This window comes from Pongo abelii, chromosome 12, assembly GCF_028885655.2.
Source record: "Pongo abelii isolate AG06213 chromosome 12, NHGRI_mPonAbe1-v2.0_pri, whole genome shotgun sequence".
In the NCBI taxonomy this organism is placed as follows: domain Eukaryota; kingdom Metazoa; phylum Chordata; class Mammalia; order Primates; family Hominidae; genus Pongo; species Pongo abelii.
This window is the reverse complement of record NC_071997.2, coordinates 101086591-101372034: the sequence shown is the minus strand read 5'-3', so window position 1 is coordinate 101372034 and position 285444 is coordinate 101086591. Positions and strand designations below refer to the sequence as shown.

The 285444-nt window shown below is 39.3% G+C and overlaps 1 protein-coding gene across 1 annotated transcript; it reads right to left on the bottom strand.

Annotated features, from left to right (window-relative positions):
- Positions 1-93779: 93779 nt before the first annotated feature.
- Positions 93780-169967, bottom strand: SRD5A2 (steroid 5 alpha-reductase 2). The gene is made up of 6 exons (XM_024242570.2): positions 169649-169967; positions 117368-117531; positions 115132-115233; positions 113068-113218; positions 109868-110000; positions 93780-94011 (listed from the first exon to the last, which is right to left on the bottom strand). Exons 1-5 carry the CDS (start codon positions 169927-169929, stop codon positions 109934-109936), a joined length of 765 nt encoding a protein of 254 aa, XP_024098338.2. The 5' UTR covers positions 169930-169967; the 3' UTR covers positions 93780-94011; positions 109868-109933.
- Positions 169968-285444: the final 115477 nt, after the last annotated feature.

Here is a 285444-nt window from a genome sequence, read left to right as displayed (position 1 = left end):
CTCTCCTTCTTCATCACTCCTTCATTTCTCCTTCATTTCAGCTTTTGAGGTCCAATATTTTTGGTTGGCAGAGTTTTTTCTTCAGCATCCTGAATATATCATCCCACTATCCCTGGCCTGTAAGTCTCTGCTGATAAATCTGTTGCTAACCTCATTGGAACTCTCTGATATGTTATTTGCTTCTTTTTTCTTGCTACTTTCAGGATCCTCTCTTTGGTTTTTAATGGTTGGATTATAATGTGTCTTGGTGTAGTTTTGTTTAATTGAAACTTATTGGAGACATTTGACTCTCTTTACCTGTGTATTTATATCTTTCCCCATATTTGTAAAGTTTTCTGCTATTATTTCTTTAAATAAGCTTTATACCCCCATTGTCTTTCTCTTCTCCATCTTGAGCTTTTATGACTCAAAATTGTACTTTGGAGGTTGTCCCATAAGACCCATAAGCTTTTTTAAAATTCCTTTTTATCATTTTTTTTTCTCCTTTGGCTGTATGTTTTCAAATAACCTGTCTTCTAGTGCACAGATTCTTTCTTCTGCTTAATCAATATTGCTTTTGATGCTATCTATTGCATTTTTATTTCATTCATTGTATTTTTCAGCTCTAGAATTTCTGTCTTTTTAAATAATTTCAATATCACTGTTAAATTTCCCATTTTGGTTGTCCATTGTGTTTCCTGATTTCTTTCAATTTCTTTATATTTTCTTGAAGTTGGCTGAACTTCCTTAAAACAATTATTTTGAAATCCTTGTCAAGCAGTTTTTATATCTCTATTTCCTTGGGGTCAGCTACTGGGAGATTATTCTTTTGGTGGTGTTCTATCAACTTGCTTTTTCATGTTTCTTTCTGCCTTCTGTTGATATCTGAGCATTTAAAGAAGTAGTGACTTATTCCAGTATTTGCAAACTGGCTTTGTCTGGGAAAGTTTTTCACCAGTCAGCCCGTCCAGAGATTTGGGGCAGGTTGTCTGGTATAATCTGAAGGTGGGCTTTCTGCTGGAGTCTTTAGGAAGACTGGCCTGATGCCTAGGTCAGCAGGTGAGTGGGCCTGGGGTCAGGATCCACTGGGGTAGACCTATTGATTGAATCCAAGGGCAGTAGGCCTGGAGCCTGAGTCGGTGAGGGCAAGCCTGGAGTATATTTCCACTGATGCTTGATTTCTGGGTCTGTAGGCATTGACCTGGTGCTGGAATAAGTTTTGAACCTGAGTGTGCAGGGGCTGGCTTAGGGTGCTAGAGTGGAACCTGAATCTGTGGGATCACACTTGGCACCAGAGTGGGCTTGGAGGTTTAATCCCCAAGTGGATTGGAGTCTGGGGCCACAGGGGCCTGCCTGGCACTGAGTTTTACTTTAGTGGACCCAGTGTTGGGTCCAAGGCAAAGTTTAGTGCTCACTTCCCTGTCCCTGGATATCTCCTTGGAGATCTTGGAGAGATATCCAAGTAAAGGATATCTCTCTCCACTGTGCTGCCTAGGGTTGGGGAAGTGGTAACACAGATAATGTAAAACTATTCTTCCTACCCTCTTCAATGCATCTTTTCTCATTTCCATGCTGTACCCAGGTGTTATAATCTCTCAGCTGGTATTCTTAGCTCTTGTGAAGGCATTTTTTTTGCATAGATATTTGTTTAAATTGATGTTTCTGCAAAAGGATGATGCTGAAAAATCTTATTCCACCATCTTGCTGACATCAGTCTCTTCTTTGGTGCTTTTCAAAATAGTATAAATGAAGGGAAAAAAATCTAAAGTCAGAACTTTTTCCATACTGAATATCTACTGTATATGCTTTTCACATTATGATGAATTCTGAAATTTTGGCTGAAGTAATGGAATTTTACCACCTGGTAATAGACCAACTGTGATGTACATTGTATTACATTAACTTACCTTATTCTCCTAAGAGATATCTTGGCTTTTAATATACACTGCATTGGCATGTGAGGTTTTAAGATTCATAGAAAATCCAGATAAGCCCTGAGGACTTCTGGACACAGACCTCTTCCCAGTGGGAGCCACACTTTCAGGAAATCACAAAAGATAAGAAAAGTAAAAGTGCTGCCAAGAGTCATAACTTATTTTTTGAAGAGTGAGCTGCCTCAGGGCCAAGTACTTCCTGGAGGAAGATGATTCAATAAAGACTATGGAGTGTTCCCTGAAAGGCTGGTCAGAGCTAGACCAGCAGCTGTGGAGACTTCAGTGCTTTTGAATTCATGCCCTGGCCTTCTGTGTCCTGGCTGTGTCTCTAGCTCTCTTTAGAAGTCACTGCTGGTCTTTATCCTGCCTCTGCAGCAGCTTCTTCCCAGTCTGCTCTGTCCTTTTTCTTTTCAACCAGATGTACGTTCTTGTCTGTAACCTAAGGGCATTCTTGTTCATTTTCTTTATTTACAACAAAGTTTACTTTAAAAGAAAGAAAATGTTTTTCAATATATTCCATTGTTCAGATTTTTTTAACCAAGACTGGTTTCACTCCTACATATGCTCCACTCTGGATGAAAGATTTTTGCCATATTCTCAGAGCATTACTACTCAACACCCAATACTCCTTTGTTCTCTCAGACATCCATATTATTAAGTAATCCTAATAATAGTTCTTGACTATGAATAACATTTCTTTCACACATCTTGATTTCATTTGATCCTTATAATAGCCCTGTGAGGTAAGGAAGGAAGTTATTTTTATCTTCCTTTTTCAGACAAAAGCAAGTGGGAGTCAGAGAGGTTGACTTGCCAACTGTCGTGCGACAAGCAAATGCCAGTTTCTACATCCGTCACCCATTTCCCAGCAGAAAAATTATCTCTTTGATGGTTCTTCACTAGTAAAACCAAGATTGTTAGCATAGCACTTATGGCCCTTCTTAGTTTGGCTGAAATCCAGCCTTCTGGTTGGTAAAGTGTCTTTCTCTAGTGCCTAGATAGTGGGCCCCTGAGATTAGGAGCAGAACAGTGTTTACCACTGTTTCACTGGTGCCTAGCATAGAGCCAGATCTATAGAAGTATCAAAAAATGTTTGTTGAATTGTGTCCACAATGCAAGGGATGAGTTATGCTTTCACAAATATCTAAGCATCTGCCTTTTACTAAACACAGAAGTTCCTTCCATCATTTCATATATTCTTAGCATCATTTAACTTCCTTTACCAGTTCCTTTCTAACTAAACTTTTGTTAGTTAACCAGCTAGTATTCCTTAAGATAAAGGTCACATCACTTCATTACTATCAAGGAAATCAATCAATCAAGCAAATACACATCTGGGAGAATCCTCTTACAATCAGGAAGATGAGATTATAAAAAAAATGGACACAGTCAAAACTAAAAGCATGTAAACTTCAGCCTGGGTCTTCACTGCAAATACACAAAGGCCCAGGGAATAGAAAAGGCCCAGAAGCAAATGTAAACCCACTTCAATCTGTCTGCATCATCCTTATGTTTTTTATAATGTATTTTTCACCCAATAAAGTCTGTCACCACAGAGTCGTGTGTGGCAACAACCATGTGGGTTTGGTGGCTAGCTGGGCACAAAGTAAAGTTTCTCTTTCCACTCTGAGCTGCTCTTGCACAATTCAGGAAAGAAAGTCCTTACCTCTTCACTTATTCAAGGACCAACTCACATGTGATCTGTAGACAATATAGACCAATGAGTAGCCATTGGAGAAAATTATTATTACAACTATTTGCACCCTTAATTCCCTCCCCTGATTTATTTTTACTATTATCATCTGAAATGGTACATAGTGCACTCACTTCTATGTTTATTTTCTGTCTTCCTGCACCCAACAGAATGTGAATGTGGCAGGAATGTCAATGTTCCCACCAAATATTCATGCTCTCCTTCTCTAATGAAGAGTTTCTGCTGGGAAGTCACTATCCAGCTAGGAGCTACATTTTGCAGCTCCCTTATATATGGCTAAAGCCACATGATTGAATATTGATGAATGTAATATGGGTAAAAGTGATGTGTACAATGTCCAGGCTCCCATTCTGTCTTTTCTACTGTCTGACAACTGATGTCAATGACCAGGGTGACTTTGGAAGTCACAAATTGAAGACAGCAGAGCTTTCAATGAACTCAAGTGCTTAAATGAATACAATGAGCTGAACATTTCCCCCTACCCTTGTTGCTTATTGACTTTACAGGAACAAAAAATAAATTTCTATTGTGCTTGCTCACTTTGATTTCTGGGTTTATCTATTATAGCCTCTAGTATTACATTCACTAATACAATAAATTCCACAAAGGCAGAGATATTATCTGTTTTATTCAATGCTAAACTCTGCCTGGACATGGTTGGCGTACTATTATATTCAAGAAGTATTTGTTGAATAACAAATGAATGAATGAAAACTATCAGAACCAGGTTTTAGTTAAAGGCAAAGGAGCATAGCTTAAATGTCTGGCTTGGCCCTCATGCAAAGCTGTGTGTGCAAATGGTATCACTGGGGTTCATAGGCTCCTCAGGAGAACTTATTTTCTTTTTTTTTTTATAAAGTGTTTCTTTTATTTCTGTTTCTTATTTTCAAGCCATCCTGTTCATGTTGCAAAGGCAGTATAGTGGAAAGATCACCCGACTAGGAGATTGGAGACTTTCATTTGAATCTTGATCCTGACACTAACTTGCTGGATGACTTTGAACTAGCTACTTAACTATTCAGGGTTTCCTCCTACCTGATGTTGGAGGGTTGAACTTGATGCTGTCTAGAAAGTCCTTCCTACGTCAAATATTTGGTAGTTCATCTGAGTCTTTTCTGTCTTGTGGTTCTAATCCACACCTGAGTGGAACCATACATTTGATCACTTCCCTTTTTCATCCATTCATACCACAAACAGGTGTTAGGTCCTTAGGAGAACTTTTTTCATCCCCAGGTCTTCAATCTTAAGTGTCCCCATTCCCATACTATGTTTTAAGGATGGATTCCAGAGCAACTTCTACACTAGGCAATATTTACACATCCGTTTACTGATCAACCATAAGAAGGCTCTGTCATATGTCATATGTCAGGCACTATGCTGGGCATTGAGTAAACTCTAGGGACAAAGAGGCTTAAAGTGTATCCTTACTGTATCTTAGAAATTAACCATGAGCCAACATTGCAAAAACTGAACCCAAGCTCTTTACTTACCCTCCTAAACTTCACCACTCCCCAGAGCAAGGATGCTATTATGATTTAGATAATTGTCCCACCCGAATCTCATGTTGAAATGTAATCTTCGGTGTTGAAGGTGGAGCCTGGTGAGAGGTGTTTAGGTCATGGGGGCAGATCTCTCGCAGTTTGGTGCTGTCTTCATGATAGCGAGTGAGTTATGAGATCCAGCTTTTTAAAAGTGTGTGGAGACTCCCTCTCTCTCTGTTGCCCCCACTCTCACCATGTGTCATGCCTGCTCCCCTTAGCCTTCTGCCATGATTAAAAGCTTCCTGAGGCATCTCTAGAAGCTGAGCACATGCTGTCACCATGCTTCCTGTACAGCCTGCAGAAACATGAGACAATTAAGCCTCTTTTCTTTATCAATTACCCAGTCTCGGGTATTTCTTTGCAGCAATGCAAGAATGGCCTAACACAGATGCAAAATGCAGGCTGATATATTGATATATTTGAAATAAGTATAATATGAAAACTTGAGCACTTCCTCCAGATCTCTTGGGCCAACTTCCTAGTTTTATTACAATGGACCCTAAGAAGTCAATTCAGAGCACAAAAGGCTACAGGAAGATCACCTGCTGTTCCTGTTCTAAATTTGTTCTTGTACTGGAACTCTGCACAGGAACTCAGTGTTGCTAATGCTGTTATTTTCTTTGTTTTACTTTTAAAAAGAAAAGAACCCCTTTTCTCCTGCAAAAAGAAGTTCATTAAACTACTGTTTGCATCCCTAGGCATATAACCCCCAAAAGGAGCCTATTCCCCAAAGCAATCAGGGACAGAGAGCAAGCTGACAACCTCAGATCTGTTCTCTAGAGTAAGTTTAGTTTTCCCAACACTCAAGGAGAGGAAATGGAAACTGGACTGACATTCTTCATAGAGTCTTCCCTACTGCAGGAATCACTTGCTGGTGGTTTGATCCATGCCTGGCCAATATTGTCTTCTACTGATGGGACCTTTCCTTCCACCCCTTTTTCACACTTTTGGAAAATGTCTGCCCCTTTCTCCAGAGCTTTGAAAGTAAGTTGATGTTTGGCATTTATGGGTTAATATTTGAGATTTTGGCTATTTGTGAGTAATTCTGAAAGTTAATGACATAATATTCAGCATTTTCTGAAACATAAATTTTATCTCATGAGCTACAATAATACAGTTGCCTCTTAGCGCACTGAGCAAGCCTTGTCGAGAATTTTAAGGGGATTTCTTGTATCATTAGCTTTATTTTGGTGCATTTTATGAGGATTGGGTAAATTAAGACATTCATATCTCTTTATTGATCTAGCAAGTAGCTTAAAACTCTTTTAGGAGACTACAAGTTCTTGCTTTCAATGCTTCCCCAGAAGGCCTCCAGCCTGCTGGCCAAGGCAAAATCACCTCTATAGTAAGAGACAGTTTGAGGAGGACAAAAGTTTATGAAGAGTGTAATATGTGCAAGGCATTCCATATTTATATCATTTACTTTTCAAAAAATCCCTATGAGAGAGATACATTTTTTAATAAATAAGGAAGCTGGCTGGACTCAGAGAAGTTGTCACAAAAAGTCACATGGCTGGTAAGGTATAATCAAGATTCGAACCCAAGCCCCTGTGATTCTAGAATCTTCTGACAGCAATAGAGAGCAGAGGCTGGGCTTTCCTAGCTGGACACCACCCAGGATGGCCCCTTTACACTGTATAGGCGTGGGGGGCAGAGGAAAAACCATCTCATTGAGTCTCACTAACACAGGATTGGCAGCAGCAGTGAGAAAGTTTGGCCTTAAAAGAATCAGAGTGAGAAGAGTAGAAGATGAAACAGCATGTAGTGTGACACAGCAGGCTCCGAGGCTTTCAGGCCTGTCTTAAACACACGGACATGGTTTGTTTCTCTGTTTTTAATGTTACAATCACAATAAAGTGCTTTGAGGAAGGAAATCGAACAAGAATCTTGTGAAATTCTGCAAACCCAAACTAAAATGTAGAGTGTAAAAATGTCACAGGGAAAGAAAAGAACCAGACGGTGGGAAGTAGATAGAATCTTAGCTGTCATTCATTTGATAGTTTGGCTCCGGGGGACCTAGAGAAGGGCCCCAGGTTCCAGGTCCACTCTGCCAGAAGGAGCAGGTGGAACAGAACTTGTTAGCCACTGCCAACTCCCCCCGGGTCCCTGAGCCCAGGATATGCAGAGAAGGGTGAAGGCACAGCACTCCTGCAGGGTCTGCCTAGTGCTTGGATTTGCTCCTCGTTCTCTCAGGAGGACCAGAGACTTCTGGAAAGCAGTGGCCCCTGGTGGCTTGGAAGCTCCCTGGAACGTGGAAGGAACATGGAGCTGGATGGGGAAGGTTTTGACCCTCCATATGTCATGTCTGTGGATCTGAGCAGAGGAATCGATAGACTTAGCATGATAGCAGAAGAGAGGGAAGGCAGAAGACCCAAAGGAGGAGCAGCAGAGGAGGGGCATAAAGAATGGTAAACATAGAATGGCAACCATAGTCACCTCAGGGATCAGCTCATGGCCTCCTGGTCAAGCTTCCGCTCCCTGTGATTCTTGGCTGTCTTCCATCTGCAGCTAAGTGGCCAGACCAGAATAGTCAATAATTCTAGTGATCTGGCAACTATAATTTTCTAGTCTTGATCAGTATCGGTATTGTCACTATATTAAACTTCCCCTATTCATCATCTCTATCTGATCATCATTATTATTCTGAGAATCCCATGTGGAAGTAGGAACTGGGGTGACAAGAATCTGGGTGCTGGCTGCCCCTTGAATGCATCCTATGGCCCCATAGCCGTGACTGCGGTGCCAGTGAAGCAGCAGTTCCCAGGAAATACACGGATTGTCTTGCCCGGGGCTGAATGGGAGTGTGGGAGTGCTTCAATGGTGGGTCTGTGAGCAAAGATTGTGAACTTGTTCAGGACAAATGAGAAAAGGAGAGTACTTTTTCCTAGGAAAAATTTCATCAGCCTCTCCATGCCTTTGTTATAAACAGACAGAGGCCCTGTTTAACTGGTCTAGAGAATTTTGGAACCAAACATGAGGCTGTGATGAAACCATGGAAAGAGTCCCAGTCTAGGAAAAGAGAGACTCAGGTGAAAGCCAAGGATTTGCTTCTCTCTCTGTCACTTTTGGCAAGCCCCTTTCCCACCTATAAAACTCCAAGGACCCTTCCAGCTCTAACATTTATGGGTATTATGATATAATACCTGTGTGTGTGTGTGTGTGTGTGTGTGTGTGTGTGTGTGTTTGCATCCTCTTTTCTGGTGGCCTTTTTATTCACACCATCTGAGCCTCACCCATTTCTGAGCAAGTTGGGTCCATGCTACAGGATATTCCCACTTGTCCAGCATTGGAATAGCTGGAATGCTAAGGAAAAGAGTATAATACCAGATTATGAAAGTTCTGCAATCCATTTTGTGCTTGTCTTTTTTCTTTTTTTTTATTTTTGAGATGGATTCTTGCTCTGTCACCCAGGCTGAGGTGCAGCGGTGCAATCTTGGCTCACTGCAACCTCCACCTCCTGAGTTCAAGCAGTTATCCTACCTCAGCCTCCTGAGTAGCTGGGATTACAGGCATGCATCACTACACCTGGCTAATTTTTGTATTTTTGGTAGAGCGTGGGTTTCACCATGTTGGCTAGGCTGGTCTCGAACTCCTGGCCTCAAGTGATCCACATGCCTCAGCCTCCCAAAGCGCTGGGCTTACAGGCATGGACCACCATGCCCAGACTGTGCTTGTTGTTTTCATGTAACTGTTTGAACCAGTATTTCCTAATATAGAATATCCTTGAGTAATCCTCCTTTTCATAAGCCTCTGAAATTTTCTTGATATTCTTGTAGCATGACAAAATATACTGTCATCCTAAGACTCTTGTCCACCAAGGGATAGAGTGCATTCTCTATCCACTGGGAAATGGAGGTGATAAGAACACTTCCTGCTGACAAAGTCTGATGCTTCCACCAACTCAGCCCAGTAACTCTGAAAGTGGACTCACCAAAGACAGAAGTGGCTCATCACAGCCCCACCTGGAGGCCCAGATAAGAGGTGGCTCTGCCCTGGGTCTGCTCTTTAGAGTGCTCTATTCTGGCACGCCTGTGGCTACGCCTCTCCCCACTGGGTGAGAAGTTCATTGCACCTATGGAATGTGACCATTCAAAGCCTATGTCACCCTCTGTTTACAGCAAGCCCCGTGGATCAGGGTCCCTGCCCAGTGACCTCCAGCTCACACCCAAGGCCCAGTCTGGCCATTTTCCTTGGCCTCTCCCCACAGAGGGGACCTGTGCTCCTGGTATGTCCACCACTTGGATCCCAAGATGTATATCTCTAGGCGCCCTGGGGTGACGACTGGGGCAGTGGGCATAGCTTAGATACGTGGACCGTATTATCCACTCATGTGCTTGAGAGAGGATTGTCACAGAATGGGGCAAAGCTAGGGATGAGAAGTCAAGTTAGGGAGGGGAGACAGTATGGTGAGGACAGGGAAACCAGTTTTCTGGAGAGTCTGAAAACGATCAGTTATAACCTGATCTTCAGGGTGATTATGAAAGTATACTTGTCAAGTGAGGAGCACAGAAATTCTGATTTAACATTTTTTAAAGTTAGTTTACAACTGTTAAGAATGAAAACATCTAGCCGATGAGCCTCCATTTGTACCCTTGCCTTGAGCCCTGCAAATGTGGGAGTGGGCCTGGAAAGTGGTAGTGTTCCCACAGCTTGAATATATACAATCAAGGAGGACGGAAAGATGTTGAGCAGTTGCAAAGATGTACAGTTTAGGGGGAAATCCCTCCTAAAACTCAAAGCAATGCAAACAGAAGGACTCCAAGGGCACTGAGGATTCACAGAGCCCAGCACAACCCCCCCAGCCTCAGCACACAAGCTTGTGCCCTCTGGACCCATGTGGACCCAGCCCACCTTCCAGCCTCCTTTCCCACTACCTCACCCACACAAACCATCTTTGGCCACAATAGACTACTCTCTGCTCCATGAACTTACTGCCAGTTTTACACCTCAATGCTTTTGCCCAGGTCATTTGCTCAGCCTAGAACTCCCTTTCCCCTAATAAAATCATGTAACGCTCAGCTTAAATGCAACCAGCTCTTCAAAGCCTATGACTTTGGACTCCCCACCAACCACACCTAGGGAGACTCACTGGTCTTTCATTCATGTCCATTGTTATTTTATACCTATGTCTATTATGCCATATCACACAGAAACCAGATCTTACTTGTTTTTGAATCCACACTAACATGCAGTAGTGGTCAGTAAATACTTGCTCAATGACTTCTGCTCAATAAAGAAAAGCCACTGATTCTTCTCAAACAGTCTCCCTAAGGTTGCTTCCCTCCCACTCGGAAGAGAAAGTCATCTTGTGCTTATTCTCCTCATCACTCTTCTCCTTTTTCTTCCTCTTCACCATTGTTATGATCATGCACTATGGTTTAATATAGTATTCTTGTTTATTTATAGACATCAATTCATGGCAGCTTCATATATGTGATACTGTAAATCTCATTTTCTCCTGAAGAAATAGGTTCTGAGAGTGACCAAGCAGCAGAACTTGCACTTGAAGCCCACTTTTTAGTTCTAGAATCAGCACTGCTTCTGCTCCACTAGATCCCTGAGGTTCAGACCTGAGCACTCAGGTGGGTCTCACGACTGAGCAGCTTATGCAGGGCCTGGTGGAGGACCCACACAGAGATTTAATCAGCAGTGGATTGGGGCCAAGAAAGAAGAGTCAGGAAGGAAATCCCCAATGTGTAAAAAACAAAACCACAACAATCAACAATGAAAATCCAGGGACAGGGAAGTGAGTTCCACCTAAATGAACCCCAATCATTGGATGTGCTGGCTTAAGTGAACTAGGACTTTCCAGAAAACGGGAGGTCACATGGGAGTGACTCAAGGTTTCGACCTCTGTCCTAGGCAATGATTGCTGGAAACTATCTCACAAGGAACACTTCTGAAGGGATTTGGAAAGAATGCTTGCTAAAGGAAGGAAGCAGTCCAGAAATGGACAAATGAATCTATAAGGAAGGGCTGAGAAAGGGACAGGTGGGAAAAGCGGTCTGGGTGAAAATGAGGGAGGAAGTCAGAAAGTAGTTCAAAAAAACCAATTCTAGCAGACGGAGGATGAGCCAGGCTCTCCCACCCACCTCTGTGGCCTTGTGGTTTCCTGTGGCGTGATGCCAACTTAATTCTACACAAGCCAGGTGAGTCAGTGCTGGCAAGAAGTCACTAAGAATGGGCCAGACCATGGGCTTGTCTTCCCCAACTCCACCAAAAGCCCTGGAAAGTGAGACACTCTCTCTCACTTCTTGCTGAGAAAGGAGAAGCCCCTCTGCTTGCTGCTTTTCCCCTCTCAAAGCTCTTCCCAGGTTTCCTCTTTGCCCCTTCAGGAAGCAAAGGCCTCACACTGAAGTCCCTTGCTGCTTAGATGTGTGGTGGGGCAGCTGTGATTCACTTTTACATTGTGTTGGAAGCGTGGCGCTGCATCAGCATTTGTAGAACCAGATAAGGAATACCTACATTAATACCAACTTGTGTCTGTGAAGGCCAGTTTTCCAGAGCTAAAGAATAAGGTGTGAGAATCAGATATCAACGGCAAAAATCAGTCATTTGTCTGACCTAAATTAAAGACTCATCTTCACGTGCACAGAACCTGCCTTCTCTCTCAATTAGGGCCTGGAGATGCATCCCTTTCCTGTCAGCACCCACTGAAAAGAGAGGAAACAGCAAGGAAGGGGTGGGAAGACACTGCTTCTGTCCAAAGCTTAACAGAACTCAGATGTGCCATTCAAAATTCCACCAGGTGCTTCCTCAAGGCCCAACTATGACAGGCCCTGAAATGCCCAGCAGAACCACAAGCTGACAATTAGTCACCGTCAAGAGCCAGTAGATCAGCTTGAGAACAGACACGGCAGCAGCCAGAAGGCACAGTGGGTGGCACCATCTAAGATGTGGGTGCCCGTGGCCGCCCCAGCGTGTCCCCCTAATTATGGTGTGCTCTTTGACTCAAGAGACATCACCTACAATTAGTTCTGGGACATGTTCTGGGGAGAAGGGCCTGCAGCAGGCTTTTTCTCTTCTGCAGCACCTGTGGTACACAGATGGACACTGGGTGACACCTAGGAAGGTCTCGAGCCAGCAGCTCCAATCGAGCCCTATGCCTCCCTGGTTTCCTTTGTGAGCCGAAGCTTATTTTTGCTGGCACAACCTATGCCGGAGTAACCAATAGGAATTGGGAAAGAAGGTTCTGCTGTTTTGACTCCAAAATCTTGCCTCTCAGAGCTCTTCCATTACACTTGTAGGAACTAATTTTTGTCACAAAGGAACTATTTTCAGGAGACTAAAAATTATCCTTCAATACCAGACCAGAAGGAAGAACTTTCAAAGAAAAAGATCCTAGGGATGAGATTTAGAGAAGGCGATATTAGAGATTAATAGTGGTCTGTGCATTTTCAGTAACATACAGAATGGAAGGGATAGAGAGAGAGAGAAGAAGAAGAAGAAGCAAGAATTCAAATGTTTGTAGATCTCGGGTTCACAACTCACTAGCTCTGCATCCATTGGCAAGATCTTTATACTCTCTGACCTTATGTCCCCATTATTTAATGGAGACTGTAATAGTTTCCTTACCTGGTGGGTGTAAGAAGACAATGTTTGTTAATGCCAGGATTAGAGCAAATATCAAGAAGTGTTTCTGAAAGCAGAAGTTGGAGCTTGGCAGTATTATTTACGTATTTTATGCCACTCTCCCAAAGACTTCCTGGCCATGTGCACCTACCAATAAATTAATGATGTTCTTTTTTTTATTATTATTATTATTTTATTATTATTATACTTTAGGTAATGATGTTCTTTCAGCACCTTCTAGGGAAAAGGTTCTGAATCCCACATTGAGATACACCAATGACCACCAGCAGGCAGAGAGAGAGAGAGAGAGAGCATGAACTCCTCCTGTGAGGCCTGTCTTGGGCCAAATTGTGGAAGTAAGTACTCCTTCATATCACTTGTGGACTAAGTGGTCTCAGAGATTGGACTAAGTGGTCTCAGATATCCAGGGATCTGGCCGGGTGCGGTGACTCATGCCTGTGATCCCAGCACTTTGGGAGGCTGAGACGGGCAGATCACAAGGTCAGGAGATTGAGACCATCCTGGCTAACACAGTGAAACCCAGTCTCTACTAAAAATACAAAAAAATTAGCTGGGCGTGGTGGCGGGTTCCTGTAGTCCCAGCTTCTCAGGAGGCTGAGGCAGGAGAATGGCATGAACCCAGGAGTCGGAGCTTGCAGTGAGCTGAGATTGCGCCACTGCACTCCAGGCTGGGCGACAGAGCGAGACTCCATCTCAAAAAAAAAAAAAAAAAAAAAAAGAGATATCCAGGGATTCAGGACCCTTATAGATCAGGTCCTATCCAATAAAAATGCTTACTGGCCCAAAGGCCAGCAGTATGGATTTGGTTTAGAGGATCAAAGTACAGCTCTATTCTCATTCTCTCTCTTTACTAAGACATACATATCTAATATCCTTAATGTTTGGTTCCTGATTCTTTACTGTCTTACTGCATTTGGGCCCAGAGGCCCCGACTTCTCAAGCCTGGAGAGATTCAACCAAACTAAACCTGCCTGGAAGTGATACATATGACTTCTCCTATTTTGTTGGCAGAACCAGTTGCAGATAACTTTAAGGAGGTAAGTCGATCAGTCAGCTTAGATTGTGTTAAACTGTGGGAATGATCACCCAAGCCTCAAGCGTTTATAGAAATAGTGATTTTTTTTTTCTCTCTCATATATCCTGTGGTCATCTAATGCCCTGGGCTCCAGGCTAAAGGAGCAGCCTCTATGTGGGACAATGTCACTCTCATTATAGATAGAAAAGAAAGTCTGTGGACTGATGTAATAGCTCTAATGCTTCTGCTCAGGAGTGGCATTCTTCACTTCTACTTGTGAAAATGAGTTTCATCGTCGATATCTGATACCAGACAGGCATAATCCTCCTATGTGGACGGGCACCACCTCTCACGTGGCCAAGACTGATGGCAAAGGTAGGGAAGTAGAATAATCTTATCACACAGAGGCAGCAGATACTGGGGGCAAAACTTAATCTAACACGGCAAGAAAGTATAATCCTATCTGTAACTCAAAGTGGAGGGGCATGGGATATTTGTGAATATTAGTGACATCTGCCATTCCTAGCACTGTAAATGTAAACACAGAGGGCTATCGAATAGAACTTCGTCAGAGTAAACCATACACCCTGCCTGGAGGGGATTTGGGACAGTTACACAGAAAAGCAGACAACTGATCCAGGCCTGAGGTTGGAGAACTTATCATTATCTACCTCATATTCATTCAACAAATAATTATGAGCATCTACTAGGGGCCAGGAAGTGCACCCACTGATATACAATGGTGAACAAAACAGGCCTTGTGGAGATCAAATATCTCCAGAGAAAGCTAGCATTAAATAAATATATATTTATTGTAATCAACACACAAATATATATTTATTAATACAAACTGGCCTACAGGTTACAGTAGGAAAGACTGGGCTCTCAGAACTCTTTCAGAGACAGAATAGCAGAGAAGCCACTTTGAGGAAGTATTGTTGGAACTGAGAGCTGACTCAGAGTTAGCCAGGCAAAGAGTGGTGGAAAGAATGTTCCAGGCAGAGCGAACAGGTTGTACAGACTCGCTGAGATGAAAAGAGTTTGGTATACCTGAGGGACCAATGAGAGGAGGGAAATTACTGTAGCGAGTGAGTAGAAAAGCAATTCAAGGGGAAGTTGGTGAGGAAAGCTAAAGCGTGCCTGAGATCATGTTAAGAGTTTTAGGTTGTGTTTTACATGACATAAGACATTGATAGTGTTCAGTGGCTGGGGGAGTTTGTGTGTGAGCATGAGACATTGTCCTATATCCATTTGTTTAATTACCTGGCATGGAGAGTGGATTGAAGAGAGGCAGGAGTTATTCAGGCAAGAGTCAGGCAAAAGATGATGTGACTTGGGTCGGACCTGCGGAGATGGACATGGACATGCGCATAATAATTTTAAGACATGTTGTAGGGGCAGAATTGATAGCAATTTGAGATGAATTAGAATATGTTGGGAGGAGCAATGAGTCAGAAAAAGGTAGCAAGAAAGATGGAGTTGGTTCTTCCTAAGTCCAATTCACCCAGAAGAGAAAGAATGACGAAGGGGTGGGAATAAGGGAATCAAAATTTTTCTTGGGACATGTTCATTTTGAGATTTCTGTGAGCCCTCTAAGTTAGAAATGCAGAATAAGTCATTGAAAGTGAGGGTCTGGGGCCTGGAATAAAGATCCAGGCTACAAATATTTGTTTAAGGATCACAGTATATAGTAAAATCCAAAGTCATGGGAATGGGTGGAATGTGAATTTAGAGCAAGAAGAGAAGAGGATTGTGGACTGCTTGCTCCCTAAATAACTCAAATATTAGAGTTCAGATGGGAAAGTGGGGAGAGAGCGCTGCTGGCAAAAGAGTCTGAGAAGACCAGAAAGCTGGGAGAAAACTTGGGGGTCTGGTGTTACGGAAGCCAAGAGATGAAGCTTGTTTCCGGAAAGAAGTGTTTAACAGCCTAGACTACCACAGAAAGGTCCAGTACAATGAGGACAGAGAAACTATCACTGGCTTTGGCAGCACAAAGTGCCCTTAGCAAAATCCATTTCTGTGAAATGGAAGAGGCAGAAACCAAAATTGAATACGGTGAGGATTAAATGAGAGGTGAGGACGAGACTGCAGACAACTCTTGCAAGAAGTGCAGTTAAGGGAGACAGAGCATTGGGGCAATAGCTGGGGATGATTAGGATAAAGAGGGTGGTGTACAAATGTCTGAATAGTTATTGAATAAATCCAATAGAGAGTAAAGATGGAAATGTCAACGATGGAACAAAACCGGCTGATATGGCAAAAAGGGGGAGGGATCAGAGCACAAATGGGGAGTCTGGCTTTGCGGAGGAAATGAAATCTCTTCCCAGAAACAGTAAAGAAGGAGAAAAATTGGGTGGTGATGCCACCAGGTGTTTGAATTTGGTAGTGGAGAGAAACAGGTAGAGTTTCTGTATTGTACACTGTGGGATTTGGGGTGAGAGTGGGGTGGTGTTTGTGTGTTTTGTTTTTAATTAATATGAGACAAGGTCGTTAGCTGAGAGAAATACAGGGTAAGATGAATACAGCTGGAAAACTGGAGAATGTACAAATATTCCTTGAGGAGAGTTAAAGAATGGGCTTATCTCAGCTGTGTGGTGACTGGCAGTGCCAGTTTCCCATTTGAGGCTGGAAATCATGAGCCTAGAGTAGTATTTGTTATTACAGAAGTGAAAAGTCACATCAATCTACCCAATTGTGGGACTTTTGCACAGTTTCAACTGCATGGAGGCAGGCATGGAAAAGGCAGTGAATAGGTTTATGCAGAATTGAGTTGTAACAGGCACATGTAATAGAAGGAAAGAGGTGAGAGAATTGAGGGTATCTGCAAGGGACGGCCTATAGTAATGGTCCATTGACTCGTACCTGAATAAGAGGGAAGTGAAGGCAGAAAAAGGTGGTAGATACAGAAAAAGTGTGAGGTCATCGAAGTGGAGTGCTTCATGAGGCCAAGGAGAATGTAATTGGAGAATAGGATATTTGAGTTTGCTATTTAAGCATTGGTAAAATTATAAATGGCTACCTTTTAATAGAGTTATTTCCTTCTTTTAAATTTATATACCATTAAATGCACAAATCTTAAGTATACAGTTCAATAATTTTTGGCAAATATGTACATTCATTTTGCCCCCACAATTTGTGTCATTCCAGAGAGTTCTTTCATCCCTTTTCCAATCAATCCCCACTCCCTGCCCCCAACAGTAGCAGCTATGTTCTTATTTCTATCACTATGCATTACTTTTGTCTGTTATAGAATTTCATATAAATGGAATCATAGAGTATTTATTCTTTTGTATTTGGCTTCTTTCACTCAGCATGTTTTTGAGATTCATTTATTTAGTAATTCTTTTTTTATTGCTGAATAGTATTGCATTGTAAGAATACACCACAACTTATTTATTCACTCTTCTGCTATACTAGGTAACAGAATAGGTGTGTGTTTAACTTCATAAGAAACTTCTAGGTAGTCTTTCAAGGTGGACATAACATTTTATACTCTCACTGGCAACGTATAAGAATTTTAGCTACTCCACATCCTGTCTAATATTTATTGTCATCAATCTCTCCTTTTAACCATTTGAGTAGGTGTCAAGTGGTGTCTTGTGGTTTTCATCACTTCCCTGATTTTGAACATGTTTTCATTGCTTATTAACCATTTCTATATCTTCTTTTGCACAGTGTCTGCTTTACATTGAGATTTTTGTCTTTGCATTATTGAACTGTAATAATTCTGTATATATTCTGAATTCAAGTACCTGCTTGAGGTATACATTCATCTAAAGCATATTTTCCCAGTCTGTTGCTTGCCTAGTCACTTGCTTAATGATGTTTCTTGATGAGAAATTTTCAATTTTGTTTTAGCATAACTTATCAATTATTTTATGGTTAATGGTTATTCTATTTAAGAAATTTTTTTCTACTCCAAGATAACAAAAATATTCTGTTTTCTTATAAATCTTGAAGTTAGAAAACAAAGGTTCTCCAACCCTGTTCTTTTTCCAGATTGTTTTGGATATTCTAGGTCTTTTGAATTTTTATGTCAGTGTTAAAATCAGCTTCTAAATTTCAACTGGGATTTTGTTTGATATTATATTTCTATAGACCAATTTGGGGAGAACTAACATCTTAACAACAGTGAGCCTTCTAATTCATGGACATGGTATATCTCTTCATTTACTTAGGTCTTTAATATCTCCACAATGCCATGTAATCTTCAATGTAAAGGACTTGAAGATCTTCAGTTAAATTTATTCCTAAGTACTTTATATTTTTGGTGTTATTATAAGTGGTATTGCTTTGAAAATTTTGTTTCCCAATGCCTCATTGCTAATATATAGAAATACAATTGATTTTTGCATACTGACCTCATACCCTATGACATTGATAAATTCACTTGTCCTAGTTGTTTTTATTTGTCTGAGAATAAAGAGTTTTAACTATTTATTTCCAATATTTATGCCTTCTATTTCTCTGTGATGTCCACCATATTACACTGGTTAGAATTTTTGGAACAATGTTGAGAAGAAGTTGTGAGAGTAGACATTCTTGCCTTGTTCTTGCTCTTAGAGGGAGCAGAATTATTTTTTATACCTGCCTGTTTCCTCCCCCTAAACAGTAAGATTCTCCAGAGCAGGAATCATAACTTATTCATAGTTGTATTCTCCACCATTTCTGAAATAAAATAGAGTGTGACATTTCAGAAGCATTTAGTAAATATTTATTGGTATATTAAAGGAATTACATACACATGGCAGAAATGCACTAAGGTCTCTGTTTTGATTCCTGGCCATATTTGGTGTTGATCCCTTAAAATGAAGTAGGAGCTCATAACCAGGCAGCCACTGATAAAAGAATGTTTTTTTAAGTTAGTAGTTTCCAATTCTGAGTTTTATGCAAATGTTATGTTAGAATGTCTAGTCATGTGGAGGGGGGTGGGAAGTGGCCATTTTGACCAGGATGCTAAGTAAGACACATGCATAATCTGATTCTTAGGTTTTGAGCACATAAAGAACTGTCAAAAGCAACCATAGGCAGGGCGCGGTGGCTCACACCTGTATTCCTAGCACTTGGGGAGGCCGAGGCGTGTGGATCACTTGAGGTCTGAAGTTCGAAACCAGCCTGGCCAATATGGTGAAACCCCATCTCTACTAAAAATACAAAACAATTAGCTGGGTGTGGTGGCAGGTGCCTGTAATCCCAGCTACTCGGGAGGCTGAGGCAGGGGAATCGCTTGAACCTGGGAGGCGGAGGTTGCAGTGAGCCGAGATCGTGTCATTGCACTCCAGCCTAGGCAACAGAGTAAGATTCCATCTAAAAAACAAACAAACAAACAAACAAAAAAACAGAAAGCAACCATAGCATTCAGTTTCACCAACCACAAGTTCCAAATATGCAAAACTATGAAGTTGGCTAAAAAGAATAAAAAACTGGAAAATTAGGATTTGTGGGAATATAGATTGATTCATTCAATACTCATCCACAAAATACCATTACTTATCAATCAGGGTGTTATTAAAGTTGCTGGTTCAGCAGCAACTGTTGATTCAAAGCTTTTAGCAAAATGACAGGTAATGGTAAGTGTGACCAATTACTGAGAGTTTATGCCAAGCATTGTGCTAAGAGCTTCAAATACCCTACATAGTATTATTCACCAGCACTTGGAGATAGGCATTGCATCCGCTTTATAGATGAGTAGACAGAGATTAAATGACCATCCCAAACCATGCAATCCCTGTGTGCTAGAGACAAGGCCCAACAAGATCTCCATTCAAAGTGTGCAAACTTAACCACTAAGCTATACCTCCAAATTCCATGTCATGGTGAGGGGGTGTCATGAACATCCTTCTCCATCAGCCCTAGGACCTGGACTGTCAGTCCCATGAGACCAGGGACCATATCTGTATGTCACCACTCTGACCCGAAGTCTGGAATAGTGTCTGGAACTAAATAGGCATTCTATCAAATTAAAAAGCTAAATGACACACATTGTCAGTTAATCCTAACCACACCCTAATATTTGTCTGTTTCACCTCTCAATAATTTAACTTTTTAAAATTAAAATCCTCCATTCTGATGCTGAATTTGCTCATTTCTCATGGTCATTCTAGGTACCTTATCAATTTTTGCTTTATATTTTTGAAATATGTTAAGGTAGCTTTTAGGTACTTAAGCTTTGTAAGCATTACTTAGAGACCTATTTACACCTAAAGATGCTTTATGTGTTAAAGTCTATTTTATCTGAGATTAATATCTTGTTGTCAGCTTTTTTTGTTTAGGATTTAGGTATTTTATCTTTTTCTAGCCTTTTTACTTTTAACCTTTTCAGGCCTTTAAGTTTCAGGCATGTTTTTATAAAGGCACAGGGCAGAATTTTGTATTACTGTTTTCAAATCCAGTCTAAGTCTATTTTAACTGGCATGTTTAACTCATTTTCATTTTACTGATTATTAAAATATTTGGGCTTGTTTCTATCATTCTACTTTGTTTTTTTCTATGACTTTTCTTTTCTCATTTTAAAAAATATTCCATTCGTGGCATGTTTGGTCTGGAAGTTTTACACTCTACTTCAATTATTTTATTGATTGTCTTTGAATGTTACCACTTATAGGTGTTTTTGAAATTCCACTTTGTTTCATTTAAATGTTCTGTTCACTTATGAAATAGCTGAGCTTTTAAAATTTTCTCCTTTTCTAAGAACAATTTGTCAGAAACCCAGGGACAAAAGTGTGGCAAAAGAACAACGTAACTGTTGCTGTGTTAAGAAAAGTATTCTGTATGAGAGATATAAACACTGTATGCAACTATATAATAACAAAAGGGTCAATTCAGCAAGAGGATATAACAACTTTAAATATATATGCAGCCAACACTGGAGTACCCAGATTTATAAAGCAAATATTATTAGAGCTAAAGAGAGAGATAGGCCTTTTTAATACCATAATAGCTGGAAACAACAACACCCCACTTTAAGCATTGGAAAAAGCTTCCAAGCAGAAAATCAACAAAGAAATACCAGATTTAATTTGCACTACAGATAAAATAGCCCTGTAGATATTTACAGAACGTTTCATCCAAAAGCTGCAGAATACACATTCTTTTCCTCAGCACATGGATAGAACACATGTTAGGTCGAAAAACAAGTCTTAAAACATTCAACAAAATTGAAACAATATCAGGCACATTCTCTGACCACAATGGAATAAAACCGGAAATTAGTAATGAGGAATTTTGGAAACTATACAAACACATGGACATTAAACAATATGCTCCTGAATGACCAGTGGTTCAATGGAGAAATTAAGATGGAAATTGAAAATTTTCTCGAAACAAATGATAATGGAAATACAACATACGAAAGCCTATCAGATATAGCAAAAGCAGTACCAAGAGGGAAGTTTATAGCTATAAGTGCCTACATCAAAAAAAGAGGAAAAACTTCAAATGAATAATCTAATGATGCATCTTAAAAAACTAGACAAACAAGAGCAAACCAAACTGAAAATTAGAAAAAGAACAATAATAATAAAGATTGGAGCATAAATAAATGAAATTAACATGAAAAAAAGAATACAAAAGATCAACAAAACAAAAAGTTGTATTTTTTTTTTAAATAAAAGAGGTTTAACTGGCTCATGGTCCTGCAGGCTTTACAGGAAGCATGGTGCCAACATATGCTCAGTTTCTTGGGGGGCCTCAGGAAGCTTACAATCATGGTGGAAGGCAAACAGGGAGTAGATGTATCATATGGTGAAAGCAGGAGCAAGAGAGAGAAATTGTGCAAGGGTTGTTGTCACATACTTTTAAATGACCAGATCTTGTGGGAAGTCACTCACTATTGTGAAGACAACACCAAGTCATGAGGGATCCACCCCCCAATCCAAACACCTCCCATCAGCCTCACCTCTTGCATTGGAGATTACAATTCAACGTGAGATTTGGGCAGGGACAAATATCCAAACTATATCTCATGGTGCCTGGAATATGATCCAATAACAGAATTAGTTAATAAATATTCAATCTTTGTCTTTCTTATCTGAGACTTCTATCTCTAAAATCTACCTTATCTACTTTATAGTGTCCTTGAGGATGCAACAAAGGAGTTAATGAATTTGAGTATGTTTTATACAATCTACATTCCTCGATAAGGTAGTATGTAAGCTCTTGGAAGAAGTAAATCTTCTTTACTCATTTATTTTATTTTATTTTATTTTTTATTTTTAGTTTTTAAACTTTTATTTTAGGTTTGGAGGTACACATGAAGGTGTGTTACATAGGCAAACTCGTGTCACCAGGATCTGTTGTACAGGTTATTTCATCACCCATGCATGAAGCCCAGAACCCAATAGTTTTCTTTTCTGCTTGTCTCCCTCCTCCTCCCACCCTCCACCCACAACTATACCCCAATGTCTGTTGTTCCCTTCTTTGTGTTTTTGAGTTCTCATAATTTAGCTCTCACTTATAAGTGAGAGCATGTGGTATTCGGTTTTCTGTTCTTGCATTAGTTTGCTAAGGATAATATCCTCCAGCTCCATCCATGTTACCATGAAAGACATGATCTCATTCTTTTTTATGCCTGCATAGTATTCCATGGTATATATGTACCACATTTTCTTTATCCAATTGGTCATTGATGAACATTTAGGTTGATTCCATGTCTTTGTTATTGTGAATAGTGCTGCAGTTAGCATTCACTTTCAAGTGTCTCTATGGTAGAATGATTTATATTCCTACTAATGGGATTGCCGGATCAAATGGTAGTTCTGCTTTTAGCTCTTTGAGGAATCATGATACTGCTTTCCACAATGATTGAACTAAACTCTCACCAACACTATCACACCAGTCAGAATGGCTATTGTCAAAAAGTCAAAAAATAACAGATGTTGGTGAGGTTGCAGAGAAAAGGAAACACCCAGAACTCTTTGAGTCTGGGTAGATTGAGGCGAGTGTCCTGATATCCAAAAGACAGGCAATAACAAATGCTGGTAAGGAGTGAAGAAAAGGGACCTCTTGTACACCGTTGGTTGGAATGTAAATTATTACAACCACTATGGAGAACAGTTTGGAGGTTTCTAAACTAAAAATTATGCTACCATATGATCCAGCATCCCATGCAGGGCATAAACCCAAAAGAAAGGAAATCAGTGTATTGAAGAAATATACTGATCTCCTATGTTTGTTGCAGCACTGTTCACGATAGCTAAGATTTGGAAGCAACCTAAGTGTCCATCAACAGATGAATGGATAAATAAAATGTGGTACACATATACAATGGAGTACTATTCAGCCATAAAAAAAGAATGAGAACCTGTCATTTGCAACAACATGGATGGAACTCGAGATCATTATATTAAGTGAAATAAGCCAGACACAGAAAGACAAACATCGCATGTTCTCACTTATTCATGGGATCTAAAAATCAAAACAATTGAATTCATGAATGTATAGAGTAGAAGGATGGTTACCAGAGGCCGGGAAGGGTAGGGGTGTGGTGGGGGGAGGTGGAGATGGTTAATGGGTACAAAAAAATAGAAAGAATGAATAAGATCTACTATTGGACAGCATAATGGGGTAGCTGTAGCCAATAATAACCTAATTGTACAATAATAACCTAATTGTAAATACAATTTGCAATTGTAAATTGTATTTATTTTAAAATAACTTAAACAGTGTAATTTGATTGTTTGTAACTCAAAGGATAATGTTTGAGGCAATGGATATTCCATTCCCCACAATGTGCTTATTCCACACCACATGCCTGTATTAAAACATGTCATGTACCCCATAATACATATACCTACTATGTACTCACAAAAAATTAATTTTTAAAAATTCAATAAATAAACACAGTATTGTTGTAGACATTAAACAATATCGATTTTTTAAACTTGAAAAAACCACTGTATTCAAAATGCTAATTCTTATAAAACAAGAAATATCTAGGCCTGAAATTTTAATAAGATAAAGAAATATTGATTTGCCAAGAAGGAAAATTATGCTTTTATCTGAAAAAAAGTGATTTTTTAAAAAGGTAATAGGGACTTTTGTAATCTAGTCCAAGTTCCTTATTTCCAGAAAGTAAAAATAATTTGTTCAAAATGTTGGTTCGTGAGTATGAGATACACTGTGAGAGAATTTCTTTTCTGCAACTATTCATGATTGGAGATGTATGGAAAATCTAAGCATAAAATAATAACTATGAGAATGAGACTGTTTCTTACATAAACCTCTCCATCCAAGCGGGACCTATAGACAACTCACAACAGGCAACTTGAAGGGAAGCCCTGGCAGATAAGGAAAGCCATTTGGGTGATGGTTACTGTCAATTGACTGATTTGTATTTGCAGGTCACAGGCCTGCAAACCATGTAGCTGCCACTAAGGTGACAGTGGTGGTGCCTCCATTATCAGCAAAATTCAAACAACTATTAATTAATAGTTGAATTTTGAATAGTTGTTTGAATTAACAACTAAAAATTTTCAAGTAGTAGCCAGAGGACCTTTCAACTCCTGGAGAGCTTTTTCTTGTGGTCTCTTTATTGAAACAACAAAACATAACAAAATAATTAATCTGTAATTGCCGTCATAAAGTTCTGAGGTATTTCTATAAAGAACTGCACTTCCAAAGTCCATGAAGAAAACCTCTCATTACTTTCTAGACACAGTTACTATACAGATAGGAGAATAGTTTAAAATGGTGCTTTCCAAACTGATATTTCGCAGAATACCAGTTCTGATGGGTATTTAAGAAATCTTTGGAAAGAAGTGTCCTAGACTTACTACACATATGAAATGCTGGGTTAAACAATGTAGTATAATTTCAATGCAGGTCTTCTCAGAGACTTTTCTGTGATTAATGTGCTTTGTGTGAAGGGTTTCCTAGTTGATTCAAACAACAGAACCTTTTTCTCGTGAGTGCGTCTCCCAAAATGTGATTTTTTAACATGCAAACTTTTACAAAATAACACAATATTATTCCCACTAAGCTTTTTTTATTGTGGTAAAGTATACATGCCATAAAATTTACCATTTTAGCCATTTTTACTTGGACAGCTGAATGGCATTATAAGTACATTCACATTGTTGTGCAAGCATCACCATCATCCATCTATCTCTAGAACTTTTTTCATCTTTCCAAATTTATACTCTGTACCCATTAAATGATAACTTCCCATTCCCTCCTCCTCTGGCAATCATCATTCTACTTTCTGTCTCTATGAATTTTACCACTCTATGGAGTCATGCAGTATTTGTCCTTTTTTGTGACTGACTTCTTTCACTTAGCGTAATGTCCTCAAGGTTCATCCATATTGTAGCACGTGTCAGAACTTTCTTCCTTTTTAAGATTGAATAATCTATCATTGGATAGACCATATTCTGTTCAGCCATGCATCTATGATGGGCCATTGGTCACTTCCACATTTGGCTATTGTGGAAAATGCTGCCATAAGTCACTAAGCTTTATTTACTATAAATTTCACTCTGGCCCTATTCAAGAATTTTTAAAAACTTAGTCCAAAACTTTCCTTTTATCCACAAAATCCTTTCTGATGAATAAGAATTTTTGGCTCTGACTAAGGCACTTAAAAGCTTTAGACAGCCTAGTGTCATGATTTCTTATAGGCACTCTGTCTCACTCTTTCAAGGGAAGCATTTGGCAGCCTCGTAGATCTTTCCAGAGAGCACACATAGCTGTCTGACTATTCCCACTCCTCCTGCTCAGCTTTGTCCTCTTCTGTAACAAGAAATCATTTATACCACAGGGCTTCACCCACATGAGTCCATAGAAGCTCTCATGTGGGCACCAGGCAAGAAGCTACGTGACTTAACCTTAAGAATCTGTTTGTTTTTTTCTAATTGGAAGAAGATATTCTCCTATCAAGGGAAAGGGCCTTTCATCAAGTATTTAAGACCCTAGTATCTTTACTAGGCTGAAATTTTATTGCTCTCCCTCAGAATTCTTTTAAGAATTAAAGAACAAAGAGGAGGTACTGTGCTTTCTTTTAAGTCAGAGAAGCATGAATTGACGTGACCTCGTGTACAGTGAGAAGAGTGTGCAGAGATGCTTTTAGAAATTAAAAGGCAACCACATTGGCCAGTCAGAAAACATGGGGTGGATAACAAGAGTCTAAGAAATGCCAGAGGAAAAGCTTTTCCTCTGGCTTCTGGAAAGTCAAGTTATTGACAATTTTCAAGTGGATAAGAAGAATATTAAGAAGGTGAAATATCTGTTCTACATGCAAGACACAAGACTCTACATTACATTATCTTCCACTTAACCCCTTCTTTCTCCATTAACTGCATTTATTCTGGCCCAAGTTTTTGACTGCATTGATTCTGGCCCAAGTTTTCCAGGCCATCCCAATTGCCCTATCCTTTGAGATTTAAACAAAAGTGGATTAAATGACTCTGTGACAAGCTCTCTCCACCCTTCATTCACTATGATTGCTAGGAATTCTTAGAGATTTATGTTAATATTTCTCCTGGTCATCACTTGGTTCAACTTTCTCCTCTCACAGAATTTTTGTTCTCTGCTGTATCTTCCCTCTTGCAGCTCTTTTCTTCTCTACCTTACATAAGCCCAAACCTGGAGCACTCAGTCCCTTTTTGAAAACATTTTCCCAAGCATCATTCATACAGGGAGATATGAAGAGTATGGTTGTATTGAAGATCTTGGAATACTAGCAGAGAAGTCACAGTCCTGAGAAACTCCCCAAGATTGAATATAGAACTTCTCATCTGTCTTCTCTTCTCTATTTTGTGCATCTTGCTAGGACCTCTTCCCAACACACCCTCTATTTTTTCCTTAGGTTATTCCTTGTGTCTTTGGTGAGGGGAGGAAGATGGAAGGAATCATGAGGCAGGGTGGGGTTGGAGGGGTGCTGTCCTCACCTTGTCTGCTTCGAAGTTGCCCTTGAACACTCAAAATTTTGCTTTCATTATTTGTGAAGAATGATTTAGTCTTCTTTGACTGATGCCAACCAATCTAGGAAATTCTCTGAGGGCTACTCTTTCATGTCAGAAAATAGCACAGCCAGATGCTTTGTTAAATACAGCCTCTTCTTAAAGATGTAGAGTTTATTTCTTGTTTATCAATATTAAGCCTAGTCTTCCTGACTAGAGCTCACCTTAGCTCAGCTGTTGAACACTTTTCTGAAGATAATGAGGGTTAAACAGAAATTAGGCCAAAGTCCTGTTTGAGGAGTAAACTCTTCAGATTGAGTCTCTTGTTGGCAGATTACTTAGGAAGGCATAATCAGTGTTCACATTGCAATTTACCTCCTTGCCTGCCTGCACCTCCATGTTTAGGATCAGAAGGGAAAATGATCTGCTTTGAAAGCACAGAAAAAGAGGAGCCCAGAGACACCATTTTGGAAAATGCATTCTAGCACTGTCCAGGGGAGAGGGTGCCCAGGACCCTTGGTTAATCTGGTCCGGGGGCAAGTCCTTCCCTGTGGTGGCTCTTCTTTTGCTTCCATTGCCTATTGATATGGTTTGGCTGCGTCCCCACCCAAATCTCAATTTGAATTGTATCTCTCAGAATTCCCATGTGTGGTAGGAGGGACCCAGGGAGAGGTAATTGAATCATGGAGGCAGGTCTTTCCCATGCAATTTTCATGATAGTGAATAAGTCTCATGAGATCTGATGGGTTTATCAGAGGTTTCTGCTTTTGCTTCCTCCTCATTTTCTCTTGCTCCCACCATGTAAGAAGTGCCTTTCACCTCCTGCCATGATTCTGAGGCCTTCCCAGCCATGTGGAACTGTAAGTCCAATTAAACCTCTTTTCTTCCCAGTCTCAGGTATGTCTTTATTAGTATCATGCAAACAGACTAATACACCTACTCAATGAATTGAAAATTTGAGTTCTCATGTGTCTCAATCACAAATCAGCAAAAGTGCTGGTCAGGCCAGTATGATTCTAGTCTTCCTCATAGCACTTTCTTCATTGTAAATAATTAAAACAGCATTTGGGTTTTATAAATCTTCTTCTTGATAGCTCTGTTAGCATTACTGAACATCTAACCCGTATCAACTCTAGTATATTGGGTCCTAAGATGGCAAGGCAAGGGCCTTAACTGGAACTCAGTGTATTCACCAAGGTAAATGCCACTTGGCAATGTGAGGCTTCTTCATGATGGGTCAATTGGCCTTTCCCAGGCAACACCTCTTATGTCTTTTTATGGGTTCCATTCTTCGGTTGAGAAAGTAGAAACTACTTTGAGAATTTTAAGCAGAAAAGGACTTAATTCAGAGAATTAGATATTTTCAAAATCATTGTAGGGGCTTAAGGATCAGGTTCTAGACTGGTCCTCCTGGAATAATCCCCAGGAATATAGAACTCATCCATCATGGAAACGACTCCTTTGAGACTGTCACTGTAGCTATAGATACAAAAAGTCACTGCCTTGCTTGCTGCCTCTCATGCCTAGGAAATTGGACAGTGGACACCCCAGGCTGTAATTAAGATTAGAAGTCACAGAGGAGGTAGCATGGGGCATGATGTCTAAATAGAAGGTTCCATCAATCATGCTCCCAACAAGGACACCAATTTAACAACTATCTACACACCAAAGAAGTACGTTCATGAGAATCAAAACACAAGTGAGCACTCACAGTACCTGGTTTTAACTTTGCATCACTGAAAGAGGTATTGAAGAGGTAGGAAAAGCAGTACTGAATCACCAATGCCACCCCTTCCCCATACCCAGCAGTGACAGCATGATGCAAAGAGCAATTCTATGTTGGGAAGAAAGAGAGTGAAGCATTTGTGAGACACTGAACTCAGTTCTGCCCTGTTATAGCAGAAAGCAAAATTGGACCAAACTCAGCTGACACCCACCCATGGAGTGAACATTTAAAAAGAGCCTAGCCAGAGAAGAATCACCAATCCCAGTGGTCAGAACTTGAGTTCCCACAAGCCTCTCCATCATGATCTAAAGTGCTCTGGGGCCCTAAATTAACTTAGATGGCAATCTAGGCCACAAAGTCTGAAACTTCTAGGTGAGTCCTAGTGCTGAACTAGGTCCAGTGCCTATGTACTGGGTAGGGGAGGGGTGGGAACATGACCTACTGAGACACAGCCACAGTGGCTAAGGGAGTGCTGGCATCACCTCTTTCCTAACCCCAGGCTGCACAGCTCATGGCTCCAAAAGAGCTCCCTTCCTTCTGCTTGAGAAGAGGAGAGGTAAGAGTGGAGAGGCCTTTGTTTTGCACATTGGATACCAGCTCAGCCACAGCAGGATAGGGCATTGGTCAGAGGCATGAGACACCCTCTCCAGGTCCTAGCTCTCAGATGATATTTCTACACATACCTTGCACCAGAAAGGGACCTACTGCCTTGAAGAGAAGGACCTACTTCTGGCAGGATTCATCACTTGCTAACAAGAACCCTTGGGCCCTGAATAACCACCAATAGTACCCAGGTAGTACATCATGGGCCTTGGGTGAGACTCTGAGACTAGCTGGATTCTGGTGAGACTCAGCACATTCTGAGCTGTAGTGGCCATGGGGTGAGACTCCTTCTGCTTGAGAAAAGTGGAGGGAAAAATAAAGGGAACTCTGTCTTTCACCTTAGGTACCATCTAGGCCATAGGTGGGTAGAGCACCAAGTGGGCTCTTGGAGCCCCCAATTCCAGGATCTGGGACTTGGATGGCATTTCTGGACCTGCTCTGGGGCAGAGTGGAGCCCACTGCCCTGAAGGGTGAGTCCCAGGTGAGGCATCATTCACCACAAGCTGACTGAAGAGCCATAGGGTCTTAAAGGAACATAGGTGGTAGTCTGGTAGCATTCTCAGTGTGTCTGTGTTGGTGGTGGCCATAGGATGAGGCTCCTCTGCCTTTGGAAAGGGGAGGGAAGAGTGGGAAGAACTGTGTGTTGTGGTTTGGGTGCCAGCTCAACCACAGTACAACAGAACACTAGATAGACTTCTAAAGTTGTTGACCTGGCTTCCAGATGGCACCTCTGGACTTGCCTGAGGCCTGGGGTAACATGTCATCCTGGAGGGAAGGACACAGGCCTGGATGGCTTTGCCACCTGCTGATCACAGAGCCCTAAGGCCTTGAGCAAGCAGAGGCAGTAATGAGGTAATGATTACAACAGGCCTTGGGTGAGACCTAGTGCTGTATTGGCTTTAGGTGAGAGCCAGCATAGTCCTAGTGGTGGTGGCCATAGGGGTGCTTATGTCACCCTGCACCCAGCTTCAGGAGGGAGAGAGAGAGAGAGAGAGAAGAAAGAGAGAGAGAAAGAAAGAAAGAAAGAGAGAGAGAGAGAGAGAAAGAAGGAAAGAAAGAAGGAAAGAAAGAAAGAAAGAAAGAAAGAAAAGAAGGAAAGGAAGAAAGAAAGAAAAAAAGAAAGAAAGAAGAAAGAAAGAAAGAAAGAAAGAAAGAAAGAAAGAAAGAAAGAAAGAAACAGAAAGACTACATTTGTTTTGGAGAAAGTAAGGGAAGAAAACAAGAGTCTATGTCTGGTAATCCAGAGAATACTTCTGGATCTTTTGCAAGGCCATCAAGGTAGTACCTCTATGAGTCTGCAAGAACCACAGCATTACTGGGCTTGGGATGTCTCCTAAAGCAGATATAGCTCAGATCACAACACACAAGTCTTTTTGAATATCTGGAAAGCCTTCCCAAGGAGAATGGGTACAAACAAGCCCAGACAGCAAAGACTGCAATAAATACCCAGTAATTCTTCAATACCCAGACACAGATGAATATCTACAAGTCTCAAGACCTTGCAGGAAAACATGATCTCACCAAATGAACTAAATAAGGCACCAGGGACAATCTTGGAGAAACAGAGATAAGTAACCTTTCAGATAGAGAGTTCTAGATAATTGTTTTCAGGAAACTCAAAGAAATTCAAAACAATACAGGGAAATAATTGAGAATTCTATCAGATAAATTTGACAAAATCAAGCAGAAATTCTGGAGTTGAAAAATAAATTGACACATGGAAAAATGCATCAAAGTTTTTAAATAGCAGAATTGATCAAGCAAAAGAAAGAATTAGTGAGCTTGAAGACAGGCTATTTGAAAATATACGGTCAAAGGAGACAAAAGAAAAAAGAATGAAAAACAGTGACACACATCTGCAACATGTAGAAAATAGCCTCAAAAGGGTAAATCTAAGAATTATTGGCCTTAAAGAGGAGATACAGAAAGAGACAGGGGTATAAAGTTTATTTAAAGGGATAATAATATAGAATTTCCCAAACCCAGAGAAATACATCAATATTCAAGCACAAGAAGGTTATGAAATATTAAGCAGATTTAACCCAAAGAAGACTACCTTAAGCCATCTAATAATTAAATTCCCAAAGGTCAAGGATAAAGAAAGGATCCTAAAAGCAGCAAAAGTAAAGAAATAAACAACGTACAATGGAGCTCGAATACATTCAGAGCAGACTTTTTAGTGGAAACTTTATAGGCCAGGAGAGAGTGGCATGACATATTAAAGGGCTGAAGGAAAAAACTTTTATTCTAGAATAGTGCATATAGGGAAAATATCCTTCAAATATAAAGAAGAAATAAAGATATTCCCAGACAAACAAAAGCTGAAGGATTTCATCAACACCAGACACACCCTATAAGAAATGCTACAGGGAGTACTTCAATTAGGAAGAAAAGGAGATTAATGAGCAATAAAAAATCATTTGAAGATACAAACTCACTGGCAATAGTAAGTACACAGAAAAACACTGAATATTATAACACTGTAACTATAGGTTGTAAACTACTGTTGTCCTAACTAGAAATACTAACCATGCACCAATCAAAAATAATAACTATAACAACTTTTCAGGACACAGACAATACCTTAAGATATAAACAAAAACAATGGAAACTTGAAAAACAGGGGGACAAAGTTAAGGTGTAGAGTTTTTACTAGTTTTCTTTTTACTTGTTTGTTTGCTTATATAAATGGTATTAAGTTGTTACCACCTTGAAGTAATGGGTTATAAGACAGTATTTACAAGCCTCATGGTAACCTCAAACCAAATGTCACACAATGAATACACAAAGGATTAAAAACCAAGAAACTAAAGCATATCACCAGAGATATGATTCACTAAAAAAGAGAGAGGAAGGAAAGAAAGAAGAGAAGAACACAAAACAAACAAAAAACGAATGATAAAACGTCTTCAGGTAGTCACAGTCAAAACACAATTGACAAAGAAATTTGGTTATTTCTGTGATTTACAATAACTTAACGTAATAATCTTAATTATTATTAATAGCATATACTCAAACATTAGAATTTTTTAGAAATCCCATACCATTTTGGAACATGTATTAATATTTCTTAGTAAAACATAACCTGAAGAAGATTAAACATTATTTTTATTTTGGCAATTCCACATAACTAAACATGTCAAATAATCCTATTTACCTCTCTTCTGGATGACCCAGGTGCCCTCTGTAGCATCCAAAAGTTAGAGGTCAAGGAAGACAACCTTGAAACTGAAGTTTGATTTTGGGAAGCCTGTTAAATATGTTAGAGGCTTAAAACATTTGATGTTATGAAATAGCATTCCAGATTTCCATAAGTCATTTACTTAGCCAAAATAATGACTCAAAAAAATTTTTAAAGGCAAAAACCTTTACTCATTAGGAGGTAAGATTTAGCTTTCCAAACAATCTGTCTGTTATCTTTTCCTTATTTTTTTGAGTAGTTGACTCACAAAGCAAGCAAAAATTTTTTATTATCCTTTACTATTACATGAAAATCTCATTCAAGGGAGAGAAAGCAAATTTCACCCTTTCATTAGTCTACTATTAATGTCAACCCCAATTTTCTAATGAAATATTATAGATAATTCTATCCAATCTTAACCAGTTTGATCATGAGGTGAGATTCTTTTAAACCTTTTATAACACTTTACAAATTTTTGTTAAAGAGCAGATCAGTGCCCTAAAAAAACCTTGTTTTATTCTTTTATTTTAATGCTCAATTTAGGGAAAAACCATATAATACTATTTTGAATTTAGTCAATATGTTCACATACAAAATTTCTTTTGCAAGATTAAATTTTACAAACTTTCCACAACTTGTTTAAACCTTTAGCTTTATATTTATCCAGTTTAAAACAATCCTTTAACCCTCTGAACTAGGCAAAAATTTACATTCCCATGCTTTCTTATAATCTTGTACTAAAAACACATTTTACTTTCCTTACACACCTTGCATGTAAATCTATGTTCAGTAGTCTCAATTACATATTATAATGATAACCCTTAGCAATTTTTAATTTTAATGTAAAGCATGGTAAGTTATTTTAATTATGTACTATGCACAGATAGGGTCTAACTCTTTCCAGCACAGTTAGGGACATTTTGAATTCCATATGTCCGCAGGTCTTACCAAACCATAAAGCAAGCAAGTTGAACAATTTTCAAAAGCCAAAGAAGCAGTTTATAACCTTAAAGAATTTAACAAGCCCAGTATCTGACCTACACAATTTAGACCACATATTTACATTTTGAAGACATTTGTATTTTACTAATAATCTTTAAAACTGTTTTTATTTCTCAAAAATAAAAGTCACATGAACTAAAAGGCATTACAGCTTTTCTTTTTTGCATCAAAAAATATTTAATCTAAGCATGTGTTTTTCTCTAAGCCAATTAATTAGAGATCATTTTTATATAAACATCACACACATAACACATATATAACTACACAGACAGAAGATCCAGTAGTTGTAAGATTTTTCATTGGCCAATTTCCTAATTAGATTATTGGCCTCAGGGTGGAGCCCTTCAACAAACAGGGTAAGAAAACATGCAGTTCTATGGCCTAATAAGCGGATATAGCTAAAAGACAAAAACATATTTTGAGAGGGATTTAGTCACTTTTAATTCTTGGGGATCCATGAGGAAAACAGAAGTTTTTTTTCCAAACAGTTTCCTCCTCTGAGTTTTCCAGGGAGTCCCAGGCCATCAGAAGTTATCTTAGGGCCTCTCATGTGTGCATTAAGAGTGGCAAGACGAAATTGAGAAAAATAATTCAGTTGGCTGAGAAGAACAAAACTCTTTTTCAGTGAAGCAAGATCCAAGAAGAGAAAAACATAAAACCCTTTTAAATATACCTATAGCATGGATATCCACTTTTAATTAAGCTGACTTTTAACCATAGCACTCTTTAAGAAAATCCTTTTAAATCTCTTGTTACCTGACTTTAGCCATACCAAGTGACCAATATTTCTGGCTTTTGAACTTTACCAAAAGTAATCTCACAGGTGAAACCAACAAACCTTAACTAAGGTATGATTTAGCAGTGAGTGTACAGGGTATTTTCAAAGAGCTGGTAAACAGTTTTTACAAAATCTAGAATCTTTAAAGGTAGTTCAGAGAAAGGAAGATTTAAGAACAGAAGCTGGAAGCTAAGGGAGGGAAAGAGAATTAGCAAATTGTAAAAGCCACACAGATATTAACAAAGTGCTCATTCACTAATCCAGGATTGAACCTGAGCCACAATTGTAAAATGGCAGACACCAAAAGAAAGTACTGCCACATGGTTACATGGTCAAGCTCCCAAGGACGTAAAAAAAGATGGAGATGTCATTCAGTTTTTTTCCCTTCAGAGACCTGTAGAAAAGTTTGTTACTGACCAGTTTGCTGGGATGGTTTCAAAAGTGGGATTATGGGGTCCTAGACCTGCATTGTATCCTAAGGTACCCCTCTTTCTGATAGAAAGACATAGAAAGACAAATTCTTAGCACAAAGTACAACAGATTTGTTACAGGTTAAGTCTCATCTCACACATCCTTTTTCCCATTAATCAAAAGTTTACAGAGGATATAAACAGTGATTTTTATCATTCATTCTACCAGTTTGCACAGGGAGAGGAAGGCCAGAAGTCTGGCTAGTCAAAAAAAAAAAAAAATTTTTACCCTTTTGCCAGTATGTCAGGCTTCTGGTCTCCCTTCCCTTAGCTGTGGAGCCCTTTTGTGACTCTGGAGTCTTGTAAACGGGGAGCAGACAAAGAGGTTATTTGCATACTAAAAAACTTGTCCCTCCTAAAGAGATTTGCTCAGTTAGACGTGTAATTTTTTCCTGGCTCATTTTTAAGCCAAAAAGTTTAAGATTTGGGAAAATTAACTTTTCCCAGTTTGGGGGATGCATCTGAGAGGAGTGTCCTGTGGTATGAAGAGTAGCTGAAGATGGTTGGTTACCCATCTGGAAAGAGGGGAAAGGGTGTCCTTTAGTGCCTTTTTTCCCCAAGCAAATACCCAGGGCGTATGAGGGAGAGAAAGAAAAGGTGTCTTCTTTCTTCTGTCTTTGTATCCCTGAGTTCCAGCAAACTCTGCAGGGTGCTACCCATGGGTGCCAATGTGACTTCCACCCATGTGGAATAGGGCGTCCTAGAGAGTAAGAATTATCTGCACTCACCTACACATTTTCTATTCTCCCTGCTGTTGGTAACCTCACCTATGCCATGGATGCTAGCATGACCTCCATCCATGAAATGGTGGGGGGTCTCACTGGCAGGAATTAGTGATGCTCACCTGTGCTGTGTCCCTTGAATTCCATTGCCATCTGCCTCCAGATCCCTCAGATCCAGTTTTCCTTTCTAGGGCTTTAACCTGAAGCTTGGAATTGAGTTTGGGACAAATAACTGCCTCAGAAGGGTGCATGGACTCACTAAATTAAGTCCCAGGTGGCCCTTGCCAGACTGCAGACAGCAGCCAGTGGGGCTGCTCCTTTGCTGCCTCTTTATCATAAGCTGAATGCTAAGGTAAAGCTGTAGAACTGGGTCCTCCTCAAACATGGGAGAGAAAGGGAGACCTGGCCCTTCAGAAAGAAAAAAGATGCCTTTCAAAAGGAAAAAAGAAAAACTCTCACATAGAAAAGCTCCCTGTATTTGCCGGGCTGTGTTAACTTCTGACATGGTAGAGAAAAAGAAAAAGACAACCTAAGTGTGGGGGTGGGGTAGGTGCTTGCGGGAAAAAGCCTCTTACTGTATGCAAATGAGTTTCTTCTATAGGAAAAAAAACTCTTAAACACTGTACCCTTTTTGCCTCTAAGAACAGACAGAAACCACGTTGTTCTGAATTACATTTTTGATGACTAGGCCAAGCACCCATTCTACTCAGTAATATCTCTGTAGTTTGCAGCAACACTCTTAACATTGTAAAAGACAAGATAGGCACCATGACAGCCCCCAAAACAAGAAGGAAAATATCATAGAAAAGACTGGATTGGAGTAAGACTGACATTTCCAACTCCCAAGAGTGACAGAAGGGTCATCTCCCACATCCTGTCCTGTGTAGTTGTACCATTCACTCTTAACTAGCTAATCAGAGGTTCAGTGCTTCATCTGCCTTCAGAAAAATGTCTGAGGACAAGAGTCCTCAGAAAAAGTGAAGCATCTTGGTTTGCATTCACTCACCCTTCAGGGATCCTGGGCAAGCCTCCAAAATGACACAGGATTTTTCTTGGCCCCTTTGCCAGACTCACAGTAGGGGCGCCTCATCTACTTGGCCTACCATGCTCACCTTCTTGCGGAAGGGAGCACATGAGCAAGCAAGTGCGGGATCCGGCCAGCCACTCTGAGCACTGACACAGGAGCAAGCTCCATGTGGGTCCCACATCCAGACCAGGCATGTCACCTTGAGGGCAATACAGTGGCACCCAGACAGGGGTGCTCATGATTTTGAAGCCCCAGAGTGGGTGTTAGTGTGCTAATTAGCTCTTTTAGTTCTGCCATCCACAGCCCAATGGACAGTGACATGTTAGCAGCTCAGTTGGCCCCTGGATCAATTGCATGGAGCAGCTGCCCTCTGGCAAGGGCAAAGGGCCAGTGTGACAGCCTTTCTGGGTACCCACACTAGGTGGGTCTTGACCTCTTGCCCAGCATCCAAGAAGAATGAAATCATGCTGATGACTGAAAGGTGAGGATGGGTGGAGAAAAATTTTATTGATTGATGGAATAGCTCTCAGTGGAGAGGGGATGTTGGGGGAGGTACCCCACCCCTGCAGTCAGATGGGTTTTTTGCCTCTCAGTGTGGCTGGGTCTAGGGCTTTTTATAGACTCACAATGGGGAGTGTATGCTGATTGGTTTGTGAGCATGCAAAAAAGTTTAAAGCAAAGACACCACTCAAAGGTAGGCACAACAGTGTAGAAAACCAATTAGGAAAGCGTAGGTATATGTAAAATAGGTGAAGGGTGGGGATCAGAGGAAAGCATGCCAAAAGGAAAGACAGGTTCTCAATCAGGCCATGGATTTAACTTGTAGCTTGGCTTTCAGGCTTTAAACTGTCTTCAGCTTGGAGGTGGGGTTTCACTGAGGACCTGCTCCTATCTGCCTATGCATTTGACTGCCTCCTGTCACTATCAATAATAAAGGGGTCAATTCAGCAAGAGGATATAACAATTTTAAATATATGTGCACCCAACACTGGATCACCCAGATATATAAAGCAAATATTATTAGAGCTAGAGAGCAAGACAGGCCTCAATATAATAATAACTAAAGACTACAACACTCCACTTTCAGCATTGGAAAGCTCTTCCAGACAGAAAACCAACAAAGAAACACTGGACTTAATCTGCACTATAGACCAAATGGACCTAATAGATATTTATGGAACATTTTATGCAATGTCTGAAAAAATACACATTCTTTTCCTCAGCACATGGATCATCCTCAAGGACAAATCCTTGAGAGTGTTGGGTCACAGAACAGGTAAAAACATTCAACAAAATTGAAATAGTTATCAAGCATTTTCACTGACCACAATGCAACAACAAGAGGAGAAATCAACAACAAGAGGAGTTTTGGAAACTATACAAATACATGGAAATTAAACAATGTGCTCCTGAATGACCAGTGGGGTCAATGAAGAAGTTGAAAAGAAAATTGAAAATTTTCTTGAAACAAATCATAATGGAAACACAACATACCAAAGCCTGTGAGATACAGCAAAAGCAGTACTAAGAGGGAAGTTTATAGTTATAAGTGCCTACTTCAAAAAAGAAGACAAACTTCAGATAAACAATAGAATGACACACCTTAAAGAACTAGAAAAGCAAGAGCAAACCAAATCAAAAAATAGAAAAAAATAAATATTAATCATAAAGATTAGAGCAGAAATAAGTGAAATTGAAATGAAGGAAATAATACAAAAGATCAATGAAAAAAAGCTGATTTTTTGGAAAAGTTAAACAAAATTGACAAACATTTAGCCAGACTAATAAAGAAAAAAAGAGAGAACATCCAAAATCAGAAAAGAAAAAGGAGACATTACAACTGATTTCACAGAAATTCAAAGGATCACTAGCATCTACTATGAGCAATTATATGCCAATAAATTGGAAAGTCCAGAAGAAATGGACAAATTCCTAAACACAACCTACACAACCTACTACCATGGTTGAATTTCTTCATGGTTGAATTTTTTCAAGCATGAAGAAATCCAAAACCTAAACATACCAATAACAAGTAACAAGATAGAAGCTGTAACAAAAAGTCTCCCAGTAAAGAAAAGCCTGGGACTTAATGGCTTCACTGCTGAATTCTACCAAACAATTAAAGAAGAAGTAATACCAATTCTACTCAAACTATTTCAAAAAATAGATAAGGAGGGAATACTTCCAAACTTATTATACGAGGGCAGTATTACCCTAATACAAAAACCAGACAAAGATACATCATAAAAAGAAATCTACATGCCATATCCCCAATGAATATTGATGTAAAAATTCTCAACAAAATACTAGCAAACTGAATTCAAGAATACATTAAAAAGATCGTTCATCATGACCAAGTGGCATTTATCCTATGGATGCAAGGATGGTTCAACATATGCAAATTAATCAATGTAATATATCATATCATAGAATGAAGGACAAAAACCATATGATCATTTCGATTGATGCAGAAAAAGCATTTCATAAAATTCAACATCCCTTCATGATAAATTCACTTGAAAAACTGGGCATAGCAGAAACGTATCTTAGCATAATAAAAGCCATCAATGACAGACTCACCACTAGTATCATACTGAATAGGGAAAAACTGAAAGCCTTTCCTCTAAGATCTAGAACACAACAAGAATGCCCACTTCCACCACTGTTATTCAACATAGTACTGAAAGTCCTAGCTAGAGCCATCAGAAAAAAGAAAGAAATGTAGGACATCCAAATTGAAAAGGGAGAAGTCAAATTATCCTTGTTTGCAGATGATATAACCTTATATTTGGATATACCTAAAGACTCCATCAAAAAACTGTTAGAACTGATAAATTCAGTAAAGTTGCAGGATACAAAATCAACATACAAAAATCATTAGCGTTTCTATATCCCAATAGTGAACAATCTGAAAAATAAATTTTAAAAGTAATCCAATTTGTGACAGCCACACATAAAATTAAATACCTAGGAATTAACCAAAGAAGTGAAATATATCAACAATGAATAAAAAACACAAATGAAATAAATTAAAGAAGACACAAAAAATGGAAAGATATTCCATGTTCACACATTGGAAGAATCAATATTGTTAAAATGTCCACACTACCCAAAGCAATCTACAGATTAAGTGCAAATCCCTTACAAAATACCAATGACGTTCTTCATATAAACACAAACAAACAATTCTAAAATTTACATAGAGCCACAAAAGACCCAGAATAGCCAAAACTATCCTGAACAAAAAGAATAAAACTGGAAAAATTACATTACCTGACTAAAAAATATACTACAGAGCTATAGTAACAAAAAGAGCATGGTACTGGCATTAAAACAGACTCATAGATCAATGGAACAGAATAGAGAACACAGAAACAAATTCATACACCTACAGTGAACTTGGTACAAAGGTACCTAGAATATATGCCGGGGAAAAGATAGTCTCTTCAATAAATGGCACTGAGAAAATTGGATATCCATATGCAGAAGAATGAAACTTAGACCCCTATCTCTCGCCATATACAAAAATAAAATCAAAATGGACTAAAAACTTAAATCTAAGACCTTAAATGGTGAAACTAGTACAAGAAAACATTAGGGAAAATCTCTAAGACATTGGTCTGGGCAAAAGTATCTTGAGCAATACCTCATGAGTACAGGCAACCAAAGTAAAAATGCACAAATGGAATCACATCAAATTAAAAAGCTTCTGAATAGCAAAGGATACAATCAACAAAGTGAGGAGACAGTCCACAGAATGTGAGAAAATATTTGCAAACTACCCATCTGACAACAAATTAATAACCAGAATATATAAGGAGCTCAAGTAACTCTGTAGTAAATAGTCTAATAATCCAATCAAAAGATGGGCAAAAGATTTGAATAGACATTTCTCAAAAGAATACATACAAATTGCAAATAGGCATATGAAAATGTGCTCAACATCACTGATCATCAGAAAAATGGAAATCAAAAATACAGTGAGATATAATCTGTCCCCAGTTGAAATGGCTTATATCCAAAAGACAGGCAATAACAAATGCTGGCAAGGATGTGAAGAAAAGTGAAACCTATACACTGTTGGTGGGAATGTAAATTAGTACAACCACTATGGAGAACAGTTTGGAGGCTCCTCAAAAAGCTAAAACTTGAGCTACCATGTGATTCAGCTATCCCACTGCTGGATAAAAACTCAAAAGAAAGGAAATCATTCTATCAAACAGATAGCTGCACTCCTATGTTTGTTGCAGCACTGTTTACAATAGCCAAGATTTGGAAGCAACCTAAGTGTGTATCAACAGATGAATGAAGAAAATGTGGTAAATATACACAGTGGAGTACTTACTATCCAACCGTAAGAAGAATGAGATTCTGTCATTTGTAACAACATGGATAGAACAGGAAGTCATTATGTTAAGGGAAATAAGCCATGCATAGAAAGAAAAACATCACATGTACTCACTTACTTCTGAGATCTAAAAATCAAAACAATTGAACTCATGGAGATAAAGAGTAGGAGGATGGTTACCAGAGGCTAGAAAAAGTAGTGGGCTGCTGGGTGGGGTGGGGGGAGATAGGGATATTTAATGGGTATAAAAAATAGAATAAATAAGAACTCGTATTTGATAACACAACAGGGTGACTATAGTCAATAACAATTTAATTGTACATTTTTAAATAACTAAAAGAGTATAAATGGATTGTTTGTAACACAAAGAATAAATGTGTGAGGGGATGGATACCCTATTTTCCATGATGTGGTTATTAAACATTGTCTGCCTATATCACAACATCACATTTACTCCATAAGCATATACACCTACTATGTAGCCACAAAAATTAAAAATAAAAAAATTGTAAAAATGACAAGAAGTAGTGTGGACACTACCACTTCTACCTCCAGGAAGCTGGGGACTGGAACTTTAGAGCAATCCGTAGGCGTGTCATAGGTTTCTACAACCTTCTTGCAGGAAAATTTCACTTACATTTCACCTCTAACTTTCTAAAAATTATATAAGTGCCAAATTGTATGACTGATATAACTGAATTCACATCCTGAACTCTGCCACAGAGAAATCTGGGAAATGTAGTTTTTAGTTTTTCAACCTCTCCAATGAGAAGACTGCTGAAATGGAGGCTGAGAGGCCCAATCCAGAGCATTCAGCACAGGTATTATTATCCCCATTTTGCAGACGAATTCTGCAAGATGAGAGTCAAAGAGGGCAGGTAACTTAAACAAGCCCATATTTAGTAAGTGGAAGAATTGGGATTTGAAAATAGATGTCTAACTCATATTTATTTTACTCTACCACTCTAATATTCACATACCTGGGCAATTCATTTTTTCAAAAGTCCTTATATTTTGAACCTAGAGTAATGGCTGAAGTTCAGTTACAATCCTCTGTGGAGTCTTACATCTTCCTGGTATCACTACACATGTGCAGGATCCAGGAATGCAGAGGAGGAATGAGGAATGAATATACTAATACCAGTAATTATAACAATGCTATGCCTCCTCCATGGATTCACTCATTTATGCTAAACTCCACAGGTATATCTCTGACTTCTATATCTGATATCTACTCTTTCCCATCCTTCTGAGTCTCAATCCCTGAAAGTGTTTTCAGCCATTCCATTCCCTGTATATTCCTTCCAGCCTCTGTGAAACTTACACACTGATTTCAGCTTAAGCCTCTGGGTGTGTGTTATTCACATACTCCTCCTGTGAATGACTGGCCTCCCATTGTCATGATAACTTTCTTGGCTCTTGTTCTTCTCTGCCTGAGAGTCACCTATGACCTTAGATGACATCAGTAGTTTCCAAACAAATTAGGTCAGAGATAGGCTAGGCCAAATCTACCTACCCTATTAGCCATGGAAGGAGTTTGAATTTTATTCTAAATGTGCTAAGAATTCATTAGAGGGGAGTGTCACGATATGGCTATGTGTTAAAAGACCATTCAGGCTGCTGTATACAGAAAAAACCACATGTGGGGTGTGTGTGTGTGTGTGTGTGTGTGTGCATGTGTTTGTGTAAAAATAGAAATACAGAGACCTGTTAAGATGCCACCCTGATAAGAAATGATGACGGTGTATGCAGTGGATTTAAAGGTGGTCGTCCCAATGATATGTCTACATCCTAATTCCTGGAACCTGTGACTGTGACTTTCTTTGGAAAATAAGTCTTTGCAGATGTAATCAAGTTAAGGATCTCAAGGTGAGATCATCCTGGATTATCCTGGTGGGCCCTAAATCTAATGACAAGTGTCCTTATAAGAGATGGAAGAGAAGAAGACACAGAGATAATAGAGAAAGCCATGTGAAGGTTGGAGCAGAGAATTATGTAATGGAGCTACAACCAAGGGATGTTTAGGGCCACCAGAAGCTGGAAGAAGCAGGGAGGGATTCCTCCCTAGATCTTTCAGAGAGAGAATGTAGCCCTACCAACATCTTTTTTTCAGACATCTATCCTCCAGAACTGTTTGAGAACAAATTTCTGTTGTTTTAACCCACCCAGTTTGTAGTAATTTGTTATGGCAATCCTAGGAAACTAATAAAGTGTATTATTTATCTGTTGTTAAATAACAAATTATCCCCAAAATTTAAAGCTTTAAATAATAAACATTTATTATCTCACATATTTATATTTCAGAAGTCACTTAGCTGAGTAATTCTGGTTCAGGGTTTCTCATGAAGCTACAGTCAAGGTGTCAGCCAGGGCTGACATTATCTGAAGGCTTGACTTGGGCTGATGGATCCACTTCCAGGATGGGTCACTCACATGGCTGTTGACAGAAAGCCTCAGTTCCTCACCACTTGGATTTCTCCAAAGGGCGCTTGCACATCGTTCTGACACGGCAGCTGGTTTTCCCCAGAACAAGCGATTTCACAGCCTCACTTCCACCACATTGCATCCATTAGAAATGAATCACTAAGTATAACTCACATTCAAGAGCATGAGAATTAAAATCCAAATTTTGAAGGGAAAGAAGCAAATAATTTTCAAATTTGAAAACAACCACAGTGGCACAGAATAAGATGGTTAACAGTGGAGATTAGGGTGAATAAAAAGATTTGGAATATATTTTGAAGACATAGTTGAATAATTGTATGTGAGGTATGAAAGAAAGAGAAGAGTTAAAATGCCTCCAAAATTTTGACCTGAACAACCAGATAAATGGCAATATCATTTAATGGGGGATGAAGGGGTTTGGAAGATGGTGGTTGATCAAGTTCTGCCCTGGACCTGTTAAATTTATGATGTTTATTAAATATTCAAGCTGACCTATTGAGTAGACAGATTTACAAGTCTGGAAGTAAGGGAAGACGTCAAGACTTGAGATATAAATTTAGGAGTTACCAGCATACAGATGATATTTAAAATCATGCCATTATTTGAGATCACTTGGGAAATGAAAAGAAAACAAATCTTAAGATTGAATTCTGGAGAATTCCAGGATTTAATAGCAGGAGCATAAAAAGAAACTAACAAGGAGTAGCCAGAGGGGTAAGAGAAAAAACAGAGTGTGGTATTCCAAAATCAAAGTGAAGACATGGTTTTGAGAAAAAAGAAGTGTTGTTGAAAGTTGAGTAAGATAAGGAAAGAGAATTGACTCTTGATGATAGCAAGATGGAATGGAGTTGGTGGAGGACAGAACGGGAAGTGAAGATGTGGAGAAATAAAGCATAGACAAGCCTTTCTAGGAGAGTTGCTTTTAAGGAAGACACAGATATGGAACATAAACTAGAATTGGTGTAGGGGCAAGGAGAGTTTCTAATAGGAGGGATCCTTGTATGGAAGCAGGGGCTGCTCACCCTGGGGCAGAAAGGAGGCTCCTGCAGATTGGTTGGTGGATCTGGTGGTGATAAGATGAGGCAGTTCTCTTTGTATTGCTTCTGTTTTCTCACTGAAATAAGAGGTGATATCATCAGTGGAGAGTGGGCAGAGGGTTAGGGGTAGAGGTTTGCCAAGGGGAGGAGATGAGGACAAGTTGACTCAGAGTAGGAGAGCAATTGATGAGGGAAATGAAATAGAGTGAATGGGAGCCCATTTGAAATGTGTGGACATCAATTTAGAGCAAGACCAGTCTGCAGGATAGTGTAAAAACTCAGAGAAAGCCAAATGTCAGATTTACCCAGGGCTGAGGGTTTGCCAGATATGTAAATAGGGTGAGGGGGACATAGCAAGAGAATTACCAGTGTGAGCAAGGAACTATTATATTTACGGTGTTATTGACAGTTCATGGAACCATGTGGGATAAGGAGGGAAGTGAGCCCATGAGGGGAGATGGGAGGATGAAAAGCAGAAAAGTGGTGGAGTCAGTGGATCTTGACATGGTCAGAGAATTTTGCTAGTGGGGTTTTTGAGGTAGGTCAGAGGTAAGTTTTTGGAAGAAAATTAATTTTTGTGATGATAGATTTTGTTTGATTTAGGATATTCTAGGACAAGGGTCAGGAAACCACAGCCTGCAAGCCAAATCTTGACCTCCTTCTGTTTTCATAAATAAAATTTTATTGGATTATAGAGCCATGCTCATTAATTAATGTATTGTCTATGCATGCTTTAGTGATACAGAGACAGAATTGAATATCTCCCACTGTATGGGCAGCAAAGTCGAAAAAATTTGCTCTCTGGCCCGTTGCAGAAAATGTTTGCTGACCCAATGGCCCTTCCCACCCATGTTCCTATAAATTAAATCAGCCCCGAGCCTTCCTCACCACCCACATCATACCAGGGGTTTTAGTGTGTCTACTTTGCAGGTGCCTCAAGCATGTGTTTTATCTGCCTGTTGGAGTAATCCATCCAGGTGTTCTGCTAACATCAGCAGGCAAGCCCTCTGCCCCCTCTGATGCAGAACACAGCACTGCCTGTAATCTCAGCTACTTTGGGAGGATCACTTGAGGCCAGGAGTTCAAGACCAGCCTGGGAAACATAGCAAGACCCTGTAACTAAAAATAACAAATAAAAAGAAGATAGAACACAAGCGTAGCTTTGTCAGTGCCAGTATAAGGATGAGGTAGGAGAAACGCTTGCCTTGGGCCTAAAATTTGAGGGGGTCCCCCCAAAATTCAGTAATTAAGACAAAAATTATTTTAATGCAATTTTTTTTTAGAAAAACAAAATCAATGGAAAAAAATTCAGGATAAACAAAATATCAGAATTTAAAAATAAAGACAGGATCCAACAGGGCCATGCCAAGCCTTATTTTTTTAATGATTGATATTTTTCCAGAAGTACATTTTAGAGATACTATTGATATTTTTACTTCCATCAGAGGTAGGAAAGTCAAGTTATAATAAATAGATTCTTTTATGGAATACAAATAAAATATTTAAATTTGCAATAATGTTGTAAGTTGTAATATATTTGCCTATCAATTTTTCAATATTTTTCAACTTCTTTAGTATTCTAAAATATAATATCATTAAAAGACAGATGAGAACATGTTGATAGGGGTGCACATTTTTTCTTTAGCTCCAGGCACCCATATGTCTCTGCATGGTGCTGGCTTTGGTATATGGGGATTAATGTAACTCAGCTTCAGCAGGGGTGACAGAGATGGAGGGGACATGTCCAAAGGCCCCAGAAGCCATGGCTGCAGCTCTTTAAAGCCCTTCTCAGGCCAAGGGGGCTCCAGCCACAGAAAGCAGTGAGTGAAATCAGATGAGGAAAAGAAGAAACAGGTGGAAATTAGAGTCACAGAAAGGACAGGCAAGAAACCTGCAGGGCTGGGTGAGTGCTTTTCAGGAGGCTCATGATCCAGTGTTGGGAAGTAAGAACAAGAGCCAGCAAAACAGGTTTCACGTCACTAAGGAATTTGCTGTGGTAAGACAGCAATTAGAACAGCCCACACACACCCAGCCTGGGTCTGATTTCCTGTCAAGGGTAGAGGGTGTGCTTCCTTCAAACCAGTCATTTTCTTCTCTAATGCCCTGCTCTGCAGGTGGAAAAGGATCACGATGGCTTAAGTTTCAGGAGCTTTTCTTCCTACCCTTTCTCCACCACTTTCCCTTCCTACAAATTCCCACCACTCCAGGGTTTCTTCTCTCCTTTCATTGTAACCCTTCTCTGTTCTCCATATCTACACCCTTTCTTCAGTCTGTGGGAAAAATGGCAATAGAGTGGGGGCCAATGTATGACTTTAACTAACATACCAATAAATTGGATCCTTACATTTAATTCTTTAACAGATTTTTCCATTCTCTAAGCTTTGAAAAGCATTCGGAAATGGGAAGTGGAGGTCATTGTAGAAATTTAAGAATAAGACTCTTATTTACAAAAACTGCTTTAAAGGAAGGAAGATGATACATGTTTACCAGCTTTGGGCATTGACTACTGATACGGTTTGGCTGTGTCCCCACCCAAATCTCATCTTGAATTGTAGTGCCCCCAATTCCCATGTGTAATGGGAGGGACCTGGTGGGAGGTAATTGAATCATGGGGGTGAGTCTTTCCCATGTTGTTTTCATGATAGTGAATAAGTCTCAAGAAATTTGATGGTTTTATAAAGGGTAGTTTCCCTGCACAAGCTCTCTACTCTTGTCTGCTGCCATGTGAGATGTGACTTTCACCTTCTTCCATGATTGTGAGGCCTCCCTGGCCACATGAACTGTGAGTCCATTAAACTTCTTTCTTTTGTAAATTGCCCAGTCTCGGGTATGTCTTTATCAACAGCATGAAAACAGACTAATACAACTACTACACCCTCAGTACATCAATATTTCATTCCTGTACAAATATAATCCAAGAATTCTCTGAGAATTTCCTTGAAGTCATCAAGGGAGGAAGCTCTAGAAGGAGAGATGAAACCTCTTGATACTCAGCAGAATGGTAAGATTAGACTTTGCCACCATAAATATTAGATATTTTCCAAACATGCTATTTGAAATGGGAACTGATAACATACATTTGAAAGAGGTTACATATTTGCCCAACAAATATTAAATATCTATAAAAGTTCACAGTATTTGTCCAAGAGAGTAACATATTGAAGCTCTATAAAAGAGTCAGTTTTTTTTTCCAGGGCATCCAATGATGAAGATCTCTATAAGAGTGAAAGTGTGTGTCCAGAGGAATAAAACATTAAGGAGCTCAGTTTTTTGTTTTTTTTTTAGATGGGGTCTTGCTCTGTTGCCCAGGCTGGAGTGCAGTGGTACCATCTTGGCTCACTGCAAGCTCTGCCTCTTGGGTTCACGCCATTCTCCTGCCTCAGCCTCCAGAGTAGCTGGGACTACAGGCACCTGCCACCATGCCCTGCTAATTTTTTGTATTTTTAGTAGAGACAGGGTTTCACCATATTGGCCAGGTGGGTCTCGATCTCCTGACCTTGTGATCCGCCCGTCTCGGCCTCCCAAAGTGCTGGGATTACAGGCGTGAGTCACCGCACCTGGCAGAGATTTTTATCTTTTATAATTAACTATGACTGGCATGGGAAAATTATTGGGTTATTTTGGGGTTTTTTTTGGCTTTGTTTGTTGTTGTTGTTTTGTTGGCAAATTGAAATGTAAGGTCATGGCTCCACATGTACCACATTTAAGTGTGTAACTCTAATTCATTTACCAAGAAACCTGTATGTCCAGATGTGAATTAGGCTGAGAGCAAGAGAAGACTCTGCAATTAATTCAATTAGTGAAAGCTGTCCAGCCACTTGGATATAATCTGGAAGATTTAGTGATGCATACTGTGTTTGTGGCAGATAAGGACACTGTATGGAATCTCTGGCCAACCCTAGTAGTAGTACAAACCTCTAAGGTTTTAAAGCAAAGCCATGTGATCCTCTTCAAATAATCCTTTGAGAAACAGCTTCTGGCTTACTGCTGAGCTCTAGTTGAGACTGAATGCCTGAACACAGAACCCAATGCCATTCAATCACTGCTGCTCATTATTAGCTGGATATTTTCTGAAGCCCAGGTTATAGTGGTGGACATCCAGAGCAGCATACCATAAATGAGTAGAAAGTTGGATGAACAGCTGGCTCAGTCTCCAGCAGCACCTGCTCCCACTAGATGGCTGCTGCAATTGTCATCATATCTGATTAAGTTTTTAAAAATTCATAGTCATTCCGTAAGACCCATCTGTCTTCTGGCCAGGTCAATAGGCACAATAAGAGGGGATATGGGAGGAATCACCATCCCTGCATCTTTCAAGTCTTTGGCTGGGGCACTGACTCTTGTAGTTCATCAGGTGTATGACATTCACTTTGGTTTACCATCCCAGGGACTTTTGCTTGAATCTTTCTACCTTAGTAGTCCTCAGTCCATAAATCAGGGACTCAACATAATAATTCTGCCAGTTACCAGTAGACCAAATTCCAATCATGCATTCAAAAACGTTGGAAGTAACCCTTAGGAACACTCGAAGACTTTCTAGACCCACCGTGAGATGGATTTAGACCAAAACTCTGTCTGTCTTCCACCTCCACAATCCCCACTCTTGCAGATCATGGATGCATTTCAGGTCACCAGAGATTAACATCAATTCAAATTTATTATCTACAGTTCCTAAAGATATTGTATTTCCCTTTCTTCAAGTCATTGTCATCCCGATATGTCGATGCAGGTCCTTCGGGGGAATCTTGCAGGAATATTTACACTATAGAACTGTGGTGGTGTCGCGAGCATCTCCTCAAGGAGGTTCTATCTCTCCTTCACTCAAAAGACTTTAAGTTTTTGAATTGGCTTGCCAGAGATCAGGGTGATAGGACACAACTCTACTGTGGTGACAAATTGACAATATCAATGCCTGTTGTCCAGATCACAAATATTTCTAAGTACTACTCCAACTGGTTGCCCATCTATGAATCCTAAAGACACTGACCAAGTAGCCACATTGGGTCACATTGGGTCACGGTATTCTGATTCCTGCTCCACCATTCTAGCCGTTTCAGTAACTGACCCAGTGTCCCTGGTACTTAAGTGTTGCCACATGGTCTCAGCCACTCTGGGGTGTCCCATAATAGTGGCATCTATCACTTTCACTTGCAGCTGGCAGGAGACAGATACCACAGAGCTTTATGGAATGATTGTGCTTCTCCTGTCAATGCATTTCTTTTTCTTTCCTTTTTTTTTTTTTTTTTTTTTTTTGACAGAGTCTCACTCTGTTGCCCAGGCTGGAGTGCAGTGGTGCAATCTTGGCTCACTGCAACTTCTGCCTCCTGGGTTCAAATGATTATACTTCCTTAGGCTCCTGAGTAGTTGGGATTACAGGTACACACTACTACACTCAGCTAATTTTTGTATTTTTAGTAGAGACGGAGTTTCTCCATGTTGGCCAGGCTGGTCTCAAACTCCTGGCCTCAGGTGATCCACCTGCCTCGGTCTCCCAAAGTGCTGGGATTACAGTTGTGAGCCACTGCACCCAGCCTGCATTTCTTAATACTCTAGGCCTTCCTGCAGACACGATGAAGGAAATTTCACTTGAGAAATTTATTTCAACATTCTTCTCCCTAAGCCTTTGGATTCTTTCCTTTCCATTGTACCAGAAAAGTTATGGCACCTTAACTTCATGGAATTAGGCTACAGTCAACTCCAGGTTTCAGTCAACTAAACAAACAAACTGACAGTAACCACTTCAGCTGCTCAAAATAATGCATAGATTTCAAAAGTTCTGGCAATGGAATCCATTTCAATAAATGCAGTTTGATCCAACATTATGTGCTATCATCCTTGGTAGCTAGTACTGTATCAGTCAGGGTTTAGGCAGGAAAAGAAAATCATCTTAGGTATTTTAAGCACAAGGAATTTAATACCATGGATATTATTTTAAAGTGTAAAAAAAGACTAGAGAAACAAAATGGAAAGAAGGAAAGAGAAGTACCACCACCCAGAGATCAGGTGCTGCAAGAAGCCACTGCCACCTGTGTTGGTTTTCTAAGGCTGCCATAACAAAGCTCCACAGACTGGGTGGCTTAAACAACAGAAATTTATTTTCTCACAGTCTTGATAGCCAGAAGTCTGAGATCAAGGGTTGGTTTCTCCTAAGGTCTCTCTCCTTGACTTGTAGATGGTCTTTGTATCAGTCTGAGTTCTCCAGGGAAACAGAACCAATGGGAGGGATGAAAAGTTTAATAGAGAGAGAGATGAAAAGTTTAATAGAGAGAGAGATACAGAGATTACAAAGAATAGGCTCACATGGTTGTGGAGGCTGAGAAGCCCTAAGATCTTCAGTCAGCAAGCTAGAGACCCAGAAAAACAGACAGTCTTTTTTCCAGTCCAAGTCCAAAGGTCCGAGAACTTATGCAACTGTGTTAGTTCCAGCCCACATCTATGTCTGAAGGCAGGAGAAGACTGATGTCCTAGCTCAAAGACAGTCAAGCCAAGAGTGGATTCTCCTTTACTCCACCTTTTGCTCTACTCAGGCCTTCAGTGGATTGCATAAGGCCACCTACACTGGGCAGGGAAATCTGCTTTACTCAGTCTACTGATTCAAATGTTAATTTCATCGAGAAACACCTTTGCAGACACCCCTAGAATAATATTTAACCAAATATCTGGGCACCCCATGATCCAGTCAGGTTGACACATGAAATTAACCATCAGAGCCATCTTTTCCTTGTATCTTCTCTTAGTCTTCCTTCTGTACACATGTGTGTCCAAATTTTCTCTTCTTATAAAGACATCAGTCATACTGAGGTAGGGCCCACTCTAGTGACCTCGTTTTAACTTAATCACTTCTTTAAAGACTCTGTCTCCAAATACAGTCACATTCTGACATAGCAGGGGTTACACCTCAATATGTGAACTTTGGGGGACACAATTTAGTCTATAACCCCTGAAGGAGCCCATAGAAATCTGCTTCACAACTCACTCTTTCTTACAGGAAACTGTGCTGGTCTGAGTTCCATCTCCACAGGAGTCTGCACAGCCATTCAAAGGCCCCTGGAATCCACACTCACTAGAGTCCAGGCTTCTCTCTCTCTCCATGCTGCTGTGCTCTTTCTACAGGAAACTATTACCTCTGTTAATGCCACCAAGGTGCATGGGAGCCAACAGTCAGTGCTGTCATGAGATCACAGCCCATGGCATTCTGGAGCCACCTCCATGGCCACCACAAGTGACTCTGCTGGAGACGCCTCACTGCCAAAAATGGGGTAGCTTCTTTCTCCTTGCTTGTAATCTTGCATAAGTGTCTCCCTTGGTGGAATGTAGCTGCAAGTCTACTGGCAACAGAATCTGACTTGCAGCCCCTGCAGCACAGGAAAGAACATAGAAGGGCAACCATGCATCTGAGCACCAAACAGGGAGTGTCTGGCACAGAAGCTCTCCCAAAAACATAACATTTGAGCAGAAACCTGAAGAACAAAGGAACAAGCTGAGCAAGACGCAAAACTAGAGCATTGCCAGCAGAGGGGCTAGCAGTTGCAAACCACTGAGGTGGAATCAGCCTTATTAATTTAAGAAATCCAGAAGACTCAAACTAGTGTACTTGGAATGGAATGGACAAGGAATAGTAGTAAGAGATTAAATCAGAGAGATAGTTGGGGGACCAGACCACGAAAGACTTTGTAACTTGAGTGACAATATAATTTATCATACAAACCAAAACATTCTGAGAATGAGAATGAAGGAGGTGGTACTACTAATAATTATACTGGGACAACAGGCATAAAACAAATTATCCCAGACCAGTCAAGACATAACCACTCTACTTATAAGCCATTGTAAGGATTTCTTTTCTTTTAAGCTGAGTGACAAGAGAAGACATTGGAGGTTTTAACAACAGTGATATGATCTGACTTACATTTTTAAAGAACCACTATGGGTTTTATGCTAAGAATGGGCTGTAAAGGGGCCAAGGGTCAGAGCAGTTAGAAACTTACTGCAATCATCAAGGTAAATGGTCATGGTGACTGGAAGCAGGTATAGCTGGGGAGGTGGATAGCAGAGGGATTTGTTGATGAATAAGATACAGAGTACAGGAGGAGCAACTCTTAACACAAAAGCTAGAGTGGCCTGGGTCCATGAACCTCTTCTCTTCTCTCTCTACACTCATACCCATAGAGATATCACTCAATTTCATGGATTTCAATGCCATACATTTCTGTATATTTACCTCTGCTCATGATATCCAACTCATATATAGTGTCTCTAGACTTGTAGATCCAACTGTCTTCCCAAATGTTTTACTCAAATAACTATATCAAAGTTATTCTACTTCAAACTGAAATTGTTTCTCTTCTACTTTTTCAAAAGATTCCCTCCTCTGATATTCCTCCATAACAGTAAATTGACAGTCTTTCAATCAATTGCTTAGGCCAAAAAAAGTCTTGACATAATCTTTGACTTCTCTCTTTTTCTCACATATAACACCCAACCCATCAGCAATAATATTAGCTCTACCTTAAAGCATAATCTAAATCCAACCACTTTTTATGCTCTCCATCACTACCACCCACTCTGCCTCAACTACCACAGCCCTAGCTCTCTGGCTGATTTCCTTAGTTCTACATTTGAGCCCTGGTTTTCTATTGTCCACACAACAAGCAAAGGCATTCTTTTAAGACAAAAGTCAGGTCATGTCTGGTGTCTTTCCACTCCCCCTCCTTACTGTATACAACATATTGCCTTCTCCATCACTCACCATTGACATCTGGCTAAAGCAAGGAACAAAAAAACAAGGCTTCTAAACTCTTCAAAATTATCAAAGCATAAGCCTTGGCCTTCAGGAGGTTTGCATAACTCATCGGGCCCCAGATTTGATTATCAGACTTTTAAACAGATGTTTCTTAGCCTTTCATCTTCTTAGCCTTTGAACCCCACACCTCCCTTGCACCAGTTTCTAAACAGACCCCTGAATTGGTCATAATTCTCAAACTTTATGGCATGAAATATGATAAGATATACAAATATGTGATTATAGTCAGTTCTCCATAAATGCTTTCTTGTTTCCTTCCCTACTCCCTTCCCCTAATATTTATTTACTTTTTCTTTCTTCTTATTTTATTCCCCATTTCTTCAGAGTCAACTCCGTGTACATTCACACAAAGGAGACCTTGTCCAAATAAAGTGAAAATTGAAGTACATGCCCAAGTTGTTTAGAGACTCTCAAACCTTATTTTTAATGATGTGAATGGAGACTCTCAGGTTAAAGCAGCAAATTGTGCTATTTGAGGCCAGCTAGATTCTTTGGCTTCTCTTGAGTTGAGGAGACCTAGTTGGTATTCCCCTACCTGCCAGCCTAAGTTAATATAAGGTGACCAATTTCTTCTGTTGCCAAAAGAAATGAGATCTCTAAAATCGGTGGCTCAGAGAGGGGAATTCAGTGTGGAGCTGATTTCATTTGATAAGATACTTAAATTTCAGTGCCTGCAGAGAAACTCTATTTTGTTGAAATAGAAATGTATTTGGCTCACACCATATATTTATTTCTGTAATATAGCTTAGTATAGTGGAGAAGGAAAAAAAATACTATATGTGGACCTTTTAAAAGAAATCTATTCTTAAAATGTGTTCCTCATTTTATGATAGGAAACCGGGGAGCAGTAGGTAAACTTTGGTAAGGGAATGAAGACCTGAAGAAATTAGGTTCCTGGAGACCTTTGTATCTAGAAAATATGATTGTAACTACAACCAGGAAGTTGCAAGCAGACATGGTTGCTGGGGTGATTTGCATCCTAGTTTTATCAAAGTGAAATCCTGATTACACCTGTAAAATGTTATCAGGGAACTGAGAGATTAAACAGATCATCTACCATTTAATAGCAGTTTTCTTCTTTTATAATCTATTCCTACATGTTATTCATTCCCTGATTTAAAAATATAATAATTTTTTGTTTGGGGTTTTCAAAAACACAGTTTTCTGTTTTGTTCAGGCTCAGATTGTATAGCCTTGGGGTCCCTGTTATAGGAAAGGCTGAGACTGCCAAACCATAATCAATGTTTCTAAAGCCTGGCACCATCTCTTCCCTGTAGGCACAGCTCAGGAACGTGATGAATCTCCAAGAAAGATGAATGACTGCTCAGTTTTCTCAGGGCTTGACTGTACTCCCACTAGAATAAGTCTGTGGTGTAGAACAGTGACACATAGTTCCTATCAAAACTAATGACCTGCAGAGCTTTATTCAGCAACAACTCATCTGACTCAAACAAATGAGCTGGACCAAGAGAGCAAAAATCACTGTGCATATGTGGGTGACTCAATAATTGAGCACCCATGGGGTTTTTCCATGGTCCTTGAACTAAATATTTTCTAACTAAGCTCTCTTTCTAAAAACTGTGTAAGTACAAACTAATCAGACAGCTTATTTTCCACTTTGGTAATTAACAACAGCAGGGGACAGAGAGAGCTACCAGAGATAATAAAAGGAAACAGTCTTCAATCATGGGGAACTTGACTTCGTTTTCCTGTACTTAGAGGTTGATTTGGAGAAATGTAAAGTCCACACTTTCTATACTATCACAACATGTATCTGTATTTTTGGTATATGTAATGAATAATTCTACAACATTTAAAAAATCAGCATGTTAACTCTAAGGCACACCTTACTACACAGTCTGTGAGAATAACAAAAAAGCTAAGCATGTCCCTGAGACCCCGAAGTTGGGGAGCCGCTGTGGTCCCATACCAGTCACTGACATGGTCAATGCAGCAGCACAAAATATCAAAAAGGGAGTATGAATTCCCCTTGAGGCCACCAAGTTTTGGAGAGAAAACAAGTAACTCAAGGACATTTTCCTAGGGGTCACACCAATATTTGGGAGGCAAATAGGAAGAGGAGTGGAGACTGAGAATTAATAGTCCAAGAAGTAGAAGGCAAACCAAGAGAGAGAAAAATTGGACACCAAAATAGAAGAAGGGGTTAAAGAGGAATGATCAGGTGAGGGAACATGGTTTTCCAGACGAAGTGGTTCTCTAGCCCCACTTGAACTTTGAGATGGTTGTAGTTCCAACTGGCAGCTTTATTGCAAGCTTGTGAGAAACCCTGAGCCAGCACCACCCAGCTGAGTCTCTCCCAAATTCCTGATCCCCAGAAAATGTTTGTTATTGTAAATTGCTAAGTATTGGAGGTAATTAGTTACATAGCAATAGACGCCTAATACAGCAACAGCCATTTCAGTAGAGCAATGGGGTGGAATCCAAGACACATTGGGCTAAATAGTGATTTAGAAAAGAGGAAATTGGAAAAGGAAATGTAGAATTCTTTCATAAATCTTGACTGTGAGGAATTTATGAGTAATGACAAAAATAGCAAGGATTTGGCACCGGGGGAAGAGTTTGATTGTTTTTGTTCTTTAATGGGAACCATGTTTTTATTCTGAGAGGAAAATGCCAATAGATAACAGGGTTTGAAGATAAAGATCCTGTGGGGATCTTGATGCTGATGCCATCACAGTGATGAGGAAGGGGATGGAGTGGTGCAGGTTACTGTAACAGTAGGAGGGGAAGAAGTGAAACCCTAATGGCTCCAGCATTTATAACTCTATCTCTTGCTGGCTCTAGGTCATTCTGTAAACACGCTATCTCTAAGTTGCCTAGTCTTTTCAAGTTTGAAGAACTCTTAGGTGCTCCTAATTGTCCAGCCAGGGGCCTTGGATATCAAACTGTAAGACAGGAATGAACTCACAATATGGACACTTTGGTTATGTTTTAGGCATTTAATTTCATCTGATCAAAGCTAGAATTTCATATGGTCTAAGAGCATAAGACACATGCTGTTCTGGGGTGGTTTTCTACTGAAGGTGGAAGGACCCTATGGGAACTACAATTAGGTCCTTCAGTAAAAGTTATGGGCCCATGATTCCAATGCCATCAATTCAGATTTCAGGATAATTCCCTCCCAGCCTGAGCTTTGAATCTTTTCATGCTTTTGCTTAATGTTTTCCTCCACTTGGTATGCTAGGCTCTGCGTGGTCAAATTGTAACCAGTTCAGAAGTCACACACTTCATTCTTTGTTTCCTAATGCTGCCTGCTGGTTTTGACATCTCTTTTCTCCGATTCCTGTAGTGTTTTCTTTGTGCCTCTTATTTTTTGTGTTGTGCCTTTTTTTTAAGTCACTTATCTTCTTATAATAATGCCCCAGTTGCTCTATCAACATCTCTGACTCAGAGGCCAAGCTACATTGACCTCAGTATTCTTAATAACTTGGCATAGCACCTAGCATATAATACTGTCTGAGACATGGTATATAAAATGCATTTGATGGATAGTAGGTTCTCCTACTTGATGGATAGTAGGTTCTCCTTGAACTTCTGCCTTCCCTTTTGATTGGTTGGAAGGATGAATGACTGTTTGTATAGACGGATGTGTGAGCTGATCAATGGAGAAAGACCCTCTGGCAGTTTTGCCTGTCCTTGAAGCACTCAAGTAAGTAAAATGCTGTATACCTTAGGAATATGTTACTTCATTTTTTCATATCTGTAGGGAACACTTGGGACTAAACAATTGCACTGAAGATTATTTTCAATATTATTAAAAATTATTTTCTGACGGTTAGCTGTCATGATTGAGAACTGCTTTAAGGCACTCTAATTATGAAGATCCAGTATGTCTACAGTTTCAGTTCCCGGTTTCAGAGACCCCTGTGGCTGGGCAAGTGTTCATACCATAACACAAAAAAGCTTTGGTTAAATTTCATTCTGTGAAACATATATATTCATTATGTTGGTAGCCTTTCACTTTTCTCAGAAACAATTACTTGTGTTTATAATTTTGTTCTTATTCAGACAGATCTCATTTTTTAGCTTTGAAGTAGGGAAGAAAAGCACAGAGTACCTAGAAGTTCTGAGGTATAAAAGGAAGGGAAGGAAAACTTGTGCTAATGAACACAAGCCTACTGTTATGAAGTGCCAACTCTACCACACACTTGGCATCTACAATGTCACTTTGACCCTCATTCCCAACACCGTAAGGCAAATACTGTGATCCTTATTTTACAAATATAAAACCTAATGATGTTGAGTTATTTGCTCAAAGTTACATAGCTAAAAAGCAGCTCAGTTAGGATTTGAATCTTTGATATCTTACTTCAAACTTCAGCCTTTGCCACTATACCAGACTGTATTTGTAGCTCACGGGTATGAGTAGAACACCTTCTCTTTACTTTTATTAGATTGCAATATATTTACGGAGCCTTTGAAACTCAGTCTTTTTAAAAAACTGTCTCATAAATGTAGTTTTCTCATTTACTTTTTATAATGAACTATTTTTAACTTAGAGAAAACTATAGAGAATAACACAAGCTGTATATCTACATACACATTGACAGCTTTAACAAAGTCTGACAATTTACCATTTTTGCTCCCAAAATGCATCTCAAAAAAAAAAAAAACAGCTAGATTGAGCCTTTCATCCCATAATAATTGTACATCCAATATTCCTATTCCAGGAATTGCCTATTCAAGTTCTTTGCCGTTTTGGAATTATCAGTTTGTAGGAGTTTTGGACATATGTATTGCAAATAAGTCCTTTCAGACTATGGCTTACGTTTACCTTCTCTACGGTATTCTTTTTTCTACAGAAGCTTTTTTTCTTTAAAGATAGTGTTATCAATGATATCCTTTCTTGTCAATTTTTAGTGATTCTTGAAAGAAATTCTTGCATATCTCTTTTTTAAAAACCTTTTATTTTAGGTACATGTGAACGTTTGTTATATAGGCAATTTCATGTCATGGGGGTTTGTGGTACAGATTATTTCATCAACCAGGTATTAAGCTCAGTACCCAATAGTTATCTTTTCTACTCATCTTCCTCCTGCCATCCTCCACTCTCAATTAGATCCCAGTGTCTGTTGTTTCCTTCTTTGTGTTCATGGGTCCTCATCATTTAGCTCCCACTTATAAGTGAAAACATGCAGTATTTGGTTTTCTGTTCCTGCATTAGTTTGCTAAGAATAATGGCCTTTGGCTCCACCCATGTACCCAGAAAAGACATCTCATTTTTTTATGGCTGCAGAGTATTCCATGGTGTATATGTACCACATTATCTGTATCCAATCTGTCATTGATGGGCATTTAGATGATTCCATGTCTTTGTTACTGTAAATAGTGCTGCAATGTACATTTATGTGCATGTAGAATGATTTAGTCCTCTGAATATGTACCCAGTAATGGGATTGCTGAGTCAAATACTAGTTCTGCTTTTGGCTCTTTGAGGAATTGCTATACTGCTTTCCACAATGGTTGAACTAATTTACACTCCCAGCAAGTGTATAAGTGTTGCCTTTTCTCTGCAACCTGGCCAGTATATGTTTTGTTTTGTTTCTACTTTTTAGTAATAGCCATTTTGACTGGTGTGAGATGGTATCTCATTGTGGTTTTGATTTGCATATCTCTAATGACTAGTGATGTTAGTATTTTTTTCATATGCTTGTTGGCTGCATGTTTGTCTTCTTTTGAAAAGTGTCTGCTCGTATCCTTTGCCCACTTTTTAATGGGGTTGTTTGTTTTCCTCTTATAAATTTAAGTTCCTTATAGATACTGAATATTGGACCTTTGTCAGATGCATAGTTTGCAAATATTTTATTCCATTCTGTAGGTTGTTTGTTTATTCTGCTTATAGTTTCTTTTGTTATGCAGAAGCTCTTTAATTAGATCCCACACATCAATCTTTGCTTTCATTGTGATAGATTTGATGGCTTTGTCATGAAATGTTTGCCCATTCTTATGTCCAGGATGGTATTGCCTAGGTTGTCTTCCAGGGTTTTCATAGTTTTGGGTTTTACATTTATGTCTTTAATCCATCTTGAGTTGATTTTTGTGTGTGATGTAAAAGAGAGGTCCAGCTTCAATCTTCTGCATCTGGCTAGCCAGTTATCCCAGCACCACTTATTGAAGAGGGAGTCTTTTCCCCACTGCTTGTTTTTGTCAGCTTTGTCGAAGATCAGGTGGTCATAGGTGTCTAGCCTTATTTCTGGGCTCTCTATTCTGTTCCACTGGTCTATGTGCCATTTTTTTGTACCAGTACCACATTGTTTTGGTTATGGGATCCCTGTAGTATAGTTTGAAGTTGGGTAACATGATGCCTCCAGTTTTGTCTTTTTTGCTTATGATTTCCTTGGCTATTTGGACTCTTTTTTGGTCCCATAAGAATTTTTAAATAGTTTTTTCTAGTTCTGTGAAGAATGTCATTGGTAGTTTGATAATAACATTCAATCTGTAAATTGTTTTGGGCAGTATGGCCATTTTCATGATATTAATTATTCCTATTCATGAGCATAGAATATTTTATCATTTATTTGTGTCTTCTCTGATTTCTTTCAGTGGTGTTTTGTAATTCTCGTCGTAGGGATCTTTCACCTCCCTGGTTAGCTGAATTCCTAGGCATTTTGTGTGTGTGTGTGGCAATTGTGAATAGGATTGCCTTCCTGATTTGACTCTTGGCTTGACTATTGTTGGTGTATAGGAATACTAGTAATTTTTGTACATTGATTTTGTGTCCTGAAACTTTGCCAAAGTTGTTTATCAGCTGAAGCAGCTTTTGGGCAGAGACTATGAGATTTTCCAGATATAGAATCATGTTATCTCCAAACAAAGATAGTTTAATTTCCTCTCATCCTATTTGTATGCCATTTATTTGTTTCTCTTGCCTGATTCCTCTGGCCAGAACTTCCAGTACTATGTTGAATAGGAGTGGTGAGAGTGGGCATCCTTGTCTTATGCCAGTTTGCATGGGGAATGCTTCCAGCATTTGCCCATTTAGTATGATGTTGGCTGTGAGTTTATCATAGATGGCTCCTATTATTTTAAGACATGTTCCTTCAATGCTTCTTTTATTGAGAGTTCTTAACATAAAGGGATGTAGAATTTTATTGAAAGCCTTTTCTGTGTCTATTGAGATAATCATGTGGTTTTTGTCTTTAGTTCTGTTTATGTCATGAGTCACATTTATTGATTTGCATATGTTGAACCAACCTTGCATCCAGGGGATGAAGCCTACTTGATCATGGTAGATTAGCTTTTTGATGTGCTGCTGGATTCAGTTTGCCAATATTTTTTTGAGAGTTTTTGCATTCATGTTCATCAAGGAGATTGGCCTGAAGTTTTCTTTTTTGTTGCGTCCCTGCCAAATTTTAGTATCAGGATGGTGACTGCCTCATAGAATGAGTTGGAGAGGAGGCCCTCCTCCTCTATTTTTTGGTATAGTTTCAGTAGGAATGATAACAGCTCTTCTTTGTACATCCGGTAGAATTCAGCTGTGAATCCACCAGGTCCTGGACTTTTGTTGGTTAGTGGGCTATTTATTACTGATTCAATTCTGAAGCTCATTATTGGTCTGTTGAGGGAATCAATTTCTTCCTGACGCAGTCTTGGGAGGATGTATGTGTCCAGGAATTTATCCATCTATTCTAGGTTTTCTAGTTTGTGTGCAAAGAGGTATTCATAGTGGTTTCTGATGGTTATTTTTATTTCTGTGTGCTTAGTGACAACATTCCCTACATTAAATCTAATTGTATTTATTTGGATCTTCTCTCTTTTCTTCTTTATTAGTCTAGCTAGCAGCCTATTTTATTATTTTTTTAAAAAAATACTCCTGGTTTTATTTTAAATGTTTTGAAATTTTTTTATCTGTTTCCTTAGTTTAGCTCTGATTTTGGTTATTTCTTTTCTTCTCCTAGCTTCGTGGTTGATTTGTTCTTGCTTCTCTAATTCTTTCAGTTGTGATGTTAAGTTGTTAGTTTGAGATCTTCCTAACTTTTTGATATAGGCATTTAGTGTGAATTTTAGTATGAATTTCCCTCTTGACACTGCCTTAGCTGTGCTGTGTCCCCTAGATTCTGGTATGTTCTATCCTTGTTCTCATTAGTTTCTTGGTTTCTGCCTTAATTTTGTTATTTACCCAAAAGTCATTCAGGAGCATGTTGTTTAATTTCTATGTAATTGCATGATTTTGAGCAATTTTTTCAGTCTTGACTTCTGTTTTTATCATGCTATGGTCTGAGAGTGTGTTTGGTATGATTTGGTTCTTTTGGATTCACTGAGGATTGGGTTATGTCCAATTATGTGGTTGATTTTACAGCATGTGCCATGTGGTGATGAGAAGAATGTATATTCTGTTGTTTTTGGGTGGAGAGTTCTGTAGAGGTCTATCAGATCCATTTGGACCAATGTTGAGTTCAGGTCCTAAATATCTTTGTTACTTTTCTGCCTTGATGATTTGTCACATACTGTTGGTGGAGTGTTGAAGTTTCCCACTATTATTGTGTGGGAGAACATGTCTCTCTGTAGGTCTCTAAGAACTTGCTTTATGAATCTGGGTGCTCCTGTTTTGGGTGCATATGTACTTAGGATAGCTAGGTCTTCTTGTTGAATTACACCCTTTACCACTATGTAATGCCTTTCTTTGTCTTTTTTGATCTTTGTTGGTTTGAAGTCTGTTTTGTCTGAAATTAGGATTGTGACCCCTGCTTTTATTCTGTTTCCCATTTGCTTGGTACATTTTCCTCCATCCCTTTATTGTGGGCCTAGGGGTGTCATTAGATATGAGATGGGTCTCTTGAAGACAGGATACCCTTGGGTCTTTCTTTTTTTTTTTTTTTTTAATTTTACTATGCATTTATTTGAAGTAAGGGGAACTATTTCAAAGAGAAATGATGCAATGTAAGATAAACATGGGATACCATATTGCACCAAAAAACAAAGAAACTATCAAAGACTCACTGGGCATGCTAATATGAACTGTAAGAGAACAGCACAAGCCTCATGGCTAGGATAACCTTCACTCCAGAAATTGCTTTTTGGATTTTGTATCCCAGCACATTACACAATGCCTGGTATATATTAGGTGAAAATGCATATTAGTTGAGTTAATAAATGAATAGATATCTGAGAATTAGGAAATAGAGAAAAAAAATTTAATCATAGTAATAGAAAGGGAAGTAGGAGCATACTAAAAATAAATGTACCACTTGTAATTGCAGCCCTTTGGGAGGCCAAGGCAGGAGGATCGCTTGAACACAGGAGTTCGAGACTAGTCTGAGCAACCTAGTGAGATCCCGTCTCTACAAAAAATATTGTTTTAAAAAGAAAGACAAAAAAGATTAAAATAAATACATTAAATAAATAAATGTACCTACTTAGATGTCTTTTCTTCTATCCATCACACAATACCCTCTGCTTACTTCACACCACATACCCACACTACCGCCCACCACCACTTACTAACAAAAACCCAGACCTGTGACATACATTCGACATTAATATTCCTTATCTGAGCCAATGGCAAGACTCCTGTAGAGACACCTAAACTTAGGCTTGGCAGCAATTAAGAGAACTAAGCCAAGTCCCTAGCATTTCCTTTTTTTTTTTTTTTTTTTTTTTTGAGATGGAGTCTCGCTCTGTCCCCCAGGCTGGAGTGCAGTGGCATGATCTCGGCTCACTGCAACCTCCGCCTCCTGGGTTCAAGCGATTCTCCTGCCTCAGCCTCCCGAGCAGCTGGGACTACAAGCACCAGCCAGCATGCCCAGCCAGTTTTTTTATTTTTAGTAGAGACGGAGTTTCACCATGCTGGTCAGTCTGGTCCCAAACTCCTGACCTTGTGATCCACCCGCCTTGGCCTCCCAAAGTGCTAGGACCACAGATGTGAACTATTTCACCGGGCCCCTAGCATTTTCTTTATTCATCCATTCAGTCATTTACTCATGACTTAGTCAATATCTCTGTGCTAGACCTTTAGTCTAGTGCTAGCAATATAAAGTTAAATAAGATGTAGTCCTTGTAATCTAGGAACTCACAATCCAGCAAAGCATTATTTTGTAGAATAAAAACTATGCAAGCTATATGAGGTGCTCTGCAAAAACCAAGAAGGGAGGAATCACTCAAGTTCACAGTACATCTTCCTCTCTTCCATATCTCTTTTGTTCTAATGTGATGTGAATAATAGCACCATTTCCTAGTACCCAAATTTAAACCTCATTATTATAACAAAGTTTAATTCCCATATCTTATAAGTTCCCCTGAGATTCTAACTTTGCAAGGCTTCACATAACTTGCCTTTCCGGTCCCACCAACAACCACCTCATTCTGGTCTTCCCTGTCCCTAGCAAGAAGTCCCACAGTAGCCCCTGATCAAAGTAAGTTTCCTAAAGCACAACTGTCATCATGCATCTGCCAGGAACACAACTGTGCTATCATTAAATTCTCGTCAGTGCTGGCCCATAGGAGTCAATATATGTTTGTTGGAATTTACCCCTGGCTCCTGCTAATGAACTTCCCCACGTGAGCGGAAGGGATTTAATATTCTTAATATCTTTTTCACTGTAGTGTCAAGAAAGCTTATGTCCACCAGCTGAGTCTCTCTCTCTCCTTTGGACATTCGTCTGAAAATTGCCTCTGAATCAAATCAAATGAGGTATCATACCTGAATATTCTAACATGCTTAAAAAATGCATTTCATGGCCAGGCACGGTGGCTCACACCTGTAATCCCAGCAATTCGGGAGGCCGAGGTGGGCGGATCACGAGGTCAGGAGATCGAGACCATCCTGGCCAACAAGGTGAAACCACATCTCCACCAAAAACACAAAAAATTAGCCGGGTGTGGTGGCGGGCGCCCGCAGTCCCAGCTACTCTGGGAGGCTGAGGCAGGAGAATGGCATGAACCCGGGATGCGGAGCCTGCAGTGATCCGAGACTGCACCACTGCACTCCAGCCTGGGGGACAGAGCAAGACTCCGTCTCAAAAAAAAAAAAAAAAAAATGCATTTCATAAGGCTTTTTTTTTTTTTTTTTAGATAGACTTTCTTATTTGTGGATTTTCATTGTTGAAAGAGACAAAGAACAGTTGGTGTTTTAACTCCAAAAATTAGAAATTTTTAAGTGGGTTGGTAAGAAAGAAGAACTCAAATATGAGGCAAGCAGATGTTCTCACTTTTTCATCTGAACAGTGACAGAAATTAGACAAATAATTATATTCTCACTTAACAGACATTTCTTTGATTTTTATGACATGGTTTAGAATTAGACCACAGAAATGTTATCTTTAGTGTTTCATCATCCTTGGTTTAAAGAGTCAATTTCTTTTTTTTTTCTTTTTTATTATTATTATTATTATATTTTTTTATTTATGAAGTATTTATTGATGATTCTTGGGTGTTTCTCGGAGAGGGGGATATGGCAGGGTCATAGGATAATAGTGGAGAGAAGGTCAGGAGATAAACACATGAACAAAGGTCTCTGGTTTTCCTAGGCAGAGGTCCCTGCGGCCTTCTGCAGTGTTTGTGTCCCTGGGTACTTGAGATTAGGGAGTGGTGATGACTCTTAAAGAGCATGCTGCCTTCAAGCATCTGTTTAACAAAGCACATCTTGCACCGCCCTTAATCCATTTAACCCTGAGTTGACACAGCACATGTTTCAGAGAGCACCGGGCTGGGGGAAAGGCCATAGATCAACAGCATCCCAAGGCAGAAGAACTTCTCCTAGTCAGAACAAAATGGAGTCTCCTATGCTCACCTCTTTCTACACAGACACAGCAACAATCTGATCTCTCCTTCCTTTCCCCACACTTCCCCACCTTCTTTTCAACAAAACCGCCATCGTCCTCATGGCCTGCTCCCGATGGTCGCTGTCTCTTCAGAGCTGTTGGTTACACCTCCCAGACAGGGCGGCTGGGCAGAGGCGCTCCTCACCTCCCAGACGGGGCGGCCAGGCAGAGGCGCTCCTCACATCCCAGACAATGGGCGGCCAGGTAGAGGCGCTCCTCACCTCCCAGACGGTGCCGACGGGCAGAGGCGCTCCTCACTTCCCAGATGGGGCAGCCAGGCAGAGGCGCTCCTCACCTCCCAGACGGGGCGGCGGGGTAGAGGCGCTCCTCACCTCCCAGACGGGGTGGCCAGGCAGAGGCGCTCCTCACATCCCAGACAATGGGCGGCCAGGTAGAGGCGCTCCTCACCTCCCAGACAGGGCGGCCGGGCAGAGGCGCTCCTCACTTCCCAGATTGGGCGGCGGGGCAGAGGCGCTCCTCACTTCCCAGATTGGGCGGCCGGGCAGAGGCGCTCCTCACCTCCCAGACGGGGCGGCCGGGCAGAGGCGCTCCTCACCTCCCAGACGGGGCGGCCGGGCAGAGGCGCTCCTCACTTCCCAGAGGGGGCGGCCGGGCAGAGGCGCTCCTCACTTCCCAGAGGGGGCGGCCGGGCAGAGACGCTCCTCACTTCCTCCCAGATGGGGTGGCAGCCAGGCAGAGGCGCTCCTCACCTCCCAGATGGGGCAGCCGGGCAGAGGCGCTCCTCACTTCCCAGACCGGGTGGCCAGGCAGAGGTGCTCCTCACTACCCAGAAGGGGTGGTGGCTGGGCAGAGGCGATCCTCACTTCCCAGATGGGGCAGCCAGGCAGAGGCGCTCCTCACTTCCTCCCAGATGGGGTGGCAGCCAGGCAGAGGCACTCCTCACTTCCCAGATGGGGTGGCCGGGCAGAGGCTCTCCTCACCTCCCAGATGGGGTGGTGGCTGGGCAGAAGCGCTCCTCACCTCCCAGATGGGGTGGCCAGGCAGAGGCGCTCCTCACTTCCCATACAGGGTGGCAGACGGGCAGAGGCGGTCCTCACTTCCCAGATGGGGCAGCTGGGCAGAGGCGCTCCTCACTTCCTCCCAGACAGGGTGGCAGCCAGGCAGAGGTGCTCCTCACCTCCCAGATGGGGTGGCCAGGCAGAGGCGCTCCTCACTTCCCATACAGGGTGGCGGCTGGGCAGAGGCGCTCCTCACTTCCCAGATGGGGCAGCCGGGCAGAGGCGCTCCTCACTTCCTCCCAGACGGGGTGGCAGCCAGCCAGAGGCCCTCCTCACCTCCCAGATGGTGTGGCTGGGCAGAGGTGCTCCTCATCTCCCAGATGGGGCAGCCGGGCAGAGGTGCTCCTCACTTCCTCCCAGACGGGGTGGCGGCTGGGCAGAGGCGCTCCTCACCTCCCAAACGGGGCAGCCGGGCAGAGGCGCTCCTCACATCCCAGATGATGAGCGGCAGGGCAGAGACGTTCCTCACTTCCTATAGGGGATGGCGGCTGGGCAGAGGCGCTCCTCACTTCCCAGATGGGGCAGCCGGGCAGAGGGGCTCCTCACATCCCAGATGATGGGCAGCCAGGCAGAGACGCTCCTCACTTCCTAGACGGGGTGGCAGCAGGGCAGAGGCTGTAATCTTAGCACTTTAAGAGGCCAAGGCAGGAGGCTGCTAGGTGGAGGTTGTAGCGAGCCAAGATCACACCACTGCACTCCAGCCTGAGCACCATTGAGCACTGAGTGAGCGAGACTCCGTCTGCAATCCCAGCACCTCAGGAGGCCGAGGCAGGCAGATCACTTGAGGCCAGGAGCTGGAGACCAGCCCAGTCAACACGGGGAAACCCCGTCTCCACCAAAAATACAAAAACCATTCAGGCGTGGCAGCACTTGCCTGCAATCCCAGCCACTCGGCAGGCCGAGGCAGGAGAGTCACAGGAGCCTGAGGCAGGGAGGTTGCAGCGAGCCAAGATCACGGCAGTACAGTCCAGCTTCGGCAACAGAGGGAGACTGAAAAAAGAAGGAGAGGGAGACAGGGGAGAGGGAGAGGGAGAGGGAGAGGGAGAGGGAGGTCTTTCTTTTTTATTCATCTTACCACTTCATGCCTTTTAAGTGGGGCATTAGCCTATTTACATTCAAGATTAGTATTGGTATGTGTGCATTTTATCCTGTAATTGTGTTGTTAGTTGGTTATTATGTTGGCTTGTTTGCGTGGTTGCTTTACAGTGTCACTGGTCTGCATGTTTACATGTGTTTTTTTAATTATCTGGTAGCATTCTTTCCTTTCTATATTTAGCACTCCTCTCAAAATCTCTTGTAAGGCAGGTCTGGTGGTAACGACCTCCCTCAACACTTGTTTATCTAAAAAGAATCTTATTTGTCCTTTGTTTAGGTAGCTTAGTTAGGCTTCAACCAAATTTTGGTTGAAGATTTTTTTTTCTTTAGGAATGTTGAATATAAGCTTCCAATCTCTTCTGACTTATAGGGTTTCAGCGGAGAGGTCTGCTATTAGCCTGATGGGATTCCCTTTGCAGGTGACCTGCCCTTTCTCTCTAGCTCCCTTTAATATTATTTCCCTTATTTCAAACTTGGAAAATCTGACAGTTATGTGTATTGCAGATGATCTTCTTGTATAAAATCTTACAGGAGTTCTCTGTATTTTCTGAATTTGACTGTTAGCCTCTGTGGCAAGGTTGAGGAAGTTTTCATGGATGATATCCTGAAATATGTTTTTCAAGTTGTTTTCTTTCTCTCCCCAGCCTTTCAGCAATGCCAGCGATTCATAGATTTGGCCTCTTTACATAATCCATACTTCTCAGAGGTTTTGTTCATTCCTTTTTAATCTTTTTTCTTTATATTTGTGTGGCTGTCATTTTTCAGTAAGCCAGTCTTCAAGTTCTGAGATTCTTTTCTCAACTTGGTTTATTCTACTATTAGTACTTGTGATTGCATTGAAAAATTCTTGTGTTATTCAGCTCTGTCAGATTAATTAGGTTCTTTTTTATATCGGCTATTTTGTCCTTCAGCTCCTGTATTGTTCTATTGTAATTCTTAGTTTCTTTGAATTGGGTTTTCCCATCTTCCTGAATCTTGATGATCTTCATTCCTATCCATATTCCGAATTCTATTTCTGTCATTTCAGCCAGTTCAGCCTGGGTAAGAACTCTTATTGAAAAACTGGTGCAATCATTTGGAAGATATATGACACTCTGGCCATTTGAGTTACCAGAGTTCTTGCATTGGTTCTTTCTCATCTATCTGTGTGGGTGTTTTTTTAACTGCATGTAGATTGAGTATGGTCAATAGAGTTCTTTTCTGGTTATTTTCTCAGAGCCGAGGCTTTGTGCAGGATCTTTATTTGAAGCTGACTTTCTGTCTTTGGTTTTAGACATGAAACCGAAGGGTATGGTAGCAAGATATTTTTGGTGTTGAAGCTTTGGGATGTGATCCGGTAGGTGGCACTTAGGTGTATTAGTCAGTTGGTGGACTCTTGCTTGGTTGTGTGCCCATCCTTCCACCCGTGTTTTCTCACAGTTGCAGCCATGTTTCCTCTCAATGCTCTGAAAGTGTGGTTTCCTCTCCCCCTTGAGTGCTGGCTGTAGATTGCAGCTTGGTGCTCCTGGGCTGCCCACAGCCACTCTGGGACAAACTCAGTGTTCATGTTCCTTCCCTAACTTGGAGGCAGCAGAGGAAGCAACCTTAGTAATGGTTGTGGCCAAGGGTCATTTGCTTGGCTCCTGGGGGCTCCACCCCAAGGAAATGCAGATCAGCAATTGCTCAGTGCAATCAGCCAGGATGGAGGGTCTGTGCTGTGGGCCCAAGCTAAGAGTTCCCTGTCTGGAGACAAGCAGTGGGGGTGAGACCCATGGGGCATGGACTTGCCTCCTCTCCTTGGGTTGACTGCAGTTTGTTGGAGGTGTGGATAAGGCACTTAAGGTATTTGCTTCTTCATTAGTCTGAGGGTAGCAAGGCAGCTACACTGCAGAGGCAGTGGCAAAGAGACTTTCAGATGCCCCTGGGGGCTGTGTCCAGGGAGTTTCCAAGCTGCTACTGGCTCAATAGCTCTGGTTAGAGGTGGCTAGAGGCCCAGGCCAGGAGGACCTGCTTGGTGAGGAGATATGGGAATGGGCACCCATGTAACAGCCTGGCCACTTTTCCATAGAACTTCTGCAATATGCTGGGGCCCTGCTCCACTCCCTAGTCACCTTGGACTTTCCAGTTCCTGAAGGTAACAGTGAAGGCTGCAAAGCAGTAAAAATAGCAGCCTGCCTCTCCAACTGGGAGCTCCATCCCAGGGAGATATGGACCTTTTACCATCTCAAACACAGGTGTAGGAGGTAGCTGGCGACCCTGGCTGGGAGTTCCCACCCAGTGAGGAGGAATGGGATTGGGGACCTGCTTTAAAAAGTCTGGCCACCTTTTCATAGAGCAACTGTGCTGTGCTGAGGGACTGCTTCTGCCTGCAGTTGCCTTGGACTCTCTGAGACCTGAAGTCTGGATGGCTAAGTCGCCCAAACAGCAAGGATGGTGGCCTGTCCCTCCTTCTGAGAGCACTGTCCCAGGAAGGTTCCGAATCTCTGTTGGCCGAAAAAACACTGGCAGGGATGGCTGGAGGCCCCAATTGGGAGGTTCCACCTAGTGAGAAGAAAGGAGATTGAGGACCCGTTTAAACTAAGCAGTCTGACAACATTTTCATAAAGCGGTTGCACTGTGCTGAGGTACTGCTTCAGCCCCACTTCACGTTGGACTCTCCAAAGCCTGAAGGCTGGAATAACTAAGCTGCCTAAACAGCAAAGATGGCCTCCTGCCCCTCCCACTGAGAGCGCTGTCTCAGAGAGGTGCAACACTGTTACTCCTGGCTGACAGAAATTCCAAGCCAGTGGGTTTTAATCCTGTGAGGTGCCGTGGAAGTGGGGCCTGCAGAGTGTCACTGCTCAGCCCCCTGGATTCAGCCCCTTTCCTAGGGGTACATAAGGAGGTTAACCCCTCACTTTGCCAGAGTGCAGCTGTTTTGCAGTGAAACCCACAAAGCCCAGGTCTCTAAGGCTCCCAGGTCTCTAAGGCTAAGCAGCTGCTCTGCAGAGACTCCACGTAGCTCCAGTGTCGGACTGAAGGTCCTAGTGGAGCGGGTTCACGAGGAGATCTCCTGAACCGAGGATTGCAAAAATCCATGGGAGAAGTGTGGCTTCCCAGGGTTGCACATTCACTCACCACTTTCCTATGTAGGGGAGGTTGCCCTGACTCCACGTTGCTCCCAGTGGGCCATCATCCTGCCTTGCTTTTCTTCCTTCTCCATGGGTGGACTTTTTCTTTGATTAGTTCCAATGCCTGTACCTGGATATTTTAGTTGAGGTTGCTGTATTTACTCACCCCTTCCATTCTTCTCCATGAGAGCTCACACACTAGCTGCTCCTAGTAAGCCGTCTTCTTCTTTCATATCTCAAAGTCATAAATATATTCTTTTATTTTTGAGACAGAGTCTCACTATGCTGTCCAGGCAGGTTTCAAACTGCTGTGCTCAAGTGATCGTACTGGAGAGGGAGGAGCCAAGATGGCCGAATAGGAACAGCTCCAGTCTACAGCTCCCAGCGCGAGCCACGCAGAAGACGGGTGATTTCTGCATTTCCATCTGAGGTACCGTGTTCATCTCACTAGGGAGTGCCAGACAGTGTGCGCAGGTCAGTGGGTGAGCGCACTGTGCACCAGCCGAAGCAGGGGTGAGGCATTGCCTCACTCGGGAAGTGCAAGGGGTCAGGGAGTTCCCCTTTCCAGGGGTGACAGACGGCACCTGGAAAATCGGGCCACTCCCACCCGAATACTGTGCTTTTCCGATGGGCTTAGGAAACCGTGCCCCAGGAGAGTATAGCCCGCACCTGGCTCAGAGGGTCCTACGCCCACGGAGTCTCGCTGATTGCTAGCACAGCAGTCTGAGATCAAACAGCAAGTCGGCAGCGAGGCTGGGGGAGGGGTGCCCGCCATTGCCCAGGCTCGCTTAGGTAAACAAAGCAGCCTGGAAGCTTGAACTGGGTGGAGCCCACCACAGCTCAAGTAGGCCTGCCTGCCTCTGTAGGCTCCACCTCTGGGGGCAGGGCACAGACAAACAAAAAGACAGCAGTAACCTCTGCAGACTTAAATGTCCCTGTCTGACAGCTGTGAGGAGAGCAGTGGTTCTCCCAGCACGCAGCTGGAGATCTGAGAACGGGCTGACTGCCTCCTCAAGTGGGTCCCTGACCCCTGACCCCCGAGCAGCCTAACTGGGAGGCACCCCCCAGCAGGGGCAGACTGACACCTCACACGGCCGGCCAGGTACTCCAACAGACCTGCAGCTGAGGGTTCTGTCTGTTAGAAGGAAAACTAACAGAAAGGACATCCACACCAAAACCCATCTGTACATCACCATCATCAAAGACCAAAAGTAGATAAAACCACAAAGATGGGGAAAAAACAGAGCAGAAAAACTGGAAACTCTAAAAACCAGAGTACCTCTCCTCCTCCAAAGGAACGCAGTTCCTCACCAGCAACGGAACAAAGCTGGACGGAGAATGACTTTGACGAGCTGAGAGAAGAAGGCTTCAGACGATCAAATTACTCCGAGCTACGGGAGGATATTCAAACCAAAGGCAAAGAAGTTGAAAACTTTGAAAAAAATTTAGAAGAATGTATAACTAGAATAACCAATACAGAGAAGTGCTTAAAGGAGCTGATGGAGCTGAAAACCAAGGCTCGAGAACTACGTGAAGAATGCAGAAGCCTCAGGAGCCGATGCGATCAAATGGAAGAAAGGGTATCAGCCCTGGAAGATGAAATAAATGAAATGAAGCGAGAAGGGAAGTTTAGAGAAAAAAGAATAAAAAGAAACGAGCAAAGCCTCCAAGAAATGTGGGACTATGTGAAAAGACCAAATCTACGTCTGATTGGTGTACCCGAAAGTGACGGGGAGAATGGAAACAAGTTGGAAAACACTCTGCAGGATATTATCCAGGAGAACTTCCCCAATCTAGCAAGGCAGGCCAACATTCAGATTCAGGAAATACAGAGAACGCCACAAAGATAATCCTCGAGAAGAGCAACTCCAAGACACATAATTGTCAGATTCACCAAAGTTGAAATGAAGGAAAAAATGTTAAGGGCAGCCAGAGAGAAAGGTCGGGTTACCATCAAAGGGAAGCCCATCAGACTAACAGCGGATCTCTCGGCAGAAACCCTACAAGCCAGAAGAGAGTGGGGGCCAATATTCAACATTCTTAAAGAAAAGAATTTTCAACCCAGAATTTCATATCCTGCCAAACTAAGCTTCATAAGTGAAGGAGAAATAAAATACTTTACAGACAAGCAAATGCTGAGAGATTTTGTCACCACCAGGCCTGCCCTAAAAGAGCTCCTGAAGGAAGCGCTAAACATGGAAAGGCACAACCGGTACCAGCCACTGCAAAATCATACCGAAATGTAAAGAACATCGAGACTAGGAAGAGACTACATCAACTAACGAGCAAAATATCCAGCTAACATCATAATGACAGGATCAAATTCACACATAACAATATTAACTTTAAATGTAAATGGACTAAATGCTCCAATTAAAAGACACAGACTGGCAAACTGGATAAAGACTCAAGACCCATCAGTGTGCTGTATTCAGGAAACCCATCTCACGTGCAGAGACACACATAGGCTCAAAATAAAAGGATGGAGGAAGATCTACCAAGCAAATGGAAAACAAAAAAAGGCAGGGGTTGCAATCCTAGTCTCTGATAAAACAGACTTTAAACCAACAAAGATCAAAAGAGACAAAGAAGGCCACTACATAATGGTAAAGGGATTAATTCAACAAGAAGAGCTAACTATCCTAAATATATATGCACCCAATACAGGAGCACCCAGATTCATAAAGCAAGTCCTGAGTGACCTACAAAGAGACTTAGACTCCCACACATTAATAATGGGAGACTTTAACACCCCACTGTCAACATTAGACAGATCAACGAGACAGAAAGTCAACAAGGATACCCAGGAATTGAACTCAGCTCTGCACCAAGCGGACCTAATAGACATATACAGAACTCTCCACCCCAAATCAACAGAATATACATTTTTTTCAGCACCACACCACACCTATTCCAAAATTGACCATATACTCGGAAGTAAAGCTCTCCTCAATAAATGTAAAAGAACAGAAATTGTAACAAACTGTCTCTCAGATCACAGTGCAATCAAGCTAGAACTCAGGATTAAGAATCTCACTCAAAACCACTCAACTACATGGAAACTGAACAACCTGCTCCTGAATGACTACTGGGTACATAACGAAATGAAGGCAGAAATAAAGATGTTCTTTGAAACCAATGAGAACCAAGACACAACATACCAGAATCTCTGGGATGCATTCAAAGCAGTGTGTAGAGGGAAATTTATAGCACTAAATGCCCACAAGAGAAAGCAGGAAAGATCCAAAATTGACACCCTAACATCACAATTAAAAGAACTAGAAAAGCAAGAGCAAACACATTCAAAAGCTAGCAGAAGGCAAGAAATAACTAAAATCAGAGCAGAACTGAAGGAAATAGAGACACAAAAAACCTTCAAAAAATAAATGAATCCAGGAGCTGGTTTTTTGAAAGGATCAACAAAATTGATAGACCGCTAGCAAGATTAATAAAGAAAAAAAGAGAGAAGAATCAAATAGATGCAATAAAAAATGATAAAGGGGATATCACCACCGATCCCACAGAAATACAAACTACCATCAGAGAATATTACAAACACCTCTATGCAAATAAACTAGAAAATCTAGAAGAAATGGATAAATTCCTCAACACATACACCCTCCCAAGACTAAACCAGGAAGAAGTTGAATCTCTGAATAGACCAATAACAGGAGCTGAAATTGTGGCAATAATCAATAGCTTACCAACCAAAAAAAGTCCAGATCCAGATGGATTCACAGCCGAATTCTACCAGAGGTACAAGGAGGAGCTGGTACCATTCCTTCTGAAACTATGCCAATCAATAGAAAAAGAGGGAATCCTCCCTAACTCATTTTATGAGACCAGCATCATCCTGATACCAAAGCCTGGCAGAGACACAACAAAAAAAGAGAATTTTAGACCAATATCCTTGATGAACATTGATGCAAAAATCCTCAATAAAATACTGGCAAACAGAATCCAGCAGCACATCAAAAAGCTTATCCACCATGATCAAGTGGGCTTCATCCCTGGGATGCAAGGCTGGTTCAATATACGCAAATCAATAAATGTAATCCAGCATATAAACAGAACCAAAGACAAAAACCACATGATTATCTCAATAGATGCAGAAAAGGCCTTTGACAAAATTCAACAACCCTTCATGCTAAAAACTCTCAATAAATTAGGAATTGATGGGACGTATCTCAAAATAATAAGAGCTATTTATGACAAACCCACAGCCAATATCATACTGAATGGGCAAAAACTGGAAGCATTCCCTTTGAAAACTGGCACAAGACAGGGATGCCCTCTCTCACCACTTCTATTCAACATAGTGTTGGAAGTTCTGGCCAGGGCAATCAGGCAGGAGAAGGAAATCAAGGGTATTCAATTAGGAAAAGAGGAAGTCAAATTGTCCCTGTTTGCAGATGACATGATAGTATATCTAGAAAACCCCATTGTCTCAGCCCAAAATCTCCTTAAGCTGATAAGCAACTTCAGCAAAGTCTCAGGATACAAAATCAATGTGCAAAAATCACAAGCATTCTTATACATCAATAACAGACAAACAGAGAGCCAAATCATGAGTGAACTCCCATTCACAATTGCTTCAAAGAGAATAAAATACCTAGGAATCCAACTTACAAGGGATGTGAAAGACCTCTTCAAGGAGAACTACAAACCACTGCTCAAGGAAATAAAAGAGGATACAAACAAATGGAAGAACATTCCATGCTCATGGGTAGGAAGAATCAATATCATGAAAATGGCCATCCTTCCCAAGGTAATTTACAGATTCAATGCCATCCCCATCAAGCTACCAATGACTTTCTTCACAGAATTGGAAAAAACTACTTTAAAGTTCATATGGAACCAAAAAAGAGCCCGCATCGCCAAGTCAATCCTAAGCCAAAAGAACAAAGCTGGAGGCATCACACTACCTGACTTCAAACTATACTACAAGGCTACAGTAACCAAAACAGCATGGTACTGGTACCAAAACAGAGATATAGATCAATGGAACAGAACAGAGCCATCAGAAATAATGCCACATATCTACAACTATCTGATCTTTGACAAACCTGACAAAAACAAGAAATGGGGAAAGGATTCCCTATTTAATAAATGGTGCTGGGAAAACAGGTTAGCCATATGTAGAAAGCTGAAACTGGATCCCTTCCTTACACCTTATACAAAAATCAATTCAAGATGGATTAAAGACTTAAATGTTAGACCTAAAACCATAAAAACCCTAGAAGAAAACCTAGGCATTACCATTCAGGACATAGGCATGGGCAAGGACTTCATGTCTAAAACACCAAAAGCAATGGCAACAAAAGCCAAAATTGACAAATGGGATCTAATTAAACTCAAGAGCTTCTGCACAGCAAAAGAAACTACCATCAGAGTGAACAGGCAACCTACAAAATGGGAGAAAATTTTCGCAACCTACTCATCTGACAAAGGGCTAATATCCAGAATCTACAATGAACTCCAACAAATTTACAAGAAAAAAACAAACAACCCCATCAAAAAGTGGGCGAAGGACATGAACAGACACTTCTCAAAAGAAGACATTTGTGCAGCCAAAAAACACATGAAAAAATGCTCATCATCACTGGCCATCAGAGAAATGCAAATCAAAACCACAATGAGATACCATCTCACACCAGTTAGAATGGCAATCATTAAAAAGTCAGGAAACAACAGGTGCTGGAGAGGATGTGGAGAAATAGGAACACTTTTACACTGTTGGTGGGACTGTAAACTAGTTCAACCCGTGTGGAAGTCAGTGTGGCGATTCCTCAAGGATCTAGAACTAGAAATTCCATTCGACCCAGCCATCCCATTACTGGGTATATACCCAAAGGACTATAAATCATGCTGCTATAAAGACACATGCACACGTATGTTTATTGCAGCATTATTCACAATAGCAAAGACTTGGAACCAACCCAAATGTCCAACAATGATAGACTGGATTAAGAAAATGTGGCACATATACACCATGGAATACTATGCAGCCATAAAAAATGATGAGTTCACGTCCTTTGTAGGGACATGGATGAAATTGGAAATCATCATTCTCAGTAAACTATCGCAAGAACAAAAAACCAAACACCGCATATTCTCACTCATAGGTGGGAATTGAACAATGAGAACACATGGACACAGGAAGGGGAACATCACACTTCGGGGACTGTTGTGGGGTGGGGGGAGGTGGGAGGGATAGCATTGGGAGATATACCTAATGCTAGATGACGAGTTGGTGGGTGCAGCGCACCAGCATGGCACATGTATACATATGTAACTTACCTGCACATTGCACACATGTACCATAAAACCTAAAGTATAATAATAATAATAATAATAATAAAATAAAAAAATAAAAAATAAAAAATAAAAAATAAATAAAAAAAAGTGATCGTACTGCCTCCACCTCCCAGGTAACTGGGATTATAGGTGTGCACCAGCACAGCTGGCAGACTATATTCTATAGTTTCTTCCAAAAATCACCTTTCACACATTTAGGAATTTAATCTATCTGTAACTTACTTTTTTGTGGAAAGTGTTATTATTCCAGCTTTTTCACAAATGGACAATTAGTCAGTTGTCCCAGAAAAATATATTGTAGTACCTATTTTTCTCCCATGTCTTATAAGAGCTGGCATTTTGAGATGAGTTCCTCATCATCATCATGAATTTGTTATTTGTTTCAGTGTCTGTATTCTGTTCCAGCAACATAATTATTTCTCTCTAAGTCAATAGTATGTTTATCTTAAGATCTATTCCTTCAAAATAAGTTGTATTTTTGCTTAGAAAATACCTTTAGACTCTTCACAATTATCTTTGCTCTTATTGACCTTTTTTATTTCATATGAATTTTAGGATCATCTCATAAAGTTGCACGAAATATCCTGCTGGGGTTTTTCTCAGAAATGCACTGAATTTATGAAGGGATATGTACAGACTTGACATATTTGTATTATTGAGTCTTATCATCTAAAAACACAGTATGTCTCTCCATTTATTCAGGAATAATTTAGCCCTCAATATATTTAGTAATGTTCTCTATAAAGGGCTTGTACATTTTTCATCTTTAATAAAATTTATTCCTAAATACCTTTTCAGTTTTCTTGCTACTGTGAATGGCATGTCATTCTACTACATGTTGATTACTGCTAGTGTAAGAAAAGGCTATTAATTTTTGTATGTAAATCTTTTCACCAACAAATTTGCTGGATTCTTTTTTTATTTCCACTCGTTTGCTTTCAATATTTTTGAATTTTCTATGTATACAACAATACACCTAAAAATAAAGATCATTTTGTATTTTTTATTTCAATTCCTGTGCCTTATATTTTCTTGTCCTACTTTATTTACTATGACTAATACTATACTAAATTGTAAAGACAAGCACACTTTTCTTACTTCTGAGTTTTAGCTATTAAATATGGTGCTTGATGTAGTATTTAAAGGACATTATTTGTCAAGTTAAGAGAATTCCTTTCACTCCTAGTTTAGTAAGAATTTCTTTTTAGTCATTAATCTGTATTAAAAATTTTCAAGTGCTTTTTATGTATGTTTTAACACCATCATATAGCATTTCTATTAATCTGTTAATGCAAAGGATTACATTAATAGATTTTGACTGTATATAGTATTACACATATATGGTACGCAAACATCTTGAGATTTTTGTCTATACCTATAAGTTGACTATTTACAATTTTAATATCAAGGTTATTCCAGCCTCATAAAATGAGCTATGTAGCATTTCATTTAAAACAATCTACATAAGATAGAAATCATCTGTCCCTTGGAAGTTCAGTAAAACTTGCCTGTAAATCATTCTGGGTATGATATCTTTTGGGTGTGGAGATTTTAACTAGCAATTCATTTAAATAATGGTCATTGCTAGTGTTTCAGCTTTGGCCATTATAAACAATGTAACTATATTAATCATTCTGGGCCTCAGTTTCATCATTTATACCTACTCCACAACATTTTTATTTTTATTTTTTTCATTTTTATTTTTATGTATTTATTTATTTATTGAGACAGAGTCTTGCTTTGTTGTCCAGGCTGGAGTGCAGTGGCACTATCTCAGCTCACTGCAACCTCTGCCTCCTGGGTTCAAGCAATTCTCCTGCCTCAGCCTCCAAGTAGCTGGGATTACAGGTGCACGTCACCATGCCTGACTAATTTGTTTGTATTTTTAGTAGAGATGGGGTTTCACCATGCTGACCAGGCTGGTTTCAAACTCCTGACCTCAAGTGATCCACCCACCTTGGCCTCCCAAAGTGCTAGGATTACAGGCATGAGCCACCGCTCCCCACCTATTATTCTTTTTTTTTTTTTTTTTGAGACATAGTCTTGCTCTGTTGCCCAGGCTGGAGTGCAGTGGCACAATCTCAGCTCGCTGCAACCTCCACCTCCCAGATTCAAGCGATTCTTCTGCCTCAGCCTCCCAACTAGCTGCGACTACAGCCACTTGCCACCATGTCTGGCTAATTTTTGTATTTTTAGTAGAGACAGGGTTTCACCATATTGGCCAGGCTGATCTCAAACTCCTGACCTCATGATCTGCCCACATTGGCCTCCCAAAGTGCTGGGATTACAGGTGCAAGCCACCGCACTTGGCCCCTATTATTCATTTTTAAATCTTTCTTTTTGAGACAATTTTGATTTTTTTATTTAAAATTTTTCATATTTATTGGCATAAAAGTTTTTTGTTATTTGTCATATTACTTTTTTATTTGTAACTATGTCTCCTTTTATTGTTAAAAAATATACATATTTTTGCAAGATGGCTGAATAGGAACAGCTCCAGTCTGCAGCTCCCAGTGAGATCAACGCAGAAGATGGGTGATTTCTGCATTTCCATCTGAGGTACCTGGTTCATCTCACTAGGACTGGTTGGACACTGGGTGCAGCCCATGGAGGGCAAGCTGAAGCGGGCAGGCATCGCCTCACCCAGGAAGCACAAGGGGTGGAGGGATTTCCCTTTCCTAGCCAAGGGAAGCTGGGACAGACTATAACTGGAGAAACAATACACTCCTGACCAAATACTGTGCTATTCCCACAGTCTTAGCAACCAGCAGACCAGGAGATACCCTCCCATGCCTGGCCAGGCAGGTCCCACACCCACGGAGCTTGCTTACTGCTAATACAGCAGTCTGAGATCAACCTGTGATGCTGCAGCTTGACAGGGGGAGGGGCATCCACCATTGCTGAGGCTTGAGTAGCTCACAGTGTAAACAAAGCATCCGGGAAGCTGAAACTGGGAGGAGCCCACTGCAGCACAGCAAGGCCTACTGCCTCTCTAGATTCCACCTCTGGGGGCAGGGCATAGCAGAACAAAAGGCAGCAGACAGCTTCTGCAGGCTTAAACATCCCTGTGTGACAGCTCTGAAGACAGCAGTGGTTCTCTTAGCATGGCGTTCAAGCTCTGAGAACAGACAGATTGGCTCCTCAAGCAGGACCCTGACCCCCGTGTAGCCTGCCTGGGAGATACCTCCCAGTAAGGGCCAACAGACACCTCAAACAGATGGGTGGCCCTCTGGCATGAAGCTTCCAGAGGAAGGATCAAGCAGCAATATTTGCTTTTCTGCAGCCTCCACTGGTGATACCCAGGCAAACAGGGTCTAGAATGGACCTCCAGCAAACTCCAACAGACCTGCAGCGGAGGGGCCTGACTGTTAGAAGAAAAACTAACAAACAGAAAGGAATAGCATCAACATCAACATAACAGAAAGGACATCCAAAGCAAAACCCCATCTGTAGGTCACCAACATCAAAGACCAAAGGTAGATAAAACCACAAAGATGGGGAGAAACCAGAGCAGAAAAGCTGAAAATTCAAAAAACCAGAGAGTCTCTTCTCCTACAAAGGATCGCAGCTCCTCACCAGCAAGGGAACAAAACTGAATGGAGATTGAGTTTGACAAGTTGACAGAAGTAGGCTTCAGAAGGTCAGTAATAACAAACTTCTCCAAGATAAAGGAGCATATTCTAACCCATTGCAAGGAAGCTAAAAACCTTGACAAAAGGTTAGACAAATGGCTAAGTAGAATAAACAGTGTAGAGAAGACCTTAAATTACCTGATGGAGCTGAAAACCACAGCACAAGAACTTCGTGACACATACACAAGCTTCAATAGCCAATTTGATCAAGTGGAAGAAAGGATATCAGTGATTGAAGATCAAATTAATGAAATAAAGTGAGAAGACAAGAATAGAAAAAAAAAAGAGTGAAAAGAAATGAACAAACCCTCCAAGAAATATGGGACTATGTGAAAAGACCAAATATATGTTTGATTGGTGTACTGGAAAGTGATGAGGAGAATGGAACCAAGTTAGAAAACACTCTTCAGGATACCATCCAGGAGAACTTCCCTAATCTAGCAAGGCAGGCCAACATTCAAATTCAGGAAATACATAGAACACCATAAAGATACTCCTCAAGAAGAGCAACCCCAAGACATGTAATTGTTAGATTCACCAAGGTTGAAATGAAGGGAAAAAAATGTTAAGGGCAGCCAGAGAGAAAGGTCGGGTAACCCACAAAGGGAAGCCCATCAGACTAACAGCGGATCTCTCAGCAGAAACCCTACAAGCCAGAAGAGAGTGGGGGCCAATATTCAACATTCTTAAAGAAAATAATTTTCAACCCAGAATCTCATATCCAGCCAAACTAAGTTTCATAAGTGAAGGAGAAAAAAAATCCTTTACAGACAAGCAAATGCTGAGACATTTTGTCACCACCAGGCCTGCCTTACAAGAGCTCCTGAAGGAGGCACTAAACATGTAAAGGAACAACTGGTACCAGACACTGCAAAAACATGCTAAACTGTAAAGACCATCAACGCTATGAAGAAACTGCATCAACTAACAGGCAAAATAACCAGCTAACATCATAATGACAGGATCAAATTCAAACATAACAATATTAACCTTAAATATAAATGGGCTAAATGCTCCAATTAAAAGACACAAACTGGCGAATTGGATAAAGAGTCAAGACCCATTGATGTGCTGTATTCAGGAGACCCATCTCACATGCAAAGACACACACAGGCTCAAAATAAAGGGATGGAGGAAGATCTACCAAGCAAATGGAAAGCAAAAAAAAAGTAGGGGTTGCAATCCTAGTCTCTGATAAAACAGACTTTAAACCAACTAACATCAAGAGACAAGGACACTACACAATGGTAAAGGGATTAATTCAACAAGAGGAGCTATCTTAAATATATATGCACCCAGTATAGGAGCACCCAGATTCACAAAGCAAGTCCTTAGAGACCTACAAAGAGACTTAGACTCCCACACAATAATAATGGGAGACTTTAACACCAGACTGTCAATATTAGACAGATCAACAAGACAGAAGGTTAACAAGGATATCCAGGACTTGAACTCAGCTCTGTATCAAGCAGACCTAATAGACATCTACAGAACTCTACACCCCAAATGAACAGAATATACATTCTTCTCAGCACCACATTGCACTTATTCTAAAATTGACCACATAATTGGTGGTAAAGCACTCCTCAGCAAATGTAAAAGAACAGAAATCACAACAAACTGTCTCTCAGACCACAGTGCAATCAAATTAGAACTCAGGATTAAGAAACTCACTTAAAACCCCACAACTACATGGAAACTGAACAACCTTCTCCTGAATGACTACTGGGTAAATAACAAAATGAAGGCAGAATAAAGATGTCCTTTGAAACCAATGAGAGCAAAGACACAATGAACCAGAATCTCTGGGACACATTTAAAGCAGTGTGTAGGGGAAATTTATAGCACTAAATGCCCACAAGAGAAAGCAGGAAGATCTAAAATTGACACCCTAACATCACAATTAAAAGAACTGGAGAAGCAAGAGCAAACAAATTCAAAAGCTAGCAGAAGGCAAGAAATAACTAAGATCAGAGCAGAACTGAAGGAGATAGAGACTTGAAAAACCCTTAAAAAAATCAATGAATCTTTATAGCAGCAGTATTTATAATCCTTTGGGTACATACCCAGTAATGGGAAGGCTGAGTGAAATGGTATTTCTAGTTCTAGATCCTGGAGGAATGACCACACTGTCACACGTATGTTTATTGTGGCACTATTCATAATAGCAAAGAATTGGAACCAACCCAAATGTCCATTAATGATAGACTGGATTAAGAAAATGTGGCACATGTACACCATGAAATACTATGCAGCCATAAAAAAGGATGAGTTCATGTCCTTTGTAGGGACATGGATGAAGCTGGAAACCATCATTCTGAGCAAACTATCCCAAGGACAGAAAACCAAACACCACATGTTCCCACTCATAGGTGGGAACTGAACAAAGAGAACGCATGGAGACACAGAGGGGGGAACATCACATACCGGGGCCTGTCATGGTGTGGAGGGAGTGGGGAGGGATAGCATTAGGAGATATACCTAATGTAAATGACGAGTTAATGGGTGTAGCACACCAACATGGCACATGTATACATACATAACAAACCTGCACATTGTGCACATGCACTCTAGAACTTAAAGTATAATAATAATAATAAATCAATGAATCCAGGATCTGGTTTTTTCTAAAAGATCAACAAAATAGATAGATCACTAGCAAGACTAATAAAGAAGAGAAGAGAGAAGAATCAAATAGACGCAATAAAAAATAATAAAGGGGATATCACCACCGATCCCACAGAAATACAAACTACTATCAGAGAATACTATAAACAACTCTATGCAAATAAACTAGAAAATCTAGAAGAAATCAATAAATTCCTGGACACATACTCCCCCCCAAGACTAAACCAGGAAGAAGTTGAATCTCTGAATAGACCAGTAACAGGTTCTGAAATTGAGGCAATAATTAAGAGCCTACCAACCAAAAAAAGCCCAGGACCAGACGGATTCAGAGCCAAATTCTACCAGGGATACAAAGAGGAGCTGGTACCATTCCTTCAGAAACTATTCCAACCAATAGAAAAAGAGGGAATCCTCCCTAACTCATTTTATGAGGCTGGTATCATCGTGATACCAAAGCCTGGCAGAGACACAACAAAAAAAGAGAATTTTAGGCCAATATCCCTGATGAATATCAATGCAAAAATCCTCAATATAATACTGGCAAACTGAATCCAGAAGCACATCAAACAGCTTATCCACCACAATCCAGTTGGCTTCATCCCTGGGATGCAAGGCTGGTTCAACATATGCAAATCAATAAACATAATCCATCGCATAAACAGAACTAATGACAAAAACCACATGATTATCTCAATAGATGCAGAAAAGGCCTTTGACAAAATTCAACAGCGCTTCATGTCAAAAACTCTTAATAAACTAGATATTGTTGGAATGTATCTCAAAATAATAAGAGCTATTTATGACAAACCCACAGCCAATATCATACTGAATGGGCAAAAACTGGAAGCATTCCTTTTGAAAACTGGCACAAGACAAGGATGCCCTCTCTCACCACTCCTATTCCACATAGTGTTGGAAGTTCGGGCTAGGGCAATCAGACAAGAGAAAGAAATAAAGGGTATTCACTTAGGAAAAGAGGAAATCAAATAGTCTCTGTTTGCAGATGACATGATTGCATATTTAGAAAACCCCATCATCTCAGCCCAAAATCTCCTTAAGCTAATAAACAACTTCAGCAAAGTCTCAGGATACAAAATCAATGTGCAAAAATCACAAGCATTCCTACACACCAATAAAAGACAAACAGAGAGCCAAATCATGAGTGAACTCCCATTCACGATGACTACAAAGAGAATAAAACTTGCAAGGGATGTGAAGGACCTCTTCAAGGAGAACTGCAAACCACTGCTCAACGAAATAAAAGAGGACACAAACAAATGGAAGAACATTCCATGCTCATGGGTAGGAAGAATCAATATCATGAAAATGGCCATACTGCCCAAGGTAATTTATAGATTCAATGCTATCTCTATCAAGCTGCCACTGACTTTCTTCACAGAATTGGAAAAAACTACTTTAAAGTTTATGTGGAACCAAAAAAGGGCCTGCATTACTAAGTCAATCCTAAGCCAAAAGAACAAAGCTGGAGGCATCACGCTACCTGACTTCAAACTATACTACAAGGCTACAGTAACCAAAAGAGCATGGTACTGGTACCAAAACAGAGATATAGACCAATGGAACAGAAGAGAGACCTCAGAAATAATACCACACATCTACAACCATCTGATCTTTGACAAATCTGACAAAAACAAGAAATGGAGAAAGGATTCCCTATTTAACAAATGGTGCTGGGAAACTGGCTAGCAATATGAGAAAGCTGAAACTGGATCCCTTCCTTACACCTTATACAAAAGTTAACTCAAGATTGGTTAAAGACTTAAATGTAAGACCTAAGACCATAAAAACCCTAGAAGAAAACCTAGGCAATATCATTCAGGACATAGGCATGGGCAAAGACTTCATGACTAAAACACCAAAAGCAATGGCAACAAAAGCTAAAGTAGACAAAGGAGATCTAATTAAACTAAAGAGCTTCTACACACCAAAAGAAACTATCCTCAGAGTGAACAGGCAACCTACAGAATGGGAGAAAATTTTTCCAATCTACCAATCTGACAAAGGGCTAATATCCAGAATCTACACAGAAGTTAAACAAATTTACAAGAAAAAAATCAAACAACCTCATCAAAAAGTAGGAGAAAGATATGAACAGACACTTCTCAAAAGAAGATATTTATGCAGCCAACAGACACATGAAAAAATGCTCATCATTACCAGTCATCAGAGAAATGCAAATCAAAACCACAATGAGATACCACCTCACACCAGTTAGAATGGTGACCATTAAAAAGTCAGGAAACAGATGCTGGAGAGGATGTGGAGAAATAGGAACGCTTTTACACTGTTGGTGGGAGTGAAAATTAGTTCAACCATTGTGGAAGACATTGTGGCAATTCCTCAAGGATCTAGAACTAGAAATACCATTTGACCCAGCAATCCCATTACTGGGTATATACCCAAAGGATTATAAATCATGCTACTATAAAGACACATGCACACGTATGTTTATTGTGGCACTATCCACAATAGCAAAGTCTTGGCACCAATCCAAATGTCCATCAATGATAGACTGGATTAAGAAAATATGGCACATATACACCATGGAATACTATGCAGCCATAAAAAAGGATGAGTTCATGTCCTTTGCAGAGACATGGATGAAGCTGGAAACCATCATTCTCAGTAAACTAACACAAGAACAGAAACCCAAACACCACATGTTCCCACTCATAGGTGGGAGTTAAACAATAAGAACACATGGACCTAGGGCAGGGAACATCACACCCTGGGGCCTGTCAAGGGGTGGGGAGCAGGAGGAGGGATAGCATTAGGAGAAATAGCTAATGTAAATGACGAGTTGATGGGTGTAGCAAACCAACATGGCACATGTATACCTATGTAACAAATCTGCAAGTTGTGCACAAATACCCTAGAACTTAAAGTATAATAATAAAATATATATATGTAGATACGTATTTTTTACTTCCCCCACAGTCAGTCTTGAGGTTTGTCTAGTTTGTCTCTTCAAATAACTGATTTTTAGTATTGTTAAGCCTAAGTTTTATTTTCATAATTGATTACTTAATTATTTCCTCCTTTCTGTGTTTACACACAGTTTCTACATAAATATCAGTAGCAACTTTATCTGTAGCAGAAAAAATGTGGGAACAATTCAAACACCTATCAACAAGTGAATGAACAACATATTGTGGTATCCTAATTTGTCATTGAAATACTACTCATGTAAAAAAAAACTCTATTAATACACAACAGCATAGCCATAACTCAAAAACATTATGCTATTTGCTAAGTGAAAAATAAACTTTATATTGCATAATCCTATTCATATGAAATTTCAGGAAAGATAAACTAATCAAGAGTGACAAAAACATCAATGATTGTTTGAAGTTGATTTGGGGATGGAGTCATTATTGACTGGTAAGGGGTGAGAGAGTGATGAAAATATTCTATATCTGATGTATTAGTCTGTTTTCACATTACTGATAAAGACATACCTGAGACTGGGTAATTTACAAGGAAAAAGAGGCTTAATGGATTCACAGTTCCACTTGGCTGGGGAGGCCTAACAATCATGACACAAGGTGAAAGTCATGTCTTACATGGTTGCAGACAAGAGAGAATAACAGAGCTCGTGCAGGGAAACTCCCCTTTATAAAACCATCAGACCTCATGAGACTTATTCACTATCATGAGAACAGCACAGGAAAGACCTGCCCCCATGATTCAATTACCTCCCACCCACCAAGTCCCTCCCATGACACAGGGGAATTGTGGGAGCTTCCATTCAAGGTGAGATTTGGGTGGAGACACAGCCAAACCATATCATCTGGGTTGTTGTGGTGGTTCCATAGGTACATACATTTTCAAAACTCATCAAACTGTACACTTAAAACTAGTGTATTTTATTATGTGTAAATTATACCTTCATAAGCTTATTTTTAAAAACTACAATGAGATACCTTTTCTAACCCACTGAAATGGTTAATATTAAAAAGACTGACGATACAAATGTTGAGAATGTGGAGCAGCATTCTCATACACTGCTGATGAGAGTGTAAAATGGTGCATTCACATTGGAAAACTCATTGGTAATTTCTAGTAAAGATAAATGCATGCCTTCCTTCTTATCTAGAAGTATATATCTAAGAGAAATGCATACATATTTACAAAAAGACTTTTCCAAAAATGTTCATAGCTGCTTTTTCTCCCAGTAGTCAAAAATGGAAAACAACTCAAATGTTCAACAAATAAAAGAAGATAAATAAATTGTGGTGTTTCAGACCATGAAATAATATGCATCATTAAAACAATAATGAATTACTTATAAAACAAGCCCATGGATGACTCTGTATATAATTCTATACCGGTGTGAATCTGCTTTGGCAGTGTATAACTGGTCACATGTTTAGCAGCTTTGAATACAAGCCCTCCATTTCTACCATCCTTCTTGGGTTTTGGTATTCATTGTCTTGTGAGTCCATTTTTTCGTATGGCTTGTAAGGTCATCCTGGAGTTTCCTCTTGTTTGGAAACCCCATTTCCTATTCCCCAACCATCTGGAAAGGTTTGGATACCATGATAATAAAGCACATATAAACTGACTTAGGTGACCTCTGAGCCAGATATCAACAAGAAAATCCCTTCATCGCTTAGACTTTGATGTACTCTTCCTTGATTTTATCTCTCTTCACCTTTCCTCACCTGGGAGGCTGAAAATAGGGAGTCACCCAAGGCAAGGGGATCAAAAAGTCTCCTCTACCTGCTTTTGATGTCAGAATTAGCCCTGTCTGAAGCTGAGCGATCAGCCCAGCTCACCAAGTATTTGAGAGAAAAACTGGAATAGCACATACAGTGTGTTTGCCTGGAGTTTTTCTCTGCATAGTTACCTGTGATGGTCCAAGTGGCTAACCTTCAGGGATCCTGGGAGCTGGCAAAAGATCATCACAGTCGAACAAATAGCTGACCTATAAATTGATTCTCATTCCCTAGTCTCATGTTCATTATTACAATACAAACACCATGAAGACAAAAATGTCGTGCCCCAAGCCCCTTAGAGTTGTCAGCTCTCTTCCCAAGCACTTTTTTTCCTTGTCTATGCCAGAAGGCACTGGATTAGGCAGTCTCTTGCCCATTCAAAGAGCACTAAACTGACCCTTCTGAAGAGGATCAACTAGCAAACCAGCATTAGACTGCACTCTTTATTTCAGGCTACATCAGAATGAGGCATCCATTGATAAATGGTTATGATCAAAAGAAAGACTTGGAGAATCAATTAGTTGTCCAACTGATTATAATTTTCTTTGCACAAAATATGGATTCAGTTTCTGATATTGAAGACCAACTCAGTAGAAAGAACCCTTAGAGGCTTTCAGATTTCCCTTTATTAGATCCTTTGCTCTCCTTTGGTCTCCACGTAAGCTTCAGATATATGCTGGAGAAAACCTTCAGTAAGCCATGAAGCGCCCTTTGAACATCCATCCGTCCTGGTTGCAATATTCTGAGCAGATAAGACAGGCAATTAACTTGGTACAGAGATAAAGTTGGGGCAGGAAGCCCGGCATGATTTTAGGCTCTTGGTGAAGGAGAAGGTAAAACAACTCAGCTTATAGAAGAGAGAAAACATGTTATAAGAACACACATAACCCCACTCACTACCCCATTGGGTATAGTCTTATTCAGTCCTACATTTCTAGAAGGGAACAGCTCTGCTGTTTATACCTGTGGGAGGCATACTGGGACCTAGTCTACCACAGGTATTAGATCTACATGTGGTTAGCAGGAAAGTGTCCATAAATTTGCAAATCCTTCAGGAATTCACCCTATGTTTACACCTAGAATTTAGAGTTGAGTTCAAAGCTGATGAGCATAAGTTTAGCCCAAATTCAACTGAACCTGAGATTATGGATCCCGTCCTAATTTAAGGGTAAGAAAAAGAGAAAAGCAAAGATCAAGGGAACAAGAGTGAGTTCAAGGAATTCTGGAGCAACCTATCAAATTAACAGTATTTACTTAGCCCTGTGTGGCTCCACACAATGCTTTGTGTTAAAGGATTCTTAAGTGTGAGACATGGGCCCTGGACCGCAGAGGGGACAAGACATGCACCCATGAGAAGATCAAGAAATCATGCTAGGTAGTGCATAATTCAGGATCAAGTTGTGTGTGATTGTTGGTGAACACATTAACAACAAATCAGCAAAGGGAGACAGTCTGTGGCCTTCCTCCAGAGATCAGGGAAGCTTTAAAGTAGGGAGTGAGACTTAAGCAGCATTCTTAAAAAGGATTTGGATTAGCTGAGAAGAAATGGAGAGAGGGAGACATTCTTGCTTTGGCTGGAAAAGGAACAAAATCTTGGGAGGGAAGAGTGAGTGCAAAACATTCACGTGACAAGAAGAAAGTAGAGAAAGAGTGAGGTAAGGTTCATAAGATAAGAGCCAAACCATGGAGGGTCTTGTAAGCTGATGAGTTTGTTTGATTTAATGTGTTAAGAAATGCAACACTGTATTAATAAGTCTATCCATTTAGCTGCTGACAGTGCAGGGTCAAGTGAGGCACCTGAGGTAAACAAAGTACTTGCCTGCAGTGCAAAATTTAAGGGGGCACCATAAAACTCAGTAATCAAGATAAATAATATTTTAATGCAGCATTTAAAAGATACGATTCATGTAGAAAATCCATAATTAATAAAATATCAAGATTTTAAAGAAAGACAGCATCAGTAACAGTGGTATGCTAAGCCATATTAAAGCCTGAGAAAAAAGGAAAACTAAGTAATACTAACTTTGTCCTCTTTTTGGAAACTCAAAACACATATTAGTATATTAGAGGCTTTGAAAAGTACTGCAAAACGTTCTATTCAACTCTTTAGTACTACATATCCCAAATGCTTTAACCACATATTTTTGCAAGCAAAATCTTTAGAATATTTTTCAGGACAAGCTAATATATTTTACTATTTTTTGACTGATAAAGAAACCAAGGCATTGAGAGTCACAAGATATTTCTAGTTAACTAGGAATAAATAAATGAAAAATGTTGTGAGTGTATCAGTTCTTTTCTTGTATAAATAAGTGTGGTATAATGAATAGCTTTTAACCTTTAATTATTTTTTACCAACCTTAGGTAACTATAATTACAAATTAATTGAGAACTGTCTATGAATATGATTGCATAAATTGTAAGGAATTGTGTTAAATCTGTGCTGACTTCAAGGTAAAAACAATACCCTTCACTGTATGGGAAATGAGCATCTAAAAAACTGACCTTGCTGCAAACAGGAGTTATAAGATCTGGACAAAATACAAAAACATCTACATGAGACTCTAGAGACTGAACAAAAGCAAGCAGTTTTTGGAGGAGAGCTAAAGCCTACAGCAAGGAACACCATGGAACACAATGAGTTTTCACTTTATGTGGCTTTCCTCTGAAGGTAATAACTAGAAGATGAATCAATAAGAAGAATCTGAACAACAGGAAAAAAAGTGAACAGAGCCTCACTGATCTATGGAACAACTTCAAAAGATCTAGCATATGTGGAAATGTAGTCAATAAAGGAAAGGAGAAAAATAATAGGACAGTAAACATATTTCAAGAAATCATAGCCAAAAATTTCCAAAATCTGGTTAATGACTTAAATTTACAGATTAAACCAATTCCATGAATCTCAAACAGGATAAATTTGAAAGAATCATACTTAGGCACATCGTGGTCAAACAGCTGAAAACCAAAGATAGAGAGAAAATTGTGAAATCACCCCAAGAAAATGACCCACTATATTCAACACTGTTTGAATAATCATGGCTTCTCATCAGAAACAAAGGAAGCATACAGTAAAACAATATCTTTAAAGCATTAGTAGAAAAAAAAACCCTATTAACTAAGAATTTCATGTTCTGCAAAAATGTCTTTTAAGAATGAAGCTGATATAAAGATATTTTCAAATAATGAAAAACTAAGGGTATTCATTGCCACCAGACTTGTACCACAAGAAATGTTATACTGAGTTTTTTAGGCTGAAGGGAAATGATACCACAGGAAAATTCAGAAAAGAATAAACATAAGGATATTTATAAAAGACTATTTCTTCTCTCAATTTATTTATAATACAGACGACTGTTTAGAGACAAACTTTTAGCATTGCCTTATAGAATTTACAATGTATATATATCTAATACATATAGTAACTATAATATAGAGAATGGTAGAGGCATAAATGAATAGACCTAAATAATTGCAAGGATTAAATATTTTAAATAAAGTGGTATAAGCCTAACTTTAAATTACTAACTCTAAATTAACTTACCCTATGAAGGGCTAACAATAGTACATCAACTAGCAAGATTACACCAAGAAATATTGCTAAAAATCTAATATAGAACATTAAAATTGAATTGTAAAATACATATATAATGCAAAAGAAGGCAGAGAGAGAATAGCAAAAGAAAAATGGGCAAAGAGAACAACCAAATAAATAATAAATTGGTAGGACTAAATCCAATCATGTCAGTAATTTCATTAAATGCTAATGTACTAAGCATGCCAAAGATTATCAGAATGGATTATTTTAAAGACAAGATTAAATTTATGTTGTCTACAAGAAGCATGTTTTAAATATGAAGACATAGACTAAATATAAAGATGGACAGTAAATAGAAGAAAAAAGAAATACCATGTAAATAGTCAGCTTAAGAAGATTAAAATTGATATATTAAAATCAGATAAAACAGACTATCAGATAAAGAGTAAAAATTACGGTATTATCAAAGATAAAGAGAGCCCTTCATAATGATAACATTATCTATTGGGGCCTTTTTAGCTCAATTAATTGGTAAGATTTAATAATCAAAAATGTGTATATACATAATAATAGAGCCTCAAAATACAAGAAGTGAAAATTGATACAACTAAGGCAAATTAAACCATAGAAAAATTATAGTAGGAAAATTTAACACCCTTCTCTCAGGAATTGATAGAACAATTAGACAAAAAAAATCAACAAAATGTGATATCTCATTGTACTTTTGATTCGCAATTTCCTGGTGATTAGTGGTATTGAGTATCTTTTCAGATATTTTTTGGCCACTTTTATGTCTTCTTTGGAAAAATGTTTACTTAAGTCCTTTGTCCATTATTTAATGGGGTTATTTGTTCTTTTGCTATTGAGTTATATGAGTTTCTTATATATTTTGGATATTAACTCCTTATTAGATACATAGCTTGTAATTATTTTCTTCCATTATGTCAGTTGTCTTTTCATTCTGTCAAGTCCAAAAAATGATTGCTGAGACAAAAACAAAAAAAAATAGAGATAAATCAATGAAACAAAAAGCTAGTCTTAGAAGAGATCAATAAAATTGATGACCCTGTAGCAAGATTGACCAAGGGAGAAAAAAAGAAAACACAGACATCAAAAGAAAAATAAGAGGATATAACAGATAATTCTATGTCCAAACATTTGATAATTTACATAATTAGTTCAATGTCTTGAAAGATATAAACTACCAGAACTCACTGAAGAAGAAATAAATAACTCAGATAATACTATATTTATTTTAAATTGGATCTGCAATTAAAAACCTTCCAACAAAGAAAACTACAGGCCTAGATTGTTTCACTGGTGAATTCTACAAAACATTTAAGGAAGAAATAATACTAGTTGTATACTATCTCTTTAAGAAAACAGGAGAGAGACAACTTCTTAACTAATTTTATGTGGCCAGCATTACCTTAATACTCAAACTAGACAAAGACATTACTAGAAAACAAAACTATAGACCAATATCCCTCATGAACATAAATGCAAAAATTCTCAACAAAATATTAGGAAATCAAATCCAGCAATAACTACATATTATAATATATCATAACCAATAGGGGTTTATACCAGGTTTGGTTCAACATTCAGAAATCAATCAATGTAAGTCACAATATTAACAGACTAAAGAAGAAAAACCATATGATGATGTCAATAGATACCCAAAAATATTTGGTAAAATTCAACATCTATTTATCATTAAAAAAAAAAACTTTCAGGAATCTAAAAAAATAAGGAAACTTCCATACTGATAGATGGCATATCACACACACACACATACACACACACACACACACACACACACCTTACAACAAACAAACAACTATAGCTATTAATGTTGAAAAGCTAAGTGCTTTTCTCCTAAACTTAGAAACAAGGTAATGATGCCCCCATCACCACTCCTATTCAATATTTTACAAAAACTCCAGCCAATGTAACAAGATTTTTTTAAAAGATGATTGAAAATAAATAAAACTCCCTCTGAAAACATTATTTTTCCTCTAAAACATTCCAAAAATCAGTTTTCAAAAGGTTCATAGATCTAATAAGTGAGTTTGTCAGGGTTGCAGGATACACAATCAAGGTACAAAGATCAATTGCATTTCTATAGGCTAGCACAGAATTCCAAAAATATAGAGTTCAAAATTTACAAAACAGTGCCACTTACAATAACATACAAAAAATGAACTAGTTAGGTGTCAATCCTAAAAAATATGTATAGAATTTGTATGCAGAAAACTACAACACATTGATAACAGAAAACAAGTAAGATCTAAATAAATGGAGAGACATACGATGTTCATGGAATGGAAGATTTAATCTTGATAAGATGTCAATTCTCCCTAGATTGAGCAATAGTTACAATGCAATACAAATCAAAATCTCAAAGATCTATTTCATAGATAATAAGGGGCTAAATCTAAAACTTACATGGAAAGACAAAGGAATTAATACAGCCAGAACAGTTTTGAAAAAGAAAAAGTTGGACCACCCACACTACTTAATATCAAAACTCATAAGTTTAAAGTTATCAATATATTGTGGTATTTGTAAAAAATATACACATACAGATAAGTCATATAAAATAAAAAATGTAAAAATAGATTCTACAAATATAGTCAACAGAGTTTTGGCAAATGTGCAAAAGCAAACCAATACAGAAGAGTTCCTCTTTTCAACAAACGATGTTGAAGCAATTGGATAGTCATCAGGAAAAATACAAGAACACAAAGTTAACCTCAATCTGTATCTTACATCTTACACATAAATTAACTCAAAATGCACCATAGAATAAAATAAAAAAGTGTATCTATAAAGCATCTAAAAGAAAACAAATAAGAAAATCTTTATAACCTTGAGTTAAGCAAAGAGTTATTTAGCTATAACACCAGAAGTATGATCCATAAAAGAAATAAATTAATAAATTAGACTCCATTTAAATTAAAATTTTTTACCTGTTAAAAACACTCTTACATGAATGAAAAGACAAGGCACAGGCTGGTAGAAAATATTTTCAATAGATACATTTGACTGAACACTTGTATTCAAAATATGTAAATAGCTCTCAAAACTCAACAGTAGATTCAGCTCAGTGGCTCAGGCCCTTAATCTCAGCAGTTTGGGAGGTTGAGATGGGAGGATCTCTTGAGCCCAGTATAAGACCAGCCTGGGCAACATAGTGAGACCCTTGTCTCTACAAAAATGTTTAAAATTAGCCAGGTGTGGTGGTGAACACCTGTAGTCCCAGCTACTCAAGAGGCTGAGGTGGGAGGATTTCTTGAGCCCAGGAGATTGAGTTTGCAGTAATCCATGATTGTGCCACTGCACTCCAGCCTGAGACCCTGTCAAAACAAACAAACAAAAAATCTTAGCAATAAGAAAACAACACAATTTTTTTAAATGAGGAAAGATGTAGACACTTCACTAATGAGGAAATGTAGATGGCAAATAAGCATATGAGAAGATGCCCAACATCATTACTCATTAAGGAAATGCAAATTTAAGACAAAAAATTACTACTACATACCTATTAGAGTTGCTAAAGAAAAAGGCAATATCAAGTGCTTGTGAATATGCAAAACAATTGGAACTCTCATACATTGTTGACTGAAATGGAAAATTATGCAGGTACTTTGGAAAAACTGGTTGGCAGTTTCTTAGAAACATATGCATACCTAATCCAGCAATCTCACTTCTATGTATTTATCCAAGAAATTTATTTATTTATCTATGAAATGTATGTTTGCTAAAAATATATACACAAATATTCATAGAAGCTTTATTTATAATTGTCAAAAACTAGAAACAACTCAAGTATCCATCAACATGTGAAAGAATAAATAAAATGTGGTATACTTTGAGATATTTAATGCAATATTACTTGGAAAAACGGAATAAACTACTGATACAATCAATTACATGAATTAATCTTATAATTTTTATGGTGAGTGAAGGAATCCACATATAATAGAGTGCATACTTAAGATTCCATTTAGGTAAAATGCAAACTAATACAAGAGATAGTTGAAAAGTTTGTGAACAAAATTGAATGAAAAGATAAAATACAAAATGTGAACTTTATTTCTCAACATAAGTTCCATCAAAGTCATGACACATATTTTGTGATGGTATCAGACATTTAGTTCATCCCTAAAGAACTGAAAGTCCTGGGAATTTAAACAATGTCAATACTGTGTTTTGTTTTGTTTTAACATGTTAGCTGAAGAAAAATGAGTATCCTTTACAGACTTTTTTAAGATTAGGAAACAAAAAGAAGTCAGGAGCCAAATCAGGACTGTAAGCGTAACAATTTCCCATCAAAACTCTTTCAAAATTATCCTTGTTGGATGAGAAGAATGAGCAAGAGCATTGTCATGATGAAGGACTCTCTGGTGAAGCTTTCCTGGGTGTTCTTATGCCAAAGCTTTGGCTAACTTTCTCAAAACATTTTCATAATGAGCAAATGTTACCATTATTTGACCCTCTGGAAAGTCAGCAAGCAAAATGCCTTGAGCATCCCCCAAAAAACCATTACCATGACCTTTGCTCTTGACTGGTCCAATTTTGTTTTAACTGGACCATTTCCACCTGTTGGCTGCCATTATGTTGCTTCTCCTTTGTCTTTAGGATCATATTGGTAAAGCCATGTTTTATCTCCTGTTATAATTCTTCAAAGAAATGCTTCAGGATCTTGATCCCATTGTTTAAAATGTCCATTGAAAGCTCTGCTCTTGGCTCCAGCATATGTGGGCATCTTTCAGTCAGAATATGTAAGCTGAACCAATTGAAATGTCTATGGTGTTGGCTATTGTTCATGCTGTTAATCATCGGTCCTCTTCTATTAGAGTGGAACAAGATTATTTTTTCCCTGACAAATTGATGTGATGGTCTGCTACTGCAGGCTTCATCTTCAATATCATCTTGTCCCTTCTTAAAATGAGTTACTCATTTGTAACTGTGGATTTCTTTCGGGCATTGCCTCCTTAAACATTTTGTGAAGCATCAGTGACTTCACCCTTCTTCCACCCAAGCTTCAGCGTCAAGTGGATGTTCGTTCTTGCTTCAATTTTAGCAGAATTCATGTTGCTGTGATAGGGGGTCTTTCAAACTGATGTCTTTCTTATCCTTCTTAGTACCTCAAACTAGATCCTGTTCAGATATGTTATAGCTACCTAGTACAAGTTTATTTTGGCACAAAAAATATTTTAAATCCATAATAGGTTTTCCATAATATTCATTTTCTGTGAATTATTTGAAGACTCGACATATATACTGAAGAAAAAAAATCAGTGGTTGTCTATAACCATGGGTGAAGCGGAGAATGGACTGTGGTATGAAGAAGTTTTTGAAGGTAAGGAAATATTCTGTATCTTGATTGTAGTGGTTGTGACATGGGTGTATACAACTGTCAAACTCATTGTATTGTATACTTGAAATAGATGCAGTTTATTGTAAATAAATAACTTCTTATCAAATAGATTAAAGAAATTTCCAATATCATTTTTCTCTCTTATGATGTTTTTCTTTCTCCTAAAAGTAAATGAAACAGAAAATTTTTTCTGTCTAATGAAGTGATTTGCATAATGAAGTCACTGATATACGACCCTTCTAGAGTTTCTGACCAGCCATTATAGTTTCATCTTTTTTCCCCCACTTGCTCCCTTGAATGTGAATAAAGTGTTTGAGCATTGACCTCACTTCTGTAGGCACTGTCCATCCCCCTACCACAAAAAGCCAGCTCTCCCCAAAGATGCTTCCTTGTGTCGCCCAGGTGATTGTTCACCACACTTGACTCCTAGAATAGCTGTGGCCCAGAATTTGGAAGTTAGTGCTCCAGGAGATACAGTTTTCCTTCGATTTGAACTAAACTTCTTGAGTCCTGCATTTTTTTACTGACTCATATTCAGATGTTACTGGCTCTGCCTCAGAGCTTAATGCAACTGAATTATTAATTCCTCAGAAAATTCTACACAGACCTGGATTGATTCCCATAAACCACATGAACCTACAGGCCAGGTTGGCCCAGGCAAACTGGTGAACCGGGAATGATATATTCAATGCCTGGCACTTAGAGTTATAAATCTAGAAGGAGCCTTAGAGAGCCCAAGTCCAAACTCGGGCCTTTGTTCAACCTGAGCTTCCCCAGCAAGTCATCCTCCAGGCTCTCTGGAACACTCCAGTGATGAGGAGTTCACAATCAGATGTGTTGTCTTCTTTGCAGTTAATTAAATATCTCTCCTCTGAAGTTTACTCCTTGTAACCTTCCTGGCCTCCCCAGTCTCTGGGGTGCCCAGAGTTCAAACCTCAATCCCGCCTGCCATGTTCCCATCTGTGCACCTAAGCAGTCCCTACTACCAGAGGGCACCCCAAGTACCACTCAGCCCCTTCCCTCTGCAGCCTTCTCCCCTGCTTCTGTTTCCTCACCTTGTTCTCTGCCCTGGGACAAGGGATCAGCCAAAGCATTTAATCCCTGCCAAGATACATTTAATTTAGAGCAATTTCAGGTCACCTGGTGCTTTAACTTATGTAAAAGTCACTGTCTCCCAAAGAGTGCCAGGGTAGGAATTTTTGACCCTACAGGTGGCTAGAAAGGAAGACATTTGTGTCATAGGACTCTTTTAGACTTCTTTGAATCAAACTGCAAGAAGAGGTAGAAAGCTGGCTTTTACAAGATATAAGCCAATGACACTGTCCTCAGTGTTTAATGTGCATAAGAAGCATCTGGTCCACTCCCTTAATTAAGATCCATGGACAATCCCCTCTGTATAGTCTGTTCTCACACTGCTATAAAGAACTACCTGAGACTGGGTAATTTATGAGGAAAAGAGGTTTAAATGACTCACAGTTCCACAGTCTTAACGGGAAGCATGCCTGGGAAGCCTCAGGAAACTTACAATTATAGTGGAAGGTGAAAGGGAAGCAAGCACGTCTTATTATGGTGAAGCAAGAGAGAGTGAAGGGGGACGTGCCACACGCCTTCAAACAACCAGATCTCATGAGAACTCACTCACTATCATGAGAACAGCAAGGGGGAAATCCACCCCCATGATCCAATCACCTCCCACCAGGCCTCTTTCCTGATGTGTGGGGATCACAATTTGACATGAGACTTGGGTGGGGTCATAGAGCCAAACCACATCACCCTCTATGGGAGTTCCTCAAGAAAATGACACTTGTAATGAGACGTTTTGTCACAAGATTGTTTCCTAATGTAGTGGAATTCTGTGTAGACCTTAAATATAAAGCTGAAAATGCAACATAATCATAGGACAGGTTGAATTTAGGCACCAGAATGAGAGTTGAAATGTGGAACTGTGCTTGTTTGTGTGTGTGTGTTTGTGTGTGTGTGTGCGTTTAAAGGGTTAGTGTATTACTTTTTTTTTTTTTTTTTTTTTTTTTGAGATAGAGTCTTGTTTTGTCGCCCAGGCTGGAGTGCAGTGGTGCGATCTCGGCTCACTGCAAGCCCCACCTCCCGGGTTCACGCCATTCTCCTGCCTTAGCCTCGTTAGTAGCTGGGACTACAGGCGCCCGCCACCATGCCAGGCTAATTTTTTGTATTTCTTTAGTAGAGACGGGGTTTCACCATGTTAGTCAGGATGGTCTCCATCTCCTGACCTCGTGATCCGCCCTTCTCGGCCTCCCAAAGTGCTGGGATTACAGGCGTGAGCCACCGCTCCCGGCCGGGTTAGCGTATTACTTATGACCGAGCAGCCCAGTCTGAAGGCCTGGCCACACTTGACAAGTGGCCAACCTATGCCAAAAAGAAGCAGCCAAATGACCGTCTGTCCAGGACTGCCTAAGGCATCAGGACATGCACCTCATCCAGTGGCCACTGCCAATCTTCCACCACACCTGCCAGGACCAGCCTGGACACTCTGCTCTATGCTTGACTGGATGAGACCAGGCCCAGCCCCCTTGGAGATCCATAGGCTGATGCAAACACCACCACCTTCTCTATCATGAGCAGGAGTCATGTATTAATTACCCAGAAGGGCAAGATCTAGCCTTTAAAATCCCATTCAGCTTGACATCCTTTCTTTTATTCCTCCCAGGACTCAGGATGATAGGAAGCAGCATTAAAGCTTGTACATGTTTTAGCCATGTTTAGGAGTCCTTTTCTCTCCAAGTACCCCCACATTTAGAGAAAGGAAAATTTGCTTCTAGCTCTTCCCATAGTATAAATATTTACTAAGCTCTCATTTTATGCCAGGCACCCATGCAAATACTGATGACACAGCAGAGGACAAAGAACACAAGTCCTTGCCCTCAGGGGGCTTATAGTCTAGTGGGGAAAGACAGAGAATGAACACATAAACTAGGAACTGTCTTGTGTATTAGATGGTGGTAAGTGCTTTGAAAACCACTATAGGGATAAGGCAGAAAGTGTACCAAGGGTAGGAGTGGGGCACTATGTTGAACAGGATGGGCAGGAAAGACCTTTCTTAAAAGGTGGTATTTGAGCAGGCATCTGAAGGAAGTGACAGGTGAGCCACGTGAGTGTCTGAAAGAAGAGCGTTCCAGGCAGAGGAGTGAGCATGTGCAAAGATCCTGGGGCTGTGGGGGTTTTGAGCATCTTCCAGGAAGTCAGCATGGTAGTGGACAGTGGGCCACATGGAGAGCAACAGGAGATAAAGTCAGAAAGATAATGGAGCCCAGGTTCTTTAGAGCTTTGTAGGCCACTGCAAAGACTTACTCTTTTGCTCTGGGTGAGATGGGAGCCCATATACTGTTTTGAAGGTGATGTGAAAAGGTTTACACGTACTTACAAAAGTATCACTCTGACTGCTTGCTGTATTGAGAATACACTATGGGGAAGCAAGTATGGAAGTGGGGAGATCAGTTGAGAAACTTTTATGACAATTCTGAGAGATAGTGGTGGCTCTGAAAAGGTGGGATAAAGTGTGGTGAGAACCTGACTAAATGTCAAAGTAGATCAGACAGAATAGGAGCACCTTGGCAATTCTGATGGAGGGGTCCGGAAACCATACTTTGAAAAGCACAACCATACGGCAACTGTTGGAGGGAAAGTTCGTGGCTCTAGGTGCTCTGCTAGACTGTCTGGTGTTGGGGACTGTCACAGTCCTGAGCCTCCAAGTTTGTGCATCAGTCTCATAGAGCACAGAAACAAAATTACTGACCCAGGAAGCAGGCTCACAGCTCCAGCCCCTCTCTGCCCTGTGGCTGGACCCCTTTGAGCCACAACTGAAACAATGGGTATAAAAGTCCAGCCTTCATCCTAGAAGGTTTAATGTAAGTACCACTTCGAATGATGTTTATGAGTGGTCTTAGATAAGGTCTGGACCTCAAATTAGTCCCATTAGCTGGGCAGAGGGTGTGATATTTCACCATAACTTCATTAATGTGAACCTTGAAGACCTTCCATTTTTATGCAAATGTTCCTTCAGTGAAATGCAAATATCCCCTGGATATAATCAGACCTTGTGCTGTCAACAGCTAACACAGTTTGGATATTCTTTAACAGGTAACCTCTTTCTTCTGTTTCATCATACTTTCTCATCATACCAGAAAGTATGATGCCAGAAGAAAGAGGATAATCGTTTGCTCACATTAGATTTCACCCACTTCACAGTTTTCCAGATGAGGACTAACTCTCTGCTTCCTCTTTATGCATTTGCTTAAGAAATCTTCTGTCTCAATTTCTCTCTCTCTCTCTCTCTCTCTCTCTCTCTCTCCCCTCCCCATTCTCCCCCACCCCACCCTTATGGGACTCTAATTACACGTATTTTTTTCTCTTTTTGTTTCAGTTTGGATAAATCTATTGATCTGTCTTCAAGTTTACTGATTTTTTACTGTACCCAGGCTGCCAAGCCCATTAATTCTTTTTTTTTTTTTTTTTTTTTTTTTTGAGACGGAGTCTTGCTCTGTCTCCCAGGCCGGAGTGCAGTGGCGGGATCTCTGCTCACTGCAAGCTCCACCTCCCGGGTTCACGCCATTCTCCTGCCTCAGCCTCCCAAGTAGCTGGGACTACAGGCGCCCGCCACTACGCCCGGCTAATTTTTTGTATTTTTAGTAGAGACGGGGTTTCACCGTTTTAGCCAGGATGGTCTCGATCTCCTGACCTCGTGATCTGCCCCCCTCGGCCTCCCAAAGTGCTGGGATTACAGGCGTGAGCCACCGTGCCCGGCCCTTTAATTCTTTATCTCTTGATATTGTGGGGAGATTTGTCAGCATTTCCCTTGGAATTTGTTTAGTTTTTGTCTTTCTGCTGACATTCTTCATCTGCTCATGCATGTTGCCCACCTTTTCCTCTAGATCTTTCTATACATTAATGATAATTAGTTTAATGTCTGTAGCTGATAGTTCTAATATCTGGAACACTTCTTTGTCTCATGCTGTTGACTGCTTTATCTCTTCACAGTGGATTATCTTTTTGTTTTTTGCCTTGTTTTATGTATGTGTATGTGTGTTCATACTTTTTATTCAATGCCAAACATAAAGGAACAGTAGAGACTGAGGTAAATAGTATTTATACCCAGAATTAAGCTTACCTTTTCTACCAGATCATAAGTTGGGGGTTGGGAGAACAGGCTAGATTTGGGGTTTGTTTTATTGAATTAATTTGTAATGCACCACACTCTTCAGATTCTTTCCATGATAAGCTGCTGCTGCCTTGTGCTTACTGTGAGGCCTGGAGGGCCAGAGGGGCTATTCCTTGTTTCTTCTCTACTCTCAGCTCTCAGCATGCCTGTGCCACATGGGTGGTTCTCTCTGTGTGCTCCCCAGCAGTAGAGACCAACTCATCCCGGTCTGCGGGGGACTTTTCCAGTTTAAGCGTGGAAAGTCCTATGTCCCAGCAAACCCCTCAGTCTGGGGCAGAACAGGATGCTTGGTCAACGGAGTATCTGAGGCTCCCAGGGATTCTAAACACTCATGCTAGGCCCCACTCAACTATCGATAATTTGTTGAAATTTCCCTTCTTTTCTTCTTTGCTCTTGCTCATTATTGGGTGTGAGGTGTATGCTGGACTTAGGATAGTTCCTAGGCACCCCTACTCCAGCCTCAGTCTTAGGTGAGTCCTAAGGGGCCGGGCCACTATGGTGTGGAATTCTCAGCATTCCTGCGCCATATCCCACACTCTGCAGCCAAATGCTGGACTGTGGGGGAGTCTTAGGAGGGACCTGTAGTGATGCAGACCTCTTCTTTGTAGCTCTGCAGGCTTCTGTCCTGATTGGATTTCCTGTCCCCTCCTTGAGGACAGACAGCTTCTGCATCTACCCCTCCATCAGCATCAGTGTAACATTTCCTGAGACTGGGGCCATTTCCCAATGTCCATGCAGTAGCCTGCTAATGCTTGCTACTTGGCACAAGGCTCCTGGTGGGAGTTGGTGGATTTGCTGCCTTCTCCCCACCCAACCCCTTAGAAGAAATAGTTTTTGCTTCTACCCCTTTCTCAGTGACAGTATAGCAGGGGATGGGGCAGTTTCCTGAATGCCCTCTTTTCTGGTTCTTTTTGCTTTATCCCCTCCCCTAGAGTCAGTGGACCTTTCCCTGGGTCTTAGAGAAGGAGGGTTTCGTATCCCTCACCCAGAGGCTTGCAGCTTTTGCTTTCTATAACAGAAAGGCCTGGAAGAGGGTGGGTGATATAGTTTGGCTGTGTCCCCGCCCAAATCTCAACTTGAATTGTAGCTTTCAGAATTCCCACATGCTGTGGGAGGGACCCAGGGGGAGGTAATTGAATCATGGGGTCCAGTCTTTCCCGTGCTATTCTCGTGATAGTGAATAATTCTCATTTTTCTCTTGCCACCGCCATGTAAGAAATGCCTTTCACCTCCCACCATGATTCTGAGGCCTCCCCAGCCATGTATAACTGTAAGTCCAATTAAACCTCTTTTTGTTCCCAGTTTCAGGTATGTCTTTATCAGCAGCATGAAAATGAACTAATACAGTAAATTGGTAGCAGTAGAGTGGAGCATTGCTGAAAAGATACCCAAAAATGTGGAATTGGAACTGGGTAACAGGCAGAGGTTGGAACAGTTTGGAGGGCTCAGAAGAAGACAGGAAAATGTGGGAAAGTTTGGAACTTCCTAGAAATTTGTTGAATGGCTTTGCCCAAAATGCTGATAGCAATATGGACAATAAGGTCCAGGCTGGGGTGGTCTCAGATGGACATGAGGAACTTGTTGGGAACTAGACTAAAGGTGACTCTTGTTATGTTTTAGCAAAGAGACTGGAGGCATTTTGCCCCTGCCCTAGAGATCTGTGGAACTTTGAACTTGAGAAAGATGATTTAGGATATCTGGTGGAAGAAATTTCTAAGCAACAAGGCATTCAAGAGGTGACTTGGGTACTATTAAAGGCATTCAATTTTACAAAGGAAGCAGAGCATAAAAGTTTAGAAAATTTGCAGCCTGACAATGTGATAGAAAAGAAAAACCCATTTTCTGGGGAGATATTCAAGCCAGCTGCAGAAATTTTCATAAATAGCAAGGAGCCTAATGTTAATCCCCAAGACCATGGGGAAAATGTCTCTAGGCCATGTCACAGACCTTCATGGCAGCTCCTCCCATCACAGGCCTGGAGGCCCAGGAGGAAAAAGTGGCTTCATGGGCTGGGCCCGGGGTCCCCACCCTGTGTGCAGCCTAGGGACTTGGTGCCCTGTGTTCCAGCCGCTCCAGCCATGGCTGAAAGGGGCCAATGTACAGCTCAGAATGTGGCTTCAGAGGGTAAAAACTCCAAGCCTTGGCAGCTTCCACGTGATGTTGAGCCTGCAGGTACACAGAAGCCAAGAACTGAGGTTTGGGAACCTCTGCATAGATTTCAGAAGATGTATGGAAACACCTGGATGCCCAGGCAAGGTTCCTATCAGGAACCTCTGATAGGGCAGCATGGATGGGAAATGTGGGGTCAAAGCCCCACACAGAGTCCCTACTGGGGCACTGCCTAGTGGAGCTGTGAGAAGAGGGCCACTATTCTCCAGACCCTAGAATTTTAGATCCACCAACAGCTTGCACCATGTGCCTGGAAAAGCCACAGACACTCAACACCAGCTCGTGAAGTCAGCTGGAAGGGAGGCTGTAGCCCGCAAAGCCACAGGGGTGCAGCTGCGCAAGACCATGGGAACCCACCTCTTGCATCAGCATTACGTGGATGCAAGACCTGGAGTCAACAGAGATCATTTTGGAGCTTTAAAATTTGACTGACCCGCTGGATTCTGGACTTGCATGGGCCCCATAACCCCTTTGTTTTGGCCAATTTCTCCCATTCGGAATGGCTGTATTTACCCAATACCTGTACCCACATTGTACCTAGGAAGTAACTAGCTTTCTTTTGATTTTACAGGCTCACAGGTGGAAGGGACTTGCTTTGTCTCAAATGAGTCTTTGGACTGTGGACTTTGGGTTAATGATGAAATGAATTAACACTTTGGGGGACTGTTGGGAAGGTATGATTGGCTTTGAAATGTGAGGACATGAGATTTGGAGGGGCCAGGGGTGGGATGATATGGTTTGGCTGTGTCCCCACCGAAATCTCAACTTGAATTGTATCTCCCAGAATTCCCACGTCGTGGGAGGGACCCAGGGGCAGGTAATTGAATCATGGGGGCCAGTCTTTCCCATGCTATTCTCGTGATAGTGAATAAGTCTTACGAGATCTGATGGGTTTATCAGGGGTTTCTGCTTTTGCTTTTTTGTCATTTTTCTCTTGCCACAGCCATGATTCTGAGGCCTCCCCAGCCATGTGGAACTGTAAGTCCAATTAAACCTCTTTTTGTTCCCAGTTTCGGGTATGTCTTTATCAGCAGCATGAAAACAAACTAATACAGTGGGCTTTTGTGACTATGCACCACCAAAGAAGGGCCCTCTCAGATCTCCTTCCCTGTCCCCAACCCACCTCATAAGCTCCAGGTGGAGGTCTGGGTAAAAGACCCGGCAACCAGACTAAGGTGACCAGGTCATCCCAGTCTGCCTAGGACTTTTCCAGTTTGAGCACAGAAAGTCCTGTGTCCCAGGAAACTCCTCATCCTGGGGCAGATCTGGATACTTGGTCAGCCAAGTGTCTGAGTCTCCCAGGGATTCTAAACTCATGCTAGGTTCCACTCAGCTATCAATAATTCATTGAAATTTCTGTTGTTTTCTTCTTTCTCACTCTTATGGCCATTACCTCTTCCTCCCATACTCCGCTGAAAGTGAAACCGTTTGTGTGTTTCCTTTGAAATTCATTTCTTCTGGTTGCTCTCCTATCTCAGTTCATTAAAAGGCTCAAAAAGTTATAATCTTACATACTATCTGGTTTTTTCTCATTTTTAGAGTAGGAATGGTTATCTGGTGGCTTTCTACATCCTAAGTGGAAAAAAATCTCCTCATTCCCTTTGCTTCTAAAGAATTGAGCTGCGGCATTAGAATGTTGTCCTTGTGGAAAGACATTATAAGAAGCTGCACAAAGTGACCCCTGCATTTATTGTAAAGATGCTCTCATGAACATAGTTCCCCACATCACACAGTGTAGAAATTTATCTTGAGTCTCAGTACCAGTAATAGTTGTGTTTCCCTGGTCAAGTTGTTTTTCTTTTATGAATGTTGTGGATTTAGCAACTGGTAATTTCCTTCTGTATTTGGAGACTCAGGACACAATTTATGTTTAGATTTAGCCACTGTACATGATCTTCCAAGGGCATTTTTGCATTTTAACTTTATCTCTGGCTTTATTTTACTTTTTACTCCTATTTTTACTTCCCCTCACTTACTTATCTGTTCAGAGCTTATCCTGTTATAAACCATCACAAAGAATTATTTTAATGAAATAGTATCTGAAAGGCAACTTCTAACAAATGAAAGCATTAATACATTGACAAAATTTAATTGATTTTATGGTATTGCTTTCTAGTCAACACTGTAAAAATGCTTCTCTCTAAGGAAGGATCCTTTTTGGAGGAGTGCATCTGGAGTAAAGGAAAACAAAGGCCTTGAAAAGGGGAACCCTGGCGGTTGCTTATTCCTCTGGATGCTCCCATCTCCCCATTGGCCTCAGCCAACTTGGATGCTGCCACACACTCTAAGAGCAATTACTTCACCTCTTTCTCACAATGTCACCACTACACAGAACTAAAACTATCTTTACGAGGTGAGCAGACAGAAATACAATTATTTATGGTGAAGCACAGCCAAATGGCTTGTGTTTTTTAAAAGTCAGCTTCTTCTCTTATGAAATGGAGCTCTAACAAGTGTTTATTCTCTCTCTCAGAGGGACGTCTTTTCCTGGGAGGATAAAGAAGGGACCAGGCTTGTGCAGTCTGGATACAGGAAAGGGAGGAAGCCCACTGTCAGTGGGAGGCCCCTCTCTCCCAAGGGCCTTCCATTGCCAACCCTCCCTTGGACCCTCGCTCATTACTCCCCTCCTTCCTCCACTTTCTCTGTTGTCCTCCTCCTCCCAGCCAGCTTGCCATGTGGGAAGGGATATTCACTGTCCCTCCAATAAAGAACCTAGATTGTGACTGCATTGAGCAAAACCAAACCCTCAACCCAAAAAGACAGGACTAAAGAAACTAACACAGCTTGGTGCATACTTTAACCTTCTCCAATTATTTATTTTATTCATCCAAATCTCAAGCTAAGGTTGATGGGGAGAAATGAGGCACAATGCAAATAACACAGAACTTTTTAAGATCACAACTCCATGGACTTGTACAAAGAATGAACAAATCTCTTACTTAGAAATTAAATCCACTCGATGGCTTACTAAATCACCCAAGAACTCACATTGCCACCTGGCTCTATGCCTCTTTCTTTCATCATAGGATAGTGTAGATGCTATAAAATAATCAGCATCCTTTTCTAGAAAAATTCACTTTACATTTGCCATTACCCTCCTTGTTTTCCCTGCATGGACCTCAGCTCACAGCTTATTAGAGAACCAAAAGGCCAAGCGGGAAAGGAATTGAATCTTCATGAGCCTACTCCTTCATGTGCCAAGAGCTTGCTCCCCTGCTTCTTAGTGAGATTGCCATGAGGTAACCACAAAAATCCAAGAGAGCTATTATCAAACTTCAGGGTTGTAAAACCACGGATTTATTTATTTGTTCCTGAAAGGGTCTAAGCCGCCTAAATAGCTGCTTAATTGCGTATTTCTCATTAGAGCTCCTTTTTCCTTTTAGAATACAGTGGAGCCAGTGTTGTTCTTTATGAAAGTAAGCATTAGGGATAAGGGGTTTATGATCTGAAACCTTTTTCCATGCTGAACACACATGTTGTCTTGACTACAACAATGAGAGAAAACTCTCTATTCTGTCAAATAGGTTTATGAAAGGGCATGAGCCTGATGCTTCCACAGAGCGAGGGAAGCCTCACACACAAACAGGCATGGGACAATAGGTGTATAAATTGAATTGTGCAACAGCACTTAAGCTCTGGCTATTTTTCTCATGCATGAGTTCTGTAGAAATCCAGATGGCAGCCCTAAAGGCTGTGCCTTAAGCAGAAAAAACATACGTCTGACCCTCAAACGGACAAAATGAGATGGCTGCTCTGACCAGCTCTGTACCAGCTGTGAGGCCTTTTAACTCTGTGGTTCTCAGTGTCACTACCTATAATATGAAGTGGTAGGAATAGCTGATGTCTGAGGTCTGCTTCAGCTCTTTAAGTCTAAATTCTGAAAAACAAACAAAACTCAACATTTTCTTCAAGACTGGCAGGAAAACGCCTCTTCCGTGAAAGTTTCAGCAAGACCAAGATAGAGTATCTTGTGAGCTAGGACACTGTTAGATTATTTTAGCCAAAAAACACTCCATGGAAACCTCAATTAACTATAATTTTGTTGCATTCTATTTTTAAAAGTGGGAAGAAATATGTTTAGAGATGAGCACACGTTCAGACCTTTACTGTATTTAATCCACATACTTATCCTAGCCCTAAACAATAACAAACTGTCATTGAACACAACGGCCCTACAACACTGAGAATACCTGAATTATCAAGGGAAGTTTTCAGCTTTCATAGAGTTCATGCTACCCTACCCTATATTCAGATTAAGAAGTTCCACGATCATACTAATTTGAAAGGTCCACCATCAGGCAACAGGACTGGGGTCCCCTCAATATGTTAATTACCTAATTAAGTCAAGGTTGGACTAAATACTATTTTAGAAAGCGCCCTCTTGTGGCAAAAAATGAAATTGCCAAATGGCAGTTTTGTCCTGAGACTGAGTACTGCCATTTATCGTGTACTTATTTCATCTTGAGGACCGGCCTGGATGTTTTACATGGTAGTAAAATAAAGGACTTAAGCAAAGCAGTCTCCAACATCATGGAGACAACTGGAAGTCTTTTATGTCACAGAGCTCAAGCTACATCTGAAGATTTATTTCACCAAGTGTGTTCATTCCCCCTGTGTATTCCTCAGCACCAGGAGTGGCATCTAACCTCATGACATTTTCCTGCACCTTTATTGTACTTCCTTGTAGTTCTGAATTGTGGCTGAGAGGCTCTATAAGTCATACTTCTTTATTTCCAGCACACAGCCCCTACTTTCATGAAGAGAGAAGAAAGGAAACGAGACCACAGACAGGGTGAATGGGAATGGGGGACAGGGGGTACAGGGAAGCACACCCCAATACCTTGTGAAAAGCTCCAGAAGTCCCAGGATATTTTAATTCAAACAAAATTCCTTAACATCCATGATTTTAAAGGTATTTAATGAACAACAAAAACATTTATTTATATGATTGCAATTTGTATTTTTCAGTAATCTACATCATCCTCAGACCTTTCAAGTTTCCTATGTCACTTATATAGTGAGTTTCTGTACTTAGTACCACTGGTGCTCATTTCTCAAAACAGTTTGCTAAATATTGACAATGCATTCCACAAACATAGGCCTGAGAAGACAAATATTTCCATGTATTCCAATTACAAGCATTTGGCCCCTTCCTTAGAGAGTCCATATCGCAGCACTCAAGCTGGGGTCACTCCTTCACAAGAGTTTGCAAACTCAAATGCTTACTAGCTACTTAGTTCCAGTTCTGGTGTGGAAATGTGGGCTCTGTATGCTCAGATCCTCCAACTTTTTAAATGAAACTAGAATGCCAGAGTTTTATGAAGGAATCTCCTGATTTTTAAGTTTTTGAAACTTTGTAAAAAAAAAAAAAAAAACTATATGTCTGAGCCAAACAAAACAGGTTTTCTGCCCAGATGTGCCCCTCTGCCTGCAATTTTCAGTCTCTGCCTGAAGGTCGTTTGAGGGAGGCATTCAAGCTGCCCCTAGGAGACACCTCCTTGAACGGGTCCTGAGAACTACAAGGAAGAAGCTCCAGGAAAGGAAAGTTGCTTGGGGCTTCTGCTGTACTTCATATTGTTGTGGACATCTGGTGGAGGCAAGCAGCATGTAACCTCATCATTAATTCTCTTTGTTTTACACTACTCATTATTTGGATATTGCCACTAGTTTCCAAAAGCATGAGAGTTTGCAATGTCTATTGTAAAACTGTTCTCTATCCTCTTAGTAGCCATCTAGGGTCATGTTGTTCTCTACTCTCTCAGTAGCCATCCAGGGTCATGTCTTTTTGTTTGTGGTTATTAAAACCTGGCCTTCAAGAATAGCCATACCAGTTTTCTGGGGACTGTGAAATCTTCTGGAAAACAGAGGCACTCATCAACTAAGACACTGCACAAATTTGAAATGAGATCAATGCATCAGTATCTTTTCAGCACTATGAGGAGAGGGCTCCTGCATTCAAGGTCTACCTAATAATTTCTCATCTTTCCTAATTAACCAAGAAAAAGGAAGTCATGACTGGGGTTTTCATTTGGGAGTGGGTTTGCTCTGGGTCTTTGTGGCTTCAGAGTTTAAATCTCTGCTACTCTGTTACATGTACAAAATGCATACCTTTAATAAGATCTATAAGCACTGCCTTCAAGTCAAAAAATTCTTGATTACAGAGTTGTCCTGCATTGACTGGGAATGGGTATGAAGCCACATGTACTTGGATTGTCCAGTGAAAGACATAAGAGAAGTTTGTACTTTCTCAGAGCAATAGCTAAGAAGCAACCGTCGCCATTTGGAAAAGTGGCTTTTTGAAGCTTTAGTTGGAGATCAGGATAGGGGTCCCTGGAAGGGCAGGAGTAAACTCTAAGCAGACACCACTCAGAATCCCCAGGCCAGCTGGCAGAACGCCAGGAGACCTACTATTATATATATACACATACATATATATATATATGAAGGACTATTATATCATGAAAATTACAGTTTCAGCAGCTTGACAGTTTTCATCAGCATTGTGGGAGCTCTGCTCCTTTTTAATTTGGTTTCTTTAAAAGATGAATGGAATAAGGGCTTTCCGAGATTTGGGGTAGTCCTCAAACATCTTGAGGTAGAACCTAAAAGACAAGAAAGGAATAATTGTAAATATAATGGAGCAGTGGCTGACAGCTGAGGTTTGCTCTTACCAAATCTTTGTTACAAGTCAACCTACAGTTATTTTGGGCCTGACTATTTCGATGGTCATTTATGATCTTATTTCTCCTTCCCACAGCCTATTTCTTGTAAATGTTGAAGCTTCTTTTGCTGGGAAATGAAAAGTAATAGGCAGAGGGTAGTGGTGATGGCTGTGCAATATTATGAATGTACCTAATGCCACTGAATTTTACAATTAAAAATGGCTAAAGTGGTAAAATTTTTGTTACGTATATCCTACCAGAAAAAAAAAATGTAGTATCCAGAAGGAAGTACTTGTTTGGATTCAGCTGGAAAATACAGGGAACCAAAGACTATGGGCAAAGAGAACCAACAATGTTCCCAGGAAAATATCCTTTCACGAGGCCTGGGAATGCAAGCAAAATATCATCATGTATCATGGGTTGAATTTTGTCTTGTCAAAAGATATGTTGAAGTCCTAACCCCCAGTACCTGAGAGGGTAATTTTTTTTTTTTCTGGAACTAGGACCATTGCAGATAAAATTAAGATAAGGTCATACTGGAGCAGGGTGTGCCCTTAATCCAACATGACTGTGTCCTAAAAAGAAGAGGAGAAGAGACAAAGAGACAGAGACAGAGACACACAGGAGAGAAAGCCATGTGAAGACGGAGGCAGAGATCAGAGTGATGCAGCTACAAGCCACGGAACACCAAGGGTTACCAGCCGCCATTAGAAGCTAAAAAGAGGCAAGGAAGAATTCTTCCCTAGAGTTGTCACCGGGGCCTGGCCCTGCCTACGCCTCGATTTCAAATTTCTAGCCTCCAGAACTATGAAAGGACAAATCTGTGTTGTTTTAAGCCACCCAGTTTGTGGTAATGTATTGCAGCAGCCACAGGAGACGAATGCATCTTATAAGAATCCTGTCTGCTTAAGTCGCCAGGCTGTCCTCCTAACTAGTTGACGCTGGCAGCCCTCAAGGCATAATCAAGATGATACACTGTATTAAAGTACCTTAGTTTGAATTAGGGGGCAAATAATAAGTTACAAAAGGTGGCTGGTTTTCGGTACTGTGATTTGAGAAGTCTGGTGGGCTGCCTCCGCCCGTGCTGCCTCTGCTGTGAGTGCCTGGCTTTGTTTTATAGAAGCCTTCACAAAGTCCTGTTAGCCTATTAAAAACTATGCCTTCTGGCCCTTCTCTGGGAGGTCTAACATCACAGGATGAGGCCTCAATTTGGGTTTTGTTGTTGCAGCAGCTGGAAACGTCTGGTGGAATTACCATCCCTCCCCTAACCAAGCACAGTAGAGTCCATGCTTCCCAGGGACCCTCCAAGTGCTGAGTGATGCCTTCTCTTCTCCCATTCCCGCTCTGCCTCTGGTGGGCAGCAGACCCCGCCTGAAATGTTAAGAGCTGTTATGACTCCTTTATGGGCTAGGAACCCTCTGCCACCCCTCCTCACAGAGCCTAGGAGGCGGTAGGAATAGGTCACGAGCTGTTGCTTCATTCATTTCAGAACTGTTATCCTCAAACAATTCTACTCAGAAAAAAAGGAACTCATTCTTAGTTAAATCTTCAAAACTAGGCATTGAGTCATAACCCCAGGGTCCTGGTTCCAAGACCACTCATTCCCTGTTTGAGTATCCATAGTCTCCAGTAATTATAGGCTTTCTCTTTCCACAAAAGCCATTTTAGGGAAAGGATCTGAAATTTACACTTGGCAAGTTAAAGCCTGATAACAACCTAATATATTACCTTTCACTTCCAGCAATACTTTTAGTTAATTCTTTTGTCCCCACTCCACCCCATGTTAGTGGGTTAGTGAAGCTTTAGGTCAGACCTTCAGAGGGAGGGTTCTGAAACACCTGCAATTCCTGGCATTTCCCAGCAGATAGGACAGTCCTAAGATTGCCCCATGCATGCGATTTCTTGTCCTACCTTCCCCGGAATCCAGGGTTGGCCTTGGTTATGATTTATAGAGGGTGGGTGTCAGGGAAGGAAGGCAGTACCAAAATAAACCCTGGCATTGCAGAGATTCCAGGGGAAAAAGTCCTTCTGGAGTTCCAGGGCTCTGTGATTACCTGAACTGTTAGCACCAAATCTTGTAGCCAAAAATAGCAGCCACATAGTCACCAAGATAGTACTTTTTCCCAGTGGCTCTCTAGCCTGCTGTGCCTCAGAACATCTGTGGAGGCCAGGCGCGGTGGCTCATGCCTGTAATCCCAGCACTTTGGGAGGCCGAGGCAGGCAGATCACTTGAAGGCAGGAGTTCAAGGACAGCCTGGCCAACATGGTAAAACCTGTCTCTACTAAAAATGCAAAAAGTTAGCTGGGCATGGTGATGGGCCTGTAGTCTCAGCCATTTGGAAGGCTGAGGTGGGAGAATCACTTGAACCTGGGAGGTGGAGGCTGCAGTGAGGCAAGATCGCCCCATTGCACTTCAGCCTGGGCAACGGAGTGAGACTCCGACTCAAAAATAAATAAATAAATAAATAAATAAATAAATAAATAAATAAATAAATAACTATCTATGGAGCTTTGGAAAGTGCTGGCCATGGTCCCAATTATGGAGCACACTTCCAGAAATGTGGTGGGAGGGGATGAAACTGAAGCATGGAAATGGAAGCAGCTTCTTCCGCTTCTTCAGGCTTTATCTAACCATCTCCAAGGAAGCCTGCCTGGTGGGCACAGAGCCTGGGTCAGCTAACTCATGAAGGTGCAAGGCACTTCTCGCTGGACAGCCTTCTTCAACAAGACAGGCACAGGACCTTCCCGGCTGTCACCTCAGTTGTCTCTGTTTACATGGACTTATGTTTGTTCTTAGAAAAAGTTTTATTACTGCTACTCTCATTCAGCTAACTTCCAACTTCAATACAAGCCCAGTAAGTCAGAATATGCTAACCCAGATTATTGTATCAACCTTCCCTTAAAAAATTAAATATCTTCGGTTTCTAAATCTTCCTCTGTGGGTTAAAAGCCTGTTTGGAGAAGAAGAAAGCTATGTGAATGCTGCCGCTTTTATTGAAAATTTTACCTATGGTGGTGAAAAGCTCGCAGCCCAAGGAAACAAAGTGAGAAAAATGCAAAGGCAAGTGCTGGGAGGGACCAAGTGGCCAGGGCATAGCCGATCCATTCAATGATCTCACCGAGGAAATTGGCTCCAGAAACATACGTAAACAAGCCACCTGCGTGCAGAAGAATCGGAAGGTCAATCATTGCAACTGAATCATTGTGACATTAAACCCATCTGTGTTGTTCCAAAATACACAAAGGCAGCAAGAACAAATGTGGGGCTGGAGGCTCCCTCCATAGTCGTAGGAGTTTGGTGGAATCCTCTTGGAGAGAAGGGGAAACAAAGCAACAACAGCCTGTTGCCTGGAGAACATTCTGGAGTTGCGAAGAGTGGCCTCAACTGCTTAACGGGCTCTATCCAAATCTCTAACAACTGCTGGACCACTAGCTTTGGGTAGGACAAGGGAGAGGTGCAGGAGGTCTGGTTTTTGTTTCGTTCTGTTAAGGAAGGTTTTTGGGTCACCTCTTACCGCCCCACTCCTTTCCTGGACACATACACTTTCACATTCACAGTCCCAAAAGGTGAAACTGCACACTATATTAAAATAATAAAAATCTGAACTCACAGGAGAAGGAATTTAGATTCTCTTATGGGATTTGCCCCTCCCCACCCTTCTGCAAAGCACTCTCCTCTGTTCATGTTTAAAGTAGAGAGTAGGAGCTGCAGGTATTTGTCCTGCTGGAGGCTGGTGAAGTCAGCTTCCAGATTTTAAATGTTTCATTTTCTATCCAACCAGGTATTTCTTCTCTCAGGACTGTATCTAGAAATCAGCATATTTCTAATGATATTAAATATATCCACACTCAAATTTTATTACCCACATTAAACTGGGGATGTTTCAACCGAAACAATTTTGTTCTTTCTATAGTTACATAAAAATATTTTGTATTAAATCATTCTCTATTATAATTCAAAAGTTGGAAACTAATCTTGGCAACTGGTTTTTAAGCACTTTCTCTGCTCTTCTTTATTTATCTAGTTATGGAGTAAATGTTTTTAAAATCAAAGCCCCTTAGAGTTGAATCTTTCTTGAAGATGAGACTGCATCAGTGGTTCCCAACCTGTGATTCTCTAGGCCCTGGGAGGAACCATGGATCTAATGCAAAGGGCCTATAAATTGTCTATGAATACAGTAAATGGCACATCTTAACCTCCTAAATTATTTTTGTTTGATGTAGATACTGTTAGGATATTGACAACATTCAAATTCATTTGAATATGTTACTGAATTCATAGTAACTTTGTCATTAACTTCTTAATCAATGACTATTAATGTGCACTAACATCATGTCATAACTGAGGAAATTTTTTGATGTAAATAAAGGGTTGTATTTACATCAAAAACGGTGGAAGCCAAGGACCTACACAAATACCCATCTAAATCTATTGAAGGATGACTTGGACTGATTCACTCGCATCTGCGTATATTTGTCAATCTCATACCCTGGTTTCTTTGGAACAGTTAGGATTACAAATGTGCTCACCTTTATCTCCAAAAATGCACTTGTGCTTGTAAGACCTCGCATCCTAAGTTTTGATTAAGTAAATATAGTTCTCTACACTTTTAAAAGTATATACAAACGGCAGGAAATACACAAGTTCTAGCCTTACTACTCACAAGATAAGTCTAGATCAATTGGAGGGGACACATTTATTGGCCAAGCATTCAGCATCATTTGCAACCTAGAAAGGATCAGCCCTCTGTACATGACAATCTTACCTACTGCAATGAGGTTGTAGGTAGCCGATTCCAACCCTACTCAAATCTCCCACTCTCTCCCACCTTCCGGGTATTGTGGTCTCACACCTTCCTGAGGGCTCTGGTAGCTCTCTGGAGCTTCTGGGTTCAGCTTAGAAATGCAGATATACTGTGATGGGACTGGGTTTGCAGGGGAAGTCAAGAGCAAGCTGAGAGGTATCGTATCATTCGTGCCCTCACTGTCCCCTCTCCATCTGCTACCATAGCATCATCCCTGGGACAGGCTCCAGGGAAGAGTGAGAGTCTGGGGGCAGGGGAGACATTACCTTGTGGAATCCTGTAGCTGATTTCTCCAGGCTTCCTGAGCTGGCGCAATATATAGTCACTATGAATGTTGATTCCCATTCCCAAAATAAATAAGAAGACACCTTGACAAAGAAGAGAGAAAGGAGAAATTTTTTTTAAAATGTGTCCAGATTGTGGTGCTTTTTTCACAAACTAAGCTAAAATGAAAGGAGGGTCATTTAATTCCAAAAATGAAGGAAAGGGCATTTAATTTCTAAATCTAAGAATGGTCCTAAGATATGGCAGAAAGCGGGGAGGGCAATGAGTCCTGGTCCTGAATGGGGAGCACTGGGTGTGCTGTTTCCTAGACTCAGGCTGAAAATACACAGTGGCACCACCGATGGAGACAGATTAGAAAAGAGAGGAGAGCAGGAGGCAGCACCATTGTCCAGTATTTAAATAGATAAACAAATAAATGAATGGATCATAATTGCAAGCCTTTAGCTCATTCACAAACAGTCAAATCGAGGTTGCATATCTCAACAGCTGATTCCAGCCCCTTTTCTTTTGCCATCCCCCACTACAGAGGTTGGACTGAGAAAGGGGGTCACATGAGCTAGTTCCACCAATAAGATGTAAAGTGAAGTCTTGGTGGGGGGACTTCTTGGAAATCGTTTGCTTTTCTGATAAAAGGTGCAGGCAAGACCGGTGCCCCTACTTCCTCTTTCTTCCTGTCTTGATTGCCAGATGTAATGCCTTGAGCTACAGTCAACATCTTGCAACTGTGAAGTGATGAATAAGAGGACCACAGGTAAACATGCTAAGAATAGGGGAGACAGAAAGTGCCTGAGTTATTAATGGTGTCGGTAAGCAACCACAGGAATGCAGAAGCCACCAACTTCGACACTTGTTGTTATGTAAGAACTATGAATTCTGAATTATTCCAGTCACTATTATATGGTTTTCTGAACGCATTCCTGACTGAAACACCCACTCTCATGAAATAACGTGAGCTAGTTTGGAGGCGTGGCCACTAACAAACTGACTTCCATCACTGCCAGTTCTCACACACACACACATTCTGACATTAAAAGTAGCATGCTACACACACTGTTCACATTTTTATTTATTTTACTTGGCCACATCTCCTGGAGGTGTCTCCACGTGCACTATCCACTGGTGCAGAAAGGGCCCTGTTCTGAGGTGAGGACAGCCAGGATCAGGGATGCTAGATCCTGCATCCCAAAAGGCATTATTACAGCCCAGAAACACTCACCGTCCCACAAAGAGGCCCAACCCAACCTGTCAGCAAAGCACACTGGTGCTTTTCAAAATATGTCAGGCAAAAAGCAAGAACAGTTTAGTTAAAACAATCAAGTCTATTCTCACCTTATTTGATTCAATATAAAACAAGGATTTTCCACCTTGTCTAGTCAAAAGATCATTAGCCTGGAAGAAAGGGTATCTGGGGCGGGGTATGGTAGGGGAGCGGGGAGGGAAGGGGGACAGCACACAGAGCAGTGTCTTCAACTATTTTAGATAGGGTGGTCAGGGAAAGTCCCTTTGAGGAGGTGCAAATTGGTGGGGAACTAAATAAAGTGAGGAACCAACCCCCATGAATACATGGGGGCAAAGCCTTCTAGGCCAAGCTTGTCCAACCCGCAGCCTGTGGGCCACATGCAGCCCAGGACAGTTTTGGATGTGGCCCGACACAAATTCGTACACTTCCTTAAAACATTGTGAAATTTTTTTTAGCTCATCAGCTATCATTGGTGTTAGTGAATTATATGTGTAGCCCAAGGCAATTCTTCTATTTCCAACATAGTCCAGGGAAGCCAAAAGACTGAACACCCCTGTACTAGGCAGAGGGAACAGTCCTATACAAAAACACTGGGGCTGGACAAGCTTGACAGCTTGTGGCACAGCAGGAAGGCCACTGGCACTGGAGCACAGAAAAGGAGGTGCAGGGAGCCAGGAAAAGAGGTTGGGAAATTGTAAAGACCAAGAATATTTAGGATTTAAAGGCAGTGGGAAGGAATTTGTATTTTATTTTGAGAGTAAAGGAAATCTACTGGAGAGTTTTGCAATGGGAAATGGCATGATATGTGTTTAAACAATCTCTCTGGCTACCATATAGAGAAAAGACCAGGGTAGAGGCGAGGGAGGGGAAGATGGGATCATTACTAGGTCATTGCAGTAAGGAGAGGCCATGGCGATGTAGATTGTGGGAAGGGTTGTTAGCTGGGAAGTAGGTGAGAAGTGGCCAGATTCACTTACCCAAGCTAAACCGTATGTCTGTGTACCACCCATCAGGGTATTCAGCACAATAAATCAGATAGTAGCCTTGAAGGACTCCATTTCCAGTGCAGAAGGCAATGCCTCTGAGAATGAGTATAGCTGGATAAGGCCTCCCTCGATTGAGCAGTGAGTACACAAATGTCCTGGGACACACAGGGAGGAAAGGTTGGGATCCACTGTTAAAGAAGAACATGGTCTCATCCCCACCTCTTTCTTAAGCTCACACCAGAAGGTACAAAAACCAGGCTCTGCCATTTCGCCTTAACCCAATACAAATTATCTTCTCCAGGAGGATGTATATCACAGGCCAAAATAATTACATACCTGAAAAGTACAACCACTAAGAAATAATCAACAACATGTAATATATAAATAATTTATGTAATAAATAATGAATAACATGTACCATGCAAAGTGGAATTATCATGACAGAACAACAATTTTAAATAAGTACAATAAATATCCTTAAAGAAATGTTCCCTTCAAAGCAGAAAAAAATACTCACTTGAAAAAGAACCAAATAAAAATAATTTATCAAAAATTATAAAGCCTATTAGTGATAGAGTAAGAGCAAGATCTAGGTCTTCTGATAATCCCAGTTTTCTACATTAAACCTTTCTAATTACTCTTGAATTGGCATTTTCAAAAAGATGTACTGTCACTGTATGTGAATGAGTGATAGACTCAAAAAACAGAATCCATAGTTAAGTAAGCTTGGGATCTATAACATCAGACAAGACCTAATATTTACTCATTGTGGGATTTCTTCAAGCCATGGCATACTAAGGATGTGATGACTCTCTGAGAAGGAACCCCTAGTTTGGCACATTCATCACGGAGTTGGAGCTCCACTCCAGAAAACACTTTCCTAAACAGGGCAGATAATCCTATACACACAATTGGATCCTGAAGCTTTGAAAACTGATATTTGATTCTGTAAATTTTATATTCATTTTTCTTTCTCTGTCTCTTACACAAAAACACACACACATATGCATGCACACACACATGTACAAATGCACATGCACATGCTCATGCTAGACAACCACACACATCTCCAGAGCATTCATCTGATCTTTTGCAGACAAGAAAGAGCAGACAAGATCTGCAGATTTCACAGATAATCACAGTTGCATTTTAGATAGGAACACCTATCCTTCAAAGTCTGGGAGGTTTGTCTTAGATTTCCTTCTCAAAAACAGGAAGTCTAAGAAATGCCCTGGGCTTCATGTCAGGGATGTGGGTCACCATTTTTTTTACCTGGATCATATGTGAGTGTTGCCTCCTAAAATTGCTGTGAGGATGAAATTATCTAATTTGATGCTTCCTATGAAGAAGTACATTTTAAATTATGGAGTGACTGGCAAAAGTATGCAGACAGGTGTTGCATTATGTGTGAGTCAATTTTTTTTTTTTTTTTTTTGAGATAGAGTCTCATTCTGTTGCCCAGGCTGGAGTGCAGTGGCATGATCTCGGCTCACTGCAATCTCCACCTCCAGGGTTCAAGCAATTCTCCTGCCTCAGCCTCCCAAGCAGCTGGGACTACAGGCGCCTACCACCATGCCCAGCTAATTTTTGTATTTTTAGTAGAGACAGAGTTTCACCATATTGGCCAGGCTGGTCTGGAACTCTTGACCACATCGTGATCCACCTGCTTCAGCCTCCCAAAGTTCTGGGATTACAGGCACGAGCCACCGCGCCCAGCTGAGCCAAATTTTGTAAACATAAAACATCAAGGTGGTATTGAAGACCTGCACTTTCCCCCTTGGCAACAGCAGTTCCACATCTTTCCTCTCTTGGCTTGAATATAGACAATTCTGTTGGGACAGGGAGGCTGCTCAGGTGTTCTCAGGATGCTGAAACTTCTCACCTCTACCATCTGCTCTCCTGGCCAGTTAATGGACTATGAGGATCTTTAATTATTTGTATTAAAAAGTTGAAGGGGAAAGAAAGGTTAGTTTCCTGTGCTGTCTCCCTAGAAACTAAATGCTGTCTGCTGTCTCCCTCTCCCCTTCACACCTGGACTCAGGTCTACGACGTCATCTGCAGAATGCCTCCCACCCCACCCAATCACAACAGTGCCTACAATTCATGTCTTTCAGTAAATAATTACCTTCTCTGTTTCTCACCTCCTTCAAAACACAAATACACACAACAAGAGAAAGGAAATTGAGTCTCTAATACCAGAGTGTGCATAAGTGAATTAGATTCATGAGTTTTACTTCCTTCCCCAGAGGGAAAAAGAACAGAGTGAAGATGTAGTGGGAGAGCAAGGGCTCCGTGGTTAAAAAGGTCAGGCTTGAAGGATTTCACTATTTCATAACTCTGTGATCTTGGACAAACTCCTTCATCTGTAAACTGAGGTTAATTATTAACCTCATTGGATTATGAGGCTGGACTCATTGGACTATTGTTTTATGAGAATCATTGGATTCCTATAAAAATTAAATAAGATGATGCAGGAAAAAGTAACTGATACAGGATTGTTGCTATTTGTTTCTCCTTGCATTCACACTCCAGGAAAGCTTTGGGAGCCTGAAGGTGACTTCTTAGAAGGAAAGGACCCTGAAAGCTACAGAAAGGTATTTTTTTTAAAGTTGTATTTTTGTAATACTTGTAGTAGAAGTATGTATTAATCAGGGCAGGCTCACTACTGTAACAAACAACTACGAAGTATCAAAAGATCAACATGAAAAAGCTCATTTCTTGCTCATGCCACAGTAAGATGCTATTCAAGCTTCTGCTCCACAGCCATTCAGGACCCAGGCCCTTCCAAGGAATCTTCTCCATCTATCCAGCAGGCAAAGGAAGAGAGAGGACAAGGAGGATTGTGTAGAAGATTTTCTTAATGACCATGCTTCAGGCTGGAAGTGGCATAAATTCCACCCTCATCCTTTTGGCCCCACCCAACTGCAAGGGAGGCTGGGAAATACAGCTGATTGGGTCTCCCAGCAGGAAAAAGAAGGAGGTTTGGTGAACACATGGTACAGACAGAAGACTTTGGAGAACTAGAAGTCCCAGAGAACAAATAAAGTTCATCTAATCTGAATAAGTTTGCTATTGGAAAGCTGGAAATAGTTCAAAGCTTGTTTCACTGTAGAAAAAGACAAAGACAATGACGAGAAGTGGGAGAGAGTCTATTAGCCCAAGAGGCTGGCAATTGGTGCTGTAGAGTTGTAGGTGAGTTTCCCCTTCAGATCACATGCTCCACCTACGGTCTGAGACTCAGTTTCCCTGGTTTGGGACCACATCACTTTAATTACCTCCTACACCTCTAATGTAAATTTTCATTCTTTTATGTTTGTTCTTATAGAGAGACTGATAAGTACTCTGTAAATATAAAGTTTTTTTATCATTGCTAAGTAAATATTCATTTGGGGGGATTCATTGGAAAGGGTTAACTTAAACTGCAAATCCAAATTAAACCAAAGAAAAAAAGCTTTAAAATTACACATCTTGCATAGACCAACTCATATTTAACTAAGTCTTGTTCAAATATAAATGCTATTGCTAAGATTATCAAGCCAATTGAAGACTTTTCACTATATGAAATTTTAGACTCATTGTCAATCAAAATAAATTCAAACTCTATATATAAATACAAAGTTTCCATGTATATATTTAACTGTTCTGTATAGTAATTACTTCTTTCTTGACCCTGTAACCTTGTTCATCTACTACTCCATTTTCCTGCTTTCCTTTATAGCAACTCCAGAGAGTGGCCTATGCTCACCATCTCTGTCTTCTCCTCCACTTCTTTCCTCCTTCCCCCTCCTCCCACGGAAACAAATCTTGGTGGGGCCACCAGAGACCATCACATTCCCAAACCCAAGAATCAATTTACAACTCTCTTCTTATTTGACAAATTAATCACTCCCTCTTTCTGAAAACACTTTCTTTACTCAACTTCCAGCACACCACACTCTCTTGGTTCTTCTGCTTCACTGATCTGTTCTCATTTTCCTTTGCTGGTTTCTCCTCATCCTCCTGACCTCTAAATATGAGAGTGCCGCCAGAACTCAGGACTCTTTTTCTTCTTTATTTACAGTCTCTGTCTATGTGATCACATCTAGACATATCATTAAATATCATTCATATAATCTGAATGTGTCCCCCAAAATTTGTGTGCTGGAAATTTAATCCCCAATGCAACAGTGCTGAAAGGTGGGGCCTTTTAGGAGGTGTTTAGGTCATGAGGGCTCTGCCAACATGAATGGATTAATGCTGCTATAAATAGGACTTGAGGGAGTGGATTTGCTCATTGTTGCCCTTTCACCTTCTGCCTTCCTCCATGTGAGAATACACCAAGAAGGAGTCCATCAGTTGCTGGCACCTTGGTCTTGTACATCCCAGCCTCTAGAACCATGTGAAATAGATTTCTGCTCTTTGTAAATTACCCAGTCTCAGGTATTCTGTTATAGCAGCATAAAATGGACAAAAGCAATTATCTATAGGACAGCAAGTCCCAAATTGATATCTCCAGACAGGATATCTGCAGTCCTTAAACTCAGACTCATATGGGCAACTTCCTACTATACCTCTAGTTTAATGGATATTTCAATTTTAACACAGTCAAACCCAAACCTCTGATTCCCCATTCTTCTCCAAACTTGCGCTTCCCTCAGTCTTCCCCATCTCAGTAAATGCCAGGTTTATTCTTCCAATTGCTTAAGCCAAAGACCTTAGACCATCTTTGATCTCTCTCTCTCTCTCTCATTCTCTCATACCCCACATAAAATCTGTTAGCAATTTCTGTCATCTTTATCTGCAAAATATTTTCAGAATCTGGCCACATCTCACCAACTCCATTATTCCATCTGAGTTTAATCTCTCATTAAACCTCTCCTGGGTATTTGTAAAAGCCTCCTCATTTGACCACCACATTTACTCCACTGCAATCTATTCTCCATATAACAGATCAAGTAAAGCTATAAACTGGATCATATTACTTCTCTCTGAAAACCTCCTTCATGACTAAATGAAAGCCCAAATTCTTGACTGCCTTCAAGACCCTAGACAGTCTGATTCCCCAACTACATCTCTGCTCTCTTCTACCACTTTTATCTTTGTCCATCTCACTGCAGCCACTCTGCTCAAATGTTAGCTTCCCTGACCGCCTTATGTAAAATAAATAACCTCCAATGCCTCCAGCACTCACTAGCCTCATAAATCTACTTTACTTTTTCCAGTAGCATTTTTTACTAACATATTCTACTTTCTGTGTTTATTGTCCCCCTCTTCCCACAAGAATGTATGCACCATAAAGAGAGAAATGTTATCTATTTTGTTCATCACTATATCTGCAATGCCTTGAACAGTGCCTGGCACACAGTAGGCCTGGAATGAATTTTGAATGAAAGAGAGTCTATCATGTGCTATAAGTGGCACACATCATATGCATGCAGAGCTTCAAATTTTATCTCACTGTATATGCATCATAACTTTTACTTCCAGGGGGGTGTGAAGTAGATATGCTTTTCCACATTCCTCCTGCTACATATAATTGAAATCTCTGGACATTATTTAAAAAGCAAACATGAGAAGATTCTAAAAGTTGGAGAGAACAAGGCATATGGGCTAGAGACCCTAGGATTTGAAGAAAAACAAAGCAGTGTGTTCCTGGGTTTTCATTTTGCCTCATATATTCCAGATTTAGAGCCATTGAAGTTGGCAACCATAAAATGGAACCGTCACAGATCAAAAAGGCCAAACAAAATCTTACTTGCTCTAGCCAAGGAATGAGAAAAAGGGAAAAACCAGAAAGACAAAAACTTTTAGAATATAGTTGCTCTGTTATAGCAAACACCACAGAAAAAGTGGCTCACTCTCACCCCACTAGCAAAGTCTGGTGGAAGTGCAGAAGCCTGTGCTTCCCCCTTACCAAGTTGTGATAGGCACTCTAACCCCTTGCCAGGCTGTGTCAGAAAAGGCTGGGTAGGGAGTCAGGAATTCCTACTGGGAAGTAACAAGCTCATCCCACTTCTCCACAGTGTTAGCAGAGACCACATGGGGAGCCAGGACTTCTTAACTCCACATCCTCCTGCTGGCCTGGGTAGTATTAGAGAAGCCCTAGTGGAGAGTTGGAATAGTCACCATTTCCCAGTGACAACAAGGCCACCTTCCCTCCTCCACTGCATTCCATGGTGTCAGTGGAAACCAGTTGGGAGGTGAAAGGAAACATTCCCAACCCTCTCAGCCAAACAGATATCAGTGGAGGACTAACAGGGAGCCAAAAATCCCACCGCCACACAAAAGTAACAAGGAGCCTCCACGTTCAGGTTTCAAAATGTCCAGGTTTCAACTGAAAATAACGTAACATACCAAGAACCAAGAAGATCTCAAACTGAATTTTTAAAAATCAATAGATGCCAATACACTGTATTATGTAATTCTAAATGTACAAAGGGGGAATATTTAAGACAATTATATTATAAATGAGGAAGAAAAAAGTGGCATTGTGGGAAGTATGTTTTCTACACTCAAACTGGTAAAATGACAACACTTTTAAACTATGAAAAATTGTGCATATATAATTTAACACCAAGAGCAATCACTAAAAAACTATATGAAAGAGATTCTCTTGTATCAAATCTAAGGATAAATCAAAATGAAATTCTAAAAAATGTTCATATAATCACCAGGAAGCATAAAAAAGAAAACACATAGAAAAACAGAGAGAACCAATATAAAACAAAAAATAAAATTTCAGACTTAAGCATTAATACATTAATAAATCCAATAAATGTAAATAATTCAAATCATTGTAAAGACAAGAGTTGGCTAAAGACAATTAAAAGACAAGAGTTGACTAAAACATAACCAAACAATAGGTTGATGACAAGAAACTCACTCAAATATAAAAATATAGTCAGGGTAAAAGTAAAAAAAAGGGGAAAAGACATATCATAGAAACATTAAATAAAGGAAGGTAGGGAGAGCATCCTAGGGAGCTGGAAGAGTAAGAAACATGAGGAATCTGTCTCCCTGCTTAGGCAATAGTTGCACTGACAGAGTATGCCTGATATAACTGTTTTGGAAATCTGGAGTCTATTGAAGGCTTGTAACTTTCAGGGAAACATTTGGATGGTACATTGCAGTTAACTTTGATTTCAGCTCAGTCAATTTTACCTCTTAGCACAGTAACAGCTACCCATTTCCTATCCCCAACCCTGTGTCAGGCAGCTGTGCATGTATTCCTGCAGCAGCTTGCACACAGCTTGAAGGAGCCAGGATAAGCAAAAAGGACCCTGTCCTCTAAGTATCAGGCATATGTGCTTAGATTGATGATTGCTGCTTCTGATCAGAGAGGTACAAAGAGGTGGTGGGTCTTTGCTGTTACACCTTATTGCATTGTTGCAAACACCTCCCCATCCAGCTGAAATGACTTCCAGAGATTTAAAGGGCTGGCACCCTATTTCCACTCCCTTTTTCATTTTTCTCTTTTTCTCCATTCGGGAGCCAGATATTAAAGATAAGGACATTCACAAACAACTGAATATATGGGGAAAATTAGAAAGTTAACACACATGACCACAGAAAGATGCAAGCTCAGAGAATACCAGTAAAGACCTTATGTTTACACCTCAGGCTGATCCTTGGCACAGAGACAGACTAAAGCAATTTTTATAAACAAACAAAACAATAACAAAAAGCAAACAACCTTGAGGAAAAAGAAGAGCCTGCATTCCAGAGTTAACACATCATTAAATTCAAATACCCAACTTTCAACAAAAAAAAAAATCACAAGGCGTTCAAAAAAAAGAGGAAAATATAGCCCATTCAAAGGAAAAAATAGTCAACAGAAACTGCCCCTGAAAAAGACCTAACAGCAGATCTACTCAAAAAATACTTTAAAATAACTGTCTTCAAGATACTTTAAGAACTGGAAAAGAGGGAGGGTGGAGCAAGATGGCCAAACAGAAGCCTGCAACAATGATCCCCTCTGCAGGAAGACCAATTTAACAACAATCTATACACATAAAAAGCACCTTCGTAAAAACAGAAAATCAGATAAGCAATCACAGTACTTGGTTTTAACTTCATATTGCTGAAAGAGGCACTGAAGAAGGTAAGAAACATACTCTTGAGAGGAGGAGCCAAGATGGCCGAATAGGAACAGCTCTGGTCTACAGCGCCCAGCGTGAGCGACGCAGAAGACGGGTGATTTCTGCATTTCCATCTGAGATACCGGGTTCATCTCACTAGGGAGTGCCAGACAGTGGGCACAGGTCAGTGGGTGAGTGCACCGTGCGCCAGCCGAAGCAGGGACAAGGCATTGCCTCACTCAGGAAGCACAAGGGGTCAGGGAGTTCTGTTTCCAGGGGTGACAGATGGCACCTGGAAAATCAGGCCACTCCCACCCGAATACTGTGCTTTTCCGACCGGCTTAGGAAACGGTGCCCCAGGAGATTATAGCCCGCACCTGGCTCAGAGGGTCCTATGCCCACGGAGTCTCGCTGATTGCTAGCACAGCAGTCTGAGATCAAACAGCAAGTCGGCAGCAAGGCTGGGGGAGGGGCGTCCGCCATTGCCCAGGCTCACTTAGGTAAACAAACCAGCAGGGAAGCTTGAACTGGGTGGAGCCCACCACAGCTCAAGGAGGCCTGCCTGCCTCTGTAGGCTCCACCTCTGGGGGCAGGGCACAGACAAACAAAAAGACAGCAGTAACCTCTGCAGACTTAAATGTCCCTGTATGACAGCTTTGAGGAGAGCAGTGGTTCTCCCAGCGTGCAGCTGGAGATCTGAGAATGGGCAGACTGCCTCCTCAAATGGGTCCCTGACCCCTGACCCCCGAGCAGCCTAACTGGGAGGCACCCCCCAGCAGGGGCAGACTGACACCTCACACGGCTGGCCAGGTACTCCAACAGACCTGCAGCTGAAGGTCCTGTCTGTTAGGAGGAAAACTAACAGAAAGGACATCCACACCAAAAACCCATCTGTACATCACCATCATCAAAGACCAAAAGTAGATAAAACCACAAACATGGGGAAAAAACAGAGCAGAAAAACTGGAAACTCTAAAAACCAGAGTGCCTCTCCTCCTCCAAAGGAACGCAGTTCCTCACCAGCAATGGAACAAAGCTGGACGGAGAATGACTTTGACGAGCTGAGAGAAGAAGGCTTCAGACGATCAAATTACTCCGAGCTATGCGAGGATATTCAAACCAAAGGCAAAGAAGTTGAAAACTTTGAAAAAAATTTAGAAGAATGTATAACTAGAATAACCAATACAGAGAAGTGCTTAAAGGAGCTGATGGAGCTGAAAACCAAGGCTCGAGAACTATGTGAAGAATGCAGAAGCCTCAGGAGTCGATGCAATCAAATGGAAGAAAGGGTGTCAGCCCTGGAAGATGAAATGAATGAAATGAAGCAAGAAGGGAAGTTTAGAGAAAAAAGAATAAAAAGAAACGAGCAAAGCCTCCAAGAAATGTGGGACTATGTGAAAAGACCAAATCTACGTCTGATTGGTGTACCTGAAAGTGATGGGGAGAATGGAAACAAGTTGGAAAACACTCTGCAGGATATTATCCAGGAGAACTTCCCCAATCTAGCAAGGCAGGACAACATTCAGATTCAGAAAATACAGAGAATGCCACAAAGATACTCCTCGAGAAGAGCAACTCCAAGACACATAATTGTCAGATTCACCAAAGTTGAAATGAAGGAAAAAATGTTAAGGGCAGCCAGAGAGAAAGGTCGGGTTACCATCAAAGGGAAGCCCATCAGACTAACAGCGGATCTCTCGGCAGAAACCCTACAAGCCAGAAGAGAGTGGGGGCCAATACTCAACATTCTTAAAGAAAAGAATTCTCAACCCAGAATTTCATATCCAGCCAAACTAAGCTTCATAAGTGAAGGAGAAATAAAATACTTTACAGACAAGCAAATGCTGAGAGATTTTGTCACCACCAGGCCTGCTCTAAAAGAGCTCCTGAAGGAAGCGCTAAACATGGACAGGCACAACTGGTACCAGCCACTGCAAAATCATGCCAAAATGTAAAGACCATCGAGACTAGGAAGAAACTGCATCAACTAACGAGCAAAATAACCAGCTAACATCATAATGACAGGATCAAATTCACACATAACAATATTAACTTTAAATGTAAATGGACTAAATGCTCCAATTAAAAGACACAGACTGGTAAATTGGATAAAGACTCAAGACCCATCAGTGTGCTGTATTCAGGAAACCCATCTTACGTGCAGAGACACACATAGCTCAAAATAAAAGGATGGAGGAAGATCTACCAAGCAAATGGAAAACAAAAAATGGCAGGGGTTGTAATCCTAGTCTCTGATAAAACAGACTTTAAACCAACAAAGATCAAAAGAGACAAAGAAGGCCATTACATAATGGTAAAGGGATTAATTCAACAAGAAGAGCTAACTATCCTAAATATATATGCACCCAATACAGGAGCACCCAGATTCATAAAGCAAGTCCTGAGTGACCTACAAAGAGACTTAGACTCCCACACATTAATAATGGGAGACTTTAACACCCCACTGTCAACATTAGACAGATCAACCAGACAGAAAGTCAACAAGGATACCCAGGAATTGAACTCAGCTCTGCACCAAGCGGACCTAATAGACATCTACAGAACTCTCCACCCCAAATCAACAGAATATACATTTTTTTCAGTACCACACCACACCTATTCCAAAATTGGCCACATACTTGGAAGTAAAGCTCTCCTCAATAAATGTAAAAGAACAGAAATTATAACAAACTATCTCTCAGATCACAGTGCAATCAAGCTAGAACTCAGGATTAAGAATCTCACTCAAAACCACTCAGCTACATGGAAACTGAACAACCTGCTCCTGAATGACTACTGGGTACATAACGAAATGAAGGCAGAAATAAAGATGTTCTTTGAAACCAACGAGAACCAAGACACAACATACCAGAATCTCTGGGATGGATTCAAAGCAGTGTGTAGAGGGAAATTTATAGCACTAAATGCCCACAAGAGAAAGCAGGAAAGATCCAAAATTGACACCCTAACATCACAATTAAAAGAACTAGAAAAGCAAGAGCAAACACATTCAAAAGCTAGCAGAAGGCAAGAAATAACTAAAATCAGAGCAGAACTGAAGGAAATAGAGACACAAAAAACCCTTCAAAAAATTAATGAATCCAGGAGCTAGTTTTTTGAAAGGATCAACAAAATTGATAGACTGCTAGCAAGATTAATAAAGAAAAAAAGAGAGAAGAATCAAATAGATGCAACAAAAAATGATAAAGGGGATATCACCACCGATCCCACAGAAATACAAACTACCGTCAGAGAATATTACAAACACCTCTACACAAATAAACTAGAAAATCTAGAAGAAATGGATAAATTCCTCAACACATACACACTCCCAAGACTAAACCAGGAAGAAGTTGACTCTCTGAATAGACCAATAACAGGAGCTGAAATTGTGGCAATAATCAATAGCTTACCAACCAAAAAAAGTCCAGGACCAGATGGGTTCACAGCCGAATTCTACCAGAGGTACAAGGAGGAGCTGGTACCATTCCTTCTGAAACTATGCCAATCAATAGAAAAAGAGGGAATCCTCCCTAACTCATTTTATGAGGCCAGCATCATCCTGATACCAAAGCCTGGCAGAGACACAACAAAAAAGAGAATTTTAGACCAATATCCTTGATGAACATTGATGCAAAAATCCTCAATAAAATACTGGCAAACAGAATCCAGCAGCACATCAAAAAGCTTATCCACCATGATCAAGTGGGCTTCATCCCTGGGATGCAAGGCTGGTTCAATATACGCAAATCAATAAATGTAATCCAGCATATAAACAGAACCAAAGACAAAAACCACATGATTATCTCAATAGATGCAGAAAAGGCCTTTGACAAAATTCAACAACCCTTCATGCTAAAAACTCTCAATAAATTAGGTATTGATGGGATGTATCTCAAAATAATAAGAGCTATCTATGACAAACCCACAGCCAATATCATACTGAATGGGCAAAAACTGGAAGCATTCCCTTTGAAAACTGGCACAAGACAGGGATGCCCTCTCTCACCACTTCTATTCAACATAGTGTTGGAAGTTCTGGCCAGGGCAATTAGGCAGGAGAAGGAAATAAAGGGTATTCAATTAGGAAAAGAGGAAGTCAAATTGTCCCTGTTTGCAGACGACATGATTGTATATCTAGAAAACCCCATTGTCTCAGCCCAAAATCTCCTTAAGCTGATAAGCAACTTCAGCAAAGTCTCAGGATACAAAATCAATGTACAAAAATCACAAGCATTCTTATACATCAATAACAGACAGAGAGCCAAATCATGAGTGAACTCCCATTCACAATTGCTTCAAAGAGAATAAAATACCTAGGAATCCAACTTACAAGGGATGTGAAGGACCTCTTCAAAGAGAACTACAAACCACTGCTCAAGGTAATAAAAGAGGATACAAACAAATGGAAGAACATTCCATGCTCATGGGTAGGAAGAATCAATATCATGAAAATGGCCATCCTTCCCAAGGTAATTTACAGATTCAATGCCATCCCCATCAAGCTACCAATGACTTTCTTCACAGAATTGGAAAAAACTACTTTAAAGTTCATATGGAACCAAAAAAGAGCCCGCATTGCCAAGTCAATCCTAAGCCAAAAGAACAAAGCTGGAGGCATCACACTACCTGACTTCAGACTATACTACAAGGCTACAGTAACCAAAACAGCATGGTACTGGTACCAAAACAGAGATATAGATCAATGGAACAGAATAGAGCCGTCAGAAATAATGCCACATATCTACAACTATCTGATCTTTGACAAACCTGAGAAAAACAAGCAATGGGGAAAGGATTCCCTATTTAATAAATAGTGCTGGGAAAACTGGCTAGCCTTATGTAGAAAGCTGAAACTGGATCCCTTCCTTATACCTTATACAAAAATCAATTCAAGATGGATTAAAGACTTAAATGTTAGACCTAAAACCATAAAAACCCTAGAAGAAAACCTAGGCATTACCATTCAGGACATAGGCGTGGGCAAGGACTTCATGTCTAAAACACCAAAAGCAATGGCAACAAAAGCCAAAATTGACAAATGGGATATAATTAAACTAAAGAGCTTCTGCACAGCAAAGGAAACTACCATCAGAGTGAACAGGCAACCTACAAAATGGGAGAAAATTTTCACAACCTACTCATCTGACAAAGGGCTAATATCCAGAATCTACAATGAACTCCAACAAATTTACAAGAAAAAAACAAACAACCCCATCAAAAAGTGGGCGAAGGACATGAACAGACACTTCTCAAAAGAAGACATTTATGCAGCCAAAAAACACATGAAAAAATGCTCACCATCACTGGCCATCAGAGAAATGCACATCAAAACCACAATGAGATACCATCTCACACCAGTTAGAATGGCAATCATTAAAAAGTCAGGAAACAACAGGTGCTGGAGAGGATGTGGAGAAATAGGAACACTTTTACACTGTTGGTGGGACTGTAAACTAGTTCAACCCTTGTGGAAGTCAGTGTGGTGATTCCTCAGGGATCTAGAACTAGAAATTCCATTTGACTCAGCCATCCCATTACTGGGTATATACCCAAAGGACTATAAATCATGCTGCTATAAAGACACATGCACACGTATGTTTATTGCGGCATTATTCACAATAGCAAAGACTTGGAACCAACCCAAATGTCCAACAATGATAGACTGGATTAAGAAAATGTGGCACATATACACCATGGAATACTATGCAGCCATAAAATGATGAGTTCATGTCCTTTGTAGGGACATGGATGAAATTGGAAATCATCATTCTCAGTAAACTATCGCAAGAACAAAAAACCAAACACCGCATATTCTCACTCATAGGTGGGAATTGAACAATGAGAACATATGGACACAGGAAGGGGAACATCACACTTCGGGGACTGTTGTGGGGTGGGGGGACGGGGGAGGGATAGCATTGGGAGATATACCTAATGCTAGATGATGAGTTAATGGGTACAGCGCACCAGCATGGCACATGTATACATATGTAACTTACCTGCACATTGCGCACATGTACCATAAAACCTAAAGTATAATAATAATAATAATAATAATAATAATAAAGAAACATAGTCTTGAATTGCCAATGATGTCCCTCCCCTATCCCTCTGGCAGCAGCCACATAGCACAGAGAGAGAATCTGTAAACCTGGGGAATGGAAAGTGCAGTGATTGTGGGGCTCCACATTGAACTCAGTGCTGCCCTGTCACAATGGAAAGTAAAACTGGGCTAAACTCAGCCAATGCCAACACACACAGGGAGCATATAGATCAGCCCTAGCCAGAGGGGAATCACCCATCCCAGCAGTTGGAGCTTGAATTTTCACAAGACTTACCACCATGGGCTAAAGTGCTCTGGGATCCTAAACAAACTTGAAAGGCAGTCTAGGCCACAAGGACTGCAATTCCTAGGCAAGTCCTCCTAGTGCTGTGCTGGGCTTAGAGTCAGTGAACATGGGGCACAAGCCAGGGTGGCTAAGGAAGTGCTTGTGCCATTCCTCCTGCAACACCAGGCAACACAACTCACAACAAAATTTACTCCCACCATCTGCTTAAGGAAAGGAGAGCAAAGAGTAAAGAGGGCTTTATTTTGTATCTTGGAAGTGATTATTACACACTGCATGCCTGTATCAAAATACTTCATGTACCTCATGAATATATACACCTACTACATACCCATAAAAATAAAATTTAAAAGCCTAGGCAACATAGTGAGACCTCATCTCTATTAAATTTATTTATTTATTTATCCAGGCGTGGATGGCATGCACCTGTAGTCCTAGCTACTCAAGAGGCTAAGGCAGAAGGATCACCTGAGCCAAGGAGGTTGAGGCTGCAGTGAGCTAACTGAACCATATACTACAGCCTGGATGACACAGCAAGAACCTATCTCAATAAATAAATAAATAAATAAATAAACTAAATGTGGATGAAGTCAAGAAAATAATGTATAAAACAAAATGACAATACAAATAAAGATTTTGAAAACCTAAAAAGAACATCTGGAGCTAAAAATTAAAATAACAGAAATGAAAAGTTTACTAGAGGGCTTTGAGGGAAGATATGAGTAGGCAAAAGAAAGAATCAGAGAACTCAAAGATAAGGCAATGGAAATCATCAAGTCTGAGGAAAAAATAGAAAACAAAATTGAAGAAAAGTGAGCAGAGTCCAAGAGACCTGTGAGACATCATCAAGGGGCTCAACATACACACTGTGAGAGTCCCAGATGAAGCAGAGAGAAAGAAAGGAGTAGAGAGAATATTGGAAGAAATAATGGTGAAAAATTCTTCGAATTTGAAAAAAGACATGAATATAAACCTCCAAGAAGCTCAATTAACTCCAAGTAAGATGAATTCATAGATACCCACATGGATATACATTATAATCAAACTTTCCAAATACAAAGGCAAAGAGAAAATCTTGAAAGCAGCAAGAGATAGAAATGACTTGTCACATACAAAGCATCTGCAATAAGATTATCTACAAATTTCTCATCAGAAACTTTAGAGATAAGAAGGCAGTGGGCTGATATTTTCAAAGTGCTAATATAAAAAAGAAACTGTCAAGCAAGAATACCATATCTGGCAAAACTTGAAAGTGAGGAGAAACTTAAGACATTTCCAGCTAAACAAAAGCTGAGATAGTTTGCTACCCTACAACTGCCATGCAAAAACTGCTAAAGGGAGTCCTCCAGGTTAAAATGAAAGCATACTATACATTAACTAGAATCTATATAAAGAAATAAAAATATCAATGAAGGTAAACATAGGGACATTGTAAAAGGTGGTATTATTATAACAATGTTTCTTGACTTTGTGTTCTCTACATGATTTAAGAAACTAATACTTTTTTAAAAACAATTATTAGTCTAAAAGTTAATATCACTGAAACTATGGTTTCTAACTCATTATTTTTTCCATATAAGAGTTTAATGCATTTCAAGGAATTATTTATGTTTTGTGACACATGATATATAAAGTTGCAATTTTGTGACATTAACAATCAAAAAGAGATGGGAAGGGAGCTGTTAAAGTAGCAGAGTTTTATGTTATTGAAGCTAAGCTGGTTTATAAGTTAGAGTGTTATAAATTTAGGATGTTAAATGTAATTCCAATGGTAACTGCAAAGAAAATAGCTATAGAATATATCCAAAAGGGAACAAGGGATGGGGAGTTATAAGGTGTATAGAAAACAAATATAAAAATTATAGAAGTAAGTTCCTCCTTTTCAGTAATAACATACATGAAAATGTATTAAACTCTTCTACCAATATAGATGAGCAGAATGGAGTTTTTAAATGATCCAAATATATGCTGTCTACAAGAGACTCACTTTAGCTCGAAAGACACAAATAAATTGAAAGTGAAAAAATGGAAGATGACATTTCATGCAAATGGAAATGAAAAAAGAGCAGATATGGCTGTACTAACAGGCAAAATAGACTTTAAACTTTTTAAAAAATGGTTACAAGAAACAAAAAAAGTACTTAATATTAAAAGGTTCAGTATAGCAAGAAGACAGAAGACTTATGAGCATTTATGCACCTAATGACAGACCATCAAAATAAAGACAGCAAAAACTTCAGAATTGAAGGAAAAAGAGACATTTCTGCAATAATAGTTAAAGAATTCAATACCACACTGTCAAAAATGAATAGAATAACTAGACAGAATGTAAGTAATGACATAGAGGACTTAACGCAATAAACCAACTAGATCTAACAGAAATATACAAAACAACTCTGACCACAACAGGATAAAGTTAGAAATCAATAACAAAAGTAAAACTGAAAAATATATAAATACATGAAAATTTTAAAACACATTCTTTAAAAAAATCAATGGATCAAAGGAGAAAGCAAAGGGAAATTAGAAAATACTTAGATATGAATGAAAATGAAAACATAACATACTAAAACTTATAGGATGCAGCAAAAGTAGTGTTAAGCATGAAATTTGAAACTACAAATGATTATATTAAAAACAAGGAAGATCCTATATCAACCACCTAACTTTACAACTTAAGGAGCTAGAAAAGAATAAGCTAAACCCAAAGCTACCAGAAAGAAGGAATAATTAAGATTAGAACAAAGATCAAAGAAATCAAGAATAGAAAAACAAGGGTAAAACCAATAAAACCAAATGCTCCTTCCTTAAAAAGTTTTTTTAAAAATGACAGTTCTACACTTAGATTGACTAAGAAAAATAGAGACAAGACTCAAATTACTAAAATCAGAAATAAAAGTGGGACATTACTACTTATTCTATGGGAATAAAAAGAATTCTAAGAGAGCACTATGAACAATTGTGCCCCCCAAAATTGAATAACCTACATGAAATGTTCAAATTCCTAGAAATACTAAACATACCAAGACTAAATCATGAAGAAATAGAAAATTTGAAAAGACCTATAACTAGTAAGGAGATTACATAAGTAATCAAAAATCAAAATCTCATAATGAAGAAAAAAGCCCTTGATCTGACAGTTTCACTGGTGAATTCTACCAATAGTAGAAATACTTCTACCATTTAAAGAACTAACCCCAATTGTTCTCAAACTTTTCCAAAAAAAAAAAAAAAAATGAAGAGGAGAGAGGAGAAAACACTTCCTGACTTATTCTATGAGGTCAGTATTATCCTGACACCAAATTTAGACACAGACACTATCAGAAAAAAAAATTATAGAGCAGTATTCTTTATGAACATCAAAGCAATTTTTTAAACTAAATACTAGCAAACCAAATTCAGCAGCATATAAACAGAATTATAGACCATGATCAAGTAAGACTTAATTCTAGAATGCAAGGATAATTCAACATACAAAAATCAATCAATGTAATCCATAGCGTTGTCAGGCTTATGGAGGGTAAAACACATGGTCAATTAATTGATGCAGAAAAAGCATTTGAAAAATTCACTCTTTCATGATAAAAGCACCAACCAAACTGAGAATGGAAGGAAACTTCCTCAACATAATAAAATCTGTATATTAAAACCCAAAGCAAACGTACTCAAAGATGAAAGCTCTTCTTTTAAGATCAGGAACGAGGCAAGGGTGCTGCTTTTGCCATTTCTATTCAACATAGTTCTAGAAGTTTTAGCCAGAGCAATTAGACAAGGAAAAGAAATCAAAGAGATACAAATCAGAAAGGAGGAACTAAAATTATCTCTGCTTACAGATGATATGATCATGTGTCTAGAACACTCTAACAATTCCACATACATTTTTAAAAAACTGTTAATAGATGAATTAAGCAAAGTAGCAGGATAGAGAGTTGACACACAAAAATCAGTTGCATTTCTATACACTTAGAATAAACAATATGAAAAGGATATTAAGAAAGTCTCATTTACGATAGCATCAAAACAAATAAAATACTTAGGAATTAACTAAAGGCATGAAAGACTTGTACAGTAAAAAATTATAAAATATTGCTGAAAGCAGTTAAAGAAGAATATAAAAATGGAAAACATTCCATGTTCATGGACTGGAAGACAATATTTTTCAAATGTCCATACTACCAACACAATCTATTGACTCAATACCATCCCTATCAAAATTCCAATGACTTTTTTTTTTTCAGAAATAAAACAGTCCACTCTAAAATTCAAATGGAATCTCAAAAGACATCAAAAAGCCAAAACAATTTTGAAAAAGAAGAAAAAATATTGAGGACTCACATTTCCTGATTTCAAATCTTACTAAAAACTATAGTAATCAAAGCAATATAGTACTGGCATATAGACAATAAAAGTCTATAAAGACAAAGACATGCAATCAACCTAGATGTCCATTAGTGATGGACTGGATAAAGAAAATATGTTACATATACATCTTGGAATACTATGCAGCCATAAAAAATTAAATTATGTCCTTTGCAGCAACATGGATGCAGCTAGAGGCCTTTATCCGAAGCAAATTAATACAGGAACAGAAAACAGATACTGCACATTCTTGCTTATAAGTAGGAGCTAAACGTTGAGTACACCTGAACATAAGGACACAAAGAACAGACACTGGAGACTAATAAAGTGGGAAGGGTGAGAGGGGGCTGACGGCTGAAAAACTACCAGTTGGCTACAATGCTCACTAACTGGGTGACAGGATCATTTGTACACCACACCTCAGCAATGTGCAACTTACCCATGTGATAAACCTGTACATGTACCCCCTCAACTTTATTTTAAAGTTAAAAAAAATTAAAATAGGCTGGGCACAGTGGCTCACGCCTGTAATCCCAGCATTTTGGAAGGCCGAAGAGGGCGGATCACCTGAGGTCAGGAATTCGAGACCAGCCTGACCAATATGGAGAAACCCTGTCTCTATTAAAAATACAAAAAATTAGCCGGGCGTGGTGGCACATGCCTGTAATCCCACTTACTAGGCAGGGTGAGGCAGGAGAATCACCTGAACCTGGGAGGCAGAGGTTGCGGTGAGCCGAGATGGCGCCATTGCACTCCAGCCTGGGCAACAAGAGTGAAACTCCATCTCAAAAAATAAAATAAAATAAAATAAAATAAAAATAAAAATAAAAGTCTAAAAAGGCACATAGACCAGTGAAATACAATAGAGAGTCCAGAAATAAACCCTAATATATATGGTTAAATGATTTTTGACAAGGGTGCTATGATGGTTGATTTTGGATGTGACCTTGACTGGATTAAGGGATACCCAGCAGCTGATAAAGTACAAATTATTCTTAATGCTTCAGTAGAAACTGATCATGTCTCCCTTCTGTAAAAGGGAAACCCAAGTGATTTAGCATTTGATTCGAATGATTAGGCTACCCCAGGTGTATCTGTGAGGGTGTTTCTGGAAGAGATTGGCATTTGAGTTAGTGGACTGGGTGGAGAAGATCTGCCCTCAATATGGGTGATGGAATAAAAATGTAAAGGAAGGGCAAATTCTTGATCTGTCTTCTGGAGCCAGAATTCATTTCTTCTACCCTTTTCAAGTGTACATGGGCTATATACCATGGTAGATTATATCTTGTATCATGAGACAAGTTCAGATTCTCTGGTCTTTGGACTCTAGGACTTGCACCAGCAATTCTCCAGGCTCTTGGGCTTTCAGTCCTGGACTGAGAATTGCAACATTGGCTTCCATGGTTCTAAGGCCATCAGACTTGGAATGAGCCATGCTACCAGCTTCCCTGGCACTCCAGCTTACAGATGATCTGTTATGAAACTTCTCAGCCTACATAATCAAGTGAGTCAATTCCCCTAATAAATCCTTTCTTATATCTCCCCCGCCTCTCTCTACATAGATAGATAGATAGATATAGATATAGTTAGATAGATACAGATATAGATATAGATATATATCTCCTATTAATTCTGTCTTTCTGAAGAACCCTGATTGAAACAGATGTCAAGACCATTCAATGGAGAAAGAACAGTCTTTTCAGCAAATCACGCTGGGAAACTGGATATCCACATGCAAAATAAATAAATTGGATCCTTACCTAATACTATATAGAAAAATTAACTCAAAATTGATCAAAGACCTAAATATAAGAAAAAAACTATAAAATTCTTAAAAGAAAACATAGGACAAAATCATCATGATACTGTATCTGGCAGTGATTTCTTGGATATGCTACCAAAGGTGCAGCCAACAAAAGAAAAAACAGAAAAACTGAACTTCATGGAGAATCTTTAAAATTGTACATCAAAGACACTATTAATAGAGGAAAAAGGCAACCCACAGAATGGGATAAAATATTTGCAAAGCATATATCTGACAAGAGATTGACATCCAGAATATATAAAGTACTCCTAAAACTCAACAACAACAACAAAAAAAAATTGGGCAACGGACTTGAATAAATGTTTCTCCAAAGAAGCTATGCAAATGGCCCATAAGAACCTGAAAAGATGCTCAACATCACTAATCTTTAGGGAAATTAAAATCAAAACTACAATGAGATACCATCTCCAACCAAACCAATTAAGATGGCTACTATTAAGAAAACAAAAAATAACAAGTCTTGGCAAAGATGTGGAGAAACTGGAACACTTGTGCCCTGATAGTAGAAATGTAAAATGGTGCAGCCACTGAGGAAAACAATATGGTGATTACTCAAAAATTAAAAATAGAATTACTACATGACACAGCAAATCTACTTCTGAATATGCATCTAAAAGAACTGAAAACAGGGTCTTGAAGCAATATTTGTGCACACATTTATGGAAGCATTATTCACAATAGCTAAAATGTGGAAGCAATCAAGTGTCTATTGACAGATGAATAAATGGATAAGAAAAATGTGGTATATACTTACAATGGCTTTATAAAGGAAGAAAATTCTAACACGTACTATAACATCGATGAACCCTGAGAGCAATGTGCTAAGTGAAATAAGCCAGTCACGAGAAGACAAATTCCATATGATTCACTTATATGAGGTAGTTAAAAGTAGTCAAAAGCATAGAAACAGAAAGTAGAATGGTGGCTTCCAGGGGCTGGAAGTAGAGGGAATTATTATTATTATTATTATTATTATTATTATTATTATTATTATTTAAGATGGAGTCTCACTCTGTCACCCAGGCTGGAGTGCAGTGGCACAATCTCGGCTCACTGCAACTGCCGCCTCCCAGGTCCGAGCGATTCTCCTGCCTCAGCCTCCTGAGTAGCTGGGACTACAGGTGCCCACCACCACACCAGTCTAATTTTTTGTATTTTTAGTAGAGACGGGGTTTCACCGTATTAGCCAGGTTGATCTCAATCTCCTGACCCTGTGATCCACCCGCCTCGGCCTTCCAAAGTGCTGAGATTACAGGCATGAATTATTTTCTTAATAGGTACAGAGTTTCAGTTTTATAAGATAAAGAGTCATGAGCTAAATAGAAGTGATAGTTGCACAACATTAAGAATGTATTTAATGTCACTCAAAATGGTTCAAATGTTAAGTTCTATTATGTGTATTTTGCCACAATAAAAAATAATAAATGTTAAAAGTAAAAATGAAGTAGAGTTACTATATTAATTTCAGATAAAGTAGACTCTGAGCAAATAAAATTACCAGAATTAGAGAGGCACATTATATAACGATAAAATAGTAAGTTCATCATGAAGATATAGAAGTCTTAAATGTGTGTGCATCAAGCAACAAAGTGGCAAATTATATGAAGCAAAACCAGAAGGAAAAATAAATAGATCTACTATTAAAGCTGAAGGCTTCAACACCCATTTCTAAACCATAGATAGGAAAACTAGAAAATCAGCAAAGATATAAAAGAACTCAATAACACTATCAACCAACAAGATATAATCAACATTTCTATTACACAGCATCAAACAACAGCAGAATACACATTCTTTTCAAGTGGTCATGGGATATATACCACGGTAGACCACATCTTATATCATAAGGCAACCCTAGACAAATTTTTAAAAAGTAAAATTATATAGAATATGTCACCTGGCCATAATAGAAACAAAACAGAGATCAGACATAATAATAACAAGAAATTCTCCAAAACTTAGAAACTAAACAGCATACTTTTAAATAATTCATGGATCAAAGACCAAGTCTCAAGGTAAATTAAAAACTACATTCATCTTTGTTTTTTGTAACCACTTTATAAAATAAACTAGGTAATTTATTTCTTAATTTTCAATATCCCCAAAATAGAGATATCCCGGTCCAGATGGCTTTACTGGAGAATTCTACCAAACATTTAAATAATTAATACCAATTCTATGTGATTTCTTCCAAAAAATAGAAGAGCTTCTCAATTCATTTTATAAAGCTTGTATTACCCTAATCAAAAACAAAAAAACAAAAAAAAAAAAACAAGGTAAAGATAAACCAGATAAAGACAGTGCAAAGAAGAGCAAGAAAAAAATTACAGGCTACTAGTCCCCATAAAAATTGATGCAAAAACATTTAACAAACAGAATTCAGTAATTCTATATGAAGAATTATATAGCATGACCAACTGGAGATATAGTTCAGAGATGCAAGGCTGGTATATTTAAAAATCAATTGATGTAACCCACCTTATTAACAATAAAAAAAGAGAAATAACCTGATTATATCAATCATTTAAAAATTTTATGAAATTCAATTTCTATTAATGATAAAATTATAAGAAATAGAAAATAAGAGTAGAGGAAAACTTCCTGAACTTGATAAGGAACATCTACAGCTAACATTATATCGAATAGTCAATAACTGAATGTTTTTTCCTTAAGATTGTGAACAAGACAAAGATGTGCATTCTTACTACTTTTATTCAACAACATGCTAGAAATTCTAGTCAGTGTAATAAAGTAAGAAAAAAATTTATAGATTAGAAAAGAATAAAAGTCATTTGCGAATCACATGATTATCTATGTGGGAAATCCCCAAAAATATACAGAAAAAAACCCTCACTTCTAATAAATTATTTCAGTGAATTTGCAGGATACAAAATATACAATTAAATTTCTATTTGCTACTAATGAATATGTTGACACTGAAATTTAAAAATATCACAAAATTTACAATGACCCAAAAACTACCATATTTTGTTGTAAATCTAACCAAACATGTACAAGGGTTCTATAGTGAAAACTCCAAAGAATTAATACAATAAGTTAAAGATCTTTTTAAAATGGTGACATATCATATTCATGGATTAAAAGACTCAATATAGTAAGGATATTAATTCTCCCCCAAAATGACAATGCAATTTTTATTACATCCCAGAAATTTTTAAATAAATACAGACAAGATAATTCTAAAATGTATGCATGCTCCTCAACTTACAATGAGATTACGTCCTGATAAAACCATTGTTTTTAATATATCAGAAGTTGAAAATACATTTAATACAACTAACCCACCAAATATAACAGCTTAGCTTGCTTTACCTTAAACTTACTCAGAACACTCATATTAACCTACGGTTCAGCAAAATAATCTAGCACAAAGCCTACTTTATAATAAAGTGTTGAATATGTCATGCAATTTATTTAATAGTACTGTGCTAAAAGTGAAAAACAGAACAGTGTGTGGACACTGCGTATGGTTTCTACTGAATGCAATTTGCTTTCATACCTTCATATAGTCAAAAAGTTTTAAGTAGAACCGTTGAATTTCAGGGACCATCTGTATATGGAAAGTCAAAGGAACTTGGATAACTAAAATAATTGGAAAAAAAAAAGTCAGAGTTCCTACCAGATTTAAGACTTATTAAATAGTTATAGTGATCAAGACTATGTGCTGTTGGTGGTGGGATAGACACATAGATTGACAAAACAGAATATAGGACCCAGAAATAGAGCCATAAAAATAGGCTCAAATGATTTTTTATAAAGGTGGAGAAGGAAATCAATGAAGGAAAATTAGCCTTTCCATCAGGAGACAATCCTCAGGATCTAGGACTAAGCAAAGAGGTCTCAGACTTGACACCAAAAGCACTATCCATAAAAGGAAAATTCATAAATTGGACTTCATCAAAATTTAAAACTTTTGCACTTCAGGAGAGTGACATCAGCAAGATGGTAGAATAAATGGTCCCTCCCCTCATTATTCCACAGAAACATCAAGCTAATAATAATATACACACCAAAATACCTTTGTGAGACTACTTTTATGAGAAGTTACAAGTATCCTAGATGAGCATAAAATGAAGAACAGCCACATTAAAACAAATAAGAAGAGCAATTACACTTTACCTATGTCAGCCTCTCCCCAAAGCCAGCACAGATCAATGCCAAGGGATATTGCCTCAACCCACACTTCTCTCATTAGGAGGAGGAGAGAAGTGGAATGACCATCCGGCATCCCAGTGTTTCAGTGAATTGTCCAAGGTGACAGTTTCTATCTTTCCTCACATGGAACATTGACAGTACTGCCATGGTTTGGACCCCTGGGTCAACTCAACAATGGAAAGGGTGTAAACAGATTGTTACAGGATAGCAGAGCTCTGTGAGATTGGGAGAAATTGCAGAACCTAGGCATCTCACCAAGAAGAGAGTGAGAAGAGTGGTGTATACCTCCAACCCCTTGGTCTTTCACTACATTGCCAGAAGAATGCCAGTCCCTGTTCCACTCAACCCAAAGGACTGACTGAATGAGTATAGTTTGATGGGGGCCGCTAAGAACAAAGGAAAAGAGGCAGTCAGCTTGCTATGTGAGAGGCTCTCCAAATCTCTAGCTGGGCTAATTGATGAAGGTCTTTAACTGTCAACACCACTCCATAAAGACTGGGAGAGATGGCTGTTTTTTCAAATGTGCAAACACCAAGGCAAAGCTACAAGAAACATAAAAAATCTGGGAAACATGACACAATCAAAGGAAAAAACAAATCTCCAGCAACCAACCCTACAGAAGTGGAGATCTTTTAGATGCCTGACAAAGAATTCAAAATACTTATCGTAAAGAAGTTTAACGAGTTACAAGAGAAAACATATGAACAACCAAAGGAAATCAGGAAAGTAATACCTGAAAAATGAGATTCTCAGTAAAAAGATAGGAACTATAAAAAGAACCAAACAAATTCTGCATCTGAGGAATCTAATTGCTGAAAGAAAAAAAATCAATAGAAAGCTTCAAAAACAGAATTGATCAAACCTAAGAAGGAATCAGTGAACTAAAAGACTAGTTATCTGAAATTATTCAGTTAGAGGTGCAAAAGAAAAAAGAATGAAAGAGTTAAGAAAGCCTAAGGGACATATGAGACATCATCAAGACAACAAATATATACATTATGGTGATTCTAGAAGGAAAGCAGAGAGACAATAGGACAAAAAGCTTATTTAAAGAAATAATGACTGAAAATTTCCCAAATTCCAGAAGGGAAATGAACACTCAGATTCATGAAGCTCAAAGCACCACAAATAGGATGAATATAAAGAAATCTAGACCAAGACACATTACAATCAAATTGCCAAAATACAGAGACAAAGAAATTGTCGAAGGCAGCAAGAGAAATGTGACATGTCACATACAAGGACACACCTATAATACTATCAGATTTCTCAAAAGAAACCTTACACACCAGAAGACAGTGGAATAATACATTCAAATGGCTGAAGAAAAATAAAACCGCCAATTCAACAGAGGTAGGTCCACACCACAGAATACTACTCTGCAATCTAAAGGAAGGATATTTGAGGAGTTTGGACAAAGGAATAGTAAGCATAGTAAGCAATATATAAATATTAGTTGTCTGTGGTCCTTTGCTGACATTTCCCTTACTGGATGTCTGAACTAAAATTGATTTCAATGGTCTAATATAACTCTAACAAGGTATATTAGCTCCCTGTGGCTGCTGTAACAGTGGTTACGGAAGTTTGGACAAAGGAATAGTAAGGGTTTGGACAAAGGAGTAGTAAGTTTTGATAAGAGAACTGAAAAGACTTGAAGGCTAGGCAATTTCTAGGAAAAATAAACCTTTTGGAGCATGATAGTGCACATCTGTGAGGGATCTTGAGATAATTCCTATCTGTAGGAATTCCTTCCTACCCATAATAAGAAGGATAATTCTACTACCTGTTATCTTCCAAGTGATAGCTAAAACCTACGGCCAACAATCTTTTAGAAGTAGAATACCACATAACATCTGTTGTGAGTACACTTGCAACTGATCTAGGAGAATGGGAAAAAGACCCGGGTATCTTTCTCAAAAAATCTCTTACCTCAATCTAGAAGATTGAAGATAAACACTAACTCCCTGAAAAAAAAGTCGAGCCTGTCACTCACACATGCTTAATATGAATGCTTTAATCAAATCATAATCAGATGGTACTTGCCCTACCTAATAGCAACTCCACTGTGAAAATGAGCACTGTGATTATGGAGATGAAGAGGTCATTTTTGCAACTGGAGACAACTTGGAGAAAGAAGAGCTCTAGGTATAGTTTTTCAATACGGACATTCCCTGTGGTATTGGATATCCCCAGGGAACACTGCCTCTGGAGAAGCAGTTAGAGAAGAATCCTAAAACAAATGTGGAAAAACAGAAAGATCATTTTGCCTGAAGTCTCTTGATGGTTGCCTTGCATGTTGAGAATGATCACATAAGGTGACTTTGGCTCATCCCTTCTGAGGTGGTGGATAAGGAGTAGTCAGTGATGCAGGATTTCATTTTGCTTCTCCCTGGCATCAATTTGCATTTTTCACCTGGCTCTCTGGAAACATGTTGCTTTAAACATTCCTTCCATTACTCGAATGGTAGACATTTCCAACATGTTTCAGGACCATGAAAAATATGTAGGGACAGATGGTTCTTTAGTATCAATCAGACTGTGTTCAGATAGGCTTATTCTGTTTATGTGCCCTGGTGATGAATGGTCCTGGTAAGATGGCCTCTATCCTGATCGTGTGTGTGTGTGTGTATGTGTGTGTGTGTGTGTGTTACCGCCAGGCCAGTGAAGAATTTAAAGCTCACAGACATAAGGTAATGTGCCCAAGGCCACACAGCCACAACGAGGCAGCAGAGATGGAATTTAAATGTGGGTCTTCTGCTTCAAAATAACTCACTTATTTCCAAGTGGAAAGGGAAATTGTGACCAACACACACAACTAGAAAAAAAAAATCCCACATGTCATTCAAGAAAACCCAGGTTTGGATTTCAGACATTTTAGTCCAAGGACCTAATTGCATCTATAGTGGTCATCTGTTGTATTTGCCACCCAATATTCATTCTCCCTTCTGATGGTACCTACACTGGTTCTTCAGAACAGACCTACCTCTTTCTTCAGTCTTAGCCCATGTATTAAGAAGGGTCATCCTTTCCAAGGTCCTCAGCCAAACAGAACAGGAAGGGGTGCTATCACATTGGCTGTCTCAGGCATGAGTGTTCAACCCAACAAATCTCGGTAAGGTTTTGCTTACATTTTTTTCTAGGACTGTTTATTTTCATGTGCCTTGAACCTGAGAGAATGTAGGTCTTAGTACAGTTGTCTTGCCAGTACCTAAGGACGGCCTTTCTGAAACTACAGCCAGCAAAAGTAGAGCCAAGAGCTGGAGGAAGAAACCAGGTCCTGATGGTATCTTTGGAACCACTGCATTGATCTGCACCTGAAGCTGGAATTTTCCAGTTATGAGAGTTAATAAATTAGGGTTTCACTTAAGCCTATTCAGATTGATTTTTCTATCACTTGGGACAGAAAAAATGTCCTGATAATGTAGCATCACCCTGTTCTCTTTTAAAATAAGCATCAGACTTTTCCAAATGTAAACCCAAAATTAGCCAGGCATAGTCATGCAGCCTGTAGTCCTAGCTACTCGGGAGGCTAAAGTAGGAAGATCTCTTGAGCCCAGGAGTTCAAGGCCAGTCTGGGCAATATAGTGAGACCCTATCTCTAAAATGAAAACAAAAACAAAAACAGCCATCATTGGTGAGATTTTGGGTACACATTTTAGCACAAAATAGAGTTTCTCAAAAAATTGTTCTCTTTGGACCAAAACCACCAAGAAGCCTTTCCTTGTTGGAGCTCTCTATATGCCAAAGGCCATTGGGCCAACCAGTCATCTGAGCACTTTCTCCACTTCTGTGGGTCCTTGCCGAGAAGTAACCACAAACATTGACAATATATAGTCACTTGTTGTATATTTGGATGGTACCTGTTGTGTAAATAACAGTTTTAGACATATTAGAGAATGGGATGTGCAGGCCAAATGTGAAGTCCACTAAACACAGAATGAGTCAGTGATGCCTCCCATCCAAGCTTACTTTTTATTATGCCATCTTGTATAGTGGGTTGAATGGTAGACCCCAAAAAGATATCTCTATGTCCTAATTCCAGGAACTTATGAATAGTACCTTATGATAGCAAAAAAAAGTGAATATTATCTTCTATGGCAAAAGATGTGACTACATTAAGAATCCTTAGAAAAGGAGCTCATCCTGTATAATCCATGTGGGCCCTAGATGCAATCACATGGATTCTTATACAAGAAAGACCAGGAGAAGAAAGACACATAGAGTAGGAAGTAATATGAACATGAAGCAAAGAGAGATGTGACCACAAGCCAAGGAATGCCAACAGCCACCAGAAGCTGAAAGAGGAAAGGAGCAGGTTTTCCTTCAGAGCTTCCAGAAGAAGTGTGGCCCTGCTGACACCTTGATTTCAGACTTCTGGCCTTCAGAATAGTAAGAGTAAGATTTATTTTGTTTTAAGCCACTTTGCAGTAATTTATTACAGCAGTCACAGGAAGTTAATATAACTTGTTGGAGTAATATTAGACTATTGAGATGAATTTCAGTTCAGATATCCAGTAAGGGAAATGTCAGCAAAGGACCACAGGCAACTAACATTTATATATTGCTTATTATGCTCCAGGCAATGTTCTAAGTACTTTGCCCATATTAACTCATTTAATCTTTATAACAACCCTAGGAAATAGGTATTATTATTCCCATTCTACAGAGAAGGAAACTGAGGCACAATGAGATTAAGTTAGCCCAAGGTCACATAATTATAAGATATCAGAGTTGGGATTCAAGTCCAGGTGGCACTGATTCCAGAGTATCTGCTCTCTAGCATTTTCCTCTATTGCAGTCACATGTCCACATCAGAGGATTACACCCCTGGTTGCACAAGCAAGTCACTTGAGTGGCTTTAGAAATATTAAAGGGGAGGAATCACCCTGAAGACAAATTAATCACAACCTTGGGCACATGACTTTGAGCAGAAGTCATTTTTAAGTGTTCCCCCAGATGATTTTAATGTGCAGCCAGGTTAAAAGCCAATGACATAATGACTCCCAGTGGCAGATTTAACTAATTTGTTTAAATTTGCATTGCTTAGATGTTTTGGCTTTTCCAAGTCTATGTCTACACAGAGAAATTGGACTGCAAAACCTAGTAAAAGGCTTAACTCAGTAAAACCATAATTTTTTTTCTTGTAATGGTCTGGTTGATCAATTTTTTTCAAGGGTTATAATACCACAGGAAAAACTCAATATGAAGGCTACCTAGTAATCAACAATTTGTTTTAATTTTGGTATTGAGGGAGTAGGAATGGAGAATGATAAAATGGAGATGGAGTAGGAATGGATGAGAAATGGAAATTCGTCCACATCCCCAGAACCCATTCTGGCCAATTTCTGGTCAACTCTGGTCTGGATATCTGTGACCTAGAAATCCGGAGTACAGCACCTTGGGGACTCTTGATTTTGGAATTGCCCTAGAGCAAACTCAAAGGCTGTTATTGCTTCTAAAATAGGACCAGCTTCCTTATATTCTCCTGAACAAAAAGAAACTCATCATGAAAGCAGCCTCCCAGAGCCTGCTCCAGGCCTGACACAGGTCAATGCTGCCTGACCTTCTGATACAGAGTCTCAGGTTGAACAGTCCTCTGATAGGGCTAGTGCTATCTCACTTTCAGATCGGCACTATGAAGCACTTTAGAAACTAGGCTCTACAGAGTCCAAATCTGCTGATAATACCAATGGATTTTAAAGCTTTTTAGCCATGGAGCATTTTCTTCAATGGAAATCTTACTTGGAAGGACAGCAAACATAAAAATCAGGGGGAGTTTCTATACTTGAAGAGAATCTGAACCCCTACTTGGCCAGACCTTTAGTGTAGGAAAACGCAAAGAGCCTTTGCCAAGAGAGGGCCAAGCAAACATCAAGAACTAATCGGACCTTGTAAATAATTCTAGTAACAGGAGACCTATTTGGTTATCCCTTGACCTGTCCTGCTCTGAAGTGTGCCTGGTGGTAATTTCCTAGGCTGCCATAACAAATTGCCACAGACTGGATAGCTTAAAACAATAGAAATGTATTGTCTCACAGTTCTGAAGGCTGGAAGTATGAGATCAAGCGGTTGGCAGAGCCATGCTTCCTCTAAAGGCTCTAGGGAGGAGTCCTTACTTGAGTGTTCCTAGCTTCTGGCAATGGTTTGCAGTCCTTGGCATTCCTTGGCTTGTGATTGCATCACTCCAATGTTTGCCTCTGTCTTCAGATGGCCATTGTCCCGGTGTTTCCCTGTGTTTGTGTCTGTTTCTCTCCTCTTATGAGGACACTAGTCACATTGGATTTAGAATCTACCTAATCCAGTATGACCTCATCTTAACTACAGTCATGCATCATAATGACATTTCAGTCAATGGCAGACTAAATATATGATTATGGTCTCATTAGATTATTGTACCCCAATTGCCTACAGTAGTCAGCACAGTAACAGGCTGTAGAGGTTTGTAGCCTAGGAACAATAGGATATACTATATAGTCTAGGTGTGTCATAGACTGTACCATCTAGGTTTGTGTGAGTACACTCTATGATGTTTAGACAATGATGAAATCACCTAACAACACATTACTCAGAATGTAACCACAATGTTAAGCAATGCATGACATCGCAAAGACCGTTATTTCCAAATAAGGACATAGTCTAAGGTTCTAGAGAAAACATGAATTTAGGAGAGACATGCTTCAACCCAGTACACAGCTCCAGTTCTACCTCTGAACTTGTTTATATGGCTGGGCCCCGCTACCATGGCCAGATCTCCCCCAGCAGCTACCCTGACACCAGATACCAGTGGCGCGGCTTTTCGGCTTCCGTCAGCTTTTATTGCCTAGATGTTTGAGCTCCCAGACTGTTTGATCTCCAGACTGCAAATGTTGCCACTTTGGCTTGACCTGCTGCCGAGTCCAGAATGGAACGTTTTCTTGCATGTTTTCCTTTCCAGATTTCAATCAAGAAAAAAATGAGTAAGCTGTCTGCAGAAAATCCTATGGTATCTTTCCAGACAAAGAAAGACTTCCCTGGAAACCACTCTTTGACTTATTCAATAACCCTCTTTTTCTTAATTATGGCTAATATAAATTGTTTTTTAGAAAGTGTTTCTTACTAAGTGATACCATATTTTAACCGAGTCATGCTAGAACCTACTATTATTCTTTAAAAAACCTCTTTATGCTTTGAATATTTTAACATACACTTGCATAAAACAAAAAATGTTAATTTGTATTTCAATTTTATTTTAGTTATTCCCAAATTGCTCTAAAAAAAAGAAAAAGAGAAGATTTAAGGCCATAAACATAGATGTATAAAGTGCTGCAAGATGGCCTAAAATTTAAAGAAAAAGGAGGCAAATGAAAATAAAGATATGAAAGTAAGGTGAATTGACTAATGAAGTTAGCACCTAGACTCTGTCAACAAGTCAGGTATGTTTGTCTACTGAATAGGACAAAAAATTATCTATGAACTTTCTAGTAACCAATACATCAGTGCCCATAAGTAAAAGTAAACAAACCAACACACACACACACACACACACACAAAGCCATATGACACACCCCAACCACCAAAGTCAGCTCTGAAGAGTAATCTCAAAGTTTCACACATTGTGCACATGTACCCTAAAACTTAAAGTATAATAATAATAAAATTTTTAAAAAAACAATTAGGAACTAAGTACCAGTCTCACACTGAAAAAAAAAAAAAAAGTTTCCTCCAGGAACTGTTAAGATTTAAGTAGAACAGAGTGGTTTGTGAATGTACCTATAGAACTTTATCATCACTTTTTAAAAAATTGTACGTTCCCACATTATCTATGTACATACCAATCCCCCCCTTTTTTAAAAAAGTCATTGACCATTGGGAATCAAGTATTTTAGGTAGGTGAGAGGACAGGTGCTCCAGGATATTCTATGACACGTGATTAATATATATGAACTCTTTCTGAAGTCCTGGCCCTATATCCTCTAAAGGGACATTCCATTCTTCTTTCCATCTTGTTGCTACTGCTACTTAGAAATCTGTCAAGCTGAAATTGGAAATCATCATTCTCAGTAAACTATCGCAAGAACAAAAAACCAAACACTGCATATTCTCACTCATAGGTGGGAATTGAACAATGAGAACACATGGACACAGGAAGGGGAACATCACACTTCGGGGACTGTTGTGGGGTGGGGGGAGGGGGGATGGATAGCACTGGGAGATATACCTAATGCTAGATGACAAGTTGGTGGGTGCAGCGCACCAGCATGGCACATGTATACATATGTAACTTACCTGCACGTTGCGCACATGTACCATAGAGCCTAAAGTATAATAATAATAATAATAATAATAAAAAGAAAAAAAAAAGAAATCTGTCAAGCAAGCATTGCCTTTGATGTAAGCATCTAGATAGACTGTGGGGATGGGGAGAGAGTTCTGACCAATGAACCTGAAACCAAGATGTCTAAGGGTGTCTAGAGCTCCCATCTCCTGTCCATCTTCCCCTGATTTTCCCTCTATATCTCACAGTTCCCTGAACTTCTCCTGAACTTTTTGTATTTCTGTTTAACTAGCCTGGGCAATGGCACTGATTCTTAATAAGCCCTTGTTATTTGAGAACACGCACCTGATTTCAGGCTCCTGGCCTTTGGGTGTAACTTGTTCAATGCTTTGCCCAATATAGGCCCCTGGAAAACCTGCATCAGCACTCTCTCTTCTTTTTCCATCTTTTTTGCTGCGCTTCCTTTCTCCTTTCCCAGCTTTTCTTCTTTTTACTGTTGTATCTCCTTTCAACCTCTTTCTCCATTTCCTTTTACTCCCCTTTCCCTGTTCCTTTTATGCACCTGCTCTTTTTCTTCATACCCTTGCCCTCTCTCTGAGTAGCTTCTCTATAATCCTATAGCCCTACAGAGCTTGTCACACATTACTTCAAGACTTTGTTACTCGGTGTCTCCACAAGAATGGCCTGCAGGAAGACAAGCAAAATAAACTGGATACCAAGTTTAGGAAGAAGATCAGAAGATAGTCTCCTAAGGGCTGTTGCAGAGAAAGGCAGCAACTTAGTTTTTTGGATGGGTGCCCTCCCTAAAATATTACTCAAAGTCCCCAGAATATCATTTTATAAATTCTAGAATCAAACCTTCTATATATCGATCCCAACCCTAGAAAAGCAATAGAGAAATGCCTCCCTGGGGAAAGCAAAGTGATTCCCTCCACACCTAATCCCTTTTTCTAAAATGAAGACTCAGCACCTTTCCAAGAGCTCAATAATAATGCAATGAGATTTGTAAAAGAGCACACCTGACTCCTCTCCACGTGTGCCCTAACTGGGGAAACACAAGGCCTCCAGTATTTACAGTGTGGATTAGCCCAGTTTTCAGGCTCCAAGACTCTATTAGCACAGCAATATTAACCTAATTACTTTCTCTAGTAAGAGAAATATTAAGGCCTCATAGACATATAATGATATTTTCCCCAAAGAGCAATGACTCAAGACTTCTTCCCATCTTACTCTGCCATGCTGGAAGACAAGGCAGCCACATCCCATTGTCAACCCCATGCAAATGTTATCTGGTTTTAATTATCTAATGGTCCTAATCTGGCAGATCCATTTAAATCATGCAAAATCTTTGAGATGATTAGCTTGTGAAGATCTAAATACAGCAGAAAACGTTTAAGTTCCCTGTTTATGTTTTTAAGTATTTATGGCATGTCCTGGTAATATTGGGAGACCTTGGAACTGTCCACTCAGTATCTTTCTTCCTGCCTCTACATTAAAATAGATGTTCAATCCAAACATCTAATGAATTACCAAGGTTTTAAAAAACTTTGAGGATTCCCCTGAATGATAGAAAGAATAATGATCATTGGAGTGAAACCTCCTATAAGAGACATGCTACTGACCACTGGCTCCACTTAAAAAAAATTTTTAATACCCCAGAAGATCAAAATCAAAGATAATCAGATCAACTTCTTGGCCTGAGTAACTAAATCAACTTATTTGAATAACTAGTTTACCTTTTTCTATAAACTGATCAACTTGGGGTGGATTTTGGCATCGTGAAACAACATTTGCTCAGCCACTCATGCTAACTGATTATTACCAAATCAAGAAAATATAAATATTGACATGGGGTGGTTTTCAGCTTGAAGTACAAAGCTCAGCAAGCCTAAGAAGAGAGGCTAAGGACATAACGGGCACTTTCACTGTTGGACAAATATACGCCATTTCTCTGAGCTATAATTTTATCTCCTTTATTTCTCAATGTTTGCAAAAAGAATATTGTGGTTTTCTAATTTCAGTTGTTTAGCTTCTTAGTGCAGCCCAGGTTTACAGGTCTTTTTTTTCCTTTTTAAAAAATTTTTATGTTTAATATTTGTGGGTACATACTGTATACATTTATGTGGTACATGAGATATTTTGATACAGGGATGCAATGTGTAATAATCACATTAGGGTAAAATGGGGTATCCACCACCTCAAGTATTTATCCTTACTGTTACAAACAATCCAATTATACTATTTTAGTTATCTTTAAATGAGTAATAAATTATTATTGACTGTAGTCAGTCTGTATCAAATACTAGAACTTATTCATTCAATCTAATCATATCAATGTACGTATTAACAATCCCAAGTCTTCTGATGTTATTTGGAAGCAAACAGCTCTGTACAGTTTTGCAGCAATGAGGCCTAGATATTGCCATAAATCTGAGAACTTTTAAAGAGTTTCCACCTACATTGAAATATTGTCCTGATACAAAGATGGGAACAATACACACCAGGGATTCCAAAAGGGAAAAGGAGGGAGAGGGGCAAGGGTTGAAAAACTACCTATTGGGTACTATGTTCACCACTTGGGTGATGGGATCATTAGAAGCCCAAACCTCAGCATCACACAATATACCCATGTAACAAACCTGCACATGTACCCCCTGAATTAAATTTTTAAAACAAATAAATAAATGTCCAGGGATTCAGTAGCCCTGATCAAAGGCAACATTCAAAGATTGATCTACCTCAGCATATCTCCCTCCTACATCTACCTCCATTCCACTGTTCATTTTGACCAAACAAAAAAAGAACAAAAGCACATTCTGAGGTTTCTGCAACATAATTTGCCATGTGAAAGTTTCAAACCAATCATTCATAAGCATCTGTTGGTGTCTCCCACTCTTTATCTCCTACTCTATAGTCCTACAGCCACCTTCCCAGCTGCAGCTACATGGAGCCACAGGACTTATGTAAAGGAAGTCATCATTCTGCTATCCCACTTAGTCTTCTAAGTAAAATACGTCCCAAAGCATTACACGTCAAGCCTGAAGATGGAAAGTCTGGGGAAAAAAACAGACATTGAGTACAAGTAGAGATCACTAAAACCAACAAATCAACCAGTATTGCAGATTATCCAATTAGCAAAGTGTCTCCATTGGAGACACTTCTGCTTCCAGTCAAGGAGGAATAACAGGAATTGAATTTATCCTCCAGGCTAGAAAAAAGAAAGATAAGTTATATGAAATAATTATTTACAAAACACCGGATATTAGGCAATGAAAAACAGTGAGTGGCAAGAAAAAAATGACTCACACCACCTCGTAACTGACCCAGCCTCCTGGTTTGAGAAAAATTCCAGGCTGAGGTACAGGGAAGGGGATCCCAGGGAGAAGCTAAAAGACTTCCTGAGTTGAGAAAACAAAATAGAGATTTCAAGAAATCAAGACATCTAGAATTTTCAAGACAGAGTGCTGAAAAGGAGAGAGACACATGGAGACCTGCAGAGAATTTTCCTCAAATATTAGCAGAGTGTTAATTCGTGCATTTGTGTGAGGAAAGAATCGCCCAAAAGAATTAAAGGGAACAGTATCCAGTGATCACACATGGCCACAAATAGAGCCTACACCCAAAAGCCAGATAGAAAAGCTCATGAGACATTGGGTAGAATACTCAAAAAGGCTTTACCTCAGAGGAAATTATTAATTAGCCCTAGCATTAACAGTCTTCTGGAACCACTGAACAAATCAGATCAAGACCTGAAAGGATCAAATTGTTTCCAAGTAACTTAACTGCATCCCAGAACAAAGCTCAAGAATATTTATAGAAACACAAAAATATCCAACACTCAATGAGGTACAATTTTCTGACCCACCAATCAAAGCTTACCAGGCATGCAAAAAGGGGGGAAAACACTGCTTATTATAGGAAAAATAATTAATCAGTCAAAACTGACACCGAAATGACACAGATATTAGGTTAGCAAAGATATTAAAACAGCTGTTATAACTGCATTCCATGTGTTCACAAAATTAAGTAGAGACATAGAAGAGTGAAAAAAAGACCAAAATCCAAAATTCTAGAGATGGAAACTACAATCCCTGAGATAAAAATACCAGAGATGGGATCAGCAACAGATAAGACATGTAGAAGAAAAGATTATGAACTTGAAGAATAGCAATAGAAATTACCCAAAAGAAGCACATAGAAAAAAAAAAGAATCCACAAAAATGAAAAGAGTATCAGTGAGTCGTAGGACAGTTTAATATACATGTAGGTCTCATAGATATTTTCCTCAGTAAAAGAAAGGAGAAGTAGGGAGGGAATGAAGAATAGTGCATGAAAATCGTCCAATTTTGATGAAAGACTTAAGCTCACGGATTCAAGTTTAAGAATAAAAAATATAAATACACCAAGGAATATAGTAACCCAACATCTCAAATCCAGTGATAACATGAAAATATTAAAAGTAGGCAAAGATAAGAAGACACGTTAAGTACAGAGGATAAGGATAAGGGCAAGAACAGATTTCTTGTTGGAAATAATGCAAGCAAGATGACGGTGAAACATCTTTAAAGTAATGAAAGAAAGTAGCTGTCAATCTGGATTGCTATATCCTAGAATTTTCTATCTTCGAAAGCAAAGAAGAAATAAAAACATTTTCAGAAATATAAATTCTGATTTCAGGTAAAAGGAAAAAATGATACCACATAGAAATATAAATTAACCCTCAAAAATGAAGAGCATCAAATATGGCAACCACATAAGTAAATATATAACTTTTTTATTATCTTATTTAAAACTGTTTAAAAGATAATTGACTATTTAAACAAAAATAATAGTAATAAGTTGAGGCTTTTATAGCACATATGTAAGTAAAACAACAACAATAACATACCGGCAAAAGAGAAGAAATGGAAGTACATTATTTCAGATTTTTATACCATACTTGAAGTGGTATAATATCACCTTAAGGAAGACTGATAAATTTAAGATACATGCAATAAACCTTTAAGCAAATTAACAAGAGTTATAATGAATAAACTGACAACAATATAAATTGAAATAAAATAATACTCAATCCAAAAGATGGAATATAAATAGGAAATAGGAACAAATAACAAAGACACAAATGGAAACAAATAGCAAGATGATAGACATAATTCAAACTATATAAATAATCTCATTAAATATAAACATTCTAACATCCCAGTTAAAAATCAGAGATTGTCAGAATGGCAGGGGCAGGCGGAAAGAAAAACGGAACAGTATGCCACCTTTGAGACACACACATTAAATCTAAAGACAGAAACAGATTAAAAGTAAAATGTTGGAATAAACGTAGATACATATACCATGTTAACCCTAGTAAAAAGAAATCCGTAGCGGCTAAGTTAATATAAGACAAAAGTAGATGTCAAAGCAAATTATTACCAAGAATAAAGAAGATTGTTTCATCACGATAAAAGGATCAATTCTTCAAGAGGACATACCAATTCTGTGTCTATGCATGTATTAATAGACCTTCAACATACATGAAGCAAAAACTGATAGAGCTGTAAGAAAAAAAAAGCAAGTCGACAATTTTGATCAGATATCTCAATACTCTTCTCTCAATAATTGGTAGAATAGGTAGAGAGAAAATCATCAGCATATAGAAATTTGAAGCACACTAACAATCAAAATAACCTATGGACAATTTTAGAACACTCCTCTTCTTGGCAGTATACACGTTCTTTTCATGTTTACACAGAACAATTATTGTGATTGGTAGACCCAATTCTGGGCCATAAAACAAGTTTTAAATTCAGTAAGTTTAAAAGGATGTGTGTCATACAAAGTATGCTCTCTATCCACAGTGGAATTAAATTAGAAATGAATACAGAACATGTCTGGAAAATTCCTAAACATTTGGAAACTAAATAACACCCTTCTAAATAACCCATAGATATGAGAATAAATCAAAGGAGAAATTAAAATATTTGAAATAAATTAAAATGGTAACAACATGTCAGAATTTGTGAGGTGCCATAAAACAATATTTAGGATGAAATTCAAAGCAATAAATGCCCATATTAGAAGAAAGAGAAAGTCTCCATTTATAACCTTGGCTTCCATCTTAAGAAAAATAGAAAAAGGAGAGCAAATTAAATTCAAAGTAAGCATAAGAAAAAACATAATAAAGATCAAAACAGAAAACAATTAAATGTAAAACAAAATCAATAGTGAAACTCAATGAAATAAAAATCTAGTTCTGAGATGATCAATACAATTTCTAAAGCTCTAGTCAAAAAGATCTGGAAAAAAAGTGGAAAACATAAATTACCATGATTAAGGATGAAAGAGATGAGATCCTCTCAGATTCAAAATATTAAAAGGATAATAGTTTGGACTTTGTCAAGTGCTACTTTGCCAGGTAACATGATTGCATGTTAAGGGATCTTCAACATCTTGATACAAAGGAGAAATAGAAAGATGACAATTTCATAAGTGGGTTGTGTCATAGCAGCTCAGTGGGGGAGATCTCACACACGAAGAGTGACTTTTAAAATCCGTCAGAATAGTAACTACTTATGGGGTGTCATATCTCTGCTGAGATTTAATTGCATGGTCAGTTTGTAAAATACATCTTAAAATTTTGTAATACAGTATTATTTCTTCTATTAGGTATAATAGGAGTTAAATAATTAAATACTTTAATAATACTACAAGAAAAAATACAAACCTAAATTATCAGCTATTTACATCACTTTATATTCCAATCATGGTCAATTTTCATTTGTACATGTCAACATGGATTAAATTAGAGTGTACTCTTTATGTGCTACTTTTTAACTAAATGGCTCCACATATTTATTTCCATACACAGATATAGTCCATGCAATTAATATTTTTGAAGTATATATGGTAATTTAATCAGGTATTGATTACAATCAATCCCCAATTGTAGAGCATTTAGGTAACTTCCAGTGTTTCACAGTTGTCAATAGTAACACTATAACTTTGTGTAGACTGATTTCTTCCTTTTGGATTATTTCCCTTGAGTAGAATTCCTGGCCCTCCTCTACTCGCACCTCAAAAAAGTGAAACAGCTTATCGGCACTTGTTGAACATTTCCAGATGAACTTCACAGAAACTTTGAACAATTCTCAGTGACACAGGGCCAGATATACATATAATTTTTTCACAGGCCTACCTAGTTTTCTTATTTTTATTGAAGTAAATTACTATACAGTCAACTGAACATATTTAAAGGGTGCAATTTGGTGTGTGTGTGTGTGTATATATATATCTACCAGTGCAATTTGGTAGATATATTTTATGTCACATGAAGCCATGTGACATAAAAATAATGAACACATCCATCACAACAAAAGGTTCTTCATACCCTTTGTAGTTCTACCTTCTTGTCCCTCTTGTGTTCTCAGGAAACCACTGATGTACTTTGTATCACCATAGATTAGTTTGAATTTCATAGAATTTTATATAAACAAATCATAAAGCATGTACTCTGTCTAGTTTTTGGCTTGTACAAATAAAGCTACTACAAACATTTGTATACAAGCCTTTGTGTCATGAGATCCTTGGGGTGTCACTTCACCAGCTGGAAACCTCTGTGGCCAGCAGTGCCTTCTGCCTGAGTATTGCTCATGCCCACTGAGCTCCATCTGTCCACTCAGCCTGGCAGGCTGCACTTGGCTCATGCTACAGGCCTGGATGCCACACCTGCCAAGGGTGAGCCAGGCACAGAACGATGAGGGGTGTGTGTGTGAGTGAGCGCAGGGTCCAGCCACTGTGCACAGCCAGGCACACTGGTTGCTAGGCAAGGGAAGCAGCTCCAGATGACAGCATAAGTGCTGGCTCCATGTGAGGCTGTGATTGGACCAGATGTACCCCAAGTGGCTTCCACTGTGGGCACCCACATCTGGATGAAGGGAACATGGTGATGCCTGGAAGTCTGGAGATGCCAGGAACCACAAAGCCCCAAAGAGGGTGTCATAGCCCTGGCTCGGGGCTCCCCTAGTTCTGGGATCCCTGAATGGTCCCAGCTCTTCTCTCCTTCTTGTTGCCTGCAATGTGACAAGCAGGGGGTCATGTTTCAGACCTGTTTGTGTTACAGCTCTTTCAGTCCCCACATTCAGCAGGTCCTGATTTCTTGTCCCGTGTCCAGGAACAATGAGGTACGCAGACAACTGGAGGATGAGCAAGGCGGAGAGGAGCTTCAGTGAGTGACAGAGAAGCTCTTGGGAGACCCAAAGAGGGCAGTTCCTTCCCACAGCTGGTAGTCCTGATGTCTGTCCAAGTCTGGATGAGTCCAGAGTTTTTATAGCCTCAGAAGGAAGTGCATGCTGATTGGTCCATGGGCCACCATAAGCGGGTTCAGAAAAAGCACCATAAATTGTCACTCTGGGCCACTGACTCCATCCAGAATTGACAGCCCAGCACCCAGGCTTCAGGCCATCCCTGGCTTGAAGGTGGGGTTTCACCCGAGACCTGCCCCTTTCCACCCAGGAGCCTGTCTGCCTCCTGCCATGATCCACATGCCATCCATGGTGCGCAGGCTGTTAGTGCCAAGGGGTGCTTGCAAGCCTGCACTAAGCCACCCTCAGCCCCCACTTGCCCCTCCTCCCTTGCTCATCAGCACCCAAAGTCTGGAGAGGTCCCAGGCAGCAGGGGGCTGGTGTGTCAATGCCGCCCTGAGCTTGCACATGCCAGGCCGAGCAACAGCACCTTGGCTCAGCCACAACTTTGCTCCACCCCAGAGCAGGCGCCTAGAGCGGGAAGAGGCCAAGGAGCAGGAGCAGGTACTTCCAAGCCTTCGGGGGCAGGTGCGCTTCCCAGGCCTCTGAGAGCACAGGGAAGCCCGGGTCCAGAGCCATGGCTGAGTGGCTGCAGCTGTGCCCAGGAGCACTGGCCTTCTGCCCCACCAACTTGGTAGGGGATAGTGCTCATGCCTGTCCCTGGCCATGCCAGCTCCGCGGAGTGCGCAGCCCCAGCAACGCCTCTTCCACTGCAGCCACTCCAGTCGGGCTGCTGCTACCATCATTTGTATGAACACATGCTTTTATTTTTCTTGGAAAAATAACCAGAAATGCAATGGCTAGTTTATATGATACGTATATGTTTCACTTTTTAAGAAACTATCAAACCATTTTCCAAAGTGGTTGTCATTTAAATTCCCATCAAAGGTATGAGAGTTCCAGTTCTTCCACAGCCTCACAAACACTTGGTATGGTCAGCATTTTTTATTTGAGCCATTCTATCAGACACATAGTGATACCCCATTGTGGTTTAATTTGCATTTCCCTAATCACTAATAATGAGCATCCTTTCACGTTCTTATTTGCCAATCATATGTTTTCTTTGGCAAAGTATCTGTTCATATAATTCTCCTATTTTTAAAGTTAAGGTGCAAAGGCAGTTCATTGGAGAAAAAGTAGTATTTTCAAAAAATGGTACTAAAACAATTGGCTGTCCACATGCAAAAAACAAAAAACAAATAAAAAAACCACAACAACAAAAAAACTTTGATTCACACTTGGAACCCTACTTTAAAAATTAATTCAAAATGTGTCATAGACCAGAAATTAAAACCTAAAACTACAAATCTTGTAGTAGGAAATATAAGAGAAAATCACTGTGACCTTAGATTAGGCAAAAATTTTTCAGATATCACATCAAAAGCCAAAGAAAAATGGAAAAATTAGACTTCATCAAAATTAAACATTTCTGTTTTTCAAAAGACAGTTAAGACAAATTATACCAGATGTGTAAAGAAGAGCTGGTACTATTCCTATTTAAACTACTCCAAAAAATTGAGGAAGAGGGACTCCTCCCCAACTCATTCTATGAGGCCAGCATCATCCTCATACCAAAACCTCACAGAGACACAACAGAAAAAGAAAACTTTAGGCCAATATCCCTGATGAACATCAAGGCAAAAATCCTCAACAAAACACTGGCAAACTAAATCTGGTAGGACATCAAAAAGCTAATCCACCAGGATCGAGCAGGCTTTATCCCTGGGATACAAGGTTGAGTCAACATATGCAAATCAGTAAATGTGATTTACATAAACAGAACTAAAAACAAAAACTACTTGATTATCTTAATAGATGCAGAAAAGGCTTTCAATACAACTAAACACCTCATCATGTTAAAAACCCTCAACAACTGAGGCATTAAAGAAACATAATTCAAAATAACAAGAGCCATCAATGACAAACCCACAGCTAACATCATACTGAATAGGCAAAAGCTGGAAGCATTCCCCTTGAAAACTAGAACAAGATAAGGATACACTCTGTCACCACTCCTTTTCAACATAGTACTGGAAATCCTGGCCAGAGCAATCAGGTAAGAGAAAGAAATAAAAGGCATCCAAATAGGAAGAGAAGAGGTTAAACTATCCCTGTTTGCAGATGATGTGATTCTACACCTGGAACGCCCCATAGTCTCTTCCCAAAAGCTTCTTGGTCTGATAAACAACTTCAGTAAAGTTTCAGGATACAAAATCAATGTACAAAAAATACTAGCATTCCTATACATCAACAACATCCAAACTGACAGCCAAATCAAGAATGCAATCCCATTCATGATTGCAGCAAAGAGAATAAAATACCTAGGAATACAACTAACCAGGGAGGTGAAAGATCTCTACAGTGAGAATGACAAAACACTGCTGAAAGAAATCAGAGATGACACAAACAGAAAAACATTCCATGGTCATGGATAGAAAGAATCAATATTGTTAAAATGGCCATACTGCCAAAGCAATTTACAGATTAAATGCTATTCCTATCAAACTACTGATGACATTCTTCACAGGATTAGAAAAAAACTATTTTAAAATTCATATGGAATAAAAAAAGAGCTGGGATAGCCAGGCAATCCTAAGAAAAAAGAACAAAGCTGGAGGCATCACATTACCTGACTTCAAACTACACTACAAGGCTACAGTAACCAAAACAGCATGGCACTCGTACAAAAACAGACATATAGACCATTGGAACAGGATAGAGTGCCCAGAAACAATGCTGCATACCTACAACCATCTGATATTTAATAAAGTTGACAAAAACAAGTAACAGGGAAAGGACTCCCTATTCAAAATGGTGCTGGGATAACTGGCTAGCCATATGCAGAAGATTGGAACTGGACCTCTACCTTACACCATATACAAAAATCAACTCAAGATGAATTAAAGACTTAAATGCAAAACCTAAAACCATAAACACCCTAGAAGAAAATCTAGAAAATGCCATTCTGGACATAGGACGTGGCAAAGACTTCATGACAAAGACACCAAAAGCAATTGCAATGTAACCAAAAATTGACAAATGGGACCTAATTAAACTAAAGAGCTTCTGCACAGGAAAAAAACTATCAAGAGAGTAAACATGCAACTTACAGAATGGGAAAAAATATCTGCAAACTGTGCATCTCACAAAGGTCTAATATCCAGTATCTATAAGGAATTTAAACTAATTTACAAGCAAAAACCAAACAATCCAATTAAAAGTGGGCAAAGGACATCAACAGACACTTTTCAAAACAAGATATATGTGGCCAACAAGGATATGAAAAAATGCTCTGCATCACTAATCATTAGTCACTAATCATCACTAATCAAAACCACCATAAAATATCATCTCACATCAATCAGAATAGCTACCATTAAAAAGTCAAAATAATAAATGCTGGCAAGGTTATGGAGAAAAGGGAATGCCTATACACTGCTAGGATGAATTTCTCAAATAATTTAAAACAGAATCACCATTACACTCAGCAATCCCATTATTGGGTATATCCCCAAAGGAATATATATTGTTCTACCATAAAGACACATGCACGTGCATGCTCATTGCAGCAGTATTCACAACAGCAAAGACATGAAATCAACCTAAATATCCATCAATGGTGGACTGGATAAAGAAAATGCGGTACATATACACCACGGACTATTACGCAGCCATGAAAAATAATGAGATCATGTCCTTTGCAGGCCATTATCCTCAGCAAACTAACACAGAAACTGAAAACCAACTGCATATCCTCACTTACAAATGGGAACTAAACACCAAGTACATATGGATACTAAAAGAACAACAGAACTGGGGTCTACTTGAGGGTGGAGGATGGAAGGAGGGTGATGATTGAAAAAATACCTATCAGGTAGTATACTTATTACTGGGGTGATGAAATAATCTGTACACCAAACCCCTGAGACATGTAGTTTACCTGTATAACAGAACTGCATATGTAAACTTGAACCTAAAAGTAATTTTTTTAAAACAAAAGACAGTTAAGAGAGTAAAAGAGACAAGTCACAAACTGAGAGAAAATATTTGCTAAGTTTATACCTGGCAAAATACTTCTATCCAGAATACATAAACAACTTTTAAAACTCAATAATAAGAAAACAAACAACCCAATACACTAGAACTTAGATTTGTTTATCACATAAGTAACTTTTGGCAAGTAAAGGGCATTGACTGAGAGCATGAGACACAGAGTTAAGTTTTAAAAGATAGAAGTAAGATCATGTATTGCTGATACAAGAGGGCAGGCAGAGAGGCAAGAGAGAACCAGAGTCTATACATGAAAAAAGATCTTGGGATGTTTCATGGTTAGAAAGAAAAAGTATCAAAAGCAAATTACCCTGTATTCTTCACAGTAACTTCTAGGATCAGCCTTAACAATATGGAGCAAATATAAAAAAAAAGAAATTGAAAGAAGCCCAGAGCCTAATTTAAGACTTGGGTAGTAGGACTGGATAATATGGCATAGTTACAGGAGATGTTTGGAATCTAGAAGTAGAGAGATACTCCAAGACTGAGTATACAAAGTATAAGGCAAATTTAAGTCACAGATCACCAAATGGGCCCCTTTTCCCAACAGACATCACGTCCCCACCCAGAAATCTGGGAACAGGCCATTCTTCAAGGACCAGGTCAAGTCTCCCATCCTCACTCCCACTCACTCCACCAATGCTCTGCACTGCAATCACTTGTAAAATAGCACTAATAACAGGGACTGCCTCAAGGACAAAATGAGATAGCCAATGCAAAGAACATAATATAATGTCTGGAACACCCAGAGCTCAATAAATATTGGTTTCCCTTCTCTCCTTTCTATAACCAAATGGAAGACAAATTGCACTGTTGGCCCTAGTTCAGGGGTTTTTAAAATTTAGAGCTCCTATGTTGAGCTGAGTCTCGTTAAAGGCTCCTGGGTTGAGCACAGAAACTTTTTAAACAGCTTGAGTCCAGACTTTGATGTCCCCATTGCCATACATGGCAGGGAGTCAACAGCAGAACGGGAAGTACCCCAAGTTGCAGAAACAAGTTGCCAGGCTGTGGCAAAATTCAATAAGTAGAGAACTTTTGTATTCCATCTAGTAACAAAAAATATTTATGCCCCCCATCCAGCTGGCTGAGGACCCTTCATTAGAGCATCACTGCAAGTCTTTCCACTGTCCCTCACCCATTCCTCCTCAGGCAAGGAAACGTGAATTACCTGATGGGTCAATCTGGGAGCAGGACCTGCCAAAGGATGCATACAGCTCAGCCCTTCTGCTGTCTTTTCAGAACAGGTACCACTGTGAGAGGCCTGTGGTTGCCCAGCCATGATCATAGCTAATTAATTCTGAGGTACTGTGTTAGAAGGCCCACATAATCCAAAAATCTAAGCCACATTCCCCCAAACCAGCTTTACCAGTAATAAAAGGTGGTAATATGTCTCTAGTTACCTAATTTCTGGATCTCTCAGTTAGTTCTGAACTTGAATGGAGAAGAAGGGTGCCATTTTTAGGCCCCCTCAACACCTATCCACCTATCTGCCCCCTGTCCCATGCACAATCGAACACAGACAGGCACTAGGGCCCTCTCAGATGAATGTTCAGTGGCCTGGCTGGGGCCCGTGCTAACCACGCTTCTTTCCCGTTCAGTTTACATTTTCCCATCTGCCTGATATTGTCAGACTGACATTGCTGCCATCCAAGTTTCACACCAGAAAAAGTGAGAAGCACACAATGAAGGTTCTTTCCTGCCTTCTTCCTAGAGGGTAAGCACTAGGTATTGTACTCCTATGACTCCCATGAGACCTAGCATAGTTCTGAGCCTATAGAACTCTGCTAAAAGTTCTATAAAGGTCAGGAGACCAGGCTTCAAGCTCCACTCTGCCCTTTCTTGCCATGTAACTTTGTACATGTCACTTTGCCAGTCTGACTCCTTGAATTCCCATCGTAATTCTTTATTTTGTTTGTTCTTTTTAAATGACATTAAATTAGATTTTAAATGGACAAAAAGTTGGTCCTTTCTTCAATGTGGTAAAAGTGAAATGGTCACGATCTCCAAAGCTGGTTTATATTTTTGGCAAACATAGCTATATATTTTTCAGATGTGCTTATAATGTCATTCCATTTAGAATGAAAACTCCAAGACTCCTACTATTTTCCCATAAAAGTTCAAATAAAAACTTAGAACCCAAGAATTCTCAGAAAACAATATTTACTACCAAGCCCCCACTTACATGTAGCAGAAATTTTCTAAAATATGCCCACTGCTTTGCTATAGAATTTAACCAAATTTTATTATAGAATTATCAGGGCACTGAATGTAAAGCTATGCCATTCATAGTTTTCTTAAGAAGGGATTGGTAGACTATGGCCCATATGCCAAATATGGCCCGCTGCTTGTTTTTGTAAATAAAGCTTTATTGGAATACAACCACATTCATCTGTTTACATAATGTCTGTAGCTGCTTTCCCGCTATAACAGTAGGGGTGAGTTGCTGCAATAGAGATCATGACCTGGCTTTTCACAGAAAAAGTTTGCTGACTCTCATTCTAAAAAAATGCTTCAATTAATCTTAATTGATTCAAATTATGACTCAGGAACATCCTTAACACATGATTAAGTGATCACAGGAATGTTGCTTATCTTGTTTGGGCTTTTTTTTCTTAATCTGTAAGAGGAGAGATTTGTCTATTGTTTCCAACGTAGCCATTAATTCTTATTCTGATTCTCAGCAGATGAGTAGTTTCCTTAGCGAGGTCTGACTACTTCTGAATAGTTGAGACATCTGCACCTCTCGTGAAATAAGAGAAGCATTGGCAGGGGCTCATGAGGAGACTCAAGTTCCAACTCCTTGATTTCCCCCTAACTGACCCAACCTTTTGTGCTTTGCTTCTGTAAAATGAAGTGGCTGGGCAGATGAGAACTACGTTTCCTTAGAACAGATAATTATGATCCAGTGTGTGAAATGCCTCATGGAAAGCCACACTGCCTACAATGAAAGCCCAAAGAACAGCATCGCAACTGGATTTAGAGAAAAGAAAAGACTCAGACAAGGCTTCTTGGAGGAAAGGATGCCTAACCTGAATCTTGAAGGATGAGGAGAAATTCCGCTGGGGAATGAACTGACTAATAAAGCAAAAAGGCACCTTATTGAAGACATCATTTTATTTGGCTAATCAAAAAAATGTTTCAGCATCTAAACCTCAGGGAATATCTCTCTGAATTCAAGCAGACTCTAATGTGTGCATTATACTCTGCTTCTAGATGTATATCATGGAAGTTACATTGCCCAAAACCTTTTCACAATGTAGTCACTTTTTCTCTGGGAAAAAAAAATGTTTCTTTGTCTTGTTCATACAGTTATCAAGGTCCCATCAAAGTCTTGAAAAAGACATCAGCCACCACATGCATAAGTGATGTGACTGACCACTGTGTGGAACACCAAGACTTCTTGGGAAAGTAACGATCAATCAGAGAGTTTAGACAAGGGGTCATTCCACAGCTGTAATCACAGTCAACAAGAGGTGAGATAACTCTTGACTTCAAATGACTTTGGCAGTGGGATTAGGCAATATGCTTAGGCAGCAGTCATTTCCATGTGGCTAAAGAATCCAAACAGCCATAACAATAGATTCTGAAGAGAAGAAAGTTATCTGAATTGACCTAACTATGCAATCTCAGCAATTATGATTCCAAAGTAATTGCTAGCTCTCCTACAATTCTGTCTGTATGGTTGTTGTAAGTAGAGTTCATTCACGCATTCAACAAATTCTAGTGAGTACCAACTATGTACCAGCTCTTTGTATACAATGGGGATACAGCCATAAAAAAGTGAGACAAAAACCTTTGACCCTGTGGAATCTACATTCTTGTGTGCCATCCTTGTATTGAGAAAAGTGAAATGAGTTTTAACTTCTATTTCATGGGACATATTGCTGCTTTGAACAGTCCCCAATAGACATTTTGCAAAAGAGTCTGAGCCAAACCTGAGCCATCCTTTCTCCTTGTCTCTCCATCTTATTCTCTGTCTTAGCAACACAAAGGACAAGATAAAGCCAAGACAGCCTGATGCTTGTTCCTTAATGCACCCTCAGTATCAAGCCCAATGACTCCTTAAGCCTCGAAATAGATATGTATGATTATATCAAGACCCTAAAAAATGTTCATAACCTTTGAACCACTTCTGGGAATCCTGACTAAGAAAACAGACCTAACCTTTGAAAAGAATTTAGATGCAAAAAATGTACATCACAGCTTCAATGAACCTAGCTTCACCTCAAGACAAATTAAATGTCCAACTATAAATGAATATATAGGTAAATTATTATTTTTACAGTGGATGAAATAAGCAGATATTAAGAAATCTGTGATAATGTTGGAAAATACTTACTATAAAATGTTAGGTAATTAAACAGAACTAAAAAACCATATATTCAACATAACAAGCATGTGTGAAAATCTACTAAGGAAAAAGATTTGATAGAAATTCTCTAAAACATTAATATTTAATATACTTAGATGTAATTACGAGTATTTTCTACTTCTGGGATTTTTCCATTTTTCATTAGGAAAAATTGTTTTTATAATTTAAAAAATTTTTACATAATAATTTTAAGAATAAATATAGTTTTTAAAAAGCAAGAATGAGGTCACATTTATCCAACAAGTATAAAACAGTTTATTATCATACCTGAACAGCCTGAGATCTGGATTCATACTGCCTGGGTTTGAACTCTGATTCCTCGTTATTGTGTGACCTTGGGCAAGTAAGTTATTTAACCTTTTCTTGCTCCAGTTTCCCACCTGCAAAATGGGCGTGCCTACCTAAATGGGTTGGTATGAGGATGAGTAAATTATTTACTCAGAGTGTTTGGCACAGAGTGTAACATCCTGTAAGCACTCAAATAATAACAGATCAAACACTCCAGTGGCCTCAAAGAAAGAATTCAAAAAAGAGGAAAGACAAACATCAGATCCTGATGCCTCAGGGACAAGTAGCTCAAGAATTGTACTTCCAATGGGCAATTTTCCCTCAGGCAGAATGAATCTCCAAGTCCTTTACTAATATTTTAAAATTTCCTCTGACGAAGGACAATATGTAGATATTTGTTTTATGCATAATTACTCCTTTGGGTTTTTTTTTTAAATGCACTGGTCATAATTTATTGTGCAAAGTGCCTTTTGATTTCAAAAACAAGCCTAAAGATTATGTTAATAGGATTGTCACAAAACACTAATCATTAAGATGAAATGACCTCATAAAAATATTGCTTATGTTGCCAACATACAGTAGTTAATTTGAAGATAAAAATAATTGTTGATAAAAATCACATTTCTCTGTCAAATGTCTGTTCAAAAATCAGTGAAATAAAAAACTAATCTCTTATCTCCTGTATCCAACATCCTTCTTTCTGTGCAAATTAAACCATCTAAATCTGAGTAAAATAAAATGTGTAAAATAAAGAATCTTGTTCACAACAGGCTTTTAGTAAATATTTGTTGAAAGGATACAGTTTAGTTCTTATTACTTGACAACATTTGTCTTTTTAAAAGAGTGAGAATTCAGTTAAGATTGCATAAATATTAAATCTTGACCAATAAAGAAGATTCAGAGGATAAGAGGAAATTAAGGACAGTTTGAAATTTGTCTCTGACACCTTCTTCTCTCGAAATGAGGCATCACCTTCTCTTTACGAGAGAGATTATGTCAGAGGCATTCTTTATCCTAATTTCTAATCCAAACTTCCTTGATCTTTTGACCCTAGGAATCTTCTACTCAAAATAAGGCAAAACCTTCACGGTTTTGATTTTGTTTGATAACTTTTCTCTGTTTATGGCTTCTGTTCTCTTCTTGCATAGAAAATCTGCCTACTTAAAACGGCTAAAAGGTCTTAAACCTCAGAGATTCACAAGCTCAGATTTGCATCTTAGCGGGCACCAGCTGTATTGTCTTCTTTCAGTCCCATAACCTTACTCAGCCTCAGTTTCTTTGTAAAGTGGACGTAATAAATATCTCTCAAAAGGTTACAACAGAGTTAAGTGAGACCATAGATACTAAACGACTGGGCATGGTAGGCAATTTAACAATGTGTTCGTTCTTCCCTTTCCCTGTGAGACTTTACTGAGGCTGGACAGTCTTTCTCTGAACCCTGACATCCCTTGGTCTCTCCCGTCTTTCCTTCCCGGAGCAGAAAGCAAAGTTCTCCTGAACCCGGATTTTTTAAATCTAGAAGAACATTTGAGCTGTAAGCTACCCACTCACATTTCAAGTCCCAGGGAAATTGGAAAGGTAGATGAATTGGTGGTGTGCTTGGTCCCTTTTGGGAGGGGCCTAAGAAGCGGGGACCCTCGCTTGAGTCAGTGAGATCTCACTATATTCTCTTCCCCATCTGTGAAGTCTGGATTTGGGCTCTACCCACCTTCCTCCTTAGACCTGCAAAGACTAAATCTATGAGAACCTCTGAGCTGAGTTTCCCTCGGGAGACGCCAAACGCGTAAGACTCTCCCAAGATCCCAGAACTAACCTGTCCCCACCCTGTAAGGAAAAGGTGAAGGAAGAAAGAGAAGCGGGGCGGGGCGCCAGATGCCACAGGTAACCGCCGACTGCGCGCAGTTGGTTAAGGAACAGTCCTGTCCAATAGATCTCCCCAACCTGCGCTTTCCAGGTCGCCTCCCGCCCGCAGGACCTCTTTCTCTCGAGCAGCCAGAGGATTTGGAGCTGCTGAGAGCGGATGAGGTCCCGGGGGAGTGAAGGCGGCTTCTGTCCCGCAGCCGCTTGTCAACTCTCTAGCGTCCCGGCCCCGGCCCCCGCTAGGTGCGCCCGGCAGGCTGGCCTCTGCGTTCCTCACAGCGCTCCGCGCTGCCTCCTTGGCGTTCCTCGGTGCGCGCCCCACGCTGCGCTCCTGGACGCCGAGAGAAAGGCAGTGCGCTGCACTGGGCGCCCGCAGGGGAAAAACGCTACCTGTGGAAGTAATGTACGCAGAAGAGGCCCAGAAGCACCGTCCCAGGTGGCCCGAAGAGGGAGAGGGGCTGCCGGGCGAGGATCCCCGCGGGCACCGCGAAGGAGGGCAGCTCCTGCAGGAACCAGGCGGCGCGGGCTGGCAGGCGGGTAGCCGCCGGCATCAGGCTCTCCGTGTGCTTCCCGTAGCCGGAGGGCTTCGCGACGTACAAGGCCAGTGCCCCAAGGGCGACCAAAGTGGCGCTGCCTGCCAGCACTGGGCTCTGCTGGCACTGAACCTGCATCGCGCCGTGTTCCTCGCCGGTGGCCGCTGCCCTCGCAGAAGAGAGCGCGGCTCCCGCAACCCCTTTAAGGAGCGCCAGACGCCACCCCATGTCCGCCCCCTCGGCCTTGGCTCCCGCCCCTCCATCCTGCCTCCCACCTCGCCGCGTCCAGCCCTGGCGCGGCTTCGCAGCAATACCCCTTTCTCAAGGATGCAGCCACGGGGGCGGGAGGAGAACGAAGGCCTTCTTAGTTCCACAAGGTGTCTGCGCCCTCGCGCCCGCCCTCTCCACCGCTTTACATTCACCTCCCCTTTAGGCTGTCCTTCCATGACTTGTTCCTCAACTATTAGCCTCTGATGCGGCAACTTCTGGAACTAAGACACGGGAAGAAAACCCCACGGGGACGATTCAGCTGGGGTGGTTCTTCCGCCCCAACACACACCCTCTGTGCCGTCGGTCACCACGCAGCCCCACCCTCGAACACCCAAGCCAGGGTCTTTCCATCTCCTCCGGTTCCTTATGCACTTTCACTCCCCCACAGCTCCCACCCAACATACGACCTTCCTTGGACCCTGAACCATCCTGGCTCTCTGAGCGTCTGCCAGCCCTTCTGCTCTGGGGCGCCGCGCTCCTTAGCCACTCTCAGCATCAGTGCCAGCTCTGCCCCACCACACGCCCCCGGCAGGTACCAGTCTCTCCCGGCCCTAATTTCTCAGCGGTTTCTCTCTGCATCCCCGCACGCGTCCCTGAGCCGCCTGCCTGGGTCAGAGAGGAGCGTCCGCTGAGCTCGGATGATCATGCACAGATTGGGGCCAGAAGTCGAGATTCTGCGCGTCCTCTCCCGCCACCCCACTCCCGGTGCCCTAGAGTGGCCCAGACTCAGGCTAAAGTCTAGGGCTTCTTTCCTTGGATGCCCTTTCCCAGCTCCTAGAGCCAATGAGCCGTGGTCCATAAGGTGGTGGCCTGGCGACCCCGCTGTTCTCTGAACTCCTGTCTAGCCCTCATACACCCAGACGCGGTTCTTTCTTTCTTCCGTTTCTCACCTTTATCTTATCCTCCAGCCCCTCCTTCTTCTACCTCTTCCGTTCTATGATTCAGCTTCCAGGCTTTCTTGGCTGCCTCCTCCTCTGTTTCCCATCCCTTCGTTTCTTCTCTCCCTTCTTTCTTCGACCTGGCTTTCTCCTTTAGGTTGACCTCCTCTTCCCACCTGCTGTTTACCTCATTCTTTCATCTTCCTGTCCCATCTCCCTTGATTACTTTATCCCTGTTTTCTCCTCTGGTCCCTACTTGGGGCTCCACCCCAGTCCTTCCCACTTTTCACTCTTCCCTTACTTTGGAGGTCTCTTCTCTTCCTTCCCCTTCAACTCACGCCTCCCAGGAGCCCCATTCAGTGTATCTCCATCCACTTCTGCTGGATCAGGCCAGCTGGTCCAATGACAGACACACTCCCTCATCTGCTCCAGTTTGGGGTGTCTCCTGATTCTTGGCACACATGGTATATGGTGATGCTTTAGCACTACAGGGCACCCTCTTCTTGCTGACCAAGAGTCGTTTATCATATTCCAATTGGGTTATAATTAATGCTAATCATGCTTCAGTTTTTAATTGATCACCACTTTGGAATCACTCATACTGACCGACGCATTTTTCATGGAATAACCAGGTCTTAGCCATCACAGCTGTTTCAAGCTTTTTTTGCACTGGCTTTAGAGTGCAAGTCCAGTCCCAGCTTCCTCAGCTACAACGTGCTTGTTGAAGATGCCCAAATCTAGATCTCCAGCAAAGATATGAGCTTTAGCTCTGCGTTTTCTCCCTGCTGGAAAACTCCACTTACATGTCCTTCAGAGACCTCAAAACCAGCCCTACCCAAAACTAAACCCAGTTATTTTTCCCTCCACACACTTGGACCCAAATTCTCCTTCTATGTTCCTGAGTGTTACCTCTTCCCTGTCCTCAATTGCCATAGCCTCCCTAGGAAGTTGGCTCATAGACTCAGTAAACAATAGATTTCATGATACCATACAGCATTAGGAGAACAGGCAGTACGCTATTTCAAACCCAGCTCAATGGAATAATTTTTTTAAATGAAATGTCTTCTGTCTCAATTTCTTCCTCTCTTTTCTTCTGACTCTGCCCACTTTTTGTCCTCATGATCTTTTCTCCACTATTATAACAATTAGCTTGATAAAACCAGTCATCTTCAGCTTATGCATCTGTGGGTTGGCTGTAGGTCAGAAATCTGGGCTGGGCTTGACTTATCTTGACAATGTTCACTCATTCATCTGTGTAACAACTTAGAGCCCAGCTCCAGCCTGTGTTTGGATGGAGAAACTTAGCTGAGGCTGTCATCCTGGAATGAGTGAGCTAGCTCCACCATGTCTATATAATGTTAATAACAAAAGCACAAGAGTAGAAGAAACACACAAGGCCTCTTGAGGCTCAGGTCAAGAACAAGCACACCCTTACTTCCTATTTATTGTATTGGCCAAATCAAGTCATATGGTGGATTCTAGAGCCAGAGTGAGAGAGTATTTGTAAAGTTACATGGTAAAGGGCAGGGATATAGGGGGAGGTAGAAAATTGGAACCAATAATGCAACTGGTCTGTATTACGTGCAAGAAGAAAGTGCCCAAATTATAAATATACAGCTTGGTTGATTTGTACAAACTGAACACCCTCTTGCAAGCTGCACCTAGGTCAAGATACAGATTATCAGCATATCAGGATCTGCGCTCCTGCCTCTTTACATCCTCCTTCCAGGAAACAAAAAAAAACAAAAAAAAAACACTACCCTGACTTCTAACACCATAAGTTAATTTTGTCTGCTTTTGAATTTCAGGTAAATGGAATCATACAGTACTTACTCTTTTTAATCAATGTGGTAACATATGCAGACACAGAAATGACTATCATGAAGGAAAAGGTTTATATCGACAGATCCCTACAAACAGAAGACACAGCACACCACCCAAGACCACATGGAGAAGCACCAGTGTTAGGAGGCAGCCGGAGTGAGGGGTCAAGGTGGGCAAGAGCCTTTACTGTAGTTTCTGCAGGAAAGAGTGGGCACGACAAGGTAATCAGGCTTAGGATTAGCTCGTTTGAATACTTTTAGCAGGCTCTGGGGTAGAGCGGCTGTCTTTAGTTTTCTGTTACCTGGACCTGGCTGATTAGGGCAGGAGAATAGTGGCCCAGGGTGTAGAGTCCTGATAAAGGAAGTGGTTGGGGAATGTATGAGCCCTGAATTAGTTGGTTTGCATATGAAAAATGTGTTAGAGTCATTTACAATCTCCAGGAAACAGCTAGCTGGGAGATCCCAGAAGGCCATGGTTTAGTAGTAGAAATGATCTATAGAGTATTAGAATTAGGTAGAATAAAAGCTGTCTTCTTAACAAAACATAAAATCAATCCCCCAAAGGATCAAGATGACTCACAAGTAACCTAACACAGTCCAACACTATTTAAAGGAAGTCAATTAAATCCAGGTAAGTAAGAATATAGCCTTCACAAATATCCAGCATTCCTAAAATTACTAGTCATGTTACATCAACTTTTGACAACAACTACTAGAGTTGAGCCAAATTTCAAAAGTTAAGGACATGGTCCTCCATAACACTGTCCTTACTTCAGACATCAGCTGCAAGTTCAAGGTTATGTAAGCCACCTATACTTCTAAATAGCTGGCTACCATATTTAGGAATCCCCACTACCCCTTCAAACTTGATAATTCACTAAAAAAAAAACTAAAGAACTCTAGAAAGCACTATACTTACAACTACAGTTTTATTACAGCAAAAATATCCAAACAGAACTAGCCAAAAGAAGAGATGTATAGTACTATGGGAGGTGGAGCAAGATGGTGGAATAGAAGGCTCCACTGATTGTTCCCCCAACAAGGACACCAATTTAACAACTATCTATGCAAGCAAAACTCCTTCACAATAACCAAAACTCAGGTGAGCACTTGCAGTACCTGTTTTTAACTTTGTGTCGCTGAAAGAGGCACTGAAAAGGTTGCAGAAGGAGTCTTGAATTGCTGAAGCCACCCCTCCATCACAACCTGGCAGCTGTGGTGTGGCGCAAAGAGCATTTTCGTGCACTGGGTAGGGAGAACACATCAACTGTGAGGCATTAAACTCAGTGTTATCCTGTTACAGCAAAAAGGAAAGCCAGACAAAGTTCAGCTGATGCCCACACATAAAGGGAGCATTCAAACCAGTCCCAAACAAAGGGGAATCACTAACTCCAGCAGTCAGAATTTCAGTTCCCATAAACCTCACCACTGAGGGCTGAAGTGCTCTGGATCTCTAACTAAACTTGAAAGGCAATTTAGGCCAAAAGAACTGCAATTCTTAGACAAGTCCTAGTACTGAACTAGGGCCAGAGACAGTAGACTGGGGGGTGCAAAATATACTAAGACACCAGCTGGGGCAGCCAAGGGAGTGCTGGCATCACCCCTCCCCAACCCCAGGCTGCACAACTCACAGCTCTAAAAGAGACCCCTTCCTGCTGCTTGAGGAGAGGAAAGAGTTGGGGAGGACTCTGCCTTGCATCTTGGATACCAGCTCAGCCACAACAGATATAGCACCAGTCAGAATAATGAGGTCCCTGTTCCAGGCCCTAGCTCCCAGGTGACATTCCTAGAAACACCCTGGGCCAGAAGGGAACCCACTGCTTTGAAGGGAAAGACCCAGTCATGGCAGCATTCATCACCTGCTAGCTGAAAAGCCCTTTGGCTCTGAATAACCAGCAGTGATACCCAGATACTACATCAACGGCCTTGGGTGAGCCTCTGAGACTAGCTGGTTTCAGGTACTGGCTCAGCCACAGGGAGGTAAAGCACCAAGCAAGCTCTTGGGGTCCTTGATTCCAAGAGTTGACTCTCCAACAGCATTTCTAGACCTTTCCTGGGCCACAGGGAAGCCCACTGCCCCAAAGAGTGAGTCCCAGGCCAGGCAGCAGTCACCACAAGCTGACTTAATAGCCTTTCTGCCTTAAATGAATACCTGTGATAATCCAGCAGTACTTCTTGTGGGCCATGGAGTGAGGCTTCTCTGCCTTTGCAAAGGGGAGGAAAGAGTGGGAAAGACTGTGTTTTGTGGTTTGAGTGCCAGCTTAGTGTTTTTATTTATTCATATTATTATTATTTATTATTATTATTATTTCAATAGGTTTTTGGGGAACAGGTGGTATTTGGTTACATGGATAAGTTCTTCAGTGGTGATTTCTGAGATTTTGGTGCCCATCACCCAAGCAGTGTACACTGTACCCAGTGTGTAGTCTTTTATCCCTTCCTCCCTTCCCACACTTTCCCCCGAGTCCCCCCAGCTCAGTTTTAATGCAATAGAATACCAGGTAGACTTCAAATGTATTTTACTCTAGTCCCTGACTCCTAGACAACATCTCTGGACCCACCTGGGGCTTGGGGGAACTTGCCACCCTGAAGGGAAGGGCACAGACCTGGATGGCTTTTCCACCTGTTCATTGTAGAGCCCCAAGGCCTTGAGCAAACATAGGCAGTGGCCAGGGAGTGGTTACAGCAGGCAAGACCCAGGGTTGTGCTGGCTTCAAATCTGACTGAGCACAGTCATAGTGGTGGTGTCCTCAGGGGTGCTGGTTTCACTCCACTCCCAGCTTCAGGTGTCTCAGAACTGAGAGAGGGACTCTGTTTGGGAGAAAGTAAGGAAAGAAAATAAGAGTATCTGCCTGGTAATCCAGAGAATTCTCCCGGATCTTGTCCAAGACAATCAAAGCAGTACATCTAGGAAACTGCAAGAACCACAGCATTACTGGGATTGTGGTACCCTCTAAAGCAGATACAGCATAGATCAAAATACTCAGGTCTTTTCAAATATCTGAAAATCCATCCCAAGGAGGACAGGAACAGAAAAACCCAGACAGTAAAGACTACAATAAATCTTAACATCAAAGAACATTTACAAGTATCAAGATAATCCAGGAAAACATGACTTCACCAAATGAACTAAGTAAGGCACCATGGACCAATCCTGGAGAAACAAGACATAGGACCATTCAGACAGAGAATTCAAAATAGCTGCTTTGAGAAATCTCAAAGAAATTAAAGATAACACATAGATGAAATTCAGAATTCTATCAGATAAATTTAACAAAGAGATTAAAATACTTAAAAAGAATCAAACAGAAACCCCATCAAAAAGTGGATGAAGGATATGAAAAAGATACTTCTCAAAAGAAGACATTTATGTGGCCAACAAACACATGAAAAAAAGCTCATCATCACTGATCATTAGAGAAATGCAAATCAAAACCACAATAAGATACCATCTCATTGGTATCTCATCACCAGTTAGACTGGTGATCATTAAAAAGTCAGGAAACAATAGATGCTGGCAAAGCTGTGGAGAAATAGGAACGCTTTTACATTGTTGGTGGGAGTGTAAATTAGTTCAACCATTGTGAAGGACAGTGTGGTGATTCCTCAAGGATCTAGAACCAGAAATACCATTTGACCCAGCAATCCCGTTACTGGGTATATACCCAAAGGATCATAAATCATTCTACTATAAAGACACATACACACGTATGTTTATGGCAGCAATATTTACAACAGCAAAGTCATGGAACCAACCCAAATGTCCATCAATGACAGACTGGATAAGGAAAATGTGGCACATATACACAATGGAATACTATGCAGCCATAAAAAAGAATGAGTTCATGTCCTTTGCAGGGACATGGATGAAGCTGTAAGCCATCATTCTCAGCAAATGAACACAGAAACAGAAAATCAAACACCCCATGTTCTCACTCATAAGTGGCAGTTGAACAATGAGAACACATGAATACAGGGAGGGGAATATTACACACCAGGACCTGTCAAGGGGTTGGGGGCAAGGGGAGGGAGAGCATTAGGACAAACACCTAATGCATTTGGGGCTTCAAACCTAGATGACGGGTTGAAGGTGCAGCAAACCACCATGGCACATGTATACCTATGTAACAAAACTGTATGTTCTGCATGTGTATCCCAGAACTTAAAGTAGAATTTTTAAAAATTTTAAAAAGAAACAGAAATTCTGGAGCTAAAAATGCAATTGGCATATTGAAGAATGCATCAGAATCTTTTCATAGCAGAATTGATCAAGCAGAAGAATTAGTGAGCTTGAAAACAAGCTATTTGAAAATACACAGTCAGAGGAGACAAAAGAAAAAAGAATCAAAAAGAATGAAGCATGCCTACAGGATCTAGAAAATAGCTTCAAAAGGGCAAATCTAAGAGTTATTGGTCTAAAGAGGACATAGAGAAAGAGAGAGGGGTGGAAAGTTTATTCAAAGGGATAATAACAGAAAACTTCCCAAACCTAGAGAAAGATATCAATATTCAAGTACAAGAAGGTTATAGAACATTAAACAGATTCAACTCAAAGGAGACTATCTCAAGGCATTTAATAATTAAACTCCCAAAGATCAAGAATAAAGAAAGAATCCTAAGACAAGCAAGAGAAAAGAAACAAATAACATACAATGGGGCTCCAATACATCTGGCAGCAGTCCTCACAGTAGAAACCTTACCTTACAGGCAAGGAGGGAATGGCATTATATATTTAAAATGCTGAAGGAAAAATCTTTTACCTTAGAATAATGTATCTAGTGAAAATATTATGCAAACATGAAGGAGAGAAATAAAGACTTTCCAAAACAAAAGCTGAGGAATTTCATCAACACCAGACCTGTCCTACAAGAAATGCTAAAGGGAATACTTCAATCAAAAAGAAAAGGACGTTAATGAGCAGTAAGTAATCACTTATTAAGTAATAATAAGTAATATGAAGATACAAAACAAACTGGTAATAGTAAGTACACAGAAAAACACTAAATATTATAACACTAACTGCAGTGTGTACACTACTCTTGTCCTAAATAGAAAGACAAAACAACAAACCAATAAAAAATCATAACTATATCACAAAATTGGAAAATGGTGGATAGCAGACAGAACTAACATGCAGCTCCTGCTTGGATGGACAGAACAGTGTGTGGAGTCTCACATTGTGAGCTTTTGCTGCAAGAACCACCACAGGAACATATGAGGAAAACTGAAAGAATTCACAGACCCTTTGAAAGAAGCAGTTTTACTGTTGCAAACTCTATGAGACAGCCAAAAAACTGTGAGTTCCCAAAGTGTGAGCAGGGAAAAGTTTGCCTCTGAACATGCATCCCCACTGGGGAATCTGAAAATACAGATCGCAGGAGAAGGATTTAACCTTACCCAGAGCTGAAACAGATTTAGGATGCCAAGCAAAACATAAAAGTAGAAGAAGCAATGGGAAGAGCCCTGTAGGCACTTCCACTGAGCTGCCCATGTCAAGAGAGCTTGTACAGTGCACAGATAGCTCCCAGCCCCTGGGCCCTCATCCAGCACAGGCTTTCACAAGGTGGAGCTCATTCCCAGCTGTTTGGGATAATGAATTTACATGAGCTGATAATGTAGACACCAATTCAGTCAGTGGCCAGGAGTGCAGAAGTTAATAAATACCTCTCTAGTGAGGGCAGGAAGGTGTGCTCTCCCAGGGCCTCCTTCTCCCCTCTGCCACGAATACCTTGGCACCTGCCCTGGTCTCAGCCAGAGAACACTTCCATTGGGGAAAGACTCATCTGCCTCCCTAGGGAGGGCTGGGGGTCTTGTGCCAAGGCCTAGGGGAGCCCAGGGAAACTATTCCTGGCCTCATCTCACAGATCTTCTTCAGGAAAGGAAGGCAGCCAGTAGAACTGGGGAGGGGCCACAGGGTGAAGGAAGCTTCTAGCTCATCTTTGTTATAATTTTGGCTGAGCATGAATTTTCATCAGCAGAATCGGGGTGGGGAGCAAATGGGAAGTGCACATACAATTGCAGAAGCTGCAGCTGAAGGTAAGGGCAGTCAGGGAAGGGAGGCCTGAGAGCCCTGCTTGCTTTCTCGGTGAGAAGGATTGTAGTCTGGGGAAAGATCTCAGCCCTGCTCAAAGGCTGCCTGGATATAAACTCAGTGCTGTTGGAGGGGCATGGCAGGACTCAGAGTGGTCTTGCTGGCTGCATGAGAGCTGAGTGAGGCCCATCACTGCCTGTTTTCCCCTGCTTCCCTGGTGACATGTATAATGCAGTAGAGGCAGCCATAATCCCCCTGGGAACATAACACCATTGGCTTAAGAACCACCTCTCTGTCCTCCACAGCGGCTGCAGCCAGCCCTGCCCAAGGAGTGTCAGACCTGCCCAATCCTGCCCCCACCCCCCAATGGTTTTTCTCTACCCACCCTGGTAACTGAAAACAAAGACATAAACTCTTGGGAGCTCTACAGCCCCACTCATCACCTGAGAAACCAGAGTACTAATCCTGGCCAACATAGGGCAAGATTATATCCCCCATGAGCATGGAATGTTCTTCCATTTGTTTGTATCCTCTTTTATTTCATTGAGCAGTGGTTTGTAGTTCTACTTGAAGAGGTCCTTCACGTCCCTTGTAAGTTGGATTCCTAAGTATTTTATTCTCTTTGAAGCAATTGTGAATGGGAGTTCACTCACGATGGGTAGGAAGAATCAATATCGTGAAAATGGCCATACTGCCCAAGATAATTTATAGATTCAATGCCATCCCCATCAAGCTACCAATGACTTTCTTCACAGAATTGGAAAAAACTACTTTAAAGTTCATATGGAACCAAAAAAGAGCCCATATTGCCAAGTCAATCTTAAGTCACAAGAACAAAGCTGGAGGCATCACGCTACCTGACTTTAAACTGTACTACAAGGCTACAGTAACCAAAACAGCATGGTACTGGTACCAAAACAGACATATAGACCAATGGAACAGAATAGAGCCCTCAGAAATAATGCCACATATATACAACTATCTGATCTTTGAGAAACCTGACAAAACAAGAAATGGGGAAAAGATTCCCTATTTAATAAATGGTGCTGGTGCTGGCAAAACTGGCTAGCCATATGTAGAAAGCTGAAACTGGATCCCTTCATTACACCTTATACAAAAATTAATTCAAGATGGATTAAAGACTTAACTGTTAGACCTAAAACCATAAAAACCCTAGAAGAAAACCTAGGCAATACCATTCAGGACATAGGCATGGGCAAGGACTTCATGTCTAAAACACCAAAAGCAATGGCAACAAAAGCCAAAATTGACAAATGGGATCTAATTAAACTAAAGAGCTTCTGCACAGCAAAATAAACTACCATCAGAGTGAACAGGCAACCTACAGAATGGGAGAACATTTTTGCAATCTACTCATCTGACAAAAGGCTAATATCCAGAATCTACAATGAACTCAAACAAATTTACAAGAAAAAAACAAACAACCCCATCAAAAAGTGGGCGAAGGACATGAACAGACACTTCTCAAAAGAAGATATTTATGCAGCCAAAAGACACATGAAAAAATGCTCATCATCACTGGCCATCAGAGAAATGCAAATCAAAACCACAATGAGATACCATCTCACACCAGTTAGAATGGCGATCATTAAAAAGTCAGGAAACAACAGGTGCTGGAGAGGATGTGGAGAAATAGGAACACTTTTACACTGTTGGTGGGACTGCAAACTAGTTCAACCATTGTGGAAGTCAGTGTGGCGATTCCTCAGGGATCTAGAACTAGAAATACCATTTGACCCAGCCATCCCATTACTGGGTATATACCCAAAGGATTACAAATCATGCTGCTATAAAGACATATGAACCCGTATGTTTATTGCAGCACTATTCACAATAGCAAAGACTTGGAACCAACCCGAATGTCCAACAATGACAGACTGGATTAACAAAATGTGGCACATATACACCATGGAATACTATGCAGCCATAAAAAATGATGAGTTCATGTCCTTTGTAGGGACGTGGATGAAGCTGGAAACCATCTTTCTCAGCAAACTATTGCAAGGACAAAAAACCAAACACCACATGTTCTCACTCATAGGTGGGAATTGAACAATGAGAACACATGGACACAGGAAGGGGAACATCATGCACCGGGGCCTGTTGTGGGGTGGGGGGAGGGGGAAGGGATAGCATGAGAAGATATACCTAATGTTAAATGACGAGTTAATGGGTGCAGCACACCAACATGGCACATGTATACATATGTAACAAACCTGCATGTTGTGCACATGTACCCTAAAACTTAAAGTATAATAAACAAAAACAAAAACAGCCCCCCCCAAAAAAAGAATATAAAAACACAGGAGTTTCAGCAATTAAAAAAAAAGATTATATCCCCCTTCTACTACCACAGCTGGTGGTCTTTTGAAAGTGCCACCTCCTGGCTGGAGACCATCCAACTCAAGCCATTACAGAAACCTGTAACAGAACAAACCTGATCCTAGGAAGGAGAAAACAACAGCTAATTCCACCACCTACAACACCCTGACTAACCAGAAGTCCTGAGTCTGTCCATGTGACAACTTCACTGCTAGCATAACCAGCATTTGAGAAAACCAGTGCACTAAACAAAACTAATACCAAGGATTCCCACAGAGTCCACTTCACTCCCCTGACACCTCCACCAGAGCAGACACTGGTATTCACAGCTGAGAGACCTGAAGCTGGACCACATCACAGGACTCTTTGTAGACATTCTTCAGCACCAGCCCAGAGCCCAGTAGTCCCACTGGGTGGCTAGACCCAGAAAGGCAATAGCAATCACTTCAGTCCAGCTCTAAAGAAGCCCCATCCCTGGGGGATAGGGAGAGCACCCCATCCCTGGGGCATAGGGTAGAGCACCACATCAAGGGATCATCTGTGGGACAAAATAATCTGAACAGCAGGCCTTCACTTCCAGATCTTTCCACTGACATAGTCTACTCAAATGAGAAGGAACCAGATATGACAAAACAAGATTCCATAACACCCCCAAAAGATCACACTAGCTCTGCAGCAATGGACCCAAACCAAGAATAAATCTTTGAATTACCAGATAAAGAATTTAGAATGTTGATTATCAAGCTACTCAAGGAGGCACCAGAGAAAAGTGAAAACCAATTTAAAGAAATTTTCAAAAAAATAAAAAATATGGATGAAAAATTCTTCAGAGTAATATATATCATAAAGAAAAGACAATCACAACTTCTTGAAATAAAAGACACACTTAAAGACATGCAAAATACACTGGAAAGGTTCAACAATAGACTCAAACAAGTAGAAAAAAGAACTTCAGAGCTCAAAGACAAGGCTTTTGAATTAACCCAATCTGATAAAAACAAAGAAAGAAAGAACTGAAACAATGAACAAAACCTCCAAGAAATTTTAGATTTGTTAAACAACCAAACATAAGAATAATTGGTGTTCTTTGTTCTTGAGGAAGAAAAGAAATCTAAGTTTGGAAAATTTATTTGAGGGAGTAATTGAGGAAAACTTCCCTAATCTTCCTACAGATCTAGACATCCGAATACAAGAAGTTCAAAGAACACCCAGGAAATTCACTGCAAAAAGATAATCACCAAGGAACATAGCCACCAGGTTATCTAAAGTCAAGATGAAGGAAAGAATCTTAACTGTGAGGCAAAATCGTCAAGTAATTTATAAAGGAAAACCTGTCAGATTAACAGCAGATTTATAAGCAGAAACTCTGCAAGCCAGAAGGGATTGGGGTCCTATCTTTAGCCTCCTTAAACAAACTAATTATCAGCCAAGAATTTTGAATCCAGTGAAACTAATCTTCATAAATGAAGGAGAGATAAAGTCTTTTCCAAACAAATGCTGAGAGAATTTGCCATTACCAAGCCAGCACTAAAAGAAATGCTAAAAGAAATTCTAAATATTGAAACAAAAACTCAAAATACACCAAAATAGAACCTCCTGAAAGCATAAATCTCACAGGGCCTATAAAATCATGACACAGTGAAAAATAAAAAGATATTCAAGCAACAACTAGCATGATGAACACAACAGTACCTCATATATCAAAACTAACGTTGAAGGCAAAGTGGTCTAAATGTTCCACTTAAAAAATACAGAATGACAGAATGGATAAAAATCCACCAACCAAGTATCTTCTGTCTTTAAGAGACTCACCATACACATAAAGACTCACATAAACTTAAAGTAAAAGTGAGGGAAAAGACATTCCGTGCAAATGGAAACCAAAAGCGAGCAGGATTAGCTATTCTTATATCAGACAAAACAGACTTTAAAACAATAACAGTTTAAAAAGACAAAGAGGGATGTTATATAATGACAAAAAGATTCCTCCAACAGGAAAATATAACACTTCTAAATATATATGCACCTAACACTGGAGTTCCCAAATTTATAAAACAATTACTACCAGACCTGAGAAATGAAATAGATAGCAACAGAGTAATAGTGGGGAACTTCAATAGAATACTCCACTGACAGCATTAGACAAGTCATCAAGACAGAAAGTCAACAAAAAAAACAGTGGACTTAAACTATACCCTATAACAAATGGACTTAACAGGTATTTACAAACATTCTACCCAACAAATGCAGAATATACATTCTTTTCATCAGAACATGGAATATTCTCCAAGACAGATCACATGAGAGGCCACAAAACAAGTCTCAATAAATTTAAGACAATTGAAATTATAGCAAGTACTCTGCCATACCACAGTAGAATAAAATTGGAAATTAACTCCAAAAAGGAATGCTCAAAACTATACAAATACATGGAAATTCAATAATCTGCTCCTGAATAATTTTTGAGTCAATAATGAAATCAAAAGGGAAATTTTTTAAATTCCTTGATCTGAAAGATAATAGTGACACAACCTATCAAAACCTCTGGGATACAGCAAAAGCAGAACCAAGAGGAAAGTTCAAAGCATCAAATGCTTACATCAAAAAGTCTGAAAGACCACAAATAGACAATCTAAGCTCACACCTCAAAAAGCTACAGAAAATAGAACAAACAAAACCCAAACCCAGCAGAAGAAAGAAAATAAAAAGATCAGCACAAAACTAAATAAAATTGAAACAAAAAATCAATACAAAAGATAAATGAAACAAAAAGTTGATTCTTTGAAAAGATAAACAAAATTGACAGACCATTAGTGAAATTAACCAAGAAAAGAAGAGAAAAGATCCAAGCAAGCTCAATTAGAAATGAAATGGCAGATATCACAATGGACACCACAGAAATACAAAAGATCATTCAAGGCTACTAAGAACACCTTTATGTGCACAAACTAAAAAACCTAAGGGGATGGATAAATTTCTGGCAATATACAACCCTCCCAAATTAAACCAGAAAGAAATAGAAACTCCGAACAGACAAATAACAAGTACTGCGATTGAAACAGTGAGAAAAAATTGCCAAGGAAAAAAAAAAATCCAGGACCAGATGGATTCACACCTGAATTCTGTCAGCATTCAAAGAAGAACTGGTGCTAATCTTACTGAAACTATTCCAAAAAGAAGAGAAAGAGAGAGTCCTCCCTACATCATTTTATGAAGCCAGTATTACCCTATCACCAAGACCAGGAAAGGACATAACAAATAAAGAAAACTACAAACTAATATTCCTGGTGAGCATAGATGCAAAAATCTTCAACAAAATACTAGCCAACTGAATCCAACAGCATATCAAAAAGATGATCCACCATAATCAAGTGGGTTTCATAGCTGGGATGCAGGGTTGGCTTAATATATGCAAGTCAATAAATGTGATGCACCACATAAACAAATTTATAAACAAAAATCATATTATCATCTCAAGAGAGGCAGAAAAAGCATTTGACAAAACCCAGCATCCCTTTATCATTAAAACCCTCAGCAAAATCAGCATAGAAGGGACATACCTTAAGGTAATGAAAGCCATATATGAAAACCCACAGCCAACAATATATTGATTGAGGAAGAGTTGAAAGCATTCTCCTGCAAGGTGTGGTGCTCATGCTTGTAATCTCAGCACTTTGGGAGGCCGAGGAGTTTGAGACCAGCCTGACCAATACGGTGAAACCCCGTCTCTACTAAATTTACAAAAATTAGCTGGGCATGGTGGTGGGCACCTGTAGTCCCAGCTACTTGAGAGGCTGAGACAGGAGAATTACTTGAACCCTGGAGGTGGAGGTTGCAGTAAGCCAAGATCATGCCACTGCACTCCAGCCTGGGTGACAGAGCGAGACTCCATCAAAGAAAAAAAGCATTCCCCCTGCAGACTGGAACAGGACAAAGATGCCCACTTTTACCACTTCTATTTAACATAGTACTGGAAGTCTTAGCCAGAGCAATCAAACAAGAGAAAGAAATAAAGGGTACCCAAACTGGCAAAGAGGAAGTCAAACTGTCACTGTTTGCTGATGATATAATCACATACCTAGAAAACCCTAAAGACTCATCCAAAAAGCTCCTAGAACTGGTAAATGAACTCAGCAAAGTTTCAGGATACAAAATTAATGTCCACAAATCAGTAGCTCTGCTATACATCATCAGAGACCAAGCTGAGAATCAAATTAAGAACATAATCCCTTTCAGAATAGCTGCAAAAACTAAAATAAAATACATAGAAATATACCGAACCAAGGACGTGAAAGACCTGTACAAGGAAAGCTATGAAATACTGCTGAAAGGAATCATAGATGACACAAATGAATGGAAACATAGCTCAAACTCATGGATGAGTAGAATCAATATTGTGAAAGTGACCACCCTGCCAAAAGCAATCTACAAATTCAATGAAATTCCCATCAAAATACCACTATCATTTTTCACAGAATTTAAAAAAAATGCTAAAATTAATATGGAACCAAAAAAAGGCCCACTCAACCAAAGCAAGACTAAACCAAAAGAACAAGTCTGGAGGCGTCACATTACACAACTTCAAACTATACTACAGTCATGGTACTGATTTAAAAACAGACATATAGACCAATGGAGCAAAATAGATAACTCAGAAATAAAGCCAAATACGTATAGCCAACTGATCTTTGACAAAGCAAACAGAAACAAAGTGGAGAAAGAACACCCTACTCAACAAATGGTCCTGGGATAATTGGCAAACCACATGTAGAAGAATGAAATTAGATCTGCATCTCTCACCTAATACAAATTCAACTGAAGGTGGATCAAAAACTTAATTCAAAGATCTGAAACCATAAAAATTCTAGAAGATAAAATCAAAAAAACTCTTCTAGACATTGCCTTAGTCAAAGAGTTCATGAGTAAAAATCCAAAAACAAATGCAACAAAAACAAAGATAAATATATGGGACTTAAACTGAAAAGCTTCTGCATAGCAAAAGAAATAATCAGCAGAGTAAACAGGCAATGCAAAGAGTGGGAGAAAATCTTCACAATCTATACATCCAACAAAGGACTGATATCCAGAATCTACAAGGAACTCAAACAAATCAACAAGGAAAAAACAATCTCATCAAAAAGTGGGCTAAGGACATGATTAGACAATTTTCAAAAGAAAATACACAAATGGTCAACAAACATATAAAAAAATGCTCAACATCACTAATGATCAGGGAAATGCAAATCAAAACCACAATGCAATACCACCTTACTCCAGCAAGATTGGCCACAAATTAAAAATCAAGAAATAATAGATGTTGGTGTGGATGTGGTGAAAAGGGAACACTTGTACACTGCTGGTGGGAATGTAAACTAGCACAACCACTGTGGAAAGCAGTATGGAGATTCCTTAAAGAACTAAAAGTAGAACTACCATTTGACCCAGCAATCCCACTACTGGGTGTCTACCCAGACGAAAAGAAATTATTATAGCAAAAAGATACTTGCACACACGTTTATAGCAGCACAATTCATAATTGCAAAAATATGAAACCAACCTAGATGCCCATCAACCAATGAATGGATAAAGAAAATGTGGTATATATACCATGGAATACTACTCCTCAATAAAAATGAATAAAATAATGGCATTCACAGCAATCTGGATGTAGTTGGATACCATTATTTAAATGAAGTAACTCAGGAATGAAAAACCAAGCATTGTATGTTCTCACTTATAAGTAGGAGCTAAGCTATAAGAATGCAAAGGCATAAGAATGATATAATGGGCTCTGGGGACTTGGTCGGAAAGGTGCAAGGGGGTGAGAAATAAAAGACTACACAATGGGTGCAGTGTACCCTGCTTGGATGATGAGCACATCAAAATCTCAGAAATCACCACTAAAGAACTTATGCATGTAATGAAACACCACCTATTTTCCCAAAACTATAGAAATAATAATAATAACTACAACAACTTTTCAAGACATAGTACAATAAGATAAAAACAAAAAAAGAAGGGGGAAAAATAAGACATAGAGTTTCTATTAGTTTTATTTTTTTGCTTTCTTAGTTTTTTTTTATGCAAACAATGCTGTTATCAGCTTAAGATAATGGGTTATCAGGTAGTATTTGCAAGCCTCATGGTAACCTCACACCAAAAAACTTACAATAGATAAACAAAAAATAAAAAACAAGAAACTAAATCATATCACCAGAGAAAATGATCTTTACTAAAGGAAGAGAGGAAGGAAAGAAAGAAGGAAGAGAAGAACACAAAACAACAGGAAACAAATAAAAATATGGCAGATGTAAGTCCTTACTTATCAAGAATAACATTGAATATAAATTGAGTAAATTCTGCAATCAAAAGACATAAAGTGGCTTAACGGATGAAAAACAAGATCCACTGATATGTTGCATACAAGAAACACACTTCACCTATACAGACACAAACACATTGAAAATAAATGAATGGAAAAAGATATTCCATGCCAATGGAAACCAAAAAAGAGCAGAAGTGCTATACTTATATCAGACAAAGATTTCAAGGCAAAAATTATAAAAGACAAAGATGGTCATTATATAATGATAAAGGGGTCAATTCAACAAGAGGATATAACAATTGTAAATATACATGCACCCAACACTGGAACATCCAGATACATAAAGAAAATACCAGAGCAAAAGTGAGAGAGGTCCCAGAACAATAATAGCTGGAGACTTTAGCACCCCACTTTCAGCAATGAACATATCTTCCAGACAGAAAATCAACCAAGAAATATCAGACTTAATCTACACTATAGACCAAAAGGATCTAATATATGTTTATGGAACATATTATCCAATGGCTACAGAATATACTTTATTTTCCTCAGCACATGGATTATTCTCAAAATGGGCCATATGTTAGGTCACAAAACAAGTTTTAAAATCTTCAAAAAATGAAATAATATCAAGCATTTTCTCTCACCACAATGGAATAAAACTAGAAATCAGTAACAAGAGGAATTTTGGAAACTATACAAATAAGTGGAAATTAAACAACATGCTTCTGAATGAACAGTGGGCCAATGAAAAATCAAGAAGGAAGTTGAAACATTTCTTCAAGCAAATGATAATGGAAATATAAAATACTGAAACCTATGGGATACAGCAAAAGCAGTGTATTAAGAGGAAAGTTTATAACTATAAGTGCCTACATCAAAACAGAGAGAAAACTTCAAATGAACAAACTAGAAAAGCAAGATCAAACCAAACCCAAAATTAGTATGAGAAAATAAATAATAAAGACCAGAGCTGAAATAAATGAAATGAAGAAAACAACGTAAAAGATTTTTTTCTTTTTTAAGTTCTGAGGTACATGAGCAGGTTTGTTACATAGGTAAACTCTTATCCTGGGGGTTTGTTGTACAGATATTTAATCACCTGGTCATTAAGCCTAGTACCCATTAGTTATTTTTCGTGATCCTCTCCTTCTTCCCACCCTCCACCTCAGGTAGGCCCCAGTGTCTGTTGTTCCCCTCTATGTGTTCATGTGTTCTCATCATTTAGCTCCCACTGATAAGTGAGAACATATAGTATTTGGTTTTCTGTTCCTGCATTAGTTTGCTAAGTATAGTGGCCTCCAGCTCCACCCATGTTCTTGCACAGGATATGATCTTGTTCCTTTTTATGGCTACAAAGTATCACATGGTATATATGTACCACTTTTTTTATCCAGTCTGCCATTTGTGGGCATTTAGGTTAATTTCATGTCTTTTCTATTGTAAATATTGCTGCAGTAAACATATGAGTGCACACGTCTTTATGATAGAATGATTTATATTCCTTTGGTAATATATCTAGTAGTAATGAAATTGTCAGGTCAAATGGTAGTTTGGTTTCACCTCTTTGAGGAATCACCACACACTGCTTTCTACAATCATTGAACTGATTTACACTCCCATCGTCATTGTAAAAGTGTTCTGTTTTCTCTGCAACATAACCAGCATCTGTTATTTTTTGACTTTTTAGTCATAGCAATTCTGACTGGTGTGAGATGGTATCTCATTGTTGTTTTGATTTGCATTTCTCTAATGATTGTGGATGTTGAGCTTTTTTTCATATGCTTGTTGGCCACATGTACCACCAAACTTTTAAAGAAGAATTAATACCAGTCCTACTCAAATAGTTCTGAAAAATAGAGACTAGAATACTTCCAAATGCATTCTATGAGGCCAGTGTTACCCTGATAGCAAAACCACACAAATATGAATCAAAAAAAGAAATCTACAAGCCAATATCTCTAATGAATATTGATGCAAAAATTCTCAACAAAACACTAACAAGCCAAATTCAACAATACTTTAAAAAGAGCATTCATTATGACCAAGTGGGATTTCTTCCAGGGATGCAAGGATGGCTAAACATATGCAGTGTGATACATTATATCTACAGAATGAAGGACAAAAATGATGTGATCATTTCAATTCATGCTAAAAAGGCATTTGATAAAACTCAACATCACAACTAAAAGAACTAGAGAACCAAGAGGAAGCAAACCCCAAAGCTAGCAGAAGACAAGAAATAACCAAGATCAGACCTGAACTGAAGGAGACAGAGACATGAAAAATCCTTCAAAAAATCAACCAATCTAGAAGCTGGCTTTTTGAAAAAAATAATAAAATAAATAGGTCACTAGCTAACCTAATAAAGAAAAGAGAAAAGATTCAAAGGAGCACAATCAAAAATGATAAGGGGGATATCATCTCCTACCACACAGAAATAAAAACAACCATCAGAGAATACTATAAACATCTCTATGCACATAAATTAGAAAATCTAGAAGAAATGGGAAAAGTCATGGACACATACACCCTCCCAAGACTGAACCAGGAAGAAATCAAATCCCTGAATAGACCAAAAATGAGTTCTGAAACTGAAGCAGTAGTAAATAGCCTACCAACTAAAAAATGCCCAGGCCAGACAGATTCACAGCTTAATTCTACCAGAGGTACAAGGAAGACCTGGTACCATTTCTACTGAAACTGTTCCAAAAAATTGAAAAAGAGGGACTCCTCCCTAACTCATTCTATGAGGCCAACATCATTCGGATACCAAAACCTGGCAGAGATACAACAAAAAAACTTCAGGCCAAAATCCCTGCTGAACACTGATGCAAAACTCCTCAATAAAATACTGGTAAACTGAATCCAGCAGCACATCCAAAAGCTTATCCACCATAATCAAGTAGGCTTCATCCCCAGTTGCAAGGTGGGTTCAACATATGCAAATCAATCAATGTGATTCATCACATAAACAGAATGAAAGACAAAAAACACAATTTTTTCAATTGATGCAGAAAGGGCCTTCAATAAAATTCAACATCCTTCATGTTAAAAAGTTTCAATAAACTAGGTATTGAAGGAACATACCTCAAAATAATAAGAGCCATATATGACAAATCCACAGCCAATATCATACTGAATGGGCAAAAGCTGGAAGCATTCCCCTTGAAAAGCAACACAAGAAAAGGATGCCCTCTTTCACCACTCCTATTCAACATAGTATTGGAAGTTCTGGCCAGGGCAATCAGGCAAGAAAAAGAAATAAAGTGTATTCGAATAGGAAGAGAGGAACTCACTTAATCTTTGTTTGCAGATGACATGATTCTATATTTAGAAAACCCCATTGTCTCAGCCCAAAAGCTTCTTAAGCTGATAGCAACTTCAGCAAAGTTTCAGGATACACAAATCAATGTGTAAAAATCACTAGCATTCCTATACACCAACAACAGGCAAGCAGAGAGCCAAATCATGACTGAACTCCCATTCACAATTGCCACAAAAGAATAAAATGCCTAGAAATACTGCTAACAAAGGAAGTGAATGATCAAGGAGAACTACCAACCACTGCTCAAAGAAATAAGAGAGGACGCAAACAAATGGAAAAGCATTCCATGTTCATGGATAGGAAGAATCAATATTGTGAAAATGGTCATATTGCCCAAAGTAATTTATACATTCAATGCTATTCCCATTAAACTACTATTGCCATTCTTCACAGAATTAGAAAAAACTATTTAAAAATTCATATGGAACCAAAAAAGAGCCTGAATAGCCAAGATAATTCTAAGCAAAAAGAACAAAGCTGGCAATATCATGCTACCCAACTTCAAACTATACTACAAGGCTACAGTAACCCAAACAACACAGTACTGGTGGAAGAACAGATACATGGAACAACCGAACAGAATAGAGAACCCAGAAATAAGACCTCACACCTACAATCATTTGAACTTTGATAAACCTGACAAAAAAAAAAAAAAAAAAACAGCAATGGGAAAAGGATTTCCTATTTAGTAAATAGTGCTGGAAGAACTGGCTAGCCATATGCAGAAAATTGATACTGGACCCCTTCCTTACATCTTATACAAAAATTAACTCAAGATGGATTAAAGACTTCAATGTAAAACACCAAACTATAAAAACCCTAGAAAAAAACCTAGGAAATACCATTCAGGACATAGGTATGGGTAAATATTTCATGGTGAAGATGTCAAAACTAATTGCAACAAAAGCAAAAATTGACAAGTGTTATCTAATTAAACTAAAGAGCTTTTGCACAGCAAAAGAAACTATCATCAAAGTAAACAAACAACCTAGAGAATGGGAGAAAATTTTTTCAATCTATCCATCTGACAAAGGTCTAATATCCAGCATCTACAAGGAACTTAAGCAAATTTACAAAAAATAAAAAGTGGTCAAAGGACATGAACAGACCCTTCTCAAAAGAAGACATACATGCTGTCAACAAATATGTGGGAAAAAAAGCTTAATATCACTGATCATTAGATAAATGCAAATAAAAACCACAGCAAGGTACCATCTCATGCCAGTCAGAATGGCTATTATTAAGAAGTCAAAAAACAACAGAGGTTCAGGAGAAAAAGAAATGCTTTTACACTGTTAGTGGGAATGTAAATTAGTTCAACCATTGTGGAAGACAGTGTAGCAATACCTCAAAGACCTAGAGGCAAAAATACCATTTGACCCAGCAATTCCATTACTGGATATATATCCAAAAGAATATAAATCATTCTTTTATAAAGATACATGCATGTGTATGTACACTGCAGCACTATTCGCAATAGCAAAGACATGGAATCAACCTAAATACTCATCATTTATAGATTGGATAAAGAAAATGTGGTACATATACACCATGGAATACAATGCAGCCATAAAAAGGAATGAGACCATGTCACATGGAAGGACATGGATGAAGCTGGAAACCATTATCCTCAGCAAACTAACACAGGAACAGAAAACCAAATACCACATGTTCTCACTTATATGTGGGAACTGAATGATAAGAACACATGGACACGTTGGAGGAAATGACATACACTGAGGCCTGTCAGAGGGTGTGGGGTGGAAAGAGAGAGAGCATCAGGAAGAATAGCTAATGGATTCTGGGCTTAGTACCTAGATGATGGGATGATCTGTGCAGCAAACCACAATGGCACACATTTATCTATGTAAAAAACCTGCACATCCTGTACATATATCCCTGAACTTAAAATAAAATTGGAAATTTTTAAAAAGTCAATGTTTCTTCATAATAAAATGCTCAAAAACTGGGCATAGAAGGAACATACCTCAACATAACAAAAGCTATATATGACAGACTCACAGCTATTATCACATTGAATGGGGAAAAACTGAAGTCTTTTCTCTAAGATCTGGAACATGACTAGAGTGCCCAATTTCACCACTGTTCTTCAACATAGTAATGGAAGTTCAAGCTAGAACAATTCGATGGACAAGAGAAAGAAATACAGGGCCTCCAAATTGAAAAGGAAGACGTCATATTATTTTTGCTTGCAGATGATATGTTCTCATATTTAGAAAAATGTAAAAATTCCACACAAAAAATATTAGAACTGATAAACAAATTCAGTTAAGTTGCAGAATTCAAAATTCAGTAACATTTCTATATCCCAACAGTGAACAATCTGGAAAAGAAATAAAAAATGTAATCCCATTTATGATAGCCATGCATAAAATTAAACACTTAGGAACTAACTTAACCAAAGAAGTGAAAGATCTCTACAATAAAAACTACAAAACATTGATGAAAGAAGTTGAAGAAGACTCCAAAAAATGGAAAGATATTCCATGTTCAGTGATTAGAAGAATTGATATTGTTAAAATGCCCATACTACCCAAAGCAACCTACAGATTCAATGCAATTCCTATCAAAATACCAATGACATTCTTCACAGAAATAAAAAAAAAATCCTAAAGCATATATGGATTCACAGAAGACCCAGAATAGCCAAAGCTATCCTAAGCAAAAAGAACAAAACTGAGGAATCACATTATCTGACTAAAAATTATACTACAGAGGTATAGTAAACAAAACAACATGGTACTGCCATAAAAAGACAAAGAGACCAATGGAATGGAATAGAGAACCTAGAAACAAATCCCACACACCTACAGTGAACTGATTTTCAACACAAGTGCCAAGAACATACACTGGGGAAAATACAGTCTTTTCAATAAATGGTGTTGGGAAAACTCAATATCAATAGGCAGAAGAATAAAACTAGATCCCTATCTCTCACCTTGTACAAAAATCAAATAAAAACAAAGACTTAATTCTAAGACCTCAAACAATAAAACTACTACAGGAAGACATTGGGGAAACTCTCTAGGACATTGGTCTGGGGAAAGATTTCTTGGGTAATACCCACAAGCACAGGAAACCAAAGCAAAAATGGACAAATGGGATCACATCAAGTTAAAAACCTTCTTCACAGTAAAGGAAACAAACAGCAGAGTGAAGAGACAACCCACAGAATGGAAGAAAATGTTTGCAAAGTGTTCACCTGACAACGTATTCACTACCAGAATATATAAGGAGCTCAAACAACTCTGTAGGAAAAACAACCTAATAATGCAATTAAAAATGGGCAAAATATCTGAATAGACATTTCTCAAAATAAAACATACAAACGGCAAACTGGCCCATGAAAAGGTGCTCAATGTCATTAATCATTAGGGTAATACAAATGAAAACTACAATGAGATATCATCTCATCCCAGTTAAAATGGCTTATATCCAAAAGATAGGCAATAACAAATGCTGGTGAGGATATGGAGAAAAGGGAACATTTGTACATCGTTTGTGGAATTGAAAATTAATATAACCACTATGGCGAACAGTTTGGAGGATCAAAAAAAACTAAAAATTGAGCTACTATATGATCCAGCAATCCCACTGCTGGGTACATACCCAAAAGAAAGGAATGTTTATATCAAAGAGATATCTGCACTCTCATGTTCGTTGTAGCACTGTTCATAATATCCAAGAATTGGAAGCAACCTAAATGTCCACTAATAGATGAATTAATAAAGAAAATGTGGGACATATACACAATGAAGTACTATTCAGCCATAAAAAAATGAGATCTTGTCATTTGCAACAAGATGGATGGAACTGGAGGTTATTATGTTAAGTAAAATAAGCCAGACACAGAAAGACATACATCACATGTTCTCATTTCTGAGATCTAAAAATCGAAACAATTGAACTCATGGAGATAAACAGTAGAAGGATGGTTACCAGAGGCTGGGAAGGGTAGTGGGTGGTGGAAAGGAGATAGGTTAATGGGTACAAAATGTAGAAAGAATGAGCAAGACCTACTAATTGATAGTGCAACAGGATGGCTATAGTCAATAACAATTTAATTGTACCCTTTGAAATAACTAAAAGAGCATAATTGGATTGTTTGTAACACAAGGCATAAATGCTTGAGGGGATGGACACCCCATTCTCCATGATATGATTATTATGCATTGCATGCCTATATCAAAACATCTCATGTACCCCTTAAATATATACACCTATCATGTACCCACAAAAATTAAAAATAGAAAGGAAGAGGTAGAGAGTGAAGTCTGGGGGAGTCTCAAACATGAAACTTCCTTGTTCTTTCCCCATGCAGTCAGTATGCACTACCTTCCCAGCATCTGAGTGTGACAATATGCAGTATATTGGCAACCAGGAAAGCTCACTTGAGCTTCAGTGTCTAGCATTTTTAGTAAGGTTTTATTATGTAGGGATGAGAGACTGAATCATTACCCATGTCATTGAACTCAGTCTCTAGCCACTTTCCCTTTGCAAAAGTCAGGCTGATACTATGTTGCTCAAAGCCCCACCCCTCTAATCATCTCCATTCTGAGTCACATCATTGGCATAAACAATCAGCCCATATTAGCTTGCTAAGGCTGCTGTAACAAACTGTCACAAATTGGGTCGATTAAACAATAGAAATTTATTTTCTAACAGTTCTGGAGGCTAGAGGTCTGAGATCAATGTGTCAGCAGCACTGGTTCCTCTGAGCATTGTGACAGATAATCTTTCACATGCTTTCAGTTCATGAATATCTCAACAGAGAAATGAGAAATCACAGCAGAGATGTAAAAACAATTTTTAAGATGGAAATTCTAGAACCAAAAAATATTTTTTGAAATAAAAAATTATGAATTAGACATAACAGTTGAATAAGGAAGAAGAGGAGTGATAATTTAAAGATATGTCATTAGAAAAAGATGGAAAAAAACAGCATCAGTTATCTTATAGATGAAATCCAACAGTCAAATGTATATGTAACTGTAATTACTAAAAGGAGAAGAAAGACCAATTAAAAGTATGCAAGGAAATAATGACTGAAATATTTCCAAATTTGATAAAAGGCAAAAGTTTACAGATTCAAGGTTCTCAATAAGCAACAAAGAGAAAAACACAAAGAAGCCCACACTGAAGCACATTATATTTAAATATGGAAGGGCAAAGACAAAGAGAAAACCTTAAAGTCAGTAATGGAAAAACAGCATATTGTCTACAGAAGCAGCATTCTGATCAACAGCTGATTTCTCATCATAAAACCTGTAGATGAAAAGAAAGTGGAGCAACATTCTTAAAATACTGGAAAAAAAGCTCAGCATTTTACCTATATCCAACAAAAATATCATTCAGTAATGAAGGCAAAATAAGGACTTTTTCAGATAAACAAAATATAAGAGGATTAATAGTTACACTCAATAAATGTTAAAGTTCTTCTGGCTAAAAGGAAAAGAGGCCTGATGAAAGTGTGTCCTCAGCAAAAAATGCAGAGCATCAGAAATTGACATCTGGGTAAATGCAAAAACAAACAAAATACATTTTTTTATTTTCCTCTTAAAATTTATGTAATCCATATGTTAGGAACTGAATGTTTGTATCCTCCAAAATTCATACACTGAAATTCTCATCCCACCCCAGTGTGATAGTATTAGGAAGTGGGGATTTGGGGAGGTATTTATTAGCTCATGAGGGTGGAGATCTCATGAATAGTATTAGCGCCCTTGTAAGAAGACAGTGATCTCTCTTTCTCAGCTATGTAAGGGTACAATGAGAAGACAGCCATCTACAGAAAGATACGCCCTCACCAGACACTGAACCTGTTGGCACCTTGACCTTTGGATTCCCAGACTCCAAAATTGCAAGTAATATATGTTTGCTGTTTAAGCTGACCAGTCTATAGTATTCCATTATAGCAGCCCAAACTGACTAAGACATCATATAACTGTTTATAATTTTATTATAACATTGTCTTATAAAATTTATAATATATGTTGGTGTACCACATATAAAATTATAAGAGAGAGAGATGAATTTACAAAGTGGTAAGATTTCTGTTTTTTATGTGCAGTAGTGCATTGCAACTATATACTGTGAAAGTTATGAAGGTATATTGAAATCTCTAAAGCACCCCTATAAAATGAAATTATAAACAATAACTAAAATTCAACAGGAAAATTAAGATAAAATCTAAAAAATAATAGAATAATACAAAACGGGGGTGGGAAAGGAAAACCAAAACACAGAAGTAAATGGTTGGAACTGTTGGAAAGAAAGACAAAAGCTATGTATTTTCAGATGGCATGATTATGATCTTTATAAGATACTAAAAATAAAAATTAGAAATAATATATAAATTCAGCAAGGTTACAAAATACAGGATTAATATATAAAATCAGTTGTATTCCTATACATTAGAAAAGAAAACCTGAAATGAAATTACAAAAACAATCCATTTACAATAGCACCAAACAAAACAAAATACTTAGATATAAATTTAACAAAAGGAGTGCAAGACTTGTACACTAAAAACTACAAAACATTGTTGAAATAAATTAAAGAAAACTTAAATAAGTTAAAAGATATCCCATGTCCATGGATTGGAAGACTTACTATTGTTAGAAATCACACTCCCTGCTATGGACTAAATTATTTTCCTCTAAAATTTATATGTGGAAGTTTTAACCTGCAATGTGACTATATGTGGAAATACAGTCTTTAGGAGGTAATTAAGGTTAAGTAAGATCATAAGAGTAGAGCCCAAATCCAATAGGACTGTGGCCTTAGTTTTCTAAGAAGAGAGAGAGAGGGAGATCTTTTTCTCTACCATATGAAAACACAATAAGAAGATAGCCATCTGCAACCCAAGAAGAAAGCCCTCACCAGACATTGAGTCCACTGACACCTTCACCTTGGATTTCCACTCCCTAGAATGTGAAAAATAAATTCCTGTTTTTTAAGCCACACAGTCTATAATATTTGGTTACAGCAGCCTGAGCAAACTAAGATACTATTCAAACTGATCTATAGATTCAATTCAATCCCTGTCAGAATCCCAGCTGACTTTTTTCAGACATAGGAAAGTTGATATAGCATAGACAAAATAATCTTTAAAAAGAAAAAAAAACTGAAGGACTCACATTACCCAATTATAAAACTTAGTGCAAAATTACAGTACTAAAGATAGTGTGGTACTAACATAAAAATAGATACATTTATCAATGGAATAGAATTAGGAGTCCAAAAATCAATGTATACATCTGTGGTCAACTGATTTTCAACAAGGTTGTCAAGATCATTCGATGGGGAAAGAACAGCCTTTTTAACAAATGATGTTGGTACAACTAGATAGCTAGATGCAGAAAGTAAAATAAAATTGGACCGTTATTTCACCCCACATGCAAAAATTAACTCAAAGTGGATCAAACACATTAGTGTAAAAGTCAAAACTATAAAATTCTTAGAAGAATACATAGGTGTAAATCTTTATGATTTTAAATTAGGCAGTGGTTTCTTAGATAGGACCAAAGCCTTCATTCAGAAAAAAACTTTCATTCTGAAAATACTACCATCAAGAAAGTGAAAAGATGGCCCACAAAATGGGAGAAATATTTACAAGTTATATCATTGATAAGAGCCTAGTATCTAGAATATGTATTTTTTAATTCAAGTTCAATAATGAAGAGATAAATAGCCCAATTTTAAAGATGGCCAAAAAAAAAAAAAAAGAAATGGATGAATTCCTAGAAACCTGCTACCTGCCAAGACTGAATCAGGAAGAAATAGAAATCTAAAGAGACCAATAACAAATAAAGAGACTGAATCAATAATAAAAAGGTTCCCATCAAAGAAAAGCACAGAGCCCCAAAGGCTTCACTGTAAAGTTCTGCTAAACATTTCAAGAAGAACTAATACCAATGTTTCTCAAATGCTTCCCAAAAAGTGAAGAGGAGGGAATATTTTCAAATTTATTTTATGTGGTCAGCATTATCCTGATACCAAAGCCAGATAAGGATACTACAAGAAAGAAAACTACAGGCCAATATACTGATGAACACAGATTCAAAAATTCTCAACAACCAAAAAAAAAGCTAGCAAACTAAATTCATCAGGACGTTACAAATATCATCTACCATTATCAAGCATAATTTATCCCAGGGATGCAGAGATGCTTCAACATATATAGATCAATAAATGTGATATCATATTAACAATGTAGAAAAGGAATTTGATAAAATTCAACAACTGTTTACATTTTAAAACTCTCAAAAAATAGGTAGAAAAGAATGTACCTCAACATAATACAGGTCATGAATGACAAGCCCACAGCTATCATACTCAATGCTGAAAGGTTAAAAGCTTTTCTTCTAAGATCAGGAACAATACAACGATGCCCACGCTTGCCACTGCTAATTAACATAGTACTGGAAGTCCTAGCCAAAACAATTAGACAAGAAAAAGAAATAAAAGGCATTCACACAGAAAAAGGAAAAGTAAAACTATCTTTTTTTGCTGATGACGTGACCTTTTATGAGGAAAACTCTAAAGATTCCCCCAAAAACCTGTAAGAACTGATAAACAAATTCAATAAAGTTTCAAATTACAAAACCAACATACAAAAGTTAGTAGTTGCCAGGCACGGTGGCTCATGCCTGTAATCCCAGCACTTTGGGAGGCCAAGGAGGGTGGATCACTGGAGGTCAGGAGTTTGAGACCAGCCTGACCAACATGGTGAAACCCCATCTCTACTAAATAACACAAAAATTAGCCAGGCATGGTGGTGAGCACATGTAATCCCAGCTACTCAGGAGCCTGAGGCAGGAGAATCACTTGAACCCAGAAGGCAGAGGTTGCAGTGAGCCAAGATTGTGCCATTGCACTCTAGCCTAGGTGACAGAGCAAGACTCCATCTAAAAAATAATAATAATAAATTTTTAGAAATAAAGTCAGTAGTCAGAATCAACTTCCAGACATACACCTTCAGATGATTTTAGCCCCCAGCCTTTAAGCCACCCAGATGACATCAAAGGGAACAGAAGCAAGCTATCCATAGTGAGTCCTACCAAAATTATAGATTCATGAGTAAAATAAATGTTGTCATTATTTTAAGCCAAAAAATTTGGGATAGTTTGTTATGCAATCATAGTAACTGCAGCACTGTCAAAATAAAAAACAATTCTGAAACTCAAGACACCATTAAGAAATGGAATGGATAATCCACAGATTGGAAACAAATACTTACAATACAAATATCTTACAAAGGATATGTATCCATCATACATAAAGAATGCTTACAAATTAAAATTTTGAAAACCAATAGCCCTATAAAAATAGGCAAAAGACTTAAAAAGATATCTCACAAAATAAGAGATACAAAATACCGATTAAGTATGAAAAGTGCTCAACATAATCCTGAAAGTGCAAATTAAAAACATAATTTCACACCTACTGGCAGAATTAAAATGATAATGCCAAATGAAGATAATATGCAGTAAAACCCTCATATATTGCTTCGTGGAAGTATAAAATGGTACAGCCACTTTGGAGAACTGTTTGGCTATTTTTTAATACAGTTAAATAGACATCTACCCTAAGACCCAGAAATTTCACTACTTATTTACACAAGAAAAATGAAAGCATGTTTCCAAAAAAAGACTTGTAAGTGAATGTTCATAACATTTTTATTCATAATAGTAAAAAACTGGAAAATACTCAACTATCTGAATATAGGAGAATAGAAAAACAAGTTGGGGCATATCCATACAATGAAATACAACTTAACAGTATATATTAAGAATAAACTGGCCGAGTGTGGTGGCTCATGCCTGTAATCCCAGCACTTTGGGAGGCCAAGGCAGGTGGATCACTTGAGGCCAGAAGTTTTAGACCAGCCTGGCCAACATGGTGAAACCCTAACTCTACTAAAAATAAAAAATAAAATAGCCAGGTATGGTGGAACCTGCCTGCAGTCCCAGCTACATGGGAGGCTGAGGCATGAGAATCACTTGGACCTAGGAGGCAGAGTTTGCAGTGAGCTGAGATCATGCCACTGCATTCCAGCCTGGGTGACAGAGCAAGACTGCATCTCAAAATTAAAAAAAGAAAAAGAAAGAAAAAGAAAAAATAATAAACTATTGAGTCATGCAACAACAACAACAAAATTGTCAGTAGCGTTTCTATACACTAACAGTGAACTATCCAAAGAATTTTTAAAATCTCAATTACAATAGCATCAAAAAATAAATAACACACTTATGAGTAAATTTAGCCATGGAGCTGAAAGATTTGTATACTTAAAACGATAAAACATTGATGAAAGAAATTGAAGGTAGAAGTAAAAAGAAATATAGTCCATGTTCATGGATTGGAAGAATTAATATTGTTAAAATGTCTACACTAACCAAAGTAATCTGCATATTTAATGCAATTTGTATTAGAATTCCATGTCATTTTTCACAGAAATGGAAAAAAAATCCTAAAATTTATACAGAGTTACAAAAGACTGTAAATGCCCAAAGCAATCTTGAACAAAAAGAACAATGCTGGAAGGATCACACTGACAGATTTCAAAATATATTACAAACCTATTGTAATCAAAACAGCACGCTATTGGAATTTTAAAAAGGCACTTTGACCGATGGAACAGGATAGAAAGCCCAGATATAAACTTAAATATTTGCAGATAATTGATTTTCAACAAAGGTGCCAAGAACACACCATAGGGAAAGAACAGTCTCTTCATTAAATGGTGTAGAGAAACTGGATATCCACATGCAGAAGAATGAAACTGGACCCTTATTTCATACCATATACAAAAGTTAACTCAAAATGGATAAAAGACTGAAATGTAAGGCTTAAAACTGTAAAGCTACTGAAAGAAAACAGAAGGGTAAAACTTCATGACATTGAGCTGGGCAATGACTTCTTGGATAGGACTCCAAAAGTACATGAAACAGGAGCAAAAATATACAAATGGTATTGTATCAAACTAAAAAGCTGCACAACAAAGGAAACAATTAATAGAATAAAGAGACAACCCACAGATGTGGAGAAAATATTTACAAACCATACATCTGATAAAGAACTAATATAAAAAATACATAAGAATCTCGAAAACTCACTAGATAAACAACAAAACCCAACTAAAAAATGAGCAAAGAATCTGAACAGATGTTTCTCAAAAGAAGAGATATGAATAGCCAACAAATATATGAAAAATGCTCAATATCATTAGTCATCAGGGAAATGCAAATTAAAACCACAATGAGATATCACCTTACATCTTCTAGAATGGTTATTACTCAAAAGGACAAATGATGACAAATGTTGACAAGAATGTGGAGAAAATAAAACCCTTGTGCACTGTTGGTGAGAATGTAAATTAGTACAGCCATTTTGGAAAGTAGTATGGAAGTTCTTCAAAAAACTAAAAATGGAATATGCATATGATCCATCAATTCCATTTCTGGGTATGTACCTGAATTAGTCTGTTCTCACTCGCTAATAAAGACATACCCAAGCCTGGGTAATCTATAAAGAAAAAGAGGCTTAATGGACTCACAGTTCTACATGGCTGGGGAGGCCTCACAATCATGGTGGAGGGCAAAGGGGAAGCAAGACATGTCTTGCATGGTGGCAGGCAAGAGGGAGCATGTGCAGGGGAACTCTCATTTATAAAACCATCAGATCTCATGACACTTATTCACTACCACAAGAAAAGTATAGGGGAAACCATTCCCATGATTCACTAATCTTCACCTGGCCCCACCCTTGACATGTGGGAATGATTACAATTCAAGATAAGGTTTGGGTGGGAACACAGCAAACCATATTATTCTGCACCTGTCCCCTCTCAAATCTCATGTCCTCACGTTTTGCAACTAATCATGCCTTTCCAGCAGTTCCTCAAAGTAATAATTCATTTCAGCATTAACTCAAAAGTCCACAGTCCAAAGTCTTATCTGAGACATGGCAAGTCCCTTCAGCCTATGAGCCTGTAAAATCAAAAGCAAGTTAGTTACTTCCTAGATACAGTGGGGACATAAGCATTGGATAAATACACTCATGCCGAATGGGAGAAATTGTCCAAAACACAGGGACTACAGGTCCCATATGAGTCCAAAGTCCAGTAGGGCAATCAAATCTTAAAGCTCCAAAATTATCTCCTTTGCCTCCATGTCTCACATCTAGGTCATGCTGATGCAAGTGGTGGACTCCTGTGGCCTTGGGCAGCTCTGCCCCTGTGGTTTTGCAGGGTACAGCTCCTCTCCTGGCTGCTTTCATGGGCTGGCATTGAGTGTCTGTGGTTTTTCCAGGTACACAGGCAAGCTGTCAGTGGATCTACCATTCTGGGGTCTGTAGGACAGTGGCCCTCTTCTCACAGTTCCACTAGGCAGTGCCCCAGTCAGGACTCTGTGTGGGGGCTTCAACCCCATGTTTCCCTTCCACACTGTGCTAGTAGAGATTCTCCATGAGAGCTCTGTCACTGCAGAAAACTTCTGCCTGGATATCCAGGCATTTCCATACATCCTCTGAAATCTAGATGGAGGTTTGAAACCTTTAATTGTTGACTTCTGTGCACCTGCACCCCTAGCACCATGTAAGCTAATGATATGGTTTGGCGATGTCCCCATCCCAATCTTATCTTTAATTGTAGCTCCCATAATTCCCATGTGTTGTGGGAGGGACTCAGTGGGAGATAATTGAATCATGGGGGCAGTTTCCCTCATACTGTTTGCATAGTAGTGAATAAGTCTCATGAGGTCCAATGGTTTTATAAAGGGAAACCCCCTTCATTTGGTTTCCATTCTCTCTTGCCTGCCACCATGTAAGACATGCCTTTAATCTTCTGCCATGATTCTGAGGCCTCCCCAGCCACGTGGAACTGTGAGTCTATTAAATTTCTTTTAAAAAAGGATAACAAATTACCCAGTCTCAGGTATGTCTTTATCAGTAGCATGAGAACAGACTAATACAGTAAATTGGTACTGGTAGAGTGGGGTGCTTCTGTTAAGATACCCAAAAATGTGGAAGTGACTTTAGAACTGGGTAACAGACGTTGGAGCAGGTTGGAGGGCTAAGAAGAAGACAGGAAAATGTGGGAAAGTTTGAAACTTCCTAGAGACTTGTTGAATGGCTTTGACCAAAATGCTGTTAGTGATATGGACAATAAGGCCTAGGCTGAGGCAGTCTCAGATGGAGATGAGGAGCTAGTTGGGAACTGGAGTAAAGGTGACTCTTGCTACGTTTTAGCAAAGAGACTGGTGGCATTTTCCCCCTGCCCTGGAGATCTGTGGAACTTTGAACTTGAGGGAGATTATTTAGGGTATCTGGCAGAAGAAATTTCTGAGCAGCAAAGCATTCAAGACATGACTTGGTGCTGTTAAAAGCATTCAGTTTTAAAAAGGGAAACAGCATAAAATTTTGGAAAATTTCCAGTCTGGCAATGTGATAGAAAAGAAAAACCCCATTTTCTGAGGAGAAATTCAAGCCAGCTGCAGAAATTTGCATAAGTAATGAAGAGCCGAATATTAATCCCCAAGACAATGGGGAAAATGTCTCCAAGGCATGTCAAAGGTCTTCACGGCAGCTTGTCCAATCAGAGGCCCAAAGGCCTAGGAGGAAAAAATGGTTTCATGGGCCAGACCGAGGGCCACCCTGCTATGTGCAGCCTAGGGACTTGGTGTCCTGCATCCCAACTGCTCTAGCCATGGCTAATAGGGGCCAAGGTACAGCTCAGGCCATGGTTTCAGAGGGTTCAAGTACCAAGCCTTGGCAGCTTCCACGTGTTGTTGAGCCTGCCAGTGCACAGAAGTCAAGAATTTAGGTTTGGGAACATGCAGCTAAATCTCAGAGGATGCATAGAAATGACTGGATGTCCAGGCAGAAGTTTGCTGCAGGGGTGAGCACAGAAGTCAAGAATTTAGGTTTGGGAACCTGCACCTAGATCTCAGAGGATGCATGGAAATGCCTGGATGTCCAGGCAGAAGTTTGCTACAGGGGTGGGGCCTCATGGAGAACCTCTGCTAGGGCAGTGTGGAAAGGGAATGTAGGGTTGAAGCCCATACACAGAGTCCCAACTGGGGCACTGCCTAGTGGTGCTGTGAGAAGAGGGCCACCACCCTCCAGATCCCAGAATGGTAGATCTACTGACAGCTTGCAGCGTGCACCTGGAAAAGCACTAGACACTCAAGGCCAGCCCATGAAAGCAGCCAGGAGGTGAGGTGTATGCTGCAAAGCCACAGGTGCAGAGCTACCCAAGGCCATAGGTGCCCACGTCTTACATCAGCATGACCTGGATATGAGACATGGAGCCAAAGAAGATCATTTCGGAGCTTTAAGATATGACTGCCCCACTGAATTTTAGACTTCCATGGGGCCTGTAGCCCCCTTTGTTTTGGCCAATTTCTCCCATTTGGAATGGCTGTATTTACCCAATCCCTGTACCCACACTCTGTCTAGGAAGCAATTAATTTCCTTTTGATTTTACAGGCTCATAGAGGTGAAAGGGACTTTCCTTGCCTCAGATGAGACTTTGGACTGTGGACTTTGAGTTAATGCTGACATGAGTTAAGACTTTGGGGGGCTGTTGGGAAGGCATGATTGGTTTTGAAATGTAAGGACATGAGATTTCAGAGCGGCCAGGTACAAAATAAATATGGTTTGGTTGTGTCCTCGCCCAAATCTTATCTTTAATTGTAGCTCCCATAATTCCTATGTGTTGTGGGAGGAACCTGGTGGGAGATAATTGAATCATGGGGGCAGTTCCTTCATACTGTTCTTGTGGTAGTGAATAAGTCTCATGAGATCTGATGATGGTTTTACAAGGGGAAGCTCCTTTCCTTGGTTCTCATTCTCTCTTGCCTGCCACTATGTAAGGCATGCTTTTCACCTTCCACCATCATTATGAGGCTTCCCCAGCCACGAGGAACTGTGAGTCCATTAAACCTCTTTTTCTTTATAAATTACCCAGTCTCAGGTATGTCTTTATCAGCAGCATGCAAACAGACTAATACAGCCACCAAGGCTTGGGACTTGTAACATCTGAAAGCCTGAGCTGTACGTTGACCCCTTATAGCCATAGCTGGTGCAACTGGGACATAGGGCATCAGGTCCTGAGGCAGCACACAGCAGGGGGCCCCTGGGTCCAGCCCTGGAAACCATTTTTTCCTCCTAGATCTCTGGGCTGGTGATGGGAGGAGCTGCCACAAAGGTCTCTGACATGCCCTGGAGACATTTTCCCCATTGTCTTGGAGATTAACATTAGGCTCCTCATTACTCATGCAAATTTCTGCAGCAGGCTTGAATTTCTCCCCAGAAAATAAGGTTTTCTTTTCTATTGCATCATCAGGCTGCAAATTTTCCAAACTTTCCTGCTCTGCTTCCTCTTGAATGCTTCACTGCTTAGAAATTACTTCCCCAAGATGCCCTAAATCATCTCTGTCAAGATCAAAGTTCCACAAATCTCTAGGACAGGGGCAAAAGGCTGCCAGTCTCTTTGCTAAAACATAACAAGCATCACCTTTATTCCAGGTCCCAACAAGCTCCTCATCTCCATCTGAGACCACCTCGGCCTGGGCCTTATTGTCCATATCACTATCAGCATTTTGGTCAAAAACATTCAACAAGTCTCTAGGAAGTTCCAAACTTTCCCACATTTTCCTGTCTTCTTTTGAGCCCCCCAAACTATTTCAATCTCTGCCTGTCACCCAGTTCCAAAGTCACTTCCACATTTGTTGAGTATCTTAACAGCAGCACCCCACTCTACTGGTACCAATGTACTCTATTGTCTGTTCTCATGATACTGATAAAGACATACCTGAAACTGGGTACTTTATAAAGGAAAGAGGATTAATTGACTCACAGTTTTACATGACTGGGGAGGCCTCACAATCATGGCAGAAAGAGAATGAGGAACAGAGTAAGGTCTTACATGGCAGCAGGCAAGAGTGCTTGTGCAGAGGAACTCCCATTTATAAAACTGTGAGATCTTGTGAGACTTATTCACTACCACAAGAACAGTATGGGGGAAACTGTCCCCATGATTCAATTACCTCCACCTGGCCCTGCCCTTGACACATAAGGATTAATACAATTCAAGGTGAGATTAGGGTGGGAACACAGCCAAACCATATCAGTATCCAAAGGAAATAAAATTGATATGTTGAAGAGGTATCTGCACTCCTATTTTCAGCATTATTCATAATAGCCAAGATATGGAATCAACTTAAGTTTCCATGAACACATGAACGGACAAAGAAAATATGTTATATATACACAATGGAATACTATACAGCTTTTAAAAAGAAAGAAATTCTACCATTTGCGACAACATGGATGGTACAGGAAGACATTATTTTAAATAAAATAAGCCAGACACAGAAAGACATATACTACATGATCTTACACATATGTGGAATCTAAAAAAATCAATCTCATAAAAACAGAGAGTAGAAGGGTGGTTATCTGAGGCTAAGCATAAGAGGGAGAGAGGAAGAAAGGGAAGATGTTGATCAAAGGATACAAAGTTTTGGTTAGATTGGAAAAATAAGTTTCAGTAATATATTAAACTGCATAGTGACAACAGTTAGTAATAATGTGTGGTATATTTCAAAATTGCCTACCTAGATTTTTAATGTTCTCACCAAAAAAAGAGACAAATATGTGAGTTCATGGATCTATTAATTACCTTAATTGAACATTTCTGTAATGTACACATAGATTAAAACATCACATTGTACCTGATAAATCTACACAATTATTAGTGAGTTAAAAATTTTCCCTCCAAAATTTTAAGTGTGCAAAGAATCTGAATAAACATTTTTCCAAAGCATATATACAAATGGCCAATAAATACATGAAAAGATGCCCAGCATCATTAGTCATTAAGGGAATGCAAATCAAAATCACATTTAGAAACCACTTCACACTTCTCAGGATGGCTATAATCAAAAAGACAGACAATAACAAATGTTAACAAGGATATAGGGAAATTAGAACTCTCATACATTGTTAGTGGGGGTGTAAAATGGTGTAGCCACTTTGGGAAACAATTTTGCAGTTCCTCAAAAAGTTTAGAGTTACCACATGACCCAGTAATACTATTTCTAAGTATGTACTACATTTTCTTTATCCAGTCTATCATTGATGGGCATTTAGGTTGATTCCATATCTTTGCTATTGTGAATAGTGTTGTAATGAACATACACATGCATGTTTCTTTATAACAGAATGATTTATATTCCTTTAGGTATATATACCCAGTAATGAGATTTCTGGATCAAATGGTGTTTGTCTTTAGGTCTTTGAAGAATTGCCACACTGTCTTCACAATGACTGAACTAATTTACACTCCCACCAACAGTGTAAGATCTCTTTCTTTTCTCCACAACCTCACCAGCATCTTTTTTTTGTGACTTTTTAGTAATAGCCATTCAGACTGGTGTGAGGTGATATCTCATTATGGTTTTGATTTACATTTCTCTAATGATCAGTGATAAGCTTTTTTTCATATGATTGTTGGCCACATGTATGTCTTTTTTTGAAAAGTATCTGTCCATGTCTTTTGCCCACTTTTTTATGCGGTTGTTTGTTTGTTTCTTATAAATTTGTTTAAGTTCCTTATACATGCTGGACATTAGACCTTTGTCAGATGTATAGTTTGCAAAGTATTTCTCCCATTCTTCAGATTATCTGTTTATTCTGTTGAGAGTTTCTTTTGCTGTGCAGAAGCTCTTTAGTTTAATTAGATCTCATTTGTCAATTTTTGCTTTTGTTACAATTGCTTTTGGCATCTTTGTCACGAAATCTTTGTCAGTGCCTATGTCCTGAATGGTATCACTTATGTTGTCTTCCAGATTTTTATAGTTTTGGGTTTTTCATTTAAGTCTTTAATCCATCTTGAGATGCAGAAAAGGCTTTTGATAAAATTCAACATCCCTTCATGTTAAAAACTCTCAATAAACTATATATTGAAGGAACATACCTCAAAACAATAAGAGCCATCTATGACAAACCCACAGCAAACATCATACTGAAATGAACAAAAGCTGGAAGCATTCCCCTTGAAAACTAGCACAAGACAAGGATGCCCTCCTTCACCATTCCTATTCAGCATAGTACTGGAATTTCTGGCCAGGGCAATCAGGCAAGAGAGAAATAAAGTGCATTCAAATAGAAAGAGAGGAAGCCAAACTATCTTTGTTTGCAGATGACATTATTCTATATGTAGAAAACCCCATCATCTCAGCACAAAAGCTTCTTAACCTGATAAGCAACTTCAGCAAAGTCTCAGGATACAAAATCAATGTACAAAAATTGCTAGTACTTCTTTTTTTTAATGTGACTTGCTTTATTGCGATATTTGCTTTATTGTGGTGGTCTGGAATTGAACCCACAGTATCTCCAAGGTGCCTACATTAGTATACCTACATTAGTAATGCCTACATTAGTGTATACTTAGTATAATTGGTCTTTGTATTAATATGCAAATAGTATTGACACTTAAATGCTCTGAAAAGGTCTCTGTAGAGAACTCTTTGAGAACTGCCATCTAGAGGAAAGGATGGGCTGCATATCCACCAGATAATTTTACATGCATATTTTATATATTTTATATATATTTATTTATTTCTATAAAACTGCATGTGAATCCATGATGGTCTCAAAATATAAAATTTAATTTAAAAGATCCATTATATTTACTATCTGACCCTTAAAAATTATATATATACTTATATTTTATGTAAACATAATTAATATAATATATAAATTATATATGTAATATATATAATTTTTAAGGGTCAGATAGTAAATATAATGGATCTTTTAAATTAAATTTTATATTTTGAGACCATCATGGATTCATACGCATTTTAAAAAAATAATAGGAAGAGATCCTGTGCATTCTTTGCCTGGTTTCCCTCAATAGTAACATCTTCCAAAACTACAGTACAATAACACAACCAGATTATTGACATTGATACAATAAAGATACAGAATAGTGTCATCACCACAAAGGTTCCTCATTTTGCCCTCTCATAGTCACACTCACTTTACTCCTTTCCATTACCCCTCCTCATCTCCCATCTCTGACACCTAGAAATTATTAATCTGTTTCTATTTGTAAATGTTGTTGTTTCAGTAAGATTATCTGAATGGAATCATATGGTATGTAACCATTTGGGATTTTCAATCAGCATAATTCCTTGAGGATTCATCCATGTAGTATATTTTGTTCATATTTATTGCTGAGTAGTATTCTATTACATGAATATTGCACAGTTTGTTTATTAATTCACCCTTTGAAAGGCATTTCAGTCAGGTTTTGGTTATTACAAGTAAGCTGCTATGAAGATTAATGTATAGCTTTTTGTGTGAATGTAAGTTGTCAGTTCTCTGGGATATATGCAGGTTTTTGTTTTGTTTTATTTTGCTTTGTTTTGTTTAAAGACATGGTCTCACTCTGTCACCCAGACTAGAGCGCAGCGGCATGATCATAGCTCACTGTAACCTTGAATTCCTGGGCTCAAGCCATCTGCCTGCCCCAGCCTCTGATCTGGAGTAGCTAGAACTACAGGTATATACCACCACCCCTGGCTAATTTTTAAAAAATTATTTTTTGTAGAGATGAGATCTTGCTATGTTGGCCAAGCTGGTCTCAAACTCATGGCCTCAAGTGATTCTCCCACCCCCGCCTCCCAAAGACTTGGAAGTACAGGCATGAGCCACTGTGCCCTGCCAGGTTGGTAATTTTTTATTTTAATTTTTTTCTTCAACTTTTATTTTAAGTCAGAGGTACATGTACGGACGTGCATGTTTGTTACCTAAGTAAACAAGTGCCATGGTGGTTTGCTGCTCAGATTATCCCATCTCCTAGGTATTACACCCAGCATTCATTAGCTATTCTTCCTGATGCTCTCCCTCCCCCTACTCCAACCTCTGACAGGCCCCAGTGTATGTTGTTTTCCCCCATGTGTCCATGTGTTCTCATCATTCAGCTCCCACTTATAAGTGAGAACATGCAGTATTTGGTATTCTGCTTCTGTGTTAGTTTGCTGAGGATAATAGCTTCCAGCTCCATGTCCCTACACAGGACCTGATCTCATTACTTTTTCTGGCTGCATAGTATTCCATATTGTATATATGTTCCACATGTTCTTTATTCAATCTATAATTGATGGGCATTTAGGTTGATTCCATGGCTTTTCTATTATAAATAGTGCTTCAAAAAGTTGTTGAGATACTTGAAGAAGTGGTAGTCAGTTGGCAAGAGATCAGGTGAATATGATGGAAGAGGTAAAAATTTGTAGCCCAATTCATTCAACTTTCGAAGCATTGTTTGTGCAATGTGCAGTCGGGCATTGTCGTGGAGAAGAATTGGGCCCTTCCTATTGACCAATGCTGGCTGCAGGCATTGCAGTTTTTAGTGCATCTCATCGACTTGCTGAGCATACTTCTCAAATGTAATGGTTTTACTGGGATTCAGAAAGCTGTAGTAGATCAGACCAGCAGCAAACCACCATATAGTGACCATGAACTTTTTTTGGTATAAGTTTGGCTTTGGGAAGTGCTTAGGCACTTCTCAGTCCAACCACGGAGCTGGTCATCACCGGTTGTTGAATAAAATCCACTGTTCATCACACATCACAAGTTGATTGAGAATGATTCCTCATAGCATAGAATAAGAGAAGATGATGCTTCAAAATGATATTTTTTGTTTTCAGTCAGCTCCTGAGGCACCCACTTCTCAAGCTTTTTCACCTCCTTTTTCACCTGCTTCAAATGCCAAATGGATTCTTCAGCAACTTCTCATATAGTTGTAAGAGGATCAACCTCAATGATTGCTCTCAGTTGGTCGTTGTCAACTTCTGATTGCCGGCCACTATGCTTCTCAACTTCAAAGCTCTCTTCTCCTTTGCAAAACTTCTTGAACCACCACTTCACTGTACACTCATTAGTCATTCCTGGGCCAAAGGTGTTGTTGATGTTGCAAATTGTCTCTAATGCTTTACAACCCATTTTGAACTCAAATAAGACAATCGCTCGAATTTGCTTTTTGTCTAACATCATTTCCATACTCTAAGATAACTATAAAATAAACAGCAAGTAATAAGTCATTTGCAAAAAAACATAAAGCAAGAAATGTGCATTAAAATGATATATAACATAACCACATTTACTTAGGAATGTATTCCAATATCAAATGCAAATTTCAGCAACGCAAAAACCTCAATTACATTTCCACCATCTCAGCCTCAGCCCAGTTCTGTGCCCTTGCTGGAGAGGTGCTGCAGTCATTTGGAGGAGAAGAGGCACTCTGGCTTTTTGAGTTTTTAGTGTTTTTGCATCGATTATTTCTCATCTTTGTTGGCTTATCTACCTTTGATTTTTGAGAGTGTTGACCTTTGAATCAGGATTTTCTGAGGTCCCCTATGTCGAATAGGAGTGGTGAGTGAGGGCCTCCTTGTCTTGCGCCACTTTTCAAGGGGAATGCTTTCAATATTTGCCCATTTAGTATGATGTTGGCTGTGGGTTTGTCATATATGGCTTCTATTATTTAGAGGTATGTTCCTTCAATATCTAGTTTAGTAAGAGTTTTTAACATGAAGCAATGTTGAATTTTATTGAAGCCCTTTTCTGCATCAATTGAGATAATAATGTGGTTTTTGCCTTTAGTTCTGTTTACGTGATAAATAACATTGATTAATTTGCATATGTTGAACCAACCTTACATCCCAGGAATGAAGCCAACTTGCTCGTGTTGGATAAGCTTCGTGATGTGCTGCTAGATTTGGTTTGCCAGTATTTTATTGAGGATTTTTGCATCAACATTCATTAAGGATATTGGCCTGAAATTTTCTTTTTTTGTTGCTGTTTTTGTTATTAATTTTTTATTTTAATTTTTGTGGGTACATAATAGGTGTATATATTTATAGGGTACATGAGATGCTTTGATACAGGCATGGAATGCATAATCACATCACATAAAACAGGGGTATCCATCATGTCAAACATTTATCCCTTGTGTTACAAACAATCCAATTATACTCTTTTAGTTACTTTAAAATCTACAATTAAATTATTGTTGACTATACTCACCCTGTTGTGCTAGCAAATACTAGCTTTTACTCATCCTGTTTTTTTACTTTTTTTAATTAATTATTATTATTTTTAATTGTACTTTAAGTTCTAGGGTACATGTGCACAACATGGAGGTTTGTTACATATGTATACATGTGCCATGTTGGTGTGCTGCACTCATTAACTCATCATTTACATTTGGTATTTCTCTGGATGCTATCCCTCCCCTCTCCCCCCACCCCACACAGGCTCTGTGATGTTCCCCACCCTGTGTCCAAGTGTTCTCATTGTTCATTTCCCACCTATGAGTGAGAACATGCGGTGTTTGGTTTTCCGTCCTTGCGATAGTTTGCTGAGAATGATGGTTTCCAGCCTCATCCATGTCCCTACAGAGGACATGAGCTCATCCTTTTTCATGGCCGCATAGTATTCCATGGTGTATATGTGTCACATTTTCTTAATCCAGTCTATCATTGATGGACTTTTGGGCTGGTTCCAAGCCTTTGCTATTGTGAATAGTGCCACAGTAAATATACGTGTGGATGTGTGTCTTTATAGTAGCATTATTTATAATCCTTTAGGTACATACCCAGTAATGGAATTGCTGGGTCAATTGGTATTTCTAGTTCTAGATCCTTGAGGAATCTCCACACTGTCTTCCAAAATGGTTGAACTAGTTTACACTCCCACCAACAGTGTAGAAGTGTTCCTATTTCTGCACATCCTCTCCAGCACCTATTGTTTTCTGACTTTTTAATGATCGCCATTCTAACTGCTCTGAGATGGTATCTCATTATGGTTTTGATTTGCATTTCTCTGATGACCAGTGATGATGAGCATTTTTTCATGTGTCTGTTGGCTGCATAAATGTCTTCTTTTGAAAAGGGCCTGTTCATATCCTTTGCCCACTTTTTGATGGGGTTGTTTGTTTTTTTCTTGTAAATTTGTTTAAGTTCTTTGTAGATTCTGGATATTAACCCTTTGTCAGATGGGTATAATGCAAAAATTTTCTCCCATTCTGTAGGTTGCCTGTCCACTCTGATGGTAGTTTCTTTTGCTGTGCAGAAGTTCTTTAGTTTAATCAGATCCCATTTGTCTATTTTGGCTTTTGTTGCCATTGCTTTTGGTGTTTTAGTCACGAAGTACTTGCCCATACCTATGTCCTGAAAGGTATTGCCTGGGTTTTCTGCTAGGGTTTTTATGGTTTTAGGTCTAACATTTAAGTCTTTAATCCATCTTGAATTAATTTTTGTATAAGGTGTAAGGGAGGGATCCAGTTTCAGCTTTCTACATATAGCTAGCCAGTTTTCCTAGCAACATTTATTAAATAGGGAATCCTTTCCCCATTTCTTCTTTTTGTCAGGTTTGTCAAATATCAGATGGTTGTAGATGTGTGGTGTTATTTCTGAGGCCTCTGTTCTGTTCCATTGGTCTATATCTCTGTTTTGGTATCAGTACAATGCTGTTTTGGTTACTGTAGCCTTGTAGTATAGTTTGAAGTCAGGTAGTGTGATGCTTCTAGCTTTGTTATTTTCGCTTAGGATTGTCTTGGCTATGTAGGCTGTTTTCTGGTTCCATACAAACTTTAAAGTAGTTTTTTCCAATTCTGTGAAGAAAGTCATTGGTAGCTTGATGGGGATGGCATTGAATCTATAAATTACCTTGGGCAGTATGGCCATTTTCACCATATTGATTCTTCCTATCCAAGACGATGGAATGTTCTTCCATTTGTTTGTGTCCTCTTTTATTTCATTGAGCAGTGGTTTGTAGTTCTCCTTGAAGAGGTTCTTCACATCCCTTGTAAGTTGGATTCCTAGGTACTTTATTCTCTCTGAAGCAACTGTGAATGGGAGTTCACTCATGATTTGGCTCTTTGTCTGTCTGTTATTGGTGTATAAGAATGCTTGTGATTTTTACAGATTGATTTTGTATCCTGAGACTTTGCTGAAGTTGCTTATCAGCTTAAGGAGATTTTGGGCTGAGATGATGGGATTTTCTAAATATGCAATCATGTCACCTGCAAACAGGGACAATTTGACTTTCTGTTTTCCTAATTGGATACCCTTTATTTCTTTCTGCTGCCTGATTGCCCTGGCCAGAACTTCCAATACTATGTTGAATGGGAGTGGTGAGAGAGTGTGGCCCTGTCTTGTGCTGGTTTTCAAAGGGAATGCTTCCAGTTTTTGCCCATTCAGTATGATATTGGCTGTGGGTTTCTCATAAATAGCTCTTATTATTTTGAGATACATCCCATCAGCACCTAGATTATTGACAGTTTTTAGCATGAAGGGCTGTTGAATTTTGTTGAAGGCTTTTTCTGCATCTATTGAGATAATCATGTGGTTTTTGCCTTTGGTTCTGTTTATATGATGGATTACATTTATTGATTTGAGTATGTTGAACCAGCCTTACATCCCAGGGATGAAGCCAACTTGGTCTTGGTGGATAAGCTTTTTGATGTGCTGCTGGATTCGGTTTGCCAGTATTTTATTGAGGATTTTTGCATCGATGTTCATCAGGGATATTGGTCTAAAATCCTATTTTTTTGTTGTGTTTCTGCTAGGCTTTGGTAACAGGATGATGCTTGCCTCATAAAATGAGTTAGGGAGGATTCCCTCTTTTTCTATTGATTGGAATAGTTTCAGAAGGAATGGTACCAGCTCCTCTTTGTACCTCTGGTAGAATTTGGCTGTGAATCTGTCTGGACCTGGACTTTTTTTGGGTGGTAGGCTATTAATTATTGCCTCAATTTCAGAACCTGTTATTGGTCTATTCAGGGATTCAACTTATTCCTCTTCCTGGTTTAGTCTTGGGAGGGTGTATGTGTCCAGGAATTTAACCATTTCTTCTAGATTTTCTAGTTTATTTGAATATAAGTATTTAAGTATTCTCTCATGGTAGTTTGTATTTCTGTGGGATCAGTGGTGATATCCTCTTTATGTACCCATTTCTTCTAGGTTTTCTAGCTTGTGTGCATAGTGCTGTTTATAATAGAGTCTGAGGGTGTTTTGTATTTCTGTGGGGTCAGTGGTAATGCCCCCTTTGTTGTTCTGATTGCACTTAATTGCATCTTCTTTTCTTTATTACTCTAGCTAGTGGTCTATCTTATGAATTCTTTCAGAGAACAGCTCCTGTATTCACCGTTCTTTTGTATGGGTTTTTGTCTGTGTGTGTGTGTGTGTTTTAATTTCCTTCAGTTCAGCTCTGATTTTGGTTATTTCTTGTCTTCTGCTAGCTTTCAGGTTAATTTGCCCTTGTTTCTCTAGTTCCTCTAGTTGTGATATTAGTTTGTTAAATTGAGATCTTTCTAAGTTTTGATGTGGGTGCTTAGTACTGTAAACTTCCCTGTTAACATGCTTTGGCTGTTTCCCAGAGCTTCTGGTATGTTTATCCTTTTTCTCCCATTCATTTCAAAGAATTTCTTGAATCCTGCCTTGATTTCATTATTTACCTAGAAGTCATTCAGAAGCATGTTGTTTGATTCCCACTTAATTGTATGGTTTCGAGTGATTTTCTCAGCATTGATTTTTATTTTTTTCGCACTGTAGTCCAAAGAATATGGAAAGTATGATTTTTTTGTTGTTTTTTTAATTTGCAGTGGATGGTTTTATGCCAAATTATGTAGTCAATTTTACAATGTGTGCTATCTGCAGATGAGAAGAATGTATATTCTGTTGTTTGGGGGTGGAGAGTTCTGTAGATGTCTATTAGTTGCATTTGGTCAAGCATTGAGTTTGGGTCCAAACATCTTTGTTAGTTTTCTGCCTCAATGATTTATCTAATAATGTCAGTGTGGTGTTAAAATCTTTCACTATTATTGTGGGATGTCTAAATCTTTTTGAGGGTCTCCAAAAATTTGCTTTATGAAACTGGATGCTCCTGTGTGGGGTGCATATATAGTTAGGATAGGTAGGTCTTCCTGTTGAATCAAGCCCTTTACCATTACATAATACTCTTCTTTGTCTTTTTTTTAATCTCTGTTATTTTAAAGTCTGTTTCTTCTGAAATTAGAAGAGCAACCCCTTCTTTTCTCTGTTTTCCATTTGCTTGGTCGATTTTTCTTCATCCCTCTACCTTGAGCCTATGGGTGTTATTTCATATACGATGGGCCTCTTGAAGACAGCCTACCATTGGGTTTTGCATCTTTATCCAACTTGCCAACTCTGTGTCTATTAATTGGGGCATTTGGCCTGTTTGCCTTCAAGGTTAGTATTGATATGTATGGATTAGATCCTGTCATCATATTGTTAGCTGGTTATTATGCAGACTTCTTTGTGTGGTTGCTTTATAGTGTCACTGCCCTATGTACTTCAGTGTGCTTATGTAGTGATTGGTAATGGTCTTTTCTTTGCATATTTAGCACTCCCTTCAGGACCTCTTATAAGGCAGGTGCGTTAAATTCCCTTTGTATTTCCTTATCTGAAAAGGATTTTATTACTCCTTTACTTATGAAGCTTAGTTTGGCTGGATATGACATTCTTGGTTGAAAATAGGCTCCCAATCTCTTCTGGCTTGTAGGGTTGCTGCTGACAGGTCTACTGTTAGTGTTATGGGGTTCCCTTTGTGACCTTCCCCTTTTCTCTGGCTACCTTTAACATTCTTTCCTTCACTTTGACCTTGGAGAATCCGATGACTGTGTGTCTTGGGGTTGGCATTCTTATGTGGTATTTCACAGGTTTTCTCTGTATTTCCTTAATTTTAGTGTTATATAGTGTTCTTAAATGTATGATTTTTTTCTCAGTTTCAAACCAAATTAAAAACTTCTTGGTGAACCTTGTTTAAGCTAGGGTGGTGCTTGGCCAGTACAGGAAAACACTGCCCCATGCCAGTCTAGAAAACACTGAATAATCAGCACCAACCATCTACCCATGGAGAAGGTTTGTCCTAATTGAGCAAAACACTAGTCACTGGGTTCCACAGTTCTCTTCCATGACCCATGGCTTCTAATAGAGCTATAACACTCACTGTATGGCCCAAGATTTCATTCCTAGAAATCCATGAGGCCAAGAACCCCAGGTCAGAGAACAAGAGGCTTGCCGCCATCTTGGAAGCAGCCTGCCAACATCTTGGGAGCTCTAAGAACAAGGACTGCCTGGTAACATTTTGGTGACCATGAAGGGACCTCCAAAGTGGTGAGTAATACTGGACCACTTTTGCTTGCTATTCTGTCCTATCCTTCCTTAGAATTGGAGGAAAATACTGGGCACCTGTTGGCCAGTTAAAAATGATTAGCGTAGCTGCCAAACTTAAGACTCAGGTGTGAGGCTTCTGGGAAAGGGCTTTCTAACAACCCACAACCCTTCTGGGTTGGGAGTGTTGGTCTGCCTAGAACCAGCTTCCACTTTCAATTTTCCTGGGGAAGCCAAGAGCTGACTAAAGGCAGAAAGCTGTCATCCCAAACTCCTGGCATTAGCTGGTTGAGATCATGGTGCAGCCAGAAGTCTCTACTCAAGAGTTGCCCATGCATGCACCCCTACCTTTCTGTCTGACCCTTACCTTCTGGGTTCCAACAATGACTTTCTTGAAAATGTAGCCCCAAAATTCTACTTACCTCTGAATCTACTTCCTCTGATTCCTGCCTCCTAGGTACTAATGGTTCAGACTTTCATTTCTTCTCCAAGTATTAGAGCAAGTTGTATTTCCAAAGGGATCTAAGGAAGCTCTACACTGTGTCCTTAGGCATCTAGGCTATGAACCCAGAGAGTCTTGTCCCTGGTGTCCCTCTCAATTTAGGCATACAGCCCTCAATAGGGGCAGTTATGTGAGACCCATTCCCCACCACTCTTGCCAGGGCCCCAACTTTCCAAACGGGTAGAAGGATTGACTTCCCATTTGTAAGATGCTCTCCTCCCCCAATTTCTACCCAGCTTACCCCTCTGCAATACAATCTCCAAGCCTTGGCTCCTTGGCCAGGGCCTTAGAATTGACAACTCAGTACTTTAACAACTAGAACTGGGTCTACAACAACATAATAGATCAGGATGAAAGCAAATTGAGTAAGTCAAGGAGTGAAGATACAGAGAGAGAGAGACAGAGAGAGAGAGAGAAAACAGAGAAAAGAGAGGGAGAGAGAGAAAAAGAGAGATAGAAGTAGTAAAGAAAAAACAGTGTGCCTTATCCTTTTAAAAGCCAGGGTAGGGGAGGAGCCAAGATGGCCGAATAGGAACAGCTCCAGTCTACAGCTCCCAGCGTGAGCGATGCAGAAGATGGGTGATTTCTGCATTTCCATCTGAGGTACCATGTTCATCTCACTAGGGAGTGCCAGACAGTGGGCGCAGGTCAGTAGGTGAGTGCACCGTGCGCCAGCCAAAGCACGGGCGAGGCAATGCCTCACTCGGGAAGTGCAAGCGGTCAGGGAGTTCCCTTTCCAGGGGTGACAGACGACACCTGGAAAATCGGGCGACTCCCACCCAAATACTGTGCTTTTCCGATGGGCTTAGGAAACAGTGCCCCAGGAGATTATAGCCCGCACATGGCTCAGAGGGTCCTATGCCCACGGAGTCTCACTGATTGCTAGCACAGCAGTCTGAGATCAAACAGCAAGTCCACAGTGAGGCTGGGGGAGGGGCGCCCGCCATTGCCCAGGCTCGCTTAGGTAAACAAAGCAGCAGGGAAGCTTGAACTGGGTGGAGCCCACCACAGCTCAAGGAGGCATGCCTGCCTCTATAGGCTCCAACTCTGGGGGCAGGGCACAGACAAACAAAAAGACAGCAGTAACCTCTGCAGGCTTAAATGTCCCTGTCTGACAGCTTTGAGGAGAGCAGTGGTTCTCCCAGCATGCAGCTGGAGATCTGAGAACAGGCAGACTGCCTCCTCAAGTGGGTCCCTGACCCCTGACCCCCGAGCAGCCTAACTGGGAGGCACCCCCCAGCAGGGGCAGACTGACACCTCACACGGCCGGCCAGGTACACCAACAGACCTGCAGTTGAAGGTCCTGTCTGTTAGAAGGAAAACTAACAGAAAGGACATCCACACCAAAAACCCATCTGTACATCACCATCATCAAAGACCAAAAGTAGATAAAACCACAAACATGGGGAAAAAACAGAGCAGAAAAACTGGAAACTCTAAAAAGCAGAGTGCCTCTCCTCCTCCAATGCAACGCAGTTCCTCACCAGCAACAGAACAAAGCTGGACGGAGAATGACTTTGACGAGCTGAGAGAAGAAGGCTTCAGACGATCAAATTACTCTGAGCTACAGGAGGATATTCAAACCAAAGGCAAAGAAGTTGAAAACTTTGAAAAAAGTTTAGAAGAATGTATAACTAGAATAACCAATACAGAGAAGTGCTTAAAGGAGCTGATGGAGCTGAAAACCAAGGCTCGAGAACATGAAGAAGGCAGAAGCCTCAGGAGCCGATGCAATGAAATGGAAGAAAGGGTGTCAGCCATGGAAGATGAAATGAATGAAATGAAGTGAGAAGGGAAGTTTAGAGAAAAAAGAATAAAAAGAAATGAGCAAAGCCTCCAAGAAATGTGGGACTATGTGAAAAGACCAAATCTACGTCTGAATGGTGTACCTGAAAGTGACGGGGAGAATGGAAACAAGTTGGAAAACACTCTGCAGGATATTATCCAGGAGAACTTCCCCAGTCTAGCAAGGCAGGCCAACATTCAGATTCAGGAAATACAGAGAACACCACAAAGATACTGATCGAGCAGAGCAACTCCAAGACACATAATTGTCAGATTCACCAAAGTTGAAATGAAGGAAACAATGTTAAGGGCAGCCAGAGAGAAAGGTCGAGTTACCATCAAAGGGAAGCCCATCAGACTAACAGCGGATCTCTCGGCAGAAACCCTATAAGCCAGAAGAGAGTGGGGGCCAATATTCAACATTCTTAAAGAAAAGAATTTTCAACCCAGAATTTCATATCCAGCCAAACTAAGCTTCATAAGTGAAGGAGAAATAAAATACTTTACAGACAAGCAAATGCTGAGAGATTTTGTCACCACCAGGCCTGCCCTAAAAGAGCTCCTGAGGGAAGACTAAACATAGAAAGGCACAACCGGTACCAGCCGCTGCAAAATCATGCCAAAATGAAAAGATCATCGAGACTAGGAAGAGACTGCATCAAGTAACGAGCAAAATAACCAGCTAACATCATAATGACAGGATCAAATTCACACCTAACAATATTAACTTTAAATGTAAATTGACTAAATGCTCCAATTAAAAGAAACAGACTGGCAAATTGGATAAAGACTCAAGACTCATCAGTGTGCTGTATTCAGGAAAAACATCCCACCAGCAGAGACACACATAGGCTCAAAATAAAAGGATGGAGGAATATCTACCAAGCAAATGGAAAACAAAAAAAGGCAGTGGTTGTAACCCTAGTCTCTGATAAAACACACTTTAAACCAACAAAGATCAAAAGAGACAAAGAAGGCCATTACATAATGGTAAAGGGATCAATTCAACAAGAAGAGCTAACTATCCTAAATATATATGCACCCAATACAGGAGCACCCAGATTCATAAAGCAAGTCCTGAGTGACCTACAAAGAGACTTAGACTCCCACACAATAATAATGGGAGACTTTAACGCCCCACTGTCAACATTAGACAGATCAACCAGACAGAAAGTTAACAAGGATACCCAGGAGTTGAACTCAGCTCTGCACCAAGTGGACCTAATAGACATCTACAGAACTCTCCACCCCAAATCTACAGAATATACATTCTTCTCAGCACCACACCACACCTATTCCAAAATTGACCACATAGTTGGAAGTAAAGCACTCCTCAGCAAATGTAAAAGAACAGAAATTATAACAAACTGTCTCTCAGACCACAGTGCACTCAAACTAGAACTCAGGATTAAGAAACTCACTCAAAACCGCTCAGCTACATGGAAACTGAACAACCTGCTCCTGAATGACTACTGGGTACAAACGAAATGAAGGCAGAAATAAAGATGTTCTTTGAAACCAACGACAACAAAGACACAACATACCAGAATCTCTGGGACGCATTTAAAGCAGTGTATAGAGGGAAATTTATAACACTAAATGCCCACAAGAGAAAGCAGGAAAGATCCAAAATTGACACCCTAACATCACAATTAAAAGAACTAGAAAAGCAAGAGCAAACACATTCAAAAGCTAGCAGAAGGCAAGAAATAACTAAAATCAGAGCAGAACTGAAGGAAACAGAGACACAAAAAACCCTTCAAAAAAGTAATGAATCCAGGAGCTGGTTTGTTGAAAGGATCAACAAAATTGATAGACCACTAGCAAGATTAATAAAGAAAAAAAGAGAGAAGAATCAAATCGATAGAACAAAAAATGATAAAGGGGATATCACCACCGATCCCACAGAAATACAAACTATCATCAGAGAATATTACAAACACCTCTACTCAAATAAACTAGAAAATCTAGAAGAAATGGATAAATTCCTCAACACATACACCCTCCCAAGACTAAACCAGAAAGAAGTTGAATCTCTGAATAGACCAATAACAGGATCTGAAATTCTGCCAACAATCAATAGCTTACCAACCAAAAAAAGTCCAGCACCAGATGGGTTCACAGCCGAATTCTACCAGAGGTACAAGGAGGAGCTGATACCACTCCTTCTGAAACTATGCCTATCAATAGAAAAAGAGGCAATCCTCCCTAACTCATTTTATGAGGCCAGAATCATCCTGATACCAAAGCCTGGCAGAGACACAACAAAAAAACAGAATTTTAGACCAATATCCTTGATGAACATTGATGCAAAAATCCTCAATAAAATACTGGCAAACAGAATCCAGCAGCACATCAAAAAGCTTATCCACCATGATCAAGTGGGCTTCATCCCTGGGATGCAAGGCTGGTTCAATATACACAAATCAATAAATGTAATCCAGCATATAAACAGAACCAAAGACAAAAACCACATGATTATTTCAATAGATGCAGAAAAGGCCTTTGAAAAAATTCAACAACCCTTCATGCTAAAAACTCTCAATAAATTAGGTATTGATGGGATGTATCTCAAAATAATAAGAGCTATCTATGACAAATCCACAGCCAATATCATACTGAATGGGCAAAAACTGGAAGCATTCCCTTTGAAAACTGGCACAAGACAGGGATGCCCTCTCTTACCACTTCTATTCAACATAGTGTTGGAAGTTCTGGCCAGGGCAATTAGACAGGAGAAGGAAATAAAGGGTATTCAATTAGGAAAAGAGGAAGTCAAATTGTCCCTGTTTGCAGAAGACGTGATTGTACATCTAGAAAACCCCATTGTCTCAGCCAAAAATCTCCTTAAGCTGATAAGCAACTTCAGCAAAGTCTCAGGATACAAAATCAATGTACAAAAATCACAAGCATTCTTATACATCAATAACAGACAAACAGAGAGCCAAATCATGAGTGAACTCCCATTCACAATTGCTTCAAACAGAATAAAATACCTAGGAATCCAACTTAAAAGGGATGTGAAGGACCTCTTCAAGGAGAACTACAAACCACTGCTCAATGAAATAAAAGAGGATACAAACAAATGGAAGAACATTCCATGCTCATGGGTAGGAAGAATCAATATGGTGAAAATGGCCATCCTTCCCAAGGTAATTTACAGATTCAATGCCATCCCCATCAAGCTACCAATGACTTTCTTCACAGAATTGGAGAAAACTACTTTAAAGTTCATATGGAACCAAAAAAGAGCCCGCATCACCAAGTCAATCCTAAGCCAAAAGAACAAAGCTGGAGGCATCACACTACCTGACTTCAAACTGTACTACAAGGCTACAGTAACCAAAACAGCATGGTACTGGTACCAAAACAGAGATATAGATCAATGGAACAGAACAGAGCCATCAGACATAATGCCACATATCTACAACTGTCTGATCTTTCACAAACCTGAGAAAAACGAGCAATGGGGAAAGGATTCCCTATTTAATAAATGGTGCTGGGAAAACTGGCTAGCCATATGTACAGAGCTGAAACTGGATCCCTTCCTTACACCTTATACAAAAATCAATTCAAGATGGATTAAAGACTTAAATGTTAGACCTAAAACCATAAAAATGCTAGAAGAAAATCTAGGCATTACCATTCAGGACATAGGCATGGGCAAGGACCTCATGTCTAAAACACCAAAAGCAATGGCAACAAAAGCCAAAATTGACAAATGGGATCTAATTAAACTAAAGAGCTTCTGCACAGCAAAGGAAACTACCATCAGAGTGAACAGGCAACCTACAAAATGGGAGAAAATTTTCGCAACCTACTCATCTGACAAAGGGCTAATATCCAGAATCTACAATGAACTCAAACAAATTTACAAGAAAAAAACAAACAACCCCATCAAAAAGTGGGCAAAGGACATGAACAGACACTTCTCAAAAGAAGACATTTATGCAGCCAAAAAACACATGAAAAAATGCTCACCATCACTGGCCATCAGAGAAATGCAAATCAAAACCACAATGAGATACTATCTAACACCAGTTAGAATGGCAATCATTAAAAAGTCAGGAAACAACAGGTGCTGGAGAGGATGTGGAGAAATAGGAACACTTTCACACTGTTGGTGGGACTGTAAACTAGTTCAACCATTGTGGAAGTCAGTGTGGCGATTCCTCAGGGATCTAGAACTAGAAATTCCATTTGACCCAGCCATCCCATTACTGGGCATATACCCAAAGGACTATAAATCATGCTGCTATAAAGACACATGCACACGTATGTTTATTGCGGCATTATTCACAATAGCAAAGACTTGGAACCAACCCAAGTCTTTTAGCAACCCATAACTTTGCTAAATGTCCAACAATGATAGACTGGATTAAGAAAATGTGGCACATATACACCATGGAATACTATGCAGCCATAAAAAATGATGAGTTCATGTAGTTTGTAGGGACATGGATGAAATTGGAAATCATCATTCTCAGTAAACTGTCACAAGAACAAAACACCAAACACCACATATTCTCACTCATAGGTGGGAATTGAACAATGAAAACACATGGACACAGGAAGGGGAACATCACACTTCGGGGACTGTTGTGAGGTTGGGGGAGGGGGGAGGGATAGCATTGGGAGATATACCTAACGCTACATGACGAGTTAGTGGGTGCAGTGCACCAGCATGGCACATGTATACATATGTAACTTACCTGCACATTGCGCACATGTACCAAAGAACCTGAAGTATAATAATGGTAATAATAAAAAAATAAAATAATAAAAAATTAAAAAATAAAATAAAAGCCAGGGTAAATTTAAAACCTATAATTGATCATTGAAAGTCTTCTCAGGAGGAGCCAAGATGGCCGAATAGGAACAGCTCCGGTCTACAGCTCCAAGCATGAGCGACGCAGAAGACGGGTGATTTCTGCATTTCCATCTGAGGTACCGGGTTCATCTCACTAGGGAGTGCCAGACAGTGGGCGCAGGACAGTGGGTGCAGTGCACCTTGCACCAGTCAAAGCAGGGTGAGGCATTGCCTCACTTGGGAAGCACAAGGGGTCAGGGAGTTCCCTTTTCTGGTCAAGGAAAAGGGTGACAGATGGCACCTGGAAAATTGGGCCACTCCCACCCAAATACTGTGCTTTTCCGACGGGCTTAGGAAACGGCACACCAGGAGATTATATCCTACACCTGGCTCAGAGGGTCCTATGCCCACGGAGTCTCACTGATTGCTAGCACAGCAGTCTGAGATCAAACTGCAAGGTGGCAGTGAGGCTGGGGTAGGGGCGCCCACCCTTGCCCAGACTCACTTAGGTAAACAAAGCAGCCAGGAAGCTCGAACTGGGTGGAGCCCACCACAGCTCAAGGAGGCATGCCTGCCTCTGTAGGCTCCAACTCTGGGGGCAGGGCACAGACAAACAAAAAGACAGCAGTAACCTCTGCAGACTTAACTATCCCTGTCTGACAGCTTTGAAGAGAACAGTGGTTCTCCCAGCATGCAGCTGGAGATCTGAGAACAGGCAGACTGCCTCCTCAAGTGGGTCCCTGACCCCTGACCCCTGAGCAGCCTAACTGGGAGGCACCCCCCAGCAGGGGCAGACTGACACCTCACACGGCCGGGTACTCCAACAGACCTGCAGCTGAGAGTCCTGTCTGTTAGAAGGAAAACTAACAAACAGAAAGGACATTCACACCAAAAACTCATCTGTACATCACCATCATCAAAGACCAAAAGTAGATAAAACCACAAACATGGGGAAAAAACAGAGCAGAAAAACTGGAAACTCTAAAAAGCAGAGTGCCTCTCCTCCTCCAAAGGAACACAGTTCCTCACCAGCAACAGAACAAAGCTGGATGGAGAATGACTTCGACAAGCTGAGAGAAGAAGGTTCCAGACAATCAAATTACTCCAAGCAATGGGAGGATATTCAAACCAAAGGCAAAGAAGTTGAAAACTTTGAAAAAAATTTAGAAGAATGTATAACTAGAATAACCAATACAGAGAAGTGCTCAAAGGAGCTGATGGAGCTGAAAACCAAGGCTCGAGAACTACGTGAAGAAGGCAGAAGCCTCAAGAGCCGATGCAATCAAATGGAAGAAAGGGTATCAGCCATGGAAGATGAAATGAATGAAATGAAGCGAGAAGGGAAGTTTAGAGAAAAAAGAATAAAAAGAAACAAGCAAAGCCTCCAAGAAATATGGGACTATGTGAAAAGACCAAATCTACATCTGATTGGTGTACCTGAAAGTGACGGGGAGAATGGAACCAAGTTGGAAAACATTCTACAGGATATTATCCGGGAGAACTTCCCCAGTCTAGCAAGGCAGGCCAACATTCAGATTCAGGAAATACAGAGAACGCCACAAAGATACTCCTCGAGAAGAGCAACTCCAAGACACATAATTGTCAGATTCACCAAAGTTCAAATGAAGGAAAAAATGTTAAGAGCAGCCAGAGAGAAAGGTCAGGTTACCCTCAAAGGGAGGCCCATCAGACTAACAGTGGATCTCTTGGCAGAAACTCTACAAGCCAGAAAAGAGTGGGGGCCAATATTCAACATTCTTAAAGAAAAGAATTTTCAACCCAGAATTTCATATCCAGCCAAACTAAGCTTCATAAGTGAAGGAGAAAATCCTTTACAAACAAGCAAATGCTGAGAGATTTTGTCACCACCAGGCCTGCCCTAAAAGAGCTCCTGAAGGAAGCGCTAAACATGGACAGGCACAACCGGTACCAGCTGCTGCAAAATCATGCCAAAATGTAAAGACCATTGAGACTAGGAAGAAACTGCATCAAGTAACGAGCAAAATAACCAGCTAACAACATAATGACAGGATCAAATTCACACATAACAATATTAACTTTAAATGTAAATGGACTAAATGCTCCAATTAAAAGAAACAGACTGGCAAATTGGATAAAGAGACAAGACCCATCAGTGAGCTGTATTCAGGAAACCCATCTCACCTGCAGAGACACACATAGGCTCAAAATGAAAGGATGGAGGAATATCTACCAAGCAAATGGAAAACAAAAAAAGGCAGGGGTTGCAATCCTAGTCTCTGATAAAATAGACTTTAAACCAACAAATATCAAAAGAGACAAAGAAGGCCATTACATAATGGTAAAGGGATCAATTCAACAAGAAGAGCTAACTATCCTAAATATATATGCACCCAATACAGGAGCACCCAGATTCATAAAGCAAGTCCTGAGTGACCTACAAAGAGACTTAGACTCCCACACAATAATAATGGGAGACTTTAACACCCCACTGTCAACATTAGACAGATCAACCAGACAGAAAGTTAACAAGGATACCCAGGAGTTGAACTCAGCTCTGCACCAAGTGGACCTAATAGACATCTACAGAACTCTCCACCCCAAATCTACAGAATATACATTCTTCTCAGCACCACACCACACCTATTCCAAAATTGACCACATAGTTGGAAGTAAAGCACTCCTCAGCAAATGTAAAAGAACAGAAACTATAACAAACTGTCTCTCAGACCACAGTGCACTCAAACTAGAACTCAGGATTAAGAAACTCACTCAAAACCGCTCAACTACATGGAAACTGAACAACCTGCTCCTGAGTGACTACTGGGTACATAACGAAATGAAGGCAGAAATAAAGATGTTCTTTGAAACCAACGACAACAAAGACACAACATACCAGAATCTCTGGGACGCATTCAAACAGTGTGTAGGGGAAATTTATAACACTAAATGCCCACAAGAGAAAGCAGGAAAGATCCAAAATTGACACCCTAACATCACAATTAAATGAACTAGAAAAGCAAGAGCAAACACATTCAAAAGCTAGCAGAAGGCAAGAAATAACTAAAATCAGAGCAGAACTGAAGGAAAGAGAGACACAAAAAACCCTTCAAAAAGGTAATGAATCCAGGAGCTGGTTTTTTGAAAAGATCAACAAAATTGATAGACTGCTAGCAAGACTAATAAAGAAGAAAAGAGAGAAGAATCAAATAGACACAATAAAAAATGACAAAGGGTATATCACCACCAATCCCACAGAAATACAAACTACCATCAGAGAATACTACAAACACCTCTATGCAAATAAACTAGAAAATATAGAAGAAATGGATAAATTCCTTGATACATACACTCTCCCAAGACTAAACCAGGAAGAAGTTGAATCTCTGAATAGACCAATAACAGGATCTGAAATTGTGGCAATAATAAATAGCTTATTGGAATTGTGGCAATAATCAATACCAACCAAAAACAGTCCAGGACCAGATGGATTCACAGCCGAATTCTACCAGAGGTACAAGGAGGAACTGGTACCATTCCTTCTGAAACCATTCCAATCAATAGAAAAAGAAGGAATCCTCCCTAACTCATTTTATGAGGCCAGCATCATCCTGATACCAAAGCCAGGCAGAGACACAACCAAAAAAGAGAATTTTAGACCGACATCCTTGATGAACATTGATGCAAAAATCCTCAATAAAATACTGGCAAACCGAATCCAGCAGCACATCAAAGAGCTTATCCACCATGATCAAGTGGGCTTCATCCCTGGGTTGGAAGGCTGGTTCAATATACACAAATCAATAACTGTAATCCACCATATAAACAGAACCAAAGGCAAAAACCACATGATTATCTTAATAGATGCAGAAAAGGCCTTTGACAAAATTCAACAATGCTTCATGCTAAAAACTCTCAATAAACTAGGTATTGATAGGACGTATCTCAAAGTAATAAGAGCTACCTATGACAAACCCACAGCCAGTATCTTACTGAATGGGCAAAAACTGGAAACATTCCCTTTGAAAACTGGCACAAAGACAGGGATGCCCTCTCTCACCACTCCTATTCAACATAGTGTTGGAAGTTCTGGCTAGGGCAATTAGGCAGGAGAAGGAAATAAAGGGTACTCAATTAGGAAAAGAGGAAGTCAAATTGTCCCTGTTTGCAGATGACATGATTGTATATCTAGAAAACCCCATTGTCTCAGCCAAAAATCTCCTTAAGCTGATAGGCAACTTCAGCAAAGTCTCAGGATAAAAAATCAATGTACAAAAATCACAAGCATTCTTATACACCAATAACAGACAAACAGAGAGCCAAATCATGAGTGAACTCTCATTTGCAATTGCTTCAAACAGAATAAAATACCTAAGAATCCAACTTACAAGGGATGTGAAGGACCTCTTCAAGGAGAACTACAAACCACTGCTCAATGAAATAAAAGAGGATACAAACAAATGGAAGAACACTCCATGCTCATGGGTAGGAAGAATCAATATCATGAAAATGGCCATACTGCCCAAGGTAATTTACACATTCAATGCCATCCCCATCAAGCTACCAATGACTTTCTTCACAGAATTGGAAAAAACCACTTTAAAGTTCATATGGAACCAAAAAAGAGCCTGCATTGCCAAGTCAATCCTAAGCCAAAAGAACAAAGCTGGAGGCATCACGCTACCTGACTTTAAACTATACTACAAGGCTACAGTAACCAAAACAGCATGGTACTGGTACCAAAACAGAGATATAGATCAATGAAACAGAACAGAGCCCTCAGAAATAATGCCACATATCTACAACTATCTGATCTTTGACAAAACTGAGAAAAACAAGCAATGGGGAAAGGATTCCCTATTTAATAAATGGTGCTGGGAAAACTGGCTAGCCATATGTAGAAAGCTGAAACTGGATCCCTTCCTTACACCTTATAAAAAATTAATTCAAGATGGATTAAAAATTTAAACATTAGACGTAAAATCATAAAAGCCCTAGAAGAAAACCTAGGCATTACCATTCAGGACATAGGCATGGGCAAGGGCTTCATGTCTAAAACACCAAAAGCAATGGCAACAAAAGCCAAAACTGACAAATGGGATCTAATTAAACTAAAGAGCTTCTGCACAGCAAAAGAAACTATCATCAGAATGAACAGGCAACCTACAAAATGGGAGAAAATTTTCTCAACCTACTCATCTGACAAAGGGCTAATATACAGAATCTACAATGAACTCAAACAAATTTACAAGAAAAAACCAAACAACCCCATCAAAAAGTGGGCAAAGGATATGAACTGACACTTCTCAAAAGAAGACATTTATGCAGCCAAAAGACACATGAAAAAATGCTCATCATCACTGGCCATCAGAGAAATGCAAATCAAAACCACAATGAGATACCATCTCACACCAGTTAGAATGGCAATCACTAAAAAGTCAGGAAACAACAGGTGCTGGAGAGGATGTGGAGAAATAGGAACACTTTTACACTGTTGGTGGGACTGTAAACTAGTTCAACCATTGTGGAAGTCAGTGTGGCGATTCCTCAGGGATCTAGAACTAGAAATACCATTTGATCCAACAATCCCATTACTGGGTATATACCCAAAGGACTATAAATCATGCTGCTATAAAGACACAATGCACAGGTATGTTTATTGTGGCACTATTCACAATAGCAAAGACTTGGAACCAACCCAAATGTCCAATAATGATAGACTGGATTAAGAAAATGTGGCACATATACACCATAGAATACTATGCAGCCATAAAAAATGATGAATTCATGTCCTTTGTAGGGACATGGATGAAATTGGAAATCATCACTCTCAGTAAACTATCACAAGGACAAAAAACCAAACACCGCATGTTCCCACTCATAGATGGGAATTGAACAATGAGAACACATGGACACAGGAAGGGGAACATCACACTCTGGGGACTGTTGTGGGGTGGGGGGAGGGGGGAGGGATAGTATTAGGAGATATACCTAATGCTAAATGACGAGTTAATGGGTGTGGCACACCAGCATGGCACATGTATACATATGTAACTAACCTGCACATTGTGCACATGTACCCTAAAACTTAAAGTATAATAATAATAATAATAAAAAGAGAAAGTCTTCTCTATGACCCTATAACACTCCAATACTACCTTGTTGTCAGTGTAAACAAGGGCATAGCCTGAAAACACTGAGACCACTGACAACCAGTAGCCTTCCTATCAAAAATCCTTAACCCAGGAACCCGCGGATGGCCCAAAAGCATTCAATCTGTAGCAGCAACTGCTTTGCTAACAGAAGAAAGTAGAAAAATAACTTTTAGAGGAAATCTCACTGTGAGCACATCTCACCAGTCAGAATTATTCTAAGTCAAAAAAGCAAAAAGGTAGCTTACTAACTCAAAAATCTTAAAGTATGGGGCTATTCTGTTAGAAAAAGGTGATTTAACATTAACCACTGAAAATTCCCTTAACCCAGCAGATTTCCTAACAGGGGATTTAAATCTTAATTACCATACAAAGGTCCGACCAGACCTAGAAGGAACTCCCTTCAGAACAGAAGGATAGATGGCTCCTCTTGGGTGACTGAGGAAAAAACACAATGGGTGTTCAGTAATTGATAGGGAGACTCTTGGAAGCAGTTAGGAGAATTGCCTAATAGTTGGTCTGCTCAAACGTGCAAGCTGTTTGCGCTCAGCCAAGCCTTAAAGTACTTACAGAATCAAAAAGACTTTATCTCAATCCTGACTCAAAAGGTTACCTATACCTTCTCTGAAATGAATTTGCATAAGAACAGTTGTTTATGGGAATGCATCTTGATGGGGCAGCTGGGCTGTTATGAAATACTCAGGAACCTAGCCCAGCTGTAGAACTCATCTCTGAGCACAAAGGCAATGTTGGACACGCTAGTGAAGGACCACTGGAATCCAGCAGCCCAGATCCCTTTCTTTGTGGTCAAGAAAGGTGGGAAAACAGGTGCAGGACTGCTACATCAGTGAGCATAACTAATCCGATAAGCAGAGGTCCATGGGTGGTTATGCACCCTGGAAAAGAATAAGCATTAGGACCTTAGAGGACACTCTAGGACTAATGCTTATCGGAAAATGACTAGGAGTGCTGGCATCCCCTATGTTTTTTTTCAGATGGCAAACATTCCCCCCAAGGCAAAAACACCCCTAAGATGTATTCTGGAGAATTTGGCCCAGCCAGAATGTATCTACCTTTTTCCCTGTCAGACTTGGAGCAAATTAAAATAGACCTAGGTAAATTCTCAGATAACCCTGATGGCTACATTGATGTTTCACAAGGGTTAAGACAGTCCTTTGATCTGACATGGAGAGATATAATGTTACTACTAGATCAGACACTAACCCCAAATGAAAGAAGTGCTGCCATAACTGCAGCCAGAGAGTTTGGCGATCTCTGTTATCTCAGTCAGGTCAATGATAGGATGACAACAGAGGAAAGAGAACAATTCCCACAGGCCAGCAGGCAGTTCCCAGTGTAGACCCTCACTGGGATGCAGAATCAGAACAGGAAGATTGGTGCTGCAGACATTTAAGGACTTGCGTGGTAGCAGGACTAAGGAAAACTAGGAAGAAGCCTATAAATTATTCAATGATGTCCACTATAACATAGGGAAAGGAAGAAAATCCTACTGCCTTTCTGGAGAGACTAAGGGAGGCATTGAGGAAGTATACCTCTCTGTCACCTGACTCTATTGAAGGCCAACTAATCTTAAAGGGTAAGTTTATCACTCAGTCAGCTGCAGACATTAAAATAAAAACTTCAAAAGTCCACCTTAGGTCCAGAGCAAAACTTAGAAACCCTATTGAACTTGGCAACCTTGGTTTTTTATAATAGAGATCAGGAGGAACAGGCAGAACAGGACAAACGAGATAAGAAAAAGGCCACCGCTTGAGTCATGGCCCTCAGGCAAGTGGAATCTTTGGTAATCTCTTGGTAATACCTCTTGGTAGTACCAAGAGGAATTAATTTGGTGGCTCTGGAACACAGAAAACCTGGGCAAATCGAATGCCTAATAGGGATTGCTTCCAGTGCAGTCTACAAGGACACTTTAAAAGAGATTGTCCAAATAGAAATAAGCCTCCCCCACCCATGCCCCTTATGTCAAGGGAATCACTGGAAGGCCCACTGCCCCAGGGGATGAAGGTCCTCTGAGTCAGAAGCCACTAACCAGATGATCCAGCAGCAGGACTGAGGGTGCCCGGGCCAAGTGCCAGCCAATGCCATCACCCTCACAGAGCCCCGGGTATGCTTGAGCATTGGGGGCCAGAAGGTTAACTGTCTCCTGGACACTGGCACGGCCTTCTCAGTCTTATTCTCCTGTCCTGGCAACTGTCCTCCAGATCTGTCACTATCTGAGGGGTCCTAGGACAGGCAGTCACTAGATACTTCTCCCAGCCACTAAGTTGTGACTGAGGAACTTTACTCTTTTCACATGCCTTTCTAATTATACCTGAAAGCCCCACTCCTCTGTTAGGGAGAGACATCCTAGGAAAAGTAGGGGCCATTATACACTAGAATTAGGAGAAGGAAAAAGGGTAAATATATATACAGACTCTAAGCATGCTTACCTAGTCCTCCATGCCCACACAGCAATATGGAGAGAAAGGGAATTCCTAACTTCTGAGGGAATGAACACCTATCAAACATCAGGAAGCCATCAGGAGATTATTATTGGCTGTACATGAACCTAAAGAGGTGGCAGCCTTACACTGCTGGGGTCAGCAGAAAGGAAAGGAAAGAAGAAATAGAAGGGAACCACCAAGCAGATATTGAAGCCAAAAGAGCCACAAGGTGGGACCGTCCATTAGAAATGCTTATAGAAGGACCCCTAATATGGGGTAATCCCCTCCAGGAAACCAAGCCCCAGTACTTAACAGGATAAATAGAATGGGGAGCCTCATGAAGACATAGTTTCCTCCCCTCAGGATGGCTAGCCACTGAAGAAGGAAAAATACTTTTGCCTGCAGCTAACCAATGGAAATTACTTAAAACCCTTCACCAAACCTTTCACTTAGGCATTGATAGCACCCATCAGATGGCCAAATTATTATTTACTGGACCAGGTCTTTTCAAAACTATCAAGCAGATAGTCAGGGCCTGTGAAGTGTGCCAAAGAAATAATCCCCTGTACTGCAGGCCATTTCAATCCCTGTATCTTTAATCTCCTTGTTAAGTTTGTCTCTTCCAGAATCAAAGCTGTAAAGTATAAATCATTCTTCAAATGGAGCCACAGATGCAGTCCATGACTAAGATCTATCATGGACCCCTGGACCAGCCTGCTATTCCATGCTCCGATGTTGATGACATCGAAGGCACCCCTCCAGAGGAAATCTCAACTGCACAACCCCTACTATGCCCCAATTCAGCAGGAAGCAGTTAGAGCGGTCGTCAGCCAACCTCCCCAACAGCACTTGGGTTTTCCTGTTGAGAGGGGGGACTGCAAGACAGGATTAGCTGGATTTCCTAGGTTGACTAAGAATCCCTAAGCCTAGCTGGGAAGGTAACCACATCCACCTTTAAACACAGGGCTTGCAACTTAGCTCACACCTGACCAATCAGGTAGTAAAGAGAGCTCACTAAAATGCTAATTAGGAACCTGCACATTGTGCACATGTACCCTAGAACTTAAAGTATAATAAAAAAAATTTTTTAATGCTAATTAGGCAAAAACAGGAGGTAAAGAAATAGCCAATCATCTATCACTTGAGAGCACAGGGGGATATAATGCTTGAGAGCACAGTGATTGGGATATAAACTCAGGCATTCAAGCCAGCAACAGCAACCCCCTTAGGGTCCCCTCCCATTTTATGGGAGCTCTGTTTTCACTCTATTAAATCTTGCAACTGCAAAAAAAAATTTAATGGAAGTGCTAGAAATAAAACACATGATAAAAGAGATGAAGAATTGTTTTGACAGACTTTTTAATAGACTGGACAGTTTTAAGAAAAGAATCACTGAACTTGAAGACAGGTCAAAAGAAGTTACACTGAAACACAAAGAAAGAAAAAAGGTTTAAAAAAAGGTAGAGAGGCAAAATAGAGCATCTAAAGCTGTGGAATAATACCAAATGTGTTAATATATGTGTAACTGGAATCCTAGAGAGGGAAAACATAGAGGATTGGGGCATATATCTGAAGAGACAGTGGTCAAGAATTTTGAAGAAATATTAAAAGACACTAAACCTCACCTCCAATAAGCTCAGAGAACCAGAATCGAAACAAATACCAATACTCAGAATAATATTTATTTTTTATTTTTTATTGAGGATATATATGTATACATACATATAATTTATTATCTTTACCATTTCTAAGGGTACAGTTTAGTGGTAATAAATACATTCATATTCTTTTATTTCCTTTTATCCTTGTCTACTCCCTTCCCTTCCCAGCCTCTGGTAACCATCAATCTACCCTCTATTTTCATGAGTTCTACTTTTTTAGCTCCCACATATAAATGAGATCATGCGATATTTGTTTTTCTTTGTTTGGCTTATTTCACTTAACATAATGACCTCCATTTCCATCCATGTTACTGCAAATGACAAGATTTCATTCTTTTTTATGGTTGAATAATATTCCATTGGGTATATGTAGCACATTTTCTTGATTCACTCATTCATTGACGGACACTGCTTGAATCGGTATTTTGGATATTGTGAATAGTGCTTCAATAAAGATGGGAGTGCAGCTATCTCTTTGATACATTGATTTCCTATCTTTCAGATAAGACCCCAGTACTGGAATTGCTGGATCATATGATAGCTCTAATTTTAGTTTTTTAAGGAACTTCCAAACTGTTCTCCATACTGTCTGTACTAATTTACGTTCCCATCAACAATGTAAGAGGGTTCCCCTTTCCTCTTTCCCCATATCCTTGCTAGCATGTGTTATTGTTATTGCCACTTTTTGATACAAGCCATTTTAACTGGGATGACTTAACGTCACATTGTGGTTTTGATTTGATTTGCATTTCTCTGATGATAGGTGATGTTAAGCATTTTTTATATACCTGTTGGCCATTTGTATATCTTCTTTTGGGAAATGTCTATTCATATCTTTTTCCCTTCTTTAATTGGATTATTAGATTTTTTCCTACAGAGTTGTTTGAGTTTCTTATATATTCTTGTTATTAATCCCTTGGCAGATGGATAGTTGCAAATATTTTCTCTCATTTTGTGGATTGTTTCTTCACTTTGTTGATTGCTCCCTTTGCTTTGTAGAAGTATTTTAGCTTTATTTACTAAATAAATCCCAGTTGTCTATTTTTACTTCAGTTGCCTGTACTTTTGAGGTGTTACGCCAAAAAAAAATCTTTGCCCAGACCAACATCCTGAAGCATTTCTCCATTATTTTCTTCTAGTAGTTTCATAGTTTCAGATCTTATATTTAAGTCTTTAATACATTTTGATTTAAATTTTGTGTATGCTGAGAGATAGAGGTGTAGTTTTTTTCTTTTTCATATAATTTTCATAACACAATTTATTGAAAAGGCTTTTCTTTTCCCATTGTATGTTCTTGGTACTCCTGTCAAAGATGAGTTAATTGTAAATGAATGCATTTATATCTGGATACTGTATTCTGTTCCATTGGTCTAGGAGTCTATTTTTATGCCAATTCTATGATGTTACTATATCTTTGTAGCAAAGTTTGAAGTCAAGTAGTGTAATGCTTCTAGCTTTGCTGTTTTTGCTCAGGATTGCTTTGCCTATTCAGGAACTTTTGTGATTCCATATAAATTTTAGCATTTTTTTTCTATTTCTGTGAAGAATGTCATTTTTTTATACAGATTGCATTGAATCTGTGTATTTCTTTGGGTAGTATTATCATTTTACACTATTATTTCTTCCAATCCAAGAGCATTGAGTAGCTTTCCATTTTTGTGTCTTTTTCTATTTCTTTCATCAGAGTTTTACAGTTGTCCTTATATAGATCTTTCACTTATTTGGCTAGACTGATTCCTAGGTATTTTATATTTTTATAGCTATTGTAAATGAGGTCGCATTCTTTATGTTTTTCAGATTATTCACAGTTGGCATATAAATGCTACTGATTTTTGTACATTGATTTTGTATCCTGCAACTTTACTGAATTATGAACAACTATATGCCAACAAAACAAGGCTAATATGACTCCTTTTAATAAAAGATGCCCTTTATTTCTTTCTCTTGTCTAATTGCTCTGGCAAGGACTTCCACTATTATGTTGAATAATAGCAGTGAAAGTGGACATCCTTGTCTTGTTCCAGTCTTTAGAGGAAAGGTCTTCACATTTTCCCCATGAGTATGATGTTAGCTGTGGGTTTGTCATATGTGGCCTTTTTTAAAAGTATGTCCCTCCTATACCCATGTTGATGAAGGTTTTTATCATAAAGGGGTGCCAAATTTTATCAAATGCTTTTTCAGGTTCTATTGAAATAATCATATGGTTTTTGTTCTGGATTCTGTAATATGAAGCATTATATTTACTGATTTGCATATGTTGAACTAACCTTGTATCTCTGGAACAAATCCTATTTGATCACGGTGAATGATCTTTTTAATATGTTGTTGCATTAAGTTTGCTAGCATTTTGTTGAGGATTTTTGCATCTATGTTCTTCAGGGATATTGGCCTCTATTTTTCTTTTTTTATTGCATCTTTATCTGGTTTCAGTATCAGGATAACTCCAGCCTCAAAAATGAGTTTGCAAGTATTCCCTTCTTTTCCATTTTTTTGAAAGGTTTGAATAGAACTGGTATTAGTTCTTCTTTAAATGTTTGGTAAAATTAAGCAGTGAAGCCATCTGGTCCTGGGCTTTTCTTTGATGAGAGATTTTTTACTATGGCTTAGATCTCATTACTTGTAATTTGTTTATTGAGGTTTTCTATTTCATCATTCTTCAATTATGGTAAGTTGTATATGACCAGGAATTTATCCATTTCCTCTAGGTTTTCCAACTTGTTGGTTTGTAGTGGCTCATAATAGTCTCTAATGACATTTTGTACTTCTGAGGTCTCATTTGTTATGAGGTAGGAGATCAGCAGGGTTTGTTTTCTGAGCACTGGTCATGACCCTGCTGAACAAAACAGGTTGTAGCAAAGAAGCCCGCCAAAAACAGGTAGGACTAGGTATTACAATGTATTTTCATAAGACATTCCCACCAGCAACAGTTTATAAATGTCATGGCAGCAACCTGGAAGTCAACTTATATGGTTCTAGGAACTCCCTGCCCCTTGTCCAGAAAGTTTGTAAATAACCCGCCCCTTAATTAGTATATAATTAGTAGTAGGTGTAAATATAGCTAGCCTTCAATCTGAGTGCTACTCTGCCTATGGGATATCCCTAATCTGTTTATGAAGCAGCCATTTTTCTATACACTGTTGCTCAAATAAACTTGCTTTGTTTCACCTTCAGCTCACTCTTGAATTCTTTCCTGAGTAAAACCAAGAACCCTCCCAAGCTGAGCCCCAGTCTTGGGGTTTGACTGCATCAGTTATGTTTTCTTTATTATTTCTGATTTTATTCATTTAAGTCTTCTCTTTTCTCTTTTTTCTTAGTCTAGCTAAGGGTTTGTTAATTTTATCTTTTAAAATACAAATTTTTATTGAGTTGATCTATAATTTTTGTCTCAATTTCATTTATATCTGCTCTGATCTTTATTATCTATTTCCTTCCACTAATTTGGGGTTTAGCTTATTCTTCCTTTTCTAGTTCATTGAGATGCATCATTAGGTTGTTTATTTGAAGTCTTTCTACTTTTTTGATGTAAGCATTTATTGCTATAAACTTCCTTGTTAGTACTGCTTTTGCTGTATCCCATAGATTTTGATATGTTGTATTTTCATTTTTATTTATTTCAAGAAATTTTTAAATTTTCTTCTCAATTTCTTTATTAATCCATTGCTCATTCAGGATCCGGTTGTTTGACATCCATTTGCTTGTGTATTTTCAGAGATTCCCCTTGTTTTTGATTTCTAGTTTTATTTCACTGTGGTCAGGAAGGTCACCTGATATGATTTCTGTTTTTAAATTTGTTTAGACTTGTTTTGTGGTCTAAGATATGGTCTATTCTGGAGAATGTTCCATGTGCTAATTAAAAGAATGTGTATTCTACAGCAGTTGGATGAAATGTTCTGTAAATATTAGTTAGGTTTACTAGGTTTAGTATGTAGTTTAATGTTTCTTTGTTGATTTTCTGTCTGGATGATCTGTCCATTAGTAACAGTGGGGTGTTAAAGTCCCCTATCATTATTGTATTCCAGTCTATTTCTCCTTTTAGACCTATTCATGTTTACTTTATATACTAGGAACTCCTTTGTTGGGTGCATAGATATTTACAATTGTTATATCCTCTTGCTGTATTGACTGCTTTATCACTGGATAGTGACTTTTTTGTCTTTTTTTTATAGTCTCTGATTTGTAGTCTATTTCATCTACATATAGCTATTTCTTCTCTTTTTTTTTCAAGTTGCATAAAACATTTTTTCCACCCTTTTACTTTCAGCCTATGTGTGTCTTTATAGGTGACTAGCGTTCTTGAAGACAGTATATAATTGGGTCTTGCTTTTTTGTCCATTCAGTCACTCTGTGCCTTTGAATTAGAGAATTGAGGCCATTTATATTAAGTGTTACTGTTGATAAGTAAGGTCTTACTACTGCCATTTTGTTGCTTGTTTTCTGGTTGTTTTGGGACATCTCTCTTCCTCCCTTCTTTTCTTACTATCTTCCTTTGTGGTTAAGTGGGAATATCTTTTAGTTTGTTCCTTTTTATTTTTGTGAATCTATTATAGGTTTTTACATTGCAGTTACCATGAGGCTATTTTAAAAAATCTTACCATAAAAATCCTAGAAGAAAACCTAGGCATTGCCATTCAGGACATAGGCATGGGCAAGGACTTCATGTCTAAAACACCAAAAGCAATGGCAACAAAAGCCAAAACTGACAAATGGGATCTAATTAAACTAAAGAGCTTCTGCACAGCAAAAGAAACTACCATCAGAGTGAACAGGCAACCTACAAAATGGGAGAAAATTTTCGCAACCTACTCATCTGACAAAGGGCTAATATACAGAATCTACAATGAACTCAAACAAATTTACAAGAAAAAAACAAACAACCCCATCAAGAAGTGGGCAAAGGATATGAACAGACACTTCTCAAAAGAAGACATTTATGCAGCCAAAAGACACATGAAAAAATGCTCATCATCACTGGCCATCAGAGAAATGCAAATCAAAACCACAATGAGATACCATCTCACACCAGTTAGAATGGCAATCACTAAAAAGTCAGGAAACAACAGGTGCTGGAGAGGATGTGGAGAAATAGGAACACTTTTACACTGTTGGTGGGACTGTAAACTAGTTCAACCCTTGAAGTCAGTGTGGCGATTCCTCAGGGATCTAGAACTAGAAATACCATTTGACCCAGCCATCCCATTACTGGGCATATACCCAAAGGACTATAAATCATGCTGCTATGAAGACACATGCACACGTATGTTTATTGCGGCACTATTCACAATAGCAAAGACTTGGAACCAACCCAAATGTCCAACAATGACAGACTGGATTAAGAAAATGTGGCACATATACACCATGGAATACTATGCAGCCATAAAAAATGATGAGTTCATGTCCTTTGTAGGGACATGGATGAAACTGAAAATCATCATTCTCAGTAAACTATCGCAAGGACAAAAAACCAAACACCGCATGTTCTCGCTCATAGGTGGGAATTGAACAATGAGAACACATGGACACAGGAAGGGGAACATCACACTCTGGGGACTGTTGTGGGGTGGGGGGAGGGGGGAGGGATAGCATTAGGAGATATACCTAATGCTAAATGGCGAGTTAATGGGTGCAGCACACCAGCATGGCACATGTATACATATGTAACTAACCTGCACATTGTGCACATTTACCCTAAAACTTAAAGTATAATAATAATAATAATAATCTTACAGCAAGTTATTTTAAAGAGATGACAACTTATCTTAGATCACAAACAAAAGAATAAAAACACAGCCAAAGACAAACACACAAAAAAATTCTATGCTTTAACTCCATCCCTGCCCAACTCCCATATTTTTACTTTTAGTTGTCTCAGTTTACATATTATTATATTACCTGTCTCTTAACAGGTTGCTGTAGCTATTATTGTTTTTGATAGATTAATCTTTTGGGCTTCATACTATAGTTATGAGGAATTGCATACTACAAAAACAGTGATGGAGTATTCTGAGTGTGTCCATGTACTTAATTTTACCAGTGGGCTTTATACCTTGAAAAGTTTCCTTTCACATGTTAGTGTTTTTATTTTCTTTCAGATTGAAGAACTCCCTTTAGTGTTTTTTTATACGAAAGGATTAGTGGTGCTGAATTTTCTCAGCTTCTGTTTGTCTAGGAAAGAGTTTATCTCTCCTTCATATCTGAATTATAATTTTGCTGGATACAATATTCTTGCACGGCAGTTTTTTTTTTCTTTGAGCACCCTAAAATGTTGTTCCACTCCCTCCTGGCCTGTATGTTTCTATTTAAAAGCCTGTTGCAAGACAAATTGGAACTCCTTTAGATGTTATTTGCATCTTTTCTTTTGCTGCTTTTAGAATCTTCTCTTTGTCCTTGACATTTGAGAATTTGATTCTCATATGTTTGGGGTAGCCTTATTTTGGGTTGAATCTATTTAGTGTTCTAAGATCTTCCTATACATCGATATTTACATTTTTAATTTTGAAAAGTTTTCTATTATTTGTTTAAATAAGCTTTCTTCCCCTTGTTCTTGTTCAGATGCCTCTTGAACACCATTAATTCTTAGATTTGGTCTTTTAAGGTAATTTTTTAATATCTTGCAAGCAGTCTTTGCTCCTTTTCATTCTTTCTTGTTTTTTCTCCTATGACTGTGTATTTTCTAATAGCAGGTCTTTGAGTTCATTCATTGTTTCTTTTGCTTAGTTCATTTTGCTATTTAGGGCCTCTAAAGAGTTCTTCAGCATATGCATTTCTCAGTTCTCAGCTGTGTGTGTGTTTTTTTTAAATTTTAATCTCTTTGTTCAATTTTTCTGATACATTTTTGAATTGCTTTTCTGTGTTATCTTAAAGATCACCAAGTTTCTTTAAAATTGCTATTTTGAACTCTTGTTCAGAGAGCTTACAAATCACCTTCTTGTTAGGGTCAGTCACTGGATTTTTTCTTTGTCTTTTTGGGGAGTTTGTGGTTCCTTGTTTGTTATTGTTTCTTGTGAGTTTTTATTTATGTCTTTGCATTTTAGGATTAGTTATTAATCCCCAAATTCTCTGACTGGCTTGTTTTGGTTTTCATTTAGTATATTTGCTTAGTAAACTTTTACGACAATGTCTCTGCCTCCTTTTCAGCTCTACATAGTCCCTTAAGCCCACATTTGCCACAGCTCTATTAAATAGTTGGAGCATTGCCTGTTCCAAATAGGGGAGGTTCAAAGGGATTATCTAGCAGTGTGGAAAGGCTGGCCAGGGGTTCATGTTCAGGGACCTGTGAACCATACCTCCTACAGCATAGTGCCACTGAACAGCCACTCTGATTTGGTGTCTCCTTTGGCCAAGTTGCAAAGCAGAGTCTCCAGGGATGGGGATGGTAGTCCTACCTGCCCGCTTTGTCCCTGCCTGTCCGCAGAGATATTTCTCTTTGGGGCACTCATGATGCTTCCTGTGGTTTAAGGCAAAAAAAAATGTCCCTGCCAGGGAACCCAAGAAGGTGGAAAAAATGATTGGTTACCTCAATTTCACTTCTTCCAATGAAGAAACTGTGAGTTAGGTGGAGATTTTCTGTGTGTTGGTGCTGAGCAGAATGTGGGGAAGGGTAATGCAAACGTAAAAGTCTTATTATTCTCCTCCCATCTACTCATTTTTCCACTTCTCTATGGCCCTGGGAATGGTCTCATCCTCATATTTGAGCTTTAGGTTGTTGCTGGTAAAAATCTCACTGTTGTATATTTGTTTTTAGTTTTCTATGACAGGGAGCAAAGCCAACTTATCTCTACACCACCATTTTGGAAGCAGAAGACCCTCTATATTTAAACTTCTGAAGACCAAAATTGCAGATGAAATATCAAAGACATACAGAGTAAAAAAAATCATTTCATAAAGAGAAACAGACTTCTTGTCAGAAACTGTGCAAGCAAGATGATGGGGCGACATCTTTAAAGTATGTAAGGCAAATATTGTTAGCCATAATTCTATGTGCAGTAAAAGTATCTTTGAAAAATGAGGGTAAAATAATTTTTCAGGCTTTCAAAAGCTGAGACAATTCATTTCTGGCAGGGCTTACCTTACAAGAAATAGTAAAGGAAGTTCTTCAGGCATAAAGAATGTTATACAAGACATAAACTTGTGACCATCCTTTACAATATCTCTTATTAAAATCCTCAAAAATATTAACAAATCAAATACAGAAATATATTTAAAAGGTGATAGATTATGAACACCTCATATTATTCCTAAGATAGAAAGCATTGGCTCTACATTTGAAAATCAATTACTGTAATTCACAGATTAAGAGAGTAAAGAGAAAAGCTATATAATCATTTCAATGAACACAGAAAAAGTTTGGACAGAATTCAAGATCCATTCCTTGGAGAAAAAAAACAACACTCTTTGGATCACTCAACATTGTTAAAATATCACAACTTCCAATTAATCTACAGATTCATTGCAATCTCCATCAAAATCTCAACAGGATTTTCAGTAGAATTATTAAGCTTCTAAGCTTATATGGAAAAGCAAAGCAACTAGAATAGCCAAATAAGTTTGAAAAAAAGAATAAAGTTGAAGGGCTTACACAAGCTGATTTCAAGACATACTAAAAAGATATCACAATAAAGGTGATATGGTATTGGTAAAAAGATAGAAACATAGAATATTGTAACAAAATATAGCCCAGAAATAGATCCACAAATGTGATCAACTGAGACAGACAAAGGCTTAAAGGTAATTCAATTGAGAAAGGAAAGTCTTCAGTAAATAGTGTGGAAAAATTAGATGTCCATATACAAAACATATGGATTTTTTACCTATAATTCACAGCATACAAAAAAATTAATACAAAGTGGGTCATAAAGCTAAATTTAAAACCTGAAACTGTAAAACTTCAAGAAGAAAATATAGGAGACAATTTTTTTGAACTTTCTGACCAAGTACTTTTTGACCAAGTCCTTGCATCTGAATCTATAGAGAACTCTTACAACTCAATATTAAAAAGACAAAAACCCCATTAAAATATAGGTGAAATACTTGAACAAACACTTCACAAAAGAAGATATAAAAATAGTTCATAATCAAAAAAGTTATAAATATCATTAGTCATCAGATAAGCTAAAATTAAAACCATTACATAATGCCATTACACATTTACTAGAATGTCTGAAAAGAAAAAAAAAACACCAAAAAAGTTAACAAAAACATTGACAGTTTTATAAAGTTAAAATACACCTACTTTATGATCCAATAATTCAACGCCAAGGTATTCATCCCCTCAAAAAATGAAAAGTCCACAAACATACTCACACAAGAAAGTACATAGAAACTTTACTAATAATAACCTAAAACTATAAACAACCCAAATGTCCACTAAGAGGAGAATAGACTCCAAAAATTGTATTCTATATATTCCAACAACTTAGCCAAACTACTACTCAGACAAAAAGCGACTACTACTGATACTATTGACACATGCAAAATCGTCGATTCATCTCATAGACATTATGCTATGTATGCAAAAAAGTATATATTGAGTGCTTCCATTTATATCATGTTCCAAAGCAGGTAAAATTAATCTATGGTGGAAAAGAAAGATCAGAAAAATAGTTATCTGGGCAGGAGGGACATTGCATGGGAAGGGACATGGAAATCTTTCTGGCATGATAAAAACATTCTGTATCTTGATACAGGTTTGGGTTACATAAGTGCACGCGTTCATAAAAATTCATCCAATAGTCCTCTTAAGATGTGCGCATTTCATTATATATGAAATTTACCTCAAGGAAATTGGCAAATTTTAATATAATTGTTATATTTGCTTTGCACAGAAGTATGGATTAGAGATTATCAAACCACTCCTTGTGTCTTCTTGGTTTGAGCAAATGTATAAATATATTCAAGACAATTCGAGCCAGTTTTCTCATTGTTAAAGGAATTACAAATATGGAAAAAGAAGAAATGAAAATGTAGCATGCAATGTTGAATTAGAGCAGTCAGCATGAACATGAAGGATTTTTATATAGATAGATAAATAGGCAAATAAATATAGATATGTGTGTACTTATTTATATATCTGTGTATTTTTTTTTAGCTTTGTCTCCCAAGGGGGCATAGGACCAATGACACATCAGGGCAATGTGCATACATAGTACCTAGATCTTTATTTCTAAATAGCATTCTCCACCAAAAGGAAGTAATGCACTTGGAGAAAAGGCTAATTTCAGGACAGGGGCAGAAAAAATATGTATAATGAAAACAGAACATCTTCCTGTGGCAGAAGGTAAAGAAGTGCTCACAGAATTATGTAAAAAAGATACAAGAGTCTACCACAGGTTAAATCTGGGGAAATTTGAGCCTCAAAATAAGTAATTGTGATAAGCAATTATAATCCACTGCATAAAGTAAAATCCATGTGTCCATGCTGATATGAATACATATATCAACAGTCAATAAATGGGGAGAGGAACACTTCCTTACAATAGAATAGCAACTAATAATTATAGAAAGATAGAATTAGAAAATCATCACTAGTTGCTAAAAATTCATGTGTGAAAGCATTCTAAAGAGCTGAATATTCAGATAGCTTTAAAGAATCTTTCATAATCAATTTATTAATCATAGGGGAAGATAGTAACTTCACAGTGGAGGAATGTTATGGGCACCATCTCAACCAAGTGATCAAAATTAAATTGTCAAATGTTGGGATAAGCAGACTGATATTGCTGCAACATCACTTCCGTGCTAATCCTGCAAAAATAAAAATACCAAAGTAATATGTAATAATGAGAAAATATCAGGCAAACTCAAGTTGAGAGACTATAAAATAACTAACCTGCACTCTTCAAAAATGTCAAGGTCAGAAAAGACAAAGAAAGCCTGAGATATTGTCCCAGTTAAATGACCAGAGAGCCAGGACCAAAAAATGCGATGCACGATCCAGGACGGGATTTTGAGCCAGGACAGATGGAGGAAGAAGAGGAATACACCTATAAAGCGCTGGTCCTCAACCTTTTTGGCACCAGGGACCTATTTCATGGAAGACAATTTTTTGGGAGTGGCTGGTGGTGGGGCTAGTTAGATTCTCATAAGGTGCACACAACCTGGATCCCTCACATGTGCAGTTCACAATAGGGTTCTTGCTCCTGTGAGAATCTAATGCGGCAGCTGATCTGACAGGAGGCAGAGGTCAGGCAGTGATGCTCTCTGGCCTGCGGCTCACCTCCTGCTGTGTGGCCCGGTTCCTAACAGGCCAGGATCCGTACCAGTCCATGGCCTGTGGATTGAGAACCCTTGATATAAAGGACATATTGGAAACAATTGACAAAATTCAAATATTGACTGCTGATTGCATCATCATAATCCATAAATGTTAAATTTCCTTATTTGTAATTATACTGATTATGAAAGAGAATGTATTTGTTCCTAGGAAATACACACTAAAGTATTAAAGGACAGAGAGGTGTGATGTTTCCATATTTCTCTAAAATGGTTCAGGAAAAATTAATATTCATAAATAATATGTCCAAATTCATACCCAAAGGCAAGATTTTTAATTTATCTCAAAACTGAGTTAATGTGTTTAGTTGTTAACAACTTATTCTTTTCTGAAGATACAAGTGGCATGCCTACTGACATCGCAATTTCGAGAAACAGATACAACTTGTTTTGTGTCAGCTATAACCCTAATTCTGGCATCACACTTGCTTCTCTAGTAACACACACCACAATATTTTGAGCCACGTGTTTCAAGCTTTGAAGACAAGCCTCTACTTTAAAAGGTTATCTGGTGGGAAGGTTAATGAGTATTTTTAAAAAGTTAGAAAAAATGAATAAGACCTACTGTTCGATAGCACAACAGGGTGACTATAGTCAATAGCAAGTTAACTCTAAAATAACTTAAAGAGTGTTTGCAACTCAATGGATAAATGCTTGAGGGGATGGATACCCCATTCTCCATGATGTGCTTATTTCACATTGCATGCCTGTATCAAAACATCTTCTGTATCCCATAAATATATACACCTATTATGTACCCACAAAAAGTAAAAATTCAAAAAATTTTAAAAACTAAATGGTCATCTACTTGTTATTTTTCTGACAGATGTAAATTTGATTCTTGTTAGTTCAATTTGTGTTGAGCTAAAACTAGAAACTATCTTTTATTTGTAGAAATGAAAGAAAAATAAAAGTTTATATTAATTCTGGTTTTTAAAAAGTTAGAAATGTTCATTACAAATACCTCTCCAAAGTGTTCTAGGGAGGATTTAATGGGATACTCTAAAGCTTTCAACATAATTCTTGGATAATATCAGTTTCTCAATAAACATTAGTTTTTATTATCTTTGTATCAGCAGCACCTACCTAGCACCTGAAATAAAATAGATATTGAATGAAAGAGTAAATGTGCAATTGATTGATGTGTATAGGTGTGTGTGTATGTGTGTGTGGCTCACGTATATAATTCTTGCACATATAAAGCATATTCACCTCACTACACACACACAGGTGCCCTTCTTTACCATGGGGTACCTTCCTGCATAAGGGGACTCCATCTTGAGGCCGTGTCTATCCCGCCTACCTCATTAGTTTCCTTCCACTACACTGAAATCACTTGCAACTTTACCTCCTTCATCTTTCTTTTCTAGGAAAATTGTATTAATGATCATTAGAATGTATTTTAATACCATAAACATGACTTTTCAGTTGATCATCGTTCATCAATTAGCTCTGATGCTTCAAACACAAACAAATAGGTGTGCGCGTGCACACACACACACACAGTTAGAAGTCAGGTGCCTTCTTGCAACTACATTCAAAAGCCTCAGAATTTTATCTACATTAAAAGATCACCTTCAAGATGTGAAACTCATCATTAATTATTAATAGGTAAATGTTGAGCTTTACCTGTATGTCAGGCTCCAGGATCTCATGGTTGCATTAGGCTTCTTTTCTCCAGTTGCTTCCTAAGCATGTTTCCCACTCCCAACTCCCAAGGCTACCCAAGGCTGCTAGAGCTTTAGACATTGCATTCCTATTTCAGGAAAAATGAAGGAGGAACATTCAAAAAGAGCACAGCCCCTCTCTTTAACGACATGTCCCAGGAGATGCAAACACCCCTTTGGCCAGAACCTAGTCACTTGGCTGCATCTAGGTATGAGAATGGTTGAGGAATATAACCATTACATGGGTTTCCATGTGCCTAACAAGAAGTTAAGAGTTTTATTACTGAGGAAGAAGAGAACAAATATGAGAGAAAACCAGCAGTCATAGCCAGCATACTGTAGAGGAAAAAGTACACAGTCTGAGAAAGAATATAAAAAAAAATGAGGTTAGACTTCTGGCTTCTGTTAATACTTGTGCCAGGTCAAGCAAAGCTTAGTTTGTCCCCGAACACCTAACACTGGTTAAAACAAAACAAAACAAAAAAACCAGCAATAGGCCAGGTGCAGTGGCTCAGGCCTATAATCCCAACACTTTGGGAGGTCAAGGTGGGCAGATCACTCAAGGTCAGGAGTTCAAGACTAGCCTGACCAACATCACGAAACCTTGTCTCTACTGAATACAAAAATTAGTGAGACATCGTAGTGGGTGCCTGTAATTCCAGCTACTTGGCAGGCTGAGGCAGGAGAATCGCTTGAATCTGAGAGGCGGAGGTTGCAGTGAGCCGAGATCACACCACTGCACTCCAGCCTGGGCGACAGAGTAACACCCTGTCTCAGAAAACAAAACAAAACAAAACAAAAATAGCTGTACCATAGACACAGAGGAATAGTGGAAGAGGAATATAGAACAGTGCTTTTCACACCTTAGTGTGTGTTCAATCCAAGAATCTTCTTAAACTGTGTAATCCCATTCAGTGAGTCTGGGATGGGGGCTGAAATTCTGCATTTCTAACAAGCTCTCAGGTGATGCCCACACTGATAGCCCACGGAACACATGAGCAGTAATATGAATCAAATCTGAGAATCCATCTTTCCCTTTCTTAATAAAACATATCATTGGCATTCCCCCTTTTTTCCTTCCATGGTTTTAAGTTGCCACAAGGGTTTAAGACATATGATGGTTTGTCATTTGCTAACACAAAAATTAGTTAGTTTTCCTAGATTATTTGATTTTATTCCTTTTGGAAAGCTAGTTATAAATGCTATAATATTCAAAAGATTAAAAATGCGGTGAAAAATAACCCCCTCTCTCATCTCTGCTGGCCAACTAACTCCTCAGTTCTACTTCTAAGAGACAAACGCTGCTGCCAGTTTTGATGTGTCCTTCCAGAAGTGCTCCTTACATACAGAAGTAAATGTGTATGTTACACAAATGGCACTAAATTATATACATTATCTTGAACATTTGCTTTCTATTTAACATTATATCTTGAAGATAATGCCTCTAAAATACACAAAGAATTCTCTCATTTTTTAAAGAAACAAATGTATAACAGTTCACTCTCTGGATGTGCCTAATTTTTTATGAGTATGAAAACTGTTTCTATCATTTTGCTAAATAACCTTGCAGGTGTATTACTTTGCACAAGTGTGAGTGCTTTTGTAGATGAGCTCCTAGAAGGAGAATTGTCGAGCCAAAGACTGTGTGCATGTTTTATTTTGCTAATACTACCAAGTTGCCCTCCTTTGAGGTTTTAATAAGTTACATCCCCCTCAGCACAATATAAGGGTGATTCACTGTGAGGCTAGTGTTTGTGAAGTGTTGACTTGTCCATTAAATAAATTCAGCATGTACTGAAGACACCAGCATGGCAAAGGCATCAAAAAATGGAGGAAAAAGGTTTTTAAAATGTCAAAATTTCAAAAGAATTAAAATACTCATTTTGGGAACAGCAAAAACTTTACTTACTTTGTGGTTTAGTGCTGTTTTCCATTTGGATTACATATATGAAGAGACACAATTTTTTCAGTGCTTAAACCACTCAAGGTCTAGTCCAGCCATGTGTGTGGCAGTGATTCCCTTAGTAATTGGGTGACCCTAGTCAGCCACCTAGCAACTGCATTTCAATCTGCCAGTAACATCCAGTGTTGAAGCTTGAGCTAGACAGAGTTGGTGTCTGTTGCTCATTATGGACCAAATTTTATGCCAGGCCACATCAAAGGCAATGCGACTCCATTAGTTTCAGCCAATATGTGGTTTCTTCTTAACACATGCGTTAGTCTGTAGACCAACATTTAGAGCAAGAGCTGCTCCTCTTAAAAGAAAAAGAATCTGGTCAGTTCACATTCCTCAGAAGAAAGCAACCAAACTGCTGGATGCTTTATGGGCTCTCCAGTTTGAGCATCTATGAACTTGAACCTAAACATCATTAGGAACACGGCTGTTCTTTCCTCAAGGCATATAATCTTTTCTGAGCTTCAATTCTATTTGAAGCTTCTAATTCACAGTTTGAAAATATGCTTTGTCCTCTGAGTAGCCTTTTTAAACAAGTATTTGCAGATTTGAATAGACGGTTCTACGTGCTTCAGTTGCCAGGCACCTGCATTCCTAGAAAGACTAGCAGAAAACTAAGTGCCCTTGGAGGCCTTATAAGACGTGCTTCTCTTTCCTGGGTTTCCCACTTCAGTCAGCTCCTGAAATTCACGCCCTCTAAATTATCAGATGCCTCAATTCCACAGAGGGACTATGTACTTACCTCTAGAACCCAACCATGTTTCTCCAATGTTTTCTAGCACATCAAATTTCTCATTTGGAGTGGATAACTGGTTAGCAGTGCTATGTTTCCCACATTTTAAACAGCTGCTAGCTATTCCATTTCCTTTGGCCTGGATCTTAATACTTTAAGAAGAGAATGACTATTTTCTTTAGCTGCACTTCATGGGAGAGAAAAAGTGACAAGCAGTTAGCTCAACCTGAATACACACCTTATTGATTATATTCCTGTAGAGATAACCCATCCACTGGCTCCTGACACATTAGACAGGACTTGCAAGCAATTGACACCCAACACCCACTGCCTTGTATATTCAACTACAGCCTTCCATTTTCCCAAGGAGGAAATTTTAAAATTAAAAAATAAATTATTAGCCCAAATCAATGCTTTTAGAAATTTATGTCAAATAGTCAAATACCTATGTATCAATACTTCATAATATTTTTACTCTATATTTAAAATTATATATAAAATAATATAATAGGAAACTACTGGGATAACTTTTTTATAATGAATACTATGCATTTCTTTAAATCACTTTATCACACTCTTCTGATGCATTCTCACTTTCACTAAATCATTCAACACAATTTTCCCAGAGTGTATCATTGTAATTTCTAGATTTTTCAGTATAGCATTTTTTGAATCTGTATATGATACTGTCCCTGGAAGTTTTGTCCCAAGCCATAGGATATTGACTTAATATATAACGGGTATTTTTCCCAATTAACCCTAGAGATGCATATTTCTGATGTCCATAAGTAAACCTTTTATTGTATTATTATAACATCCAAAGTTACATTAATTTGTCTTTTGAAACAATGACAAAATGTATTTTGTCATTGTTAATGATCAACATTTCTAATCAATTTTAGATTGATTAGATTGATTGATTAGATTGATTACAGGTAAAGCTCAACATTATCAGTACCCAAAACTAGCACTGGATGAAGGTTATTTCAGGCTCATGTGCTCCCCAGACATCATTGTACATTGTTATCCAGAATGAAACCATTGAGAGGGTCCCCTAAATAGGATAAACTATTTTCTGAGGTACAGCTATAAAGAGGGTAAACAAACCTGCAGACGTAGAGCTCCCACAACATTGCTAGCACCTTTTGTATTTGTGCCCTCCTCTGCATTCTCACGCATGAGATGGTGAGATAGGTTTATTTTTCGTATTTATAGATGGACACATATGGCACCTCAAGCAAAAGAAAAAGTGAGGGATGGGCAAAATCCAGGGTGGGGGAAGTCAACTGCAGGGATCCTGGGATGGGTCACTAAAGTGAAGAAAGAATAGTAAGGACCAGAGTAGCTCCAGGAACCTTGAGAACTGCACTCTGTCTGCGCTCTCGGAGCCTTCCCTCTTTCCTCTATTTAGCTTCATCCTTTCCTCCTCTAGATAGTTTCTCTATGGAACACATAGTCATTGTACAAATTCTCATTATTTTAGTTCCATAAGCTGACAAGTAGTAAACCATCACCCTCTCACTTCCACCACATAAAATTCCAGGAACTATTTCTAGTTTTTATATTCTAAGCCAAACACATGTTACATGCTCTAGTTTTGCCAGCACTAAAAATAATTTAAAAGATAATTATTAAAATTTAGTAAGTATGCAGCTCCACTCCAAAACAAGATGGAAGCTTCAAAGAATCAGACATTGTGAGGAATCTTCAAGACACTGAGAAGAGACAGGATTGGAGAGAAGAGGGAAAACCACACACCATCTCACAGGTGAGAACCCAGAAGAGGGCACAACTACAAAAGGTGCTAGCAATGTCATGGGAGCTCTGTATCTGGAGATGGCAGAAGCTGGGATCACAAGGCGCCACCAACATAATAATGAGATTTGTGGGCATACTTCAAGGGAAGCAACCAGACTGGTTGACTAACTATAGATCTCCACCTGCCTTCTGCAGGCCAATTACCTGCAACAGAAAATTTCTTCAGGTGGGATAAGTGTCTGGGTATCTGATCATTTCAGGGGAAAATTAACAATTTAGCTCAGAAGACTGAGAGATGGTGCCTCATGCCTAAGGGTATGTCCCACCCATCCCTGGCTCTCAGAGAAAACAGTTCAAAACATAAAACTTAATAGCAGCTTCACCCCATCTTCTTTAGTGAGATGCACAAAGACCATTATGGAACAGGAAATCTAATCTAAAAATTTATCCCATAGACAAGAATTTTCAGATTTCTGAAGAGTGAGACATGAAAGACAGACAATAAATGCAATTTATTGTTGAGTAAAATGACTTAGTCAGACAACTAGAAGAAGAAAAGAAGAGCAGTCTGGATGCTGACATGTCCAAATGGGATAACAGTGGCAATGACATCATCATGCTGGCCAAGCAGACTTATGGTAATGTACATACTAATGGTAGAGATGACTGACTTTACCCAATGTGAAGGACTGCTCAAAAATTCATCAGACAAGATCAGTGCAGCCAAGAAAATTGCTAAGACAAGATCTAGGATGGATCAGCTTAACTTTATCATTACAAACTACTGCTCAGACTCAACCTGCAAGTCGCACTTGCTAGCCCACCTGCAGCACATCACCCTCTACTACCACCACCTCAACATCTGCAGCAAAATCATAGCCATGGTTCATAACCTCAGTGAGGAGCTTGTCATCTCCAGGATGGACAGCACAGTATCCCCAATCCAGAAGCCAAGGAATTGCTGAACATTGTGTTTGTACGATGAACATCATGGTACAAACAGTGAAGGCATCCCGCGTGATCTCCATCAAATGCCAGTAAGAGAAGTACATGAGTCCCATGCAGGCCTTTGGCAAGTTCAAAGCTATGAACAGCATCTAAAGTCTGCCCTAGCCAGCAGTCCCCACCCCTCTGAGTCACAGTTTTTCTTTTCTTTTGTGAGATAGCATCTTGCTCTGTTGCCCAGGCTGGAGTGCAGTGACGACTGCAGCCTCCGCCTCCGGGACGCAGGCAATCCTCCCACCTTAGCCCCCCAGTAGCTGGGACTATAGGCCCATGCCACCACACCCAACTAGTTTTTATTTTTTGTAGAGATGGGGTTTTGCCATGTTGTTCAGGCTGGTCTCAAACTTGTGGGCTCAAGCAATCCACCCGCCTTGGCCTCCCAAAGTGCTGTGATTACAGGCATGAGCCACCACACCCAGCCCTAGTCACTGTTTTTCATTCATCAAATACATTTTCTAAGGAGAATACTGATGTGAGATTCTATTGGGAAATAGGCAGATTTTTAACTTGGCCAACTGGTGAATTTTGCAAGGACATGTTTGCATTTGAGTTGGTCAAAATATGCATTCAGTATCTAGCAGCATATTTCCAGCTATATTTTTTCTAATCTAAAAAAAAAAGAACTTCTATGGCAAAAAAAACATTAAGGCCCAGCACTCCAAAATAAAGATATTATATCAGAAAGAGGAGGAGGGATATTGCACCCATAAAACAAGAACAGATATGAAAAAGAATACATCCGAGGCCTTAGAAATGAAAACAAATTACTGAAATCAAAAAATTTAGTTATTAACTACCTGATTGGATACGGTTGAAATGCAAATTAGTGAGTTAGAAAATCAAGCTAAAAAAGCACACAGTGTAAAAGGATAAAGACCATAGAGAATACATCCAGAAGTGCCAAACTTAATCTACAGAAGAAAGTGAGAATAAAGTAGCTAAAGAACAAAAATGTAGATTTTGCCAGAATTAAAGAAAGCTATGTGTTTTTACCTGAAAAGGACACTGAACTGCTGTCCCATAATTTCAAACCCAGACTCTGTCCTTTGCTTTATGGCACTGGTTCCCTATTCCTTTCTGCCAATGTGTGAGACTCTGCACTATTGTGAGACTGGGAGCCTGAAGGAGGAACAAAGGATTTGCTCCTTCCTGTTTATTCCCTGATTCTATCAGTGTCACTACAGCAATGGTTCATCAACTAAGAGCACCAGTTGATTCCAGTTTACTTGTTTCTTCTAATTTGCATTTTTCCCACACTAACAAAATAGTCCTCATTTCCTCACCCTCACCCCCAGTCCCCGAGAGCCGCCAACACCAACCAGCCAATACCTCTTTAGAAGTCCATCCTAGCTCCAAGGGTTTCCTCTTGTAAGACCAGAGACACCAGCTCCAGTCAAGCAGCTATCAATTGTTCAGAAGTCTGAGTCCCACCATCATGGAACTGTATTCCAAATTCTTGAGGTACAAGTACCAGCCAAAAAGCGTCCCTCCATCTCAGAGTTTGAGTCCCAAATCTACAAGGACTGCTCATTTACACCTTGAGGTTTTATGAATCCCAAATCCTTCTCTTTGTACCCTCAGTAAAAGGAGTAATAGCTTCTTTCTGTCATTGTTGCCTCTAGGATACCTCACTCTCTCTTTTGTCTTTTCTTTACATAAGATTGTTTCTTATGAAATAATTGGTATAATTCTTGTCTCTGTATGTACCCTGAATGATACAACTCTCAAAATTTCTGGTATGAACATAGCTGCATAAGTCAAGGTGTTACCCTTTGTCCTCTTGCAAGGAGACATTGAGAATGAGGAGAATAAAATATCCTGCAAACTCCAAATTTTTTTTCTTTCTGATACGGAGTTTTGCTCTTGTTGCCCAGGGAGGAGTGCAACAGTGCGATCTCAGCTCACTGCAACCTCCGTCTCTTGGGTTCAAGCAGTTCTCCTGCCTCAACCTCCAGAGTAGCTGAGATTACAGGTGCCCGCCACCATGCCCAGCTAATTTTTGTATTTTTAGTAGAAACGGGGTTTCACCATGTTCTCCAGGCTAGTCTCAAACTCCTGACCTCAAGTGATCCGTCCACCTCAGCCTCCCAGAGTGCTGGGATTACAGGCGTGACCCACTGCGCCCAGCCTACATTTTTAACACAACTAGAGACAGATAACATTTTCAATCTCCAGAATATGTATAGGGGTTGCCAAAAGTAGCTGAAATCAGGCATAAGCTAGTGTGAGAAGGAAAAAGAAGTACAGAAAGTTAAAAAAAAAAAAAAATGAGCCCAGCAACAGCATAGTTCATAATGTGCCAGCAAAAATATACAGTTCCAGAGATATGGGACTCATCAGAAGTGGAAAAGTTATACCTGCTGTTTGCAAAAATGGGGTCAGAAATTAGGATGAACAGGACTGAGATTGGGCTGAAACCACATAAGCAAAGTAGCAAGAGCCCAGCAATTGTATATCTCAAAGCATTGGCAAAGATACACTACTTGCAGGTGAGAGGTTCACTCTGCTGTGTAAAACCTGCATCGTTTATTTACAACAATGGCAGCAGGAACTGGAGCAAACATAATAGTGGAAAAAGTACCCAGGGCTGAATTTAGTTGAGAGTTGTCAGAGTAGGAAGCTATCAGCTGGTGCGTGGGTGAGTGCTGGGGGATCCAAAGCAGAACACCAAAAGCATTTGCTGCATGAATTTTACGGGCTTGAGTAACATGTAATGCAGCAGAGTTAAGAAGCATTTCTTTCTCCCCATCTTTTTACAGCAGTAACATCTGGCAATCTTCGATTCTAAAATAAATAAATAAATAATAATAAATGTTAAAAACAACTTGATAAAAACAGCATTGCATCCACTCAAGCCTTAAAAGCCTTTATACTGAAGCACCACCTGTTCTGAAGTAAGCCTTTACTAGATAGAACTCAAACACTCTGATCTGATGCCAATATCAGGTACACCCACCATATCTGCTCTCAACAATGTACAGCAAACCACACTGATTAGAGACATGCTAAATCCTCTTCTCTGGTCACACAAGAAGGCTCTTTCTTGCTACAGGGTAATCTTGTCTCCAAATGAGAATCTACTCTGAAGGTTTCCCAGTATTATATGTTGGAAGTTGCAGGTACTAACTAACTAATTATAGCTTTCTTCTTCTCCAAGTTCTGAACCAAATTGGTAAGCAGATATGAGTCAAATAGGAGGGGAAATATCAGTTATGTTCATAATAAAGTTGAAGCAGAGAACAAAGCTTGCACTAGAAATTGAAATGTGCTTTTTTTTTTTTTTTTTTTTTTAGATGGAGTTTCACCCTTGTCTCCCAGGCTGGAGTACATTGGCACAATCTCGACTCACTGCAACCTCTGCCTCCTAGATTCAAGCAATTCTCCTGCCTCGGCCTCCTGAGTAGCTGAGATTATAGGCGCCCACCACCACAACTGGCTAATTTTTGTATTTTTAGAGAGATGGGGTTTCACCATGTTGGCCAAGCTGATCTCGAACTCCTAACCTCAGGTGATCCACCCGCCTCGGCCTCCCAAAGTGCTGGGACTTCAGGCATGAGCCACTGCGCCCAGCCTGAAATATGCTTCCTAACTTACCTCCAACAGCCAAAGTATCTCACTCAGTTCCAGGCAGAGGATGGAAGTTCTGGGGCCTGAGCAGGCACATCATGGTTTCCACCAGCATTTTGCATAGAGGAGATAGCCTAGAAAGAATGTCAAATCTCACCAATCAAAACAACTGGCTGTACAGGAGAGAAGGCAAAAAAATAGACCACTCATGAGCATTGCCTCTTGCCCTGATCTCACCAGCAAGATAAATCGTCCCACTCATGTTGAGGAAGTGGGAGGAAGTGGTGGGAAGAACGAGAAATATTGCTTCAATGCTGTTTTCTCCCTAAGGGTAGGCAGAACTCCCCTCCATGCTTTAGAAGAATAAACAAATAATAAGCATAAGCTCTTCTATATTTCCTCAGTTCAGCTTCCCCCACTCCACTGGAAAGAACCTACTAGACAGAAAGAAACTAAAAATATAAAGACAAAGGAAACTAATAAGCAATTTTCATCAGAGGACTGTGGGACTTAAACAAAAATTCTGGCTGTGAGGGGACACATCTTAAACAGAAAACGGTCCACCTATCCTCTGACGCTGAGAGAGGAAGGTGAAAGTAGATGCACATATAGACAGATAGAGGTAGAAAACTAGTAAGTCAGGGAAGTTAAAGCCTGATCATATCAGTTCTCTCTGTGAAGCAGAAGACAAATCATCTTGAAGGAGAAGGAATAAAGAGGGGTGAAGGTTTAGAAGAGCCACAACAGTGAAGAGTAGTGAAAGTTATTTTTGGAGATCATGCATATGTTGGACACAAGCAATGCCATTCCTTCTGGCATAGTTTTGCATACTGGGGATGGAGCAGAGAAGATGAATGGTTTGATTCATTAATCCTTTCCTTCTTTACTTGGCCCTCAACACATCACATTCCCATGGTTTCCTTCTACCTTATTGGCCATTCTACTCAACCTCCTTTGATTATCCCTTTTCAGTTTCTTGACCTCTAGACTTTAAAAATGCCTCAGAATCCACTTGTTGGACATGTTTTCCCTCTATTAACTTTCAATATTCATGTTGAAACTGAATCCCCATTGTGGTGAAATCAAGAAGTGGGACCTTTTGAGAATTGACTAAGTAACAAGGGCTCTGCCCTCATAAATGGATTAGTGCCCTATAAAAAAAAATAGGTTGGAGGAAAATAGCTGATGCCCCTTTTGCCCTTCCACCATTCTGCTATATGAGAACACACCATTCATCCCTCAGGAAGACGCAGTAACAAGGCAACATCTTGGAAGCAGAGAGACTAAGGCCCCACCAGACACTGAACCTACAGTCACCTTGATCTTGGACTTCTCAGCCTCCAGAACTTTGAGAAATACATTTCTGTTGCTTATAAATTACCTAGACTCAGGTATTTTGGGACAGTAGCATGAACAGACTAAGGTGGTCATACTGATAGTATGTACCCCTCATATAATGTGTTGAAAATGACACTTTACCTATGTTTTATTCCTTCTCTAAGAATCCATAGCCCCAGTATAATTATGGGGGAAAAACAGATCCAAATTCAGAAACATTTCACAAAATATCTGAATAATACTTCTCAAAACTTTCAATGTCGTTGAAAACAAAGTAAATCTGAGAAACTATCACAAAAAAAAAGTAAATACAAACCAGGAGGATCCTGATGAGACATGACAACTAAATATGGTATAGTATCCTAGCTAGGATCCTGAAACACAACACAGACATTCATTTGAAAATAAGGAAATCTAAATGAAATGTGTGTTTTAGTTAATAATAACCCGTCAATATTGGTTCTTTTTTTGTGTGCACACAAATGTGTGTCCCATGATAATATAAGGTGTTAATAATAGAGAAAACTGGGTGTGGGGTATGAGAAATCTTTCTAGACTATCTTCAGAATTTTTCGATACATCTAAAATTAAAAGTTTATATTTGAAAGGATTGTAATACATTATGGTACTGATATTTGAATTGAATGATTTATAATAGGTACTCTTTTTGTCTGTTTTATTTTGTTTTTGAGACAGCCTGTTTCCCAAGTGGAGTGCAGTGGCACAATCGTAGCTCACTACATCCTCAAACTTCTGCCTTCAAGCAATTCTCCTTCCTCAGGCTCCCAAAGCATTGTGAGTACAGGTGTGAGCTACCATGTTCAGCCAATAGATTATCTTGAACTAGACTCTAGTATTTAATAAAGCAACTACCACAACCCGAATAATAAAAAACTAATCATATTATGACATGTCATGGTTTTGAAAAATTGGCTATTTAAGGAAAAAATTAGTGATAAATTCTTACTTTACCATTACAAATTGATTGAAGAGTTAAATGTAAAAAAACTCAAGTAGAGAAATAAACTAGGCTTTCAGGAAAAATAAAGGATCAGATTCCAACAGAGTTTCTACCAACAGCCTATGCCACAACCACAATCCTGTGGGTGTGAAGAGCGTGTGGGGGTGGGAAGGAAATAAAAAGTCATCATGAAAAAGAAGAAAAGGGAGGAGAGAACTTAGAAGAAATACAAAAAAAAATCATCTCTAGAAGAAAAAAGTAGAACAGTAAATACAAAAAAATACCAAACACAGGCTGGAAACAAAACCCTTACTATGGAGAAAGTACTTGAAAGTTTGTAGGTCTAAAAGTAGTAGCCTCAGAGAATCAGCTCCTGTAGAAGAATTTGAGAAGATAAAACCACACAACATAGAAATTAAACAACCTGTTACTGAATGACCTTTGGGTAAACAATTAAGGCAGAAATCAAAAAATTCTTTGAAGCAAATGAAAACAAAGAAACAACATATGAGAATTTCTAGGACACAGCTAAAGCAGTGTTAAGAGGAAAGTTTATAGCACTAAACACTCACATCGAAAACTTAGAAAGATCTCAAATTAATAACCTAACATTATACCTAGAGGAATGAGAAAAACAAGAGCAAACCAACCCCAAAGCTGGCAGAAGAAAAGAAATAACTAAAATCAGAGCTGACCTGAAGGGAATTGAGACCAAAAAACCATACAAAACCAAAAATTAATTCTTTGAAAGAATAAATAATATTGATCGACCACTAGCTAGAGTGATAAAGAAAAGGAAAAAGAAGATCCAAATAAACATAATCTGAAATGGCAAATGGGACATTACCACTGACCCCATAGAAATAAAAAAAAAATCCTCAGAGATTATTACAAACATCTCTATGCACACAAACTAAAAAACCTAGAAGAAATGGATAAATTCCTGGAAATATACAATCTCCCAAGGTTGAACCAGGAAGAAACTGAAACCCTGAACAGAAAAAATAATGAGCTCGGAAATTGAATCAGTAACAAAAAGCCTACCAACCAAAAAAAAGTTCAGGCCAGATGAATACACAGCCAATTCCTATCAGATGTATAAAGAAGAGCTGGCACCATTCCAACTGAAACTATTCCAAAAAATTGAGGAGAGACTCTTCCTTAACTCATCCTATGAGGCCAGCATCATTCTGCTACTGAAACCTGGCAGTGACACAACAAAGAAAGAAAACTTCAGGCCAATATCCCAACATAGGTGCAAAAATCTGCAACAAAATACTAGCAAATCAAATCCAGCAGCACATCAAAAAGTTAATCCACCACAATCAAGTAGGTTTTATTCCTGGGATTCAAGGTTGGTTAACATATGCAAATCAATAAATGTGATTTATTACATAAACAGAACTAGATGCAGAAAACGCTTTTAATAAAATTCAACATCACTTCATGTTGAAAACACTGAACAAACTAGGCACTGAAGGAACATACTTCAAAATAATAAGAGCCATCTATGATAAACCCACAGCAAACATTATATTTAATAGGTAAAAACTGTAAGCATTCCCCTTGAAAACCAGAATAAAACAAGAATGCCCACTCTTAGAACTCCTATTCAACATAGTACTGGAAGTCCTAGCCAGAGCATTCAGGCAAGAGAAGGAAATAAAAGGCATCCAGATAGGAAGAGAGGAAGTTAAACTATTCCTATTTGCATGCAATATGATTTTATACCTAGAAAACCTCATAGTCTCTGCCTAAAAGCTTCTTGATCTAATAAACAACTTCTTCAAAGTTTCAGAATACAAAATCAATGTACAAAAATCAATAGCATTTCTATACACCAACAACATCCAAGCTGAGAGCCAGATCAAGACTGCAATCCCATTCACAATTGCCACAAATGGAATAAAATACCTAGGAATACAGCTAACCAGGGAAGTGAAGGACGTCTTCAAGGACAGCTACAAATCACTGCACAAGGAAATCAGAGATTACACAAACAAATGGAAAAACATTCCACGTTCATGGATAGGAAGAATCAATATTGTTAAAATGGCCATACTACCCAAAGTAATTTGTAGATTCAATGCTATTTCTATCAAACTACCAACGATATTTTTCACAGAATTAGAAAAAACTGTTAAAAAGAAATAAAAAATGGTAATTCCTTTTACCCATATAGTAGGGTGTTTAAAGTTTTCCCACTGATGGTCTTTTTATTTTTCAAATTCATTTTTCCCTGAATGTTTCATTTGTGTTAAGTTTCTACTTCTATTTTTTCTAGCTCATTAATCTTTTCTTCTCCAATGGTTTGCTTTGTTTTCTTCTGCAGTGCTTTTTTTCATTTCAGACTTTACACTATAGATTTCATCTATAGAATTTGATATTTTAAAAAATATCCCATATCTCTACTTAATTAAAATACAATTATAATTTTTAAAAGTGGTCATAGAGAATGTTGTTGAAATGGAAGTCAGACAAAGGAAAAACAAGAATTAAAACCACTGAGACACTATTTCTTACTCATCAGATTGGCAAAAGTTCAGGAGCTTGACAATATATCCTGCAGGCAATGATATAGAGGGGAAAATAACTTCTATAGATTGCTGGTGGGAATGCAATCTATAACAACCCCAACTGGAAGAGAATATAGCAATATCTGACAAAATTACCAATGCGTTTACCTTTTGACTCAGCAACCCCACTTCTAAAGATACACCTCTAGTGATACAAAAACACATGTGCGTGAGTCATATATAAATGTTATTATACATTTGTCCAAACCCATAGAATGAACACCAAGAGTGAACCCTAAAGTAAACTTATGGACTTCGGGTGATTATGCTGTGTCAATGTAGGTTCATCAATTGTTAATAATTGTACCACTTTGGTGGGGGATGTTGATAATGGGGGACACTATGCACAGGTGGGGGCAGCAGGTGTATGGGAAATCTTAGTACCTTCCTCTTAATTTTGCTGTGAACCTAAAACTACTATAAAAATTAAGTAAAAAATATGCATACGCATGAGGTTTATTCACTATAGGATTATTTGTAATTGCAAAACATTGGAAGCTATCTAAATGTTCAAGCATAAAAGATTGATTAAATAAAATGTGGTAACATAAACAAAATAGAGTCCCATGCTGCTGTTAAAAAAAAAAAGATGGGCCCTTACTGTAGGCATCCATGAGTAATTCAGACAGCTCAGTCAGCAGCCACAATTTGTTCTCATGGTTCATGGCCCCAAAAGAAGAGTTCCATTAATCCACCAATGTGTTGCTTCTGAGTGGCATATCAAACACCAGACCATTGGCAACAGCTCAAGTTGGTCAGATTTTAGTCTAGCCACCTGTTAACTAAACCCAGGTATTTAGAGAAACCTTGGTGATTCAAGGGCCCATTGAGCAGTAGTTTTGCTTCAGGCAGTAAAATGGGAGATGAAGTTTCTCCCAAAGGAATAAAAGCGCTTTTTCATGTAAAGCCAAGATACCACCGGAATCTGGCCAGCTACATTTTTGAACATACCATTTCCATTTGACAAGTAGAGCTCTTAGATTCCTACTCACTAAGTCTGAGTTAACACACCCAAAAATGGTTATATCAAGGCAGAGAGTCACAACACAATGCCTCCATGGTCAGGTGTTCAATTTCCACAAGAACTCAGTAGCACGCTAATAGCTGCCTTTCAGTAAGCCTGCCAGACCTTGGTCCTGGAGGGAGACATTACATTTCTTACACTGAGCAGTAAACAAACCTGTCCTCTGCTACACAAGGAGACACCCTATCTTCCAAGGCTGTTTGATATACAACCATCTTGAAAAGGTAGTCAGGAACAAAAGGGAAATTAGTCTCTTTGATCAGATGTGTAGAAACACAAGAGACTAATGAAGAATTGTGTCAAATATTAAGATGTCTTTTACCTTCTGTTTTCAGCAGTTGACTCTTACATTATTTAGTTTTCTGTATATTTACCCCATTCAGGATTCTCCAAGACTCTTGGATCATAGATGGGTATCTTTTTACCCAATCTGGAAATTTTTCTACCAAGACTTCTTCAACTATTTTTTCCTCATTCTCCCTCACCTCTCCTTCTGAAACTTCAATATGTATTCAATAGTGTCCCATAGATCACTTGGACTCTGCTACTTTTCAACCATTTTTTTTCTCTATGTACTTCAGTTTGGATGATTTCTATTGACCTGTCTTCAAATTTATAATCCTTTCTTCTATATTGGCCAAACTTGTACGAATCTCATCCAATTTTTTACTTCAGATACTTTATTTTTCAGTTGTAGAATTTTCATTAGAATGTTTTTTACAGTGCCTGTTTATCTTCTAAAATTCACCAACTTTTCACTCTTAACATTTTTCCCATAGATTCTTTTACATATCTTGGTAAAGTACTTCTCTGCTTTTTCAAACATCTGAGTAACTATAGTCAGCTCCTATAAACTGATTTTTCTCTTGACTTTGGATCATATTTTCCTGTTTCTTTAACATCTAATAGTTCTGTATTACCTATTGAACATTATGAATGACATGTTGTGGAGACCCTAAATTTGATCCCTCTTCTTCTTGATCACTTTGAACTTGTGAAGACTTGGTTTGCAGGTTGTTTTGTGTGTTTGTTTATGTTTTTGTTTTTGAGACAGAGTCTCACTCTGTCACCCATTCTGGAGCATAGTGGTGAATTATAGCTTACTGCAGATTTGACCTCCCAGGCTCAAGCAATTCTCCCACCTCAGCTTCCTGACTAGTCAGGACTACAGGTGTGCACCACCACACCCAGCTAATTTTTAAATTTTTTGTAAGAAACAAGATTTCATTACGTTGTCCAGGCTGATCTCAAGCTCCTGGGCTCAAGTGATACTCCAAAGTACTGGGATTACAAGTATGAGGGATCGTGCCTGGTCTGTTTTGTTTTTAAGAGTAGCTCTATTTTGGTATCACCCTTAGTCCTGGGGAAAATCATTTAGTCCTGTAATATGGTCTTTATTTCTAAGATGTGAGGCCTCAATGAGAAGGCCAAGGTGTTCATCCAGTCACTCTCATTTGGCAGGAATTAAAATCAAAACTCCAAATCTACTGAAGAGGGCACCCACCAAAATCTCTATTCAGCTCTTTCAGCCTTCTAGCTCTTATTTCTAAGTTTCTTGCAGTCTTACCTTGTATGTGTGCATTTCTGAGGCCAGTTGGTGATCTGACTGGAGTTTATATGTCACTCTGACAGCTCCATACCCCAGCTATTAATGTCACAGGGAGGAAAGTTGGTCTAATATAAGTTGGAAGCTGTCCTGGATCTCACTAGGTTGTTTCACTGCAGACCTAAGAACCAGAGATGTAAAGGGACTCAGAGCATGGAAAGGATTTGTGATAAAAACACTTAGATAAAAGAAGATACAAATTAATTAGTTTTAAAGCACTTCTTCCTATACAGCATGAGACAATTAACTCTTTAATAAGAAGGGTTGTTTAATAAGAAAGTATTGTTTCCAAGTAATGTCAAGTTTATTTTCTTCCTTCTCCTCAAGTTCTAATTCAGAAGTATTCAGTAATTACAATGTTTGCAACAGTTCTACATGGCAACTAGAAAGAAATATTAGAAAATCACATTTTGTGTATATATAAATATAGGTATATAATGATAACAATAGATTGGCAATTGATGAGCATTGAACGACAAATAGTTTTGTTTTTATAAAAATATTCAATGGTTGAATTATATTTTCAAATAATGAAATTAAAAATTTGATTCATTAAAGCTGATTTTAAATGCTGATGTCCATTAATTATAATTTAATTTTTTATATAATAAATAATTTCTAATATTTTAAAAGAAATAAATTTAATATATAGTCTCAAATTTTTTCTTGCATAAACTTATACTTTATTATAAAATATATTCACGTTATATTCACTTAAAATATAGTTAAATTTTAAAAGTGGGTGAAGGATATGAACAGACACTTCTCAAAAGAAGACATTTATGCAGCCAAAAGACACATGAAAAAATGCTCATCATCACTGGCCATCAGAGAAATGCAAATCAAAACCACAATGAGATACCATCTCACACCAGTTAGAATGGCAATCACTAAAAAGTCAGGAAACAACAGGTGCTGGAGAGGATGTGGAGAAATAGGAACACTTTTACACTGTTGGTGGGACTGTAAACTAGTTCAACCATTGTGGAAGTCAGTGTAGCAATTCCTCAGGGATCTAGAACTAGAAATACCATTTGACCCAGCCATCCCATTACTGGGAATATACCCAAAGGACTATAAATCATGCTGCTGTAAAGACACATGCACACGTATGTTTATTGCGGCACTATTCACAATAGCAAAGACTTGGAACCAACCCAAATGTCCAACAATGATAGACTGGATTAAGAAAATGTGGCACATATACACCATGGAATACTATGCAGCCATAAAAAATGATGAGTTCATGTCCTTTGTAGGGACATGGATGAAATTGGAAATCATCATTCTCAGTAAACTATCACAAGGACAAAAAACCAAACACCGCATATTCCCACTCATAGGTGGGAATTGAACAATGAGAACACTTGGACACAGGAAGGGGAACATCACACACCAGGGCCTGTTGTGGGGTGGGGGGAGGGGGGAGGGATAGGATTAGGAGATATACCTAATGTTAAATGATGAGTTGATGGGTGCAGCACACCAACATGGCACATGTATACATATGTAAATAACCTGCACGTTGTGCACGTGTACCCTAAAACTTAAAGTATAAAAAAAAAAAATACCAAGGCAGTAAAATGTAAAGGAAAAAAAATTTCAATCATTAATGTTAATAGAACAGGTAAAAATCTTGATTATAACAATATAATTAGTGATTTTGATGAAATGAAGGCAAGACAAATAAATATTGTAAAATTAGCTATAATAAGTAATGAATTGTGCATGTCCTTATTATCTTTATTATCTATCCAAATATCATAGGTCTATCAACAAAATATCCAGACACACTTGATATAATTAAGTTAAATCCAGTGACGTTTTAATGAGCTCCAGTCAAATAAAAATCATAGCCTTACACATATTTTTCAATTTTGTCACCTTGGAAGTTTAATCAATTCACATAATTCATGGCAGTTATGTTCTATAAAGTCACTGTGAACACTGAATTACTGAATGCTGATTGCTTACCCCAGGAGATATACAGGGTTAGGTTCCCAAAATCTTTGATCACAACATTTTTGTCAACTGATTAATATTTAACTTTGTTTTGCATTTTTGCCAGCTAATCAATACTCAACCTTATTTTACATGTACTTCTGTTTAAAAACACCTTATTTACTGTTGATTCATTAACACTGAACTCATGGTCAACAGTACTATAACCCACGCCTGAATGAAGCTTATCTCACACTTGTATGTCTCCATAAGGCACATCACCACCTTCTTCCACTTAGGAATAGTAGACAGCATGTCAGCACTACACTTAGGGGCCTTTTTTTAATAACAAAATCACCAACAAAAAAAAGACAAAAATGTGAAAAACATGGCACTTCAGTTGAGAACACACACATTGGGCAACTCATATTTGTTGCTACTCTGTGCAAGTGTATAAATGACCATTAAAGTGCTCCAAGTATTGATTTTGGGGTCCTGAATAAATTTTAACAAGTAGGCAAATTTGAAAAGACAGAATCCATGAATAATAAAAATCAGCTGTATATTGGTCAAGTTAAAATAGAATAGATTTGGCCAGGCATGGTGGCTCACATCTGTAATCCCAGCATTCCCAGGCTGAGGAGGAGAATCACTTCAATGCAAAAGCTCAGGACCAGCCTGGGCAGCACAGTGAGACCCCATCTCTACAGAGAATTAAAAAAATAGCCAGGTGTGGTAGTACATGCTTGTAGTCCTAGCTACTCAGGAGTCTGAGGTGGGAGGATCACCTAAGCCTGGGAGGTCAGCCTGCAGTGAGCTGTAATTGTGCCACTACACTCCAGCCTGGGCAACAGAGTGAGATCCTCTCAAAAAAAAATGAAAAAAAAAAAAAAAGAAAGAAATAGATTTTACTGAATAGTTCATTGGTTTAATGTATACCTTTTAAATATTTAGATATATGTAATTAGGGCATTAATGTGATCCTTACTCAGCCCCACAAATGTTAGAGGCAGGCCTGCTTCTTACCCTTCAGGCCAACCCTGGACAGTATTGTGAAGCAGGCAGATGTTTGTGGCAAATGCCCTTAATCCATATATTTTTGGCATGTAATACCTTCTTTTAGCTCCTGTTTTATTATTCATGAGTCTTCATTACCTCCCTGTGCTTGGAGACACATACACACACACTCATAAACACTTCATGAGTTTCTTCAGCAACCTTCTCCATCCAGAGTAGAATAAAACCCTAATGCACAATCAGTTTCATCCTTACATCACCCCGTCCGATTTCCTACCTGCCCATTTCCGATTTCCTCAAGGACCTCTGATATGCTAGATAAGAAAATGATGATCAAATAAGTTTTTTTCATGATAGTGGGCTAAACAGCTCTAATAAACTATGCCAATGCACTACTGCTTCCAGGTAAAAATTAATTTTTCTTTTTTTCTGGAAGACCACTGAGAAAAATCTCAGTGGGAATTTAAGTGACCTTTCTTAAAGATATTTGAGGGTTATACAGAGCTTTTAAATCATATCTCCAAGTTAGAATCTGTTCCATGGGGCAGTTTATGTATTAATGTGATCTTTTTTCATAGTAGTGGGCCAAAAATGCCATTAGGAAGAACAGGAAGACATCACCTTATGTGTCCTGAAGGAGAATGGACAGGCCATTAGTCAGGCGGAACATCAAAGGACATAAGCCATGGGGGTGGACACAAACCACAGCTCTGCCGAGCCAAGTTCACTGTGTTCTTGGAGAGGCAGGTCTGCACAATGAGGAAACTGGGTCACAGCTAAGGGTAGATGAGGTCTAAGAAAGGAACAGTGCAAGGAAGGACTGGGGAATGAATGAATCTAGAAGCAAGGAGCTTTAAACCCACCTTTTCTAAAAAACCCTCCTACTAATCAATCCCCAGCCTCTGAGAAACCAGTTTTTCCTTTGTCAAAACGAGAGGTTCACAAACTAAATTTAATTTTCTTAAAAATTAAGACCCAAGGATTGCCAACTGTTTACTTTGCTAATTGAATATTTTTTTTAAAAAGCTAATGTTTGCCATTATAATAATTTCATACAAGAAATAATATTTTTGACATTAAAAAGTAGAAAAATACAATTACAGAATAAAAGAAAGTCTTTTCCATTCTAGAAGAAAACAGTTGATGACCAGACACTGACAGTTCACTGCATCCCAGTGAAAACATCACTGTGGACAGGCACAGTCCTGGAAGCGAGCATCTGGGACCTCTGTTCTAGAACAAAGGTCAAACTGTGGGCTCAGTGCCCCAGAGCCGTGCTTGACATCCAAGCTGAGCTAGCTTTATCATCAGGAGGGAGCTCCATGGCTTCTTCAGAGAAAAGCCTGTGGCCATTTGGGGGCCTCAGCTGTGGGCCTCATTGTGCTTTTTCCAAGAGATCGCCTTTCCCTAAACCTGCTTCCTTTGGTGTTTATAAGAATCTGTGGTGCCAGAGTGAGTACAGACCCCAAAAGGAACCCGGCACAGAAAGGGCTTGAAGTCAAGTGGCTCTTACCTGGAAAGTAGCTCATGCTCTCCTCCTGCGATGGTTAATACTGACTGTCAACTTGATTGGATTGAAGGATACAAAGTATTAATCCTGGGTGTGTCTGTGTGGGTGTCACCAAAAAGATTAACATTTGAGTCAGTGGGCTGGGGAAGGCAGATCCACACTTAATCTGGCGGGCACAATCTAATCAGCTTCTAGAGAATATAAAGCAAGCAAAAACATGTGAAAAGGCAAGATGGGCCTAGCCTCCCAGCCTACATCTTTCTCCCATGCTAGATGCTTCCTGCCCTCGAACATCTTCAGTTTGGGGACTCGGACTGGCTCTCCTTGCTCTTCAGCTTATAAGACAGCCTATTGTGGGACCTTGTTATAGCGTGAGTTAATACTTAATAAACTCCCCTATAAGAGAACCCTGACTGATACACCTCCCATCCTTAAAGACAGATCCTGGCTGGGGGGAAAGCATGTTAAAAGCACAAAAACAGTGATTGTTTCATAATGCGACACTTTCCTTCAGCAAGATTTCTAAATGTAGCCAATAGACTAGCAGGAAGGACAAGTTAGAGAAAACACTGTAGAGGCCACAGCCAAAGGTGTGTTTCCAAACAGCCCTTAGCAAAATATTAAGCCTAGAAGCCCCCATGTGTCATAGCCATTGTCCCAAATGTGCCTTCCATTCTGTGCACCTTTTACAGATGATTTTACTCCATCTGGGCTCCCAGAAAAAAAGATGACTCTGCCAAGCTCATGTGTGACATGAGAATCCTATTCAGAATGGGCGTTCAGAGATAGAGGAGCTAGCGTCTAGCATGGAGAAATGGCTGACAGGTCTATTTCACCCTTAGCTGAGCTTCCTAAGTTACTTCTTAACCAGGAAAACCTTCTCACAGTCATAGCTCCAGTTAGGTTCCCTTTCTGAGAAACACTGTCAGAAATGAGAACTAGAGCCAAGAAATAATAGAACTCTCACAAATGAGAACTAGAGCCAAGTTCTCATTTGTTTGATGCCTACCTGCGAGCTACAGTGGAATGCCCTGGAACTTAAAAGTGAGTTAACATCTAGACATTGACTGGCAAAACTCTCATGAAATGGATGGTCTTCTTACCTAAAGGGACATGATGATTGCTTGATCAAAGCAGGAAGAATGACCTATGAATCAAATCAAAGTATAAATAAATTTTTTAAAAAAATTAAAATTTAAAATGTGCGAGCAAGAGGACTCAAATAGCAGGCTTGAGTAGTATTAATTCCACCCGGTCCAAAGGAGTTACAGTGAAGACACTGAACAGGATGGGTGGATGGGTCTGGTCACATTAAGGTAATCTTCCTTCTAAGTCTATCTGGTATCCTTTGCTCTGATTCAAAAATCACCAGGCAAAATGCTGGTGATGGTTTCACTCTCTCTTCTTTAGGGAGAGAATCCTCTGAATAAAGATACAACTATCTGGGTCCCTAAACATGCATAGTCTCCCCTAAAAACCAATAAATTGGCCTTCCGTATTTCACAGCAATCTCTTGAGAATGGCACTTGGGTGGATTGGGCCTAGACAGTATGGTGCTCTCAGGAAACATGGGAAAAACCAAGTTTCTTGTCCTGTAGGACTATAATTTGAGGAACCTACTGAAAAACCACCTAAAGACTCAACCAGCCTAGTTCTGTGCCTTTTTCTAGAGGCATCCTCTGACATCAGCACTCATTACTCACTTGCCATGTGTATATGCTGCCTTGTGTTACTATGCTGCCCTGCATTACTATTTCACCCTTAATTTTCCAACTAAAGCACAATCTAGTTCTTTTGTTTTTATTTCGAGAGCTTTTGGAGTACAAGTGGTTTGGGGTTACATGAATAAATTAATTGTATAGTGGTAATGTCTGAGATTTTAGTGCAACCATCACCCAAGTAGTGTACATTGTATCCAATATGTAGGTTTCTATCCCTCACCCTGCTTCCACCCTCCCCATTCTGAGTCTCAAAAGTCCATTATGTCATTCTGTATGCCTTTGTGTACCCATAGTTTAGCTATCATAAGTGAGAGCATATGGTATTTCATTTTCCATTCCTGAGTTACTTCACTTAGAATAATGGCCTTCAGCTCTACCCAAGTTGCTGCAAAATACATTATTTCATTTTTTATGGCTGAGTCGTATTCCATGATGTATACATACCACATTTTCTTTATCCACTCATTGGTCAATGGGCACATAGGTTCATTCCATATATTTGCAATTGTGAATTGTGGTCCAATAAATGTATGCATGCAGGCTTTTTTCATATAATGACAATTTTCCTGTGGGTAGATACCCAGTGATGGGTTTGCTGGATCGAATGTAGATCTACTTTTAATTCTCTAAGAAGTCTCTATACTGTTTTCCACAGAGATGCACCAATTTACATTCCCACCAGCAGTATCTAATTGTTCCCTTTTTACCACAACCATACCAACATCTACTGCTTTTTGACTTTTTAATGATGTCCATTCTTGCAGGGGTAAGATAGTATCTCATTGTGGTTTTAACTTGCATTTATCTGATGATTAGTGATGTTGAGCATTTTTTCATATGTTTGTTGGCCATTTGTATATATTCTTTGAAGAAATGTCTATTCATGTCATTTGTCCACTTTTTGATGGGATTATTTGTGGGGTTTTTTCCTTGCTGATTTGTTTGAGTTCCTTGTAGATTCTGGATATTAGTCCTTTGTCAGATGCACAGTTTGCAAATATTTTCTCCTACTCTGTGAGTTGTCTGTTTACTCTGATGATTATTTCTTTTGCTGTACAGAAGCTTTTAGTTTAATTAGGTTCCATTTATTTATTTTTGCTTTAGTTGCATTTGTTTTGGGGGTCTTAGTCATAAATTCTTTGCCTAGGGCAATGTTCAGTAGAGGTTTTCCTAGGTTACCTTCTAGGATTTTTATGGTTTCAGGTCTTAGACTTAAGATCTGAAGGTCTCTGATCCATCTTGAGTTTATTTTTGCATAAGGTGAGAAATAGTGATCCAGTTTCATTATTCTACATGTGGCTATCCAGTTTTCCCAGCACCATTTATTAAATAGGGTGTCCTTTCCTCAATTTATATTTCTGTATGCTTGGTCAAAGATCAGTTGGTTGTAAGTATTTGGCTTTATTTCTGGGTTCTCTGTTATTTTTCACTGGTCTATGTGCCTACTTTTATACAATGTTGTTTCAGTAACTATACCTTAGTAGTATAATTTGAAGTTGGTAATGTGATGCCTCCAGATCTGTTCTTTTTGCTTAGGATTTCTTTGGCTATTTGGGCTCTTTCTGGGTTTCATATGAATTTTAGAATTGCTTTTTCTAATTTTATGAAAAATTATGTTGGTATTTTGATAGGAATTGCATTGAATCTGTAGATTGCTTTAGGTAATATGGTCATTTTCATAATATTGATTCTTCAAATCCATAATGTCAATGTGTTTCCATTGGTTTTTTCATCCATTTTTTTTTAGCAGTGTTCTGTAGTTCTCCTCATAGAGATCTTTCACCTCCTTGACTAAGTGTATTCCTAGGTCTTTTTTTTCAGCTGTTGTAAAAAAAAAATTGAGTTCTTGATTTGATCCTCAGCTTGGTTGTTGTTGGTATATAGCAGTGATACTACTTTGTGTACATTGATTTCATAACCTGAGACTTTACTAAATTCATTTATCAAATCTAGGAGTCTTTCGAATAAGTCTTTGGGGTTTTCTAGGTATATAATCATATCATCAGCAAACAGCAATAATTTGACTTCCTCTTTTCCATTTTGGATGCCCTTTATTTCCTTCTCTTGCTTGATTGTTCTTGCTAGTATTTCCAATACTATGTTGAATAGAAATGATGAAAGTGGGCATTCTTGTCTTATTCCAATTCTAAGTGTGGGGGAATGCTTTCAACTTTTCTCCATTCAGTATGATGTTGGATGTGGGTTTGTTGTATATGGCTTTTACTATTTTGAGGTAAGCCGCTTCTATGCCTAGTTTGTTGAGGGTTTTTACCATGAAAGAATGTGGATTTTATCAAATGCTTTTTCTGCATCTATTGAGATGATCATATGGTTTTGTTTTGTTTTTGTTTTTTTATTCTCTTTATGTGATGTATCATATTTATTGACTCATGTACGTTAAAATATCCTTGCATCCCTGGGATGAAACCCACTTGATCATGGTGTATTATCTTTTTTATGTGCTACTGGATTTGGTTAGCATTTTATTGAGGATTTTTGCATCTACGTTTATTAGGGATACTTGTCTATAGTTTTCTTTTTTTGTTATGTACTTTCCTTGTTTTTGGCATTAGGGTGATACTGGCTTCATAGAATGGTTAAGAGATGATTCATTCTTTGTCAATTTTTTGGAATAGTTTCAGTAGGATTCATACCAATTCTTCTCTGGATGTCCGGTAGAATTCAGTTGTGAATCCATTTTGTCCTGGGCTTTTGTTGTTGTTGTTGTGGTTGTTGTTGTTGTTGTTGCTGCTGCTGCTGTTGTTGGCAATTTTTATTTTATTACTAGTTCAATCTCACTGCTCGTTATTGGTGTGTTCATGCTTTCTATTTCTTCCTAATTTAATGTAGGAGGGTTGCATGTTTCCAAGAATTTATTTCCTCTAGTTTCCTAGTTTGTGTGCATAGAAGTGTTCATAGTAGTCTTAAATGACTTTTTGTATATCTGTGGTTTTCGTTGTAATGTCTCCAGCGTCACTTCTAATTGAGCTTATTTGAATCTTCTCCCTTCTTGGTTAATGTAGCTAATGATCTATCAATTTTGTTTATCTTTTCAAAGAACCAACTTTTTGTTTCATTGATCTTTTGTATTTTTTGTTTCAAATTAAATTAGTTTTGTTCTGATCTTTGTTATTCTTTTCTTCTGCCAGCTTTGGCTTTAGTTTGTTCTAGTTTCTCTAGTTCCTTGAGATGTGACATTATGTTGTCAGTTTGTGATCTTTCAGGCTTTCCAATGTAGGCATTTAGCCCTATAAACTTGCCTTTTAGCACTGTTTTTGCTGTATCCCAGAGGTTTTGATAACTTATGTTGTTATTATCATTCATTTCAAGGAATTTTTTAAATTTCCATCTTTGTTTCATTGTTAACCCCAAAATTATTCAGGAGCAGGTTGTTTAATTTTTATGTATTTATATAGTTTTGAGAATTTCTTTTGGAGTTGATTTCTAGTTTTATTCCACTGTGGTCTGAGAAAATACTTAATATGATTCTGATTTTCTTAATTTATTGGGGCTTGTTTTGTGGCCTATCACATGACCAATCTTGGAGAACATTCCATGTGGTGAAGAGAAGAATGTATATTCTTCAGTTTTGGGGTAGAATGTTCTGTAAATATCTGTTAGGTCCATTCGTTCTAGAGTGTAGTTTAATTCCATTGTTTCTTTGTTGCCTTTCTGTCTTGATGATCTGTTTAATGCTGTCAGTGGAGTGTTGAAGTCCCCCACCATCATTATGTTGCTGTTATCTCATCTCTTAGGTCTAGCATAATTGTTTTACTAATCTGGGAGCTCCAGTGTTAGGTGCATATAAATTTAGGATAGTAATATCTTCTTGTGGGATTGATCCTTTTAGCATTATTTAATGACCTTCTTTGTCTTTTTTTACCTTTGTTCCTTTAAAGTCTGTTTTATCTGATATAAGAATAGCTACTCATGCTCACTTTTGGTTTCCATTTGCATGGAATATCTATTCCCAGCCATTTACCTTGAGTTTATATGAATTCTTATATGTTAGGTGAGTCTCTTGAAGGCAGCAGATATTAGGTTTGTGATTTTTTTTTTATCCATGCAACCAATCAGTATCTTTTAAGTGGAGTATTTAGGCCATTTACAATCAATATTAATATTGAGATGTGAGGTACTGTTCTAGTCATCATGTTAGTTGTTACCACTTTGTTTTATTCATTGTGCTATTGTTTTATAGCTCCTGTGAGTTTTATGCTTTCAAGAGATTTTATTCTGGTGCATATTGACCTTTCGTTTCAAGATTTGAAACTTCTTTTAGCATTTCTTGTAGGGCTTCTCTGATAGTGACAAATTTACTCAGCATTTGTGTCTGAAAATGACTTTATTTCTCCTTCATTTATGAAAATTAGTTTTGCTGAATACAAAATTCTTGGCTGACAGTTGCTCTGTTTAAGAAAGCTAAAGATAGATTAAAATCCCTTCTGGCTTGTAAGTTTTTACTGAGAAGTAGAAACTTAGCTTTTGCTTTATTGGTTATCTGATGCTTTGGTCTCACTACTCTTAGAATTCTTTCTTTCGTGTTGACTTTAGAGAGCTTGGTGACTATATGGTGATATCCTTTTCACAATGAATCTCCCAGGAGTTCTTTGAGCTGCTTGTATTTTCATATCTAAATCTCTAGCAAGGCCAGTGAGATTTTCCTCATTTATTCCCTCAAATAAGTTTTCCAAACCATTTGCTTTTTCTTCTCCCTCAGAAACACCAATTTTTCTTAGGTTTGGTCATTTTACATAATCCCATATTTTTTGGAGAATTTGTTTATTTCTTTTTATTCTTTTTTTCTTTATTTTTGTCTGATTGGGTTAATTCTAAAGCCTTGCCTTCAAGTTCTGAAATTCTTTCTTCTTGTTGTTCTAGTCTATTGTTAAAACTTTCCACTACATTTTGTAATTCCCTAAATGTGGTTTTCATTTCAAGAAGTTCTGACTGGCTTTTCTTTAAAATATCTCTTTAGAAAAATTTTATTCATGTCCTGAATTGTATTTTTTAATTTTTTATGTTGGTTTTCAGCCTTCTCTGGTATCTCTTTGAGTGGCTTAATAATCAACCTTTTGAATACTTTGTCTAGTATTTCAAAGTTTTCACCTTGGTTTGGATCCATTGCTAGAGAGCTAGTATGATCTTTTAGGGGTGTTATATTATCATATTATCATATTGTCATATATTATCATATTGTCATATTATCAGAATTACTTTTCTGGCTCTTTCTCATTTGGGTTTACTATTTCTTCTAATTATTCTTGAATTTACTTTTGGTTTGACTGTGTTTTTTAAAATTAAATTTTCCCTCTTAAGGATGTGACTTTAATGCATGTAGTTTATTGTAGCCTAATTCAGCTCTTGGTGCTTTCAAGGGTGAAGATGCTGTATGAGTTCCTCGGCTATAAGGAATCTTCATATGATGGTTTTGTCAGATGCTTGTTATAGTAGCAATGTCCTTGGTATGTGAGAAACTTCACAATCCCCTATGGGATTGAAATGGCAGCGGTCTCTTGAAGCTTATCTCATTCTTCCATGGTGTGCACTTATTTATTTATTTTTCCCCAGTATTTTATTTACTGGGTTGAACAGTTCATACTTCAGGCCAATAGGGGAGGTGTTCCTTGGTAGAAACCAGTTGTGGCTAAAGCAGGTGAATAAACGCAATACACAATAGTGGGCAGAGATCCCAGCCTCAACAGAGAGGCCAGGGAAGCTCTCAGTTAAATTCACTGAGATCTTATTGATGGGGAGGATGGAAGCCACCTCAGCTTCCCTGCCAGGCCAGCAAGAAAGCAATCTACCTCCCAGGCACACTCTTGACCCAGAGTTCTGGCTATTCAGACCAGACAGGCACCTATTTTCATCTGCAGACATGTAGATGTTCCAAGTAGAGAGGAATTGTGACCCTATCTCCCATACAAGCCTGAACCTGAAGAGTGCTCCTCCTGTGTGAATGCAGTCACCTTAAAGTGTTCCAGAAAGGCTGTCTATATGTGCACCCATCCTAAGCGCCCATGGGAGAACCCTCAGCTATGTCTGCAGTGGTGGATGAGGGGAAAAATAAGTCCCCTTCTCCAAGATTCTTCAGGAGTACCAGGACTGCCTGACTGTTGGAGTAGAGCTGCAGACTTTCCCCACTGAGCCCAGCACTACAACTGTGCCTCTGCTGAAAGGAACTTCCCACCAATGGAAAGATTTAGGACTCAAGGCCTTCCATCCAGATTCTTTTGTCCCACAGGGTGTTCCCTTGATGTGGTGCACTCCCCCTTCCCTTAGGAGTAGGAGTCCCTGAGAACCAGATTACTGTGAACGCTGCCACTCCTCTGGGTCTAGCTGTTTGGTGGGGCTGCCACACTCCAGGCTGGTGCTGGGGAATGTCTGCAAGGGATTCAGTAATGTGATCTGTCCTCAAGTCTCCCAGCAGTAGGTACCAGCACTAGCTCTCATGGGGGTGGCAGGGGAGTGATGTAGACTCTGTGAGTTTCCTTGGTTATAAATAGCCTTATATTGTTGGTTTTCTTAAATGCTGGTTGCAGTAGCAATGTACTGGTCACAGGGACAGACTCGGGACCTCCTGGTTAGCCACAGTGGTAAAGACAATGGTGATAGCTGAGGTTAATTGTTAGCTGACCTCCGGCCAGGAGGTGGCCCTTGTAAAATAGCACCAGCTGTGGTAGTAGCAGTGGGATTTGTGCTTGCCTTATGTTACCCAGGGGTGGTACTCTGGTTTTTCAGGTGATAGGTGGGGCTATAAAGCCACCAAATGTTTCTGTCCTTTGTGTTAAGCTATCAGGGCGAGTACAGAGGCAAAGCCAGATGGCGGCTGGGTCAGGCAGGTCTGCGCTCTGGCTGTCCACATTCAGGGCAAGCAGTGGCCCCTGTAGGGGCCAGGGGGTGGTTCTCTGGCCACTGGGGTAATGTTCCAGGGAGAAGCTTGGCTGCCTCAGCTGCACAGAAGAGTTCTCTCAGGAAATGGGGGTAGCAGGTGCCAGTAAGCCCCACCCTGCTCCCACGCACTTGGCAAGGCAGTTCTCATACCTGCAGTGTTCTGCTAGCAGCAACTAGCTAAGTTTCAGGCAGTCTACACTCAAAACTCAAAACTGCCCCAGGCCATATGCCTTCACAGGGAAGAAAGCAACCTTGGCTTTCAGGCCATTCCCCTCCCAGTTTGCTCACAAAGCCAGGGTATCCAGCTCCTGCAGACATGGCTGCAGCACACTTCCCACTCTCCCCCACATTCTGGCCTCTCTCCCCCACAATTCTGGCAAGGGGAGTTCATCATCACTCGAGATTATATTGCAAATTTCAGTTGGGAGTTTCTCTCAAACTACAATCACTGCCTGAGTTAGCTAGCAGACTTCCACAAAATCTCCTGTGAGGTAGAATCAGAAATGGCTTCCCTTAGTCTGCACTGGAGACTGGGAATGCACACAATGCTCTTCCGGCTGCTGCTCCTTATATATTTTTCACCACTCCCTAAATCAGTTCTAGCCCTCGGTAGGGTTAAGGCCCTCCCTCAGGACTTGGATTGTCAGATTCTCTGGTAGGGATGTGTATCTTGGAGGCAGTCTTTCACCCTCAAACACTCTGGGGACTTACAGATTTTTGCCTGGCTCACAGTGTAGGCTGTAGTCTGCTACTTCTTTCAAAGGGTCTGTGGTTTCCTTCAGTTTTTTTGTTAAATTCCTGCATTGCTTCTTGGAAAAAAGTTCACAGTGTGAATCTCTACACACTATTTTGTCTTTCCAAGTCAGAGAGGCATGCTAACACTGCCTCCAATCCACCATCTTCCAATCTAGTTTTTTAAAATCTTTATCAAAGTAGGTCACAAGATGCATGGGGGCAGAAATATCTAGAAAACTTCTTGTAGCATCAAGAAAGGATCTGGGTGGAGGCAAAGAATTTGGGGACAATCTGGTAGAAAATAGCTTGAAATTGATAGTTTGAAAAAGCTTGAGTTCAGGGTGAATTCTAGGCCCAGCTCTACCACTCTTAGGCAAACTCCTTACTTTCTCTGTGCCTATCTTCATCTGTAAAATAAGAGGGTGGGCTAGAATTCTTGTATTCTCAGTTATATCCTGTAGTGAATCTGTGTATAGTACAATGAGGTTCAAAACTATAGTATCATATACTACAAAGCTATAGCAACAAAAACAGCATGTTACTGGCATGAAAGCAGACACATAGACCAATGAAACAGTAAGAGAAGCCAGAAATACATCCACACATTTACAGCCAACTAATTTTTAACATTAGTGCCAAAGATATACAATGGGAAAATGACAGTCTCTTCAATAAATGGTGTTTGGAAATCTGGATATCCACATGCAGAAGAATGAAATTAGACCCTTATCTTTTAACATATGCAAAAATTAACCCAAAATGGATTAAAGACTTAAATTTAAAATACAAAACTATAAAACTGCTAGAAGGAAACATAGGAGAAAAGCTTCATGGCATCTGTCTGAGCAATGATTTTTTTGGATATGACCTCAAAACCATAGGCACAAAAGCAAAAATAGACAAATGGGATTACATCAAGCTAAAAAGCTTATGCATGGTGAAGGAAGTAATCTACAGAGTAAAGAGACAACCTATAGAATGGGAGAAAATATTTTAAAACTATACATATAATAAGGGCTTAATATCTAAAATATATAAGGAACTCAAACAACTCAATAGCAAGAAAACAAATAACCCAATCTTAAAAATGGTTAAAGGACCTTAATATACTCAAAAGAAGACATTAATCAAAAGAAGACATACAAATGGCCAACAGGTATATGAAAAAAATGCTCAATATAACTAATTATCAGAGATAATTAGTTTTGCAAAGCAAAACAACAATGAGATATCACCTCACACCTGTTAGAATGACTTATCAAAAAGACAAAATGTAAGTGTTGGTGAAGACATGGAGAAACGGGAACCCTAACACACTGTTGGTGGGGATGTAAATTAGTACAACCATTACAGAAAACAGTATGGAGTTTTATCAAAAAACTAAAAATAGAACTACTATCTCATTTAGCTATCCCACTACAGGGAATGGATCATCCAAAGGAAATAAAATTCATATGTCAAAATGATATCTTTTTTATAGATATACTTTAAGTTCCTGGGTACATGCACACAATGTGCAGGTTTGCTATGTAGGTATACGTGGGCCATGTTGGTTTGCTGCACCCATCAACTCATCATTTACATTAGGTATTTCTCCTAATGTTATCCCTCCCCCATCCCCCATCCCCTGACAAGCCCCAGTGTGTGATGTTCCCCGCCCTGTGTCCATGTGTTCTCATTGTTCAACTCCCACCTATGAGTGAGAACATGTGGTGTTTGGTTTTCTGTCCTTGAGATAGTTCACTTAAAATGATGATTTTCAGCTTCATCCATGTCCCTGCAAAGGACATGAACTCATCTTTCCTATGGCTGTGTAGTATTCCATGGTATATACATGCCACATTTTCTTTATCCAGTCTATCATTGATGGACATTTGGGTTGGTTCCAAGTCTTTGCTATTGTGAATATTGTCACAATAAACATACGTGTGCCTGAGTGATTATAGTAGCAAGATTTATAATCCTTTGGGTATATCAAATGCTATTTCTAGTTCTAGATCCTTGATGAATTGCCACACTGTCTTCCACAATGGTTGAACTAATTTACACTCCCATCAAAAGTGTAAAAGCATTCCTATTTCTCCACATCCTCTCCAGCATCTGCTGTTTCCTGACTTTTTAATGATCGCCATTCTAACTGGTGTGAGATAGTATCTTATTGTGGTTTTGATTTGCATTTCTCTGATGACCAATGATGATAAGCATTTTTTCATATGTCTGTTGGATGCATAAATGTCTTCTTTTGAGAAGGGTCTGTTCATATCCTTTGCCCACTTTTTGATGGAGTTTTTTTTTCTTGTAAATCTGTTTAAGTTCTTTGTAGATTCTGGATATTAGCCCTTTGTCAGATGGGTAGATTGCAAAAATTTTCTCCCATTCTGTAGATTGCCTGTTCACTCTGATGATAGTTTCTTTTGCTGTGCAGAAGCTCTTTAGTTTAATTAGATCCCATTTGTCAATTTTGGCTTTTGTTGCCATTGCTTTTGGTGTTTCAGTCATGAAGTCTTTGCCCATGCCTATGTCCTGAATTGTATTGCCTAGGTTTTCTTCTAGGGTTTTTATGGTCTTAGGCCTGACATTTAAGTCTTTAATCCATCTTGAGTTAATTTTTGTATACAGTGTGAAGAAGGGATCCAGTTTCAGCTTTCTACATATGGCTAGCCAGTTTTCCCAGCAGCATTTATTAAATAAGGAATCCTTTCCCCATTTCTTGTTTTTGTCAGGTTTGTCAAAGATCAGATGGTTGTAGATGTGTGGTGTTATTTCTGAGGCCTCTGTTCTGTTCCATTGGTCTATATATCTGTTTTGGTACCAGTACCATGCTGTTTTGGTTACTGTAGCCTTGTAGTATAGTTTGAAGTCAGGTAGTGTGATGCCTCCAACTTTATTCTTTTTGCTTAGGATTGTCTTTGCTATGCGGGCTCTTTTCTTGTTCCATAAGAACTTTAAAGTAGTTTTTTCCAATTCTGTGAAGAAAGTCATTGGTAGCTTGATGGGGATAGCATTGAATCTATAAATTACCTTGGGCAGTATGGCCATTTTCATGATATTGATTCTTCCCATCCATGAGCATGGGATGTTCTTCCATTTGTTTGTGTCCTCTTTTATTTTGTTGAGCAGTGGCTTGTAGTTCTCCTTGAAGAGGTCCTTCACATTCCTTGTAAGTTGGATTCCTAGGTATTTTATTCTCTTTGTAGTAATTGTGAATGCCAGTTCACTCATGATTTGGCTCTGTCTGTTATTGGTGTCTGGGAATGCTTGTGATTTTTTGCACATTGATTTTGTATCCTGAGACTTTGCTGAAGTGGCTTATCAGCTTAAGGAGATTTTGGGTTGAGAAGATGGGGTTTTCTAAAGATACAATCATGTTGCTTCTCTTGTCTGACTGCCTTAGCCAGAACTTCCAACACTATGTTGAATAGGAGTGGTGAGAGAGAGCATCCTTGCCTTGCACCGGTTTTCAAAGGGAATGTCCAGTTTTTGCCCATTCAGTATGATATTGGCTATGGGTTTGTCATAAATAGCCCTTATTATTTTGAGATATGTTCCATCAATACCTAGTTTACTGAGAGTTTTTAGCATGAAGGGCTGTTGAATTTTGTCAAAGGCCTTTTCTGCATCTATTGAGATAATTATGTGGTTTTTGTTGTTGGTCTTGTTTATGTGAGGGATTACGTTTATTGATTTGCATATGTTGAACCAGGCTTGCATCCCAGGGATGAAGCCCACTTGATCATGATGGATAAGATTTTTAATGGGCTGCTGGATTTGGTTTGCCAGTATTTTATTGAGGATTTTTGCATCGAAGTTCATCAGGGATATTGGCCTAAAATTCTCTTTTTTGTTGTGTCTCTACCAGGCTTTGGTGTCAGGATGATGCTAGCCTCATAAAATGAATTAGGGAGGATTCCCTCTTTTTCTATTGATTGGAATAGTTTCAGAAGAAATGGTACCAGCTCCTCCTTGTACCTCTGGTAGAATTCGGCTGTGAATCCATCTGGTCCTGGACTTTTTTTGGTGGGTAGGCTATTATTTATTGCCTCAATTTCAGAGCCTGTTACTGGTCTATTCAGAGATTCAACTTCTTCCTGGTTTAGTCTTGGGAGGGAGTATGTGTCCAGGAATTTATCCATTTCTTCTAGATTTTCTAGTTTATTTGTGTAGAGGTGTTTATAGTATCCTCTGATGGTAGTTTGTATTTCTGTGGGATTGGTGGTGATATCCCCTTTATCATTTTTTGTTGTGTCTCTTTGATTCTTCTCTCTTTTCTTCTTTATTAGTCTTGCTAGTGGTCTATTTTGTTGATCTTTCCAAAAAACCAGCTCCTGGATTCATTGATTTTTTGAAGGGTTTTTTTGTGTCTCTATCTCCTTCACTTCTGCTCTGATTTTAGTTATTTCTTGCCTTCTGCTAGCTTTTGAATTTGTTTGCTCTTGCTTCTCTAGTTCTTTTAATTGTGACGTTAGGGTGTCAATTTTAGATTTTTCCTGCTTTCTCTTGTCATTTAGTGCTATAAATTTCCCTCTACACACTGCTTTAAGTATGTCCCAGATTCTGGTATATTGTGTCTTTGTTCTCATTGGTTTCAAAGAATATCTTTATTTCTGCCTTCATTTCTTTATTCACCCAGTAGTCACTCAGGAGCAGGTTGTTCAGTTTCCATGTAGTTGTGCAGTTTTTAGTGAGTTTCTTAATCCTGAGTTCTAATTTGATTGCACTGTGGTCTGAGAGACAGTTTGTTGTGATTTCTGTTCTTTTACATTTGCTGAGGAGTGCTTTACCACCAATTATGTGGTCAATTTTAGAATAAATGTGATGTGGTGCTGAGAAGAATGTATATTCTGTTGATTTGGGGTTTAGAGTTCTGTAGATGTCTATTAGGTCCACCTGGTCTAGAGCTGAGTTCAAGTCCTGGATATCCTTGTTAACCTTCTGTCTCATTGATCTGTCTAATATTGACAGTGTGGTGTGTGGTGTTAAAGTCTGCCATTATTATTGCATGGGAGACTAAGTCTCTTTGTACATCTCTAAGGACTTGCTTTATGAATCTGGGTGCTCCTGTATTAGGTGCATATATACTTGGGATATTTAGCTCTTCTTGGTGAATTGATCCCTTTACCATTATGTAGTGGTCTTCTTTGTCTCTTTTGATCTGTTTTGGTTTAAAGTCTGTTGTTTTATCAGAGACTAGGATTGCAACCTCTGCTTTTTTTTGCTTTCCATTTGCTTGGTAGATCTTCCTCCATCCCTTCATTTTGAGCCTATGTGTGTCTTTGCATGTGAGATGGGTCTCCTGAATACAGCACACCAGTGGGTCTTGACTTTATCCAATTTGCCAGTCTGTGTCTTTTAATTGGGGCATTTGCCCCATTTACATTTAAGGTTAATATTGTTATGTTTGAATTTGATCCTGTCATTATGATGCTAGCTGGTTATTTTGTCCATTAATTGATGCAGTTTCTTCATAGCATCGATGGTCTTTAAAATTTGGCATGTTTTTGCAGTGGGTGGTACTGGTTGTTCTTTTCCATGTTTAGTGCTTCATTCAGGAGCTCTTGTAAAGCAGGCCTGGTGGTGATGAATCTGTCAGCATTTCCTTGTCTGTAGAGGATTTTATTTCTCCTTCACTTATGAAGCTTGGTTTAGCTGGATATGAGATTCTAGGTTGATAATTTTTTTCTTTAAGAATGTTGAATATTGGCCCCCACTCTCTTCTGGCCTGTACGGTTTCTGCTGAGAGATCTGCTGTTAGTCTGATGGGCTTCCCTTTGTGGGTAATCCAACCTTTCTCTCTGTCTGCCCTTAACATTTTTTCCTTCATTTCAACCTTGGTGATTCTGACAATTATGTGTCTTTGGGTTGCTCTTCTCGAAGAGTATCTTTGTGGTGTTCTATGTATTTCCTGAATTTGAATGTTGGCCTGCCTTGCTAGGTTAGGGAAGTTCTCTTGGATAACATCCTGAAGGGTGTTTTTTAACTTGGTTCCATTCTCCCCGTCACTTTCCAGTGCACCAATCAAACATATGTTTGGTCTTTTCACATAGTCCCATATTTCTTGGAGGCTTTGTTCATTTCTTTTCACTCTTTTTTCTCTAATCTTGTCTTCTCGCTTTATTTCATTAATGTGATCTTCAATCACTGATATCCTTTCTTCCACTTGATCAAATCAGCTATTGAAGCTTGTGCATGCATCCCAAAGTTCTCGTGCTGTGGTTTTCAGCTCCATCAGGTTATTTAAGGTCTTCTCTACACTGTTTATTCTACTTAGCCATTTATCTAACCATTTTTCAATGTTTTTAGCTTCCTTGTGATGGGTTAGAATAGGCTCCTTTAGCTCAGAGAACTTTGTTATTACTGACTTTCTGAAGTCTACTTCTGTCAACTCGTCAAAGTCATTCTCCATCCAGTTTTGTTCCCTTGCTGGCAAGGAGCGTGAGTCTTTGGAGGAGAAGAGGTGCTCTGTTTTTTGGAATTTTCAGATTTTCTGCTCTGGTTTCTCCCTATCTTTGTGGTTTTATCTACCTTTGGTCTTTGATGTTGGTGACCTACAGATGGGGTTTTGATGTGGATGTCCTTTTTGTTGATGTTGATGCTATTCCTTTCTGTTTATTAATTTTCCTTCTAACTGTCAGACCCCTCAGCTGCAGTCTGTTGGAGTTTGCTGGAGGTCCACTCCAGACGCTGTTTGCTTGGGTATCACCAGTGGGGACTGTGGAACAGCAAATACTGCTGCTTGATCCTTCTCTGGAAGCTTCATCCCAGAGGGGCACCCGACTGTTTGAGGTGTCTGTTGGCCCCTACTGGGAGGTGTTTCCCA

Coding starts and splice junctions, on each gene's coding strand:
- SRD5A2 (XM_024242570.2), bottom strand. CDS start 169,929: ATGCAGGTTCAGTGCCAGCAGAGCCCAGTGCTGGCAGGCAGCGCCACT. Junction 115,234..117,367: donor AGACATACGGTTTAGCTTGG/GTAAGTGAATCT, acceptor TTCTTTGTCAAG/GTGTCTTCTTATTTATTTTG. Junction 110,001..113,067: donor CGAGCTTTTCACCACCATAG/GTAAAATTTTCA, acceptor CTTGTCTTTTAG/GTTCTACCTCAAGATGTTTG.